This window comes from Neopsephotus bourkii, unplaced genomic scaffold (genome assembly GCF_033783945.1).
Source record: "Neopsephotus bourkii isolate Nb327-2 ecotype Australia unplaced genomic scaffold, CSIRO-AGI_Nbou_v1 NB_1423, whole genome shotgun sequence".
NCBI classification, from domain to species: Eukaryota; Metazoa; Chordata; class Aves; order Psittaciformes; family Psittacidae; genus Neopsephotus; species Neopsephotus bourkii.
The window spans coordinates 1,409,630-1,642,849 of NW_026901900.1; the positions used below are offsets into that span (position 1 = coordinate 1,409,630).

At 40.5% G+C, this 233,220-nt stretch overlaps 2 protein-coding genes and 1 non-coding gene across 4 annotated transcripts; all 3 read left to right on the forward strand.

Moving 5' to 3' along the window:
* Positions 1-7,857: 7,857 nt before the first annotated feature.
* On the forward strand, positions 7,858-157,471 carry PTPRR (protein tyrosine phosphatase receptor type R). Of its 2 annotated transcripts, XM_061368004.1 has the most exons (14): positions 7,858-8,026; positions 22,271-22,575; positions 84,138-84,251; positions 87,490-87,645; positions 96,200-96,310; positions 102,621-102,877; positions 123,095-123,281; positions 129,852-129,936; positions 136,303-136,382; positions 137,358-137,495; positions 143,872-143,982; positions 145,127-145,284; positions 149,765-149,878; positions 156,243-157,471. In XM_061368004.1, exons 1-14 carry the CDS (start codon positions 7,966-7,968, stop codon positions 156,334-156,336), a joined length of 1,971 nt encoding a protein of 656 aa, XP_061223988.1. In that variant the 5' UTR covers positions 7,858-7,965; the 3' UTR covers positions 156,337-157,471. The 2 variants fall into 2 exon arrangements, with proteins under 2 accessions (XP_061223988.1, XP_061223989.1); XM_061368005.1 differs by lacking the exons at positions 7,858-8,026; positions 22,271-22,575 and adding an exon at positions 47,936-48,076.
* LOC133220228 (small nucleolar RNA snR34) lies at positions 140,119-140,268 on the forward strand. The gene has a single exon (XR_009727670.1). It is a non-coding gene; the product is annotated as a small nucleolar RNA snR34 (small nucleolar RNA).
* A 625-nt stretch (positions 157,472-158,096) lies between the features above and the next one.
* Positions 158,097-222,941, forward strand: PTPRB (protein tyrosine phosphatase receptor type B). Its single transcript, XM_061368007.1, has 34 exons — positions 158,097-158,277; positions 159,549-159,941; positions 168,505-168,743; positions 173,318-173,594; positions 180,238-180,516; positions 180,879-181,136; positions 182,700-182,963; positions 184,808-185,077; positions 186,221-186,481; positions 188,616-188,882; positions 190,221-190,484; positions 191,433-191,696; positions 192,643-192,906; positions 194,772-195,035; positions 195,903-196,172; positions 196,752-197,015; positions 197,867-198,130; positions 198,515-198,796; positions 199,969-200,247; positions 202,123-202,272; positions 203,358-203,601; positions 204,336-204,442; positions 204,936-205,035; positions 206,351-206,434; positions 206,542-206,559; positions 206,662-206,743; positions 207,172-207,262; positions 208,423-208,499; positions 209,285-209,419; positions 210,484-210,606; positions 210,817-210,980; positions 213,134-213,269; positions 217,056-217,176; positions 218,216-222,941. Exons 1-34 carry the CDS (start codon positions 158,223-158,225, stop codon positions 218,236-218,238), a joined length of 6,633 nt encoding a protein of 2,210 aa, XP_061223991.1. The 5' UTR covers positions 158,097-158,222; the 3' UTR covers positions 218,239-222,941.
* The last annotated feature ends 10,279 nt before the right edge of the window (positions 222,942-233,220 follow it).

Below are 233,220 nucleotides of genomic sequence, written 5' to 3' on the forward strand. Positions count from 1 at the left end.
AGAAGTGTAGGGGAAAACAACAGTATTGATTCAAAGATGGTTATTAGTAAAATTGCAATATTAAATCATTCCAACCTTGCCAGAGTCTCAACTTGAAAAGGTATTTGTGATTATTTTTATATCAGTGATGACTGGAGCACATAAAAAATATGTATCTATGGGTTAGGTTTTGGGGGAATTACTTATCACTAGGAAGTGCTCCAGATAAATACAGGAATTCCTCATCCTTTGTTAGTTAAGGATCAACTTAAAGTGTTAAAAGATAAAATATATTATCTGCAAACCACTAAACATATTTTTTGATGACTAAAGTATACAATTCTTCAATTTTTAACAGTTTCCCTTTATGCTGCAAGTTGGAAAGTGTATGAATAGCTCTGTGCTTCATAGGAATCTCATTATATTTTGGAAGTGGTTTACATATTAATAAAGTGTAAAAGTACCTGTAAGCATCTAAGGAAGAGTCATACTACTATTGTATGTCAATGGAAACACTGAGGGCTGTCTCAGAAGTCTTTCAAAAAAAGAAACCTTATGACAGAGCTTAGTATCAGAAATATTCTGGACTTAGAATTATCCTCTTCAGAAACAAAAGAATTAGTGACATATTAGTAGCAAAGGTAGATACAGCTTTAATTTGTTGCTACATGATGGAAACACGTCAAAAGTGTATTTGGGGTGGGCAAAGATAATGAGTCTGTAGACAGTTAAGAAGCCCACACTTCTGACCTGATGGGCTCCTTTTCTGAAGACATAAAAAATGAGATTATAAAACAAGTAGCCAAAGAAAGCATTTGTTCCTATTTTCAAGTTTACCACAATTTTCACAGTGTGTCCGTTGGCTTATATAAATGAAGAAATAGCCAGATAGATGAAAACAAATGGTGAAGCAAAAGAACTGCAATACACCACTTGGGAATACTGATTTTCTTTTCATGAATGTTTCTGTAATATGATGACAAGGCTGTATTGTCAAAGTGGTAAAGCATTGGCAAGAATTAGACTGATGTATCTATTTTGAAATTCCTTCCAGGATATTGACTTACTATTTAAATTTAAAGGGGAACAGAGAACATTAGAAAGACTTCCCTTTTTATATAAGACTAATGAGTTATTATTTTTGACAACTTGTTTTTATAAAACCACTTTTCAGACTTTGTAAGACTAAAACTTTATATCCATTGATCACCTATAACTCTACAGGTTAGCTTATATGTGATACATTACATATCAATCATGATCAATCCTCTGCTGGAATTGCTGATCCACTTATAGACTACCTTTTTAATTATGTTACATTAGGATAAGACTTGCTGCTACTAGGAAGAAGTAGATATTCTGGACTCCCTATGGTTACACCATACTCAGTGATGTGGTCTTTGTTAAATCCTTTCCACAAAAATTATGAACTAAAAGAATTAAAGTGAAATTGCCATTCCTTTTGTCTGTGTTCTGTGTTTGCTTTTTTTCTTTTCCTTTCTTATCAATTAAAGTATCATGGTTAATAAGCACAGTTATTTTCTTTGTCTTTAGTCATTGTGCTCCTTAAGTGTTGGTGGCTAAGAGAGCAGGACTGGAATCCCTCAACTGCATGAAGAGAAACAATTACTAAATATTGGCCTCTCATTTTTTGTTTCTCCAGATTATAAATTGCAGAGGGGAACTTTGTTTATTTCTTTGTTTAGATAAAATTACTTGCTGCTCAGCAAATTGGCATTCTTTTGCAAACTATAGTGTTACTTTACTGTCCACAGATGCTCATGCTTCTATTGCCACCTCCTCCTGTTTCCTGACCACTTTTTGTCTTGCGTCTTGTTTTTTCCTCCATTCACTACTGCCTCTCAGTTTTTCCTATTGCAATCAGATTTCATCACAGCATTAATGCCTGTGCTGTCTCAAATTGCTAATGGTTTCCTTTCCACTCCTACCTGTTTTGATATTCTCCTTTGAGCTTCTCCTTCGTACTGCCAGTGCGTTCCATGTATTCCATTCTGCAACCTTATGACTCCCTGCTGCTAAGAATAGTAGTTACAAGGAAGCCCTCTTACCTTTGCAATGAAGCATGCACTTCTGTTCTGATGGAATGGCCCACAAGGATTCCAGTCAGCAACTAGACATGAAATATATTCAGGGCAGATGAAATTCTGGCAGAATTTTGCTTCCAGCTGAAAACAAGCAGCAGTCACTGCCTCCAGACACTCTCTCGTATGCACACTGAAAATGTTAGTTCTCATAGCTTTATTAAATCTGGATCAACATTACATGATAAGAATAGATACACCCTGACATCAGAATGACTCTTTGATCAAACACTTGGCTATTCTAGAGATAGTATCTTTTAATGGGTAACTCTTGGTGTTAACAGGTAGAGTCACGTTTTTTGCAATGAAATTCAGTAAAGTCTCTAACAGAGATGTGTAAAATTTCAGATCAAATCAAATCTTTAAAATTTTGCAGGCTTTAGAAGCAACTGGAAAAGTGCCTCTATTAGAGAGTGCTGGGAAACCTTAATTAGGGGCTTAAAATTTGCACATGTTCTGAAATTTTAAGTGTTTTCTGACTCTTTCATAAAAAAATAGATTGTGCTTTATTTGTGAATCACAACAACACTTTCAACTCTCAACAAAACTAGGTACATATGAGTATCTAGGCCTGCTAGTAAGTTGTCATACATTCCTCATAATTCATAACAACACTTCCAACCTGTAGACTGGAACGTGGATAATGTCTTGCTGTAAAGAACTGATTTTTAAAATGTGTACACTAGACTTTTTATGGTTTTGATGATTCCTTTATTACCCTCTTTAAATGTACATTTAACTTTAAACATTACTTAGACATTACATATGTATATTCAATATATTTTTATATAGAGAGAAATACGGATTTGTTATAGGCTACTGCTTTCCTGTTTATATTTATAAAACAAGCAAAAATACCATCTGAGAAGTAAGATTTCTAATAAGAATATGTGTGACTTCTTTAAAGATTTAAGAGGGTGCTGAAAGCTCAGCCTCACTGCGTAGACCCATGCTATTCCACTTACACCAATTTGCTGCTGTGAGACTGGTCTTCCTTTCAGAATTGTATTAAGCGACATGCCTAGAATCTGCCTGATGTTTATTCTCTGCCCCATCTTCTGCCCCAGAGGAAAACTCTTTGGAAGAGATTTTAGAACAGATACTATGTGCATTATGCTGTGTGCTTATGCTGGGTAAGGGAAGGTCAAAGAAATACAGCTTAGACTTCGAATGAAAGCAAATCAGTTTTTGATGTGGCTTTTAATACCTGTGGAATTTCATTCCATGCTCTTGACTGTCACTGAAAAAGACTTGTTTAGGACACCCATCAACTTCAGCAGGTTCATCTATGTGTGTAACTAGCAGTGTCAGTAGAAAGGTGAAGATTTGATACTTTAAAGCAGGCACCAAGCTTAAAAAGAAAAATATCTAGAGAGAAATAAACATAGTTTATCCATAGATATTACTGGGCCCCAACCTGAGATTTCTTGTGGTGGTCAGGTACCTTCTCCCTTAGCAAACACATGTATAGCTTCAGTCTGACATGAAGAGATAACAGAGTCTTACCAATTACCTAAACTTTATTATGGTATGTAATGTGTCTAATCAAATGACAACCTAAAGCAAATTAGTGAAAAAATTGTGCTACCCACTGATTTGCTGATCAATATGAGGCTCCATATTAATTATACAAGATGTTTACTTGTTATTTGCTAAGGACAATGGCTATAACTCCCATCCCCTAATGTTCCATGAATGTAAATTTGATATTGAGAGAACAGTTGCCTGCCCTCGTTCTTATCATCCAGCTGAAGGTGCTGCAGTTTTTGATGCACTGAAATCCCAACTCCTTGTTGCAATTATATTTAGAAACATTGTTTGAAAAGCCAATTGGCAGCCAAATCAGGCAGATTTTTATTAAAACCAATCTTTGTGCTTATACAACAAAACAGTGAACAGTAAACCGCCCTGAGAGATGACCAACAGTTTGGTCTTGTTCACTTTGGCTAGGAGAAGTAATTCCACTTTTCACAAAATTGCATATTCTATTAATAACTTTTTAATGTTTCTTGAAATATAACATCAAAGTAACCACCTGAGGCTAATACTGCAAATAGACAAATGTCCAGATTCCCTAATATTATCTAATCTAAACTTGCCCTAATGCTGGCATCTATGGATTAGATCAGAGTTGCCTAAAGTTTGTTTCACTTGACACAGAAGATGATGATGATGTTATAATAACATCAATATTATTAATAATATAATTGTTATTATCTCTACACAAATTTAGTTACTTCTGTGTGGAGAGGTTTGAATTTAGTCTATAAATTGTACTGGGCGACTTTAAATATCAAGCTTAGCTGCATTACTGAGCGATGTGCTCTCTAGTTATCAGTAGCCATGGGTAACTTGCCTTCCCTATTTAAATGCACATTAGTGCACACAAACATATTTGTGGGGGTTTCACCAGTATTTAATGAGAAACACATATCACACTAAATTACTTTGACATAAAATAACTGATTATATAAGTATAGTTCAAGAGATACATTCCCAGCCTTGACTAAGGGTCTTTTGAGGATAATCTGAAATTTCTTTTTACATGTTTTTCTATCTGTGTTGTAATTTAAAAGTACCTGACTTCAGAAATCTTGATGCCCCTGGTAGAACATCAGAGGATGATGTCTTTATTGCCCTCTGGTACAAATAGCATAAAAGGGAGAACAAAAATACCGTGGCATCCTCTCTTTCTCTTGTTTGCTATCTAGGTTTTTGCTGTTTCTCAGCTAAGTCGGTGTCACTTTTTCATGTCTATATTAGAGATTCTGCCAAAAATACACTGGAGAGTCTCAGACCTCTTTAGAAGGATGTACTCCTATAATGACAATGCTCATTAAGGAATATGACACATTTGCATTTGTATAATAATGATTTTGCCCATAGGCAATCTCTCAGGACACAGGTTACTCCCTGATACTTTTTCTGTAGCAGTTACCTTTCTGCACCATGTTAAAAGAACCCCTCTTCCCATCCTAGCAATATCAATTAGTGGGAGACCGAATGTACGTGTCACAAGCTTTACTCTGCTGAGATCAATGCATACACACACATGGACACACCAAAAAAGTAGTTATTTTTCTGACTTGCATTCACGTCTCCCAAGGATCTATACATAGAACCTCCTCTTCACCCCTCCTCCTTTTCCAGCTTGCTTTCATTTATTACTACACAGGGCTTCAGCTTTCTGCAGAAGCTTGTCAGGGGACAACAGATATAAGCACCTATATTACTAATCTCGGGCAAAAGTGTGATTGTCTCTTCTTCACATACAGTCTCTCCTTGCTAATCTGTGTATTGCTGTACTCTTAAACTGCAGATTTGGCTTTCATTGTTCAGCTTCCTTTTTAAGCAATTTGTCAATGGAAGTCTAGTGCAAAATGAGTCCCAGACAAGTAAGATGGTCTACTCGGTGTGACAGGGGAGGAAACCAGTAAGAACTCTTTGACCAGGGCTCTCTTAATTGCAACTAATATTGGGTGTGACTTCTCAGCAGCATACTTGATCTGTTACACCAGAAGAGAAGGTACTATGGAAAAAATCATCAGCAAGAATTAGCAATATCCCACACTATTTACCCCACTTGTAAATATTCATAATATTCAGCACTGTGAACACTTAATTCAGCTTTAGATTTAATACACTCTCGTAGAGTAAGCCGCACACTAATGATCTCCACTCCGTTAATATCACGTCCTATATTTGGAAATTTTAAAATAAATAAAAAACCAGTGAAGCTAGAGAATTCAAGCTGATGCAACATGTGTTAGCATGCTTTCTGTGTAACAGCTTCCCACTCCACAGTAATGCTTCCATTCTGCACTGATGAGACTGCCTTTTAAAAAGGATGTATTGCTATAAAATTCAGCAAATTATTTAGTCTTATCTTCCTATTGAGTTCAGCTGAAGTATGAGTTTGAAGCCTAAATGTTTTCTTGGATGTGGGTTCAAAAATGTATCTCCAGACATTTCACCAGTGGAAAACAATTTTCTCAACAGAGTAGTGGTGAGTCATCTGGTCTGTGTGCCTTAGGGCTCTGCAAGTGAGGTGAGCAGATATTGCTACAGTGCTCAATTACATGAAACCACAGCTGCCTCATCTATAACCACATGGCGACAAATCAATACCATTAGCTTCAGTGCAGTTATCCTGTTGACATATTTGACCCTAAATCCTTACCTAGAACACAGAAGGGTGGTGACTTGTGGACAATAACAAACCATCAGAAGACTGTAAGTAATTTTTCTTTTGTCTTTCCTAGGAGTTGGCTAAATTGTAATTGGTGCTGCACTCACTGTTCACTGAGGGAAGTGTGGCCCCCCCCCCCCCCGGCAGGTTGTTTCACCTGTATGTATACCTCTGAGGCCTGGGCACACATGAACTGTAGTTGTGGGGGCAGAAATGGGGTGCACTTCATGGATAAACTTCTTTATCTCACTTATTTTAGTTTTCGTTTCTACTAGTCAGAACTAACAGGATTAAACTGGAACAGGATTAAAGTGCTGCAATTTGTACATATCCACAGCAAATTATGCCAGTAGAGGAAGCAGCATAAATCTCACAACTTAGAAGGGCATCTAAGGCACAATACCTGTAAAGATACTACTGAAAGGACAGGGCTCAAACCTCACTCCTTGTTAAAAAATCCCTTTGATCACTGTAATTCCCCATTTTGGGCAGAGCTCAAGATTGAGTGGTCTTCTAACCCAAGCCCTTTTTCATTCATGTTGCTGTCAAGCAAACAACCTGACTGTCTGTATGGCTGTGAACAGCCGGGTGGGGGCTGCAAAAGAAGCTCATTTGCATACGTACAGTCATACATGCAATTGCATTCCGATATCAGGCTCTGTGCACCCATTCACAACTTCATATAAGGCAGATTTCTGCATGAAGGGTCATTTGAAACCATTTAGAAGCAAGCAAGCTCTGATAATCTCTGTTAATTTTCTGCTTAGGGCACACCACTTCAGTGGCAGACCTGTGTGTACACTGACCGCCACATCCAGCAGTAGGCTGTAGACAGATCACTTGCCGGGCAACACATCTGCTGCTTCCCCTCAAGGTTAGCCGCCAGTGACTCTTCCGATCAATTAAACTCAACTTAAGAAAATGATCTTATTACAGGGCTGTTTCATATCTGGCCTCTTTATATGGGTCTGTGATACCCATGTAATCAATTTTCCAAGTGTCTCCCAAGTAGGTGTTGCATCAGTCTGGTCTGTGCCACTGCCCTGAGTTCAGCAGTCATTTCATGATCTCTGTATCGGCTGTCATTTCCATCACACAGTTTTTGCTAACTGCTCACTTCAGCGTGGTTCGAAACACACTGAAGAAGAGAATTGCCTCTGCTGCAAGCACAAAACCACAAAAGTACCCCCAGCCGTGCCAATCTGCTGAGACGAGCCTCATCAGCACTGGGAAGACGCAAACCCACCGCTCCGCTGCAAGAGCGAGCCCTGACTTCAGCTTCAGCTGGGAGCTGAGGGACAAACGACCACACACCCGCCGCAACCCCCTCCTGCCCACACATGCTGCTGAAACTGGAGACCTCTCCCTTCGCCACTCATCCCGGAGGACACTTCGGGTCCCCGCGGCCTTCCACAAACCCATCTCCGGGGCAAGGACTGGACGAAGACCGGGACACGATCCCACACGCAACCACCGCTTCTTCCCGCGATCAGCTCGCCGCTCGCCTCACCCCGTTACAGCTGAGGCAATCGAGGGCACCCACCCGACCGCCCGCGCGGAGCTGCGCATGCGCAGCGGGCTCCCAGGCATGCTCACTGACGGGGGCGGGGGGAGCGGGACGCGGTGGCGCGACGCTGCCGGGCTCGCCTCCCCTCGGCTCGGCTTGCCTCCGGTCGGCTCAGCGCAGCTCGCACCATGCGGCGCGCGGCCGCGTGCCTGTGGGCGCTGTGCCTGCTGCTGCACCTCCGCGCTGCAGGTCAGTGGGGCGGCCGGGGCCGGACGGTGGGGCGGGAAGGCGGCGGGCACCCGCTTGTGCCGGGCGGCGCACCTGTTGTGGCGGGGCGGGGGGTGAGCGGCCCCGCGGGGGCTCGGCTGCCGGGGTCCGGCGGGCGGTAGCGGCGGGTGGCTTGAGCGCCGTTCAGCACCGCGGACAGCGGGCGGCCCAGGAGCCCCGCGAAACGCGCCGAACCCCGCGGTCCCGCATCGCGCGGACCGGAGGCTGCGAGGGATAAAATCCTGCGTCTTTACTCTCTTTCCTCCTTACTCGTTTATCACTTGAGGGGTGGTGGTGGGGCGTTGCTAGTTGCGTTCGGTCGTGGCAGCAGGGTTTTTTAAGGAAGGGAAATTTCAGCTGCGACAGCAGGCGTTTCAGCTGTAGCGGTGGTGATCATAAATCCTCTCTCTGCTTTGCTGGCAAAACGTGTGCCTCATTCAGAAATGTGGTTAGCGATGGGAGCCCTGGTACGTACATGAAGTTCCACTGCCAGTTTCGTTCTGATAGTCACAGTTTATATTCCTGGTATAAACCTCGGGCTCCTTTTAAGTCACTTAAAGCGGCTTATTGCTCGGAGTAAAATGCCATCTCTCTCCCCTGTGCAGACTTAACTATATATACTCTTAGCAAGGAATAAAATCTAGGGTAACTGTATAAGTGAGTTAAATTCTCAATTAGTAAAGTTGAATAGTCTCTTTGGTTTATCATTTATGGCAATTGTAGCTACTTCTGCAATAGTAAATGGCTGTCGCACCCTGCTTGTAACTTCACTGAAGTCCAATTAAGAACAGCGATGAAATGCACAGGTGCGGTTTCTTTTGCTCCCAGGAATGTTGTTTTTAGGAGAGATTTTTTAAGATCCAACTAATTGGCATTGTCTTACTACAGAATCATTAATAGTTGAACTTCATGTCTCTTTTAATGGGGAAGCAGTGCATGAACATGTGTACTCTTCCCCCAAATAATCTGTGTTATGGAAATAGTTGTTTGTATGGATTCATCAAGAAGCAAGTACTGCATTTTTTTTTTTTTTTCTCTGTTGCTGTTTTCAGGAGAAGTGGTTTGCCCCATTTATTGGTATTTTATTGCCCTGGAATATTAGGCTACACTTCATAAAACCTCAGAAGCTGCTTTCTGGTATATCTATAGCTAGGAAGCTGTGCTGTTGTGCCTTATATTCATATGTGCAAGAGATTACTGACTGAAAGGAAGCATTTCATGATCCATTTTAATAAAAGCCTTAAGCTGCTTTTAGATTGTTCCTTTCCAACATGTACTAAAATGATCATCTGTGCAAAATTAGTGTACAGCCTCTTTGACAAAACATGCTTTCTAATCTCAGTGTATCCTCTATTAATTTCGGACTTCACGTTAATTTTAATGTGCTTCATTTTTCTATCCAACTAATGGAAACTGGGTTTATATCTGCCAGTAAGCCATTTACTTTCCTTACTAAGTTTTATCTGTTTCATTAATTTACTGGGAATGACTGCAGACAGATATTGGCCTTTATTATTAAAATATCTCTAATCATGAGAAAAAGAGGGGAAAATAAACATTTATATGGTGTTACTTTGCTCCCTGTGAAGTCTTGGAAAATAACTGCTTCAGAGAAGGCAGCAGGATGGACATGAGCTGAATTCAATCTTTGCATATTGGGCATGGCTCCCACTAAGCACACAAGCTCTGCTTCCTCCAAGGCAGGGCTGCGTACAACTTGCTTTTGTTGGAAGTCATTGAAGATGCCACAACAATGAAATAGCAAGCTTAAACTGCTAAGATTTCTCCATTTCATTTAATGGAAGTAGAAAATTCAGTCTTACACAGGCTATCACTATGGACATCTTTTATGTATAGCCTAAACTTATGAATTATTGACGTTGATTTTGCAGATTTGGTTGCATTCCACTTGCCACTAATGCTAGGTCACAAATTATATCCCAAATGTATTTTTTTTTTTTTTTTTTTTTTTTTGTAATGTGATGGAAACTGCTTGGCTTTTTTGTTCTGACTGAATTTGTATGAGCCATGTTTCTAGGGAATGCTAAAGACACTGTTAGCAGATATTAACAAAATTTCCCTTGGTATCAGTTGATGAGAATAGGTTTTAGAGAAAACATAAGTCTATATTTACTGGAGCTGATGCTACAGCAAAAAGAATTGATAATCTGTGTTTAAATAATGCTTTTTAATGAAAAGGTAATGCATGTCATATAGCAAATCTGTTTTCCTATGGAAAGACTATTCTACTATGAATGTGCTTACAGTAGCCACATATGCATTCACACAAAAAATGAAAAATATTCTTGTCAAATATGTGATCAAGCATTTTCATGTACTTAAAATGGTACCATTTTAGTAAGTTGATTGAGATTCCCATTCCAATAAGGCATGACAGCTGTGTAAACAGAAAATTAAATCCATTGGTATACCTATATATTTCTTGCTGAAATCACTGCCAGTTGTGTGTGCATCTCTGAAAACAGAATTAAGCCCTTCTGCTGAGTGCAGCAGGTGAAGTAATCAACCTATATAGAGCTTGCTGTTGGATGAAGACCTAAATCAGTAGCAACTGATTACAGGTCAGCATGAACCTTCGACTTAGGCATTGCATGAAACAGTGCCCGACAGGACAGGTTATACTCCTTTTTAGTAGGTATAATCTAATACATATTCTTGCAATAAAAATCTAATACCTCACAAGCTGACTGGGAAGCATTGTTTCCTTGTGAAAGAATGGAAGGTGGTAGCAAAATTACAAAGTGATGCATTAGGCTAACTTGTAAATAGAGGGCCATTTGAGTCATTCAGGTTACTCAACTAATTAACTCTTTCACCTCCTTTTCTTTCTTTAACAAATTTTGTGAACAGAATTAAAATGCTGAATTAAATATCCAGCCACAGGAAATATGCAAGGAAAGTCAACTAGACTAGGAAAAAAAAAAATCTTACCAACTCACCACTTGCCTTATGTTAAAAATCTCTCTTTACAAGAGAATTTTTTTCAGAATTTGCTTTTAAGATGAACAAACCCTGGTCCTGGGAAAGCAAAGAGTTAACAGCTCAGGTCATCTAAGTCATGGTTTCTTGAGCAAAGGCTTTACATTGGCTTGCTAAGGACTTCTGTTATCTCATTTTTTTATCCTCTTAATTGGTGAAGAGATGCATTGACAAGAGTATGGACCAATACGGTCCTACTAGACTTTTCAGAGAGGAAGCATGTAGATCCTTGTCTCAATCTCTTGATGGATTCATTCCTCAAACCCATCAGCTGAATCAGATAAAACTTGAGGTGGAAATTGTGGTATTCTAACTTCCTGGGGCAATGGTGTAATAACAGGGGGATTTCTTGTATCAAAACAAGAATTTCTCTGACCACAGACTAACACTCCTTTGGGCAGAATTCACTGGGTTCAGAAACATGTTATAAATACACTAAACTGATTTTGTTAATTGTTACCGAAGTCCACAGGGTGATTTTACTAAGTTCTGCTGGGCAGAAACAAGTACTTCAGCTTTTCTGGTAAAAAATGTGCTGTGTGGTATTCTCATGGTTGGAAATGACTGGAGTGGGTCTGTGGTTTCTACTTAAGTGTTGGAAGGTCTCTCTTCCATAAAGTGCACAAGCTGTGTCAAAGTAATAAAATCTGGGGACTGTACTTCTACGGTTTAGGTGAGATCTGCACCAAATGCATTCACAATCACATTCATTTCAGTAACCTCATACTAACAAGTGAAAAATGCTAGTTTCTAAATACATTTAGAATGAATGTGAAGGAGCTATTGATTTAAAAATGTACTGGAATTATGCTTCATTACACTAACATAATCTAAATGAAGCTGGTACTTATAATTGCCTTCTTTAAAAAAACATACTGCTGGCCATGAGTGGGTGTTTTTACTAGAATAGACATTTGTGCCTTTTATTAGTAGAATCATGCATAATCAGGGGGTAGTCATCTGTCTCTTTAAAGGTTCTTTTGGGATAAATAGTTTTATAATAAAGTATCTGACTTCATATTTTTGAGGAAGTATTTCATTGGAAAAGAGACCCATGCCCTGTTTTTGCATTTGGAAATTCTTGCTGTTCATTATTTTGAAGACATCATCTTCTACAATAGGTTTATGCTCAGTACATCCATTAGGAAATTATTGAGGCTTGTGATCTTGGAATCCATGCCTAATTTCATTTGTTGCATTACAAGAAGACTGAAACATCGTAGACAGCAAAGGCTGGTTCCAGTTTCTCTGGAGAGTGAAGCAGGAGACTTGCTGAAAAACCATGAATTGGGCTCTTGGGGGAGTGTGTCTCTCTAGACAGGAGCTAATGAGATAACAGTGTGTGGCCGTGTTCAGTTGTGGTCTCCCTCCATGGGTATGCTAAGAGGCTTCATGTAGGGGGCTAGAAGGAGGCGTAGGATTCTTACTCCATAAAGCACAGTCATTGTCCTGTTTGATTTTCAGCATGGCTTCAAAATAAGTACTTGGAGAAGCTTAACAAGATCTGTTTAGAAATCCTCAGTGCTATTTCCGAGAGTAGTATTACTGCAAAAAAAACCTAACCAAAACTTTAAGGCTGAACTTGACTTCCCTTCATGTCAGCTGTGGTTTCTGTGGAAATACTATATATTTACATCCATGTTATATAGAGCAGAATTTAGCCACAGCCTTTATTTGGAAAATTACAGTAATCACAAAATTAGCACATTGATGCAGTGCTTTCTCACACCTTCTGGAAAAAAGTCTGATGTGAGACTATATGGTACATTAGTGCCAGGGTGTAAGTATGGCAGAGTACTTTAGTGCCTTTGGGACCAATGGCTCATATCTTAATTCACATGAGTAGACCTAGTGAAATCAATGGTCTGTGGTATCCAGTTTCATTACTGACATATTAGGCAACAGGCCCATGAAACAAGACACAGAGTGTCTTTTTGAGAAAGATACCACTTGTGCTTAATTCAAATTCACTGTGGATATTTTTGGCCAGGGCTTTTTTTTCTTTTTTTTTTTTTTTCTCCCCTACTGAAAAGGCCAAATTCAGCAAAATTGAATTTGCAGTTGTTTCTATTTTCAGCAGGTTGCTTATTAGAAAAGGAAAAAAATTATTCCTTGCTATCATCTCTCTCTCCTCTTCCCTCTCTTGTGTGTAACTCCCCCTCTCTGGGGTGCTCTCTTACTCACTCACACACATGTGGGTGTCCTTGCTTGCTCTCACACACACAAACACACATGGAAAAACAAACTGTGTATACATTTACATGCATACATACATGCATTTTGTACAAATTGGTTTTGTATTAATCTTTTGTTTTGTTCAGAAGTGCTTTTGTGAGGCAAACCAGGCAAACTTGAAAAGTTAAAAATATGAATTCACTCTGGTTTGGTAGCACATTTATGAAAGGAACACATTGGAAGTTTTGGAACTGACAAAAGATTTCACCTATGAAAATACTTTCTCATGTATAAGTCTTTGTAGCAGAGGGACTTGCAGGCTGTGACAGTCCCCATCATTCAGAGAATAACTCCAAAACATACAGCCTGATCACATCCTTCCTTCATGCCACAGCTTCTTCTTAAGACAAAACCAGTAAAAGCAATACAAACAAAGCTATTCCCTACCTAAGTAGGCTGCTAGAACTAATGTTCTTTCATCAGGCATGCTCCTGCATAGCTTTTCATGACTTTCTTCAGCTAGAAGAATTTTATTACGTTCAAAGTGTTGTTCATTAATGAAGATGAAGCACACCTTATACATGAAAGTAAAGTGGAGGATTTATTCTTAGCATAATGAAAATCTTAATAATCTAATTCAAGAAGCATTGTTAGTCTAGATCTAATGTTTTATAGAAAACCAAAGAATAATAATACAGGGGAAAAAATCACAGTTATAGCAACGATGCATATAAAATTGTCTGTCCCTTTCCTTGGTGTTACATTTCCCCTCCACTCCTCCTCTGGATTCTAAGCTTGATAGTTTCACACTGATGTTGGCTACTGGGGGATGTTATGAGGAGTTGTCAGCATCTGGAGTCCTTTGCCAGGAGGAATATGATGTTTGTGTTGGTGTCTTCTCTTCTTCCTTTCTCTTAGGTCCATATGTATTTCTTTGCTACCATGCATTCATATTTTTTAATCCCGCTTCCTCTGGGTCAAGATCTACTTGGCCCTTATATAGACAAGAGAGAACTGCAAATTAAAATGTTGCAGGGTGTGAGGCCATTTCCATCTCAATGGACTAAAAAGAGGCAGGCAATGAGTCTCCTAGCTGTAGGAACATTGGCATTATTGGAGAGGATTGATCAATGGTCTTCAGTACCTTTCACAGTGACTCTGGGTGGCTGTTCAAGAAGAGATGGAACCATTGTGAATGAGGTGATAAAGACTGAACTAGACTAAAGCCTGAGGCTGGTTTATAGAGTGTGAAGATAGACTGTATGGGACATCTTTCAGAATGGTGAGCTAAACAGAAATTAAAAAAGCGTGGGGAGCTCAGGGTGCAAAATTTAATTACCAAAGTTTAGTAAATCTTTTTACTGAAAATGAGAAATTATTTGGCAACAGCATTAAATACTGTAAATCAAATTATATTTGAGTTAAATTTATCTTTGAAACCAATCAGTCAAGTTTCAGCACGCTTTTCCCTTAAGAAATGACTCTACATTTTCTGCCTTTTCCTTCCAATTTCCAGCTCCTTGGCATGAAAGTCTCAAGCTATGTAAAATACCAAGATATCTGTAACTATAAAGAGACTTCAGTTATATAGTGCTAGTTACAGTATTGCATATGAGATTTAAAGCATATGCACTATATGTCTGTATTCACTTGTGCACTTTATGAATCAGGTACAGCACAGCAGTTCTGTCAGTGGATTTGGGATGACTGCACTAATTGCAGCTAGTAAATATACCTCTGATTACAGGAAATGGAACTGTTCGGGAATATAACTTCTTATGAATCTGATTTGTTCAGATTAGAACAAATAATAAAACTTAAGACAATGACCTCAAATTGTTTTTCCAGCACGCTTTAAGACTTTAGACACCATTACCTTGCCCTATCAGGTTTACAAAAAAATGTTAAGTCCCACTGGGACTCTCCTTTTCCAGTTGAATGAATTTCTGGTTTCTGGCTCTAGAGGATGTGAGATAAATAATCTGCAAAGCTGTGATATTTTGCTGTTTGAAAAAGAGAAAACATGCTACTGTGTTACTGGCTTGTTAATGGATCTTGACTATCTCAAAATTTTTTCTCTCTCTGTTTTAGAGAAAGTGAAGGTATTTTGGAATTGGGAGACTAGCAATTTGCTGGCAGGTTGCTTTAAAATGTCAACTGTCTTGAGACTATTCAGGGAGTCAAGACAGTCTGGAGAAATCTTGGGATTTCTCTATTAAGCAGAGGCCAACTGGGACTGTCAAAAGTGCTCAGATTTACTATTTATTTATAGTCCGATTTACTATTTATTATAGTCTTTCATTTCTGCATATGTAGCACAAATTTGTAGAATAAGAGAGTCTCAGAAGCATGTGCTATCTAGCATTCATGTGATTTACCCATGTATTATAATGAAAACATTTTTTGTCCCCCATATACTGGAACCATGCAGGTATTTCACAAGGGCTTCTACTGACCCATTCTCTATCAGTCTTCTGTAGCTGTAGAAAGTATGCATTCTACATCACTCTGGAGCTTCTTGTTGCACTTTAATAGATGAGAAGCAAAACTCCATGGATTGGAAGTACAACTAAAGATAAACAGAGATTTTGAGGAAAGAAAATACTGTTGTATAGGAGAAGCTAAATTAAAGAGGGGAGGTTACAGAGGAGGAACATGGAAGCAAGATCAAGACAGGCTTTGTTGTTATATATATATATATATATAAAATATAAGGCAAAGCAACAGCAGCATGTGAGGGTTTGCAAGGAAGAAGTGAAAGTCAACCAGGACATAAAGAAGAAGGAAAAGTCAAGCCATAGGTGAAGGAACAGGGGAAGAAGTAGCAGTGTTCATCATGAGCCAAAGGCTGAGGAAAAGAGTCTAGAAATCATTGTACAGACAGAAAAACTAGAAGACACGATCAATAAATCATGCCAATATAAAGTCACAGTACAGTACCTATTCCTAAAGGGCATAGGAATGGTTATTACATGAGATAAATGCTCAGAGCTATGTAGAGATATTCCAGCCGCTCCAGCCAATGAGCTGGCTCCATTTGGAGCTCGGCTCAGATGCCTCTATACAAATGCCCATAGCATGGGGAACAAACAAGAGGAATTAGAAACGTGTGCACGTCTACGGGGGTATGATATAATAGGCATCAAAGAAACATGGTGGGATGGCTCCTATGACTGGAGTGTTGGAATGGAAGGTTACAGGCTTTTTAGAAAAGACAGGTGCAGCAGACGGGGAGGGGGAGTTGCTATGTTAGGGATAGGCTGAAGAATATGGAACTCTGTCTGGGGACTGGTGAGCAGTTAACAGAGAGCTTGTGGGTCAGGGTTAAAGGGAAAACAGCGATGGGAGACATTACTGTGGGGATCTGTTACAGACCGCCTGATCAAGAGGAATCTGTGGATGAAGCACTCTATAGGCAGATAGGAAAAGCCTCATGTTCACAGGCCCTCGTTCTCATGAGTGACTTCAACCACCCTGACATCTGTTGGAATGACGGTATGGCCCGGCACAAGCAATCCAGGAGGTTCCTCGATTGTGTGGAAGACAACTTCCTTCTGCAACCAGTAGAGGAAACGACAAGGAGAGGTGCCATGCTTGACCTTGTGCTCACCAACAGGGAAGGGCTCGTTGGAAATGTGGCACTGCAGGGCAGCCTTGGATGCAGCGACCACGAGATGGTTGAATTTGAGATCCTTAGGACAGTGAGAAGAGCGTGCAGCAAGCTCACTGCCCTAGACTTCAAAAGAGCAGACTTTGGCCTCTTCAGGAACCTGCTTAGTAAGGTTCTATGAGATATAGCCCTAGAGGGCAGGGGGGCTCAAGACTCTTGTTTGGTCTTCAAGGATCACCTGCTCCAAGCTCAGGAGTGTTGCATCCCAACTAGAAAGAAGTGCAGCAGGAGGGCCAGGAGACCTCCTTGGATGGATAAGGAGCTCCTGAGGAAAATTCAAATGAAAAAAGAGTTTTATAGAAAGTGGAAGCAAGAACAGGTGGCCTGGGAAGAGTACAAGGATGTTGTCCGGGAAGCTAGAGACCAGGTTAGGAAAGCTAAGGCCCAGTTAGAATTCAACTTGGCTAGGGATATTAAGGATAACAGGAAGGGATTCTACAGGTACATAGCAAATAAAAAACAGGGAGAATGTAGGCCCCCTCAGGAAGCTCTCGGGTGAACTAGCTACACAGGATTTGGAGAAGGCTGAGGTTCTGAATGACTTCTTTGCCTCTGTCTTCTCTAGCAAAGGCTCTGACCGTACCACCCAAGTCTTGGAAGGCAGACGCAGGGAATGTAAGAATGAAGACCTTGGGCCCACTGTAGGAGAGGAATTGGTTCGAGACCATCTTTAGTTCGAGACATGGTTTAGTGTGAGGTGTCCCTGCCCATGGCAGGGGGCTTGGAACTACATGATCTTAAGGTCCTTTCCAACCGTAGCTATTCTATGATTCTATGATTCTGTGATCTACATGAAGGAAGGATAAGCTGTCTTCCGGGAGCAAAGGTAGATACAAAGCTGGTGATAAGAGATGTTTTGACCTGATTTTGAAAGTAGCCATTGACTGTTGTTCATTTTTTGTTGCCATAAAAATAACTATACTTAACCGAGAAATTGGGGAAGACTCCTTGTTTTCTTTTACTTAGAAGAAATAGCATGGAATCACAATCTGAACAGCTAGTCTGTTCTCCTCAATGCCAAGGAAGAATAAACTGTAATTCTTTGTGAAAACACTTGAAGGGAAGGAATTTTAGGAGAAGGAATAACATTATTTTAGTTAAAGGGTGATATCAGCACTGGGTGAATATTACAAGTCAGTCATGAATAACTCCATTCTGAAGTACAGTTTAAATAGGATTGTGTGAACAGACTATAAATCTGATATAAATATAAAACATAGAATCAAGTTTCCTAAGCTATTGGAAGAGATGTCTTTAGAGATTCTATTTTTTTGAGCCTTGTCCTAAGCCTCATTTTCTGAATTTCTGTGTATGTTGGGATACCTGAAGCTTAAAGAGCACCAAAATCACTGTTTTGCAGTCATACTCCAGTTCTTCATAGCTTCTGTTGGTTTCCCTTGGGTCAACAAAGGAGCATTTGCTTTTTCTGTGTAAGTAAAGAAGTTGGTATGGGAATCCCTGTCTTCCCTTTCTTAGGGTTGGAGACAAGCAATATTTAAAGGTGATGTGTAGTCGAAGTTCTGGTGTTTCTAATGACTTACTTCTCTGAGTGTCCTGTTGGTGCATACTGCTTGTGTTCAGAGCTGTAGTCTGCAGGGTGAGGAAAGAGTATTTTACCCCTTCATCATATTAAGGGGAAGATGTATGTTTCCCTTAACATACGAAGCGTGTCCCAATTGTTAGGGTCACTAGAGGCAGCTGTAGCAGTCTTGAAGCCAAAGTCTGATCATGGTTTCAGCTTTATCCACAGTCCTACAAAGATCAATAAAGTTTTTCACATGGGGCACACTAAGTGCATTTATCCTACTTAAGCTAATGGGGCTTTGTGGGCTTAGCAGAAAAACAAATACATCCTAGTAATTTCCTTGTAACATATTTGTGCTTCTGTGCTGTCAGGTGGTAAAATGGATTGGGGTGAGTGCACAGTGTTGTGTAATTAGACTTGTTAATTTCTCATTTCTAAAGGATGAGCCATTACTAAAACGTATTTTGCTGCCCATCTTGAAAATCTGCTGCAATGGGCCATATATCAAATCCATTGCAAGGACCTGTGTTACTAATGTGATTTTTAGGATTCTTATAGAAGTGAGCCATTGGGATTTAGTAGGAAATTGTAATACTGTTGTTAAAAAGTAGCAAGATTCATAAGCAGGCAAGCTTTTGGAGAGTTCCTTAAACTATTGTTTTGTTAGGGTTTTTTTGTGTTACTTCGGATTCAGTCAGGATTAACTCTGAAGTCATGCTTGGCATTTACTTTAACATTATTCAATGAAGAATTTGGGCTAGTACTTAATTATATTTTTTCTGCTTCTTTCAGTAAAAATAAATGAAATTAAAGTGGAATTTGGAATATTAAAGACCGTAGGAAATGCAATATAGGAAATTCCAGGAGTATCACAATAGTAGGAGTAGGAATGAAGGAAGCAAAGAGGAATCAGAGACACCAAATAGGGCTGTAGTTACATTCCTGTATATTATCTGTGATCAGCTTTGGAATACTGGTTGTCTGTGCAGGAAACATTAAAATAATCCAGCAAAGAGGTGATTGTGAGAAATAGGTGGGTATGAGAAGTAGATGACGATGAGAAGTGCTGATGTTGCCTTCTTTTTATTTTGCCATTCACACAACTCTCTAAATTGCTAGGTAAGATTAGCCCTCGGGATTTTATCAATGAAGTCAGCCCCCACAAAGCTTAATGAGATCCCAGCCAGCTTAACAAGCTTTGATATTCAGCTATCTTTAAGGCTATGCTCTGCAGTTTCTCTGTTTTCATCCTGTTCTCAGTCACCTTCCCAATCAAAACCTAACAGCTCTACACATGTGAACTCAGTGGTCATCTAGGAAAGTGTTTATCTTTGCCATTTAAAAAAGCAGCCTTAGGTTTAGCATAGTTCCTTATAATAGGAGGATCTCTAAGTGTACTGCAGAATGCAGGATTCTGTATTCTGTCTTCTTCCTCTTCATTTTCTGCTCATGCATGTTATGAATTTCTTCACCGCCTACAGACATGGACCCGCTTTTGGCAGAGAATGCATTTCACAATGATGCATAGCAATACTATAGCACAGATGAAGTATTGTCCTTGATTTTCCTAACTGAAAATTCATGAGGAAATTAGGTCAACAGAATGTAATTACCTACACTGAAATCTCCTAAGGACCCTGGATAGAGCTGTGCAAATGACCGATTATTTTGATTTGCTTACAGAAGCAAAAAATTCAGAGGCAAAAATCAGTCTGAATAGAACAAAATGATTTCTTGTTCACCCTGAATTGAACTGGTATTGGTTCTGAGATGTTCTTCATGGCTCATTATAAGAATTAAAATAAGATTGATTTTTTTAATTATTTTTTTTAACAAAAAATCAGCACACTGATTCAGCATTGCCATTAACTCCAACAGCTTCTGAAGAGGAAATTCCAGGCTGATCAGAGAGAGCTCTTTGGATGCCCTTGTCTTAGAACAAAAAGTCCCTTTTGTACCACAGTGGGTTTCTTAGGGTGCTCTTCTAGGAGGTGACTAATGCAGCTTCAGCTACTTTATATCTGTGAAGGAGCGGATCCTTTCCTGTTACTCTGCTCACAGGGACAGCCTGTCTTCCAGACTAACAGCTAAACAGGGCTGTTGTGGTTGTTCTGTTCTTCATAAAGGCACTGAAGATTCACTGCATTTCATACGTTTAAAAAGAGTCATAGAATCATAGAATAGTTAGGGCTGGAAAGGACCTTAAGATCATTCAGTTCCAACACCCCTGCCATGGGCAGGGACACCTCACACTAAACCATGCCACCCAAGGCTCTGTCCAGCCTGGCCTTGAGCATCCCCTGGGATGGAGCATTCACAGCTTTCCTGGGCAACCCATTCCAGTGCCTCGCCACCCTAACAGAAAAAAAATTCTTCCTTATATCCAATCTAAGATATCAAAAGAGAATAATAGCTCTGGTTCCTTTTCTAAAGGCATTATTGGGAAGTATTCTGACTATCAAAACATAGTTTTTACTAATACATGGTTCATTAAAACCATGTACTCTAACAGAGTTCTTTGTGTACAGTGCCAAGGTATTCAAGGTAAGGCTAAATCCACACATCTATATCTCCTGTGCAAAGAGTCAGGTGCTCCATTGGCTGGCCAGGTAATGCTTGGGAGAAGGTTAGGTCATAAAAAGAATTGGCATAATGGACTCTTAAGGCTTACTGATTTAAGGAGCTGAATGAGGAATACAGGATCATGATTATAGACTCAGGCATCAGAACTTCACCTTTCTTCTCTTTCTTACATGTTTAAGTCTGATTTTTGATCCAGTTCTTGTCCCTTTCTCCTCAAGTCCCCATATATAAAAGGTGATCACAGTAATTCTCATCTTTGGCGTTACTAGGTGATTAAGTACATCAGAAAGTAGACTGCATGTTTTCCCATTGGAGTTGATACAGATACTCTGCTCTCGTGAGATCTCACTTGGAGTATTGTGTACGGTTCTGGTGTCCTCAACATAAAAAGGACATGGAACTGTTGGAACAAGTCCAGAGGAGGACTGCAAGGATGATCAGGGGCTGGAGCACCTCCTTTGTGAAGATAGGCTGAGAAAGTTTGGGCTGTTCAGCCTGGAGAAGAGAAGGCAGTGTGGAGACCTCATAGCAGCATTCCAGTATCTGAAGGGGCCTATAAGGATGCTGGGGAGGGACTCTTCATTACGGACTGCAGTGATAGGACAAGGGGTAACGGGTTAAAACTTAAACAGGGGAAGTTTAGATTGGATATAAGGAGGAAGTTCTTTACTGCAGGGTGGTGAGGCACTGGAATGAATTGCCTCATTTATCCTCACTGGAATGAATTATCTCATTTACCCCTCTTTACTGCAGGGGTGGTGAGGCACTGGAATGAATTGCCTCAACTGGAATGGTTCCCCAGGGAGGTTGTGAATGCTCCATCTGTGGCAGTGTTCAAGGCCAGGTTGGGTGAAGCCTTGGGTGACATGGTTTGGTGTGAGGTGTCCCTGTCCATGGCAGGGGGGTTGGAACTAGATGATCTTAAGGTCCCTACCAACCCTAACTATTCTATGATTCTATGATACTAAAGTTGGACTTGGCTCAGCATGTGTTCTGTGCTCTTGCACATAATTTTTGAAATGTAAACCTGGCTGGAAGTATAAATATCATTAAAAGCCCTGTAAAAATGAGTTTTAAAATGTAATATACTTCACATACTTAGTAGACATTCTGTAGTGTTGTGTGTGTAGTGTTGTGTGATTTTAAGAAAATTCTTGTATTCCACAAATATTCTTTCCAGATCTTGCAGAATCTAAAGATCTCATCAGATTTCCAGTGCCATCAACCAAATAGCCAGGAGAGACATTCTGAACTTATTCTTCTCTTTCTACAGGCTGCATTTCTGGAGACAATGACCACTTTTTGGCAATTCATCAGCAAAAGAGTGGAAAACCTATATTTATTTATCAGCATGTGCAGAGTGTGGAGAAAAGTCTGGATACAGACAGTTATAAGAATTCCAAACAAAATTTCCATTCTTCTTCCCACACCAAAATAAGCAAGTTTCACCCTGCAATAATTGTTAAATCAGCCTTGCCCAGACCTGCCTACGACCCATCCCTCAACCTGTTAGCTATGACTGGTCAAGATTTGGAAGTGGAAAATCTTCCCATTCCTGCAACAAATGTGATTGTTGTGGTAAGTGCCTTTTTCTGGGTTCTGCAGTTTTTTGGTGAATAAATATGCATGTAGATAAATATTGACAGATTTTTACTGTGGGGTATCAGAAGTTCATATTCCTTTGCTGTCCTCCGTGGAGTGCCTATCACAGTCTGCGTAAGTTCTGCACAGACTCTGCTCTGCTTTACCGTGGTGCATAGGTAGCCCTGCTTGGTTATGCAGAAGAGCATCGGGCTCATTCTTCTGTTTCCTGGAGAGAAGAACAACCCTTCATAACACACACTCATTAAAGTGAACTAATAAAGATTAAAACTGACACAATGTGACTAATTACAGTCAGCAGCTATTGCCTAATTCTGTAAATTACTATACAGAAAATGCTAGATTAAAACAGAATGGCCTTTACAAACAAGGAAAGAAGATACAACACTAGGGTATCTTAGCACACAGTGTTTTAGAATCACGTGCAATTTCCTCCTTTGGTACCTCTACGTATCTGCCCTCATGAATGTACCAAATGCAATAGAGGCTAGTGACACAGAAAAGAATGATGAGAAAAAGGGTAGTAATTTTTAGTCTGATGTTAAAGTTTTTAACAGTTAACAAATACCATCAGGGAGCTAGGCTCAAAAAGCTGGGCTCTGAACTTGTTGTATTCCACATGAACAAAACCTCCTAATTTGAGATTGGATGGCTAGCATAGTTAGTGGACTAGATTCAGTTGTAAGTGTTCATATCAGAGCCATATAAGGTCCTGACAGCTTTGCTTCACTGAGGACTTGCCAACTGTACAGAATCCCAATACTGAATAGAGGAGGAGTTGCCAAGCAAGCTGGATATGTCTATGCCCCAAGCTAGCCTAAGCCAGCACAGCCAACTTCATAGTAAAAGTACCTGTCTCTTTTTTCCACAGCACGTATTATTTCACCTCCTGTGAAGGTAAAACCGCTTTCTATTAGTGCAAGGAATGATGTTACCTATGGCCTGTTATTTTAGTAGAGTTTTGCACACTTATAGAGACCCACAGTCTTTGACATGGAAAAACCCTGCAGAGTATTCTGGGACCATCCTGATTTTAGCTGACCGGCTCTGTGCCTGCATTAAAAGCTAAATGAGGCAGATTTTCAATTGGCAGTCACATAAAAAAAAAATCTATTAAGTCTACATTAAGTTCTCATTAAGTGACCTCAGTCTGAAGCTTTGCTACGGCATTTCTAGGATGGAGCTCCTGCTCTGAAGCCTTCTGTTCATGCTGAGAACCGTATGTGCTTTAAGGAGGGCATAACAGCATGAGCTAATCATGACATGAAAGTTGTGTGTTGCTTGGGATCTTCAGCAATCTCTGGATGTGTTGAAGGGCAGTGGTTTTGGTTTGGTTTTAATTCATCTTTTCAGAAAAAGCCTTTGGGGAAGCGTATGTTTTAAAGCTGAACTGTTGAGAGTCACACAGTTCATTGGACTGATTTTGAAGGTGCCTTTCTCCAAAGGGCAGCTGTCCCACAGCAGGGTAGTTGCCACAGTCCAAGCACAGCCCTGCTCCTTCCAGGTCTCTGCACTTAACGCTTTCTTTGTCCCTCTTGAACGCCATCTGAAGTAGGTTGTAATATTAATGTCATTGCCAAGGGATTCTGTTTTGTTTTGAATGCACATATTGCTCCCTCTTTGTTTTGAATTAGCACTTAATGCTTGTTGCTGCCTTTTGGTTTTTATCATATAGAGCAAGTGGCAACATTTGTTGTTTTGGCCTGGCTGACCCTTTTTGTTCCAGCCTTTAGCAATGTTGTTGGTTGCTCAACTTGAAAAGGCAATTGCTAGTGTTAATGCTTCCTGTAATCCAGTTACATGACTAGTGCACATGGTGATTTAGTATGAAAGCCAGCAAAGGGGGTTATTATTTAAAATAAATCAATGCTGTTGTGGCTCTGCAGAGGGGATGAAACTGAATTCAATCTAATTTCAGTGACTTGAGGTCCATTTTCATGATGGAGATGGAAAGGTAGGGTGAATGGATGCCTAATGTAGAACTATTACAAGGTTACATTTTGTGCTAAGGACTAGACCATCTGACAAGCAAAATGTTGTCAATGCACAGCGGAGTACTGCGGAGCTAAGAATTCTACAGGTATTGTGTCAAAAAATGGTGTTTCGTGACTCTGTCATTACAGAATGCATTTTAAGAAGTAATTTTACTGAACCTGGGGAAATTGTAGTACTTGCTTGCATAAGAGGAAGAGGAGGGATTTATTTCCTGGGACTGAATTTTATACAGCTGAATGCTTTCCATCACATTACTAAGTAACAAGTGCCTGTTGGTTTTTGTGTGTGTGTGTTCAGTGCACATTGTTTTTTGAGGGCAGTGAGGACAATCCAGAGCTCTTAGTGGCATTTTGGCTGTTCTATAAATGCCTTCGTGCTTACCCACATGTTCTTTTAGCTGTCTCCCTAGATGACATAAGACCAACTCATCTGAAAATTGCTTGGTTAACATACGGAATTACAAGTCGTTTTCTGTTTGTATGGGTTTATTTTGGTTCTCAGAAACTATGCACTTATCGAACATACTAGCGAGTTAGTAGTGAAACGAATACATTCTCCAAATGTTTCTTTGTGTTTATTCCAAGTCTTTCCAATACTGAATGTGAGCATTACCAAGATCAAGGCAGTAGAAATAGTCTGTGGATAACCACTTATGATTAAAGTTGTTGCTGTCTAACACACTTGTTAAAAACCCAAACGCACATACATTCGTACATATATATCAACAGGGCTGAACTTGGGAGAAAGGCAGAAAGGCTTGTAGTAAAGGTTACAGCTCAGAATATAGGTCTAAAGTATCACCTCGTGGAGGTGCTAAAGCATCATCCATTGTAACTGGATATAGTTTGGTCTGTCCAAAGCCTCTTTCATGCACACAAGTGTACTGTACTAAGATTTGACAAAACTCCACAGATGCTTTTTTCACTTGTATCCTGTGAAGTGTTTCAGAAATGTATTCTGTGAAGTATTTCAGAAATGTATATATTGCTCAATATATCAAGATTTTCCCTTTCACACCTCACTATTGCTGTATAACTTCTTATACATGTGAAACCACAGCAGAAGCTTTTACAGTTATGTCAAATTCATCACACAAGCGCTCCTATATCCTCTTGTCTAACTTTACTCATACCACATACTCAGAGAAGAAGCCTTTTTCACTTGCTTATTGAGTTGAACTTATGCATCTATAGAATCATAGAATAGTTAGGGTTGGAAAGGACCTTAAGATCATCTAGTTCCAAGCCCCCTGCCACGGGCAGGGACACCTCACACCAAACCATGTCACCCAAGGCTTCGCCCAACCTGGCCTTGAACACTGCCACAGATGGAGCATTCACAACCTCCCTGGGCAACCCATTCCAGTGCCTCACCACCCTGCATTAAAGAACTTCTTCCTTATATCCAATCTAAACTTCCCCGGTTTAAGTTTTAATCTATTACCCCTTGTCCTGTCACTACAGTCCCTAATGAAGAGTCCATCCCCAGTATCCCTATAGGCCCCCTTCAGATACTGGAAGGCTGCTATGAGGTCTCCACGCAGCCTTCTGTTCTCCAGGCTGAACAGCCCCAACTTTCTCAGCCTGTCTTCATACGGGAGGTGCTCCAGTCCCCTGATCATCCTTGTGGCCCTCCTCTGCACTTGTTCCAGCAGTTCCATGTCATTTTTATGTTGAGGACACCAGAACTGCACACAATACTCCAGGTGAGGTCTCACAAGAGCAGAGTAGAGGGGCAGGATCACCTCCTTCAACCTGCTGGTCATGCTCCTCTTGATGCAGCCCAGGATACGGTTGGCTTTCTGGGATGTGAGCGCACACTAAAGCTGGCTCATGTTCATTTTCTCATCAACCAACACCCCCAAGTCCTTCTCCGCAGGGCTGCTCTGAATCTCTTCTCTGCCCAGCCTGTAGCTGTGCCTGGGATTGCTCCAACCCAGGTGTAGGACCTTGCACTTGGCATGGTTAAACTTCATGAGGTTGGCATCAGCCCACCTCACAAGCATGTCAAGGTCCCTCTGGATGTCATTCCTTCCCTCCAGCTTATCAACCGAAACACACAGCTTGGTGTCATCAGCAAACTTGCTGAAGGCGCACTCAATCCCACTGTCCATGTCACTGACAAAGATGTTGAACAAGACCGGTCCCAACACCAATCCCTGAGGGACACCACTCATTAATGGTGTCCAACCAGACATTGAGCCACTGACCACAACTCTTTGTGTGCGGCCATCCAGCCAGTTCTTTATCCACCATGTGGTCCATCCATCAAATTGATGTCTCTCCAATTTAGAGACAAGGATGTCGTGTGGGACAGTGTTGAATGCTTTAAACAAATCCAGGTAGATGACATCAGCTGCTTTACCGCTGTCCATCAGTTCTGTAGCCCCATCATAGAAGGCCACCAAATTGGTCAGGCAGGATTTCCCCTTAGTGAAGCCATGCTGGCTGTCACCAAGCACCTTGTTGTTTTTCATGTGCCTTAGCATGCCTTCCAGGAGAATCTACTCCAAGATTTTGCCAGGCACAGAGGTGAGACTGACTGGTCTGTAATTCCCTGGGTCATCCATTTTCCCCTTCTTGAAAACGGGGGTTATATTTCCCTTTTTCCAGTCATCGGGAGCTTCACCTGACTGCCATGATTTTTCAAATATGATGGACATATGATATATGATGTATGTTCATTCCTCCCTTATGATATATGATATATGTTTATTCCTCCATCACTTCCACATTTTCTGATTCATCAGGTTTAATTACCAGTGTCAAGGCCCAGGAGTCATCTACCTTATTTGTTCTAATATATTATTTCGTTATCCCCACCACTTATTTTTCTGCTGGAAACAACTATTTTTGTAAATCTTTGTACGTTTTCTGAAGCCATGGCTTCTACATGGAATATCATCTCTATGTTCTTCTAGTAACACATAGGATGTCCTACTCGACTTCATGTATCCACTCAAGACTTTTGATGCTTCTTTTCAAACATCAGCCAAACAAAGGGAACCAGGCTACAGAATATCTTTTTTCTGAACATTGAATTTGCCTCTTCTGACTGGCTTTGCTGGAATACCATAAGAAGAATTGTATGAGGAGAACTTCATAAAAAGCTTGGGGCATCCAGTCCTTCCAATTATTTTCAGTCCTCTGAGTCAAAGTGCCTACCTACCTGCATGTGATCTTTCTGTGTACCAGAACGTAAATGGCCTTTTGAGAATCCCAGGAAGAGAAGATACTCTGATAAGTTTTTTTACTATTAATCTGTTCCTCGTTTCCCCATCTGTCTACTCCACTAACTGACTGTTTTTTCCTAATTTCTTACTGATCTTGAGTACCTTGCCTTGATAAAAGATGAAGTCTCTTCCTGTTTCCAGTTCTCTGTCTTAGGAACTCTTCTGATTTCAAATACTGTGGCAGCCTTTGCGGGTACAGCATCTGCCCAGTTGACTGGGCCAGTAATGCCATAGTGAGCAATCTGTGAAGTTACATTTAAATATTTCTGTCTCAGTCAAAAAATCATTCTTCTTTTGGGAGGGAGAGAAGGCAAGAGGAATGGATAAGGCTGGGAATGTCCTTAAAACAGAACAGGCAGCATTTCTGGAGGAAGTGGTTTGTTATTGCTTGTGTTTTGTCTACCTTCCATCATGTGTTGTGTGTTATGTAATACTACAGTTATTTTGGAAGCTATTCAAAATGGTAATTTTATCTTCTTACTAAACCCTGTACAGTAATGTCCTAATTTTCACTGGTATAGATGTAGATGTACTTATATGTAGTTCTATCTATAGCTATATGTAGTTATACTCTATTATAATAATAGAAATGGCTAAGTAGCTGCTTTTTGAATACTGCATGAACCTGGGTTCTCAGCCTTGAGTCTGTCAGATTCCAATTCCAAAAGCCATTTACTTTGTGGTCACAGAAAGACCACACGCAGCTTGGTGCTGTAACTTTGACCTCTGTATCCTACTCCTCCCATACACCATGAGCTCACTCCCTTTGTAGGTCTTGTGAAGAGGTGGTTAAAATACTTTTGAAAGTATATTAAGCACAAAATGGTGTGAGAATAAGGCAAAAAATATGAGTGAGGAGAACAAGTAGTCCACAAGGTAGCAAGTCAACCAGTGCTGGGGCAAACAGCCAAGGTAAGTCTGTGAAACGTAACAAAAAGTCAGATGTCACTTTTTGTCACTTAACATCTGTTATTGCCAGCTTAAGAGAGAGGATGGCACTGGGTCAGGCACAGAAGGCATAAATAGAAAACCATGTCAATGCAGTGACTTTTCAAAGGAGACTTCTGAGAAGTAAGATCTCAAACCCCAATAAGGTATCAACTGTGTCCCTTGTCATTTCTAGGTCATGTGTTTGTCTGATGCTTGGAACTACATAGGACAAGTACCATGCTGATAGACAGTGAAATTTTAAGAACTTATTATAATTAAAGTGCTGAATGTTATAATTTATTATAATTCAAGTGCTCTAAATGTTAGTTACACATTACAACTGTGGGCAATACCAGTCAGTACCCTTAGTGTGATTGTTATAATCACTGTTGTGTCCCTTTACATCATGACCCTGAACATCAGGTCTTCGTGGTATTTGGCTTCTAGACTGAAGTCCACCTTCTAATAAGGGATTGATACTCACCGTTACCTGAGTCCTTTGTGAAGTAATTATATTAGACATAACATATCTGCAGTGAGCCTTGCAAGCAGACCTAGTAGCCTGCAGCTCTGTCATTCTGGATTTTGTTTGCACAAAGAAATCTAGAGTCTGCATTAGTTGGCCTCGTTTGCTTTCCACTGCCTTCTGTGCACTTCAGTGGGGATAATTGCATCCTGAACCATTATCACGGTATTGTGTTTGCTGTCAGGCTTTGTGGAAAACAGGAAAGATTGCATTAGGCTGTAACATGCACTAAAACCTCCTTAAGGCACTTTTTTGTCATCTGAGTTGCAAAATGCCAGAAGAATGTTAGTGGGATATTCTGCAAACCAGTGTTTTAATTGATTAGTCTACTGCTGGCAACTTAGTGGTTATTTTCGGTAACATCCAGTGGGATCCTAAACTTGCACAGAAGCTGTCCATATCTTTCACAAATTGCCCAGATCCTTTTGATCACAAAGATTTCCTTTTCCTGCATTTTTTGTTTCTAGTGAAGAGAAGATAATTCTCTAAGTCATTTAGTTTTCTTCATAAACTGCAGTTTAAATTAAAACTGGATTTCAGGAGCAGGTATATATTCTTAAGCTAAAGTCTGGTATTTCAGTGACAGCATTGTGCAGTTCATTTGTAAGAAGGTGTCAGCTTTTCCATACTTCTTTCAGCTGTATATTCCTATATACAAGTAGATACTTGTGTGTAGCAGAACAGAATCTGTCTGTTTTTCCATTCTTCAGATTGTTTGGTTTGGTCCAGAGTACCACTTATACTCGCAGATGAAATAATTTGTTTGACCCAAAACACATAATTTCAGCCAACTTTTGGAGAAATTTTGAAAAAGTGTTTATCTTGAACTGATCCAGTACAAATTTCTTGTATGTGTTTTGATTTGGTCTCCAAAATGGAAAAACAGACAAACACCCTGCTGTCTCCTTTTTACTCACGTGGCCCAATTTATTCCTATGATTTAAGCAGATTTCTCTACAGTACTGCTATGCTGTACTGAATTCCAGGAGAAAAGATGCAGAGATTTAGACAACAGTGGACTTTCCATCCCTGCACTTTGTGTGTTTCAGCATTTAGCTTTGGAGATAGCATTGCACTCCTTACCAGATGGAACTGCACTGACTCCATTGCCCTAAACAGTACAGACATGTTGGTTTGAGAGATTGCCATACTGCTATCAATATTCTGTTTCCCTTTTACAAGCAAACTGAAACCTAAAATTGTGCCTAAATTGACCGAGGAAAGGGAAAATAACTGACATAAAAAAGTGCCTAAAATTGACTGAGGAAAGGGAAAACTTCCTGGTATGCAGAGTTCCAGGTGCCATCACTGGAATAACACATGCTTGATACCCAAAATGATAAATAAACAAAATGACTCTGGGTTCTGAGACCCAGCAATAAACAAATTTGTGACTAATTCCCACAATAGATCTATGCATTGTGTTGATACTGTTCAGGAATAAAGACTGAACAAGCACTTTTTCTTCTTTTTAATTCTGTTAGCACTCTGGAAGAGCTGTCTTTGTGAAAAACCCAAGTGCCCTACAGTAACATTTAAAAGGCAGATAAAGGGCACTCAGATAAAAAGACAGCCAGACAGCATGTGTTTCCTTATCAGCCACTGTTTTGTTGGATCTGGCAGTTCAGCCTCTGGAATAATTCTTTTGGTTCTTCACTTCTGACATTGTTGTTAGGAAAAGTGACAGCTTCTATGAAGTTCCTCAGTAGATGATTCATAATGTGCTCTTGTATGTAACCCCTTAAATATTAAGCCTTATAAAAATTGTTTTTGAAAAAGAAAAAAATTGATATCATTGATACATCAATGTCATATTTTTAAAATCAACTGATCTTTTTAATCAGACAAACATTATTTGTGAGCAGATGATCTTTTGAACACACTTGTAAAAATGCTTCCTAGATCAATTATTACTGCATTTTGGCATCTCTTTTGCAAAAAATAAATATTGGATTCTGAAATGAAATGCGCAGGTTGAGAGCGTATTGGAGTTTGAAAGTGATCACATAAGGTGTCAACTAAATGATGTTTTTTCAGTCATCTTGGTATTGAAATGGTTCATGGAAAGGGGACTAACCCAGAGAGGTAAGCAGAGTGTTACAAAGTCTTTGTGCTGTTGCTAAAAGCATTTAAGTAATGTTTGTCTGTCCTTGCTTTGAAGGGCAGTCATAACTGAGGTTTGTAATGGATCTAATTCTTATTTGGCTCTGCACCACAACAAACCTGTGGAAAATACTTTCAGTGTGTGCAGTACTTTGAATCAAATACATGGCAGAAGCATCATGAGAAGTATGGGTGTGGGAGATTACAGCAAGACTGCTAATATAATAGCATTGAATACTGTAGGAAAGTGGTTATAGAATCACAGAATGGTTTGGGTTGGAAGGGACCAACCAAGGGTTGGAAGGTTGGATCACCTAGTTCCAACCCCCCTTCTGTGGGCAGGGACACTGTCCCATCCATCCTGGCCTTGAACACTGCCCTTGTAAAATGTTCTTCCCCAGATTTCTTGTAGGCCCCCTTTACCTACTGGGAGCCTTCTCCAGGCTGAATAACTCCAACTCTCTCAGCTTGTCTTCATGTTGACTGCATATGTTACATTTATGTTTATTTAAACATGAAACAGATTTACATTTCAGTCTTTATTAGCTGTTAGAGAGTAACAGTGTAATGTCTGCATTGTACAGATTCGGCTGAGGATACGCATTCTTCTTAGGAATGGTCATCGTGTAATAAACTGTAACAGAAATCAATGACAATATCAATAAAGATTTTTATATTTACAATATGCTAAAGTAAATTTTGCTTGATTTGCACAATATTATTGATAGAATTTAATTTCATTTTTTTCCCCATTTTCCTGGGGTTTTTTTGTTGGTTTTTTTTTTTTTTGTATTAGAGGTTATCTTTTTACTGGTAATAATTGTACTAGTAATCTTGTTTTCTTTTTGAAAACACGCTGAAAGAAATAAAGATCATTTCTGTTACAGTCCTGTGGTGTTCTGGCAACACAGCTTTCTGCTCTCTTTAGCAAAATTGTTGCTGGTATGCTTTCTTCGTGCAACACATAATGTATTATCTAATTAAGAACACGGCTCTGGAGGCTAACCTTTACAAATAGACATGATTTCAATTTCATGTAAAGGAAACTACTTTGTGTTAACAGTTTAATTTCAGGTACTGTACCATGTAGCTCTATAGTAGTGCAGTTCTATAGTAAGAGCTGACAGGTCATTAAAACACAAAAGTTTTCAGTTTGTAGAAGAATGACCTTTAATACTGCACTCTTAGAGCCTTTGCATTCTTTAGGCAAAGTAAAGCTAAAACAGTATAGAAATTATATTCATTGTCTTAAGATGATGAAAAAAAAGCATGAAGCAGACATTGTCCCCAAAACCTCTCTCATCGACTTTCTCTGGCATGATTCTACAGGATGCTCTTCCTCTGCCTAATTAGGCACAGTAAAAATGTATACAGACAGTAGAAATTAACTTGGAAATTAAAAATACTCCTTCCATTCTTTTCTGTTTAAACTATAGGTATGCTAGTTAAAGACCTCTCTACTTCGTCTATTGCCTGCTATGATACAAACTTTGTTTTAAGAATTTCTAAACTGACCCTGGTAGAAGTACACTGTAAAAGGCTGACTGGGGCAGGAGGAGGGAAGGTCACTGTTAGCTGTAGGAACACCTCTCTGGCATGCTGTATGCATACTTTTGTGGCTGGAACAAGAGACTGTTGACTGGAGTTGGGAGAACAAGGAAACAAGACCACCCAGATAATGAAATAGCAAGAAAGCTATTGAATTTTGATCAAGAAAATAATAAAAGAACCCGACAGCCACTTACCCCTTTAGAAATAGGTAATAGGGCAATAATTAAATAGATGGGTAATTTGAAATCCATATGCTAAATAAAAAATTTGATTGTAGCTTTAATTTTTAAATATTATTCCTACAAATATGCCTGAAAGTGGATATAACCTTTAATGAAATAACTGTGATGTGAGGGTTTCAGTAATGAATGAATTATAAAACCATATGGATGCATTAAGTAGAATAATAAATGTACCATCTATACACAGAAGTAGGACATCCATAAATCATTTATGATGTCCCTTCTCATCAGTTCTTGGCTCTTTGCATCCTAATTGAAAGCCAGGGTAGCTGGATATTAGAAAAACTAGATTTGTTAGTCAGATAACAGACAACTTTCATTAAAGCATTAATTAATTTTAGAAGGCTGAGGGCCTAATACATTAAAAACACTTGCAGAACAGTGCTATGTTAGTCATGCTTTTTTCTATTTTAATTACTGTCTTCCTCTGGTCAATGAAAGTTATTTGTGTTCTACTTTTAACTTGCTCAACAAGCATGATGGGATACTATTGTGCTTATAGAACTAATTATTGTCATGCCGAAACAATTCCAAATGCTTCAAATGGCTTCACGGTACAGTAACAAAAGTAAGATGGCTATTCTTACAGTTACTGTAGAGTGTTCTTGTTTCCTCTCTCAAAGTTGGAGATTTAGCAGACCTGTGTTGGGCAGTTTGTTCTATGCACAGTCCTTTATGCCAGTAGAGACAAAAGAACACTGGAGAAAATACCTTCTTCTTTTTTTCTTTTTTTTTTTTTTCACTTTTCTTTTATTTAAGCATACTAATTTAAACTCTTTTTATCACCTTCAGTAGCTTCCTCCTTGGAATCTAATCTCATTAAGAAGATTACCAAAATAAACATTGTGCATTACTCTTCTAAACTCAGAGCACAACATGCATTCTGAAATTAATGTGAGACTTAAGCTACAAGGTTACTCTTCCAAAGAGGTACATATCTATGCCAAATGATCAGAGTTGTTTTAATAAAATACTTCAGGAAAATTTTTAACAAATAGCTGGATTTGCAGTATTTGTTCTAGAAATACAAAAGCTTCAGTCTGACAGTAATAGTCAGTATGAATGGCACATATTTATGGTGGTAATCAATATGCTTAGAAAAGGTAGAGATAGGCAGCTTATTTTCAAGGATCATATTTAATTCTGTGCAGGTGTTGAGTAGGATGTTTTTATAATTAATTCTCCATTATTTAAAGTGGGGGACTAAAGGGTATTGTAGATTATGAAATAAAAAACCAAACCATGCCGACAGTGCAGTGTAACAATATAACATAGTAAGGTCACGATATAGGTGTATTGGGCACAGATTTAGTGCCTATCTGGGCTTGCTAGCCAAAGCCTAGCATCATAGAGCTGGCTGTCTCTAACAAAAAGTCCCTTGGAGTCCCAGTGCCAGCAAATGTGTTCCAGAACATGAGTAGCATCAATATCAATTCTGAGTTATGGTATCCTGACTCTGAGCTACTATTGCTTAAGGGCAGCTTTGATGGTTCCACATTCATGTGCTATTAAACTCAGATCCAAAGACAACTGAGCACTGACTGTATTTCTGCACCAAGGTACGTATTTCTAGGCCAGACTCAGATATTCCTAACTGTCCTACACAGTCAAACCCTTTCTTTTATTCTCATGTAATTGATCCTTCTTCTGTAATGCTACCAGTTTGTTTGGCTGGCCAGCCAGGTGTGCTCAATGCTTGGCAGTGCTTTCTCTTGGCCCACATCAAATTCACTTTTGGTTTCTACCATTATCTTTGAGTGGACTGTAAAACTGGTTTAGCTTTACAGCTGTAGGCTTTCCTATGGACTAGAAAAAATTTCCTTGTATGTCCTGTTTGACTTTTGGGCTGCAGGCTGACCAGTCCTCATCTGTTTTGAGCACAGACATATAAATTCTTTTTATTAAAGGCAAGAGATTTTAAACAAAGAATCAAGTGCTTTTGGCATGCTGCATATTCATCTCTTTTGATCAATCACTGAAGAAATTAAATACTTCAGAAAAACAGATCTGCTACTTGAAAGGACTGTTCAGTCACTGTGGCCTCATTAATGTCTTGTGTGTTGCCAGTCCCAGTGAGCCCAGCCTTTGCCAAACACAGTTGTATAAGCTTGGCAAAGGCTTTTAGCTTTCCTTTGCCTTAATGTTGTTATAACCCTCTCCATCCATTGCTCTATTGCTATTGATCTTTGCTCTCTTGGCTGTGTAACTACTATCATGGTTTCTCCAGTTGTAATAGAAAGGCATTGACTATAATCTTTGGCTCCAATGCATAGTAATTTATTTTCTTGGCTTCTCTACTACTCCACATATAAGCTACATCTTTGCTCTCTTAAATCTTATTCTGCCTGGAGGCTGAGTGACTGTGCCTCTATCTTTGGCTTTCTTTTTCTCCCCCTTGTCTCTAATTGTGGACTTCTTTCAAAATTACTTTGAGGCTGATGCAATACAAAAAATACCTTCACTTAGATATCACATCAGCTGCCAACTAGCTCGCTAACAGCTTCCTAGTTATGGAGTGGATCACTCATTCTTTGTAACAGTTGAGCTGTACAGGAAGCTGATCAAGAACCACTGAAATGAAGTTTTCTGAGTCAAAAACTCAAGGCAGAGATAGCCCCAAAGCTAAGTTCCTTTTAAAAGAATTTTGAGGTAAATTGTTGAGGTTAAAAAAAGTTTAACTGGGATAAAATGGAACTATTTAGATCCTTAAATTGTGAGGTAAGGAGGAAATGGGAGTCATGCATCACAGAATGGCCAAGATCCCACAGCTCAAGGCATAGACCTAGAATGGATGCTTGGGTTCCAGCGCCTTTTTTGCCACATCCTGGTAGGAGCCAAGAGTCTCGGGGAGAAAATAGCTAAATCATCCAAGTCAGGTTACTTGGTGTCTTTGTTTACATTTTAGGATAGACCTGAAACAGGCTCATGAAGAGGTTGTTTTCAGTGCACTTGAGATTGGTTTTGCTTTTGTTATGTTCCAGAAGTTCCAGAAGGCCAAGTCACTTTTAGACACTGAAACGCTTTGCTTTTCTTTCCAGATCAATTTTTATGTAGTTACTTGGACTGAGTGGAATCTGTGGTGTTGGTGGAAAAAAAATTATCTGGAAGTCTAGTCATTCAATTAATCACGTGGCATGTGGAGGACAAAGCAAGAATTCTTACAGATCAGGGACTTGAGCTGAAGTCTCCCATAGCCAGTATAAAGCTCTAACCACAGATATGTTGCTTATTCTGAAGTAAATTGATCTTCTCCAGGTCTTCAGCAGGTTGCCTCTTAGTGGCATGATCAGCAATATGTTATTTGTTGGGAGTATAACGCTCATAATTTTGAGAAGAAATTCTGAGGACAGGAGCTCGAGAAAGAAGCTAATAGATGTTCTTTTGCTAACAGCTTGTACAAAATCAGGTGGCAGTGTATAACAAAGGTTATCCTGATAAGGTTATACTGAGTTCCTCATATAACCTAGATAGCAGGGAATTTCTGCATCCTTGTTAGAGAAAAAAGTTGAAGGAAACACTATGAAGTAAAAATGCAAAGTGCTTCTGTACAAGGAGATGAGGCCACGTGCAATGCATGTGTTTTATATGGTAAAGTGGGAAGGCAGAAGTTCGTTTTCACAGACAACATCAGACAGGTTATATAGACAGAAAGGAATAAATAAAACTTCAGTTTGGTGCATATAGCACACTCCTTTATTCTGTCTTTGGAAATATTACTTAATAGCCATGGAAAACTTTTAAAAATTCTCCGTGTATAATTGGGAGTCATTTAGTTAAAGTCATAATGTCAACTGGACAATCATTTTAGCCAAACTTGCGCTACATTACTTCTGCATTGTTCATTCTTTCCTGAATTATGTTTTCTACTGGGACTTACAGCCTAATAGTACTGATGTGAACTGATGTGAAACTTATAAGAGTCCTAACTGCTTGTATTATGTTGTCCAGTATAAAAGTTGTATTTATCTCCATTCAACCAGGCATATAATACATCCAACATCATTGATTCAGAAGAACACTGCCAATTTTCATACATCCTGCCTTATTTTTCATAGTTTTCTGTTTTGGCTAACAATTGGGTGATTACCATGCAGAATTCTCTACCCTTTTTTATCCTTCTCTTTCATTCCTGTAATGAGTTTGTTGGATTTCTTCCCCCGCAGTACCTAGTCTGTAATGCCTGCTTAAGACATTTGTCTCACCATCCATTCAAAATTCCCTGATGATTCTGTTCTTTCATCTACTCCCTCTCTGACTCTGTGTCTGCAAGTCATATAAATCCTTTAATCCTTTCCTCATCCAACCCTTGTCTTGTTTTGTTTTTTTTAACATGTGTTTTGGTTTCAGGCTATAATAGGGCAAATATCTAATCTTACTGAAAGTCTTTCATAATAAATTCAAACTTGGAAAAGAACTTTAAATACCACATTCCTTTTCCTTGATCATGCCCACATATAGCTGCTGGAAGTGAAACTCTACTTTCCTCTTTGAGTGCCGCATTGGGCTTCTGCATATTACTCACCCCTGCTTCTCACACCTTCTCATTCTTCTCATGCTCTAATTTTCTGCCTTCCTTTCTGTGTCTCTTCTGTGCTATCTCTTACCCCAGGCTACTACCAGGGCCTTAGCTTGCCTTTGCTTTTTTAGTCACCTTAACCTTTGTCTTTCTTTTCCCCTTTCTCTTTTTCCTTGTAGCATCAAGCTATTTTACTGTTCGCTCTTTCCTCTCCATTTCTGCATATTTCTTAGCCCACACTTCTCTTTGGTTCCCTTGATAGTCTTCCCCTTTGCTGTGCACAGTGCTTTTCACCCTGGGACCTTCTGTTACCAGTTTTCTGACAATGTTGTGGATGTGCAGACACTTTCTTGAGCTATAATCTTCTCACCATATATTGTGACAATATGGCAGGTGTTCTTAACTCCAGTTTTAGTTGCATGTTTTGGTCTGGGTTTCTTATTCTTACTCATTTATTTTGTTTTATTCATGGCACATAACTGCTTTGGTTCACTGTGAGTAAGCCTATTTGCTTATTTGCTTGCGTTACGCCAGGAAAAAACAACTAGAGAGTATCCCTGCTGTTGGCATAGGGTTGTCTTACTTTTGAAATGCTTCCTGGACTTCTGGAGTCCAGGTGCTGTGAGGGTTATTGTGAAGCATATGCATGTGTGTACTTACCAACCTGAAATTAAATCATGATATAAGTGATTTCTGAAAATCCCATTTAAACTCATGACCAAAATATACTTTGAAGCTCAAGATTAAAATTTGCTATTATTTGGTAAAATATTATAGAAAAAAAAAATCCTTACTTTGATAAGGTTCACATTTGCTATGTGAGAGGTGACTGAAGAAAATATTGTTTGTTTAAAAGCACTAAAAATGTTATCTCAGCTGAAATGAATATTAATTTAAAATTAATGTATTTTAAGGTGTACATGTCAAAGGTCACTTAGCAATATAAAAACATGCAGGATTTCTGAAGTGTAGGTCATTTCATAGATTGAAATTGTACTCTCTGGAGTGTTGGAGGAAAATGCTTCGTGAAAAAACGTAGAAAAATACGAACTAACAATGTCGTCCACCAGATGTCCCTGTACTCATAGGTGGTAATGAACAATACCCATTCAACTGTCTAATTGCTTTTATTAAAGGCAATTTACACACAGTGTATGTATTTCCTAAGTCTTGGTTAACCACTGTGTAATAAGATCATGAATAAATACCAATTACATTAACAGTGTTTGAGAGCTGTAGTTATGGAAATAAATTACAAGAATTCAGTGTTAAGTTTCTACTTGGCATCTTGGTTTTGTCTGCTTTTCCTTCTCTTGGAAAACAGTCTATCTTTATCATGCATTGCATGATAGAAGCGATAAATACTGATCTCTTACATTTGTAATTTATATATGTAAATATAATTAGTTGTAGAAATATTACTAATCAATATGCTCTTATCTACCTAGCTATAAAAGACTCTTTAAGTTGTTTGAACTGATAGAACTACTGAGTTGAAGGAATGTCGCTTTTGTGGAGAGTTCTTTTGACTTTGGTAGCTATTGGAGCAGACTCTAGTCATGATATTTGCATTCATGCAGGGTGTTTTGTTTCTGTCAGCTGCTCCCTTAACTTACCATGCAGCATGCTCCATCCAAATTGTTGGCTCTCAGCCGTCCATGCATGTGTAGGGACTACAGCAGGAACGTGAAGTATTTCTTCTCGAGTGTAGACTTAGGCTACTGCCCTCAAATCTGTAGATAACCTGACCATACCCACAGTGGGAACTGGGCAGATCTGCCAACATGTGTGCTCTTGAGCATTGTAGCTGATTCAAAGACACAACCTGACTTTTTAATGATACCAGAATACTGGCAGGACACCTTGTCCTCCTTTTCTCTGGTATGAGTAAGCTGCCAGAAGAGCATCAGATTCCCTGCTGAGAGAAAGGCTCTGGTGTGACTTAGAGATCTCATCCCGGGCATTCACTCTGGCAGGTGTACACTGGTGGCTAGCCTTGGAGAAAGCAAGGTGGTAGGCCACTTGGTCACAGGATCCATGTCCAAGCCTTCCTTTTGTTTTCCATGTCAGTGTCACCATGGCATAGGCCAGGTTGGTGATGTGCAGTCCTGGGAAGCTCTGTGGACCTTCCCCACCTGTGGGCTATTGTGTATCTTGGCAGCTGTTACACATGGCCAAGGCCCAGCTAACCACAGGAGCTGCCTGGCCTCCTACCCCATCTCTGCAGAGGGGCTGGCACTGCTGACAGCTAGTGTGCTTAGGTACAGACACCCATTGGCAGAGAGCAGCACTTTGGCTTGGAATGGCCTCCATTAAGGTACAAAGGAGGTGCATCACTTAGGAAAGGCTATGTGCCTAGTGTGCCAATGGCTGTCCTATATAATTTTTCCTCTCCTTTTTGCTACAAGGAGCTGGTGGATAATGGCAGGACTCAAAGAGTGCTTGTTGGGTAGGACTATGTGGGAAGGGCACAAGACATTTGTGTTAGCATGGTTCGGACAGGCACTCAGCAGACCCAACCACTCACTGCAGTGTGGGCATACTTAAGCTGGTCTAAGGTGCTGTCATGGTTTCTGTTGTTTTTCAGTGTGTTTGTGGATGTGTCTATGCATATGCATGTGACTTTCCTGCTTGGTGAGGAGTTATGTAAGTTTTGATACTAGATGCATAGATTGATTCATCAGCAGGAATTCTGTCTTAATAAGGTGACTGCCTTCTGGTGTCTAAGCACTGTAAGCTTGATTAAGTAAGAGGAAATCAGTGGGAGCCAAAGGAGGCAGGAAGGGAGTCAGAAATAACAAATTTCTTAACTAATTTGGAGAAAATAAGCCACTTCTGAAAGCAGCAGACATCCTTATTTTGGTGGATGTGCTAAGAGTCTGCCTTTCCTAAATTAAGAGATCAACTAGCATTTTATGATTCTTATATAAAAATATATTTTCTATTTATGTATATTTTTGTCTATGTATTTCAAAATAGCATATTGCATGTAAAGTTAAGTGTTTTCTTTTGACTTTTTAATTGCAAAGTTTTCTGTTTCCACAAGGCTTTATTTTATCTCAAGAACAGCTATTAAACAAAATAATAACATAAAATGTTTACTGCCATAGCTCAGTAAAAAAAGCATGAAAGGCTATTCCAAGTCTGAGTATTAGAAAATGCTACTCAAATTTTCAAACCCATAGACCAATAGAAAAGTAATTAGTTTTTTCTTAATCTTTTTTCCCTCCTAAACATATTTAGTTTTATTGAAGTATTTTCAGTTTGTGTTATACCATGGTAGTAATGTAAAGGAACTTTGAGGAAAAAGTTTTAGTGGAAGTAAAAGGTTTTACATGGATTTTAACCCAACAGAGTGAACTAAATTTATTTCAGTCCACTGAGCTAACTATATAACTTAATCCTGTTATTTCATCTGCAGTTTCACGGATTATCTCTAGCTCTTTAATCTCATAAAGTACCATGTTTATTAAACAGCTTGCTTGTGTTGGGGAAAGGCTTTGGCTGAAAGAGAGGCAACAGAATTCCTTGCACACCTTTCTTAACTTGAAGGTAGGAATGTAGACCACCTACGGAAAAGGCAATGATAAAGTCTGATTATGTAAGTGCTTGTAATTTTTGATAGCTTTTATGCTTGACCCTAGAAGGAATGGTATAAAATAGTCAAAGGTTTAATAAACAACTTGTGAATTAGCTCTGTTTTAGCAGTATGTTGCTAATACTACAATAACAGCGCTCTTTTCTGTAGTTACTTGAAATGCTCATTACATCTTATGCTTTTAATGAGCTAAATTTCAGTTTACAGGCTAATGTAACTGATTAATTCTACAAGGATGGTAGTTATGAAATATTACAATACTTGTGCTAATCTGTAAAGGGTAAATCATACAAACATGGGTAAGTTTTGCTCAGCAATGGCCTTTTCTTATAAAATTGCTTCTATAACACTCTTTTTAGAGGAGTTAAAATCCTCTTACTGAGACTTCTTAGAATTCTGTTTGCTGACAGTGAGTGTAACACATGTCTTTAAGCTGATAGAGCTTTATCTGGAGAGTTGACAGTGGATTTTTGAAGTGAGGGGGGGAAATAGAGGCTTTAGAGGGATTGTTTTAAATAACTATTAACCATATACATTTGGTTAGCTGTGGGTTTTGTGCTATTGTAAAGTCAAAACATGGCTATAGAAAATGTGGAACAATTTAGCAACTCTGTTGCCGGTATGATGTCTTTACAATGAAAAAAAGGTCTTGGGTAATATATATACTATTACTTCTTTAATGCTTTTCTTTCACACTTAGTGTACCTCCATGCCTGTATGCTTTTCTGTTAGCTTGGTGTTGATTACACTGTAGGTGTACGAAAAATATCCTTGCATACTTTGGGCCCATAGGTGTTTTTGTCCCATGGTCTAGCCACATCTAGGTTGTGTCTCTGGGGATCAGTTCAAATGCTGGAGCATCTATTATCCTGTGTCTTACTGAGGGGAAGGAGCTGAAGGTCCCATCCTACAGACACTTGCTCAAACTGAAAGAGCCTTAGAGAAATAGCTGCACGGGTCATGGTATTGTATTAATTTCTACTTTGATGATAATAGAAAAGGCTCAAGTTCACTGGTAGTTTCTGCCTAGATGGGTCTGAGATCTCAGTGCATAGGAAAATTAAAGCTACAGGCCAACAGTGAGCACAACATCACAGTGCAGGAAATGAACAAGGAACATAGAAGGAACTGGAGATGTCTTCTTGTATGTTGTCATTTTGAGTCCTGTGATAAGCTCTCAGATATCAGTGAGCATAGACAGCTGCATTTTTATTGTTTTGAATAGCCACTGGGATTGTACCTGTGGTTCCAGAATACCTTTCTGATACCTACTGTACTTGCTGTTGGTCACTGTGACACTGAGCTCTGCCTGAAAGCCCCCTGACAGAGTCTTCAAACCACTTGAGCCACCCAGGATGCACCTATCCTTCATTTCTTGTCTGGTCCTTTCTTTCTTCCTAGGAGGGCTAATAGCATCATGGTACGCTTCTTTGAGGACAAACCTAATGCTTGATTTTCAGTGACCTGATCTGTTTACATTTGGCTTGATCCATCAATGACAAACAATATTAAGTCTATTAAATATCATCCCAGTATTTTAGAGCATTTGTTCATAAGTTTTGCAAACCAGTGCTGGAAGGTTGTTTACACAATGTAAAAGGCAATTCCCCTAACTTAGCATATTAGTTATTATAACATTTGGATTGCACTCCAGGATACATGAAATATATTCAGAAAGGCAAAGATCCAGGAAAAACCTTTCCTTCAGCAGTGTAGTTCAAATGAACAAAATGTTCCTGGTTCTTTAATTGCTTTTCTTTCTGTGACTTGCCATGTCACATAATAACATATAATAAAAGTGCATCTGTCTAATCTTGTAGCACTCATTCAAGCAGAACTCCCACATTTTAACCTCTTCCTTTTGGTTGTTTCCCCCTCACTGTCATCATAAAGGTGAAATACCTGTGACAGAAATGATACCAGAGAGGGTGGCACGTGGGCGAACAGTAGTTTACTTGGATAACCATGGCTTTGTCTAACAGCTTGTTTGATTCAGTTTTGGGAAAGAGGTTGGCAGAAGAACAATCTTCTGAGAGGGTCAGAGCTCTGCCCTGGAGCCTGCTACCTTTGGAACAGGACATCTTCCAGACACACGTTTCCTCTGACTACAAACATTAATCTGCTCAGGTGTGCTTATGTTCAAGAAACTACCACACTCTTAAACATTTTAGCCAAGCACCTCGGTATTTTCAGCTTCTATAAGAATCATTCTTATGAGCATCTGCTTGTTGGTTTGATCACACATAGTCCCCTTAGAACCCAGAGTAGCAAATGAGGACGCATTTATGGCACATATTGTAATGAGGTAGATGTAAATGAGCCAGATCAAGTATTGGAAGCAGTGTGGCCATCATCACATAGTAGCCATGGTTAACTTGTGAGTTTCAGAAAAATTATTTGTGTTTCTCTACATTGCGCCTCAAAATGCTGTGACTCAGCAGGTGGCACCTGTGGACATTTGATGCATAGGAAGGGACCATGTGGCCATAATACCTCTTCTGGTTCTTCAGCATGAGTGTGAATGGTGCCACTGACTGTCCTCTAAGATGCAAGATCATAGAAGAGTTAGCAAAATAATGTCCCTCTCATAAGCAGGATAACAAATTTGGTGAGATATATATATACACACATATATATATGTATACTAAATAATTTATGGTTTTTAATAATCATGAATAAGAGGAAAATTCATTCTTAATTCTCTGAAATGTATTAAACATTAAAAAAAGGAGCAAAATTATGTTCAGGAACTTCAGGATAAAATGAGGTACTTAATGCGAGAATTTGCTTTATTGCTTATAAATTAAAAATGAGTACTTTTTGTATGTGTTTGGTTATAATTTTCTAAGAAAGTATTGCTAATTGTTAGTAACTAAGTAAAAACCACCAAATACTGGTATGTTTAAATATTTACTGGATAAAAAACAGGGAACAGAATCCATAACTTGCCTCCTTCTGTGCCTAAAGCAGTCACTAAATTGCAGTCACAGTCACATTTGTTCTTCATCTCTTCCCTCCAAAATCTGGACCTCTTATCCATTGAACTGTCTTCAAAAGAGTGGATGGAGAATGCTGGAAGCCCTAGAGTAACCTCAGGCTTGTTAGACAACAGTCATTCTTGAGGAGTTCGGCTTGAAGTCTCCTTGTAAAAGGGAGAATATTGGACCCACATCTTTTTTGCTTTGGATTACATCCCTAATACCTAAATGGTTAGAAAGAAAGAGTAAGGGTACAGGAACTCCTATACTGTACTGGGTGTAGAAACAGGCTAAACATAAACAGGCAAGCAGAGTCCTCCTCCACAGCTCTGGGTATGAATCCTTCTGATGGAGGATAGGATTTAAACCACATCCCTGTCCACAGCAATCTTAATCTGGTCACCAGCTCCAGCACAGATTAGATGTGTCATCATGGCTTGACTTCACAAACGAAGATTTGGGAAGGGCTTTACCCACACTTACTACAAGTGCGCTGATGACTAAAAAGACCAATGTGAGACAGGCAAATCAGGTCGCAAAAAGCACAGCGAAAGGTCTCCTTGGGTGGTATAGATGAGGCGCAATTCTTTCTACTTGTCTTTTATCCTTGAGACTAATTCTGTGTGAGTTCTCAAAGGAGTCAACGGCATTATGTATAGTGTGTCTCCAAGCCTCCTGATTGGAGGCCAAGGTGGACCACTGATGGTAGTCAATATGGCCAAGGCTAAGATATTGTTTCAGGGAGTCCTTATATCTCTTCTTTGCAGCCCTTCTCTTGCAGCAACCAGTGGCAAGTTCACTGTAAAACACAATCTTGGGGAGGTGGTGATCCTTCATTCTAGAGACGTGCCCTGCCCAGCGCAGCTGCAATTTCAGCAATATGGCCTCGATGCTGGTGACCCCTGCCTGTTCAAGGACAGTGACATTAGACACAGTCAGTCCAATGGATGTTTAGAATTGTACGGAGGCAGTGCTGATGAAAGCGTTCGAGGAGTCGCAGGTGGTGACGGTAGATGACCCATGATTAAGGCCCATATAAAAGAGTAGACAATACAATGGCTCTATAGACACTGATCTTTGTACTTTTCTTCAGGTGTTTATTGCACCAGACTCTTTTATGGATTTTTCTGAAAGCTCTATATGCCTTTGCTATTCTGTTGTCTATCTCTTTGTCGATCGTGGCATCCGAGGAAATGATGCTTCCCAGATAGCTGAACTACTGAACTGTCTTAAGCTCTGACTCGGCAATGGTAATGTGGGGATGATGATAATCTTCTTGTGGTGCAGGTTGGTAGAGGACTACTGTCTTCTTCAAGCTGACTTCCAGCGCAAAAAGCTCAGCTGCTTCAGCAAAGCAAGATGTTAAACGCTGCAGAGCTGCTTCTGTGTGGGCAACAAGGGCAGCATCGTCAGCAAAAAGCAGTTCACAGACAAGATGATTTAGGGTCTTAGTGTGGGCTTTCAGTCGCCTTAGATTGAATAGGCTACCATCAGTACGATATCGAATATAAATTCTGTTTTGTTTGTTGAGGTCTGCTGTAGCCCTTTGGAGCATCATGCTAAAGAAGATTGTGAATAAGGTCGGTGCGAGAACGCAACCTTGTTTCACACCATTGGTTATTGGGAAGGGCTTGCTGATCCTCATGTAACAGTCAAAAGCTTTGGTGAGGTCAGCTAAAGTTACATAGGGCCCCTTATTCTGTTCTCTACACTTTTCTTGCAGTTGTCTGAGAACAAATACCATGGCTGTGGTATTTCTATTAGCTCTGAAACCACACTGACTTTCAGGTAGAAGTTCTTCTGCGATAGCAGACACTAGTCTGTTCAATAGTATTCTTGCAAGAATTTTACCAGCAATGAAGAGCAGAGTTATACCTCGGTAGCTTAAGCAGTCTGACTTTACACCTTTTTTCTTATACAGAGTGATGATGATTGCATCATGAAAATCTGATGGTAATTTACCTTGTTCCCAACAGCACACAACTAGCTCATGAAATTTAGCATGAAGTGCTTGGCCTCCGTGCATCCAGATTTCAGGTGGAATTACATCGACCCCAGCTGCCTTGCCGGTTTTCACCTGCTGTATAGTCTTAAGAGTCTCTCCCATGGTAGGGGCTAAATCCAATTCGTTTTTCACTGGATGTTGCAGAATGTGCTGGATTCCTTCACCTTGGACTACACGGTTAGCACTAAAGAGGGTTTGAAAATGTTCAGGCCAACGATTCAGGATGGAGATTTTATCTGTAAGAAGCATTTGGCCATCTGCACTAAGTAAGGGGCTTTGAACTTGAAATGTGGGTCCGTACACTGCCTTCAGAGCCTCATAGAATCCTCTGTGGTCACCCAAATCTGCACATAATTGAGTCTTTTCTGCTAGGTTGAGCCACCACTTGTTCTGGATGTCTCTAAGTTTCTGTTGGAGTTTGCTACATGCAAGACGAAAGGCTGCTTTTCTTACATGGCAAAGTGGCTGAGCGAGGTGTGCTTGATGAGTAGATCTCTTCTTTGTCAGCAGTTCCTGGACCTCCTAGTCCAGGATGATTATTAGATGTGCAACCTGACAGGTTCTGGCTCAGTTTCCCCTCCATTCAGACAGGATATTATATGATTTTGCCACATACAGAGGTAGCTGCAAATATACATCCATTAACAGTTTTTGAGTTTCTCAAATAGAACACTAATGACTTTAGGAAGGAAAAAGCATTAAAAAAAAAACAAATAACCTGTATAGAAATATAGCTGAAAAGGTGCTTCCAAAGTGAATTTTCTCACATTAGCATCAAGGAAAATCCATACTCCCTGAGTTTCGTGGAGAAAAGGTATTGATTCAATTGCTTTTCTTTCTGGATTCTTATAGGTTCAATTTATGATGGGTTCATATGACATGGTTGAGTTCAATAAAAAGAAATTTGATCCAGGAATATGGTAGGTGCTTCCTAGTTCTGTATAATCTGAAATCAGATAATTTTTAGTACACAGCTAAAAGCATAGACTGGTTTTCACTGCAAACTTTTAGAAATTAATTCAGTGTGTTTAGGTTTGAGCAAAATCACACTCAGTTTGCATTAAAATCAGAGTTCTATGAAAGTTTTTTTTTTTTTAATACTAGATACTGTAGAAAAAAACAAAGAATAGAAATTCTATATGCAGGACACCTCCTTAAAACTGTAATACTGAAAAGAAAAATCACGGTACAAGCTCATTGGTATTATGTCACATGTAACACATTCAGTAGGTTAGATCTGTCTTTACCTAATGAAGACGGATCATTTGTAATGAATCCATCTCTTACAAAAAACATGGCATTAATGTAACTGTAAAAAATCTGACATGGTGAGATATGCCTCTAGCAGAAACAAATCTACTTTTCCTTATATGACAATTTTAGTTAAACTATCAGTAAAACTGGGAAACCAGTCTATAAATATGTTTATTATTATTTTGAGTGAAAGGCTTAATTTGCAGAGGAGGTGCTGCATGCAGATGTTGCAGGTAAGGCAAAAGCAGGGAATGAAATTACAGGCTGCCATCTGCTTTAACAATTTTTTTCATTTCTGCCAGTCAAAGTTTGAAATTCATGATTAATGTATGGTGCTCAGTTTGAAGCTGTTGGAATGACAGACTCTTCAGCACTGAATTCTACCGCAGCTAACAAGGCAGATCGGGGAGGTCAAAGCTTATTTCTTGTAGTCTTACACAGGCAAGGAAATCCTTTTCCTCATCCTTAGTGTCTTGATTTCAGAAAGCTCGCATCATCTCCAGTATGTTTTCTTGGAAAAGAGAAGGCTATAAGAAAGAGGTGATTGGTAAGACTTTATTCATGTCATTACATGTCTTTTAATATTTTGAAGATGTCAATGGCTAGTTAGCACTATAGATAATCATCCTAAACCACTGTAAACAGGAGTGATTATAAATTGTAACAATTCTCTCACAAAGTGTATTAACTATAAAGGTAATGGGGCATGCTTTTAACCATTATTTTAACCTTTTAACCTTTTAACCTGTATTTTCCTTTTTTATTTTTTAGTTTTTCCTTCTTAAAGGAAAACCTTGGATTTTTTTTTTGTCCAACACTGCATATTCTATAAAAAGTTATATAGATTTCTAGATCAAACTTCACTTTATCTTAGTTTTAGCTTACCCCCCATTTTACCCTTTCTTCTTATTTTCACTTTTGCTCTTACGTAATTTAGAAGAATGGGTTGTACCTCGTTTTTTTTCAGGGTTGTTTTTTATTAGTATTTTTTCTGCATTTTGCATTATGTAATTCTTAAAAACTTGAAACAATTTGGATAAGTTAAATAAGCGGTAACAAAAACTTAGAAGCACAGTCAGAAAAATAGCAAAACTGGAAAGAAAATGAAAATAAATAACAAAGCTGGAAATAGTTTTCTTCTATTCCAGTTGATGGCAAAAAACTTGGACTGAGGATGAAGAATTAGAGGGGAAAAAAGATGTATCATAATTTTCATTTTCCAAAGCTAAATGCATGTAGGAATTCCAACTGTAATAAGGTCAAATTTGCCAATTTGTTTGTTGACTTTTTTTTTCTTGCTTAGAAATTTCATATTAAAAACATTCAAATTATGTTTTCCTTGGTGAAAAAACAAGACCAAGTTGGTTTTCAGTTGGAAAACTTTCATACAGAATATGTCATCCAGCTCTTCTGGGGCTGACAGCTTCTCGCTGTTGTGGATTAAAATCATGATTCGGAAAAGTTCTGGAGCTGTTCTGTTTCAGGTATCTGAGAATCATCCTGGAGCTGCCAAGTACCAGGTTAGAGATCTGAGGGGTTACAAATGCCAGTGCCAATAGATCACCAGCTCTATCAGCTTTATCAGTGGGGCAAAAGGAATTTCCAGGTTTCATTTCTGCTGCTGTGCGTTTCCCTGTATTTATAATAATGATGTTGTATGTGGATGATGCATAGTTAAGGAAGAAAAAATTAAATCTCCCTTAGGAAGAAAATGTTGTCATCTGTATCAGACTTTCAAATATTAGACTTTGTATGCTTCCTCAAATGAAAGACAGAAAGCAAGCAAGCTACAAGCAAACACACTTTAAATTACAGCTCATCTTGCAGTCTGTCATGGAGAAACCAATGAAATTATAGGACTCCCAACAGTTCCTGGAGGTTTTTACGTTTCCCAAGAACTGTTAATTGTATCTGCCATGCTGTCAACTCCACATCCTTGCAATGGCAATGCCAAGGTGAGAAAGGGCAGTGTAAGCATGAGGTTTTACAGGCGACAGGGAGGTGTTCCGCAGTTGCAGTCAAAGACTGTGTGTGTCCTCTGAGGAATGTGCCCTGGCAGATCGTGTTCCTGGTGAATTGCTCTGCAGGGCAGCTTCACATGAATGGTTTAAGCAGTATCTCTTGAGCAAAAAGTTTGCTGTGGAAAGACATTTGTGACTCAATCAAAAAAACCCCATACTTACGTTTTTCTGATTAGCAGACCTTCTCATCGTTTTTGAAATCTTTGTTAATGGCCTTGTGGTCATGTTTCAAACTTTATAACTGCATGGTGAGAAGTTAAAAATGGATTCAATTAAAAGTACTTGAATCTTTCAGAGAAAATAATTCCCTCAGAAACAAAGGAAGTCATATTATCTTGTTTAACTCCCTGACTTGCTTTGGTAACTGGATGAAAGAATTTGAATCAAAGCTGTCTTCATACAATGTGTTCTCTACTTCAGAGATTCTCTAGCTTACAAATTATACCAGATGTATTTAAGACTTTCAAAGCATGCGGTTTATTTGTAATTCTAACTGTGAATGTATAGCCTAGTCACATCAGGAAGGAAAAGAATTATTAGAAAAGGTCAGTGTGTACAAAACCCACTTACCTACCTGCATGATGGAATTATGAATGTACAGTTTCCAGCATTGTAGGGAAAGAGGTGATCATTCAAAGTAATATAGCCAATATTTAATTGTTCCAGTATTTAACTGTTCCACACATGTGTGGGCATGTGTGTGTATGCATGGTATCATTCAGTGGTATCATCCACTTTGGAACTGTTCTTCAAGGCAGTTTCCCATTTATGTGGTTTGCCAGCACATTTTCCTCAAAGTAGCACAGTGTCCTTGCACAAAACAGCGCTTAATTCCCTATATTCTATGTAACTCCCTATATATATCTGTATTTATGTATAGCTATGCAGTTCTTATGGGTATGTGTATATATTCTGATACAGTCAGTATATATCATACTGAAGCGTGGCTTTTATGGTACAGATCTCTGAAATGCTTTATAACTTAATTTTTGTGACACAAGTCTGTCTAATCAGATTTTAAACACCCCAGTTATTTTGTGGTAGAGAATTTTACATCCGCGATGCTCAATGAGTAGTTATTTTTAAAAAACCTGTTAACCATTTCTGTGCTTCCAATGTACACTGCAGATTTTCACTGAAGAAAAAACTAAGTTGAGCCTAGGTTGCTGTTTGTTTATCATATTAAAACCCATGGTATATTCGTCCCTGGATGCACACATGTAACTCCCATTTGCATTACAGTAAGTATCACGCAAGCACAGAGGAGACAGAACAGTTCCCCAAGGCCTTTATATTATCCTCCATGCATTAACTCATGTGGAGCGGAACAAAATAATCTGAATATACGAAGGCTTTTGAACTAGGGCTATTGACCTGTATTATCCTTGCTGCACTAATTCCACAGAACCAACAGAGCTGATACAGACAGAACTCCCCCCCCCCACCTCCCCCCACCCCCCCAAAAGCATACAGATATTTTTCAAGCCTTTTGGAACACAGTGAGGGGCAAAAGGCTGCTCTGCTCTTGTACGTGTGGTTAGTAAGTTACTGAAACCTGCAAATTATTGGGTGTAAGTCGGAAATATTGTGGAATGTTTATTTTTAAAAGGTTTTTCTCATTCACCACTGTTTTATCTCTGTATGGGTAATATACAGGTATTGGTGACTAAGGTCTCTCAATAGGTGATTAAGGATAAAACTATTAGTGTTCTTCAGCCTTACAGGTAGTGAAAATATGAACTTTTCATTCTGAATAAAGCATTATGTATTATAATATGAAAGAGTTTAGATAATTTTGGAGTGAAAATAATCTACTGAAGCAACATATTCTATTGAAACAGCCTTTTATATTAACAACTTATTCTGTAAGAGACTTTTGACTAAGTTTTTAGGTTGTTTTTTTTTGAGCAAAACTAGGACAAAATCATAGGAAAAGCTTAGGCCAGTAGCTAAACTAGCTCTAAAGCTAATAACGGTGGTGTGCAGTTTCCACCCTCCTATTCTTTTAAATGTGACCTCACTCAGAAATAGCAGTTGTTCTTTGTAGAAAATTCAGACAACTAAACATTCTAATGAAAATATTTCTTGGAAACCAATTAATTTATCTGGATTTCTAAAATATATTTGGGTCATGTTGTATAAACCTTTATGGAAGATATGCTTAGAATCCTCCCAGCATATTCTGAATGAAATTAAAAGCCTAGTAATTTAGTTCTGTTAATATACAATCCCTGTTACCATGCCATTTTCTGTTTAAAGTTCAGGTGTCTTCATGGCTGTGTTTATGAACTCTTATGCAGTAACCATAGGTTGCAAATATTTGTTCACTTATTGCTGGTTGTTGTCCTTCTTACCTGTAATAAAGCTAAGTAAACAGCTACAGGCAACATATGCTTATCTCATTGGTAGGCTGCAAAATGATGAATCAGAGGGAATAATTATTTGGAAAATAGACTGCTTCAGAGCAAAGAAAACCACCTACCTTGTGTCATCTTAGAAACTTTTAAATATATTAAGAGAATATTGGCTAGGAAGGCCAGACTAAACAAATATGTGGGATGTTAGCATTTATTCCTAATGTAAAGAGACAGAGTAAAAGGTCACAGAAAAAATTTCATTACTGTAAATCTACCAAAGATGTCGCTTCCCCCTGGTATAGAACAAACTGTTCTGTAAAATAAGTGTGTTCTCAAATCTCATTTTTATAGGACTTGTCTCATTACTCTCTGAATTCAGTGGCAATTGTCCTCATGGTATTAACAGTGTACAGCTACTTTCCTGCAAGGTACGCTCAGCTCTTGCACCTTCAGGATTTTATTCAGCAATTAATCCCTCCACTGATGTTTGAGCATGTCATACCCTTTTTGGGTTGTCTTAGTAATGGGGTACGAGGCTGGCATGAACCTAGGTTGAGAACTGGTATTGGGGCAGCTAACACAGGAAAGAAGCCATGGGGCAGTGCTGGGTAGGAAGTAACAGAAGGAAAAACAAGCAAACAAACCACCAAAATTATCTCTTCAGGAATATGAAACTTCTTTGGCTTTTCTAATGGAGGTTCACAGGTATGAATTTAGTTGTTTCTGCCTTACACATTGGTGACTAATAGTCACATCTTTCTAGTCCTTTTGCTATCATTTCCTTCCCTTGCATTTCATCTTACGTCTTTTATGCTGCCTCATTTCCTTTCTCTTTTCTACTCATTTCATCCCTAGCTAGGGAATGGGGAAGGAAAATGAAATAGTGCCTATCTCTAGTAGTATTTCATCTTGACACTGGATTTATTCATGCGACTCAACTGTACTGCTTCCCTAATGATTAATTTCTTGACCTTCCACATCTCCATGTAGATTGACTGCTGGCAGAGACCAGTGGAGTTTGCTAGTCCATCCACATCCTGTTTCCAAAAGTAATTTATTAGGTCCCTCCTATCTTGTCTTCAGAGGATCCTTTCTGAGGAAACTTTCTGCTTCCTTCTCTGACACCACAGGATTCCATTAGAGATATCCAGTCTCCAGTCTTCCCCTGTGAAGAAGCTATTAACTATAAATATTTTAATCTAGATTTCTATTCAAAGGCATCCTTCATTTTAGCCTTCCTCAGGCCTTAAACTACCATGTTATATATGTACTGCCTTTCCATTTTTGCCATGTATTCCATAGAAAATCACTAGGAAATTTTCCAGTATTCTCCCACACTATGTCATGATCGGACTTCCTGTCCTTTCCATCAAATGTGTATCATCCTATTCAAATTTGTTGCCCATACCCATCACTGTTATCTGTATACTTTTTTTCATAGCAATTTGGTAAGCATCTGTCAGACGGATTATGTCAGTGCTCCCATGTGAGCACGTGTATATCCTAAAGCTATGTGAAAGCAGACAGTCGAGGAAGTCCACATGAAGAATCACCTTGAAATTATTTCTGTGTTTATTGTTCTTCCCACTCAGTTCTCCAGTGAGAAAGGGAAAATACTTCTGAAAAATAGTTTAATTTTTTATGAAGCTGTGGAGAGGTGCAGGAGTTCTATTACCTGCTGAGAAAAGAAAGCCCAAGCGGGCACATAACACTGTTACTTGAATCTGTCTGCTGTAGCAGGAAAACATGTATTGCATACCTTTAAAAAGTTCTCTTAGCCTCCCAGCACGATCTGAGCTGTTCTCACTTGTAACTAAATTTAGCATAACTGCACAGAAACAGAAAGGAAAAAAGCAAATAAACCCTGAATCTTCTCTTCCATTAATAGTTAATTGTTAACTGTGTAATGTCTTATAAGATGATGTTGGGCAGATATTCTCCTTTATTACAGATGCTGTGATATTATTAGAGAACAGGAAAAAATAATGGAAAATAATCTGCAAATAAATGTCAACCTCAGACAAATAAAACCTGAGATTTTTCTTCCTCTTCTAAAACACTTAAGCTAGCCGTCAGCCTCTAACAAGGAGTATGTCTGGGAAAGTAAATCGATGGTAAGGTTTCATAAAAGAAAAGAGCTCAGGTGCTCTTTAAAGGTTTTGTGGTTCTGTATTGGTTGTGTTAATGAAGTTCATTCTCTGTAGATGATATAACTGCACATGCTAATGCTTCCTGCATTAGTGAATGAATTCCCTTTTCTCTTATGGCAGAGCAAGTCTCTGGTGAGAAACTGAATTCATGATGAGATATAGGTCAATATCTCCCATCTGACTAGGGCAGTCCTCCCACCAGCCTGCAGAGAATGTGGGTGGTAATGAGAAGGGTGCAGGTTTCAGCAGAGATTGAAATAAATGAAATGAGCTCTGCTTGGCAGCAAAATTATCAGTAATTTTAGTCTTGCAGACCTGATGTTTAAATGAGTAATAGGAACATCTCTGATAATACAGGAATAAACGAAAAGTGGAGAAGCAAAAAAAGTCATCAGCTTTTCTGCTTCAGCATGTAATTCATGCTATGCCTGAAAGTGTTCAAAAGAAAGAAACCTTCCTTTAACTGAGGATGCCCATTTCCTGACTCGTTTGTGGCCTTCTGGCTCTCCCAGAACTGACAGCTGCAAAAAGCAGAAGGGAATATAGTTGAACTGGTATCTCTAAGTTGCCTGTTAGGCTGCTGTCAGTAATGGGAAAGGTGATTGCTTGCAGAAGGAAACATCAGGCATTCAACTGTAATTTTATCATGTTTGAGATAACAGCAGGCAAAAAAAGATGTTGATGAGAAACAGAGGTTGTGATTACCCTTCACAACATCTTCCAGCTCTGAGGGTGGCCTTAAGTTGTCTTTCCTTCAAGAACTGATTTGATTTTCATTGTAATGGTAGTTTCTAGACCTGATTCCTACTGAGAGTATAAAGGAAGGGTTTAAGCCTTTCCAAGGGCTGTCTGAATTTGCATGAGTCAAGACTTGTGAGAAAATATTTTAAAGGCAAGGAACTTGTAACAGTGATCCCTTCCTAGCAGTGACAGGATTATTTGTATATGAATAGTTTATTTCCTAGGACTTTCTAGTGAAATACTTAATACGGATAAATACACATTTCCATTGCCAGCAAAGAGCAGTTAATTCACTGAGCTCTGAAGAGCTATGATGAGATCTTGTGTAGCATTTACTATATAATAATAGTAATAATAAACCTAATTTACTATTAGAGTGCCTCTCTGCATGTTCAATAACAGGCAATGCCCTCTGGATAACTGATCAGTTGCCTCGCATCCTTTTTAGTGTTGACATGATTTGCCACATCCCAACTGTCACAGTGTATTTCAATTAGGCTTGATTCCCTTACCTAAAAAGGTCTGAAAAGCTAATTGGCACAGAGGTACTTTGGTCTCCCAGTTGCATGGAAAAATACAATTATCTAGCAGACGGGGTGAGGGAATACCCAGAGCGATGATGTTTTCCACTGTCATTGGGTAAATCTGGAAAAGTAGGAATCTTTATAGCTAGAGATAAGAAGAAGTAGTAGTTAAATTTCTCCCTGACAGGGAGATGGGTTTATATTTTATAAAAGTCTCAAAAATTCAGAATACCCAGTTTTCAGCAGCTATGATACACTAAGGTATTTTGGAAACTATTATTGCCAGTGAGCAGCTGCAATAATACGCTTATTTAAATGTCACATTTAAAAGAACTGATATATTATCCTTCTTAAATACAAACATTTTGAAAGATACGTGGAGGATTCATGGAAAGCTTTCACTTCTGATGTAAATAATTAATTAGTGGGGATAATTTACTGCTTTCTGTTAGAAAGGGCTTAAAAAAAATCCCTTCTACTATTTGCCAGTGGAAAGTAAATGCTAGATGAGTGCCTGTGCTCATTTTCCAGTCTTATATCTTCCTATTCATGACCACAGAGAGAACTATTTTTTCATGCACTGCCGCTACCATCTAGTGTCATGAAAAATACTAAGCAGGGTTTGTATTGTGTATACTGAATGAATGTCCCTGGGTACTTCATCAAAGTTGCTATAACAGAAGATGCAGCCATTCAGTTACAGTATTTGTTGTTACAGATTTCTGGGTTTGTGAAAGAAAAGACGGAAATAACCAAAAATAGTTTCAGGGCAGATCTTCTGGTTTGCAGCTACACCATAAGCCCACCACGCACAATATGTCTGATTATTCAAAAAATTGAAGTCTAGATGGCAAAGCATGATGAATGAATATATGGCTGGTATAGCACTACTGACTTCAGGGAAATTACGCTAGCACAAATCTAACCCAGTGACCTAACAGGTACATCTGTTGTCAGGCACCTACTTGTAGCTGTTTATCATTTCAGTACAGTTCAGTAACATGTCAGTATAATGGAGAGGTTTTCTTCCACTCCTAGAGAGCTTCCAGCTGATTCTGAAACTAATTGAAAAATCACTCCTCTGTTTTTCCTCTCAGTTTATGAAGAAATTGAGCCCATCTGGTTTATGTCCCTCTCCTAACAGCATCCTCTGTGGGGTTTTAATCAAATCTGCATTCTAGCAAGATGTTTTGAGTTTCTGCTTGCTCTCTCATAAGTAAAAGCGTCCTTTTGTTCTGGGGGACTCTGTTTTTATTAGACCACTGTTAAAGATATTAAAGAAAAGACTTTGGAAATAGTCTCTCACCATCCCCCTAAAAATTACTTACCCGATATTTATGAAATAACTGCACACATTCCACCCCATTAGGCTATGTGAGAACATGTAGCTTAAGATCATTCACCAGTAGGCTGTTCCTCAGTCCACAGTTCATAAACTAATAGACATTAGGAGGCTTACACAAGAACCTGATTTATGGTTTAAATCCTAACATTGCAGCTGTCAATAACCAATCTTCCTCTCCCCCAAGAAGTAGCCCACAGAAGTGTCAGGTTGTGACAGGGGCTTGCATTGAAAAGGGAGGGTTGTCTAAAGTTATTGACAACAGACCAGAGAAGACATGCACAGTGGAAAGCTTTGACAGAAGCAAATGACACCTTGTGAATACTTTTTTAGCTATTTCTCTGACAGAGAAATAGCAATTTGCCTACTGTCACTTTTGCTTAATTAGTACAAGCCTACCCCAAATCCATCAGTGTCAAAGGAAAGATTCTGACTGAATTCAGGCAGCTTTGGTTCCAGATTTTTAACAGGTCTGTGCTTTCTGCTCTGTTTGCCTAATTCTCTTCTCCTTACTGCTGCTGGAGGAGCACCACAGCTCCTCTATCATCCTATCACAAGGTGAATACATGACCTTAGCAAAGTCCAATTGGAAAAACCAAATCTCTGTGTTGTATCTGGCTGTCAGAAAGATCAGCATGAAAATCTGTCGTTCAAGGACACATGTTTGAATTTACCATACTTGTCAAATCTTTCACCTGATCCCTTAGAGCTCTGCCTGATCTTAATTTTTATGCCTTTTATTAAATCAGCACTATTATATTTGATTATGGAAATGTGTTGAATGAAGAAGAGCAAGTGCCTTCACTCACTGGTTTTCAGAGTACAGATGAGGGGGAGAAGCAGTGTGGGGCACTGAGATGGTCTGTACTTTAGCACAACCAAAGAGCAATAAATTGTCCAGAAGTGCAAATCATCAAAACCTGATCAGTGGCTCCATGTCCATTCTCACCACCCAAAGATCTGGCCAAATGATACGAGCAGCTTGAACAAATCTTGGAGGAAAGTGCCTTTTTTTTTTTTTTTTTATCTCCCATCTCTCAAACTCAATACAGCCAATGTGGCAGATAATGTGGGCAAGCCAGTGGCAAGGTTCTGCATTGATTCATTGCAACAGCCAGCAGGCAACTGTGTAGCTGTTAGCCTGAATTTTTTTAGGGTACATTTTTCTTGAATAAGAATGAAATGTTCATCACAGGGCTATCTCTCTTGTTTTCATTTGACATTTCTCTCTGTTTAAGTCATTCTCAATTTCTATGAAGGAATTCAAGACTATTAAATAGACTTCTTAGGGAGGTTATGAGTCAGCTAGAGAGCAGAATGGAGTTTGGCATCTAAAATGCATGCAGGAACATGGGCTTGTTGCTTAAGTAGATTAGCAGGAAAGTAAAACTTTGAGCAGTGCTGAGTGGTATCAGCAATGACATTTTCAGCCAGTGTCCTAGAAAGACATAGCAGTTCATGTTTCCCAAAGAAGTAGTAGAGACTGTTTGCAAAGCTCAGGAAGACAGCTCTGCATGATTTGAAGTTCATTCATGTTTGATTATTCTTCACCTCATAAGTCCAGAAAGCATATTTTTAACAACAAAGTCAAAAGTGATGGAATAATTGCAGGAAATGGTTTTAATGCACAGGCAGCTAAGGAAACCTTGTTTTTTAGCTCAGTCACTGTTTTAAGAGGCTCTTCTTTGACATCCCCAGAATTTCCCAGGCTAATAATTAAAGTGAGCCAGGCAATTAAAGATAATAGGTGAAAGTATCACACAAATATAAAGGAACATTTCTTGCTGAGATAATAACAGGAATAATTAACTTTGAATGTCAAGTAACACTGCAGAACTCAATATATTCAAGTTACAGGTTTTATTCAGAGATATTTTACTTCCATCAGCTGTGGGTTTCAGCTGCAGGAAGTGTTTAAGTTAGAAGCACTATCTTGAGATGAAGTAGAAAGTTCATAGCAAATGTTAGTTTTAAAACGCACGTCTTTCCTTTTCTTGTGAAAGTTTATTCCTATTAATATAAAATTGATCTGTGTTCTTGAACAGAGTATTCAAATTAGTGCCTGCTATTCTGCTTTATTTAAGGAAATGCATTTTTCTACCAGGAGGTTTGAGAAACTTCTCTGGCTGAAGAAGGGATCATTGGAGAAACAAAAATCTCTGCCTTCTGACCAATGCACACTTCACAGGGCAAAATGGTAATGCGAGGACAAATTCTTTGCTATATCTGCATTGCTGAAGCTCATATGGATATCCAGAAATTAGTCTGCTTTAGGACAGATCTGGTTTTAGTCCACTACAAAACGAGCCAGAATCAGTAAAGCTGAGTTAAATATTTTTGATAAGCAATAGATTTGTCACAAAAAATATCATCCCAAAGAGAGTTCACACTGAAGTCTAATTCTATAAGGCACTTTGAAAAAAATAGCTGGTGGGAAGGGCAAAGAAGAGGACACAGAAAATCCCTTCTATGCAGCAGCTAGAATGCTTCCCAGGGTATGGAGACCCTTCCTGATCTTCAGGGCATTTGAACATAGTTTCTGGACTTTCTGCTTTTTTGCATTGGATGCTTTCATTGTCTTCCCTTGACAATTTTTTACCCACTGTGAGCTAATTTGAGATTTACTGGGACTGTAGCTGTAGCATTTGAGCATTCTTGGTGTCCTAACCACCAGGTTAGACTGTCTTTCTCTTCCTTTTACTGGCTGAATGTACTTTATATAAAATGGAGGAGTTTCTGAGAGAGAAATCGGGATTTCCTTCACCAAGGGTGCTAACTGACCCTGGGGTGTTACTGTCTTCTGGGAGCCCAGAGATGACAGTTAAGCTTATTCAGCCACTGGTGTGGCAGAGTGGTGGACCTTATGTCTTGCATTTCCCATGGGAGCCTTCTGACTCCTTGGCTCTTTCAGTTTAGATGTAAACATTGACCAAATCTAATTTTTAATATATACATTTTTTTCTATAAGTGCCCCAAAGTGAAATGCCAAACGGAAAATATGACTTAGGGTAGGAAATGCCTTTTTTTTTTTTTTTTTAATTCCTCATTTCAGTGGGAAGTCAAAATTTATGGTTTTGCTTCATTTTTATAGTTTGTCAGATAGATGAAAGCACTGAGTATTTCTGCAACCCTGCAGTCAGCAAGGGCTACAACAAATACTGTGCTCCAAAATGCATGCCTCTTCCACCTGAGCAGGAAGGATAACTGCTCTCATGATATCTGTAACAGCAGGCATCCATTAGTTGGTGGCAGACAAGTGAAGGGGGGAATGTGGCAAAAGTTTTGTCATTTATTACACATAACACATCAGAAAAGAGGGCAGCTCTCAGGCCTGCTGAGCTCCATCTTGCAGAACTTAAACTGCCTGCCTTTATTGCAGGTCATTAGTCACCATGACCATTAGAAAAAGAGAAATAGATACTGGAAAACATACAGCATGGGTCTGTGGGGACAGGGGTGATTCTTGCCCTCATTACTTGTTCTGTTTCTCCCACTGATAGCTGAATTTCTGTGATAAATGGCAGCATTGCATATAATTAATACTGTGTATAGTTTGTAAATCAGTCTGTAATGTACTTAGACATCCTTTAAGATGAAAGGTACTCACCAGTATCTCTGTGAATCACAGGACCCTGTCTTGTCAGGAGATACAGTAAGGCATAAACTTTTTCCCACAGATCACTGTCTTCCCACGCCTTGCAGTTTTACAAGAGCAAGCCATCTCAGGAGTTCCATGCTTCCCTTTTATACCATTCAACCAGATCTTTACCTCTCACTCTTTTAATCATTTCCCTTGTCTTTCTTGTCCGCACCCTGCATCAGTCATGTTAATTTAAATAGTGGACGGTCTGTATAACTGCTAAAAGAAGAATGTCTCCTCTCCCTGTCCAATTCATATTTTATGACCCAATGAACTGCTCAAGGTATTAATTGTTAAAATAAAATAACAGCACCCATGAACATAATATCTGGATCTTTAAAAAGTTTGCTTGTTATTCGGATATTCATTGCATATAGAAAGCTACTGAAAATGTGATGATATGCCAGTAAGTGACAAGAAACTTCTAATGCCTGCTTTGGGTGGGAGAAATACTGTAAGACAATGATTATATTGGATTAACATGATTAATCACTGTGTGTGATTTACAGTGTTTGTCCATTTCATTGTTTTGCACTGCATTTGAGTATCAGTCTCAGGAATGGTCAGGAAGCACAACATCTGCCAGATGCCTCCCTATTATATATAGGGGTTTGCAACAAACTGCAGACCCACGTGGACGCACTTACAGGTATCCAGATCCATCAGATGTAGTCAGGCCCTGAATAAGCTCTCCTGATGTGCTAATTAAATTCTTTGGTTATATGCCTATGTTTGATTTATTTGCCAGTAATGAAGATATTTGAATGGTGACTTTTGTCCAGAAGATATTGATCACTTTTTTCTTTCAGGGTTTGGCACATTTAAATTCTGAAATTAATGTTATCATGGCTGCCTGTATTTAACCCTCCTGAGGGAGACCAGTGAGCAGGACAAGTTCCTGTGTTTCAGCTGCTGAATTCATTGTCCAGCATCCTATTGCAAACTGGCCTTCCTTCCTGGCTTTTCTTCATCAACCAGAAGTCCACCTTTGCACCATGTGTGACTTGGCTGTTAGTCCCATTCCACCAGCCCAGGCAGGAAATCAGTGGTACCTCTGCAGAAAAGGTGCTGAGTAGACTGTGTGGAGTAGTAACACCACAACTGTGACACCCCAGCACAGCCCACAAGTTCTCTGGACCCCGTTTGCCTGAGCTGTTTAGTGTCATATGCCGTATTTTCAACCTTCTTTCCAGAGCTGCAATGTAGAATGTTTTCAGTGGAAACAAGCATACTGTTCAGCTGGTGCTCGTCCAGGTTAGGAAGGTAGTTACATTTTTAGAACTGAAATTGTTATTTTGCATTGATTGCTTGGATGAGGGCTTTTGAGTAATGAATATTGCTTAATTATTGCCTCAGATTGGAAGCAATTTACTATTTTCTGACATCAGTTTCTGAAGCTTACCTCCCTTGATTGTCTCCCACCAAGATATTGACAGATAGAAAAATATCCATGTTATGGAGATTAATTTGTTAGTATATGTTCTATGTACCTATACAGAGAGACAGTTGAGCAGTAGGAGTTGAAGTGATAAGAAGTCTGTAACAACAATACATGCTAACAGAGGAGAGCTGCTATTGTACACAATAAAAAATAATAATGTAGTTATAAATAATTTTCTACGAGTTTAAAGTACAAGAGTGATTTCCCACAGCAATCAAAGCAATGTTACCCTGGTGATTCTGTTGCAAAGTCCCCGCATATCACGATAGACAAAGTATTCTGTAGGCCTCAGTCCTAGTGAATGAAGTCATTTAATGGTCTTACATATTTTACATCATTTAAAGTTCGTTTATTTATTCAGTACTGAACGACTGACAAAACTTCCATCAGGCTCTGATACTGCATGTCACTGTAGACATAGGATTGCTGTCATCTTTATCTCTGTAAAATAGCTTGCAGTTATGTGAAAATGCGGGTAAGTGAATTGTACATGAGAACGAATTGTACATGAGAACGAATTGTACATGAGAACGAATTGTACATGAGAACGAATTGTACATGAGAACGAATTGTACATGAGAACTAAGGACTTTGTGCAATCAAAGTCAGTGCATGGGTAGTTTTCAAATTATTCTAGCAAGCCGTACTTTGGAAAGATGTCTTTTTCTTATACCATTAGAGGCTGTGAAGGACATGGAGGGGAAGGACAGGCAACATAAGCTACAGCTCTTTCACGATCTCCTAGCTGAGATTTTCCAGTCCACTGTGCCATTTCTCAATCTGCAATAGCTGATAATTGGTGTTTGACTTCATAACTTGAACCACTGAAGTGACTGTTTTTCTGTATATCATGTTGTCATATGTTTGAATTGCTCTATTCTTAACTTGATTTGTGTGTGTGTGTATGTGAAATGATTTGGATGTTTTTCACATACAGAAGAGTAACAGCTGGTGAGGGGGCGAGGAAGAGTAAGCTGTAGCTACCAAAAAAAAGAGGATAGTTTTTTACCATATGCCATTTTGTAGAGGGTTCTTGTCTTCAGACCACATCCTATGTTACTCTTTATCCTTTGTCTGAAAGATCTGCATGCCTAAACATGTCCTTTCCAGAAGGCAGACAAAAAGAAGTCTTGCCTTGCAATGGTAGTAATTCTGCTGATATGAAATAGAGTTGATCCTAGTGTAACGATTGAATTAGAACAAGCACCTACTTAAACAATTGTTAAATGTCTTTGGCATCCTGGATTTCATTCAATCTTATATACCATGAACTATAGACAGAAAGGACTGTGGTCAGAAATGATCAAGTAGAAACCTTGTACTTGCACGGCTCATTTATGGTCCTACATCAGAAACATTGGGCAGGCGAGAAGGCAGGAAACTGTACAAATTTCAAGTCATATTTAGGCTTAGAAGCTTATCCCAATCTGACAGCTTCAGAGTGCTTTGATCTCTAACACATTCTAAGGGGGAAAAAGAGGGTTTTTTTAGTATCAGTACCTAAGGAGATAGCCTTCCTGCAGTTTTCATATGCTCTTCTGCTATGCTCCTAATGAATGAAGCAAAATCTAGGGTTAAAACCTGCATTACAGAACCTATTGTGGGCACTGCTAGTGAGTTTTGTAACTGCAAACTCATGCTTGCATAATTTATTTCATTATTGCCACTTTCTAAAGAGAAAGAGTTTTAAGTGGCTTTCTTCAAGCTGTTCAGAACCTCTTACCCCTGACAAATTTTCTCTTGTGAAATAAATGTGGAATTTTGCACATGTTTATAACAATAATTCATTTATCAACAAAATGTTTTTATTGTTGAGAAATAATCCTAAAAGAAAGCACAATGAAAAGAAAATATGGAATATGGCACTACTAGTTAACTGTGAGAGTGGTTTTTTTTGAAACTAGATGAAGAAAACTTAATTGAAGCACAATAAAGTGTGTGAAGCATATGATGTCAGAGCATATCCTGAGGTTTTTTGAGGGAAATCAGAATTTTGTAGTGCTAGCACAGCCTAGAAAAACTCTGCAGCCTAAGTTGTGCAGTCAGTACCCCAGCTCACATCATCGGAATGGCTGCGCTGTGTTGTTGCCTCCCCTTCACGTGATGGTTTCATCCACCTCAGGAGGAGCTAGGTTCAGATTAGATGAAGAAGGTGTTTCTCGACAGTGAGCAGTAGACTTTACCCAGTGCTGCAGTGGGTGCAATTTTACTCAGGTTCACAGAGGGAACTTCAAAAAGAGATCTGTTGAAGTTTATCATTATGGCAAACTACAGTAGGCTCAGAAAATCCCCTGAGCCAAACGTGTTTGACACAGAATTAGTAGCAGGGGAGAGATTTCATATGCATATCCTATCCTTACTCTTTGCTTCATGTCTCCTTATGGCTGTGCATGACACACAGTATTGGAAGAGCTGGACATTTGGTCAGAACCAGTGGGGCTGTATGCTTCTGTTGGCGTAAAAGTGCTGTCACAGTATAAGTAATGTTTTAATTTTATTTCATGAGAGCTATTTTAAGGTTTTATGCCAATTTATGCACAACTAAGCATGAAATAGAATACATATTTCAGAAAATTTCATGCTGTGAAGTGATGGGAAGGAGGTGCCTTCCTCCTTAAATTGCTACATGCATAACAGATTTGTGAATAGTGATGAGGGCTGTCATTGTATACCGTGCACTGTCCATGATCCTATTATAAGCATTCTGTGAAATGCTGCAGCATAATGCTGAATATGTGAATAATTTTGTGGAAGTTAATAGGAGCATGCTTATTCCTTGAATGATCATAACAGCTGCTCTAGAAGATGATTGCAAAATGCCACTCTTGTTCTTGGCAAGTCTGTGCTCTGTGTTTATTCATAAACAGAGCTGTTTAATATTGGATACAAAAGTGAGTTTCTCATTGGCTTATTGTCATCAACCCTGCAGCTTTGTGAAAGTGATCTGGATGAAGCACTTAAACAGTGAGAAAGAGTTTCATACTGAAAGAATGAAACATTATTTTAACTTCCTTACTTTATTGATTTTTCTTTTTCCCTTTGGAAAAAGTCTGTGATATTTCCCTTAGATTTACTCCAAATTTTTATAAGCACAATGCATAGAAGAAAATCACTGATTCTGTCTGTAGTTTTTCATGTCATGTTTTATTTCTCCATCATAGAATTGTTTGAGACTGGAAGAGGCCTCTGGTGATTGTGTAGTCCAGCCGCCTGCCCAAAGCAGGGTCTCTCAGCCCTGCAGGTTGTTCGGGACCTTCTCCATTTGGGTTTTGAATATCTCCTAGGATGGAGACTCCACAGCCTCTATGGGCAACCTGTGCCAGTGTTTGACCACTCTCACAGTAAAAAAAGTGTTTCTTATATGTAAATGAAACCTCCTGTTTCAGTTTGTGCCTCTTGCCTCCCTGTCCTGTCACCAGGCAGCATGGAGAAGACCCCGGTGCCATCTTCTTTGGTCCCTCCTGTCAGGTATTTATATACATCGCCAGGCTCCCTCCTGTACCTTCTCTAGTCCAGGCTAAGCAATCCATTTTCAAGAGCTCCCATCAAGTTCCAGCAGCTGCTTTGGAGCCCTTGTCTTCACAGAGGTTCTGTTGACTTTTGTGCTTGTGTGAACAGCACTGGGCTCCAGATCACAGCTCTCCATGTATTTAGAGTTCATCAGGATCTCTCTCATTCTCAGCCATAGTCTTTCTAATTCAGCAGAAGTCTAGAGTTACTGCATTAGTGCCCATTAGTTTCAGGCAGGTGAAAAGGGATCCAAAGTAAAACAAGGACATTAAAGAGCTACATGCCCACTGAACACCTTAACATCCTTTAGTGTACACCTACATAGAGCAGCAAAAAAAGTAAATGGTTCTCCCAGGGCCTCACTCCCAGTACTTTTCTCGCTGCACACTCTGCATCTTTACATTGTTCTGTAGGAAAACACAGATTTCCACAGAGGAGAATGGGTTTTATTAGATTGCTATCTCCATCTGCTGACCCTAGACAGAAGTTGGCATTATTTAATGTGAGGAACTGTTGAGCTTATCCAGCAGATACAGAGCATAAAAACCTATTTTGCTTACTTTATTTTTGTACTTTAAAATCATTTATCCTTGGCACGTAATTTAGAAAACAGGGTTTGATGTCTTTTGGTAATTGCCTGTATTTTCTGTGATCAGTGTGTGCAGTGTTCAAAATTCATGTTGCTAATTAAATAACAGAAACAGGAACCAAGAGTTAATTGCAGTTGGTGCAGGTTGCCCCTCGGGTGTTTTACCCTCAGCTGGTAAGTCTCAGCTCATTAGCAGAAACATAGTCAATAAGTGTTTACAGAAGTGGAAGCAGCTGGAGAGTTACAAAATCACTGTGTCCCATAGAAGCTATGTACATGTGAATGTGAGTGGTCATGGTCATGGTTATGGTCATGGTCATGGTTGTGCTTCTGATCACCAGCATGAGCGAGACATTAACAAATTGAAAAGCAGTAGAAGGTGACAGCCTGCATGTAGTTTTCTCTGTTCATTACCAAGATACCTGTAAATAAATAAAGATACATATACCAAGAGATGCAGATACCAAGATACATATAAATAGATGAATTTTACCACCTCTCTGACGTGGCTGTACAGCCTCCAATCAGTTCAGAGGTTGAATAAGAATTGTATTGACATAACTTTAGCCTGCATGTTGTCCTGGGAGTTACCTGTTTACTTGGTTATCAGTTATGAACCCTGACTCACTTTCTGAGTCACTCCTTTTAAAAATACGTTTCTTTGCAGCTGAACTGCATGTGCTTTTCCAAAATTTGTATTGTCTTTAATTTAGCCATATTAAGTACATGATGTTCAGGTGAACTTCATCTGAATCACCCAGCACACCTGATGCACCTTATTGTTTATCCCATGTGCCCTGATTCTGAGCTACTTTCAATCTTCTTTGTTATCTTCAAACTTCTGTATGACTTTTTGTGGCTGAGCAGGCCTCTAATAAGGATGTTGACTAGCACAGAGCTAGGAGAAACTTCCTGAAAGAGGTCATCTGTTCCAGCATACTTAAAGGTTTATCTTTTTACTTGCTCTTTCAGTATCCAATGTGATTACCTTTGTGATTATCCTGTGATATACCTTACAGTATACATCAAATCACTAACACCCCTTATTTTCTTATCCTTTAAAAAAATCTCTAAAAGTGGTTCCTTCTTTTTTTTCTCTGTAATTATGATTTTTTTTGCCATCTTAAGCTGATGTGTATCAATCCTGTTGATAAATAAACTAAAAAGCTTAAACTGGATTAAGTCTACTGACCCTATAAAGCCATTGGTAGTTTATCTTCATTTAGCAAGTCAGCAGTTCATGTAGACATTTTTTCCCATTACATTATTTACATGGTTATCTAAAGGGATAAAAATTAGCCTTTCTCAAAGAAACATGATTTCTATTATTCTATTTCTATTCTTTTCACAAACTTTGTAGTTTTCTTCATGAGGAAGGAAACACATTGGGTTTTTATAAATGAGGAATGTCTAGATGTCAGCACTCTCTGGATTTGAAAGCAGTGCAGCAGGGGTTCCTAGAGGCCCATACCATATTTGTATCTCACAGAGGATTTCTCTGTGGCTCCTAAAGGGGCCATGCTCAGCAGAACTATTTACAAGTTGGAGCTGTCATGGGCATACTGTCATTTTGAGATCTGTGCGGTATGTGAGACAAGAGCCTTAGGCTGAGGTAGCACTGCCACAGTCACTGTTTCCACAATTCAAAGAGCCCACAACTGGGTTTGCACTTTGGATAGATGGGCAGCCCCAGCCTGGTTTATATTCATTATGAAGCTCTTTAGGAAACCCTGATTTATGAGATTTTTATAAAGAGGGAACTCATTCCCAGAAACACAGAATTAGTATCACTACAGAAGTGCAAATATTGCTAATGTTGTGAAATTATCCCTTTCATCAAGTTTATTTAATGAAATTTGAATGCTGGAAGAAAACATGAGCGTAGAATTCCCACTGGGGAAGCAAACTGGATTGATAACAGAATTTGAGTTCCCAGTTCTCTTTTTGCCTTTTCAGGTTTCTAAGCCAGTCTGTTACTGCTTCTTAGTACTAGCTCTCATCATCTACCTTCTGATTATTTCAGGTATGGATATAAAGAGAAGCTTTATAACCAGATGTAATACTTCTTCAGTCTAAAGTAAACAACCACGTGCTCAACTAATAATTAGAGCTCTACATGTGCTCTATTGTACATGAAGTTTGAATACACAGATATGCATAAATATCTTAAGGATACAACTCCATAAGGATATTATCTTCCATAAGGATGTAGTCTGTCAAGTAGCAGCTTCTTTCTTGCCCAAAAGTTTTGTGAAAAACATTTTTAAATGACAAAAAAATATCTGCTTTCTTATGTGGGTGTATATCCTATTTTCTTTTACTAAATCGCCTCAAAAATATTAAAATTAGAAAAGCTTGAGTCAGTAAATGAAGATTTGGAGTTTTTACTTTGAAAAATCACAAAGTGGTTGTTCAAGTAGAAGATCACATCTATTTGGACTCCTAAAAATTGAAATAAATGACTCTTTATTCATTGCATTTTGCAGAATATGTTTTCAAATGCATTTTTCTCATTTATTCATTTAGTCATAAATATAAAGAATAACCCCCAAACCTGGAAAATGAGGTAGGGAGGGATGTTGGCCAGAGCTCTGGCCTGGGTGTCCCAAGTCTTCATTTTTATTTATGGTATTCACGTTACGTACCTTCTTCATGTTTGTAAGGTAAGCCCTTTCTCATGGTGGACTTCTGTTTCTTCAGACCTAATGAATATGTTTAATCCCTACTGATAGATCCTTTGGGGTGCCCACATGACAAGAACTACAAATGTAAGATGAGAATTATTATTTATTACTGAAGTGTTCCTTCTCCTTGCATCCTTGCTCTCCCTGTCATAACAGAGGGACATAACACAGTTTTAGGTACCTGTTTGCACAGGTCTGTAATGAAAGAATCCCTATTGTACTGTTCTGTTCTAGCAGCAAACAGTAAAAGCTGCTGCCCGCCTTCAATGTCTTTCCAGTTGAATGCAACTCAAGACATCTGCAACTGCTTACAAATTTGCAGGTGTAGCTGGCAATGAACTAATAGGATTTGCTTTCCTTTCAGTCTGCTTATAAACCACTCTGATTAAGGCAGGTGAAAATGAGATGCCTGAAGTTGTGCACATGAATATGACCCTGGCAGCAGAGCCTGATCACCTCTCACAGCAGTGAAAGATACTGGAAAGTTATTGGGAGACAGACATACGTCTGTTAAATATGACAGGCTGTGCTGATGGGAGGATAAAATGGCTTGTGTGTAGATGGACACGGGCAAATTTTACTGAGTAGGTTTTGTCTAACATGGCAAATGTAAAGCATATGTTTATGGAGTTGAACAAAGAATATCCCTCATATATCCCTGCATCCTGTGACAACAGGCTGTTGAAGAACTGGGGGCAAAGGGGTCTCAGCTATAACATTCAGCTTCACTGATTTTATTTCTCTCGTTTCTTGCCGTACCAATTTGTGGAAAAAACCACATAACTTAAAAATAATCACATTTTCAAAGCATTTTTGCTACAACAACAGAGAATATTTTAGATGTTTACCTTCCTCTTGCTATTGCCTTTGCTTAAAACACTCAGATTTCCTTAGGAAATGGTAATTTTAATATTTTTTAACTTTTGTTTTATTTTCCTCTTTTCCATCCACTCATTTAATTATGTGATTTCTGGAAGGTTTTCTGGGAATGTTATATTTAATGGGGAAAAATCATAGAAATGAGAAGCTGTAAAAAATATCTAGTTAATCTTATGTTTCTTTGTTCATCTCAGAGTAGGATTGTTCTGTTTTATGGTCCGTTATTTTTTTGTTCAGCTTTGTTTCAGCTTGTAAAATGAGCATTCTTCCACTGCTATAGACAAAATCTAATTCCCTGCCAACCCTAATGACCTTGGGAATCAGCTCCACATTAGCAGTAATGTACCACATTTTTCATTGAGGTAATACACTACCCTGATACTTTGATCAAGTAGTAATGATGCTTTCTAGATGCCCAGAAATCCTGTGAGCACATATACAGGGCAATTGTATGGGTCTTGCACAACCAATTCAGCTTGTTCTGGTGAAGCTGAACTCACTGCTGCTTTATTCAAAATTGCAATGGCAAAATCATAGAGCCATAGAATGGTTTGAAGAGAAATCATAGAGCCATAGAATGGCTATCTAATCTAAATCTGCCACTTTCAGTTTAAAGCCATTTCCCCTTGTTCTGTCACTGTGTGCCCTTGTAATTAAAAATGGGTCTGATGCCTTTGTTGTACTCTTCTGGTGCTGTGTCGGACCAGCTGTTGAGTCACATAGTAATACTACACCCTTGAGTTGTGTGAGAGGAGCTCTGCTGTACATAGCCAACAACAGAAGGGTGAATGGATGTAATACATACATTCCGACTACTGCACACCGCTGTGGCTTCTCTGTCATTGGAGGGGTGAGAGATGGGACATAGAATCACAGAATCACAGAATAGTTAGGGTTGGAAAGCACCTTAAGATCATCAAGTTCCAACCCCCCTGCCATGGGCAGGGACACCTCGCTCTAAACCATGTCACTCAAGGCTCTGTCCAACCTGGCCTTGAACACCGCCAGGGATGGAGCATTCACAGCTTCCTTGGGTAACCCATTCCAGTGCCTCACCACCCTTACAGTACAGAATTTTTTCCTTATATCCAATCTAAACTTCCCCTGTTTAAGTTTTAACCTGTTACCCCTTGTCCTGTCACTACAGTCCCTAATGAAGAGTCCATCCCCAGCATCCCAATAGCCCCCCTTCAGATATGGAAGGCTGCTATGAGGTCTCCACATGAAAGCAGTCCAAAATATGTAATTTGCAAGCACTGCATGAAGAGAAAACACAGCAGGAATCAGCAGGTGAGGGTAGCACAAAAGATAAAGCTCTTTCAAGCACTCCAGTAAACTTACATCTGCGTCTTAGAGAGTATAGTGCATATTTAGTCCAGCACCAATGGGATCCACTGAGTTTGCTCCTGTGCACTGACCAGTAGCTGTGCAGGTCTTGCATATCTATCTATGTTCAGCTGGGTGCAGAGTTGCTGTCGGCACATCCTGGTCTCCCAAGTGGTCATATGAATTTCAGTGGGATCACATCAGTAGATTTTCTTCCCAGGAGCATTTTCTATTTAGGACCCTTTGCAAAATGTATTTACGTGTTAGCACAGCTGAAGGAACAAGACCTTGTGAATAGGTCACTGAGACATTTTCTGAAAAGGTTCTAAAAAACAGTTGCTCTCATTAGATGTGTATAAGAATAGACAGCATTAGCCACAGTCCCCAATGAAATTGTTGTCTTTCTCTGCATAATTCTGTCAAAAAAGGTATAACATATAAATACACAAATTTAAACTGTGTTCCTCCACTTTTCCTGAGGCTTTTTAGCTTTTCGGTTTGCTTTTACACGTAACTTCTGAACTTGTTGAAGTAGACACACCTTGACTGATAAGTTCAGGTCCTAAGTTTTATCTTTATACCAACTCAGATGGAAGCCATACAGCCTTTTATTAACAGGCATAGATGATGCCACTGTGTCTTTTTCCTGGGGCATAAGATAGATATGCTGGGGATTTTTATGATGTCTACAAGCCCTCTTGTCATCATTTGCAGGACTTGTGTTTTGATATGACAAGGATAACACAGATATTGCTCTGGATTGGAGCCATAAACTCCATTTCTGAGAAGTTAAGTCTTTCTCCCCAGGAGCCTCTTTCTGCCCACACAGAGCAGGAGCCACCAAATCACTGGGAAACTCCCAGAGTACAGGAAAGAGGCAGGAAGCCTGCATAAAGGCGCACTTGCTGCATTCATGCAGAGAAGCAGTACCTCCCAAACACAAATGGCACAGTTTGTGGTCACTTGGGAAAATCTGGAAGATTACTCCTTCTATGGTTAAAGGATATTATTTTTTAAAAAAGGGGGGTGAGGGGAAGGAAAAGGAAACTTCACCCACCAAGTTTGCACTTGCTATTTCTTTCTGAAAGGATTATGAATCCTTTTGCTTTTGTGTATGTGTGAGAATGAGAGAACCGCATTCAAACAGCTGTGTTGCTCATTAATAAACATTGAAACAGAGTGTTTTTCTGATTCTAAATATAAAAGACAGAATTGAGCCCAATTGGGCTCTGTCCCACTCACTTTAGAGCAGTAATATCCTGTAATACAAGGCCACACAACTTCATTTTTGACCTCACAAGTGGACTTACCTCTAAAGAAAAATCCCCAAATTAATCTGTAAGCCAATGTTTTTCCCTAATGGTTGAGTCAGAAATCTTGTCCTATATTAGGCCATTTGGGACACAGAGTATGTATCGCACTTGCAAAGCCTGAAACCCAAATCTTGAGCCACTGGCCAAAAATACAGTATTGTTGTTAGCATTAACAGGAGTCATTGAGGTAAAACTCTCCTTAAATCTTTGAAGATTTGGTGTTAGTGTTTTCCCTTCTGTCTTCTCTGTTCAGTACTAGACAGAAAAGCAGAAGTCCTTTTTCTGCCCAGAAGAAAGGGAACTTGTACCTCATAGCCTCTGAAGTACATTCAGTATTAGCACCTTCAGGAGGTCAGAGGTCCTGAGACAGTTGCTAAAATCACGAGATTGTCTTTTCACCTGCTTTCTTGTTTGACCTCATGGGATTCACACACAACCATTAATGGTTTTGCTAAACCTTTGAGGAAAAGGAGATATCCAGTCACATGAATCAGTGACAGCATAAATCCCAAAGTAATGCAAGTTTTGTCTAAGAAACTTAGGTCCCCAAGAATTTTGCTAGATTTTGCTTAACTTTGTTTCAAGTTCATAATAGAAAAGGAAATGTAAGGCAGAAGTTATGAGGCTGCCTTGTGTTGTCTGCAGTCAGTTCATGTGGACTTGGAGTGCTTCATTAGGCAGGAGAAACTCAGTGATACAACTTTTATTGCAATAATTTGTGATTGTGGTGATGATAATAGCTGTAAAGAAACTTGAGTGGGCAAAAAGGCTGAAAGCAGCTAAACTCCAAAACATACTGGTGAATTACATCACACTGAAGAGCCCTTGCTGTTGGACACTTGGTTCCCAAAAACGGGATTCTGATCTCTCAGGAGCTGAGGTGTAAGAGCTGCTTCTTAGATTGGGAGTCTCATCTGTGTTGGACAAATAATCCAGACTGTCCTGGGACATGAGCTGTATTCAAGAATCACACAAAAATAGCCTTTCATGTAAATATCTCAATTCCACTTGAGCCAAGTATATTTTAAGACTTTTTTTTTTCATTCCCTTTTTTTTTCCCCAAACGTATTTAAAATTTTCTCCTTCCTATTCCCAGGAACTGCAGAGAACTGTGATTATGTGAAAAAAGGGAAAGCATTTGCCTCTTTCTACAATGTTCCTATTGTGTGTGTTCAGGCAGTTTTTGCTCATCTGAAACTACCAGTAAAATTTCTCTCTGAAACTAAATGCATGATAAAGCTAGGACGTCAGCAGTGCTGAAATCTTCCTTTGATTTTAAGAGGACAGAAAAATGTTACTATGGAGAATAACTCACTGGGAGTCTTTTGGCCACATCAGTTCCTGAAAGATGTGGAAGTCGCTGTATTGTCTTTGCTAGTTTTGTTCTTCATTACTTTCTCAGCTTATATACATATATCTATATGTTTCTGCTACAAACTAAATTTAAAATTCTGAAGATTAGAAGGATGATTTTGGGATGGGTTTTTTATGCCTGTCATTTTTCTGGGAGGTATTTTGGTGTATTGAGGATCATTTTACAAAGTCGGAACAGGAATTCAAACTTCAGTAACTAAGAGTTGTTTGAAACATAAAACTAGCTGAAATGAGGGTTTTATAAAAGGAGCAAGGAGAAACAGTGATGGTTTTCTGACGTTTAGAGCTTTATGCTGGCTCTACCTGGAGATTTAATAATTGGACAGAAAAAACAAATATATAAAGTGATGTGTTGAACAAGCTCAAAAGGGTCTGTTTGCTCTGAGGATTACAGCTGGCTTTGGGATGATGAAATAGGATGTGACTGGTACAATCATGCTGTGCATAAAAGTTGTACCGGGCATAATAGCACCATGCATTTCTTTTGTAATGAAAGGAATAATTTTTTTGCTAATATTGAATTAGGACAGATAGGACAATTTTATGGCTCTCATTATACATGCCTCTCAAAGAACAAAAAGTTTGAAATGGTGTACAGCTGAGCTCTTGCAGCTCTCTTCATGTTTCTCTCTTCATGTATTGTCCTGTGCTTTTCAGTCATCTTGTCCTTTTCAGCTGTCTACCATAAGGGAGGAGGGCAGGGAGAAGTGGATGGAGAAAGAAGGAAGCCTAGAAAGCTATTGAACTTCAGCTGTTATTTTAAGAAAACGGAAGTACTTTGTGATGAAGTAAATCTCAGTCCTTGAACAAATGCAGTACCAAATTATGAAAGGCAGGAAGTGACTTCTGGGGGCAACGTTAAAATGTTGTGAAAGAAGAACGTCTTCTTCAGCTTCTGTGAAAGAAGTTGAAAAGTTCAATCCTGCATATCTGCCCCCCATCTTCGTACTGAAATATGTGATGAATGCTCCATTCCTGGCAGTGTTCAACGCCAGGTAGGACAAAGCCTTGGGTGACATGGTTTAGTGTGAGGTGTCCCTGCCCATGGCAGGGGGGGCTGGAACTAGATGATCTTAAGGTCCTTTCCAACCCCAATGCTGCTGTCCCCATTTTACAGACATAGAATTGAGGCAGATTAACTGAGGCAGACTTGCTAACGCCAGAGGCACAGCAAAATACTGGTAACAATTTGCATTAATTGTAAATGCTCCCAGCTTAGCACTTTTTAAAATAGATGTAGTGTCGTCGTGACCAATTTTTAAAAAAGGAGTAGTATACTTCCACATGCAGCAGTAAACTCTCCTCCCATCACTAGGTACTTAAGTTCCTTGAGGCGGTGAAGCAGAAAGTTCCCTCTGTCCCAAAGAAGCTCTAGAAAATCAGCCACAAAGTCCAACAGAACTACTGAATCATCCTGCCTCTCTCCTTCCTGCTTCTGAAGGGCACCCACAGTAGAGAGTTCATGTGTTAATGACAAATCTGTGCCAAACTTGTGTCCCACAGACAATAGATAATCTTTCCTTCCCCTCTTATACCCCCTCAGCAATGACAAGCATGCATCCCATGGACATTTAGGGTATGGGGTTCTTCAACCCTCTGACTCAGAAATAAATCCTATCAACTTTACTGGGCTCTGGATAAGATTATTCCCCTGCTGAGGTTAGACTGTGGGATGGTAGCCTCATACAATCTATAGTATATATAGTATATAGGTGTTTGGAAACTGTACAGAGTTTCTGACTTCTAAATATATAATGCATCATTAATGCATTAATGATAACATAGGAAAGAGGTAAAGGGCAGTGAGTACAATGAGCACTGAGGGGGCAATCTAATCCACAGTCTCAGACTGTCACCCCTCTAAATACATCACATTGTGGTACAGGAGTGACCCACACAACTCAGAAGCCAGGAGAATGAAATAACTGACCTTCTGAGATTTCCTTCAGAAGAAAGATGGAAGACTATGCTGTGTCTTCTCATTAGATGTGATCAGTAAATCCACATTACCTTGTGACACAATGGTGTCAAGTGACACTGAAAGAGATGACCCTTATCTTTGCTAGGAGACTGCAAACCCAGAGGTTAATGCAAACCATAGGACTGATAGAAATCAAAGTGTGCCTTTTGAAGACAAACCTTATCCTTAATAGGCTGAATGCATTCTTGTACACTTTAATCATCCATGAAGGTCATAGAGTCTTTCTATAGCTGACTGACTCACATGTGCCCAAGTGCATGTACGAGCTCAGCAAGAAGATCTTGGACAAAAGCCAGACCTCACAGATGGAGCATTTCTCCCTGTTGTGTTGGTACTTCCTACAGAAGTGGTTAAATCAGCTCCAAATCAGCTGATCTCGTTTGAGAAATTAATTCTTCCTGCAAAAAGAAGTGTAAATCTGTCACGTAGCTGAGACAAACCAGTTTAGTCATATTACTCACCCACCTCCAGAGTAGCTTTGCCAGTCTGAACTGTGGATGCCAGCAAAGTGCCCTGGCCTCACCTCAACACCTGGTACAGCATCTTCGTCCTCAGCAATGCAGCTCTTACATGATCCTCAAATGGTACCTACACATGCAAACAGAACTTGTAGGAAATGCAGTATCTAGTTGTCGTGATGTCCATCACTCAAAACTTATGATAGCAGACTTAGAAACTTATTCTTTTATTGCACTAGGGTTTGTCTTGGTTTCTGATAGTTAAAGGTTTGGCTTCCTTCCTTCTTGCTTGTATGGCAAGACTTGAAGTATCTCTTTTGTACAGTTTTCAGGGACGTTAGTGATTTTCAACATGTATATAAGCATCCAGCCTTTTTATGCCTCTTGTTCAGTTTTTGGCCTCAGCAGCTTCCTGTGGTAAAAAGGTCTGCGGATTAATTACAGTGTTTGAAAGACTGCTTCCTCTTAAAATTTTTGATTTTTTTGTATTTAAATTAACATTAACTCAAAAATCAGTATGGGGAGACACCATACAGCTGTCTTAACTAGATTAACCCAAAATTTCCCATTAGTGTTACTTCTGTGTTTGATGTCTTTCATAGAGCTCATAACATGCATAAATTTTTAAATGTGTATGTTTTTATGAAAAATTGATCAAGAGCCAAATGGTTCTTTAACGCTATATGAAAAATGCACAAATCCAGGAAACACCATGCTTACTTTAAAGAAGATTTTCTGTAAGAGATGTGGGGTTTTTTTCTGTAGTAAAAATGTGAGTTGTACAATGCCATGTCTTGAAAAGTAGCATCCAAATATACAAAGCTTTCTGGTCTAATTAGGACTGAAGTGATCAAAGTATCCCATTCCTGTCACTTTTCCTTAATGTTTATATGGAATCAGTTTCAAGTTATTTTTCTCACCACCCCAATACTCTTTGGAGAAGTACACTTAAATTTTCACCAGCTACATGTGAAATTTGGAACTGTTGGGAAGATTTGCATATTCTGCAGCCTCGTGTATCCTCACTAGAAAATGGATGACTTAAACAGTGCATGTTCCAGGTCCAGAGCATTTCTCAGTGCTTTTCATGGCTCTTGTGAACTCAAGCATACACCTGTAATTTTTCTACTATTTCAGGTGGTTTTCATAGAATCATAGAATAGTTAGGGTTGGAAAGGACCTTAATACCATCTAGTTCCAACTGTCCTGCCATGGGCAGGGACACCTCACACTAAACCGTATCACCCAAGGCCTCGCCCAACCTGACCTTGAACACTGCCAGGGATGGAGCATTCACAACCTCCCTGGGCAACCCATTCCAGTGCCTCACCACCCTCACAGTAAAGAACTTCTTCCTTATATCCAACCTAAACTTCCCCTGTTTAAGTTTTAACCCATTACCCCTTGTCCTATCACTACAGTCCCTAATGAAGAGTCCCTCCCCAGGATCCCTATAGCCCCCCTTCAGATACTGGAAGGCTGCTATGAGGTCTCCATGCAGCCTTCTCTTCTCCAGGCTGAACAGCCCCAACTTTCTCAGCCTATCTTCATATGGGAGGTGCTCCAGTCCCCTGATCATCCTCGTGGCCCTCCTCTGGACTTGTTCCAACAGTTCCATGTCCTTTTTATGTTGAGGACACTAGAACTGCACACAATACTCCAGGTGAGGTCTCATGAGAGCGGAGTAGAGGGGCAGGATCATCTCCTTCGACCTGCACAGTTTTCACTGTACTTTTGTAGAATAGGCAAGAATCCACCTCACAAGTTTTTCTGTAGTTGGTCCCTGACTTTAGAAGTACTTACATGCCCCAAGATTTGTATTTCCAGTCACATTGTGTTTTGGCAGAAATAAATTATACATTAAAGTTTGAGTAGGGCACTGCAGGCAACTGCTAACGCATAGAAACATTAAGCTTCTTTAATTAATTACTGAGAATAATTGATTTTATACTCAGGAGAATTTTATCTTAGTTTACAGACATAATTCCAAGTTTAATGTGGACTTCATAAAAGAGCAGGTTTCTCGTCTTGGAAAAAGTACCTTTGTAGAGGGAGATGTAAATGAGAGAGGAGGGAATGCCACCATGGACATCAGTTTGGTTTAGGGCAAAGTGCCTTTGGAGTGGCAGTTGTCTTGGCAAAATGCTTTGTTCTAGTTGTGCAACACTGGCTGAGGACATGCGGTTCCCATTTGATTCATAGACTACATGAGACACTAAACTTGCTGTGACACATGACACATAATGTTATAAAAGCCAAAGTCTCTTATGGGTGTGTATTAGGTACCTGAGCCAGCCAAAGGGGCTAACATGATGCCCAGTGCAGCTGTGATCTCAGTTGCTGAACAGCAACAGGGAGGCAAATCCAATGTGTTTAGGAGAAGAAAACGGAAAATGCAGGTATTTTCACAATTTGTTGCCAAATATTTTGTACTCCTGTACCCAAACTGTACAAATACAGCTGCAACACTTTCACCTTCACTCCTGAAGGTGACCTTCACTCCTGAAGGTGTACAATCCTATTTGGTTGTACAACTGAGGCTGTCTGATGAGGGTGACAAGATGGAACACAGTGACACTTAATGAACTATAGACATTGTCACTGTACAGGCAGCAGAGCAGGGTGCTCAGATGGAGAGACCCACAGCCCGACGATAGTCTAGTCCATTGCTTTAACACAAAAAACATTTTATAGCATTTTTGGTGACTTTCTTATAAACAAATAAGTGGAGCACAGGGAGGTAAGGCAACTCTTTTCTGAGCTTTCTCTTTTGTTTGGCCTAAGTAAATTGGAGTGATTATTTTTCTTGCCATTTTTAGAGTAGACTTTATTTGGTTTTAGCACAAAAATAGAACTTATTATGCAATGGCTCTTAAATATATAAAGTTCCTAGTACGTATAATTTGCTGATTTACTTTTAATCTTTGTTCGTAAGAGTATTGTGAAGACTTTACTTTAACCTTCCTCTTTCTTGCAATAAGCAAGAAAAATATCTTCCAGTATACTCAGGTTAGCTGGAGGTTTGAGAAAACACCTGTGGTGGTTGGGCCAGGTGGAGTTCAGAGGGCAATAACCAGTGTTTGGAAAAGGAATGGTATATTTGAGGGTCATTGCAGAAAGGATATCAGTGATGATAAGGAAAAGACAAGAAAGGGAGACATCTCTGAATGCTTCTTGAGAAGCAGAATTTGACTAACAAATTATAATTTATTGTAACATCCTAAAGATATTATTTCAGAAACCGTCTTATACATTCATCCCTTTCATGTTGTGGGGTTTTTTTTTTTCCCTTTTTTTCTTTAACATAAAAATCTTTTATCAGAAAGTCCCTGTAGGATCTCAGGTGTGAATGAATGGCCTTTGGCATTTTTCCGGGTTGAGTTTCCTTTCCTGGAACTGTGTCTTCCCAAGTTTTCCACTACAAGCAGAAAACTCCTCTTCAAACTGCTGTTCTGCTTGGATCACATAAACCTGGAAACTATCACTGCAGCTGCAATATCCAGGTCCATAGCTGCTCAGGGAAATGGGTCCTCCAGGGTGTTCACCTCAAGGCTCAACAAGTTGCTATTGCCAACAGCAGTAGCAGATTCAAAACTGTGAACTCTCGTGGGAGCAGGTTGCAATCCATGATAAACACTGCAGATGAGCAAAGGGTAAATTATTAGTGCTGTCTAACTGGGATGCTTCAGCCCTTTCTGTTCCAAAGCAAAAGGAGCAGCTAGAGGAACATGGTATGTACATAACTTGTATATCTATGCTAATGCTTTGTTTTATTTATACCTATGGATTTACTTTGCAGGGGTTAATTTCACGTTTCATCACAGGTGGTGTTAGAATTCATAATGATTTTGTCTGTGTAATTATAACCTGTAAATGGCTGGACAGGTTTCCATTCTAGGAGTGATTCTCTTAATGGTAGTTTATATTATTTGTCTAATGTATAGGCATTGTTGCATTTGTAATTCATCCTTTATAAGTTTTCTATGCTAATCTCTTACCTTTATGGACTACAGCCAACACAGTATTTAAGCATGCCATTAGCATGGCACAATAATATTAAATCTTAAAATTTTATTAATGTTTTAGAAGTTTTCTACTGACAGGAATCATTAGGGCTGTATTTTTTTTTCTTTTTTATTTTTTTTAGTAACTTTTCTCAACAAAAATTGTCATAGTTAAGAATTCGCAAAGGCAATTTTGTACAAGACCCTCAGGTCAGACTTAAATTACAGTCACCTTTGGGAGTGCACATCCCAGAGTTGAGAATATAATGCCCCTAAGTGTTGCCTTCATCCCAGATCTTAATGGTGTCAGCATGATAAAATTCTTGTAATTGAGAAGACTCATTACCTTTTAGTGCTGAGTAGGCATAAATTAGTATGGAAGTTGTCAGAAGGAACTTGGGAAAAGGATATAATTTTGCTCCGTTCCTTTCATTTTCCGTAAGCACCCAGAGTTGGCCACATGATAATGAACTTGATGCATCTCTAACCTGGTCTACTCCTGCTTTATGCTTTTATGAATCCAATACAAACAAGGGGTTTGTAGAGAGCACAGAGCACATTTGTGGTGTGCTGCTCACTCTAAAGCAGACGCTCTTGGGGTACCATCAAGCATTTTTATACATTATCTTTCATTGATTGAGTTAGAAATCCCATTCCTAAAGTGACAGAATCTGGACTGCTACCTTTTCTCTTATAGGAAGAGGCAAATGCACTCTCTTGCGCTGCCTCATGTAGAAAAATGTGGCCTATGTTACTTCATTTTTACTGTAATTGCCAAATTCCTAAGTTTCACACTAACACCAGCACCTAAGAAGTAGATCCCTTCAATTGGCAGCAAGGCAAGGTTCTTGTAAAAAATCTGACCTTTTTCTTCCTCAGATACTTCCTGGGTTTTGGTTTTCTTTTGTGAATAGTCACAAAAAAATCTTTAATGCTACACAAGAAGCACTTTGAGATGAGGCTTAAGGACAGATTTCTTCCCACTTAGGAGGTCTCCTAAAAGGGTCTTGAAATCTCCAGCTGCAATGCCACGTGAGCTTTCACAGGAGGCTAAGTCCAGACCAACAGAGCAACTCCTGTGGTCTTCAGGCTTCACCTGGAACCACCAAGGACAAGATAGTTGTTACAGACGCAAACACACTGTGCAGCCTTTTATGACTATTTGTTATGGGACACGGTGGGCAAAATTCAGACTTAGTAGAAGAAAATGTGGCTTTCTTCAAGGTTTATTCACGCATTTTATTGTGCCTGCATATGATGAACCGTGATCCCAGCATACTAAATCTGTAAGAATTTATTGCCTCCTTATAGGCTCTTAAAGATCTTCCTTTTCGTCTGAAGCTAGGTATTTTTCTGGCTGTTTCATTTCTGTGTCTTTATCAGTGAGCTCTTAACACACTATTTAACAACATCTCCATTAATGTGAACTGCTCCCTGGCTCGAGTATGTTTAAGTGAATGTATTTTGATTTTATGTCTGCTAATTTTGCTCAGTAACAACAGTTAGTATTACCGCCATAACTCAGGGTCATTGACTAAGACAAGCAGTTTCACATTCTTCATACCATCCTGATGGATCTCTAGGGATGCTAATGGCAGCCTTCCTACATTAGCAACAACTCCCTTTCTCATTTACCCAGGATCCTCAGAGCAGGCTGTCAAATTTCAGTGTAGTGACAGCTTCAAACCAGTTGTCTGATGCATTGCTCAGGCATGTTGTGGCTGGAGCAAGCCAGTCTGGGAACAGAAAAGATGGTGCTCAGATCTGTTAGATCTACATGTGTCCCCTCTCAAGACATTTTTGTGTTTCAGTAGAAAAGATGAGTCAGTTTTGTAACCAGCCAGGTTGTCTGTCTAGGTCAAGAAGCAAAGAGAACAGGATTTTTCGTTTTGAAAATGCCAGGGTAGGAAGGGTAATCTAAAATAAAGAATCCTGTAATACTTTGAATTAAACCTCAGCTGTGTTGTAAGAGCAGGTCTCAGCTGATGTGTCAAGACCTGACAATTCCAAAAAAATGAGAAAATGGGAAAAACATTAAAACCAGTACCGAAAGAAAAATCAGATTGGCAGTGGAAAAAAGAAAGCAAATCTTTTATGGGTTCACATCATAACTTATAAACCATTACTGATAAAGAACAAGAGTCAAACTGTGTGATGCTGCTTTTCTTTGAGAAAAAAAAGTTGCCTTCCTTTCTAGACCATAGCCATATTCCCAGTGTGATCTGACCCATGGGTATTTAATTCACTTTATGCAGTTATGGTTAGGAAAGAATTCTTGCTTGGATCCTCAAAGCAGCAAGGTGGCCTATGGCTCTAAATAGGAAGCTTAAAATAATCTTTCTCAGCTCATGTCAACTGGCTGAATCAGAACTTACTGACTTCCTAAGTCAGAAATTGCCAGAAACGTTGGAAGCCTTCTGGGACCATCTGACATACTCCTCTTCCCTCTCTTCTTCACTACATATTGTCTGGAAAGGAGATACGGATGCGAAGGAAGGGACGCCAAAGTACCACATGGAAGTACTAGCCACCAATACATAAAGTACATAAAGACCCCACACCTGGTCTTTTTAGAAAGAGAAGATTTGAATCTAAATAATTTCCTGGGTAAAATTCCACCGATTTCACAGGAAGGATTTGAACTTGAGAAAACATTTAAGTTTCACTGTGATGTTAACACAGGGAAAGAAGATGCTTCAGTCTCTGCTGAAAATTATCATAAAACCAGAAAATCATAAGATGGTTTGGGTTGGAAGGGACCAACCCCCTGCCATGGACAAGGACACCTTCACTGTTGAGCAGGTTGCTCAAAGCCCCATCTAACCTTGCCTTGAACACTGCCAGGGATGGGGCAGCCACAGCTTCTCTGGGCACCCTGTGCCAGTGTCTCACCACCCTCACAGTGAATAATTTCTTCCAAAAATCCAATCTAAATCTCTCCTCTGTCAGTTTAAAGCCATTCCCTCTTGTCCTATCACTACATGCTCTTGTAAAAAGTCCTTCTCCAGCTTCTTTATTTGGCCCGCTGCAGGCACTGGAAGCTTCTCTAAGGTCTCCCTGGAGCCTTCTCTTCTCCAACCTGAACAACCCCAACTATCTCAGCTTGTCATCATAGGAGAGGGATTGAAGCCCTTTGATCATCTTCATGACTGTCCTCTGGACTTGCTTGAGCAGGACTATGTCCTTGTTTTGGGGCTCCAGAGGTAAATGTAGTACTCCAGGTGGGGTCTCACAACAATGGAACAGATAGGCAGGATCACCTCCTTCGACCTGCTGGTCACACTCCTTTTGATGCAGCCCAGGATACGGTTGGCTTTCTGGGCTGCAAGCGCACACTGAAGTGGGCTCATGTTCATTTTCTCATCGATCAGCACCCCCAAGTCCTTCTCCGCAGGGCTGCTCTGAATCTCTTCTCTGCCCAGCCTGTAGCTGTGACTGGGATTGCTCCCACCCAGGTGTAGGACCTTGCACTTGGCATGGTTAAACTTCATGAGGTTGGCATCAGCCCACCTCACAAGCGTGTCAAGGTCCCTCTGGATGGCATTCCTTCCCTCCAGCGTATCAACCGAACCACACAGCTTGGTGTCATCGGCAAACTTGCTGAGGGTGCACTCAATCCCACTGTCACCAGCAATAGTGTTAAATAGTGCTGGTCTGAATACTGACCCCTGGGGAACACCACTCAGCATTATAGTCTTCTCTGACTCACATGAGGAAGTTTTAGGAAATTCAAGCATGTAGAATCATAGAATTATAGAATAATTAGGGTTGGAAAGGACCTTAAGATCATTGAGTTCCAGAATGTTTCTTTTTTTGATCTCAGAAACCGCTAATCAAAATTAAAATCCTGTAATTTCACCATGTCTGACTCATTCTTCACCTGCAGGGAGAAATGCTAAGATAATATTCAAAGCAAATCTTCATTGTGTAAACCCAACATCTCGTTCTTTAAAGGTGAACTGATGTCTAATGCTTGACTTTTTAATGTAGCAATTTTTAATGTAATAATTGTGTTCACTTGAACACTATGTCTTGCCCAAGGAATTTAGCCAAAAACTCTTCTGAGTGTAGTTGAGGAAAGGTGGTACTTTGCTAACAAGAAGCATTTAAGATGCTTAAATTTTCCTTTGGACTTGTTCCTTACTTCAGTGCAATACACTGCACGGATTATCATTCTCGGAAAAAAACAATTAACAAAGAGTTGGAGAGATCAGTCATCTTGAGAACTGAGTGTGCTGAGCAAGGATTTCATTTGAACTGGTTTTATTTTTCAGACACTGCAAATGGATGTAAACAAGCTGAATATCACATTGCTTCGGATATTTCGCCAAGGAGTGGCAGCAGCACTAGGACTGTTACCTCAGCAAGTTCATATCAACAGACTCATTGTAAGTACCAAAGGGCTATGTACAGTAAAATATATCAGGTTACTTTGAATTCTTTTAAATTTATTTTCCTGTCACTATGGGAAAGTGTAATAGGATAGAATGGAAAAATACTTTTTTTAAATGTTTTAACTGCACTACAGAAAAATTGATCTCCATTACAAAAGGAGCTAAATTTTCTTTTGAAAGGAAAGCATTCTCAGTTGCAATCCGGAAAAAAATTAAATCAGATAAACTTCTTTTGTGTCATGCTCATAAGCAGATTGCTTATCCCTTAGTTTTCATTCCAGTGCAGTTCATCATCACATTCACTGAGAAACGTTTATCATGGGGCTTTTTCTCTCAAAGGTGGAATATTGCTCAAAAAAGTACATATGATTCCGGCTTTCAAAGGCATCTTCACTATATATCCTCAGATTTTCCATTAATAAATTCATTGTGCCCTCACAGTGTTAATATTCACGTTCTTAAATAAAGCTGTAACAATACATGCTCAAAAATTATCTTGTAGACTGTGGTATCATATTTGCAAAAGATGAAAAATTTGCTTCTAGCAAGAATGACTTTTGAAAGCAATTCCCATTGTGTGGTTTTCTGTTAAGAGCATGGATTCTTAACACTGTTGTTTTTTTATGACAGTTTTGCCATGAATCATAAAAAACCCCAACATTGTGTGTGTATTGCATTCAATTCACATTGCAGAGGGAAGAAGGGTTAGTTTAGTTTATTCTGCATGCAGGTTGAATATTAGGGAAGAAAACTGACAGCTTCAGCGTAAAAGTATTTCCTGCCTCGATACCTTGATAGGATTTTATACATCAAAAAGGATTATAAAATTGCTTCAAATAATATCTCTGTGAGAAAGGATCACACAAGAAATACAGCGGAAAAGATCAATAGGAATGCAATGCAGCTGTTTTCATGTTTGCGAGGGACATCACTCACTTGTGACAAGTGATGCAAAATCTCTTTTGTCCCTTCCATTAACCAGAGTGAAAGGTTGAAAGACATATTCACAGAAAAGCACAAATGAGAAATGTTCCAGAGTTTGGGATGTTTATTTCAACACACAAAGTCACTTTCTTACTATACTCTGTGGAAGTTATGTAACTAAGCAGAAGAAAAATGCCGTTTATTTTCCTACTGGCTCCATAGATTTTCTCCTCTAATTTGTGATTTAAGGGAAAAGGTAATGTCATTTTGCACCTACATGTAGTTTAGAATACAATAAATACCATTAATTAATTTGTCTTAACATCTGTAAAGTCTGCTATGAATTAATACTTTAGTGATATAAGAAAGAAAGGAAACTTTTGCCCTCTTTGCTCTAAAAATCACAGTCAAAATTCACAAGGATGAAAAATATCTTAGGAGACATTATTCCCACTCTGCATCCAGCATGAGACAGTTCCTCTCATGCAGAGGGCTGGCTAGCAAAATTCATCTTGCCTTACTTCAGCCTGATTGAAGCTACTCAACTAGGCTCCCTGTAAAAACAGTATAGAGAAGGGTAACTGCTAAGAAAGGCATTGAGATCCTGATTATTTTAGAGTGGATTAAATCATTCCCTGGAGGTGCCAGTCTCTTTCCACTGACTTTTGAGGTAGTTCAGATGACTGAAGTGAGGTTAGATGATTCCATCCCAAGTGAGCAGCTCTCAAGAGTGGTGAGGAACCTAGCAGCCAAGATGCGGTTGGGCACAAGGAGAGCAGAGGGCCTGCTAGCCTCTAATGTATAACACAGTGTGCCAGAAAATATTCACTGGGCATTTCCAGTGTCTCCTTAACCTTTCCAGTAAATCCTCCTCCCATAAAGGCCTTTTAATGAGCAGAGGAACTCCTAAAAAGAGGAGGCACAAAACACCAAGGGTGTTGGGGCCCCACCAAGCCTTGCCGTGTGCCTGCCAACTACACCCAGAACCAGCCACCTACCCACATCAGAGACTAAGTAGGACTGCAGCCTCAAATCAGCTCCTTCAGCTGACAAAAGTCTCTGTCCTGAACTGATGGTCCAGACCTGCAGGTCTGTTTTCCCTTCTTATAACCTTGCTGATCTGTGTAGTCCCACCAGTAGCTGAAGTCCTTACCAATCTTATCAAGCAGATGGGCCAGCAGCACATGAGAGCACAGAGGGCAGATTTAGGGTAAACATATCTGAAAGTGTTCCTTTTCGTGCGAATCTACTCTGAATGCAAAGCAAGGTATTCTAAAAATAGCAAAAGATGTCTTTTTCTTCACTTCAGAAAATATAATGAGGCACATTCAAGGTGAAGGGAAGGAGGTGGGGAAATCATGATTATCCTAGTTTGAACTGATCTCTCCCATCCCATAATAATGAATAGCAAATAACCAGACTGGTTCTTGCCTGTGCAGGCAGCAATGGAGGTACCTCCATGCTTACCTTGCATGTGTGGAATCCCCAAGGTCTGGACTCCACAGCCAAAGCGAATTTGGCCATAGCCCTGGGAAACCCAGGTTCCAACACACTCTTTTGGACATCAGCACTGTCTGGACCACTGGTCTCAGGTGTTTTTCTAGGCTATCATGACCAGAAGAACCTACTGGCAGTCTCTGCTTTTGCTCCCTTGCGACAGCACCCCTTGGGCTACCAGGACTGCATCAAAGGCACCTGGGCAGGAATTAATAGAGTGGAGAGTAGGAATTCTCAGCTTACCTATTAAATGTAAACACTATTTTTTTGGTCCTTTCATCTTGTTGTGCTTTTTTAACGAGTTGCACTGCAGTCAATTAAAAGGACTTTATTCTTCATTGTGCTATATGTCTGCAATGTTTTGGCATGGGATTAGAAAGCAGTGCCAGAATACCACACTATTATATTAAGCATTCCTGTTTAAAGATGACCTTCTAAAATAAGGTTGCATTTCAGCTCAGATCAGACAACTGTCTGCTAAAGCCCCTGCTGGCGCTTTGCCCTGGACCCCATCCTTCCCTCATCATGTTACATTGACCTGTCTCATTTAATGGTACTAGACTTAGGAAGAGGGTATCTTGGCAATAGTGAATGGGACAAAGCGCATGTGCCCACGTATGGTATTTGCATCTTCTTGCACAGTCAACTGGGATTTAAGGAGTCAAGGAACAGATATACTCTCATCACAGAGCAGGTTGCAGTCTTTATATTCTTACTTTTGTTTAAAGAATTATAGATACAATCTATAGACAGCAGAGACTATCTAATCTCAGACCCTTCTTACGATTCTGTATTGTTTTTGTTTTCTCAGGGAAAGAAGAACTGTGTGGAACTGTTTGTATCCCCACTGAATAGAAAGCCAGGTATTTCTGAGGCTCTCCCATCTGAAGAAGTGCTGCGTTCCCTTAATATCAACATTTTGCATCAGAGTTTATCCCAGTTTGGAATAACAGAGGTCTCCCCTGAGGTTGGTTTTCAATTTTCTAGTTGATTAGGCAACAACAGATTAAGCAGTTATTACATCGCTGGTAGTTTTCAGTTTGAGTTTCTTAAGCATGAGGGAGAAACTGTGTAAGCTAAGATGGCATTACTGCTGATATCACATACATGGCCACATCACATTGCGTTTTCTTTAGTATCTTAGAAGCACCTACCTTATAAAGACCTGCAGTATCCAGTGCAAGGTATAATAGCTTCAGATATGTTATCAGGAATCAGTATTTTCCATGAAAGCTCCCATTTTGACAGAGAAGATGTCTATGTCCAAAACAGTGGAAAAAAGGAGGGGTTCTGATGAGCTGTATTTCTCCCTATGGGTAAAGACGGAAGTCTTTGGGTTTTTTTTACATCCAAACCTGTGCTTGAGCCATTGCTGAGTTAGTACTGGCTGTTATGTTCACTTATATATATACTGATTAGAAATCCTTTTGCTTATTTTAAGTATTCTAATTTTGTTTAAGAATCTGGAAGATGGTTTTGATGCAAAAAAAAAAAACAAACCATAAAACTAAAGCCAGTTTAATGCAATTTTAGATGCCCTATTACAGCAGCCTGCCACTATGAAAATGAGTGGATTCTCAGGCTTTAGCTGTTCTAATACAAAATGAAGCCAAGCAGCACTGTCCAGAAGTCAAATCAGGTCTTTAAATTGCGTATCAGTGACCTGGGCTAATCTTCCTTTAGGTCAGAATTTCCTTTGATACTGAACCACATGACTCTGACGGTTGTGATAGATGCAGTTATCTGTTCCAAGTACTTCAGTTACAAATAACACTTCAGGTAGGCATAGGACAAGAACATACATGAATAATAGATGAATGGAGAAATGTAATCAAGCTATGAAGAGATGTTGGAAAAAAAAAAACAGTGCTGAACAGATCTCATCTGGAGTTAGATATATTTCAGTAAGTTGGAGTGCTTAGGTATTTGAATTTTCTGTCTGGAAAAAAAAAGTGCAGAGAACCAGCTGGAATTACTTAGAAAGGGATTATTAGAATGGAAGTTGTGCAGACTCTAATTTCTTCTAATATGAGAAACCAGAGATTATTTCAATATTTCAGTTCTAGCAGATAATACAGCTAGAAAATCATGCAGCTTTTCACTAATAGTTATTCCTTTTGTATTTCAATAAATTGTTTACATGTTTAAGACTTCACAGAAAACAGCTACTAAAATGCAATATATAATCTTTACTTGCTTGGCTACTTACAGGTAATTTACCCTTCTCTCAGCTTGCTCTAAGAACAAATCATTCCAAACAAAGTAACAGCAAAGAAAATCAAAACAGGCAAACCTTTGAAGGAAGGTATAGTTACACAAAGCTTTAGATATCTTTGACACATTATTTTACACATTGTGTGGTTGTGTATTCAATCCTAATTAAATAATGAGCTAATAAATTGTGCACTCTTCCACCAGAGTCTGAATGCTTCACAACCAGTATCGTATGTGCACTATCAGTGTATCTGCGCAGAAAGGAAACATTATCCACATCTTTCTAGGTGGGTGGCTGACACAGAGGTGTTAGGGCTGGAATTTGTCTTCTTTTTTAGCTGCCTATTTCAGTACGAGCTGCCGACGGCTTGAAAGTGTACTAGTTCTCTCTACAGTAAAAAGGAAGAGTTACATTTGTCAGGCAGTTCATCTTATCTCTGAGATACCTCTCCTGAGGTTGCTTGGTTGATTCTTTCTAACAAGGCTTTGCTTAAACTAGATCACCCAGCTTTAGAGGGTTAATGATGGGGGAGATTACCCTCTCCTAAGAAACTTTACCAAAATTATATGGAAAAACCCAATTGTAAAACTGAAGCTCTCTGCTTAAATTCTCAGCCCATGTGATGCCATAAACAGCAAAAGTCTCGGTGGATGTAGGTGACTGGAACTGCATTTCCATTCAGTCCAGTAATAATTTGCCAGTTCGAATCTGCTGATGCATTAAACATATTGATGTATTTCTAATTAAATTGCCTTTCTCAAAATTCATATCCTAGTTTCTTAATCTGCAATAGCTGAAGGAGCAGGTTCCCTATATGCCTTTGCTGTGGGAACCACTAGAGTCCTTTGCTGCCTGGTGCAGAATAGGACATGTACTGGTGGGAATGTGAAAAGATTAATATAATGGAGTCATTGCCATTTCAGGAATCCAGGGCAATGGCAATACCTTTCATATGTCCTCTCTCTTCCAATGGCCTATTGTAGCATTTGCTTTTTTATTATGGTCTTAAGTTTGTGTCTGAAGTTGGGTTTAGGGTTGTATTCTGCTTCACGGTGTGTGTCAGGGCCAGGACCAGACTTCCCCAGAACAAACTACCGAATCGGTGCTTTTTTGTGGGATCACATTCATGACTTAGGCAGTCCATGGTATTGTAGTGTGGGAATCACGACTTCCTAATGGCTTTCACGGAATCCCAGAATCCCAAGGGTTGGAAGGGACCTCAAAACCTCATCTAGTCCAACCCCCCTGCAAGAGCAGGGTAACCTAGAGTACATCACACAGGAACTTGTCCAGGCGGGCCTTGAATAGTAGGAGACTCCACAACCCCCCTGGACAACCTGTTCCAGTGCTCTGTCACTCTCACAGTAAAGAAGTTTCTCCTGATGTTCACATGGAACCTCCTATGCTCCAGCTTACACCCATTGCCCCTTACCCTATCACTGGACATCACTGAAAAAAACCTAGCTCCATCATCCTCACACTCACCCTTTACATATTTGTAAACATTGATGAGGTCGCCCTTCAGTCTCCTCCAAACTATAGAGACCCAGCTCCCTCAGCCCCTCCTCGTAAGGGAGATGTTCCACTCCCATAATAATCTTAGTTGCCCTGCGCTGGACTCTTTCAAGCAATTCCCTGTCCTTCTTGAACTGAGGGGCCCAGAACTGGACACAATATTCCAGATGCGGCCTCGCCAAGGCAGAATAGAGGGGGAGGAGAACCTCTCTTGACCTACTAACACCCTTTCTAATACACCCTAGGATGCCATTGGCCTTCTTGGCCACAAGGGCACATTGCTAGCTCATGGTCATCCTCCTATCCACCAGGACTCCCAGATCCCTTTCCCCTTCACTACTTTCCAGCAAGTCAACCACCAACCTGTACTGGTACATGGGGTTGTTCTTCCCCAGATGCAAGACTCTACACTTGCCCTTGTTGAATTTCATCAAGTTTCTCCCCGCCCAGCTCTCCAGCCTGTCCAGGTCTTGCTGAATGGCATCACAGCCTTCTGGTGTGTCAGCCACTCCTCCCAGTTTAGTATCATCAGCAAACTTGCTGAGGGTACACTCAGTTCCTTCATCCAGGTCGTTGATGAAAATATTAAACAGCACTGGTCTCAGCACCAACTGCTACTGGATTTCAGAACTTAGTAGAGTAGAAGAGAACTTCAAGTGGTTTTGAATGACAAAAATAGCTGAAGTTACAGTAAGTAAAAGAAGGGTTACTTTCTTTTGAGAGATAACTGCCAGCTGGAAGATACGGCACTGAAGGGGAAATTTCCAGAAATCATGCCAAAATTATGCAATCTGAAAATGTGCTGTTACAGCCTCCTTGCACAAAGCTTCAGTTGGTTGCCTTTGAAGTGTGTGATATTAACTTCTTAGGGAAGAAATCAAAGGAAGCAGTCATGCACTTAAAGCATACAGAAACCGTAAGTCATTGTAAGGACAACTGATCAAAACCAATAGCTTAGAAATTACAACAGCCTAGACCGAGAGGGGCCCCTGGGAGCAAAGCAGAGCACAAGGACGTGCTCCTGCCATCAGGCAAGGCAGATGTAACATCACATCTGCACAGGTGCACACAGAACAGGTCAGGAGCCCTGGAGGCCTCCCAGATTTGACATGAAATCACAACACTGAATTGCACATGCATGTAAGGTACAGTCTCTGGGGAGGCTTTGTCATGGGACACACCATGTGGCTCTTGTCCACTGTCCTGGGAGGACGCTGGATCAGTGTCTGTGAGGTCATGCACGTTCCTGCATGTTTTCACTGTGGGTAGAAGTGATTTCTTGGCAGATTTTCCTAACCTGCCTTAGATAGCGTAGTTAACATAGCAGAAAAAAAACCCAAAGTGAAGTTCAGGTCAGATATAAGGAAGAAATTCTTTACTGTGAGGGTGGTGAGGCACTGGAGCAGGTTGCCCAAAGTGGTAAATGCTTCATCTCTGACACAGTTCAAGGACAGGTTGGACAAAGCATTGGTTGACATCTGGTGTGAGGTGTCCCTCCCCATGGCAGGGGGTTGGAACTGGATGATCTTAAGGTCCTTTCCAACCCTAGCCATTCTATGATTTTATTAGTCTATGATTTTAAGTTGTATCCCCAGCTAGCTGTAAGCTTTTCCCTGAGCTCAGAACAACAGCTTGCCATCCTTTCATTAGTGTTTTATCCCAAGGAACTAATCAGGGTTAACTGACCAAATCTGTAAATTCACGTATTTTCCAGTGCAGACTTGCCTTTCTTGGCAGCTCCTGCTACCTTGGCAGGATCTTTCAGTCATAGATTTTACAATGACTACTTACTTCCATTTTAATGTCTTAATAGGTATATATGTGTGTATATATATATATATAAAAATTTTTCTATACACATTTGTTCCAGTTCAGACCAAAGCACATAACAGTGTAGGCACTCTTTCATAAGATTAGCAATAGTGTGGGATTGTTAAGAATACATTGACTCTTCCCCACCTTGAATTATACCAAATTTAAACTCTTTAAATTAACCTGGCTAATTCTACCTGAATGACTCACCTGATTGCAGAGACTCCTTAGGGAATGGCATCAAACACTTGATGATGAAGCTCTTGAGGATGTGCATGATGATGGGCCTTCCTCCCTGAAGCCAAGATTACTCTGGTACCTGATGGTGCCTGAGCTACTGGAACTCCCCTGCCATCCCACCTGCTCTGGTATTCCCCTGCCTTTATCAGGGCTTTTTGCTGCTTAATCTATCTTCCTGCCCTGTGATGGAGTGGTACATTCCCACTCCTCAAAATCCATCAGAAAATCTTAGTGGATTTTCAGGCACGAAGAGGTTCCCAGCTGAGTGAGGGAAGTGTGGAGTAACATCAGTCAGTTGAGCCGCAGAAAGTCCATCTTCATGTGGGAGGCTTATTGCTCATGGTCATGGACAGGAATCCTCTTAATGGGGTAATGGCTTTAAACTGAAAGATGGTAGATTTAGATTAGATACTAGGGAAAAATTCTTCACTATGAAGGTGGTGAGGCACTGGAACAAGTTGCCCAGTGAAGTTGTGGCTTCCCTATGCCTGGCTTCCTCATCCCTTCCTTCCCCCTGGACAGGGCTTGGAGCAACCTGGTCTAGTGGAAAGTGTCCCTGCCCATGGCAGGGGGGCTGGAACTAGAAGGTCTTTAAGGTCCCTTCCAACCCAAACCATTTATGGTTCTATGATTAGCCCATCCTGCAAGCTTGTTTCCTGAGTGCTAACAATCTGTAGTGGCTGTGGCAGCTGCCATGCCTCTTATCAGTTTTCCCAAGCTAAGGAACAAAGTTCTGAATGAGCAGCACTGACGTTTCAGAAAGCAATTCCTTATCATGGTAGTGAAATGACTCATTTACTGGAGGTCAAAGCTTCTTCTGTCATTAGGGAGCAGCTTAAGCAATGATACTGCTGTCCTGCTGTTAGATCCGGGGGAGAGACTTCCTTGCTTAGGTGAAGGTTCTACTACTAAAGTGTTTCAAAATGGTGTGTCAGATAAGTTTAAGTTGTAGCATACATTTCTTTGGACTTTATTTTTAGAAAGACAAATCATGGAATCTGAACATACAGATGTCATAGAGATCAGTTCTCTCAGTATTAACTCAGTGATCCGCACGAAGTCTGTTATAAAATATTTTAAGTTTTGTGAAACTAGTGAATTAGCTTTAATTTTAGTGCCTCATTTTGTCATTGAGTGGAAAAATCATGTTCGTTCTTCATTTAGTTTTTAGTGTATTTGTCCTTTCAGTGGAGAGGTACAAAAAACACAAATCCGTTTACTCACTTACAAAAGGTCAGCACAGCCAATTCCCCTTCAGCTCCTGTTTTATATCTGGATTTCCTCCTGAGAGATCTGAAACACCGGAAAGCCATCAGGTAACCCACCCAGGGTCAAACAGTTTATAGCTAATGAACCAGAGCTGCAGCTGCTTCTGTCGCTGTGGGATTCCCATGGAGCTCAATCGGAGCAGTGCTGAGTGCGGAGCAGCTGCAGATTCGGGCTGTGAGCCAGTACTAGGACCTGCGTCCTGTGCCATAAGCACAGCAGAAGAACCTTGCTGTGCTGAGCTGGCAGATTGCATGGGGAGTTGCACCCTGATGGGCTGGCAGCGCTGTTTGAATGTGTCCAGGAACAGTTTCTGCAGAAATATTTGGCAGGATTTCCAGTTTATCTTCGAAAGCCCTCACTGAACATCAGACTGACACTCAGAAACCTCGTTAAACTGTGATACCTGCAATACGTTTAAGCTCAGACCATGAAGCACTGCATGATTGCGCACACAGACAAATACTAATTTTACAAGATTTGTTTCTGTAATTTAGCAGAAGAGGGTGAAGGATTTACCTGGGACTATAACTTCCAAAGAAAACTCTTCCTTATTATGCTTTCCATTCTAAAGCAGACAACTTTAGTTACAGGACAAGGAGTAATGGGTTCAGACTTAAACAGGAGAAGTTTAGATTGGATATAAGAAAGAAATTTTTTACTGTTAGGGTGGTGAGGCACTGGAATGGGTTGCCAGGGAGGTTGTGAATGTTCCATCCCTGACAGTGTTCAAGGCCAGGTTAGAAGAAGCCTTGGGTGGTATGGTTTCGTGGGAGGTGTCCCTGCCCATGACAGGGGGGTTGGAACTTGATGATCTTAAGGTGCTTTCCAACCCTAACTATTCTATGATTCTAACTCCTGGTTATACACAGGCATTTTTTTTTTAGCAATCAAGTCTCCGTAAATAAACCCTTATACCAAATACTTCTCTCAGTGTTTGCATTCTAGGGCAGTATGATCTGTGAGCTGACGTGCATCTGCACTGACTTTAATGTCCATTGTCCTGGCCCTTTTCAAAGCAACCAGCGCACAAACCTGTGCTGAAAGGAGGACCAGGAAAACTCTATAGGGATTCAGCATGCAGCAGGTTTTTGTCAGCTTGTCCTCTGTTCCCCAGGACATGATATTCTCAGCAAGCCTTTCTGCATGCATTCAACTTCATAATGACTTCTGATGTTTGAGAGGCTGATGGACACAGGAAGTTTGCTTGACATATGAACTGTTCAAAAGGGCAGGCTAATCAGTGGCTTAGCAGGCGTTGGAGCATGCAGTACCCATGTAAAGTGCTAGAGGGTCCCTTCAGTTACACAGGTCCAGTGAGCAGCCACTCATCTCTAAAGAGAGGAACTCTTTCCTCTGTGGAAAACTTGCAGTCCTCTTACTCAGTGTCCCCAGAGAGAAAAAAAGGCCACCTTGTGACAGAAGACAGCTCACTAATTAAACAAGAAGTTTAATTAAAGCCATGAGGGAATATCGGCAAAAGGGAAGCACCAAGACACTGAATATTTACAGTGGAAAACAGAACTTAAGGGAAGTAGTTTTTATTCAGTCTGAGAACTGTACTGAAAATACACAATTAAGAAAAGCAAGTACCCAAAAACTGGGAAAGTGATGTCTACTGAGCTGTGGTTGTGGAAGCACAAGATGCTATACTTTATTCTAAACAATATATTACAGTTAGACTCAAGGTATGTGTACCCTGTTTCTACTACCAACTCTCTGTTTGGAAACAGTGAAATTCTGGTCATTTAGTATCTCAGCCAAGTGACCACACTGCAGTAAAGCCAAAAATAAATGCTTTTAGAATTATTAATATTTCATAATCGCCAGGAGTTCTGGAAATGTTAGTGTGCACAGCTGTTTTAGAAATGTACTATCAGGAAGAACCCAAAGATCATGAGATTACTTTAAGCAGAGTTTTAGATATCAGAATTTTTTACACATGCACATGTGTGTGTGTGCAGCCTGAAGGTGACAGTGTTGGAGCTTTCCAGCTCATGAAGGCAAACCAGCAAGTCACCTGCTCTTTGCTCTTGTGTCAAGTGTGAGCAGTCAGGAGGCTGGCTTGTGGGCTGGAGATAAACAGTGGGGAGAAGGAAGCAGGGTGAGCAATTCCCGCAGCCTTTTTACCTAATGAGCTCGGTAGTTTCCAAGAAAGCCATGGGTCTTGTTTGCTTACCTTCACCCAGCCCATGACTCCTGGTGGAGGATTTTTCTCTCAGCAGCCACGGAGGAGGTCTTATATCACCTCATGTGGCATTGGAGCCCCTGGAGGGCATGCATGTACACAGACACAGGGAGTGCAGGTGAAGTGAGTATGCACATAGCAGCGTTCAAAGTGAGTGCCATATACTGTGGAATGTGAACTGTGACAAAGCTGAGGAGGGTGATTAATGCCTGACAAGAGCTATTTAATCTGCACAAGCTATTGTGTAACTTTCTCTTCCTCTTTCTCTTTTATTGGTTCAAAAAGAAAAACGTTTTGCAAGGCCAACATGAAGCAGACAAAATCTGGAGCAAAGAAGGATTTTATGCGGTTGTCATATTTCTCAGCATCTTTGTCATTCTAGTAACTTGTTTAATGGTAAGTTGCCTTTTACCTTCTTTTGCTGTTCTTTACTTCATGCTTTTCTCAGTCTGAAGGGTAGAGTCACACATTCTTTACAAGAGAGGTGTTTTCTCAAGGCCGTTAAAAACTCAGCTGCAAGGTAAGAGGTGGTCGTTCTCATAACGCTGTGGAGCCTAAGTTTGAAGAACCACATTTCTTGATATATTTTGAGTCCAACTGAAGAATGTAACTAGAAGGAACCTGCAGAAATAAATAATGGGCTCTTAAATCTGCAAAATAACTGTGTAGTGACATGAGTGATGACTTCTTAGTCTTCTTACCAAGGTCCCAGGAGCCCTGAAGTCGCATTAGCTGCCTGTATTTCAGTTTTATTGGACAGTAAAAACAACACCACATTGATACAGTACTGTCAAAGAACAGTTGTTAGAGTGTATGTTGGTATTCACGTGTTGAATATATGAATTTTACACCAAAATGACTAGTAGTACATGAAGGAGTGATCAGATTTTTGAACAACTTTGCTGTCCACATTGTTCAGTGGCCAGGTTTCTGGGCATTGGACTTCTGATATGTTGAATATGAGATGTACAAGGATCACACAGAAGATGGAGAACACAGCACCACCACTGGCTTTCATAGGGTAACTTTTGCATTTTTTCTAACGTTGTCACTTGTTTTCCTTCTCTGAACTGTGTATTTCTTCTGGGTTGCATGTGAGGGTGTACTGAATTCTATGACAATTCTCAGCACTTATGAATACATAGTGTCTTGGGGTCTTTTGAGGTCTTTTGCTTTCTTTTATTTTTCTTTAACCTAAATGGTTTTACCACTTAGTACCTTAAGATGGAAAGAATGTTTGAACTGAAGATGCTACTAAACAATCTTATTTATAACAAAATCTTATTTAAGGTTTTAAGGTCTCCCTGAGATTTGAAAACCTGTTATTTTCTCATAGAAATTGTTGCTTCTACTTTTTTGTTGCTTTTCTACTATTTTTCTACTGCCTAATCATCTCCATTGCTCCCGGCCACCTCACTCAAAAACGGGAGGGTAGCTCTAGCAGTACTAACTTTTCCTCAAACTTTCTACTTTGGAGAAGCAGGTATTTTGGTCATTACTGACTGTTTAACTGGAAGGGGATAGAAAACGCTGTCTGTCCATGTCCTGGTAGTACGCAATATTTTCATTATTTATTTGGAATACATACACAGTATTGGGAATTGCAAGCATTGTGGAGGACATTATCAGAACTTAAAATATTCTTAAGGTGCTGGAGAAGACATGGGAAATAACAAGAATATTGCTCTGCAGGGACAAGAGCACTAATCATGTGCATCAGTACAACATAGGAAATACGTGGCAAAGCAACAGTTGTGTAGGAAAGGATCCAGCAGTAGTGCAGAGCACACATTGAAGTAAATAAGTAGCATCACATTGTTGCAAAAAATACACCACTTGCCCTGGGATGTATAAATGAGCGTATGATCTCTGCATCCGGCATTCAACTTGGTGACAAAGAAGAGCAAGGAGAAACATGATGGTTCTCAAACACGGAAAGATTTCAAAGGCTGTGGTGAGGAAGAATACTTTCTCCACTGGCATCTGGAAAAGAAACAGTATTTATGAAAGAATGATTTGGCTGCCTCACTAGAAGGAACTTTGTTATTGCATTCATGGGTCACTAGGCCTTGGAGTGCATTGCTTGGGGAAGATAAGTTTTCACCCATTAAGATTTTATGCAAGCATCTGTCAGGAATAGTTTGGGTGCAGCTGATCTGGAGGTAGGGCAAAGAGAAACACTAGTAGACTCCTTGAACTCCCTTCATGATGGGTTTCCTGTGATGCTGTGGTCTTTTCTGCAGGCATTCCTCTTTCTGAGCCCTCCCAGGTCCAACCTGTGTCTTTACCTGTGTGACTGTTCAGACACTGTCCTAAGTTTTGCCAGGATCTGTTAATACATCTGCAATCTGTAAGGCTAAAACTGTCTCATGTTGTTTTCATCCCACTCTATGTGCTTGAGTGTGGCAGATTTATGGAAAGTAGGAATTCAGTATTCCAAATTCAGCCATTGCAGTCTATCGGATCATTCAGCTTTAGTGTAAGGCATTAGGACTCATCCTAAGTAGCTTTGGCTGTAGCAACCATATGAAAACACCAAAATGTGGCCTATTTTTTAAATTTACAGGGTAGTCACCTGTTTGTTCATAGCTGCTATTTATGGTTTAGAAGGTCCGAAAGCAGAAGGCTTAGGCTGCACCTGCAGATGACTTTGAAGTATCCTGAGAAGTGTGAAGCAGGAAGCACTTTTAAGTGATGATTATGATGACCAGCAGTGGTCAGTGTAAGACAGCTGAATTGTCAGTTATTGCTTAGTTCCATGTAATTTACAGAAATTGTAAAACATGCAGCCTTGTCTTTAGCTGGGTTTTATAAATCACAGTGCTTCCCTGCGTTGACAGCACGCTGTGTATTAACAGCTTTTAGGCTTCTTTTGGCTGGAATTTAATAAATACCTGGCCTCTGTACATAAAAATCTACAGTGCAGAGTAATACACAGAGTAATACACAGTGTAATACAGCAGCACATGAGATAAAATCAGCCTTGTAACCTTTACTTCTGAGGTCATTTTGTGTATTTACTCAGCTAGTACTTGTCATGGTATGAGAATTCTTGCATCCCAGAAGTGATTTGTCATATGCGGAAGCCAACACACAGCTCATTGCTGTCCTCATCATGGACTGACCATGGGCTCAGTTCTACTGGGAACATCCTGTATAAAGTTTGCCAAAGTGCTAAGTAGCAATGAATATTTTAGTGCTCCTGTGTGCTGTCATTTTGATTTTAGAAAAATAGAGAAATAACTGAGCCATCACCAAGTTTGCTAAATAACACAATATTTGACAGTGGGTTAAAATATTTGCTATCATGTTTCTGTTTTAATAAACCAGTATATTTGTGTATCCTTTAAAAAAAATGCACATAGAAGTATCTGTTGAGTAGTCTGGAAGTATCATCTTCAGATTAGGTAATGTTTGTAGCAAGTTGTACTATCAGAGTTTTCTAAATGTTTTTCTTTTTCCCACTAAAAAAAGAAATCAAAAAGTGGGATTTTTTTCATTTAAAATAATGGAAGATGTGAACTTTCTGCAACCTGACCTGTGACAGGTACACATGAATACACATACACAATAGCTCTGCTCATGCAGAGATACACACACAGCCTCACTCGCATATTGAGAAGTACTTGTTACAGAGAACACTGTTAATAAGAGTGAGCTGTCTTAATTTTCATAGTTTCTGGGAGATTTTACTCTACAGTCCTGGGTGTCCTACATATCTCTAGGCAGATGAGTTTTTTTATCACATCTCCGCATAAGCATTGCCAAGATCTTTGTTCTGGAAACATAGTTATCTCATTGGGCTTTCCTGTCAATCTCTGAAGATGAATAAAAGCAGTTTCCACTGGCATTTTGAAAGGGTATATAGGAGGTATTGGCCAAGTTAGGGTGTAACATGTCAGCTTTCCTTTGCAGAAATCTGAGCAGAGATACAAACAGTGAATGTCATGCTGTCAGCACCCTGTCATTCTTCCATATGAGTTGAAAAGGAGGCAGAAAGAAGTCTTATTTTCCTTTTGGGCTGTGGCTTTGAACCCTAGGCTTAGTATATGAAAAATCACAGACGACCTACCTGGTGTCCTGGAAAATAGTACTTTGTGGTGTTGCTCCATGCCTTTTGATTAGCATCACAATGTATCTTCTGGTGTATCAGTAAAATGACAGTTTTCCTAATTTAGGGGGTTTGTATCTGTTTCCATCCATACTGGTATATGGGTTTAAACTGGTTTGAAATATGAGTACAACTCAGTTTTTCCCTTTGCAGAGCTTGGTGATTGGTTGATCTTTTTGGCTATTTGGTTTGGTTTTTTGGGCCATTTCTGTTTGTTTGACTTTCACCTGGAATTCATTAAAAACATAATAGCCCTTACCACACTTTCTGAGGAAAGTGTGGTAGCTTTTAGATCAAATGCTGTTCTTTAGCTTTTCTTCAACTTCTGCTGGTGGCAGGCTATCTTTTTTCCTCGGGTCTAATGACAGAGCATTGAAAAATTTATGAAATAATACTTGTCCAGGTTTTGGAAGTCAAAATCATAATTCCCTGGGTCTCCAAGGGACAAAACTATGTCAAAATATATCAGTGATGAGAAGTCATGGTTAATATTGTCATCACCATGAATGTCTGAGCTGCATATTTGTGGGTTACCAGAAAAATAAGACCAAAGCAATCACTGGAAGAAAAAAAGAGTTAAAATATTTCAAGCTCCTGTTTTATCTTTACTGATACCTGTGTCCTTGCTTCACAGTAGGGCTGTTTTTCCTGCAGAATAATGGCAAAGAGCAGCTTATCTTATCCCTGCAATTTAATTCTAAACTCTTCTGAATGAACAGATGGTTTACGTAGCTAAGTCTTGTTTGATGGGTATATTGCTAATGACATTAGGTTGGTTCCCAGCTAAACCTCTAATGCTAATCCTTGAAAAAACAAATCCATCACAGACACCCAGTCTTCCGTGGAAAGCTATGGAACGATAGATCCTTATGCAGTGCTAGCAGGACAGCAGCTGCCAAAGAGCAGCAGAAAAATGCGTTGGTCTAAGCTTTGTCTTTATGGCTTTACAAACCAGGATTCAGCTGGAATCCATTGCAGCAACAGATAAAGCAGAGTAGAAGGTATAAAGGTGCCTGCAAACACCTCCAAAAAGCTGTGAAAGTGCCTTTCACCCACCTCCACACGCAATTCTTATGTGTGGATAATTCTTGTGAGTTTCATAGTTTTAAGGCACATTTTGAAAATGACACAACTACAGCTCAGAAACTGTTTTTTTGCATTCCCCTCAAGAGAGAGAAGATTTCCTAAATACGCATAATACAGGTCCTTCTAGAATGGTACTACAGAACACACACTATGCACCAGCCCTCACCAAGCCAGTGTACAGCAACGTCAGTGTGGAGTTCAGTGGAAGAGGATCAGGACAAATTCTGAAAAGCTTTTGTTGCAGATATTTGACATCCAAATTCATAAGCAATAGGAGGACAGAGAATCTTGGTACTACAGTATGATGAGACATCAGTGTCTTGGTAATTGTAAACCACAGTTTTCTGAACGGATGCTTGAATAGCTTCATAGGCCACACATTTGATTCAGCTTTATTCCAGAACAGAGTATGTTTCTCTGAGGATATTGAGGGACATCCTTATCCTGAGGAGTATTTCAGAGTAGTAGCAGCCTACCACTGAAAATGTAGCCTAGTAAAGTTACTCTGTTCACTTGTCATCTCCATGCAAAATCATAAAATCATAGAATCATAGAATAGTTAGGGTTGGAAAGGATCTTAAGATCATCCAGTTCCAACCCCCCTGCCATGGGCAGGGACACCTCACACTAAACCATCTCACTCAAGGCTCTGTCCAGCCTGGCCTTGAACAGCGCCAGGGATGGAGCATTCACAACTTCTGTGCCAGCACCTCACCATCCTTACTGTAAAGAACTTCTTATATCTAACCTGAACTTCCCCTGTTTAAGTTTGAACCCATTACCCCTTGTCCTATCACTACAGTCCCTAATGAAGAGTCCCTCCCCAGCATCCTTATAGGCCCCCTTCAGGTACTGGAAGGATGCTGTGAGGTCTCCACGCAGCCTTCTCTTCTCCAGGCTGAACAGCCCCAGCTTTCTCAGCCTGTCTTCATACAGGAGGTGCTCAAGCCCCCAGTTGTCCACATGGCCTCCTCTGGGCTTGCTCCAACATCTCCATGGCCTTCTTACGTTGAGGAGACCAGAACTGCACACAGTGCTACAAGTGGGGTTGAGTAACATCTTTTAAGAACATCTGCTCTAAAACAAAATGAAGCTGCTATAAATTGAGACATGTATATATCATAAGCACTTATTTTATTTTGTGCCATTGCCTTATGTTAAAGTTCTCACAGATTTTTCTACAATTTTTTAAACAGTAGTTCCTTCTTCACAGTGTCTTCTCTGTTTTCCATTCTGTGGTTTTTGTCCCTTTAATAATACAGCTGCTGGTATTACAAATAATTACTGGTCACAATAAGAACTCTTAAAATCCTTTCTGCCCATGTGTATACACTGTGGTTTATGCTATAGAAATACTTACCCTTTTGAGGGAAATGCTGTATAACACAACTTGTGGCTTACTTCCTAGAAATGGAAGCCATCTATAGCAGTCTTACCCAGCTTTTGTGATACCTTCCTTACATTGTTTAGCAGGGAATTGAGATTGGATTTTCCTCTTTATTTCTGTAGATTCTGTACAGATTAAAGGAAAAGATCCAGCTGTCACTGAGACCAGAGAAGGAAAAGAAGCAGGAGATCCACCTCTCACCTCTTCCCCTGCCGACCTCTCAGTCTAAGACCACCAGCAGCATGGTCCAGCCTGAACAGGCTCCAAAAGTTGTCAGTGTTGTAGTGGACCCTCAAGGCCAGTGTGTTCCTGAGCTCAAACCTCCCCTGTGTGCCAGTCCGTCTCCTTTCAGAATGAAACCTGTGGGGCTTCAGGAGAGGTAGGATGGTGCCTGGCACATTCAGGATTTATTCTGCTTTGTTACACTCATGTTGCGTGATTTCATATGTCTCTTCTGTCAACGAATGGGAGACTTTGTTATACAGACATCTGAGAAGTGGGATTTTGGTGCATTAATATCTATCTCATGGGTATACTCTCCTTTCCTTTTCATATGAGCATAGGTCCAGAAGTTTGGGCTGTGATTAGCTGCAGTACTGGAATTCTTTTTGCTAACTTGTTTCTTCCCCTTTCCAGCAATTACTCCAAAGAAATAGTTTTTCATTTACCATTGATTTTTGCCTGGTTTGATCTTGAGATCCTGACAGAGGGCACAAGAGCTGGTTAAGTTTTGTCAGCAAAGGATGTTCTCCCTGTCAAGGAGTCCCTAGTATATGGGAAACTTAGAAAGAAGAAATATTTACACCAAGTGGTGTAAATTCACTCCAGTATTTACACTAACTGATGCATTTTGCAATCTCATGCACTGTTTCCTTATCACCTTTAGATAATTTTTCTTCTTAACTCCAGCTTTCTGTGATGGTCAGGATACAGTCCAAGGTCTGTGGGCTTTGAAAACAGGGGAAGAAGTGATTGGTGATGAAACTGCCCATTGTGTGCAGCTCCTCAGAAATACTTGGGCATGAAAGCTTTTGCCTATCTTTCAAAAACTGGGCCAGTGTTCTTTTTATGAGACTAGTTATTTTTCCCACAGGAGAATGCACACTGACATCTGTCTCTCCTCTGTTAGAAACCTATATCATTCTTTGCCTGATAGCTGCAGGCCGCTTTCATAAAGCATCAGTGCTCTGAATAACTAACGTAGCATGCAGCCACGCAATTGAACTCTTCCACCCTGGCACAGACAATAAACGAAAGAGCAGACACCAGGCAGACATGATGGGAAATCAGAATGAAAAGGAGAGCAAATGGAGCCTTGTCTGTGAGGACTCTCAGAGCTGAGCAGTAACCCTGATTCAGCTTGAACCATGGGATTTCACTGACAGAGATTTTGTCAATGGCTTTAGGAGCTACAGCCAGAGCTAAGGGAGGGTGATAAAAAATGCTGAAAGGCAGAGCTGTCATAAAGTATGTTGTGGTACCACTGCAGCTAAAAATATGGAGAAATGGAGGAAGCAAGGAAACATGTTCTGATAATTGCTGTCATTCCACAAGACCTTAAAAAGAAAGCACATGAACATGGGGAACACATACCTAGTTTATAATGCCTAGTACCTAACATAGCATTCATAATAGTTGAGAGCAATTAGGGTGAAGAAATTTGTAGAGGGACTTTGTCTTAAGTACAAGGGGAGGAATTTTTCCATTGCTCAAAAAAGAAAACAAAAACTATTGATCTAGGATCTTAATTTCTACCTCCACAGATAGTAACTGAGCATTTAATGCTTCCAAACCAAATTTCATCCTTTGGAAGGACAAAGTTCTGAGTCAGATGTGTGAAAATGGAGAGCTGAGATAAAAAGAGGAAACTAAACCTGATTTTGATCAAAGAGATCAGGCATTTCAGCTTATTACTAAGGAAAAAGAAGTTGAAGGAACTGGGCACTTCAGTTTCTACTGTAAAAGAACACTAATAGGCCAGTGTGGAAAAGTGAAAGCAATTGTGATGTCCTGTTCTGCAGTTCTTTCTGTCATGTTCAGTAGTCGCATTTATCAGCCTAAGTCCACTTCTAAGTTTACTTCAGCCTCCATGATGCGAAGGTCTGGGGACATGAGGGAGAGAACATTAGAGAGCATGATGTCTTGTTTTCCTCTGAAATAAGCACCTATTATTAAATAGTTTTCTTATTTATTTGATGTATTCTGTACTATGAAAAAATTTACACACAATCTGACACATAGAATCATTGAAGACAAGACAGATTAATGTAGGAACACATTTTGCCTCAGACATTCACTGATGACCAGGCATGCGGACAATTTAAAGCCCTTCTCCACCTTTGTGCCCCACAACCTTGCACTAGGCAACCCTGGGCTATCCTCATTACACATGGGAGCAGTGGACCTTACAACATAGGTCTGCACGCCACAAGCAGCACACTGTGCACAAAGCAGTCTGCTGACAGCCCTTTTTCCTGTTGGTATGGAGCGAGATCAAGTCCAGAGGTCCCTTCCTGCTCATAGCCACAGCTTCAGGGCACACATTCAATAGTGTTTGCTACTCTGATTTTGGCTTCTGCCAGAGGAAGAAGCTCTTGGCAGGCTAGCGTGGATATGGGGACTGCTTGACAAGCTCAGCATTGAGATGCCTTTGGCCAGATAGCTTGAGAGTGGTTCCTGAATATTTTCTAACTATCCAAACTGCCTGGTTTGATTCCTTGTGTTCTATAGTCATGAAGTCATAGAATCACAGAATGGTTTGGGTTCGAAAGGATCTTAAAGCTCATTCAGTTCCAACCCCCAGCCACAGGCAGGGACACCTTTCACTGGACCAGGTTGCTCAAAGTCCCATCCAACCTGGCCTTGAACACTGCCAGGGATGGGGCAGCCACAGCTTCTCTGGGCATCTTGTGCAAGTGCCTCACCACCCTCACAGGGAAGAACTTCTCCCTAATGTCCAATCTAAACCTACCCTCTGTCAGTTTTAAAGCCATTCCCCCTTGTCTTGTCACTACTTGGTCTTGTAAGAAGTCCTTAAATGCTTAGTATGACCCAGACTTAAGTGTATCTCTCCGAAAAGAAATCAGTGGACCATGGGCCCAATTAGGGAGTGAGGCAACTGCTGTGCCTTCTAGATAGGAAGTTTGTGACAGTGTCTATGAAGGAGGGGGCAGAATAACCTGGTGATGCCTGCCTCTCTGGATCTCCCAGCTCTGCACACCAAGTGCTGCTTTGAGGAGTGTACTGAAAAGCAAAAATGCAGTAGAACTGAAATTTCACGTCAGTATCCGGCTCTCTGAACCTTTCCACTTTTACTAGGAGTAGCGTCGGCCGGTACAGAGGCAGACAAATTGCTAATGGCCAACTGTACACACGTACCTACAACCATCAAAACGTTCCTGGGAGTTAGTCCAGCTTCTTGCTTCGTGCTTCCCGGCGCAGCGGAGGGCGACACCTAGAGGCGACAGGAGGCACTGCAGATTCCCCCCCCATCCTCCTCCCCCTTTCTGCTCATCCAGGTGTCCTGCGTTTCTGATTCTTTGGCTTGTAGCTCTTGGAGGAGGGAGGGTGGCCACGAAGTCAGGGCGGTACCTGGCACAGTGTCTTCAGGGGGCGCGTTATTTTCTTGGCTGGTGATGGCGGATGCCTGCTGATGTGCAGCATGTGTCTCGGAAGGGATGGAATGCTGGTGGCTAAGCGCGGACCGAGAGGTGTGGAGGCGAGGAGGCCGTTACAACAAAGTGGCACTAACCCCTTTCCATTGCAGCTAATGATGGATGTTGGGCCAGCTAGGTGAAGTGCTGTTCTAGGAGCTCCTGGCATCCTCTGGATCATTCAGTATATAGAGTGATTCAAAGTTGCTCTGTCTTGGTGTTTCCACAACTGCTCCTGCTTTGAAGCAAAGACCTTCTCCACCAGCAACCCACACAGTGCTGTTGCTGACCCAAAGAGTGGGAGAGCTAATGTTGTCCCGTGGGTGTCTTCAGAGATGAATTGTCACAGTATCATAGCACCAATGCCTGAATTTAGGGTGTACATGAGCATTCTCTGTTAGCATATCCATGAATATTGCAATGGAACTGAGATTTCACATCAGTATCCGGCTCTAAGAACCTTTCAATTTTTACTAGGAATAGTGTTGGCTGGTACAGAGGGAGACAAATAATGTTTATTTTTCTACTTATGCTTTTATAAGTTTATACGAATAATATATACTTTTTCGTTCAGCAGAGTAAGGCTTTCTTTTATTCTGTTGTTTGGTCCAAAATTCATCTTGATATGAATGGTCCCAGGCAAAATCTGAATCTGGTGAAGTGGGATGTGATAATTTAGATTTCATTCTGACATGTCAAGCATTGACAATTCTTAGTCCAAGCAGGGAGTTGTTAAAACACAAACATGGTGGGGATATAAATATAAGTAAGCTACCACACCAGCACGGTATTCACTTGTTTTACAACTGAGTTTACTTTTCATCCAGACAGTTCTGTTGTGAGTTTTGGTTTCAATATTATTTGTGACTAGGGCAACTGTATTTCAACTAACTAGTGCACAATGTAGTGTTTTGTTCAAATTAGTTACTATCTAACATGCAAAAATGCATGGAAGAAAAGAGAACGTGGAAAACAGCTTTTCTGTGCGTCTTAAAAACCACAAACAGTGCTTGGAAAGGCTTCTCAAACATTTGTGTTCCATCCTAGCCACAAAGACCTAAAACTGTGGGTATTACATCTAAATAATCAGTGGGGAAAATCACAGCAAGATGTTTTCCCAGTCTGTTACATAGTAATTGGAAAGTTATTCTGTCTGAAATGGAGGGCACCTCATGTTCACATATCGGGATGCTGGGGGCATTCAGGACACTCATTCAGACCAGGTAACATTTTACATCTGCTTTGTGGGTTTGTTGCTTTTTTTTTTTTTCCTCTGCAAATAAATACAAGAGAATGGAGAAGATAATGGAAAAAAAGTTTGGAAAATAGAGGGGAAAAAAGGCAGATACATGAAATAAACTATTTTTTTAATAAAAGCATTCTGAAATGGTATGGAAGCACTGCTGGGACACAGGAAAACAGAAGATACTCTGTGAAAGGGAAGGTATGCAATGCCAGAATGAGCAAAACTGGAGGGGAGAGGGCAGCCCACTGAGATTGCTCAACATACACTGTACAACCAAGTCTGAAACCTCTAGAGAAAATCAGTAGGCATCAGAATAGAGAATAGTGGGGGGGAAATCACCCAGATCAACATCGAGTGTAGCTGCCTACAAACATAACAAATAGGACTGAATTTTGACTTGAACTCTGATTGTGAGAACCGTACGTGGCAGAGCAATACTATAAAACCCCTATGCCACATCTAATAGACTGTAGCCAGTGAGATTTCTCTAAACATCCTGAAGATGCCTGTAAATTGACAGCAGAATCCTTTTCTGTACTCACTTACAGTGAGTTCTGTTCTCTGTAAGTATAATGAAGCAAAAGTTAAAATAGCATGCATTTTAAAGCTGGTAAATGCTCTGTCCACTTCCTTGTAAGGTGAGAAAAGGAGATATTCTGATGGAAAAGAAAGGCAATATACTTTAAAATATTTTTTAAAGTTATTCAGATAAGTCATAGGAGTCTGTGGAACTCACTGCTGAAAGATAAAGTTTGAATCAGGAATGTATGAGCAAGAGGTACACACACATATAGTCAGTCACACAAATAATGAGAGCAATTATTGTTCTTTGTCTGCCTTTGGCATCCTTCCTCAGAAACGTCTTGTATTTGACACCTTTACAGAGAAAATCATGGACAGTTTGGGCTCCAAGTTTGGAGGTAGAAGAAAATTCCTACATTGATATTCATAATTATTCTCTTCTATTAGTTAATCTGCATAGACGCATGAATTGAACTATTGTTCTCACCACCTATACATGTTCTATGCCTTGTCAATTGCCATCTGAATGAGAAATGCTGTGGATGACAAATGCTAACAGTAATACCTATTTTCCTGGTATCAGAAAAACAGTCTCCATTTAAATGAATCATATAGCAAATAAAACCTTGTAAGAAATGCTGGGAACAGGGAAAAAGCCAAATGTGTTTTTTACGTCATTACTGTAATGGCAGCTGCAACTCAGGATATCACTGTTCAACCAAATCAAATGAGAAAAATTTCCAACAATTCTCCCTGGTTCTGTCCTGATTTTCAGATCACAGAGCACAGTCACTGCAAATATAATTATGGTGCTGCTGATCTGTTATCTCTATGCAGAGCCGTCCATTGTGAATAATCATTTCAAGTAGTGCTCAGAGGGTAGCACCTTGCAGTTGGACTACTGTAAACACACCAGGTTTTGTGGTTTATGACACAAGCATGGGAACTTAATATATTTACAGGAAGAGGCCTTGAATTTCCTGGCTAAAATATACTAGCTTTGCATAGATTTGGAGGATAAATTTACCCTATTGTGTGGAGCTGAATACGCTTTCTGCATTCTTAATTTAAATCCTGGGGATTGTTTTCAGGAAAATGGCAGTGTAATTGTTCAAAGCACAGCTCTGTGCCAACACGAAAGTACTGGCTGGAGAGTTATTTTACGGTGATGCCCTATCAGGAGTCTGCAAGGCACCAGGAACCAGTGGAGTGGGTTTGAGGTGGGAGGCAGGAATTTTTGTGCTCCAGTCCATCTCTGCCACTGACTCATTAGAGCACTTTGGATGTGGCAAAAGAACCTCCTCCAGCCATGCTCCTAACCACTGGATTGAGACTGGCTAGCTGGCATGTCCATCTGTCCTAGTCTGTAAGAAGCACTAATAAATTCAGTACATTGAGGAACACTTACTGCACTGAGGCCAGCTAGCAGAGATTAGTTTGTGTCTATACTGCCAAGCTCCCTTTACCTCCAAAAGAGCGGGGGCTGGATGCAGACTGCCTGCTGGGAATGGTTTGTGCATGTGCTGGTTCCCAAGCTGTGCCTGTGGATTGCTTTGGAACACTCTTGTTGGCAAAGGCTAAAAACAAGGCTTGATACGTAGCAGTATCGATTACAGAGCTGCAGTGCCGGGGGTTGTTTCCTGGCGCTGTTTAACTTCTGTTTCTAGAGGTAGCTTGCCCATGAAGTGCACAGCTGGTGTAGCAGCCAACATGAGGGAAGCAGTCCTGGTCACGAGCAGCTGCTTACAGGCTGTTCCTTTTAGTGATGCTCCTTCCAGTGCAGGGTCTCCCCACAGCCTGGCATTGTGGCTTCCCTCCTCCTCAGGTCACCTCAACTAGCTGGAAGACAGCACTGTGGCTGCTGACACCTCCACTCTGGGTGACAGGATAAGTTCAAGGGCCGAAAACGTGGGCTACCGAGGTGGAAGAAACTGGTCTAAGTAATGGCGAACGTAGCGTGGGATCCAGCCCTGAAGGCCTTCAGCTCAGTGCCCCACGGGTCTGTTTTGGCATGTGTATTCATGAGTCAAGAGAGTATTGCTTTACCTCCAGCTTGCATTTGTGTAACGTTTCTGTTTGTTAGTGCACAGTCACTCTGGAAGCTTTTTGCAAGCGCTGAACCTCTGAGTTGCACAAAGGGCTGTTCTGTCCAACCCATTACAGACGTCTTTGCTTATCTGCAGTGTAGGAAGAGGGCAGGAATGTGAATTGTCCCCTTTCTCTGGAGGGGAAGTGAACTCAGGCACCAGCCGAACAAAGACCCTTTAAAAACTCTATTTTAACTGTTTGACTCCTGGCTGGTTGGGAAGGTGTTTTGGTTGTGTTTAGAGCTCTTGGAAGCAAAACTCTGAAGGCGTTTTGATCTAAATAAATAGTTGCACATAACTGTGTGCCATCCCCCAAACTTACACCCACAGTCCATTTCCCTGTGTCTCTAGCCCATCTTGCAAATTACTTCAGATTAGTGTGGGTAGATGGTACGTTTCCGCTCCTAGCTCCATCTCTGTTTTAAATTGTCCCACATCCCATTTTTATTCTCCTGTGAAGAGCTAAAAGCTTTTCAAAGCACATGACATTCATTTCTGGGAGTGGATATTTTAGGCAAATTACCCTTGTTGGGAGAAATTCTTCTGGTGCAGCTTTGTAGTCCTCTCAGGTGCCAGGGAGTGCTCTGTTTAGCACATAGCCCGTGCTTACCCTTGGGTTTGCCTTTACTGTCTTCTGAGATTTAGTCAGGACTTTTATAATCATTTTGTCGTATTCCCAGGTCTTATCTGGCGTTTATTCTTGTTACTCCAGTTGCTACTGGTTTTAGCTTGTACACAGGAAACTGCAGTGCCAATCAGTGTCGTTCCCAAGGTGACAGGAAACCCTATTTGGTCGGATGTTGATTGTGCTTGTCTTTACTGCTCCACCCATCGCATTTTCTTCCTTTTTGGCTTAAGTTAAGACAAATTAATCAGTGGCCGCCATCTGGTAGACAGTTTTGGTGGTTTTGCAGTGATTCGTCCAGATGATCTTTTGAAAAGTCACACGCGGCACAAGAAACCAAGGGGAAATATCAATGTTAATATTTAAATGCTTCTTGAGACCCAGAATCACAGAGGCTGTTGTTGCTCTGGGCACATGAGTGATTTTTGTTGTGTGAGTAATCCCCTTGTCTGGTCCAGCAGCGAGTTGGGTTTTTAAGTGCTGTTTGGTCATAGTTTTAAACTCTGATGCACCTTTCCTGTGACTGATTTCCTCGGCTTCTCTCTGCCTCTGCTCCATTTCTGTGGTTGACCATCCCAGGCAGGGTTTCTGTGACACCAGCTGTCCTAATGTGCAGGCAGAGTGGGACATCTGGGAAAGTGAGGAGATGTATATTACCTGGACTTGAATGCTCGGAGTATCTTGGCTTAGCCTGTAGCAAGATGCGTGTATCTGTAACATTTGCAACTAAATGTATCACCTTTTCACTTGGGCAGGTTGGAAATGCCATGCTAAGGGACAAAGGGTGGGAGAAGAGCACCAGCTTCTTCATGAGACTGGGTTGTAAGCAGGATGCAGTACATCGCATCTCCTGAGCTCCTGACGAGAACCCACAGGTTTCAGCAAAACAACCAACCAGTGTAGAAGGGAGAAGGGTTGGAATGCGTTTCTCAGTCATCATGCCATTCCTTCTGGCCAGCTTCTGCAGGGCAGCCTAAAGCTGCATTTAGCTCCATTCCCCTTAATTTAAAATGTTAGGAACAGTCACAGTTAAAGAAGTAAAAGAAAAACATCAAAGTGCCTCCAAACTGCAATGTAAAATATCCAAGTATATCTTGGAATTGTAAGAAGCCGTGGACAGTACTTGTATCCTTCTTATATTGTAGACATCACTTAATATTCCAGGCCACGAATCTCTTCTTTGAGTGCAATCATAATTAATTTTATTTCTATGCATTATCAGTTGACTAATTATACTGCTTCTTCATGGAGAAATCCAATTCTGGAAATCCAGCAGAGATCTCTCATGCAGTCAGAGCTAGCATGTACCGAAAGCTTAACACTGTTGATTAGCAACATTGCATTGTTTGCAAATGCACGTTTGCTCCAAGAGTACTGCATGTAAATCGATGTGTCAGACTGTTTATCACCTCTTGTGGCAAATTCTCTTTAGCGTTTCTGTTAATCTAGAACCTGAGAGCCTAAGTCACAGATCAGATCCCTATGCAAGGCTCCATATACACACAAAGATGAAATCATCCTCTATCCAAAAAACTTACAATCTAAACATCAGACAAGGTAGTAGATGCATACAGGCAATCAGGCAAGGCTTGGGAAATGGGGTAGCAGTAGCACCGTGGCAGAGATGAGGATACCCGGAGTATGCTATGACAGTGGCTCAGCCCAAGAAGTACTGCCCAGAGGCAGTAGCTGCTTTCATACGACACTGACATTTCAGCCAGGTTCTTGCTAGAGTTGTTTTTCTGCTTTTATACCATTACATCCAAGCTTATGCGTCAGTTTGATTTGACTTTGGACCTTAGCTGAATATGGCCATAAAGTTTCAGGGACTCTTTCTATGATTTTCATGCTCAGGCAAGGGAGACATTAACTGGTTAAGTGGCTGAACCAAGATGATGTTGTAAATCAGAGCCCTATCTTCATAAAATACCTGGACCCTTAAAACTCTTCATTCCATTCTGTAACCAGGGGAGTCTGTAAGAAGCTACAACAGTGATATTTCCTTCTGGGACAGGGACTTCCCTTATGTTCCCTATCAAAGAATATACTTTTGATGCTTAACAAATAGGATGTATTGTTGTTATTAATTTATGGTAGCTATAATTATCCCTGTTATGTTAATACTGTGATTTGATAACAGGAGCAAAACAGAACACAGCCACTTCAAATGACTGATCAAATATGCGATAGGCATCAGAAGGGGAAGTGCTGTATATAATTCCCACACAGAAAAATGTCGTTAAGTGCAATGTTTCTCTAGGGAACACGGTCCCGATGCTTCAGGATGACCAATAGCAGCTCCCTGGAAAGCGATGCTGCCAGCAAGAGATGGGGCTGGTGCTGGGCAGAAGGCAGCTAAGCCTTCCTCTCTGCCAGGGCTGGTGCTTCCGTTTCCCACCATCCCCCTGACAGCCGCATCTCCTGTCTTTGAGATGTCTCAAGTTCTTCCTGAGCTGTAGCAAATTCCACCGGAGGACTGCTGCATAGTCCAGAGGCTTTCAGTTCCTTTCCCTTGGATTTGATAGTGGATGTAGCAGCATAGCCATACAACAAATGAAGGGAAATGATCAGAACAGCAGGAAAGTACACAACAGCTAATAAATCCAATTTGCATGGTCTTGTTTCACTGTAGGCTCTCTTTAGCTTGTTTTGCCTCAGTGGATTTGTAGAGGTATCTGGGAAGAGAATTTGGCCCACAAAGCACAATACTGAATAGGTCTGTGAAAGAAGGCGACATTGTGAAAAGCAGAAAGCTGGTGTCGTAATTAATCCCAAAGGTAATCCTCTGGCTACAGAGAATGCATTTGCTATTTACTGAAAAGATTAGGATAAAATAAATGTTTTCTGCTTCATCACAAGGATTGGCCTTAGTAGATGGCCTTAATACCCCTCTTGTCCCCATGTTTAGTGTTCACTACTGCCTGGCTCCCAGCTGTGGCTCTCTTTGTCCTGGGACAGTGCAGAGGTCATAAAGTGGGCTAAGAAAGCTGTCTGAAGGAAAAATCACAGAAGAGAAGACACTAGACACAAAGATGTGGAAGCAACCTTTGGTTCAGGACATTCCTGAACTACAGATTGCCAGAAGCTGGAGGGCATCCTAAAAATAAGTCACAGTGTTAATTAAGTAATCAGTAATTCCTGCTCACTTTGTTCTTGTGTTCTTTCACTAAAACTCCTCTTGCTGGCCATTGTTGAAAACAGGATACTGGTCAACTTTGGTCTTACACAGTATACTAAATTTACATTCATATTTCTACATCGCTCCCTTCTATGTATGTTAATCTAGTCCATGTTAATCGCTACCTGTATGGAGCCGTGCGTGTTGAGAGCATTTGAACTGAGACAGATGGGGTGGAGGTTGGTTGGGGTGGGAGTCTGGTTTATCTTTCAGATATGACTTCTCCTTTCTCTTTATTTCATTATGCAATGAGCATTTAGAGGAACACTGCTTTTATCAACAGTCCACATATTTCCCTCCTCTATTCACATTCATAGAAGTGAGTTTAAATCAAGCGATGTAATGCTGTGAATCCTTTGCTAATAGACAGTTATGAATCTAAAGCAATTCTAATTGTTTCACTCTGAAGTTTCCAGTCTGTACTGACTCATTGGTGGGTGTGTATGAGGAAGAGTTAATATAGAAAACCTTTGCTCTGGCCCATGCCTTCATCTCTGGGCATAGGTATCTCCCTTCTCCTGAGCCCAGCCTGTGCACTCCCCTATAGAAATATCTCTCATGAAGGCAGGAAATGGCCAGGGCTAGGGCCGTCAAGGAATCTGCTGAGCCCCATAGAAAGGAGCTCCAGGTCACTTACCTCTCTGTTCCTCATCAGCTATATCAGCCGCTCAGCCCTAAATGGGACCATACAGCTTGGCAGTACCTATTTTAAAGGTCTCTCTGATCTCTGAAGTGCAAGATAAAGTACACTGTGATATGCAGCCATTTAAAGCTGTCTTTTAAAAGCATTCCAGCACTGCTCATTTCAAATTGCAAGCCTAAGCAGATTTTCTAAACTTTATTTTCAAAGGGAATCCAGGCACTTTGCACATTAATATACATGTTAGAAGAAAGCAAGGCTGGAAAGCCACATTACTAAAGCGAATAAAGAAAAAAAAAAGGAAAGTTGGGTGGAGAGAAATGTTTATACACCTAGCTTAGGTGTCAGCTCTGGAAACTTCAGAAGCGGTTAAATGGCAGACCTAAGCGCATTCATATGGTTCCTGTCCCTAAGAGCCTAAATCCCATCAACTTGTAGTATAACATAAGCACATAAGTCACTCTGGAAAAGGGACTGTGCCTTCCAAAGTGTACGAGCCAACAGTATTTTTGGTCAGTACAGCCAGCCTTGGATGCTTTGCCCACTGTGTGACTGAGTGGAGCAGTTCTGCCGGCTCCCTTTTGAAATGTCCATAGATGGCGCAGCTCTGTTGAGCAATGATGTGGATCTGGAGGTTTCACATTCTTCAGGAACTGCTGCTATTCAGTATTTTCTTCAAAGTCCACTAACAATTCATTTGTCTGCTTAGAAATCTTCTGTGTGACACTTGCAGTAAAGATAATGAAGACCAAGTCAAATAAACAAGGAATGTGCTTTTTTATTATCTTAAGGTTGACAGGGTGTAGTAAACGCCTCTTTTCCCAGATGTTCCTTCCTGTCTTTTCCAAATGGCAAACTCACCAGGAAAGAACTCATTGTACTGATTAGTCTTTAAGTCACAATAAAAAATAATTTTCTCTTACTGATACTGTCTGAAGATACTGCCCATTCACATTAAGAATACCCCTACCCTTGTCTTTTTCCCGGTCAGCTAGTTTTGAGTATGGAAGATTCAAAAGAGTATTGAAGGACATTAATGTGTGAATAGATAATATATGTGTTTGTTTGGATTTAAGGGTTGTAGATTATATTCCTTAAATGAGCAGCAGGTGCAGGATGGAGGTAGAGTTTATGTCTAGGTGGTTAATTAGTATGTAAAATATGAAGCTAAATGGACTCACTGATGTCTGTTATGAAAATGAAAAATAACCACAAATATTTTTTTTTGTCTTTTAGACAAAAGCTTTTATCCTAAGCAGACAGAAAAATCTAAGATCAGTCCATTATTTATTTGTTTACCATAGGGCTGACCAACTAAAATAGCAAAAAAATCTCAGTTAAGCAGTCTTAAAGAAAAACTTCCTGGAAGCTATTCCTGTAGTGTTGTACCTCTGTGTTCTCATTTATTAGGTCGTTTCTCTTAGGCTACAGATATTTCAGTACTGCAGGCAAGCACCCTCTGGAGATGCTGTAGTGCTCAGCAAAGGAGTGAGCCTTGTGTGTGCTAGGAAAAGTAACAAAGCTTTGCACATGGGCAGGGGATCTAAATGCGAAATGCTGGTGCCTGGCTACAGCTCCTCCAAGGCATCATGGAGGTATTTATGAACTGAAATTGTAGAGGAGCAACTCATACAAGTGTGAGAAAAATATTTTGCAAATTGATTTTTAAAAAATATTTGCAAGCAGAAGATACAGCAGACAGAATATGTAGGGCTTTTAACAGATCCTGTTGGATTACCTTAAATAAATGCATTATCTGAGCTCATTAACTTGTGCATTTATTTAATCTGTGCAGCCCTGGCAGCTAATTATTATTCCTCTACATTCTGTTTTCCCTGTTCCTATTATTCTTTTAATCCTTTTTGTTTATATTCGTTGTAGCTTGGTTTAAATTAGCATGTGCATTAGTCAGAAAGAGAACAGGTCATCCAGTATGTTTGTGCAATGAGGCCTCCGGTATGAAATAGAGCAGTGCTGCAATGCAAGTAGATAATACCAGCAATAAACAAGACTGCATTCAATTAAAGCTCTACCATTTAAAGCCAATTACCCATAAATTAGTAAACATTCACTCAACTATTTGAAAAAAAGCAGCTGAAATAAATACAAAGAATTAGCATCTTCATTTGTTTTCACTTCTGAACATTCAACTCAGTTTTCACTCATGCAAAAACCACACATAGGTGAATACAAACCTGAAATAGATCTTTATGTTACAACTCAAATTTTATTGGAGAGAGAAGTTTGCGTGACAAAATGTAATTTGATTGTAGGAATAATCTACAGGAAAAGATGGGAGGTTGAATAAGCTTTGCGTTTTTGAACAGTCAGTTCCCGTAGTTGAGCGGCATAGCCTTATCGAGGGCAGAACAGGAGTGAATTGGCAGTACATTAGAAAGCATGATTAAAAGAGGGAAAGTTGAAACTACTCTCATGTCAGCTGTTTTCCTCTACAGGATATTGAGCCATTCCTGTCCTAACCAGATACTGATTGCTTAAAACTTAGTCCAGAAGTACTTGTCAAAACCGTTTCCTCAGTTCATTTTGACATGCTGAGCTCTTAGTAGATCCTGAGAATTGTTTGCAATTTAATGCTGGAGGTATTGGCCTGGTCTTGCTCGTGGCTGTGGGAACAAGATCAGACCCTTTGGAGAGAATATGAAGGGCCTCCACTTTCCAGAATGCCTGTTTAAGCTTTACAGTTGAGGCTGCTGATTAGTTTCTGTGGACTCAGAGGGCTGGAGGATGCTACCACATACTGCCAGGTTTCTTGTAGCTAGGAAGCTGCAGAGGATTAGAAGTTCTGCCTCACAGTAGCCATGTATCCATCTGCTCTTTTCAATAGGCACACAGCTTGCTGTCGTCACTTCCAGACCCCTTCCTCGGTGTGAAAGGCAGGAAGCATCAGGTTTTCAAGTGACAACTGGGTGGGAAACAATAAAATAAGGCAACAGTGGAATACTATGAGGAGAGCCATGTGATAGAACAAATGAGAGCAGTCACGGCAGAGGCTCTTTCCAAGAAGATGCATAGGATCAGTGTACTTAATCCTGTTGCTTCCCTTGTAGCCCCAAACTTCCATCTATGACTTTCTGGTGATAGGTTTTAGTTTCAGTGCTGTATCCAGATTACTCCCTCTGCACTGCAAATGAGGTGCTCTAGTTGGTGAAATCAGGCTGCCCATACAAATGGCTAGAGGATTTGTCTCAAGTGCAGATGACTATGAGGCAGAGTAGAAATAATATAAACATCAAGATTATTAATGATTGAATTACTAAGCATTCCTGTGGAAACATCAGGCTAGTATCTACCTGTTTGTCCAGGATATTCCTTCTGGAGAGGAAAAATCAGAGCTAGAGTAAGGTTAATCTGTGAGAGGAATAAGGCTTTGGAAATGAGGCCAGGAGCCTATGGAAAAAGAAAGTCCATTGTTCCTAGGCATGATAGGAGGTCAGTAGGTAACTTTTTCTGTTTTAAGTAGCACTGGTATATCAGGGGATAGTAAGAGAGTAGGTGAAGTCAAGTTTTGACCACTTGCATACCAAAGTGCTGAGGGTAGAACTCTGGTCCTGCAGTTTTCATTTTCAGCAATAGTAAAGTTGCTGTAAAATGACCAAACAGGAGCTGAGTGAAATAAATCTTCAAGGTATCTGGCTGTATCAATTTACATTGGCCGTAATGCATGTGATCCTTTAATGCAAAGTAAATCAATAATTTTATATTCATAGTTACAGATTTTCTATCAAAAACAGTTTGTATTCCTCTCCTGTTGTTTTGTTGGGTTTTTTTAAGTAAATGACTGACATAAATAATACTGAATCTTGAAATCGGTTGAGGAGTACTGTCCTTTAGAGAAGAGCACCTATGACAATGGATTGCAAAATGACTTAAGGTAACTTGAAAAATTACCCCACTGCAGCTTTACATACCACGTTTTCTTCATCTACATAACCATTGCTCATACCAATTCTCTTAACTATTGTGCTAAAAGCACCAGGAATGCTGAGACCTCTGCTTTTTTCCATTGCATTTCTTTTACAGATTTGTTTCTTTTTCCTTTGAATTACTCTACTGAAACATAAAACAAGATAAGGAGGTGAAGACTGGCACCTCCTTAAGGTAAAGCAGTAATTGGTGGAAACCACATATCTGATTGTGCTCTCCCAGTGCAACTGCAGCAGTGCAAAACCCACCTCAATTCAGTGTATTTACTGATGAGATGGACCAGCAAGGGAAAAGAATGGAGACCCATGTCTAGAGCCAGTCTGTGAGCACTATAGAAATGAACACACAGGGAAACCACGGTGTTTTCCTGTCATCCCTGCAGTAAAGCACAGGGAGAGTAGCCCCGCGAAGCATCCCCTGGTACAAGCAGGGTCTGAGGACCCAAAGCAAGGTCTATCCCCAGAAGCCTTAGCGAGCGCTGCTCTTCCCACTAATTAATGGCTTCCTTCCACCTGCACGGCTGACACAGCTCCCGCTTTGGCCACTCAGAAGCTCAGCACTGGGACACAAGAGAGAGGGTGCAGAAGGAAGCGCCACCCACGTCTGCAATGCTGGGGTCAGAGGACAATGGCTCTTGGAGGGCACCGCCACTTCCAAAGCCACTCGAGAGAATGAGAAGCCAAGGACCAGGAATCTGGGCACCGCATTTTTCAGGAGCGCTGAATAAACATGGGAATGTGTATTTAAAGAAATTACCCAGCTTAAATAAACAACTGGGAAAATGTGGCAGGTAATTGGGTTTTCATAATCACCAGCTACAGCTTAATTTTAGGGTCAGGGAAGACCTGGAAATGACCTCAGTAATGATTAATAGGCTTTAGTAACCTGGTGGCACTCCAAGGTGGACAGGTGGAGCTTCCTTTTGAGAGTTTTCAAGCCAACATTGCATTCATCTTTTTTTTTTGTTAATCATGGCCTGTTATAAAATCTGCTTCTATAAATGTGTTATTAAAAATACTCCACTGGGTTCTCATCAGTGGACTTGTTCCTATTACCCAATTGGAAAGAGGGCTGTGAATATGTAGTAAGACCCCCCTCTGGGATACTAGACAATACTCAGACACAAGTGGTTTCCTGATTGCACTTATTCACGTACCCAGTGATGAGGTGGCTGTCCCAGCTGGTGAAACTTCGGAAGAGTTAGTCTCATGCTGATTTTAATATAATATTGTCATGAATGTTTACAGTTCCTCAGATTCCTCACATGATGCTCTTCCCCATCAAGACACAACCTCAAGGGGCTGCTGGGGAAGGTGTATCATCACAAAATCTCCAGTTTTGCCCAACTTATTAACATGGGGAACATAAAGTATATAAAATTATTCAGATGGTTAAAAACGGTTGTAAATATTCAGAAATAATGGAAAACCCATGTGTGTGTCTCCTTCACTCTCATTTAAAATGGAAAGATACCTGTAAGTAGTCAGGAAATAAGTGTGTGTGTGTGTGTAGGAAAGAAAAATTAGTTGTCTGACTTGAAATGTCACTGGTTTGTTTGTGATATCTTTATTCAAAAGCTACTGGAGACAAGGGACGGTTGCCAAAAATGGGCTTTGTTTTAGGTGGTACTTCCTTGTTGCTCTGTGGCCAGCCTTATGCAGTCCCTACAATAAGGTGGGAAAAGATGGGCTCACTTCCTAAGCTCTTTCCATGCAGGTAGTAAAAGAGCAGAGAATTCTTGCTTTCTGTTCTTTTCTACAGAAAGTGAAGAATTTAACTGTTGCAGGAACATAGAGAATCCAAGGAGTGCAGAACAGGACTGGAGACTAAAAGCATCTTCTATTATGACATACAAGTGCATGACGGGTTCAAGTCCTCCCTCATCTTTCAAAACAAGGCAATATGTCATGTTTTCAACCCTATTTCTCAGCATGGTCTTCAATGCAGTAAAGAAGTCTGTGTGATTAATATTGGCAATAGTTATTGCCAATAATTTGCTACTGTAAACATCATTAAAATATTTTTGTTATCTGAAGCATACTTCAAAAGTGTTTTTTGAGATGCTTGTTTTCATGGAAGAATTACTTTTAGAGCTATTATCTATTGTATACACGCTTATGGACTTTCTAAAAAACCCCACTATCTTTTATTTGCTGCCCTGTATCCAGTTTTTATTCAATGTGTAGTTTTTAATGTGGTAAATATGCAGCAAAATACTATTTCTTCTTTCCAGAGTAACTTATTTGATTCTCAACACCAGTATTCATCAATAATTCCCATAAATGGTAAAAGCTGTAAACTCAAAGTTATAATTAGATCAGGTATACTTTTTTGTTGTTGTTATAAAGGAAATAGCCTTTTTGCCAAGACTGTCAGTTATAACAATGTAAAAGCCAAAGAAAATATTAACATTTTCACTGTACTTTGTTACTGAACAATGCAAATACTTTTCCTCTATATTAGGAAATCTCAGTAGGTTCTCCCAGAAGCATGTTTGGGTCTAAATCACTACCCATTTCTCAGCCTAAACAGTTCTGGAGGGATTAGTTGGACACCTCTTCTGTGGATTTCTGGACTGTTGTCAAAAGATTGGATTTGTGATACACACCCTCAGAGACACCTGTTTGAGGGACTGCCTTTTTCCATGGAATAAATCAGTAGTCTTGCTCAGAAGAGGTTCTTTCATAGGACGGTTTTTGTGAGAAAGCAGTCCAACAGGATGTTTTCCTTGAGAAGAGGCATGGAGCTGAGGGACTGGACAGGACGGTCCCCTGGGGAGCTGCAATGGGAACATAAGCCAGCATCCTCCCACAGGGTCCAGCAGAGTGTGGCCACCACAGCTGGCTTGTGGCGTGCCCATTTCCCAGGCTGTCACAGCTCTGGTAGTGTTGACTGGGGCTTCTGTATGATGCAGGTTTTGTATCGAGCCACAGACCACTACTGGTAGCTTATGCATATATCAGTTTCTAGTCATTTCTGCTCAGGATGCTACTTCACTTCTGCCTACCTCCTAGCAAAGTTTGTGGAATTGTGCCCCTCCTACTTCCCTCTGCCAACAGCAATTGTCCCCATTTAACCCTGGAGACAGGCAGCTCCATTTTGCCTCTTCCACTTCTGCTTCTGTCACTGACTCGGTGTTACCCTCTGTGGGCCAGGACCACAAAGCTCTTGCTATCACCCACCCATCACCTGAGCTGAAATAGGCTTATGGACACTGTGGGACAATGTGGGATTCACTGATTCCACTGGGTGGTCTTGTCTCTTGGCCATTGTTCCTTTGTGTTTTGCAAACAGGTGAACGATTGAAGTAATTTCTATTCATGCAGACTGATTTGATAGAAATGGTTTCATTTAAAACAAAATTACTGACATGTATGAGAGGAAGGAAAGTGCTTTTAAGTTGTGTCAGAGCAAAACAAAAATATTCATATGGATGTAAACAAAGAAGAAGATTATAAACCCTAAGAGTACTTATTCTGGTGGCAGAAGAAGGTCAGAAAACAGAGCAGCCACACCAGCACTAAGTAAGGAGACACAGTGTCTGCAAAGAAAAGTAATTTTCTCAAATATGTGTGCATGCAAATACATATTGGCCACTGGTTAATAATGAAAAAGCAGTAAAAATTAACACAAGTTTTGCTGAAGACTAGAGGAAATCATTCCCCCAATATTAATAGCACTTGCTTCACAGATACTATCTGGTGATGCCTGTATATTTATAATATGTGGTATTACTGTGAAAGAGATAACTGTACCTTACCAGCATCCCAGTGTCCAGAGCAGTGTGCAGTGACACCCACCTAGTGGGAGTTTAGTCATTGTGATTCAGAGAGCATCAGTTTATTGCAGTCAATATGCCTAAAGTTAAGGGTTGAGTAGATAACATTGATGGGTTGAAACTATGAAAGAACAGTTTTCTTAAGTGTTGTTTGGAGAAAGCAAAAAGAAGTGTGCTTAATATATATTTTCATTGCTTAAACGTGTTGTTGAATGCAACTTTGTTTTCCTGTAGAAATGTGTAGTGTTGATGGACTTGATTGTCCTGCAAGAGGTGTTTTGTCATTTCCGAATAACCCCTCTGTGACCACTCCTCCTCCTGGGATGCAGCTTATTTAGGGAGAGGTTTATTGCGTCTCCCTTTTGTCCTACCTAACCTGAGACATTGTCCACTCTCTGGGTAATTGAAGTGTTTGCACTGCCTTTCCACTTATTCCTGCTGATTTTATCACTTTTTTTCACTCCATTCTGTATATTGAATTTGAGTAGACTCTTAAAACATAATGCTGACATAACTATGAAGTTATTTCCAGGTTGTTCAGTTAGAAATATATCCCCTTTTGTTTTCTATGAAACATTTCTTCCTTACTAAGATATCATTTTCACATTTGACATCCAGAATGATTAAGTAGCATATAGGGAGCAGTTTCTGCTTCTAAGAATAATCCAAATAGTTGCTCCCTAGCGCACGGTTATTGCAGCATAGGTTGTTAGATTCAAGAGGCAGGATGATATGTAAGGTCTTGGATTTCTGGCCACCCAGTCCTACCAGTGAAAACAGTCTTGAAGTTTTTGCATTCCGAAATCTCCCAATGACTATACAGAAGGGCAGAGTGCATAAATAACTCAGGAACATCTGCATGAGTATGGGACTTACAGTAACACAGATGTGGTATAACTATTGCAATTCTTTTCTAATGCAGACGAGGATCCAATGTCTCACTGACTTTGGATATGAGCAGTTTGGGAAGTGTTGAACCTTTCGTCACTGTGCCAACCCCACGAGAAAAGGTAGCGATGGAATACCTACAGTCAGCCGGCCGCATCCTGACACGGCAGCAGCTTCGAGATGCAGTTGCATGTTCTCATTTACTTCAAACAGAATTCATGGTGAGTTTAACAACAAGTTTTAAGTGTAGATTTTTTTTACATAATTGGCACAACAGAAACTGGGGGAAAAATAATTGGGCAACACTTTAATGTTAAGGTACAAATCCTTTCTGAAGGGCAGATTAGATAGTTTCAAGGTGGTGTTTTATGATTAAACTGAAGATAGATAAGATAAGCATTGAAGATAGACAAGTCAGTCAGCTATATCCATAGATAATACAGATGCCGCTCAATTTGAAGTTCCATTCATAGATGGGATAAATGTTGTATTAGAGGTACAGTACAAACAGCCAGGACTGTAACTGTGACAGTTTCAAAGAGATCATAAAGGCTATGATGACAGAAACCACAGTAATAATTGGGGATTTTGCTTATTCCCTTGTAAACATCACATATTTTTGCAATTTGAAGACTAAAGTTTTAGTCACTATAAATGACTTTTTGGAGCAGGTAGGGATACCCACAGTCAGTCAGTCCAAAATACCTTTTAACAAGTACTCCATACAGCAAGTGTGACATACTTAAGACCAAAAGACCTGAAGTGTCCTACAAGTGTATCTAATATTCAGAAGAGTAAGAATCTAAAATGAAGACAGCAGGCTGATAGATAGAAGTAAATCAGAGCAGGAAAAACTCAGCCAGGGAAAACAAATAATTACATAAGACCTGAAAAAGACTGGTATTGCAAAACAACCAGATGAATGGCACTATAAGAAATAAGGAGATACTTTTTAGAAGGGAAATATAACAGAGCATAAACTGAGGCAGGTGGATGGGAGAGCTGAATAAGGCAGGCCAAAAAAGCTTTTGAATTAAAAAAAAAATCGTAAATCTGTTTTAAAATATATCAAAAACATGAAACATACTAAAGAGCACAAGGATCAATGGATAATCAAAAGGGTAGAAAAGCGATTTGGAGAAGTTGAAAGACTTGGAGAGAAGTGACTGCATTGTTTGCATCTGTATTGATCCTAGAAGAACTTAGGGAATTTCTTACCTCTGTGGCAAGGAGTAGTTTCAAACAGGTCACTGGAGGATCTATCTGATACTGAAGTGTTAATGGAAAAGATTCTAGAACAAATCAATAAAATGAATAAAAGCTACTCTCTGGAATAAGCTAGTATTCACACAGGAATCCTAAAGGAGTTCATGTATGCAGTTATTGATGTATTAACTGGGCAGGTTTAACCTAGCATTTGAGCCCCAGCAGCTGAGGAATCAGAGGGCCAGAGGTAACAGGAGTTTTTCAGAAGGGTACCAGAAGAGGCCCAGAGAACCACAGGCCTAGAAATCTGATGTCTAAATCAGAGAAACTGGAAAGAATCCGATAGATATAGGAGCAAATGCAGTACAGTGGGGAATAATAGTGTAGCACTGGATGGATTGGTGGCATCTCAGGGTAAAAGGAGCACGCCAGTGGGGTCCCAGAGGGATTTATTCTGGAGGTGATACTGACCAAGATGCTCTTAAGTCATCTGGAAAAGGGGATAAATATTAAGCTGGCAAAGTTTGATGATGACACTGAATTACCGAGGATAGTGAAATTAAAAATAAACTTCAAAGAAATTACAGAAGAGTTTTATGATGGTGATGAGGCAGAGGAAATTCGGGGTTGATAATAAGGGTATACTTTGATGGGTTCTGAAATACAAAGCTAATAAACTTGAGTAAAAAACTAGAGAATAAGACAGAAAACATCTTTATGACACTGGAAAATTCTGTATTGCAGTCACACCTGCATGCTCCTCTGATCTCTGAATCTCGAAACACATACAGAAGTATGGTGAACATAATCACACACTAGTGCAGATTCTGTATCAGGAGATTCTAAATGGATGAGGACTCTTCTGCCTAGAAAAGAGACTGTGAGAGGCTCTAACAGAAGCCTATAAAATCATGATAGCAAGGACAAGGTGAACAGAGTGATTATTCGTGGTTTTTCATGCTCAAATAATAGTATCTGGTGACCAGTGCAATACAAACCAGTTCAGATGCTTTGGTACCAAGTGCTATCAGAGTGTACCAGAGAGGAAGAAACTAGCATAACCAACTACCTAACCCAACTTTAGCCTAACTCTTTTAGCTTCTACAACTTAGCTATATAAACTAAAGCAAAGCTTTTTAAGACTGCTTTTGTAGCTCAAATTTAATAAGAGCCACACAGAAATGTGTATCCTAACAAGGCAGGTAAGAATTGGAAGACCTGTACAACCCCTTGAGCATACTACTACTACAGGTCTAACAAAGCCATACAAACAATTCAGTTAATAAATGTACCAAAGCATGTGATCCCTCAATTTTCATTTTGTTTTCAGTTTGTACATGAAAGTCCATAGAATAGAAAGATGATGAGTGCCATCTTACTCTAAAAATAATTTTTCATTATGGATAATTGTATCCTATGACACAGTCCTTTTATTCACCTTCAAAAAGCTGGGGTTTGTAGTAAAAGTCGTTTGCTTAAGAAAAACAAATCCTTCAGTGATTTGACCAAAAATTGATCAGACAGTGTACATGGAAAAAATGTAATCATTCAACATACTTTTATCACCAGTTATGCACTGGTTCTTTGCCATTCTGCTGCTTAGGCAGGAAAACCAGAAGAAATAATTTCATAGTGCTTAAACCCCCTGTGTTAAGAGACAGTTTGCACAGACAACTTGGCACCTCCATAGAATCCTGTTTACCCAAATCCTCTCACACAGCATCTGTGCATGGCTTTGGGGCAATAAAGACTCACAGTTTATTTGTCCCTCAGGAGGGCTCAACATGATTTTGGCCATTCAGCGTTTCCACAGAACTGTATTGAAGAGATCATGACTTGTCTATTCCATTTTTAGACCATGTTTTAAAATGTATTTTGAGATGGAGCTGTTGAACAGTATCTGTTTAATATCTTCCTTACTACAGATAATAGCTTCAGTAGGAACTTGAGGCATGCAAAGAACGCAATATATAACTCTCAATCGTTCTGCTCACTCAGCTTGTTTTAGCTAGATGAAGAAATAGAGTAAGACAGTCTTCTTGAGTCTAAAATTATTACATTCCATAAAAACCTTCCAAATGTGCAAAAAGTGGAGAAATGTTCTAAGTTTTAAATGGAAAACTGAAACATGAACAGTTTCAGGTTATTTTTAGTTCTTTAATTAACTCCTTTTTACTAACAGTTAAGTGAGAATTAACTGTATTTTTTGTTGTAAAAAATGGTAAGCTACCATCAAAATATTTTTCCAGAGTATTTATTAAGAAAAAGGAGCTATTTTCTTTTAATTTTTTTAAATGCTAAAAAACTTGGGAGAATATATCTTATTTGTAAGAAGGAAGAAACATAAATTGCCCAGCATATACTTCTTTAGTAGCCTGAGCTGCCACTATTCAAAAGACAGAATGTCTGAAGTTGAGGACAGAACAGAAAAAGTCATTATTTCCAAAATACTGGAATAAAATTTGGCTCTCATAAAAATGGAAGGTTGAATTTAATAAATATCTGCCTGACTTTTCCTAAATTTTGCCACATTTTCTGGAATACTTTCAGAGACCCAAATCGTATCTCTGTATTTTCATGTACAGTTATATTATTATATGTAACTGTATATGTATAATCATATACAGTTGTACATGAACAGTTGTAGCATGAAAGGCTAATGTGAGCCACAATAGCTGTTATTACCGGAGGAACACCCAGAGAGGTGAAGTACCCCATGAACAAAGGTATATACGCATACACATCTATAATTGTCACATACAGCTGAGCACATGAATGTATGCAGCCTATACATTATTTTTAATCATTTAGTTATATATAATATGCATATATGTTTGATAAAACAAATCGATACATATTGCCTGTGTAGCTACAGACTTTATATGCTAATTTGCACATGTTCATGCTATTTACAATCTGCCGGGATTATTTTCCCCCATGTTAGCAGGAACATTATCCCCATAATATCCTGGGGGTTTTTTTCCTCTGGAATACTCTCTTGCTTTTCACAGCCGGTTTCAGGATGAATGACCTGTCTGTGGCTGTGATCCATGGTGTGTTGTCAGATTTCTGCTTGTGCCCTTGGCCCCACAAGTACTTACTGCTGGGAGGAGCCCACTGAGTAGAAAGTGTTTACAGGATGTAAGTGATTAATATTATTAATTGACCTTGCTGGCCCAGAGAAATGCATTTCTGTTTTCAACTCGGGGACATTTCTGTATCTGTCAGTAGCCTGCCAACTGATGGACTATTTTAAAATATCAGCAGGCATCAAGAGGGAAACAGCCAGGCAGCTGGAAGAGCCCCTCTGACCACTGTCTCTTGTCATGCAGGCAGAGGACTCTTCCTCACACATCTTTTTCCAGTCTCTGTAGGTTAGACAGACATAGATTGTGTTAAACACAGGCTTAGTGTGCTGCTCTCTCTTGGTATATTGTCTAGCAGGGAATCCTTCCAGAAGCCATGCACTGATGGTGTTTCTTCCAGGCCAGAACTGAACCAGGGAAACTCTAGGTAAGCCACTAGGTCAGCCACTGTCCATTAGAGCCAGTTTGGAGCCCAAGGGCCAAGGGGAAGGGGCTCACAGAGATCACCACTGGAAGGGGTGAAAATCAGAGGTAGATATGAAAGGGGGTGTAAGAGCTCATTTTGTTAGATCCACAGAGGAGGAAGGGGCATGAGAAGCAGGATAGAGGTGAAATCGTTTGACCTGAAGGAATGGGGAAGAGGTTTATGCAGGAATGGAGTCTTACGAATGAGAAGAACCTGTGCTTAGTGCAGACACCATATGGATAGCAATCCAGGGAGTTGAAAATGGATTGGATAAAGTACCTGCAAGGAAGGTGTATCTTACCAGCAACACTTTGGCTGTCCTGAAATAAGAGGCAACGAGTTCTTCTTTCGAGGAGTCAGCTCAAGAACAAGAAAGAGACCAAGGAAGAAACTAGGTAAGGGAGAGAGGAAGAATAAAGAAGGCCTACTAAACACATGGGCATAAAGCAGAGAAGTGATTAAATAGAGAAAGCAGGAATAAAGAAACAACACAGAAATTGCACCCTTATGCAGTAAAATGTTCAGAAGCCAAGTTGGGAAGCAGAAAAGATTCAAAGCAATTCCTTATGACCCATCTCAATTTTACTTAATTTGCCTTCAGCCAAAAAAAGTAAGAGGGTACCTTCCCCTGCTTGTTTAATCCATGTAAAGACCTGCTGCTGGATGCATCCTTGGCAAGCTGGGGCCTTGTCCCTGCTCCTCTAAAAAGTCCCCGCAGCAGCCAGTCATGCTGGGCAGGACCAGAGCTTGGGTCTGAAGGGCAGTGGCCATGCATCTCCTCTGTGTCAAAGCCCTGGGCAAGCCTGTGCCTGTGGAGTTAGAAACCTGCTGATTTTGGAGGAAAATCCTTCAGTAAATTTTCCAGTGGTACCAGTCAAAGGACGCTTTTGTTCTTATGTGTCTGTAAGAGGCAATTATTTAATATGCTGCTGTCTGTTCGGATAAATGTCCTGGGATAGCAATGAAGTGTTCAAGTCTGTAGTAATGACTGTGCTTTTAAGTAGAAGTATTAATTTACTGAAGATCAAATTCCAGCTTATCGTATGATACTTTAAATAATGGTGGCCAAAAAAAAAAAAAACCAACAAAAAAGCCAGTAAAAAATTGAGATTGGGGTCAGTTGAAGCATTTTTAATGTGATTTTGCCAGATTGTTTTGGTTGGTAAAACATCTCTCACAATCAGGGAGGAAAAACAGCAAACTACATGTTTGATCTTTCCATTTTCAAAGGGTTGTTTTTACTCAACTGTAAGAAAACTAACAGTGCTTCAGGACCTCAAAATCAAAATTATTCTTCATCTCCTTAGACCAGGTGAAACATTTTCATCAACGAAAAAACTGAGGTTTTTTACTTTTCATTCTGACAAAAAAATTTGAAAACCGGTAATTTTTACTTGATAACCTATGTATTTTTGGAACTTCAAGTAAACCGTCACATTGGCTACTTGAACATCTGTGTATCCAGAGAAGACAATGCAGATCAGTCACTAAAAGATCAAAATAAGAATCAAGAGAAATAGCTTCAAAGTTTTATTACACTTTCGGGTCACTGAATGCAAAATACTAAGGCAGTTCATTCTAGTAATTTCTATAAAAAGCAAGTGATGTCTTTGACTGACATTATTAAGGGCTTTACACAAAATTTAAACAAAAATGTTTGCCAGGTATTAGTATTTAATTATTTTGAAAGTTCCTCCCCCAGTTATGGAAAATGTTGTGCTTTTCTGCTGCAGAACTGCACTTTCCAACTCTTCTTTTCTAGGACTGTTGTGCATTTTAACCTCTCTCAAGATCCTGTAAAAACTTTGCTTTAAATGTTTCATCAGAAGTGTTCCTTGGAAGTCACCCCTTCAATATGCAACTCCCTGTGTTTATTAAAGGAAGGGTGTTGACAGGCTTGAGGTGGGAACCACTTTTTTTCTTAAGAACTTTGATGTCAAAAGACAGTTGTGTAACAGCAGATGGCCTTCTGGGGATGATTTCCTGCATGGCTCCTTTGGAAACACCAATCTCATTTAATTTATTTTTTATAGGAAATACCAATGAATTTTGTGGATCCTAAAGAAATTGACATCCCGAGTCATGGAACTAAAAACCGCTATAAGACAATTTTGCCAAGTAAGTAAGTTAGCCCTTGGTTTCCTATGGTGACATTTCGTCCTGCATTGAGAACGGATTGCTGTGAAAATCTAGATTTCTTTATCTTTGATCACTGTGTACCCATTCATGAGTGTATTCATAGTCTATGTAGAAAGATAACAAAATCCCAGTGCTGTAGGCATCTCACTGGATGCCTTAGTAGGCACAGGCTTTGGCAGCATCCCAACCATGTACTGAAATGCAACCTAGGTTTTCTCTGGATGAGAGCTCAGGCAGATAGGTAGAGAGAGGTCTACCATGCCTTGCAGTAGTTCCCCTGATCTGGATGATAAGAGGGCCAAGGCTGTTGCCTCCATCCATCGCACCACAAACCATCCTGCAGTAAAATCTGTTTATATTAGTAATCATTTTGGTTTGTGTTCAGTTTCAAAATAGGTTGAGGAAGCTTTGATGTTGCACTAAGTATAGACAGAAATAGTTGAGATTTTATAAATTTTGACATCACTAACGTAAAAAAGTTCAGTGATTCAGAATGGTGGAGGACAGTCCCACAGAAAAATGTAAACGCATCCCTTTGCTTAGGTTTGGAATGAAGAATGCTTTAAAAATGACAGCATATCCTACCAATTAGAAATCTGTTTTCTGATCATCTCTATAATGTCCTTGTAGGCTTATGTTATGTGTTAGTCATGCAAATTCACCCACTTTAAATGACATGATTTCTCTCAGTGAACCTGAACACCATACAAAGGCCTTGCAGCCAAATTAATGAAAACTGATGGCCCTCAGCCACTAGATTAATCTCAGAAATGTGGTACGTAGCTGGGAAAGCAACTAGTGTGGAGTACTTGCTTCCCTTCAGTCCCCAGTGAGATTTCCATTGTCTCCAAGGTTAGATTTTCTGTTGCATCTGGTAGCTCTGTGCATCTGAGTGCTATCGAGAAATACTGAAGGGAATTAAGGAAAGTAATTGAATGGAAGTTATATACCAAATAATCAGAAAATTCAGCATCCTTTAGAGTCTGGCCCAGAATCAACAGGATGTACACTGAGGGTGAAGTCCTGACCCCTTTGACGACAGCAAGATTCACCATCAGCTGCAATGGAGCCAGGATATCACAGAGCCCCGCTCCGCCTGACATGCAGATTTTGGAAAGGAGTTCTCCCTTCCCATAGCATCTTGCATCCAAGCTGCCCCAGCATCGCCTTCAGCAATGCCTTGCAAGTGTGATGAGTCCTGCTTCACAGCTGAACACAGCTGGGCTGTGGTTGATGCTGATGAGCTTTGAGAACCAGCATGCCTTTGTGTTTTCACCTCCAGTTATCTGGGATGTGCCACTAACTCTGCAGCACATTTTCAGTCCAAGCGCACTGCTGGTGCACAACACAACTACTCAGTGACAGGCACTTTGTAACCATCCTTGACAGAAATCAAAAGGTCTGTTGTGTGTTAGCACCAGGCCTTTTCAAAGAAGGTATTTTGTGGATTGAGGCATATGCTCGTAATAAATACTCGCACACCCCACACCCAGTCCGAGAGAGTTTGGAAATGATTTGAGTGATTAAATAGAACAGCTTTCCTGGTTTCCTGCTCAGATGATATCAACCTGCTGCTTCATATGCCCGCATCAGCTTTTCCATTCCCAGCGCTGGGTGCGTCTCCTGAATCAGGGCACCTGTGGTGACAAGTGACGTTTGACTTGATGGATTATCTCCTAAAAATGCCCAGTCCTGCCATCTCCACCCTCTGCCCTGTGGAGGATGTTCTCATTTTCTGAGATAATTCTGTGTCACGGTGCATGAGGGCAGGTTCGTGTTAACAGATACTGCCCAGCCAGACACACTCATGGGAAATAAAATGAATGCCTAATGAAAATTATTCTATATGGAAAACTATAAAAGGCAGGAAGTGTTACATTACATGAAAGATGTTTCAGTTGCAGTATAACATAGCCAACAGGCTTATGCCTCTTCAGGCACAAGAGTGTCAGCTATGGCAAAGAGGCACAGGAGGCCTCTTTAAGTTTTCTAAGTGTTATTTGCTTTATACATACATATATATGTAACATATATAACATATACATGCTCCTGCAATGTACAAGGGGACAGTGTGGGATCAGAAGCAAGTGGATAAAACAATCCCCTAAAATCACTGTTTTTCCATCCTCCCTCCTGACTGCGACTCCAGCCACTGTTAAACCCCACTCTGTATCCTCAGCTGCATTCCCTCTGCACTCCTTGAGCAAGTTTCCAATCATACGCACAGATTTCCCAGTCTCTCACCACAGTGACATCCCTCTGGCAGAACACCAGCCCTGCTGCTCCCTCCTCATCCTCTTACATCTTCACCTTTGCCTATCTGCTGCAGCTCCTGCTACATGTCCCAGCAGCAGGACCTCAGCTTCAAAGCCATTCTTTTCCCGTTCTTACCTCACTTTTCCACCTCAGACCAGAAGCAGAATTCTCATGGTGCTTCACAGCATGCATGGGCTCTTGCTTACAGTGGAGCAAGTGGCTTAACACTATTCTGTGGCTATTCCCATGTGTGCAACACATCCAAGGTACCTGGATGTCATTCCTTACCCCTTTCTGAAAGTACCCTCAGGGCAAAAGCCTACATGAAAACACTTGTGGCAGAAGAGCAGTAACATGAATGTAGGAAGCACTTGGTGGGTCAGACCAACAAATCCACAAGCTATTGATTGAAGTGCTTGTGCTAAAACTTGCTCTGGCTCTCCAGCTAAAGACCAGGGGGAAGTTAAACCTCAACTGTATGAACAAAGCACTTTATTATGCAAGCTTATGGAAAAATGCTGGAAAACCATGCTCTTGATGTTGAGAATTTTCCAGTTCCCTTTCCCTACAGTTGTGACTACAAGCAGTCATGCTTGCTTCAGTCCTGCTCCCTAATGAAGGCAATAGGATCACCAGCAGGCTTTGAAAAAATAAAGAAAAAGATTGCATTTGCAAAGCAGAAGGAGAAAAACTGCTTAATCTTAGGAGAATTCAACATGGGTTCATCAAAGCATTTTTTATATCCATATGAGTCAACAAAACGTGTCCTAGTTGTGGTCACAAGTATCATAACATCTGTAATATTTGTAAATAGCGAGTATTATTCTTATCTGTGTTAGGCTGCATAGTTAAAAGTAAGCAGATATTAGGCAACCTTTTCTTTAGTAGATAAAAAAATCCCCTTTGCATGAATAAAACTTTATTTTGTCATGATGAAGGATTTTTATAAAAATGCAGAAGCACTCATCATCATAAATCTGTTAAGATTTCAATTGGGAAAACTTGGCTTACATTGGAAATGCCAGGAAATGATTCAGATGAGATTAAAAAATTATGTCTTGTTTACAGGTGTTTTATACGTGAGGTGTTTTAAGACAAATGTATTATTTGCAAGTCTAATAGCCTATTCCTCACCTGGCAGATTGGGAATGCAGTCTGGTATGATTCTTCCACGTTCTGTGTTAACAGCGTTTACCAAAAAATACCAGTATCTGTAATTCACTTACAGACTGCAAACAAAACCAGGCAAAATAGAGGTGGATGGATTTCAAATGTTTCAGTTATCTGAAAGATTAATGATCTTTTGGGATGCAAGTGTGAGAGCAGTCTGCTCACAAAGTGTTTATCTTCCTTTCCTGCTCACAAAGCAGACATACCTTGAGGACAGCCCTTCTCACAGTCTTCAGTCCTACTGCTGGTAAGGCCACTAGGACTGGACTGGGAGTTAAAAATGACATATCATGGAAGTGCTATGAATGAGGACATACCCATGCCTGATGAATTCAAAACATAGTAGCAGTTAAGAAGAAAAAAACAACCACAGCACATCATACCCCCTGTAAAATGAACACAGCCTTTGGGACTCAGAAGGCCTCATGTCTTTATGACAAGGTGGTGTTCATGAAGCAGATGAATCTCCAGTGTTGATGGCAGCTGGGGAGGCTGTCCAGCAGTGCCACCTTGCTGCCTGCACTGGACAATCTCATGTTGGCAAGCTCCAACCCCTTTCATCTCCTCCTTTTCCTCCAGCCTGGTAAATTCAGGCCAATATTAATTTATTAAAGATGGAGTTAGAGGGAGCTTCTTCTACTCTAATGGGAAAGCTATTCCAGACTTCCTAGATAGATGGAAGAAAACAGCCGTAATTTTGCCTAAATCAGAATTGCAGGAGACGTTTTTTATTAGTAATTAAAAGTGCTTAACAGCTCTGCTGCATTTCAAGATTGCTTTACAAAAATTGATGAATTCAGCCTTGCAGTCACCATCTGTGTCTTTCTGATGTAGCTTCAGACTCTCAGACTTTGTCATCTTTGAGGAAAAGATTATTGCCTCCAAGGTATTTGTCATTCAGGAGGAAGCAAATTACTTCCATTTGTGTCTGATGATTGCTTAGTGGCTCTGGATGTTTAAGGGCACTCAGGTTTTCCTCATTTCAGAGCTAAGTTTACAACGCTTGAGTATTTCATAACGGATCAGGACTGTTAATTTAGAAAAGATTCCCATCCGGAAGCAGTGTTTGTTTCGTTGATTGGAGTTGGAAGGAGGTCTCAGAAATTATGAAACTGATTTAGCTGCTCCTTAGTAACAGAGGGATTTATCTCAAGACATGGTAATTAAACTGGATGTTGAGTCTGTTTGGAAGAGGGTTTTTGAGGTAGGGGTCAAGCTACACTAGAATCAGAGGCATTGTGTGAGTTAGAGGAAGCCGGTGTTTTTTCAAGGCCACGTAGCCTGAGGCATTTGTGGAAATGGCTTATAATCACTCTGTGCTGAAGAGGAATGAGAGGTTTCCTGTCCTCATATTGTTAAGGGGAAAAAAAAAAAAGTGAAAAGTTGGGAAAGCTAGTACAAAGAGATTTTAACACAAGCTAACTAGGGTTCATGTAGTGCTGTTAACACAGAGGACAAGACTTCCACACACAGACTTTGAACTAGAAGTCTTGCATTCGTTTGCACATTTTAAGAAACATGGTTTCAGAACATCAGCCTGGGTCCTGCAAAGGCTCCACTCCTGTCCGAGACTCCTATGACCTCCAGTGGGAAAATGACATATAGTATGTTTGGGATCATCCTCCCTCTTCCTTTGATTTGCAAAGGCTTTATCTTGTTCTTAGGAACAGGATGAAAAGTAACAAAAGGAATACAAAACCAACTCTGAAAAGACCCCTTTTTGCTACTGCATATGTACATGAATTATACATTTCTTGTGCAAACAGCAGGGCCACATAATAAATAGTGTTATCTTAAACTCTCCAGTTCGGCATCCACATATGTGTCTTTGAAGTCATTGATTGGATTGCATTCAGCAAAGCAGCTATCCAGAGACAATTTCCAAACCAATAGGTGTCTTGTATACTGTCAAAAAGCTGTTGATTCTAATGCATTATTTTAGCAAATAGCCAGAGTATCTATTTTTAGTACAGAAATATTTCCATATCATTTTGTTAACAGTAGAACATTTTTTCCACAAAAGGTGTGAAGAAAGCCAAAGTGTGTTCCTAGACAGCCACAACATAGGCACCTCACTCCCCATCTCCTTATCCCTTTCTGTTACTCTGTGTAATTGAGAATTTACTGGCTTTAATTCCAAAAGGGTAATTAATACATCGAGAATCACAGCATCACAAATGAGAGCACAAAAACTTCCTTTGCAAGGGGGATTTTAGTAACCAAAAGCACTATATTCAACAACTGGGCCCAGCTCTGTTCTAGATATCTAAGACAATGAAGGGAAGAAAAGCATGAAGGAAAATGTTCCTGTATTTTGTCATTGCATATCCAGTCCAGTACACATGAATGGTCACAAGTTTCATCATATGGAACACAGGACTGAAGGGAAGGATAGGTATTTCCTGGTCCAGCCCATTGCAGTGAACTTAAATTAGTATAAAAACACATAGCTGATTTCATCCCATGGAGAGGGAGGTTTTCCTAATTTAAATCCAACTGTAGTCATTGGAACAGTACAACTGCAGGCAAAGATACCCAACTTGAACTCAAAAGACTTGGTGTAATTATCTAGCATCATACAATGATATGACACAGGTTTCAGAGGCAGTCTAGGAAGGTCAGCTTGATACTCAGCACAGGCAGACTAGAGCTTGCTGGATGTTGCCTGAACCTGATAGTGTTGCTTCAGTGCCCACAGCTTGCTGAGATACTTCTACACAGCTCAGCATTGTGCAGTACAGGTGCACCTTAGGCACACACGATTATCTGTTGCAGAGGAAAGAGTTGGGTGCATAATATTTTAGTGCTTGACAACCCCAAATAACAGTAGATTATTTTCTTCAAAAAGCCTCCAATTCTCTATAGAAACCTTCTAATTATGGATTTTCTTTCCAATTTCCATCTTCCTTGTGCTCTTAGATCCTCTCAGCAGAGTGTATTTGAAACCAAAAAATCCATCTGACTCGCTGAGTACCTACATAAATGCTAACTACATTAGGGTAAGTAAATGTACACTCTTCATGTGCTTTTGAAACAATATTTCATTTTCCAATGAATACCTGGTTTTGCTAAGGTGCCACTCTCCTACCTGTCTTCACTGATAATTCCTTATCTTTTTTTCTACATTGGTGTGACAGGAATAGTTTCTTGAACTATTTGTAACAAAGACCACACAGCCATTAATATATTAAAATGATTGCAGTAAGAAAACACTTTATCAACTAGTTTATAAAAAACATTGAGAAATACATGCATTACTATTTATTTACTTCAGTATTTATCTTTTAATATTGTCCTTCTGCCTTACAGTAAGGAAATGACAGTTACCTTTTAACAGTGACAGAGATACCAGTATTGCCGTTCCCTTTCCTCTGCTTCCCCACAGTTAGCTTGGTGCTTTTTTGACCTTCTATACATCTGTGTGTCTTGGGACTCCCTATACTGATATGCTGGCCTTCCTATAAGGTCTCATAAAGGTGCTTCTCCCTTAGCAAACATATATAGCAGAATCTTGGATTCCACAAGCATTCATGTATTTTATATTTTTTTTTCCTGTTATGAATCTTCATAGGAACTAATTTTATAGTTCTCATTTTTTTTTCCTGTGGCTTGTTGACTGTAAACTGTCTTGTAAACACTGCAGCAATATGGATTAAGTACCACTGGATGATGGATAGCCCCAACAACTTGGAGAACAGAGTAAGCTAGAAGAAGCCAAGTAAACAGAGAAATTTGCGAGGGATTGATATATTCTCAGGATCATTTCAGTCCATCCAGTTTCCAGAGGAAAAGCTGTTCTACTGAAAAATTTCGGATCTGCTCTACTCTTAGTCATAATTGCTTTCAGTTCAAGTAACTTGTTGGTGTTTTTTTAAACTCCAGATTAATTTTTCTGCTCTTTTAGAACATCCACCTTCAGTTTTTTTGACCACATGGATTTAAAGCAAATACTTTTGTTTCTTTTTCTAAACCAGGGATATGGAGGTAAAGAGAAGGCTTTCATTGCAACTCAGGGACCCATGATTAATACCGTGAATGATTTCTGGCAGATGGTTTGGCAAGAAGACAGCCCTGTCATTGTTATGATCACAAAGCTGAAAGAAAAAAATGAGGTATGACAACTAGCCAAACTGAGAAACTATTCCTATGGCTGATACTGTAGAAAGAACCTTAGCATACATGAAAGGAAGCTTGCAGATAACCAGCTCTTAAATAATCTGGTAATGGTCAATGTGATAAGTAAAGTTGGGGTAGCCAAATGCACTAACTCCAACTGCATAGCAGTCAGATGCATTTAAAAAAGACAAAAAGGCATTCCATTTTCTAGATCTGTGCTGCTAGGCTCATTTTCTTTTAAGAAACACCTCATTTATTTGTTGGTCACCTCTGTACTTCTTGTAACTTTCTGGTATATGGTAGGACAATGATAGGACAAGGGGCAATGGGTACAAACTGGAACACAAGAGGTTCCACTTAAACTTGAGAAGAAACTTCTTCTCAGTGAGTGTGACGGAACACTGGAACAGGCTGCCCAGGGAGGTTGTGGAATCTCCTTGTTTGAAGACATTCAAAACCCGCCTGGACACGTTCCTGTGTAACCTTATCTAGGTGTTCCTGCTCCGGCAGGGGGATTGGACTAGATGATCTTTTGAGGTCCCTTCCAATCTCTAACGTACTGTGATATTGTGATACTGTGATATAAAGAATCAATGGTTAGCATTATAGTTAGAGGTTTTCTGATGTAGTCGAAGTTTTCATTTTGCTATAATTGCAGGTTTTGATTCCATTCCAGAAATTACAAGTCTTCTGGACCATCCCAGAAATACAGTTTGGGCTCCCAAATGCCGATACCACAAGACGGACTTGGCCAGAATGAAAATATGTGGCTCTTTACCTTAGTACCGAGATGACAATTGTATTTTAATTGATAATGGCCATCTGACTGCCTGTTATACATATGTGACTTTTGGATCAATTCCTAACTACAACTTTAATAGCTTTATTTAGTATTCATGCAAATTGTTGCCAGGTTTTCCTTGATTGTGCCAGAGTCCATATTTGTGACTGCCATACATTAGGAACAAAAATTATTCTCCCTTGCAAAGGGACAACACAAAGCTGTGTTCTGGAAGAATAAATGTTAAACAAGTGGTTTACAAGGCTTGTGGACAAGAGAGAGACAGACACGAAGGAGTTTTTTTCCTTGAGTCCAAACTGCTAGACTTGGTATCAGTTCCCAGCTCCAGTTAGGTACCTCAGTCAGATCTCAGCACCTTGCCAGGTAAGCACTAGGGCTATATTGCCCCAGCTTCACTCACACCCCTACTCTTCAAACTCAGATGCATGTGATGACAGAGAAACAGAGTTTATTCAGGCAAAGTTCCCAGTTTGAGTGATTGGGGACTGAGATCCTCAGTGCATTCGCAGGCCTCAAACTCACTGCCCCATGCAAATGTGGACTCAGTAGACATACTCTCTTGTGCTCTTGACTGCTGCTTGGCTCTTTGTCACCCTGTGTTTGGGCTTCTAGCATAAACTTAAGATCAAATGGATTATAAGAAAGCTGTATGTAAGAAGTAGGTTAGACCTGTAAAATATCCCAAGCCGTATTTCCAAACTAGGTGCCATTTTGCACTAGACTTCAAACAAGTGTCCAGAAGCCTACATTAAAAAGATTACTCCTGAAAACACAGAAAATTTACCCTGGCCTAATTGGCCAAAAGGGTAAGTATTTCTCTGAGGAAGTGCTGACTGTTTAAACACTCACATCTGACACTGTGTAAGAAGAATGACTTGAAAGAAGAGCCCAGTGGTTTCCACCGTGTCAGGAAGCCCTGTGTTTACCTGAGTTACGCAGGCTGTAGGCATTGGTGTTTATCCGCATTGTTGTGGCCTGGCAGTGGTAATTTCCTCCTAATAGAAAGGATGGGGAATCTCAAATCGTTCCCAGGCTATATAGAGGGGCTGTGTTTGCACAAGCTGTCCTGCTCTGTCTAGAAACCTTAGAAACTCTCACTGTTAGGTTCCTCCTGAAACCTGGCTTACTACTGGAAAGGAAACAGCTTAGCTAGTGGCTGAGCTCAGTGTATTAACTCACTTTCTAAAGAGGAGGCAAAAGCAGATGTTATTTCGTGTAATAGCAGTTGATATTTTTTTCTTTTCTATTGTCTGCTTTATTTCCATCATTTTCAGAGAGGTGCAGTATACACACATACAGATTTTTTTTCATATTTGAAAGCATACTCATCCACATCCACCCCTGCACAAATAAACACCATACCCGACTCTCAGTTGTAGGCCCCATTCTTCAGATGATGTAACTTCAGTCAGCCTCCATTTGAGCTATAATGTACTATAAAGTAATGTGTAATGAGGGAGCTCTCAAATGAGAGACACATGGAAAACCTTAATCTCAACAATAAATTCATTTGTTTATCATAAGTAAAATTATTTGGGACATTAGTGTCCTAGTGCTATATACTGATATGATGAATTTGCAATCAAAATGGGAATTGTGTGAAATGATGATAAACAAAAGTTTCTATAGAGTTACTTCCTTCCATGAGAGGAAAAAATGGTTAAGACTCTGTGGTAACAGTTTTTGTAAGATGGATGAAGATGTAATATAAAGTAGAGTGCTGAATAAAATACCTATTTCAGCTGCATGAAAAAAAAAAAAAACAACCGTGAAGCATTCTATTACTGGATTTTCTTTCTTTTTGAAGACTGATTAAAAAACAATGAGATTGATTTGTAAGCAAGAATAATGCCAAAGGAACTATGGGTGCTGTGAGTGTTTTAAACAGAATCTGTAAAACTTGTCCTCAGCACTACACAATGTCTGAACAGACTGGAAATCTACCTAGGCAAGGAGAGTCTACAGCAAAGGAACTTCTGCCTGAACAAATAATGAGAAACTTGTAAATCTAGGCTATAATTTTAGGGTTAATATGAGGAAAATCACAACTCATCTAGTGATCTAGGTACCCTCCCTGGTTACTGAAGAGCAGTAGTCACTTTCACAGGGTGACCCCTCCTATTCTAAGAGATCAGTGACCATCTGTAGTAACATTTTTGGACAGGATCTTATATAGCTTTATGCACGAGGCACATGCAAACTTCATATATTACAGAAGTTAGTCAACTGGAATTTGACAAATATGTGGAATGTAAGAAGTTTATAGACTTCTATATAATTTTGCAGAGATGTTTATAGACTTCTGTTGTACCAGCTGTTTTTCGTAATTGTGCTATGTATTCCATAGATAATATGCGTTTAGTTGTCTTAAAAGCTTACTAGCAACTTTACCTGTTAACCAGAAAACATATTTTAGGAAGCATAAAGAGAGAATACCGTGTGGCATTCTACAAGAAGAAAGGCCTAGTACTGACTGATGCATTAAACAATGTGTGTTTATTCAACTCAGATAATGTAAATCTTGTCAGTAATTATCTAGGACAATCTTGTTAACTCACTGTTTAAAGCTCATATTGTTTTTCATGTGACATTTTTTCCTTCCTCTATAAGCACACTTATCTGTGCACAGCAAAGTAGATTTTGGAATTCAGAAATCCTTACTATTATAGATTCACCTAAGCCTCTTTGGATTATTAGTTCAGTACTGGTACTATAGATACGGCTTGGGTTTTGGAAAAACTTTAGAAGATTTGGTCCTAATTTTGAGGTTTTTAGTACAGGACAGGGGATTGGAGGGAGCCTAAGCCTGCAGGCCTGTCACAGGAGGAAGGACAAAAGCTGAAACCAATTAAAGGTCATGCGAGATGCTGTTTCTTGTATAAACTTCCTGTTCAGGTCAGGGAATGTCATTTTTATGGGGCAGATCAGAAATAAATAACCATTTATTAGCAAAAAGCTAACCAATGGAAATTAATTCGAGGGGAGAATTTGAAAGATGGAAGGAAGATGAGAATTTCTACATGGAAGTAAGAGGTTTCCCAGGCTTTTAGCTGCCATGCAAGTTGGCTAGGATTTTTTTTTTTTTTTTTTTCAGATTAAGCATCTTTTAAAAACACCCTGCTCATAGTTGTTATATGTTTGCTCACTGCATAGAGGATTGTATGTTCAACCCCAAGCTCACAAAATGTGTGACCTATTTAGAAAGTGCTGTAATGAATGAATATGCAGCCTGAAAGAAGAGCAGGGAACAGAATCAGGACCAGCGGAAAGAGTGAAGGTGGAAGATGATGTGATGATAAGAACAAGTAAATTCTTTCTTTTTTTTTTCTGATACATACTATTTGCAATAGGCTTTACTGATTACAGACCAGAGACTAGAGAGCAGACTTCACAGACACTGTTTTTGGCTTTTGAACAGGTTTAAAATATACCTATATGGGACTAGTGGAATTTTCTTTCAGGTTCAAGTAATGGCTTGAGGCAATTTACTTGTTTTTGCTGATGCTCCTGGGATTTACTGTATTATTTTCCATATGTTTGATGCCTTCACCCCTCCCGTCTTCATCTTTATCCTTTTTTTATAATTAACTTTCAAAAACATGTTAATTCCCCCAAATATCTGCCCTCTTAGAAGTGCCTGAACAAGCTGATCTTAGCTCTACTTTCAAGGCTTTTCTTACAGCAGTAACAAATGGTATTTGTAAAAGATGCACAGAGGCTGTGTTAAAAATAATCCTTTGTATTTCACTAAATGTAGACGAACTGTTAAATGGAAGTTATTTTAATGAACAGCCCCATTTCATTGTCCACCCAGTGCAAGTTGCCAATTCCAGTTCTGGGAAAGAGTCAAGAAAAACACTCTTCTGAAGTGCCTGAAGGCTTTGTAGTGAGCGTTGTATGCTCACATTTATCAAAAAGTCTCAGGGGTTGACTCAACTATTGTTGATTGTCAGGGTACAATTGTGTATTTAGAGTTTTCTTTTCCCCATATTAGCACTGAAAACTACACTCCCAGGGAGGGGCATGAACTGCAGATCTGGCAGATGATAGTAGCTAAACGTGTCACGTGAGGGGACTGTGGAACTTGTGAACACCTTTCTTTTTGTACAAATTTCTGAGTATTTTATTGCCATTCTTGATGTCTTCGGGGAGACAGCAATTTTAGGATGTTCGGGTGATGCTGCAAAAGGCAGGATCCGAATGAAACCGGTCAGATTGGCCAGCATTATTTCAGAAAATGTGGCTTTCACACACCTTACACTATTAAGGTAATGAGCATCTATTTTTAGATGAGTATTTGTACAACAGAGATGTTGTTCAGTTCAGTCAGGTGATGTTCAGTTCAGTCAGCTGTTGGGTTATCGTGTAGCAGCTTGAAGATCACACCTGGTGGTAAAGCCTCACATTTCACTGCTAATTTGTTTTGTATCATTTTTAGTATTACTGGGAGTTATGCTTTATGGCAATTAATTACATTAAAGGGATTTTTTCATTTTGCTGTGTAATGTAGGCTACTGTCTAAATGTAAACTAGTTTATTCAGCAAGAGTTTGTGAGGAAATGCAAACAAGTTCTTTCTGGGATTCCTGTTATTGTAGAACTGTCTGTTTTCTGGGCATTTGGGGTTTGTTTGGTTTTTTTACTTGTGCACTGGATATTAAAAAGAATATTTTCTTTAATTGTTGGGGTTCATTTTATCATATTGGCCAGCATTATTTCCAAAAACGTGGCTTTCAAACACCTTACACTCTTAAGATAATAAGCATTTATTTTTAGAGAAGTGTTTATACAACAGGTAGACTATAGAGATTCTTTCATGGAAATGAAGTTGCAGTTGACTTGAAGATAAGAAAATTATTGGAAGGGAAAAATAAAATGATTCATATTGTAGATATTATTTCTTCATCTCCTTTTCAGTAGATGCTTGTCAGATACATTGCTGAAAGACTGTAATGCTACTGATTCATTAAGAATTCTGGATATAATTTTGTGTAGCTCTAGCAAGACTGATAGATTTTTTTAGCGTTCATTTCCAGTAAGTTATATAGTTGACAACTCCATGCACATCAAGTCCCATTGAATTCATTAAGATCTAAGGGCACATTTACAAGCTTTGTTGTATCAGGGCTCAGGAGACTAAAGAGGATAAAAAGTCTTGTGAGGAGAGGACAAACTCTGAGTCTCTTGCTCAGAAGGAAATCTGCTTTGGAAAGAGAAAATTTTATAAACTTAATTCTATGAATTAAAGAATTTTCTAGGGGAAAAAGTCTTTAATTTTGAATGTGGAAAAGAGTTCCTTTGACTGAACTTCTTTGAGCTTTTAAAAATAAAAATAGCTGTTCAAAGTGTTCCGTGGTAGAAATCTGTATTTGAAAAACTCAGATCCTGAAAATCAGGCCTAAGTCATTCTTTAAGAACCCTGCAATATCTTCCTTGGGAATGCTTCTGACGTGAATAACCCCTTGGTTGAGTTCATCCCAACTTTCCAGACGAATACGTTCTGTGTAAAAATTAGATATGAATATGGCTCCAGGATGCAGCTTATTGATGACACTGATTCTTGCTTTCCAGAAATGTGTGCTTTATTGGCCAGAAAAAAGAGGAATCTATGGGAAGGTGGAAGTCCTTGTTAACAGTGTTCAAGAATGCAAGAACTACACTATCCGTCAGCTTACAATAAAGGTAACAGTCTGCATCTGAGAAACATTGTTCTGAATACTTTCTTTTTTTAATGTTAAATGAAGTTAAAGAGGTTTCTTTAAGGGGCATAAATTTTTACAGGAGTAACTGAGCTATGAAGCTCACAGCTGCAAGGTATGATTGGAACCAAAGCACTGGAACACTTACCCTACTGTGCTTTGTATCACTCTGGCAATACAAAAGGCTTTAAAAAGAGTGCAAGTTCCATTCCCTTGAATTACGTTTGGTTTGAGGCCTTTTTACATGGCCAAGGCAATGTAAAGGGATTTTAGTTAATGCAAGAAATAGCATAGCATCACTCTAAAAAAGATAAGCTGCTCGTGTTGTGTGCTGAGTGCATCTGTAGCCCATTTGAGAAGCTAAAAATATAAGGAATATATAAAGGAAAACTTCACGCTTTAATGTTTCTGACTAAATATTAACTGTGTAAAATAAGGCAGATGCTCCTTTTCTGGGTTACTCCCCATATTACACTTACGTGCTACTGGATCGGTCTGCTTCTCCTGACAAAGCATTATAATTAGTAATGAACTGGGAAAATCTGGTGTTTCAGTCTAGTCAGTGAGAAGTGGGCAGAAGTCATATTGTCCAACACAAGTCACATTATCCCACATTTAGGCCCTTTGCTTGTTGAAGTAAGTGGTAGCAGCCTCTGTTGGAGAGATTAACTGGACTAACTGGGATGTTTGGTTAATCTGGAAGAGCAGGTCTTCTGCACCTTTAACTTAAATACTCATGTAGTTTTAGTATCAGACCCTTATGATAATGTCCATAACAGGTCGCAGAAATAAATAACTAGGAGAAGCCCAGATCAAGCTAGTCTTTCTATATCTTCATGCTGATCTAACACAGATCTCTGACAATTCCCAGTTGACAGTAACAGCAAGTCAGCAGCAGTCAGATGGACAGAGTGGAAATTACATACCTGGAAAACCAGCTGTTTTCAGAGGCACAAACTCTTCTTACAATTGGGTCTCTGTTGTCTACAATCGCATTCTCCAAGGTCTATAAAAAACATCTTTAAATCTCTCTTAACATTTTTACTGTCTTTTTACCACAACATTAGGAGAAATAAAAAGAATTGTTCACCCCAAGTGTGCTTATAAAATCTTCATGTTAATTTCAGCAAGGGAGTCAGTCTCAGAGTGTGAAACACTACTGGTACACATCCTGGCCGGACCACAAAACCCCTGACAGTGCTCAGCCTCTGCTGCAGCTCATGCTGGATGTAGAAGAGGACAGGGTGGAATCACCAGGCAGAGGGCCTGTCATTGTGCACTGCAGGTAATTTGCAATCCTTCTCTGAAATGACTGCCCGAAGCAAGGCCACAGCAAATCACATCCTCCTAAACAAAGGACTTATTTGGAGAAGAGTAAAATTCCCCAGATCCTCTTCATGCTAATTGACTTTTTTTCGTTTGTATTTCTGGATTTGAGTTTTGGGGAAATTTGCTAGCAAATTGTTCCTAAATCATTCTCTGTTTCTGCTAATGAGCCTTGTTTCTGCAAGACCAGCTGGAAAAGTATTTTGCTTCTGTTTCCTAGTCATGATTTGCTTTCTTTTCAGTCTTATTGCATAATTACATGCCTAGGTAGATGCAATGCCCTATGACTGGTTGGCTAAAATGCTGAAAAGCAAGTAAATTTTCAACAGCAAGCACTGGGTACAAATTTGGAGACCAGAGCATATCAATACTAATTTCACACAGGCAGTTGGTTTGATACTCAAGAGCAAAGTATTATTTGCACTCAAGATCAGAGCGTTATTCACATGAATTGTAATAAAACAGAGAATGTCCTTCTAGGAATTCTAATTAAATTCAATTTTATTGCTTTATATTGATTCATTGCCCCAGTTTTGCAATTGAAATAGCAGAAAGTAGTACTGGATTTGTTGGTGCAAAGAAGTAGGTGAAAAGTGAAGCAAATCAGAAAATAAATGAAAGTTATGTTTCCTTACTTCTTTTGTCCCATAACTGTGATAATACATCTCTTACAGTTGGGATACTACCTTTTTTTTTTTTTTTTCCCTAGAAGTACATCAAAACAGAACTTCTCATCTTGAACCACTTCTTTTCAACTCCATATTTAGGAGATTTAGAGAAATGGAAGCCAGATTTGAACCACCCGTCATTTTTCAAACCAGAATGTGATGAATAATGAACTTTCCCTAATTTTGTGCAGCTGTTTTTATCAAGAATTATTGCTTCCCTAGACAATCCACAAATCTGTGGATGTTTCTTGAGAGTAATCTTTTTTTTTAGTACGAATCTTCAGTAATGAAGGTCTTTATTAAAATAGGGTGCCTTTCTGAGGTGAGCAATATGACAGTAAGGTCTGTAATCATGAGGAGGAATTTATTTGTTATTAAAGACCCAGATATCATCTCAGTTGTGATTAAAATTAATAGTTCTTCAGGTTCTTAATGAATTAATATCAGAACTATTAAAATTAATCGTTCTTCTAAAAATTAATAGATTACTCAGATGTCTATATGATCACTTCATTGTGGTCTAAAACATAGGTAAAAACTCACACTCCATTTTCTTATAGTCAGATAGTTTCTTCCCTTTTAATCTGAGTTCCAGTTGAGGTCATGCAGGTTTTATATAGCTGTGCACACTTTTAACTTTGGACTTCAGATGCAACTCGGTCATTTCCAGAGGACCATTACAGTGCACACTCAAATAGTGATCCTTAATCTGAAGCAGAAATGTTTTAATAATCTCTGAACACTGGAAATTATGGCACTAGTGCAAACAAAATTTTTTTTGTGTACGTCTTCCTGTAGCCTATCACAGAGGGTGCTGTCTTAAACACTTCAGGAATGAGCCCATTCAGGATATAAGGAGGACTTGACTTCTTGTAATAGAATAATTCCTATTCTGATAAAGTAAAGGAAAAAGAGTAAACATTTGTTTTGGTCCTTAAAATCAGCAGATCTGGTTAGACACACACTAACGATGCGGATTTCCAAGGGAAGTTTTAAATTCTTGCTAACCTTTATAGTGGCATTTAGTGAAAGGTATGTTTCTCATGTCACTCATCAAAAGCATGTGGCAAATGTGGAAAATACCTCTTTAATCTGTCCTTTGGATGTGTAGTTAGTGCCAAGTTTGAGTTTAACAACAACTAGGTGGTTTGGGATGAAATGCAAGTTTTAATTCAAAGATTTCAAATATAGAAAGAAAAGTGGGGTTTTTAAAATGTAAATTGAATTAATGAGAAGAATTAAAACAAAGAATTACATTCTGCAAATATAAAACTAATTTAACCCCATTTAGTCAGTGAAACCAAGTGGACTGAGAATCTAGACCATAATGCTGTTTTCTTCTTCCCAGAACCAGCAATTTGGCATATTGGAGGACTTGTAAGAGTTTCCCAAATGAGACAAAGGGATAAAATTTTCATGCTTGGAAACTTGACACCGTTATTGCTGTAAATTTTTGCTTTTCTTTCCACATCAGCTAGTACATGGACATGTTCTATGAAAAGCACACTGCCCACCTCTCTTAATCCCCAAATCATAATAGTCCAATATCCAACACTCCCAATTAACAGACCAGTCATTATGAATGAGCTACTACACCTTAAACTCCTAAAAGAAGAATGGAAAAATAGAAATAGTTGTTTTTATATATATATAAAAATAGAAATATATATATATATATATATATAAAAACACCATGTTTGGGTGCTTGAAAATACTTCTGAGTAAGTAGTTGTCTATATTTCATGGGTATACCAGGAAGAAATATTATGCAAGTGTAGAACACTGCCTGAAGTAAAGCTATGTAGTAAGATAGGACTGGCATGCCTAAACTGAGGAAGAAAATACATTAGAAAACAATAGTCTTTGCTTAATACATGTTAAGAACTTGTCCAAGAACACTTAATCCACTCCAAAAGAAGGGGGAAAAAGAACCCTTCATTGTAGCCAACTGCACTTCAAACTTTAGACCCTCATTCAAGGTTTTCACAATATTTGAGGAAGTGAATGGGAGGAATGCATTAGACTGCTTTCTCCAAATCCCTTTTTAGAAACTATGATGTCCTCCTCTTTTTGGATACATTTTCCTCATAAATATTGATGTCCAAGGAGACAGGCTGTCAGCTAAGGATCTTCATCTCACTTGGTATTTCTTATGCTGCCAGTTTTACATCTCACTATGCCCCCATGGTTAGTTTAGGCATCCCCATATATTCAATATTGCTGAGTCCTCTTGGAAATTTTCGCTTCCAGATGAGAGGGCTCTTGAGTCTCTAAAGCACTCCTATCTTTCAGTCTGTGGTGAGTAGACTGTGATTTGTTTCAGCTGTAGCAAATGAACATACTTCTGGTAACACTTTTCACTCATATATATCAAGCTTCCATCTGAGACGCTCAATGTATTCTTCCTGGCATTAATTTAAGTAGACCTCACTTGGAGTATTGTGTACAATTCTGGTGTCCTCAACATAAAAAGGACATGGAACTGTTGGAACAAGTCCAGAGGAGGGACACGAGGATGATCAGGGGACTGGAGCACCTCCCATATGAAGATAGGCTGAGAAAGTTGGGGCTGTTCAGCCTGGAGAAGAGAAGGCTGTGTGGAGACCTCATAGCAGCCTTCCAGTATCTGAAGGGGGCATATAGGGGGATGCTGGGGATGGACTCTTCATTAGGGACTGTAGTGGTAGGACAAGGGGTAATGGGTTAAAACTTAAACAGGGGAAGTTTAGATTGGATATAAGGAGGAAATTCTTTCCTGTTAGGGTGGTGAGGCACTGGAATAGGTTGCCCAGGGCGGTTGTGAATGCTCCATCCCTGTCAGTGTTCAAGGCCAGGTTGGACGAGGCCTTGGGTGATATGGTTTAGTGTGAGGTGACCCTGTCCATGGCAGGGGGATTGGAACTTGATGATCTTAAGGTCCTTTCCAACCCTAACTATTCTATGATTCTAAGTAACTCTTACAGTGCTCTTATTAGGCAGGTAGCATCCATACCCATTGCAGAGGTGAAGAAAGCAAGGCACCCGCTGGTTAAGTATTTACTATAAAGCCAGGCATGGAGATCTTGACTCCTCCTCCGTGTTTTAACTATTTCAGCTATTTTCCGCCCATTCAGCATGACAGGGATGAGCTGCACTGAATTTCACATTACTTATGCAGAAAATTGTGGGGCAGAGAGTTTCAAAAGTGTTGGAGGCCCAGGGAGTAAGAAATAGCCAAAATGGCTGTTTCCATACCTGCATCAAGAAAATGTGGAGAGTTACAGCACCAAATCCTTCTCCCTTCTGCAGAATCACAGGAGAGGGAGTTAACTTCATCAACACGGTTCTAGATCCCTTTTTCCTTCATGGTTAGAGGTATGGTTAGCAGAATCCCTGTATACTTTGAGGCCTTTGAGCATAAAGCCCCATAAAGGTTTTTGCCTTTAGGTAGACTTTTCCCCATCTCAGTGCATATCTCCATCATTTGTTTGGACTGCTTCATAGACTATTTGGACTTTGTGGTGCTATTGGAGATTATTTTTCTTGCCATACACTTGTGTGCAGACTGAAAACATACAAGCCTCACAAATTACCCAGAACAACTGGACCACCCTTTCATTTCTAAGCAAGTGAGCTGAGAAGCTACCCTTGCTAGTTGTGCACCCTGGAACTGTGGGCTCTAGCAATTCCACATTTCATGTTTTTACTGTTTTCATATCTATTTAGTGTTTTCCAGTTAATTCCTTTGATCCGTGAACTCCATTCCCTTATTAAATTTTGCCTTCTTTTCAGTGCTGGTATAGGAAGAACTGGATGTTTTATTGCTACTGCTATTGGTTGTCAGCAATTGAAGGAAGAAGGAGTTGTCGATGCATTGAGTATTGTCTGCCAGCTACGAGTGGATCGGTGAGTTCCAGAAGAACCATAAATAGGTCAATGATTCTGAAAATCAGTCAATAATTCTGAAATTATGCTGAAATCATTGCTGAAATGATTCAGTGATGATTCTGAAAAGCTTACCACAGTTGAATGTTGTTTTGCATGAAATAGCAGCCATCACTTTTGCTGATTCATATGACAGCGTTAGCTGAGTGTTCAAGGTAACATCTGTTTTTAGATGCTGAATAATGAACATTCTTTTCTGGGTGAAACTGTGTGAGACTCCACTGAATGAAATTGTCCTGAGATGGCAACCCTGCAGTTGCTGGGCACTTGGCATTCCTCTTTTCCCCTCCTGGAGCTTTCTGCTGTCTACAGCATCCTACTAGGGCACAAGAGACATGGGCCAGTCTGGAGGCAAGGGATTGTCTTTGAGCCTCGATTGACAGGGACATCCAGGCTCACTCAGTGTGTAGCTTCTTTATGCAGCAGAGAGAGCCAAATCTGGTGCTGCTGCTATTCCCTCAGCTGTGCTGGGGGTGGTTTTGAATGGTGTTGGCAAACGTACCCAGCTTAAGAAAATAGCAAGGCATTTGTTGCAGAATTTTCTTAAATCTTAAGTCAGATCAATTCCCTGATTGAATTCACAGCTTGGGAGCAGGAACAGTGTAAGCCAGCATTGTTGCAGCGTGCTTTGTTTTGTGAAACCATGGCTGAAGAGAGATTTGTGTTGGAAAGGAAGATGTGGGTATTGCGCACAATGGGAGCTGTTGGTCTAATTGTATTTTTCTTTCTTATTCTGCTTGGGGAAACAGGATTTTGTATAAAGTAAATAAACAGGGTTGCACCAAGAATAGAGAAGTCTTGTTCCTCTTCTGCTGTAGGTACCAGGTCATATAATCTCCTCACAAGTATCTTAACTGCTTTTGACATGCATTTCTTCTTTAAATGGAAACAACCCATAAGGGTGCAAATGCTGAAAAAGAGCTTAGGTCAAAGGTACAATACAGGATTTTTGTGTTCTGAATACCTCTGAAAGATACTAGAACCACAGATTGCAGAAGGACCATAATTCATATAGTTAACCATGTTTATGGATCACCCCCTCTGCCTTCCTCTCCCATGTGCCTTCATCCTACTAGAGATTGTAGTGTGGTCCTTATAGGGCAACACCAGTCACTTGGAGTGTAAACTTCCCCAGGGGGAGTTACTGACCTAAAACCTCTGCAACACAAAAAGATGGGAGAGCTGAGGGAAAAGTGCTTACTCTGTTTTAAATTATCAGTTCCAAATTTCCAGCACTCCATTCTGATTATCTCTTCATCTTATTGAAAAAGGTTTGTAGTGTTCTCCGCCACTTTAGTGTTTCTGTTATAAGATGACCTTTTTCTTACTGCTTTTACACTCCATTTTAGAGAAGTGGAAGCAAACTCTGGTCTCAGCTAAGTCATTTTTCATGTCATTATTTCAGCCATAGAAAACATAATCTAGATTTTCAGCATTATAATTGACAACACTATTTCAATGAGTGTATCTGACCAATGAACTCTCTTATATCTATTGGTACCCTAGATAAACTTGAAAGATAATGAAAATCTGACCCAAATAAAAGAAAAGAAAAAGAGGTTTTGGTTACTGAGTTTTGCTGAGAAAAATGTCTTTAAAAATTAAAAGTTACTGTATACTTTTTACCGCAGGCAATGCCTGAGAGTTATATAATCTGAAACTCATTCATAACAGCAATCTCAGTGGCACAAAGCCTGTTATAAAAATTGTTAAGTCTTGTGATTTGCATATTTCTGGGAGGTTTTTAAGTTTCATATTATATAAATTGGCCATATTGCATAATGGACCTCACTCACCTGGCACGGAGTTTATAACAAAGATTGCTAGAACAGAGTTTAGCAGCTTCTCAGATTACAGCAGCCACTGCCAGCCCAACCAGATTTTATGAACACAGTTCATAAAGTGGCAGACTATCACTCTTACATGGACGTAGCTTGATGAGACCAGCTTCCACTGATGACCCAGTGCTGATGTGTTGCTTACTGGCAGGTGATGTGTGAGACTGGGTCATTACATATGGCATGAGCTGGTAAAATGTACTTAATGTCCCACTAGACTTGTTTGCAAGTGGCCAACATTAGCAATGGGGTACAACCAGGAGCAGGGCAAGAACAGTGATGAAGCTGTCTTCTTCATGACACTGGCCAGCAGCTGAGCTTCAATTTATTCTCTGTGCATCAGATTGCCCTTAGAAAACAGAAAAAGAGTTCAGCAGAACATGATGGTTTTATCTGACCTCCTGAGAGCCAGAAACCTGCGTAAATAGTACACTGAATATTTCATTCCTGGTACCTCATCTCCACTAGTTTCCCAGCCAGGCTTGCTCATGGTCAGAGCCATCCAGACACCTGCTGATGGAATAAACACATTTGATAGTATCCACTTGTGTGTGAACTTTTTGTCACTTGTCCATGGCCACATTTCTACTAAAGTGAATTAAGTAATAGGAGAAAAGAGCTGCGCTTCAGGGACTCACAGTGATGCTATAGTGGTTTACCAAAACATTCCCATTGCCCAACATACTGAGAGAGAACCAAAGATCCGGACAAATTCGAGATGGTGGCAGTTATGCTGAAAAAGAAGCTTAATTAAGTTTTTATGTAACCCCTCTGGAAACAGTATAAATCAGAGCTCCAACAGGGAATAAGACAGAAGAGAGTGGCTCCTAGGTAAGGTATTTCCAGGTGCCACTTTCTTCTTAGCTGCTTAGGGTAAGTTAAGGGGTAAATGTACCTGCCAGTAATTGTATGTGCTGAGCTAACATGAGGAAATGAACCATCCACTCAAAATCTTGACCCAGGATGGAGATACAGCCATGCTATGTGTGGATTCATAGAAAGACAGACCCACAGGTCTGCTCAGCTTAGCTTTTTTCCCAGATCATTTTTTAAGTTTTGCAACAGAAACAGGAAACGTTTGATGTGAGGCATCTTCAAGACTGACTGTGATGTCGAGAAATTTTGCACATTCTTAACCTCAAAGTCACATTCTTGGAATGACGTCCAGTAAGTTTGCTCTTGGCTCCTCAGACAGGATGAAAAGAGTTTCCAGTGTGCGTCAATTCATTGTTTAAGTGTTTTGACTAATTGCCACAGGTTAAAAAAAAAATAAATCCCAAACCCTGCACCGTATTCATTCTGGATCAGACTGCATCCAGCTGCACTCGCAGCAAGCCGGAGGGCACGGTAAAGAACACTTTCCTCCCCCATGGCTACCCAGGCAGAGCTGGTTGTGGTCCCCAAGCCCTCAGGATACCAGGGGCTGTTTCTTCCCAGCACCACCCCAGAGAGTCCCAAAGAAGAAAAGAGGCCAGCAGCTCACAGAGGAGCTGGCAGTGTGTGCTGGCAGAGGACGAAGGCTGCACACCTGGAGGTGCCATAGCTGTGGGTACATCCCTTCTAGGCACTAGGGACATGAGAGAGGAAACCTCCCTCCTTGAGCAGATTTCCTCCTGAAATGCTCTACCACACAGCCTTCTGCACAAACTGATGTCTTAGGGTCACGGATAATTCCTTGCTATTAAATGTAAGCCTTGCACAAGGACAAAGGGGAGAAGGACCTGGGGATACTGGTAGATGAAAAGTTGGACATCAGTCAGCAATGTGGACTTGCAGCCCAGAAAACCCATTGCATCCTGGGTGGTATAAGAAGAATAGTGACCAGGAAGTTGAGGAAAGTGATTCTTCACCTCTACTCCACCCTTGTGAGACCTCATCTGGAGCACTGCATCCAGCTTTGGGATACTCAGCACACAAAAGACACGGACCTGGTAGAGTAGGTCCAGAGAAGGGTCATGAAAATGGTCAGAGAGCTGGAACATGCCTACTATGAAGGAAGTCTGCAGCAGCTGGGATTGTTCTGGAGAAGTCTCCAGGGACACCTTTTTGCAGCAATATATATGTAGAAGACTTATAAGAAAGATGTAGAAAGCATTGTTACCAGTAGTGATAGGACAAGGGGTAATGGTTTTAAACTAAAAGGGATTTACTTTTACTAAAAGTAGATTTAGGTTAGATATTATGAAGAAGTTCTTTCTTTACTGTAAAATTGGTGAGGCACTGGCAGAGGTTGTCCAGAGAAGCTGTGGCTGCCCCATCCCTCGCACTGTTCAAGGCCAGCTTGAATGGGGCTTTGAGCAACCTGGTCTGGTGGAAGGTGTCCCTTGCCCATGGCAGGAGGGTTGAAACAAGATGATCTTTAAGGCCTCTTCCAACCCAAACCAGTCTGTGATTCTATGGCTCTACAAATCCTGTGTATAATAGCACTGACAAGGCCAAGATGTCAGGTGTCCCTAGGTTGACAGGGAGGTGCATTGGTTTGCCCATACAGGGTTCAGAAGCACCATAACATCTTGGTCATGCTCACACAGGGCACAAGCAGTAGCGCTGGGCTCAGCCCCAGCCAGTCTTGCACATACCTTCCTGGGGATTTTGTATGTTACGTCAACACCAAAGAGGAAGGAACAAGGATCACCCCCGCAAACAGCCTAGTGCAACCAAACTTGTCATAACCTGCACTTCCTGCCAAGTCCTTCTCCCTAGATACATTACCTTCCTCTATCCCTTCCACACAGCAGATCTAACCTGGGAAATGTACTCCCTTAGAGAGCACCTTGGGGGAAAATTGATGGGGGAGACAGGAAGGGAAGCTGGCTGGGAAAGGGCTGTGTGGGCAAGTCAGGACGCAGTAGTGACAAGGAAGGAAGGAGGCTAGGCAATAGAGAGGACCAGAGCAAAGCCCTCTCATCACCTTTAGACTCTGACTGGGTATCGAGGCAGGGAACAGGCACAGAGAAGAGCAGATGAAGACAGCAGGCAGCCAAGAGTATGAATTTGTGGATGTCCTTGTTGGCAAAGCTAAGAGGCTGCTGCATTTTGCACTGGATGGGAACATTTAAGGGTCTGTGATTTAACTCCTACGGCTAGCATATCATAATAGACATGCAGCTTACTAAAAGGTGTCCTACAGTTGCCTGAGCTCACTGGAGAAGCACAGACAGCAAGAACTAGGTATTTTAAATATGTTTTTCCTGACATGTCCCTTTAACCATCCAGTACCACTGAGGAAAATAAAAGTAATTTGTGGTTACAGATAACATTCTCTAATACTAAAGCACAATACTCATTGAGACGTTTTTACCATTTTTTGTATAGCTTTATATATCAGTAGACTCTTTTGTTGCTAGTGTGTCTAAAGGAATCACATGAGGGTTTGTCAGACCTTCTCCTTTAAGATACCTGGCTTCGACATTTCTCTGTAGCTGAATCCCTCCCAGACTTGATTGTTTAATTGAAGATCTAGATGAAGCCAAATACAATGCACAATTAATGTCTTCCTTCCCACTAAGGTCACTTAGTCCTTCATCCTCCCAAAGGTAAGTAGCTGTTCCAGGGTATGCGGAGGATGAACTGGGGGCTTGGTTCTAGAAGCAGAGTAGGTAGCTTTGAATACCCTGGCAGATGAGATAATAGAAGTGAAATTAAGTGAACTTGAGGCTTCACTCCGTGAGAAGTGAGACCTGGGAGACCTAAGGACTGTCAGAAAGAGGCTGAGTTTAATTTCAGAGCTCAGTGGTATTACTCTTATTAAATACCACACCTACCTCCTGGAGGACATCATCCGCTTCCCACCACCCTGCAGCTGGCACCAGAGATGTGGGACTTGATCCTCATACTTAGACCTGAAAAAGGGATTGTTAGCAGTTGAATATATTAAATGTAGGCATCTAATCCAAGCTGACTGTAACTAGTCCTTTTTATGGTCAAGTTAAACTCTTTTGTATTGTTGGTGCTGAAATGAGTCATTGCAGTAAAATTTCTTAGGTGGCTGCTGTTCAGACAGGATGCATTGTAGGCGTTAGAAAGAGGACAGGAAGAGCTGCTCTCTGCACAGGAGATCTGAGGGTCACCAAAGGTTACATTTTTAGTAAAGGACAAAAAATGAAAGGCCACATTCTGACTACTCCCTTGCTCCATAGTAGTACTGCTGGGTCCATGTATCTGGCCTTCCTTGCCCAAATGACTGAGCAGTATTCTCTTAGAATGTGTTGAATTTTAAATGTAGGTTTTAGCAGTGTAGATGCCAGATGTTTTCCTCTCCAGTTCTTACCCTGACGGAGTCAGGAATGGTGGCTCATGCTGGGCATGTGCTGGATAGTATAATATATGAAAAAAGTACTTCTGCTCAGGCATGTCTCCCACTTACTCAAACAAACCCTCAGTAAAACACTGAGAAATGGTCTTGTATTATTTGGTGGTCAAGGAGCTGGCAGGGGCTGCAGATTGTTGCATTCTTAAGATTTCATTCCAATGTGTTTCCTTTTCAGGGGTGGAATGGTGCAGACCAGTGAACAGTATGAATTTGTGCACCATGCGCTGAGTCTGTATGAAAGCAGACTTTCTGCAGAAGCTGTCCAGTGAAGCCAAGGAGTGTAAAACCAAATGCAAGTCTCTTGAGGTAATTTGTTTCATTACCTACCAGCAGCTTCTTCAAGGAGTTTACTGAAGTGGGAAGAGCGGCTTTGAGGCCAACTTCTGAAAGTACTGCGGACGGTTTGGCGAAACTATAGAGATTTGTGGACCCTTACTATATATGAATGTATTGTGAGCTTCCCAAAAATGATTTATAAAGAAGGTACTGTGCTGAAAGAAGGTGCTGTACTACACATGGATTTTGCGTATATATCTAAAGGTGGGTTTAATTCTGTAATACTGATATCTGCCATATGGAATGTATGTATGTGCTACTGCTGCAGTTGGATGGACATTGGAACTTCTACAGAAGAAATGTTTATCAAGTGTATAAATGCTTTAACGTTTGCAAACTGTCTTGTGAATGGACTGTTAACTGTACTGTAAAGTGCTATTACTGATTATGTGGTGAGCTTGTTTCTTGGCCACATAATATCCTTGCTGCTAAAATTGCAAGTGTTCAATTATGGATAAAAAAAAAGGTGACAAAAAAAATGAAAAGTCTTGGTTTTGAAAATATTCAAAAACGGTTCATATTTTATATGGAAATACATGTTCTTCATACTATTAACTATTAAATGTGTATTTACTGTAGGTCTTACAGAGCAGTTGCAGAGCACAATGTCTGTTAATCAGTGTGTACGTATTTACCCTATGCCGTTGATTGTCTCAGAACATTCTTATGCTACAGACCCGAATAAAATGTATTTGTAAATTGTGTAAGTCATTTTACTTTTAAAAGAAAACTTTGTAGCATATATTAAATGGTAAGAATTTTAAATATTTGTCTGTCTTTTATTAATAAGGAATTTTTTGCTTATGTTGTTTATCTGCTCTGTCTCTTTCAGTAAGGGATAGATACCTTTGGTGATATAGACTGTTCCATGACAGGTTATACAAGACAGAAAATGCTGCTATGACTGTTTCCTTTACTGTTCTGCAAGAGTTTGTTTTTAAGAGAAATGCGAAGTTGGCGTTACGACTTACAGCACTGGGAGGTCTGTTTACAGGGTATAATGAGTTTTTAATGCAGTGATGTTGACTTTGCTTCATACTGCTAATAAATTGCACTTGATATAAAATATTTACTGAACTGTCTTTTCTTAACCTAGAGCAGGTAATGCACCACAACCTCTTGTATTCCCGTAAACAGGCACAGCCCAGTACAGTTTGTTCAGCCTTCACCATTCCTTTAGACCACTAGAGAACCAATCCAGAGGACACAGGCAATCTCCCACTGACATGGATCAAGGTGGATCACCTGATGGGAAGGCAAAACCAGCATCACATGATCCATTGGAGAGAGTTTGTGTAAGACCTGGTGCAAACCCCAGAGCTTTGCCTCCTCCTCTTCCTCTTCTCGCTCCCTCCCCCATCCACTTGGCTTTTAGAACATGTAGAGTTAGAAGCATTGATATCAATATTTCATTTGATTATATATAATGTTTGTTTATTCTCTGGATAATACGGGATATACTCATTCAGCACCATCCAGATCACCTGCAGACTTTCAATATTTCACAGGCAACGAATTACACAAAAGTATAAACCCTTCGCTTTTATTCTAAAGAGATACAATATCACCTCTTAGTTCCCCAGGTGTTTGAAAACCTCTCTCTCTTGCTTGTATTTTTCCAAAATAAAGCAACTACTAAACTCTGAAGAATGATATGAAAGGACAAAGTGGTGTAAAACTCCCCAAAACAATTGAATAGAAGGAAGTGCTCGTCACTGACTTTTTCCCCCTGTGAAGGCACATTTCCTTCCTAGCCTTCGCTTCACTTATCTGAGGTGGGTTTTTTTTAAGAGAAGCGTGGGGAGTTGCTAGAGGGAAAATGGATTCTTTATTTCATGTCCTGGTTTCTACCTGTCTTGCCTTGACATTCTCAGGTAAGTGTCTCTCCCCACTTCCCCTCCACTGGGTTGCTTTTTCTGCCTCTGAGCAGAGCCCTGCGGCGGAGCTGGTGACTTACAAAACCTGAGTCATTTCTTTGCTGGGGTTCATAGAGGAGGAATGGGGGCAGGGCCAACATAGCCCGTTCTGTTTAGATCGCTTTTCAAACGAAAATAAACTGTCCCCTTCTATGCTAGAGATACCTCTTTTCATTTTTACAAAGACCTCCTGCTAGACAATCCAGGAGCTGAGGTTTTTGAAGGGGAGATTCCTATTTTTTATTCCTACTCTGTGAAACTTCCAGAGCCAGAAGTTTTCTGTGGTGCTTAGTTAGAAAATACTCAGTCTGTAGAAACAGGGGGATGACAAACCTCAACCAAGGGAAATAAATACACTTGTTGGGTTTAGCACTTTGTCACTAATGATGCTGGAAATGTTTGAGTAGCTAAGATGAAAAAAAGAGAAACCTAAACAAGATGTGGCAGGGAGGCTGCCTTTGAAATAACCAGTTCCGTGTTCTGTAATAGTTATGAATTCGTTGTTCTAACTTCGGGGTTTTTTTGATGAATGCATTGCAGTTCTCTTCATTTGAGTGTTTGGTGTTGATCTTTCATTCTGGTGGCACAAAGAGCTAATCTAATGTGAATTAGGATGGTCACAAAACTAACAGATAGAGACATTGGAGTAAATCCAGTAAAATAGATGTACTTCCTATCAGTAAAGAGCCTCCATAATGGCACAGGCACTGAGAGGCATATAGGTTTGGGAATGTCCTCTTCTGTTTTCTTTGGAAATACTATGGGTGTTACTAAAACAATTTCCAGGCAGTAAATTATATTGTAAAAGGACTGTGTCCTGAAACTGGAAAAAAAAAGAAAACTGAGAGCTCATGTAGATCTCTCTATATTTTCCAGCAGGGGAAGTGGGTATTTAGAATTGGTATTTAAAGTTAGTAGTTCTTGATTTTTTTTCTACATCCAGTTTAGTTTCTTCTTAATTTTTATATATAATGAAGGTTGAGGTGACCTTTGCTGCAATACTTGCTTTATGCATTCTTATTCTTTACAGTACCAATACTTGCATTGTGTGGATTGTATGTTTGGGGTTTATTTTAAATAGGTTCAACATATGAAAAGTTCATGAAAAGTTCAGCACATAGAAAGTGGGAGGATTTATTTGCTGATGCTTTTTAAATCGTCAAGAATTTGCTTTTTGTTAAATAACCATGTGTAATCTATTGTATTTTTCTGGAATTTTCCTCTTCCAGAGGGGTTTCTGATTATCCATGTCCAGAAACAGCAGTGTCTTTCAGAAAACAGAGGAGTCATTATGGAAAAGTGCAATATGACCAACCCCAACCAGGAATGGCAGTGGACAGCAGATGACAAGCTTCTCCATGTGAAATCTGCCCAGTGCCTGAGCATCTCTACCCGCTTTGCCCTTTCATCTCGCAGCATCATTGTTGATTGTCTCGAGGCAGTCAGGTGGACTTGCCATGAGGAGGACGGGCTCCTTACGGTGGCCAACAGCTCTCTCTTTCTCACAAAGCAAGGCCAGAAGGTAATGGCCAAGCAGAGTAAGAAATACCTTCACAGATGGAGGCAGCTAGAAGCCAGAGAGACGGGAAAACCTGTGTATGTAAATCTGTGCTCAAAGCAAGGTGAGCTCCTCCTTCAAGGAAGTATCCTGGAAGTTTTGCTAACAAAAAATGTATCTTGTATGCTAACTCAAATGTTAATAATTATTAATATAATTTTTCTTATGTGAAAAGATTTTATAGAGAACCATAAAAAGAACAGCTGACTTTCTCACAACCGGTGGGGTTTTTAAGCCATTTTATATTTTCAGGATGTCTCTCTTTTTCTCTTGTTCCAATCTTTGTATCAAGGTGCTTATGAGCTGAAGTGCAAAATAAGCTGAATATGCTAAGTGCAAACTCAGCTCATTTTTCTTGTGTCATTTCCTTTTCCACTTTTAAACAGAATTGTGGGTACTAACTCCTCATACTTTTAAAAAATATGTATAGAAGTCCTTCTCTTCCGCATTCATTTTACTGTACAAATCCAGATTCAATCTGCCAAGAGCAAGAAGACATCTGAAAATCAAGCACATGCACAAAGGTTATTTCTCTGATTAACCCAAATGTGTGATTAGCACAGACACTGAAGGTCCCTTCCAACCCAAACTGTTCTATGCTTCTTCATTCTGTTACTTCCATGTTCTCATATTTAGTGTCATTCTGCCTTAGAACCATAATATATAGAAGAACACTCAAAATCCTGAAAATAATGACCTGAACCTCAGACATTCTTGCAATAGCCCTTTGAGGTTCACAGGTCTGTGCACATACTTAGAGATGTGTTGGTACACCAATGTGTTTATACGTTTCCGTATGCCTAGCAAAAGGGAAGGTAGAATGGTTTGAATACTGCTTAATAACACTTTTATTGATGTCTTGTTGTCAGTCCTTCCTGACAATCCTGTTGACATTTTTTTTGTGCGGTATTAAGCAGCTCTTCATGGTAAAAAATAAGAACAACCTGCAGAGTTAAGCTTTTTATGGGGCCACACACATTTTATTCTTACCTTTGCAGGATTAAGAAAAAATGGCTTATGACCCAATATTTTTGCATATGGCCAAGTTTTCAGAACTTCTAAAACAAATCCTTGTTCTTTCTAACCTCCCATTCATTGTAAGGCAGGGTACCATTTTATCAGTGAATGTGTACTTGCAGAACTCCACTCACAGCCACAGGACTACCCACCTGAGTGGAGGTCTGAAAGGCCAGCTTGCAGAATCAGGGAATGGAAAATGACCAAGATGCCGTTCCGGCCCACCCATATATTTTAGAGATTTCAAAGGCAAAACCATTTGAAGTCCTGTGTATAGGGTATGTCTTGCTTAGTCAATGCACCATAAAAAGTTAAGATGAACCACGCAGGTAGTGTTATTTTCTTTAGGTTGCTGGATTAAGTGTGGCCTAGCAGAGTTGAAGTAACCTTACATCCTTCTTTTAATCATCCTCAGAGGACAAGCAGTTTAAGACCAGTGAGAAGTGAGGAAGATAATTGTTATGGGGTATTAAAGTACCTTCTCATCTATTTGCTGTGTTCAGTCCTTTAATGAACTTACCTTAGTTTTTTCTGAAATTCTCTCCATAGACACGCCTGTAGATCCACTTTAAGATCCTCACTGTGTTAATTATCTCCTTTATGACAGCTCTGGGAAGCAGTGTTGAGAAATCAACAGTAGTTTATGATCCTATCTAAGAACTCCAGGTATATAGGAAACTAATAAAGAGCTAGAGTAGTGCAAATAGATTAATTTTTCAAATAATAATAATAACGAGTACTACAAGAACAAAATCTAATGCCCACAGTGCTGGTCTTTACATCTATAAGCATGTCAAAATTTTCGATGTTGAATGTGTAAAGTTAGTCTTTCAAGAACATCTGCCTCCTTTCAGTGAAAGCAGCAGTGGAACAGCCTAAAATAACATATTCAGTCTATATTTAGCTAAGATAGTAAAAATTAAGCAAAGTCTTTGGAGCTGAAATCGCTGTAAGTTTTTCTACTCCTAAATAAGACTGTATTTTCATATAATTTACCCTTTGTTTTCATAGTACTCATAAAAATAGTTCTATTTTGGGGAAGGAGTACCTCACTGAATTGCATCTCAAACATCTTATCAGCCCAGATACAGTACAAGTTCCAAACCCAACAACTGCAACTACCTTATATTCTGGACTTAAATGCCAAGCATGATTTTTCTGAGCCTGGGGAAAGCCTGAGCTTGTATTTAGATTTCAAATCGGCCATCTGAGATGCGCTTGGATACAGAGTTTTTTGCTACAATCCTGACCTACATGACTGTCTGTGGAAAGCAGGATAAGTTTAAGTATCTCATCTCTGTTCAGGCAAAGGTCCCTTTAACAGCAGACAGTCCCTCTCACACAAACCCATGGTTGAACCTGGCCTCTGGCTGAAACAACGGGCATGGAGAAGGGCCATGAGGCATTAATGTCCCTTGAGATAGCAAGACTTCCGTTCTCATTAAATTCACAAGTAGATTCTGGGCAGAGAGAGAACTAGTGTCTATAGTGCCAATGCCTTCTTTTCACTGGCCAGCTGTTGAAATCAGAGCTTCTCTAAGACGAGGATCCAGGAGAATGGACAGGAATGGAAACAGGGAGGAGGAAGACATGGTGGGGGTGAAGGGGTAGAAGTCAGGATGACTAAAAGGAACAAAACCTTTTGCATGTAAATAACAATTATGGATCAAACCCTGTGTTCTCTTTTATGTCTGGAAGGCACCCAGAGCAGCACACTAATGCCTATGTCACTGCTGAGTTGTAAGCAATTCTTACAAGATTCTTTTGTTCTGGGAAGGATAGTTTTAATAAGATATCCAATTAGAGAGCAGAAGCAGTGCTATGTAGCACCTCAAGTATTACCAACAAACCTCAAAACCAGTGCAGACCAAAAATTATTCACTAAGTGGAGAATAACTTCAGAGAGACACAAGTCCAAGCTTTATGCTGCAGTTGTTCATTGAGACCTGAAGACTGTCACACAGCCTGTAAAACTACTCTGGATGCAGAAGGTGACATCAACTGTTTTGTAATATGATGCTCTACAGTGCATTTCTCTTCTACCATTTCATACGTAGCAGGGACATCTCCTGAAGGAATTCTAGCTGCAAAACCGTAGAACAGTGGATATCAAGACAAAGCCCCATTCGGAAGAATGGCTGATTTTGTGGAGAAGAATGGTTTTATTACTGTTATGTGCCAAGTACTTAAGAACCATAGTGAGATCTACAAAGATATACAACAAGTTGGACAAGGAATTCAAGTAACACAGCATCTTTTAATCTCTTGTTTTGTTTGCAGTCTAAACCAGAAAAAATAACAGATACTATGTAGGAGCCAAAGCCTGGTGTACCATCTGATGTTCAAACTGTCACCTCCACAATCCCTCCTTTTCTACCTCAGTTTCTGGCCCTGTATCTTGTCTTTCACATGGGCTTCTCTCTTCCCCTTGTCCCATTTTCAGTTTGCCTGCCTGGGCTTACTGAGTTCACATCTCACTGCTGACCCTTCAGCAGATGGAAGGTAGAAAAGACCAGAGCAGTGCACGCTCCAAACCACTGGAGCAACAGTACTGACTGCAGAACATGGTAAGGGAAGACACATGAGTCTCCTTGGCACTCTTGGGAAAGTGGAAAAGCACCAAAGAAAGGTGGCAGAAAAGGCAGCAACTCTTACCCATTTTTGTGGTCATGTTAATATCTCTGGGCTTTGATTTTCCTATACCTTTGGTGTTTGTAGTGACCACAACAATCCATCCACAGGTTCATAACAGGTTGGATTTTTGTGCGTGTAACCTTTACAAATTTGTCCAGGACAAATTAGAACAGTAAGAATCAATAATTTCATTCCACCTTTGAGTTGACCCAAAACTTTTTCCTAAAAAAAGCCTTCACTCAAGCCCATTTTTATTTTCCTGAATTTTATAGGATTTCAGAAGTAAGAGAGTTTGCTAACATCTCCGTGAACCTATGCAATAACAAAAATGACTTTAATCTTCTTTCTTTGGTCAAAGCAATTACATAGCTGACCACTTTTACTCAGCTTCACTTGGAAAAAGAAAGGCATCAATGTCAGATGCTTGGATATAATTACAAGACCTTGTACCTAACCCAATACCATGCTGACAGAAGCTCAAACATAAATATGGTTTTACATTTCATAAAAAGAAATGAGGAAAAAAATCTGCAGTGTAGCCTAGGACTTTGTGTTTTGTAAATTTTTCATCTCAACAAGCCACAACACAGAAAGTGTTGAACAAAATCAGCTCGGGTACTTTCACATGGAAAAAATGGAATAATATGAACAGCTTCCCAGAGCAACCATGAGGACAGCAGCTCCTGCTTTACTATTTCCTCTTCTGCTGAGAGTGTGAACAAAGATGCCAATTCCAGACATCTGTACTTACTGATAATTTTCATTATTACATTTTCTGCCTTTATTGTGTATGAAACTCTGTGTAGTAGCTAGAGCAGGTTTCAGCTTCTAGATGTCTAAATGTAGGTGTCTGAAGGAAGGTCTTATTTCAGTTGTCTCAACATAGGTGCTTTTTGTCATTTGAGATACTCCAAGATACCCTACCTAACATCTGACTGCCCATTCAGAAAGACATAGGTCTCCAGTAGGCGCTATGAGAGCTCTGAGCAGATGTCTCAGATGCCCTAAGGCAGTTCAGATTGCATGACAGTAGCTGCCTTTCTGAGCTCTCTTCAGTAGAGAGGTAATCCGTGGAGTTAATGGAGTCTAGATACCTTTCAGTGACCAAGAATGTACTTCAGAGTGAGTTGGGTCTAACCGGAGTGTCAGAAATAGGTCTGACAGAGCCCTATTATGTGTTATCACCATAGTTATCTGGGATGTTCTGCTACCACTAATGTGGAAACAGCCTTTAAGTAGATACTTCAGCATTTCAAAAACAAGCAAGTAAAAGACCTACCTAGGATTAGACTGGAGTTCAGAGGCGTTTGACCTCCCTGACAAGAGATACAAACAATACTAACTTCTACAACATTTCAGATAAAGAAGGTAAAAAAATTTCAAGCAGCATAGACTGTACAGTTTTTAAAAAGTCTACACTGAATGGGAAAGAAAGGTCATTCTGTGGATTTTGTTCTTCTGTCACACTCCTACATACAACAGAAAGTGGAAATACTTTTTTTAAATGGAGGCTTTATTTTTGCAGTCTCTTTACAAGTAGTTAGATCACTATAAAGATAATTCATTTTGTCTTGCACATGCAGACATCTTAAAACAACCCCTTCTAGTTTCAAGTCTTGCTGTCAGTGACTTAGATGCAATCTTGCAGATTATTTTATATATATATATGTATATATAACAGATATCTGGTTCATTTATGTTTCATTAGCAGTTCAGCCTCTGAAAATGTGCTTCAATAGGGCAGGCAGATAGGTACAATGCAAGCTGTTTCAAAAACCTGCATCAGGCTGGCTTATCTGAGTCTGAAGGCACCACTGTAGGGTCCTCAGTACTTGACAATTAATCAGCGCTCTTCTCACTCATCATACATGCAAAACGTATGGATTTCCTTTTCTTGTAAGCAGCCTCCTGCTCTGCAGATGATGCAGCCTGAAGTATGCCCCATGGATGAAATATGCACTTAGTCAGAATGTCATCATTTCTCCTGGGTGTGCTACTGATGATTACAATGGTATGTTCACACATTGTATATCATTCAGCCACTGGTGATCAGCGTCAGTGTCAGTACAGCGGTTCTGTTCCCATGAACAGTTTTATGACTGATTTCCAAAGACACTGCTAGAACAATGCTAAACACTTCTGAAAAATCCCACTGTTGAGATGTCTGTGTACTTTACTGATGTCCAGATGGGAGGTGAGTTTTTTCTGGTTTAAAAATTGGGAAATCAAGTTATTGTATCTATTTGCTTCATTCTTACACAATTTTCTTTCATAAGTGCCTGCTACTGAAGAAGGACTGTGAGGATCCTTACATTAGGACTGTAGTGATTTTCTTTAGAAAGAAAATATAAATCTGTATCCTGATTTTCTTGGAGTGAGGGCAAATATGAACCCTATTAGTCCAATGCAGGACACATGGAAAGTGCTGGTACATATATCTGAAGTTCCAGTATGGCACAGTACTACACGCAAGCCATTTACATCCAGAAGTTACAGGTCACAGACTCTTGTCAGTCTTTGTTGGGAAAGATCCTTTAGCTGGAAACCTAGGGTAGCCCCAAGCTTAACAAGAGGAGTTGGGTTGTGCCATGACCAGCTGCTTGTTTATAGTACCTCCCCAGACTGGTGGAACATTTCTCAGGACCAAGCATTTTGAGCTCTCCTGTCATCTCCTGCACCAGGAATGCCGGTTATCTGCCATCTGCTGAGTCCCATAAATGTCACTGGCAGCACCAGGTTCCCTTTTATGGAGTGGCAGCTTTCCTAAAACACAATTGCACTGGAACACAAACGTCTTCCTGTTGGAATCGCTGCTATTCATCTGTAAATAAAGCCAAGATTTATTTTTTTTAATGTGTTTTTAAGTAAGTTGGGCGTGTAAATCTATATTTAGGAACCCAGTTGAGTGGCCTTTTTTCCTAAGCAGCTGCTGACCACTCAGATATACTTATTTTTTCAGCCATCTTTCTATCAGTAAATTCTAATCCCTGCTGAACTTGGAGATTATCTGAGAGAAACAGAGCCAGCAGGCCTAATTCCTTCCAAGTCCTTGGGGCTAGCATTTCCAGTTGCCTACCACAGGCTCTCAGAAACCCCCGACTAATAAGAGATTCCCAGGAGCAATGACTGACGTGGAGTTTAGACTAAGTCTGGACTTGTGTCAGCTAACCAGTTTGTTGCAGCAGCTGATGACAGCTTGAGCACAGGGCTGTCCCTGCCAGACTATTCCCTGTCCTTTTGGTGGGGGCCAGGAAGGTACATGACGTAGGATCACAACAGACTCTGCACCACAGGCACTCTGCAGGGGATTCTGCAAGCACAGCAGCATGAGGATGATCATGCAGTGTTGGACCAAGCCTGAGAGTTCAATGAAGCCCTTTGCATGGGTGTAAGAGAGAGCAGAATTGGGTATGTAGTATTATTTTTGGTGACTTGATTTGGAAAAATAATTGATCAACATTTTTTGTAATTAAATGGACACTTGGAGTTTTATATTCACAGAGAAGCACAGTTAGATAAAAGGAGGGGAAATGTTTAATCTGGGTATCAACCTGTTCCAGCAAACCAATCCTTTTCAGGAGGATCTAAAACCCCATACCAGGTGAAGGCAGTGTGCTGTGAAGCACAGGAAAGACTTGCGTGGAAGCATCTCTTACAAGGGCTTACAATCTTACTTTTATTTCAGAATGCAAATGAGTGCTGCAAGTTTCTTTATATAAACATGTTAACACATGTATTTACACATATACAAAAAAAAACAAACACCATCATGTTGACTTCATGGAAGCTCACCCACTGATCCTTTCGGTAAGAGGTAATCACACACTGGCCTGTTAAGACATCGTAGCTGCACACCAAGTAATTACATTTGGAAGCTTCTGCGGCAATTTAACCCAGTCATTACTATTTTTTCAAGGGGGCTTGTGAGCTAAAATTGTTATAAATGGCAATCAGCCCAGCGGCTCAGCAGCAAAACAAGGTTCTGTCATGATGGAGACCCCAGTTCAAGGACAAACAAAGTCTCTTGGGCATTGAGCCAATGCACACTAGCTGTGCTCCAGCAATGGCAAAGCAGCTTTTTGTCAGGAGAAGGGGCCAGTGAGTAATCCTAATCACTTAGCTGAAATGTGATGCTACCAGATGTAGGGGCCACCACAGCTTGAACCCTGCCCTCACAGCCACAAAGAAAGGATATTAAATACATACCAATGGGGAGGAAGAGCCATGAAAATGTGGAGGAAAAATGTGTAGTAAAATCTTTCCTGCACTCTAATTGCAACTTTGGCGTTCTCTGAAGGATACGTGACTAAGAAAGCAAATCCACCATTATATTTGCAGACACTTCAGTTAACTGATACAATTGTTAGCTGAACCTTGGGAAGAGAGCAGTCAGGGGTTAGTATGGCCTCTGCATGGTACTGATTTAAAAGAGCAAGAGGAATGTCCTGTATGGGCACAAGGAATTTACCTTGAACGAGTATCTCAAATAAAACAAAAATATCTTGAACAAATTATCTTGAAAAATTACCTTGAACAAAGCCATATTTTGAATGTTAACCAACAAAAGGCAGATGAGAATCTGGTCCATGTATGTACAAGGAGGGGAGAGGGGGGTATACTGACCATATAAAGCTGAAACTGCGGGCTGTTCAATAGACCCAAGCCAGTGAAAAAGCTCTCAGTGGAAAGAAGGCATTGTGCTGTTAATGACAACATACAACCCTTCACTTCAGCATCATTGAAGAACGAGGTTTAAAATGAATGGTGTGAATGTTCAGAAAAATGAATGTTTTTCTGCTTTTGTGCTGTACAGAATTTGGTACTGATGCAAAATACATGTTTGCACTGAAACCAAAAAGCTATAGAACTGACAGGTGCACTTAAACTACTCGAAAGTTGTATCAGCTGCATTTATTGAGAACTACAGAATTGTTCATAAAATGTAGAGCTAATTTTAATTACTTTATTTGCCTTAGGTGTCCAAGATGCAGATACTTCTGTATGGAGTACTAGAACTACATCCCACCCTTTAGACACTGTTACCTCTAGGCCTGAAAATCTGCTGAAGAGTAACACAGAGATGTTCATCAGAAACGTGACTGAACACTTCAGTAAAAATCTCATTGAAAACCTCTACTTTGACTTGAAATCTGCAGTAACAGAGAAAACCTGGATTCCAACCACTACTCGTCAATATTCTAGCACTACAGAAGAGGTAAGGCAGAAGAATTATTGATTTTTATTAAGCCTGCTCCACTCTGTGGAGCCTGATAGCTATTACAGGTGGACGTTTCATGGCCTAAAAAAAGCCAGCTGTGGCCTAAAAAAAGCCAGCTAGAGGACTAAGCTTTGTTCTATATTTTGATGGGATGCTTTACTCATGCTGACAGTGCCCTTTGCTAGAAGCACAGCTGCAGAATAATTCTGCTGCTTCTGTACAGCAGAATCCTGGTGTGCACAATGCACTGGGAAAATCTCTACACTTGAGGGAAGTGCTCAGGATATGCGAGAAGCAGCGAAAGCAGCATCTGCTCTCAGGGACTTGGGCTGTGCCACTGGTTTGTTGTATGACGTGAAGATCCAGCTCTAATTACCTTCTAAGAATTGCAGTATGTTTTATGACCTTATTTAGCATAATTGAGTCCTAAAATTACACACATGGTTTACAGATCAAAGAAGTGAATTGGAATGCTTCAACTTGCTTTACAAGCAACCCTGGCCTTGACCTTGGTCAGATTGTCTACTGACTGATAGGTAGAGTGGGGGGACACAGCCACTTCTTGATCTCTGCTCTGTCCAACCACAAACAGCCCTAGCAGAGGAGGGGAACAGGGATGACAGCCCCATCCAGAGGAGGAGCTAACACTGGGCATTCAGTACCTCCACATCAGTTTCCAAAGTCTTCCTTTTCTGCAAGGCACAGTTAAGTAGTGGGCATTCAGTACCTCCACATCCTTTTATGCAAGGCACAGTTAAGTAACGTGAGAATAAACCTGGAATCACCACTGGCAAAATGTGCACAGACAATTAGAGCTGAAGCACACAGGACATTATTTGTCACTGTATCACTATCAACACACAGTGGTTTAGAACTGAAAATCCCTAAATTCCCTACGGCTTTTTCTCCAGAAGAGCACACTGCACTCAGTGTATTGGGGCAAACATGTTGTTTCAGTTACTACTCTGGGTGTCAGTGTTACTGTGGATAAGACTAAGAAATGTGGTTTTTATTTGGGAGTAATCTGTACAATCTGGTATGAACAACATTGCTAGAGACAGGGAGAAAGAAGAAGCAGCGTCACCAGGACTATGTTGACACAACCAACCAACTCAAAAGTTTAAGAAGCCTGACATTGCTGTTGTAGGGGAAGGGATTGAGCCAATGATGGATGCACTGCACACTGTTCCATCGCTGATGGAGATAGTTCTTTTAAAATATGATTATTCTGGCTTGGTGCAGGCAGGTTGAGCTTATTTCCTTATGCCCTCTGTTCATGTGCATACTTCCTGCACAGAATACTAGTCTCTTTGAAATGGACATGTCCTATATAACCCAATATTACTCAAACTGCCTCCAGCGCTCCTCCTAAATAAGCCCACCAGCGTTAGAGAAATGGTTCCATTTGAACAGAAGCTACTACCTCCTGTGTTTCTATCACAGTTCACCTCCCGATTCACGTGATTTGCACTGAGCAAGTTGCTTAGGTCAAAGCTTCCAAACCAGAATCCTGACGATAACCACTCTAAGCATATGAAAAAATGAAACAACCCAAAACATTAATATCTGTCCCTTAAAGCCTCCAGCCAGATCTGGACATTTGAATCTAGATAAACCAACTTAGAGACACTAATTTTAAATCTTTGGCCTTCATCTCTGTTCCCCTGTCTTTAGAGTGTAAGCACCAAGTATTGTTGTAGGAGGACAATACCTTCTATGAACTGCATTTGCCCAGGCTAGGTCCTCTTGTTTGTAGAAGAAAAGCCTTGATGTTATTTGGCTGTGACCATACCCATTGCAGGGGGGAAGGGGGACGGAAAGTGGTAACACTTCAATCAGACAAAATGTTTGGTTTAGAGCAGCCTTGGTCTTCAAGTAAAATGCAGCTTGCACTTTCAAATCATGACAAAAGCTATGCAAAGCCCATTTCCTTTTGAGTAGAGAGACTCAGAGAAAGAGGTTGGTGTTAAAAAAAAAAGTCAGGAAACCTTGGGAAAGTGCCTGAAAGGGACTTTGGAGCCTGCTATTAGAGACACGTCCGGCCACTCCCGAAACTCACTTCCAGTTCTCTTTTCTTTTTTCTTTTTTTAATTAGTTTCTTGGCTTGCTGCACAGATCAGTAAGTGTTAAAGGCTGTGTGACTGCAGATTTGCTAAGAGCCCATTTATTCAATACCAGTCTGGAAATGATCACTCGTATTATGTTGGCTACTCTATATAAATGTATTGCTACCAGTGACTGATGGTCCCCTCCTGTTTTATTCCAGTGATGGCATACACATCTGTGTCAGACCTTAACCTTACAGTGGCTTTATGTCCAAGAAAAGGCAGGTTACTCTGAATGTTGTCATTTTCAGAGAGGGGTTTGAAGTAATCCAAAGTCCTGATGATAAGCATTCAGATTTGCTCCTCTCCAGTGCTGGAAAAATGTTGGTGTGGTTTATACCATTAGGTCTGAAACCCACAATCATCTAAAGATAAATTTACACTGTAAAACTCTCTCACATTACACGACACCTCTCGTTTTAGTCCTAGTTTAGGTTTAATGCAGACACCTTGTGTTTTTCATAGATGGTTTATTGCTGCACTAGCTCTTTGGGGCACAGTCTCTCCTGTTGTCTGAAGTATGTAAATCACTTCTTCCAATGAGAGATCTTGTTCTGCAATGGGCTTGAGGATGGCATAACAATCAACACGTATCATCACTTAAGGTGATGTTCACAGTTATTAACCATCCCGAGCTTTGCAGAGTAAAGCCCAAAACTTTCAGTGCCATGTCCCTAGGGCCAGTCAAGGAGCTCCACTGGGACAGAGGAAGCTTTCCACGAGTGCTCACACATTTGATTTCTGAATGGAAGAATAAGAGCTAAGGTTTTTTCATACACTGGTATCTTGTTTGACAGGCTGATGCCTGAAAAATCCTACGGCAGTGGCCCCCCTAAAAGGCAGACTAATGTTTGTAAGCCCTAGCACCTTTTGCTCCCTAAAATGGGACAAAAGTGAAACAGACATGGTGCTGGACTTGCATGAGGTGCTGCTTTTAAAAATTAAAAACCCATGAGCACGATACAGTACAAAAAGATGCAGAAAAGTGCCATTCCCATAGAAGAAAGTAAATTCCTCCCCCTTTATGCAACCTCAGATTTACCCCATGGCTGCTAGATTTTGTCTATTTGAGTTTCTGAAGGTCTGAAACACTTCTGTCCCCGTTTCTTTTCCCTCACATACACGTTGAGTACATGCTAGGCTGAAACTTAAACAAGAAGGAAATGGGCACGCATGACAGAAACAGAGCTGTGCCATGGCTGCAGCTATTTCAAAGTTCTGCAGAGTTGAATGCAGGGAGACTCTCTTGCTTTCTGTTGTGTATGTAGGGACTCTCATTGCTGCAGTGCCTCTGGCTGTGGTGCTGCCGGTCCAGGGACAAGATGGATATCTTGGTGGTCTGCAGCTAACCCCTAAAGACATCAGTGTCTGGGACATGGGAGCTGGAACGGCACTTCAGTGATGGCTGAGGCTAAGAGGAGGGTGAACCTGGAGATGGGGTGAGCGTGAGAGGTGGCAGGCATGAGGAGAAGCAGACATGTGAGGAGAGGATAGCCATCAAGCAAGGCAGGTGTGAGGCAAGGTGGGCATGAGGTGAGGCAAACACGAGACAAGGCAGCTCTGAGGGGAGACAGACACGAGGAGAGGGAAGGCATCGCCGTGAGGTGCAGCCGGCGTGAGGCAAGAGTGCTGCCGGCACCCCTCGGCCTGAGGGGCCTTCATGAGCACGGAGGAGAGCGGGGAGAGAAAACCCCGGGGACCGACACCGGGAGGGAGCGACGAGGCAGGAAGGGAGGTGGGGTGGGAGAAGAGCCGGGAGGAAGGTGGGACCCACAAGGAGCGCGGGGCGGCACCCCGGGGCCGGGGGCGCGGGGGAGCGGCAGGCCCCGGGTTGCCGCGGTTCGCCCCCTGCAGCGAGACGCGAGGAAATCTCCTGTTGATTGCGGAAGTCGGCGGGAAGGGCTCTGGCAGAGTCAGCCCGGGTCAGAATGGCAGCGTGGGAAGCGGCGGCCGCTCCCCCGCCTCCTCCGCTCCTCCTCAGCCGCGGGCGGCGGGCAGCCCCCGCACCCCACCCCGGTGGCAGGAGGCGGCGAGGCGGCCGGGGCAGCCCCGAGCGCATGCAGCAAGCGGGCGGCCCGACAGAGGGCTCGGCGGCCGCCGCGCGGAGCCCGGCGGGGAGCGGGGGGCCCCCGGGGCCCGCCGCGGCCACTTCGCTTCTCAGTACCCCCAACCCCACCCCTGCCGCCCCCCTTCCTCTTCCTCCACCCTCCCCGCGAGGGTTTTCGGGGTTAAAATCTATCTGCGATGCTGAGCTATGGAGCGGGATTCGCGCTGTGGACGGCGCTGGCCCTGACCAAGGTGAGAGGCTGCGGGGGGTGGTGCGGGGTCGTCCCTCGCAGGCCCCAGCCGAGCCCGCGGGCACAGCACGCGTTGGGAACGGGATGTGAAGGATGGAGGGGCGAGCCCCGGGGGACACTGGTGGCTGGCGGAGCCCGGCGGGTCCCTCAGTTTTCCCGCTGTTCGCAGGCCGTGCCGGGAGAGGCGGCGGGATGCAGCGCCAACCTGACGGAGCGGCGCGTCGCCGGGCAGAGCGTCCGGCTGCGGTGGGACGCCCCGGGCAGAGCTTGCAACTTCAGCCTGAGCGGGCGCTCCGAGGACGGGGAGGCGGTCGGCTGCCAGCCCGCCCCGACGGGCAACGGCTCCTACGGCTGCACCGTTCGGGGCCTGGAGGCCGGGACCTGGTACCTGCTCCGCATAAAGCCGCTCACCGCTGGGGATGCTGTCAACGTCTCCGTGCAGACAGGTATGGGCGGGGGCGCGGCAGGTGCTCGGGGAGGAACCACGGGCTTTTCCATCCCCGCTCCTTGCTTCTGCTGACTGCGACAGGAGGTGGGCAGTGCATTTACAGCTGCGGTAAACCTGCTGTCTTAGTTGGACGTAGCTGTCTTGTGCTTGAGTTCTCGTTATGCTGCTGCCAGAAATAACTGCTGCCAAAGGTTAACCCATCAGGCTTGAAAGAAGGTGCTGTGAGGAGACTGGGTCAGTGCTGTGCATGTGCTTCTGCCACTCTCTTGAGCTGCCATCCAGCAGAATACTGTAAGAAGTAGTAGCCCATAATGATTTGTGCTCATGAAAACCTATTGGCTTCATAGTTCCTCAGGTGGTAGTTTATTTACTGTGTTTAAAGTACAGTCTATTTCATGGCAGGTAGATCCAGTTCAAGTATAACTTACTATTTCAGCCCATTTCTGTGCTTTTATTCTGTCTAACTGGAGTCTAAAAGTCAGAAAGTAAGGCTGAAATGTCTTGCTTGCATGTGTTCCTTAAATACAACCAGTGAGGTTTTGTGATGTACATTTGTGTTCAGAGCACTTACAGTGTCACATCCATGGCTAGCTCTAAAAATGTCCCAGCAGCTTGACATAATGCTGGCTTTCCTTGCCCCCTTTCTGCATGCCTGTTTGTGTGTGCATGTGAACAGCTCAGCTGTGAAGCTGTGCATGACATAGAGCCACCATCTGCAGTGATGAAACCGAACTCTTTCTACCTATATTTGTGTTCTTTTAAAGATGATGAAATACAGTGTTGTCCAATCCCTCCATCACTAAATACCTCCCTGGTTCACTCCTAAAGTGTTAGTTTCTGAGAGGTACTTTGCAGTTGTAATATTGAAGATTACAACAGACAAATACTTAACAATTACTGGTTCAGAGACATTGTCTGCTGCCAGACCCTTTTCACTGCATTAACCACAGAAGTGCGTTAAATACCTTTCATTGATTTGCTTTGATAACTCAAGTTTAAAAAAGTATAGCAGCAAGTCTTCTGGTGTGGTAGCTGTTCAGTAAGCACAAGTAAAAGTGGTAAAAATGAGTAATGGTTTCTATGCAGACAATGATTTAAATGTCATGCATCATGCCAAATGTTTTCAATATTGGTGACTTGTAATTTGAAAATTGAATGAATAAATCAACTGTTATCAGTGTGGCAGGTATAAATCATTGTTACTAGATAGTAGAGATTATTATTGAACACTTGTGAAGAAGCAGATACCACTTTAGTCTGCATTTTGATTAATACATTATAATTTGACAGTAGCTTATACATGTCATTTAAGATTTCTTATCAGTAAATAGATTTTTCAAGGCTGCAGGATGAAAGTGCATGGAAGCAACTGCTGGTTATAGTCATATTATGTAGCTGAGCTGACATCAGCGTGAAAAGACTGATTAAAGTTTAAGTTGAAACACTGCAAATTAATGGACCATAGTTGAAGTGAGATTTTTGTTTGGGTTTTGGACAGCAGAGATTAGTCAAAAGTGTAAAATAAGAATAGAGGAACCGTAGAGGTTTCCTGCAAAGATTTCTCCATGGTTACTTGCTGTTCTTGGTTTCATCACATCAGTTGCATTGCTTGATGGAGTTCAAAACACGTCAAAAAAATTGTCAATTTATTTATTATTTCTGTATTGCTCCAACATTCGTCTTTTTTTTTTTTTCCTAAAGAATATATAGGATTTGTTATGCGTGTCAACAACCCGTGTTGTATTGTTAATACCATGCGTTTCAATGCAGAATGAGTGAGGATTATTCCTCTGTATGTTTCCACTAGGGGCAGCATTTTAAACCAGTTTTCTGGAAGCTCTTTTTCACCTGTTCCTCTGTAACTCGATGGCAGTAATTTTGTTTTACAACCTACTGAGCCTGACTGTCCATAGGCATGTGTTCCTGGAAACTATCCTGTGACTATGGAAGTATGTGCAATATTTTCGACCATATTGTAAACAGATTTCCCACTCATTTGACTGTTAGCGGAACTGAGCTGTCTAAAAATAAGATGTCTGACCTTGGTACTCAGTAAGGTTCCTTTCCTGAGCTCTTTGTCTAAGACAGATAGGCTAAGCTGTCCCTTGCAGGTGCCTGACTTTCTCCACTGACCACAAAATGAGCCTAGGTTCAACCAGGCACCAGAAGTCTAGGTGGTTGTAGTTAAGTGAGAGGAATCCCATCTCATGTGTTTACTTTTGCAAAATGAAGTTTTGAACATCTGTCTTGTCTTGGTATGTAAAGTTACACAGAAAAAGTTGCAGATTCATTTATATACCTACTTTGGAAACCTTTAACTTTTTGCTTATATTCAGTCCTGTTAAAATTTTCATGTGCTCATTCCTGTTATGAGTTCAGTTTTCATCATGTTTCTTATACAAAGTGCTGGAGTAGCCCATAAAGTCCAAAATACTTTGTTAAATTTTGAGTATGATCTGTTCTGCCAAAGGAATTAAGGTGAAAGTGATGAATAATGCATACCACAGTTGCAGTTGTAATGTGGAGGCTTGGAGAGGACGAAATCCCCAAGTTAATTTAGCCTTCTGAGTATTGGATTTCACATTAAAATCATAGTTATGTTAATGAGTTAAGTCTATCTTGTTTGCAAGTTTGATATTCCAATGGAGTAAGTTCACGGCTCACCGTGACTTCATAAACTTTAAAGTAACACCAGACCCTTTGTGAATCTTTGAGCAGAGAAGCAGCTTCTGTTTCACTTGTGGATCCATAGATCTGAAATCTAAAAATGTGTGGATACTGATACAATAATCTGCACCAGTCCACAAGTGGAGCCTCTTAAAAAATATTCATCTATGGGTTATCAATTTAAAATGCCAAGTATTTAATCCTCTAGAGCAGAACTAAAATAGGTTCTCCAAAACAGTGGAAAATACAGTTATATATATACTGTCTAAGGCAGGTATACACATGCAAACACGTATACAGTGTTGGCAGTTGTGCTATTTTGGTAGAATAGGATATGAAGAAAAAGCTGATAACACGACTTATCAGCTCTGAGCTACAGATAAATTTTCCACTGCAAACCTGAGATTACAGATGTTAGTAGGGATAAGTCTGTGTATTTGTTTCATGTTAATAGTTACCATTTTTTATATTTTTTAATATATACATATATAAACCAGCACATAAACCCATACAACTAGTCAGCATGCGTGACATTGTAAAGCTGGGATAATGCATGCACCTGTCCGTCCTTTTATATTATTGTCTTTGTTGTTCCTAGTAAAACTGCTTCTGTGACTGAGACTGACTCCATGACAACATTTGGTAGGGTTGTGTCTTCCTTAATTTCAGATAAAATACTTTTTAAGTTCTCAACTCTCCAAATGTCTGTGTACCAGCATAACTGTGTATTTCAGTAGTGTATTTTCAGTGAATGACTAGCTCTTTAATTAAAATTCTACTTAATAGTATATAAACAGATCCTAATTACCATTAAATTTATCATTTTCAATTTGAAATTGACATTTGAAATACCGGTCTTGACAACCATGAAGAACAACTTGGCAATTGCCCTGCTTTCAAATATGTCTTCTACGGTATGCTTACAAATGCCTTTTTCAACATTGTTTTCTAACAATGTATTGCAGTGATACAGTATGTTACATATACATAATCCAAGCCACCTGTACTAAGAACACTAACAGGTAAATCACTTTTTGTCAGAAAACTGCTCAATATTTTAATGAAAATAGGCTAAAAACCTACCTTTTAAGACACAGGCTGGTAGGGTATTTTTCCATTGCAATATGTAACTCTTTAAATGCCAGAAGCATGGCTTGGCCTTGTGTTCAGTCCTGTAAATTTCAGATTATTTGGGACAAATCTGATTCATTAGCCATCTGTAGGAACAACTTCTGTGACATGGCTCTGACTATAGGCTGTGTAATCCTATCATCCATAATCATGTAATGGTTATGATTGTTGACTCAAAAGCAGAGTACAAGAAGAAAATAAATTACCATCTTCTAAAGATTTTCTAGGTCGAATATCATCCCTCCAGAAGGTGTATTGGAACTTAATAAAGACAGTGAAATCAACCCTCTTCACTTATCATCAGAAGAGTCCTTGTGAAGTAGGCTACTGAGAAAACTAGGGAAAAATGGAAAATTTGGTATGAAGATTGCTGAGACTGGCAGAAATTTCCTGAGTCCTCGTCTTGTATCTTTGTCATGTTTATAGGGTGGGTTTTTTTCTCCTGCATAAGGCAGGAGTGTTTCTGTGCTTGGAGTGTGCATTTAGGAGTCATGTCACTGGGATGGGACATAACCCTATCATTTCTATAAAATGTATCTGTAGCAGCTCTGCACAGAAAGTATATCCTCTTCCCAAAGAGTGGATGGGGGTGCAGTATATTTCAAACAACATTAAGTCTTCTGTAAGATTCCTTTGAAACCAGGAGACATTAATCCATATAGTATCAAATGGTATAAAAATATCTTTGTGAAAATATTTTATTTCTGTGATATATCAGTATTGTATCATTGCCAGCAGAGACTTGTATAACAATGTAGATGGCTTTTTAAGTGTTTGTTTCCATCCAGGGCTCTTTCAGCCCAGGCACTTCCCAATCTCATTGTTCCTTTGTTCTAGCGGATGTACAAAGCACTGAGTGTTTTGTTTTCTGGACCAGATAGATTAGATAAAGTCTGAATTTCTGAACTTCACCTTCTAGGCACGCAACTCTTTTCTTTGCTAATGTACCTTAGGAGACAGATTACCCAGGACAGTATAATCACTTCTAAAAATGTAGATTCACAAGTACAATCATATAAATGTGCATTCACAAGTATAATCGCTTCTAAAAATGTAGATGTCTTCTTTTTGTAGAATTTGGCAAAATAATGCACATTACAGTATTGATTACATTTGCAGGGCTAAAGAACAGTCAAACTTACTGTAACTTTGTCAGCAAATTAAACTTCTCAACAGTTATCATGACTGTTCTCTTGGTCAGTTAAATTAAAACTTTTTTTCAGTTCTCTGTGCATCTGACCATATATAGCACTGGAATTTATTTCTGCCTCCCAGAGTTTGACCTTTCTGATTAGAACAATTGCCTTCAAGGAACAAGATTATACCCCCACTATTCACTTTTGCCAACATAATAGTCTTTAGTGGCTTAGTATATATTATAGGTGGAGCTGGTAGTCAGGCCTATTGTTAACATTTCCTGACACTTTTCATTAAAACCTCCTGTTTCAATTGCTGTAACTGGGTGAAGTTTTAACTATTTGGCCTGAAGTTTGATGTACTTGGTGTTGCACTTGAGTTTTATTTTTTATTTATTTATTTTTTTCAGACTTAAGCAGACTTAGTTTGACCTTTCAGAAAGAGTTCAAGAAAAGAAGACTTTTATTTATTGCTTTTGTTAATTTAATTTTTATCTCCTTCTGTGAAGAGCACTAGTATCTCTGTGGTCCGAAGCAGGAATCTGAATTTAAGAAGAGACCTGGGTTCAAAGTGATACAGTATTTTTCACAGTCATAAAATCACAGGACGGTTGAAGTGGGAAGGGACCTCTTGAGGTCATCTAGTCCAAGCCCCCTGCTCAAGCTGGGCCTCCTAGAGCTAGTTGTGTAGCACCATATCCAAACAGCTTTTGAATGTCTCCAAGGGCAGACATATTGCCTTGAAATTCCTAATATATTTGACTGACAGAGCATACCACTGAAACCTGTCACCAGTATGTACTCAGCAGAGTAAGAAGCAGTTGAATCCTCTGCATCATCCAGGCTTTGAATTAAAAACAGCTTAGAGGCTGCTAGCCCCATGATATTCCTACTGCTGTATTTGTAGGGTAGGGGTAGGTTTGACTTGACAGCCTTTACAGTCCAGTTTTTAATTATGTGATCTCACACTCTTTCATCTGCCTTGTTCAGAGAACCAAGAAGAAACAACTGGAATGGAAAAGTGGTCTTATTCTTCTGTGTTTAAGGCATGGCTCATATGGAGACCTCGGTTGGCAGCCTAGAGGCACCATACACTCCCTGATGTCTTGCCTGATGCTAGGCAAGAATATCACAGAGTGTACTCATGTGGAAGCCAAATTTAATTGTTAAATTTGTTAATTGTCAGTAAACCTTTATTCTTTAACTCCCCAACTTGTGAATGCTTGAGTTTGCTGCTTTGGGTTGTTTTACAATCCCTTTTTAATATGCAATTTCTTAACCTTATTGGAGACATAAATGTCAATACCTTAGTGCATCAACATGTAATATATTTCTTTTGATTTGCATGAAGTCTTGTCATGAAATACACCTGGAGTATACAAGCAACAGTCTTTAGATTTGGTCAATGTTTGCCAATACCTCTAGAGTGTATTGTATTTTACAGGTGATTTTACTTGAGAGCTCCTTAATAAACAACATAATAGATGTTGAGATTTTCTCAGAGGAGTAGTCCCAATTAAATATAGTTGCTAAAAGTTTATCCATTGTAACGTTTGGGATTATTTCAGTTTATATGAACAATGCTACAGGAGAGCAGAAGCGTACGCTATCAGAATCTGTTTGAAGTGGTTGAAATTGGTACTAAAAACAAAATGTTGTTGCCCTCAAAAGTTTATAAATGCTCATGCTTTCTATTTGTAACTACAGATCCCTTATTGCCACCTCGTTTTGAAATTAATGAGGAAAAAACTACATTCACAAGCTTGAAGGTTCAGTGGGAACCTTCCTCAGGAAAGGTGGACTGGTATAACCTGGTATTACTTGATCATGGTAATAAAAAGATCCAAGAAGCCTCTATACCAGGAAGAATTTCAAAACCAGAAAATACTTTTTCTGGTCTCATCCCTGGGAATAAATACAACATTGTCCTCACTGCAGTTGCTGGAAATAAGAGTACCCCAGAACTTCACATAAGTGGATCTACAGGTAGGATTTCTTTCTGTAGTTCATCTGAATAAAACACGGTATTTTTCAGTTCTGCATTTTGAAATTAACAAAGATATGTAATTATTCTTCCTGGCAGGATATATGTCTTTACATATGTATGTCAGTAACTATTTTTTATAAGTAGAAAAAAACAAATCTCTGACAAACATGAAGAGTTGTTTGCTAAGAATGCAGGCATTTTGTTATGGTGTATTTGGACATAAATTTGAGACTGGGTTTTCACTAACCCTAAGGAAACTCAACATATTTCAGGAGTAAATCTGTTTAGAATAGCTGAAATTGTGGTGATAACCATTAGGCCTTCAGCATGTGATTTTTATTTTTATTTTTAATTCCAACAGTGCCATCCCCTGTGAAAAATATTCAGATCAGTGTCAAAACAGACACTATCCATGCTTCATGGTCTCCTGGCTCTGGGCATGTGGATCGTTACAGACTGCTTTTACTGGATAATCATGCTCCGGTTCATGAAGTTCACCAAGAAGATCCTCTGACCTCCTACACCTTTTCAGGACTTACAGCGGGTCACCTCTATAACCTCTCTATCATAACCCAGGCTGCAGGTTTGGAGAGCAACAGTTTTCAAACAGTCAGGACAGGTATGATTTCAGAATTCATCACAACAGAACAAGAAGCTAAGACCATAATCTTAGTAATACCACAGGACATGTTAAAGAAAAATAAGCGATTTATATTAAAAGTGTATATTTCCAGACTTCAGTGGCTGAATTATCCTTGGCAGGTGTTTCTCTCCAAAGCCTATAGAGGGAATTAGAAACGCCATAGGCTTATTTAGTTCCCTAAGTTAGCACTGCAGCAAAGTTAGCTGCTAAATTAGCTTGTAGGGTGTCTGCAGCTAACTGCTTAATGTAGGCAACTTCATTAAGCATGTAAAGTTCAGTGTTAACAGTCTGAGCCAAAGTGCGCTAATACCACCTCATATCTGCGAAAGAGGTCCATCTGACTCCTGCATGAACTTCGGTGAATTTAGGCAGTGTGTGGACTGGTTATTTCACAGGACTGAAAACAGTTTAGCTTCATGTTTCTTACTTAGTTGAGTGGGAGATGTAAAGTTTGTGAATTTTGCAAGAAATATTTTCTATGACTGCTTTTCTCTGGATTTCAAAATAGCTGCACTTCTGAAAAGGAAGTGAAAAAAACTAGAGTAGGTTAAGAACTTTAAAATTAGATGTTGGGTTGTTCAGTTATTTGGGTTTGGTTATTTTTTCACAGAGAAGTATTGATTTACAGAAGCAGAGTTTTAGAAGTTAAGTTTTTTTTTCCAGGAAGATTTTTCAAGATAGAGTTCTGTGGTCATAAAGATAAAATAATACCCTGCTATAGTCCAATGGTTAAAACACTGTTGTAAGCAATAACAGGGTCGTGCCTTTGCTTTCCTTAATTTCTAGTAAACATAAGGTGCAGTTTCTCCTACAGAAATCTCATCATGTAAATATAATTTGACATTAAGTGAATAATATTGTGATATCTAGGACATACAGATGAATGCTGTTGTCATCTATCATTGCCTGTCCTAGTGTTCATACTCTTGTTTCATTGTATTTCTTTAGATTTTTTTCTTTCTTCTTCTTGTGGGGTGCATAAACTTTAAATATCACAGGTTTTATCAGAATATAAAAGCGCTCCATCTATCTTGCAGCACAGTCTTCCATTTCATACCTAGCATGCCCAGACCCTTAGAAGTGAAAATACTGGAGGTGGCTATGCTTTTCTTTGGTGGATCGCTTGAATGAAAGAGTTTTGATTCCAGTTCTACCAACGCAATTGGATTCCAGTTCAGTTCTACACTGGTGTAAATCAGGCATAGCTCCAATAATGCTGTAATGTTTACTCTACAAAAATGTACACAGGCATCTGTGTTCTTAGGAGCATGTGTTTGGTCTGTTTCATAGTTAAAATGACTAGTGTGCAGACATGGCTAATAGATTTTCTATTACATGAAGCAGGAGTGGCATTGTAATAGGTGTCACTCTTAGCAGTACACTGTCTGAAACAGGGTTGGGTAGTTTCACTGTTCAGGCAAAATCAGTCACACTCCCTCTCATAGAACTATTCAAAACCAAAACTTTACTATTACAGTTTGGAGGCAGTAAGTCTTATATGTTCTGTGGTGAAATTATTTTATTCTCATTTTTTTTTAGTCCCAGCTGAAGTCTTAGATTTGACAGTGACTAACGATGACAGCTCAGATGCTTTAAAAGTTAAGTGGCGAAGACCTTCAGGAAACCTTGATTTCTATAATATCACTCTGTCTCATCTTGGATCAGTTAAAGAAGTCAAAACTCTACAGCCACCAGTCACAGAGACTCACTTTGACAAGCTAACTCCAGGACGTCTCTATCAGGTTACTGCCCGCACAGTCAGTGGTGAACTGTTCACTGATCAGATGGCAACTGGCAGGACATGTAAGTCTTCTTCTGCTTCAGTAGGACCACTGTAACCAACATTATTTTTGCCTACGTTGGCCTTGTAGAAAATCGTTTTAGGAGACAAAATGATTTGGATTCCAGGCAAAATAAGATAAAAAGCACAATATTGTTCCAGGAGCACCCCTTCCTGACTCTCTGGCAACAGTTAATCTGACAGCCAAAAGCAGCTCCAGCATAGCTTGGGAGCAGGCAACATAATGCGTTTTGGACCTTATAGTTGGGTGGGTCTGTTAAAAAGACTGTTCCACACTACTACACTTCTGTCCAACTTTGTTATATTAAATTCAACTCAGCATAGTGTATAAAACGAGTTAAATTATGGGGAAGTCTGCATGTAGTCAAATTGTTAACAGATTTTTAAGTAATTTTGCAAGGTCTAAATATCCCTTTCTCCAGACATAAATCTACAAATAGGAAAAGATTAGGTCTTGGCTTTCTTCATTACTAACAGCATGGATTAAGGAAGGCATGTGGCAACCTGGGTAGAGCTGGGTATTTTGGTTTTTGATCTTTTTCAGAAGTATAATTTTCTTTGAGATATCTCTTGTATGAGTTCTAAACCTGAAAAATCCTGGCATAGTTCTCCCACAGTGTTACTGACCACAAAGTCATCATCTCCACACCAGCCTAGCCCAGGCAGAATTTAGATGGAAAAAAAATACATGTAAGTGAAGAATACGTGCATAAGTTGTTGGTAGTCTCAGAACCAAAAATTACATATGTGTATGTGAGAGAGAGAAGGAGAGAGTATTTTTAGAGACTATCTATCATCTACAACTAAACGTCTCATGTGAAAGACTCATGCTTGACGTATCTAGGTGCTACCCCATTATCAGTGCAGGCTGGAAGAGAGGTGGAAAGCCTTTCATGTCCAGTAAGTGCAAAGCTGAGCTGGTCATATGCATGTCTTTTTTTTTTGTTTGTTTAGCCTACCACTGAAGGCCTTTAAGATTACAGTTTGCATCTGAAGGGAGAGCTTCAGGCCCTCACTCAAACCTCTGACCCTCAAATTTGTGACCTAGATCCAGTACATTCAAAGTCAGGGATCTAAAAGTCCTTTTTCCAAGGATGGTGATCATGTGCAACTCCTTCCCATGACTTTTCCATAGCTACCAAAAGCTTTGAAAACAGACGCTTTGTGTCTAAAAGATAAATTTGTAAATCCGGGCTGCCATGTCTAAAAATACTGAAGGGTTTAGACTGTTAGGACCCTAACTCACAGAGTCAGGTGCCCAAGAACATAATCCACATCACTGTGTATTGAGAGGGTGCCTACAGCAGCAGAACCTGCTGAGGATGTAAATTCAGGACCCTGGAAGTGGAGGACAGGACAAAGTAGTTGTTTTAATAGACCTCAGTTTGAGCCTCAGTGCCTAAGGAGGGCCTAGGACATACAAGGCCTTTGTGGAAAGAAGCCATTAGGCTGCTGAGACCAGAATTTGGCCCATAGTGACTGAAGTTTTGGCCTTAGCTTTGAGAAATTGATTCACGGTCTGTAAATGTCCAGGAAACAATAGGGCAGCTAACTGGAAACTGCAGATGTGTCCTAGAAGTGCAAGGGAAGATTTTGCCACCCTGATAAGAAGAGTTCCCCATTTCATATCAAAAACCAACAGTAAAAAGTGAGCGGTTTGTGTGGGAAAGAGTAAAAATTATCTTTAAAATGAATGCCAACCTTCGTAACAAGATACCTCACATTGCTCAGCTGAGCCAAGTGCTTCTGCAGTAGCTGTGCTGCGAGACAGGTTTTGCCACTGCGCACTTACATCTTAGCAGGAATGCCCCACTTCAGAATTACTCTCTCAGTCTCTCTATTTCAGTTCCACAGAAGGTTTCTGAGCTGAAAGCCGGTGCTGGTGACTGGCTGAGGTCTCTGCGGGTGAAGTGGCTGCCCCCTGCGGGAGACTGGGAGAGGTACCACCTCCTCCTGTGGAACCGCTCGGCCCTGGTGCTCAACACCACGCTAGAGAAGGACACCAGCGAGTACCTCATCCACGACGTGGGCCTCATCCCGGGGAGACAGTACAGTGTGGACCTCTTCGTGGAGAGTGGTGATCTGCAGAGCAAGACTAGCTGCACAGGGAGAACAGGTCAGTGTGCTTGCCTGGGAAGTGTGAGAGTGCAAAGTGTTCAGCTGGGGTTTGTGGGCAATGAGAAAGAAAAGTATAGCAGAATCCACAGGTGAATTTTCACTATTAATACAGGGAAAAAGAGCTCCCTTGTAGACAAGAGAAATAATTCTTCTTAGTAGTTCTGAGAAAGCTTTCAGGGTTATTTTTGTGGCAAATATTTTGTTAATAAAAGCCTTGGGAATTATATTCTATATATGATATAGGTTATTCTATATGCCATCATGACTGAAACATTACACTACATATACAACATTTCACTGTTGTATACTGTAGCTGATAGAGCAAGGCACATTGTCATCTTGCCTATCTTGATGCACATTACAAGTAATTTAAGTTTGTAGGTAGTGTTAGTTTTAATTGACACAGCTAAGTGATTCGAACATGGTCCAATAAATAATATCCAGCCCTAGGTGTCTCACAGCTGCTTGATCCACAGTTATGTACATAATGTATCTATTATGAAGCATAGATATTAGGCCCCATTCTGTCTTAATTTTCGGTTATATAGATCAACAGTCTTGGAAAGTGAGTTGTATTTCAGTGTAACAGGGACAAAATAAACAGATGCCCTCTGTGTGTATGTGTGCACACAGAGAAATTTACTGTTTTCTTTCCTTTATACCACTGTAAGTTTGGAGTGTCTGCCAACTTGACTGAGATACGAACCAGTGCAAAATCAGTGTCACCCTGATCAGATAATTTGCATGCTTGTTTGTTACAACTAAATTGGTGTAGGTCTGGTTTACGGTACAAATGTTTTATATTGCTGTTTAGCACCCACACTTCAAGAGGAAGCTCACTGACTTCACTGCATTTCCATTCATACTAAAATATGTATCCTGACACAAGCTTAAACCTAAGCATTACAGCCATAATGCTGAAGGCTGCTGCTACAGCCCTTTACTGAAAGAGTAGCACAAATACTAGGTTTGTAACATTGGCTTCTTAGAAAAAGGTAAAGAATCTCCTCTTGGTTACAAATACTCTGTTGCTGTTACAATTCTGTCTTACAGAGCAGATTCCTTAACAGCAGCTCGAGATATGACATGTGTGTTCACTACAAACTCCTGTTCTCACTGAGATATTTGTGTACTTTTACAGCTCCAGAGCCTGTTCTCCAGCTCCGTGTGAAACATGCTAATGAATCTTCACTTAGTGTCATGTGGATGACCCCTGTTGCGGAATGGGACAGCTATGTGGTTTCACTAGGAGACAGGGATCTCACTGTCATCAAAAAAGGGCTTGCAAAAGAAGCTAAGGAATTCACTTTCACTGACTTGGTACCTGGAAGAAAATACACAGCCACAATCACTACTATTAGTGGGAGTTTAAGCAACTGGACTTCAGTGGAAGGAAGAACAGGTACCATCCTGTCAAACTATTTTAATCTTTACTCCTGTTGACCATTAACAACTTTCTTTATTTTGTAGTGAGCTGAATAAACTGTGTCTAAAGTATTGAATTTATGTTTGTTTCCTCAGTAGGAAACTTACGTTTCCAAGTCTCTCATTTCTGACTGTCAGTTATCTTGCAGTATTTACTTAAGGTTTTGGGGAAATGGTTATGTAATTCCTGGCAAAACAGGTTTCTGAAATACTGTGTCACATTTGATCAATCTATGTTACCGCAAGTTTCCATATAAGAAGAACAATTTTCACTGGGTATCTTCAGGAAGGTCACTTCCTTGATTCAAAGCATTCATCATCTTTAAAAAAACCAAACACCACCACACAGGAAAATGTTGCTTTAGGGGGAGCATAGCAAGATTGACAGACACAAAACATATGTGACCTTGAAAAGGTATTTTGAATCTGTCCGCTCTTCTGATTGCAGAATCTGTGTCTCTTACTTAGGATGATGGCTATGATACAAGGAAGGTCCTATTCCCACCCCCTGCAGGGTGCTAATTTTATGCATGTGTGCAAGTTATAAACCATATGTGTTGCTTTACTCTGTTTGACTTTTGCATTCTCCAGTGCAAGCAAGTCTTAAAATGTAGCTCCGGTCTGGCAAAGCACAGGGAAAAACAAGCTGCTGCTGTGAATCTAATCCTGCCTATGGCTTGATAGTGGTCCTTACTCAAATGTTGTAAGTCCTTCCAAGGGCTGAAAAGTTTAACTTACACTTTCATTTCTCTGCTGTGTGATGAGATAGCTGGTATTCCACTTCCTTCTGCCTTATGCCCCTTTAGAAGGCCTATTTAGGCATAAAGGTTGCAGTGTCCCGCTTAACTAGTATGAATCAGGCAGGGATATCATGTCACTATTACATTCAAAGTGATAAAGAATTAAAATCAACGAATTTGAACATAGGTATTAATAAGCATTCCAAACCTCTCAATCTTCATTGCAATAGGATGGCTTACTAGGCTTGCAAAATATTGCTGTAAATATGACAGAAAAAGGTCTTACATGCATCCTAGATTGGTCAGCTTCTGATGAAGCCTGAGGTATTACTAAAAATGCCTGTAGCACAGGAGTGTGACACTTCAGTGTCTTGTTAGAGCTTTCTGTATTATGACAGTGTTATAAAACAGGTGGGATTTTTTTACACTTTTTTTAGCTATGTGCTTTACTGTCTAGCTTTTGTTAATGATATCAAATACTGTGTGTGCAGAAAGGCTGATATAAAACAAGAGAAGAAGCTTGCAATAACGTTCTGTAAAATAAGAGCATGCTTTATTTCAGTTGTGCTTGGTCATGTAAGCAGCACTACTTAGAAAGAAGTAACTGTATTTCCTTGCTTTGACCAAATACTGTCAAATAAAAAAGAATTATTTGAGGTAAAATCTGTGCAAGGTGATACATTCCTTTGGTTCTGTCCTTTTCATTCTTGTCCTGGCTAAGTTTACCAGCTTGTATTTAGATAAATGTTATGTTTGTTTTTTTAGTCTTTTGATGCTAGAAAAGGTAGTGTCCTGCAAATCTTCCGATGTAAAAAGTAAAACCAAAACCATCCAGTTACTTCCGAAAGTAAAGGGTCTGACACTTCTGAGGTATAGATGACTGTGCCCGAGGTGTTCAGGAAAATAGTTTGCCATTTAACAGGAATGAGAGATGGGGTGTAGGAGAATAAATGGGGTCTAACAGGAATGAGAGATGGGGAATAGGAGAGGAAAGGGAAAATGAAAGTCACAGTATTTAAAAGTCATCAAATCCCCAAGTGACTTCCTAAATTGTTGGCTTTTGTTTAATGGTATTTATAAAATCCAATTTCTTCCAGTTCCCTGATATTGAATCATTGTGGTCTGACTGGGAAAAGCTGTGCTAAAGCCTGAAAGGCCTTTCTGTGCCTTAGATAGTTTCCCATAGACCGCATCCCATCAGACAGGAAGCAGTCCACAGTTAGATTATTTTTAGTCCTGTTGAGTCTGGCTGCAAATTGGAACGTTCTTTTGATGCACTTCCTCAATGTGACTAAACTTGGGTTATTGGGGGGGATTTGTTTTATTTTATTTTGTTTCTCCTCAGTAACATTATGACAATTTTCTTTGCAGTGCCAGCCCAAGTGACAGGTCTGACCGTGGCAAGTCAGGGATCAACCAACAGCTTGTTCACCAACTGGACCAGAGCACTGGGAGATGTAGACTCATACCAAGTGCTACTGATTCATGAGAATGTTGTCATTAAAAATGAGACTGTTCCCAGTGAAACCAACAGATATCACTTCTATCCCCTGAAACCTGGAGGACTCTATTCAGTTGTTGTCACCACTGTCAGTGGGGGAATATCTTCAAGGCAAACGATCACAGAAGGGAGGACAGGTAAAAAGGAAAATACCCCAGCATGTGTTTTGTCAGTTCCTAAAAGCTTAATTTATTGAAGAGAATAGTCTTGTGATTAAGCCATTGCACTGAACATTCAGAAATACAGGAGTTTCAGCCATATAATTCCTGTATGTGACCTCAGGCACACTGTGGGTCCGGATTCATGTTAGCATAGCTCCCTAAGGAGCTAACTCTCCTGCCTACACCATGAACTCAGTACAGCAGGACCACTCTGTAGTGAAGACTAAAATAGGCCCTGAAAGTGATGTACAGCTATGGTAGCTGAATCACCCCTAGGAAGGGACTTTCTTGTTCCATTGACTAGATGGCAGCATAGGGTGATTGCTCCTTAGGTACACAAATTAGCTGCTTAAAGGTGCCGAGGTAAATTGTGTCTCAGTCTCTTACAACCCATTCTTTTCCTCCAGTCCAACATTCAAGAAAGTCCACCAGGGTTAATGACTCATTATGAAGCCCTTCTATACTGCATAAGACAGGCTTTACTTTTGCATCAAATTCTGTAAGTGTAATGACTCATGAAATGTAAGACCAGTCCTTTGGGTATTTAAATAGAGGGAAATATTGACAGGACAGTGCAATTTCACCCTTTATGTGAATTTGGCAAAGGCTGGACATTCTGCAGCTTGCTCCAGTGTTCTTCCTGAACTATTTTCAGGTGAAAACAACAACCCAAAAAAAACCCCAAACAAACAACAACAACAAAAACAAACAGAAAAAAACCCCCACAATTCCAGAAGAATAATACTAAAAGGCCTAAAGTACATAAACGTATTTTGTAAGATCTGTTTTTTTTTTTTTACTCTGACGGCTGATGGCTTGTCCCTCTAACTGAGGTAAGTCAGTTCAGTCAATCAGAATCCAGTGAAAATGTGAAAGTTCATTGTGATTAAGGTCTGCTTCATTCTGACAGTTCTGTACCAGAGTGATGGTATTTCTGACAATGCGGAGGCTTTGATCTCGCCCTGCTGCTTTGAGAAACAAATTTCATTCATGTTTTGGCCACTAGGCGTCAGAGAACTCACTGTAAATGACACATTCTGCTATGGGCTTCAATTTCATGCAAGCCTTAACAGTTATTGCTGCTACTGATGAATGGCAACTTGAAAGGATAACTCATCTCCTGGGACTTTAGAAGTGCTGAGATTGTGCCACCAAAGGCAATTTCCTTCACTATATTCAGAAAAGCAGACAAGTGTTGCTGAGCTTCTCAGGAGTCCCAGACTGCTTATTTTGCAGGGCAACATTCCAGGCATTCTGACAACAATAGGAATTGGGTAGTTAAAGCCCTCTTGGTTTTTCCTCTTTGTTGCACAGTTCCTTCCAGCGTGACTGGAGTAACAGTAAATAACTCTGGTCGCAGTGACTACCTCAGTGTTTCTTGGCTGCCAGCTTCTGGAGATGTAGACAGTTATTTGGTAACACTCTCTCACGATGACCAGATCGTTCAGACTCTCACCGTTTCCAAATCCTTCAGTGAATGCTCCTTCAGCAGCCTTACTCCTGGGACACTTTACAACGTGATGATAACCACGAAGAGTGGGAAGTATGAAAATTACTCCTTCAGCCAGGAGCGAACAGGTAAAGAGAGCCTCAGAGCAAATCCAGTCACCATAATGACTTTGTATAGCCATTATCAATGATCTATCAGTATCTAACCAAACTGGGATGGGTGAGTAGGGATTGGAGGGTCAAACTACAAAATTAAAGCTTTACAGACTTAATTTTATCCTTAATCCCCTAGTGCTGTTTTATGTCATAAAATTACTTTAGCATGAATAAAAGTCACATGTCAGTCCTTGTGAGTAAAAATAAATCATGTATCAATTTTAGCTCAAATCACTTTCCTGCTTTTAACATCTCCAGTTGGCTCTCCCAAGTATACCCTGTAGAGCATCCCAGCCACCCCCAATTACTCAAGTACTGAAAGAATGGGATGGATTAGGCTAACTACCAAAATATTTGAAAGGTGTCACATAAATAAATAACACCCATATCTGTGGTTTTGGTCATGCAGTGTTCAAGAAGGTTATATCAGGAATAGAAAAGTTTCAGAAAAGGGTGGCAATAGTGATGGAAAACCTCTTAAAACTTCCTCAAAGGCTGAAAAGACTTGGTAAACCAGTAAAATGGAAGAAAGATGGTAAGGGGTGTTAAAATGACAGAGTGTAAAGTTAATGTAATTTTAGTCTTCTCATAATGTAAGTGAAAATCCAAGAGACAGACATTTAAATGGGAAGCAAATTCAAGATTAGTGCGAACCTGTGGAACTCACTGCTATAAGCAAAGCTGACGAAGTTCCAAAAGACCAAAAACTGGAAAGGCAAACCATTGTTACATGACATAAAGCAGCCTGGAAGTGGCAGTTACTATTTTAGAGGCTAGGGTATTGCTTAAATCCACACTGTGGTCTTTTTGCAACTTCTTAGAAAAGTCTGGTAATTACCACAAATACAGTCCACTACAGCAGCTCCCATTACTTCAGGAAGTTATTGCTTTCTGAATCTTTAATTGTGGTTTTTCTTTCAGTCCCTTCAAGTGTTCAGGGACTTACTGTCAGCAATTCAGCCAGAAGTGACTACTTGAAGGTGTCCTGGTTACATGCCTCTGGATATTTTGATAATTATGAAGTGATCATCAAGAACAACAATGATTTCATCCAAACAAAAAGTGTCCCAAAGGATGAAAATGAATGTGTGTTCACTAATCTGGTCCCAGGGAGGCAATACAGTGTCACAGTCAGCACAAGGAGTGGAAAATATGAAACAAGTGAAAGAGTCTATGGTAGAACAAGTAAGTAAGCACCCTGGAAGCATCTTGAGATGCTCCAGGATTTTTTCTGTTTACCATAGCTGGCCTAAAAATCTCATATGATTTTAACACAGAATGTTGAGTGTGACTCTTTGAATGTGTGCCATTCCAAATACTTATTTAGTTTATGACCAATGTTTAAGTTACAGATATACAGAACACAAAAGAAGAGATCTGTGCTGTGAACTTGGAAAGTAAATCTTGAAATATGGAAAAATTAAATAGAGTGTACAGATTTTCGCATATACTTAGTATTTATGCTTAAACTATGCCAGAATGTACACAACAGGTTTTTTTATGGTCATGGAAATGTATAAGGAAAAAGAAAGGCTAGACCTCACACTCCTCAAATTACTCCAAGAACTGGAGTTGGAGAGCATGGGGCAGGAATGGTAAAGTGACTACCTGTGAGCCAGAAAGGACCTGAATGCAGTCTGCCTGTCTTCACCTAGCACTACATGTAAGCTAATGAGCCATGCTAAGAAACTGAATTTATTAACACAGATGTAGCACTGGGCAAAAATAACCGACCTGTGTCTGGCAGGAGTTTGGAACTGTTCAGAGGGGTGCTGCAGCATATAGATGGATTGCCTTGGGTCTCTGCTAGCTCAGGCCTCTTTGTACAACATTTGTTGTACATGCAGATCCTACTCAACTTTTGTTGGCTATGCAGATTCTCTGCAGGCTCCATTATTACCCATTTATTATTTTTATGGTGATAGTTTGTGGACTCAGTGTTCTGAAATGGGACCTTCTGGGGTTAGATACCGTGCAAGCCACAAACAGTAGCCCTTGTAAATAAGTGCCATCTACTGCTTCTCCTAGGGAACTGAATGAAAAGTTTTAGTGCTGGAGCATGGCACCAGAGCTGTTATCTTTTTGTTGTGATCTGTTAATAAGTACTGAATAGTTTTCTATCTTTCTTCAGTGCCGGAGTCAGTGAAGGAACTGACTCTTAGTAACAGGAGCACAGAAGATCTGCAGGTAACTTGGTCAAAGGCTGAGGGCGATGTTGATAAGTATGAGATTCAGCTGCTCTTCAATGATATGAAGATCTTCCCACCTATTTTCCTTGGGAACACCATTGAGGAGTATTGGTTCACAGCTTTGACTCCAGGACGTCTGTACAAAATTCTTGTCTTGACCATCAGTGGAGATGCACAACGTGCTACTTTCATAGAAGGCCTGACAAGTAAGAAATAATATGATATTTAGAGGAAAGAATGAGGCATATAAAATTAAGAGTGAACCATGATCTTATCTGAGCTCCTGTAATACTGGCACAATGATGGTATATCTCATTGAAAATCACACTAGTACTTAAGCCAATTTGATCTGTGCTTAATAAACAAGTGTCACAGCTACCAACAGCATCCTCGCAGCTAAATTGAGGAAGCGTGGTCTGGATGATCGGGTAGTGAGGTGGACTGTGAACTGGCTGAAGGAGAGAAGCCAGAGAGTTGTAGTCTATGGGGCGGAGTCTAGCTGGAGGCCTGTATCTAGTGGAGTGCCTCAAGGGTCAGTACTGGGACCAGTATTATTTAATATATTCATCAATGATTTAGATGAGGGAATTGAGTGTACTATCAGCAAGTTTGCTGATGACACTAAACTGGGAGGAGTGGCCGACACGCCAGAAGGCTGTGCTGCCATTCAGTGAGACCTGGACAGGCTGGAGAGATGGGCAGGGAATAACCTGATGAAATATAACAAGGGAAAGTGTAGAGTCCTGCATCTGGGCAGGAACAACCCCAGGTTCCAGTATAGATTGGGGAACGACCTGTTAGAAAGCAGTGTAGGGGAGAGGGACCTGGGGGTCCTGGTGGACGACAGGGTGACCATGAGCCGACACTGTGCCCTTGTGGCCAAGAAGGCCAATGGCATCCTGGGGTGTATTAGAAGGGGGGTGGTTAGTAGGTCGAGAGAGGTCCTCCTTCCCCTCTACTTAGCCCTGGTGAGACCTCATCTGGAATATTGTGTCCAGTTCTGGGCCCCTCAGTTTAAGAAGGACAGGGACCTGCTGGAGAGAGTCCAGCGCAGGGCAACTAAGATGATTAAGGGAGTGGAGCATCTCCCTTATGAGGAAAGACTGAGGGAGCTGGGTCTCTATAGTTTGGAGAAGAGGAGATTGAGGGGTGACCTTATTAGTGCATATAAATATATAAAGGGGGAGTGTCACGAGGATGGAGCCAGGCTCTTCTCAGTGGCAAACAATGATAGGACAAGGGGCAATGGGTGCAAACTGGAACACAAGAGGTTCCACTTAAACTTGAGAAGAAACTTCTTCTCAGTGAGGGTGACAGAACACTGGAACAGGCTGCCCAGAGGGGTTGTGGAGTCTTCTTCTCTGGAGACATTCAAAACCCGCCTGGACACGTTCCTGTGTAACCTTATCTAGGTGTTCCTGCTCCGGCAGGGGGATTGGACTAGATGATCTTTTGAGGTCCCTTTCAATCTATAACATACTGTGATACTGTGATATTTGGCAGATAATCTAATTTGTTGCATAGGAATAGTATTGAGATGTCAGTGCTGGGTTTCTGTTATTCCCATGATGCCAGTTGTTTGCTTAGTATCTCTAGCTAAATAACTTAAGCTGTTTTACACCTCTTTTTTACCCACCTGAAGTGAATGGGTGTGATTATAACTGCAAAATGGCTAACTAAGTGGCTAGCAAATTAGTTAGCAAAAATTAGTTAGCAAAAGTGGCTAACTAAAATGTCTCTGATTTTCCAAGGTGTATCTAAAGCATTATTTGGAAAACAGGCAGGTTACCCAGACAAAAGAACATAGAAGCTTCTTTCTGTTTTACTTATGTTTTATTTACTTTTGTTCCTATAAAGTCATAACTGCTTTTCTAAAATGGCACAATCCTACACAAATGTCTTCAGCTTTACCTGTATTTACCTGTGATTGAAATGACTTGTACATGGAGATGCTCTTTGTCCTTTGAATCATCTGCTGTGGCCATAAAAAATGTAGGAATTTGAAAGTCTGAATCAAACAGGAAATATGTGAGCAGGTGTCTTTGTGTTCCCTTTTTTTTTTTTTTTCCAGTTCCAAGCATGGTCAGAAACATTCATGTGTCCTCTAATGGCATGACAAACAGCCTGAAAGTGAGCTGGACTCCTGGAAGTGGAGATGTTGATTCCTACACAGTGACTATATTTCAACAAAACCATCAGCTTGATTCTCAGAGTGTCTCCAAACATGTGTCTGAGCACACGTTTCACAAGTTGGAAGCTGGGGAGCAGTACCGGGTGGTGGTGCAATCTAACAGTGGCACCTTGCACAACAGCTTAGCAGCTTTTGGGAGAACAAGTATGTTTCTTTTGAGACAAGGGCAAGTTGCATTAAATCTTCCCAGAAGCTGAACCGTATTAATGATGTTTATGAACATACTATTGGGATTGTAAGATTTGTGACAAGCTTTTTTTCCGAAGGAGTGTGAGTCCTCACTCTTGCAAACACCTAGACATGGATCTGTTAATAACTGATCAGTCATGTCAGTAGCATTGCCTGAGTGAATGCACGTGGAATGCAAGTCCCCAGCCCAAAGTGCCTTCACAGGATGCATGCAGTTCCATTGCCGCCTATGCCTGTGCCTGTGCCCATCCAACACATATATCTTCAGGGCTCCATTTAGTCGAATATTGTGTTGTAGCAGAGCCATTTGTATGGTCAAGGTTTGTTGTACAATGTTCCACTGCATGTTGGAACACAGAAAACAGTGGAACACCCTGGTTTCAGTTAATCTTCTCTCCAACACCTGGGTGTGTCTGCTGTGGCCTTGGCTTTTGTGTGCAACAGCTGTTAGCTGACGTTTTCTATTCTATTGTTTTACACCACTCCTTTATTTTGCAGTTCTTTTTCACATGCCTTTGTTAACTGTTCCCATCAGTTCATCTCACTCTCCTCCCTCTTTACATGATAGTTTATATGTATCTATTGCTCCTTCATGCCCAGTTCAGATGTTCATGTTACTCTCAAACTTCATCTCATTGTATTTATGTCTAGGAATTACTTTCTTGGGTAAACGCATGCACAGACATTCCTTTCCCACAAGTGAACACGCAAATGAATAAAGATATTTTCTATTAATTACTTTATTCGTAGTTGTGTATTGAATGTGTATTGAATGATCTGTATTTCACCTAGTAATGTCCTGCCTTTAATTGTTGCTTTCAGTTCCAGCCTCTGTCCAGGAATTATTGGCCCATCATGCTTACAGCAGTCATTCCTTGTTAGTAACCTGGCAGAAAGCTCCTGGTGTAGCTGAAAGATATGACATTCTGCTCTTGAACGAGCAAGGAATCCTCCTGAGCAACAAATCAGAGCCAGCTACTGCCAAACAGCACAAATTTGAAGATTTATTAGCTGGCAAGAAGTATAAAATACAAGTTTTGACAGTTAGTGGTGGCCTCTTCAGTAAAAGAGCAGAAACTGTTGGGCGAACAGGTAATTAGAACATTTCTGTGTATTTATAGTTCCCTCAGTCAGATACCATTGAATACATGAATCACCTTTATATCTTGATTCTGGAAAGATTATAGTAATAACAGACTCCAGATATTTATACATCATTTTCCTTGGTATGTGAATCTGAAATTGTTAACATAATAATGTGGCCATGGTTCATAATAAGGATCTTAAACCAGAGTGCTGAATGCTTCCTTCAGTCCATCTGTTATGGAACTATCTGAATGCTTTATTGTCATCAAGTTTTTATTTCAAAATCTCAAGGCTTTTAGCCTTGAGTGAAAGCCAGTGAAAGCTTCTTGCAGAAACTAATGGAGAGGTCTGTGTGAGTGCAGGCTGGAGAACCAGGCCTGCTGAGAAACACAAGCGTTGTCTTGGAGAGACTCAATGGCACCTCGTAAATGCTTTCCCCTTGCTTCTGAAAGCTGCTGTTGACATTACTTAGCTACTTGTGGCTTAATTGAAATGTATTCCAGACATGAGTTGTTGCTTTATTAAAGGTTCAGCTTAGTGGCCAGACATTTTGATATTTACCCTTGCATTTATTATTCTTTTCAGTTCCAGCAGCAGTTACAGATCTGAAGGTCACAGAGAACACCACTGACCGACTGTCCTTCAGCTGGACTACCTCGCAAGGAGAGCTTGATTCATATGACATCTTCCTGTACAACCCAGACAAGTCCCTTCATGACAGGATTTCAGGAGAGCAGCACCTCCAGCAGTGTTCATTCCAAAACCTGCGGCAAGGCAGGATGTATCGAATGGTGATTGTTACCCACAGTGGGGACCTCACTAACGAGTCATCTGTCTTTGGAAGAACAGGCAAGAACATCTAAGAAAACCATCTGTCTCTGGTGTGGTGCTCACGGGGGACACCAGTGAGCTGGTCTGAGTCTGCTGTTCACTTTAGATTAGAGAAACTAATAGATATATCAAAATGGGCTCTCATACATGAAAAGCATTAGACAAAGAAGAAGGTAATTTTTGAATGACGTAATTACAAGAGGAAAATGGAGCAAAGACCTTTATAATAGTTCCCAGGTACTCAGGTCAGGAGAAGAACATCCCAGTGTATGCTGCTTAAGTGTTAAAGGAAAACGTCTTTGTCCTATCTTAAAAACATGGTCTATGAGTGGAAAAGACCAAAAGGCAAAGCAGGTAGGGTTAATGGGGAAGACAATCTACCAGTAAATAAAAGTTGTTCCTCCTGGGGACCTCTGGCTGCAGGTCTGTGTTTGTTCAGCCACACGTAGGAAGCAGAAATTCCTAAGCAGCTTCAGCAACCCTGATGCTCTGTGAAACCTTTCTTTATCCTCTGAGGCACTATATAGTAACCCTTATGTAAGAGTGCCTCTAGACAGTGGTGTGCTTTCTTCAGCTACCTCAGAACTGGATATTTCTATACACTGAGTGGGAAAAGCTGCTTAACATTTGCAAAATTATCTATTATAAACATTTCAGCCTCCTCTGGGGACAGTGGCATTTCAAAATAAGAAAGGAAACTATTGAGGTACACTTCCTGATGCTTTCTAGCTTTTTGGCCAGCTGTGATGGCTGTCTGGTTTATTACAAGGCTGTCATTACAGAATAAGTGTAAGTTCTGCTGGATTTTGTTGCCTTTCCTCGCCCTAAAGATGTTCTACATAAAGTAATATCCATCCCCTTTTTTTCAGTACCAGCTGCAGTTGTTGGCCTCAAGGCATCCAACCGGAACATGACAGACAGTCTGTGGTTCACCTGGGGTCCAGCAGCAGGGGATGTTGACTTCTATGAGCTGAATCTTTACAACCCAAATGGGACACAGAAAGAAACGTGGCAGAGGAAAGACCTGAAAGAGTGGCATTTCCAGGGGCTCATTCCTGGCAGAAAGTATATTCTGGTTGTGGTGACTCACAGTGGTGACCTGACCAACACAGCAAATGCTGAAGGAAGAACAGGTAAAAAACACAAAAGCTTTGGGAGCTGTTTAGTCCCATCTGTCAGCATTTGTATTGGTTCACAGCTATGCAACACACTTGTTCTGCGGGAGGGTTTATTGTAAGAGTCACTGAAGGTGTAAAGATAAAGAATGTCCTTAAGGGTATTAAACCAATTGAGTGTGATTTTATTCAGTGCTCAGGAGCTCAAGGCTCAGGAATATGTAATATCTGTGAAAGTCACAACCATCAGCAGAGGTGCAGTGATTAGCTGTGTACACGGGATAATATAAACAACTTTGTGATGCGTGAAGAAAATAACGTATGTTTCATTTTATGTCTTGTGTAAAAATTTGGTAAGAATCTCTTTATCCCCTTCCCTCTTCTCTCCTGCTTTCTGTGTAGCACCCAGCCCTCCTAACACCGTGTCATTCACTGATGTTGCAAACACTTCGTTATCAATCACTTGGCTGGGTCCTCCAGACTGGACAGACTACGATGATTTTGAGTTGCAGTGGCTTCCAAAGGATCCCCTCACAGTATTCAATCCCTATAGCAGCAGCAAATCAAAAGTACGCATCATCTATGGCCTGCGACCAGGAAGACTCTATGACTTCAGTGTCAGAACTGTCAGTGGTGACAGCTGGAAGACATACAGTCAATCTCAATTTGCAAGTGTGAGAACAAGTAAGTGAGTTTCCATTGCACGCTGTCAGCTGGATAAGATGGAAAACTTAAATCTTACCAGTTCCTTTCACAGTCAGTAATTTCCATTAGTGAATTTATGGATGATGGTGATGAATTCATCTAGATTCTAAGCCCGTGCTGTGTGCAAGGTCAATCGTTTAAAGATTGAAAATGGACATACACTTACAGTCTACACATCCAGAGTGGGGCTGTTTGGATTTTGAACCTAAATCAGTCAGTTTCAGGGTAAAACAAGGCTGAATATCCAAACTTCTCTGACAGTAGGATATTGAAATAAGCAAAATGTTTCTGAATGATCAGACAGGAGAGATGAATGAAACCCTCTGTATTAGATTTGAAACTGAAATGAGTGTTTCACCCCTCTGCATTTCTGTCCATGTTTGTGGGTCTGTATAATCTCTAGCTGTCTCTATCAACCTCAGGAGCAGGCTGATTTGAAGGAGTGACCTGGAATTGTAAAAACAAATGAGCCTTGGCAAGCCCTCATGTCACCTGGGGTGGGATTCAGCTCCAAATTGACATCTATGTTTAGTAAGCTGAATAGCATTACTCCAATCAGCATATTTATTAAAACGAGAGACCTCTTTCACCTGTATTTAATCACTTAAATGTAGACATCTGCCATCTGAAAGTGAAATCTATTTTTGTTATGTGACCTGTTGTATATCGTGCTCTGATATTACATGGATAAAGTGTACTTCTGTGATATGTTTTAGTAATACGGGCATACCACATGCTAGCCAGGAAAACATAGAAGCCATGAGATGACAGTATCAGTATTGATTGATTCTGTTAACCACACGTAACCTCCAAATAAGTTGTAGCAGAGTTCTAGAAATCCATTGCTTTGCAGTGGTGTTGTTCGTGTTAAGACTTCTGTTTACTTGTTTTCACAATTAATGACTGAAGCTTCACAAACCCAGTAGGCTGATGTCACTAGATCTGATTTCAGATGGCTAAAATGAGTTAGCCTTGCCTAATAATGCAGCACATATTTGCAGGAGAGGTAGGAATTCTGGTTCCTAGCCTCCTGCTCTGATTAAATGGTTGTGTGGAATCTAAGGGCTCTAGGGTGAGCAGAACAGGTGCTCTGAGCAGAATGATGCCTGTACTTTTTCCCACTAAGTTTCAATTTCTCAACATTCCTCTAGAACCAGACAAGATACAAAGTCTTCATTGTCGACCCCAGACCTCTACTGCCATTGCCTGTTCCTGGACACCTCCTGATTCTGACTTTGATGGGTACAGTGTCGAATGCAAGAAGATGGACACTCATGAAGTGGAATTTTCTAGAAGGATAGACAAAGACAAATCTCTGCTTAATATCATGACCCTCGTTCCCCACAAGCAATACATGGTGTCCATCAAGGTGCATTCTGCAGATATGACAAGTGAAGTCGTTGAAGACAGCACCATCACAATGATTGACCGTAAGCGTAATTCAGAGTTGCTGTGAAGGGGGGAAGTGAGCAGCAGTAAGGAATTGCTTGTGTTGGTTAGACAGTAAAAGGAATTCTGAACTCCGTAATTGCCAGTGTGTAGTACTAATAATCCACCAGCCAAAATAGAGTGAACGTGTTCTTTGGTCCCTGTTGTGACGGACAATGCAGGATTTTAACTATGTTGCCTCTCATTATATTGCCAGACCTGCTTATTTGGAGAAACTTTAAAAGTTATCCTGTCATTCTGATGTTCAACAGCAAAGATGTCCTCATCATACACCTTTAGCCGTCTTCATGGTTGCTCTTTGGCTTCCTGTGCCTGGCTGTTTCCCCTCATGGATGGTAGCCATCCTAAGCACAAATATTCTTCAGTGAGGACATCGGATTGTGGCACTGGATCATTTTGGGGCTCTGTACATTCTTCTGAGGTGCTACCTGACTAAATCACCTGTAGGAGGGGGGAATCTCACATTTACGTAGCATGTGCTTTGAAACAGCTTCTTCAGTTTCTCTACCTGTAGGCTGCCGAGTGGAGTGTATCGGTAGAATCAGCTGATGCCCCTGCAGTGCCAGACCACTGCGGTGAACAGCCCACCATTGCTGGCCCTAAAGGTGCTCCATTTTTTGCAGTACTTCTGGATTCAGTGGCACAGCAAAACAGAGGGGCCTGAACCACTCTAGGGCTAAACTTCTCAGAAATACAAGGTGACCAGGAGGCTTATATTCAGGGACACTTTGATAGCTGCTTATTGAAAGCCACATTGGTGTGAAATGCTAGATCATAAAAATTACGGTTTTTTGGTTTTGGAAGCTGTTGAGCTAAGTAAGCTACAGAGTTCAGTCACCATCTCACCTTCTGCCTTCCCGCATGGATAGCCTTTTAATTGCAACAATGTCATCTCCTTCCTCTACCACAAAGGATGGTACAAATTCAGATGTAGTTACAACTAGCTACTCATGTCACAAGAAGTGATTCTCAGTCCTAATTGAAGGTTAGCTGTTTCACATTCTTATTTTCTTTAAACACTACTATTCTCTCAGATTCTCATTATTACTGGAAACCCTACTCTAGGAAACACAAGAAAATTGCAGCTAGACTTCATACGTATAAGAGATGCAGCTAAACAACATAGGAAAGCGTGAATTCTTGGCTCTTCTTGCAATCTGAAACCTCTTGAAGTTTAGCCACCTGCTTACGTATTTGATATGTTTCCCATACTAGCAATATAGTTTCAGTAATACAAGTTTTTAAAAGATTCAGCAAAGTAGATCCTTAAAATACCCACTTTCACTCCAGTGGTCCTCTGAAGGTACTTCACACATATTTCACTTTCCAGTTTTCTTCTACTGTGTGTGTTTGAAGTATAGCTTTCTCGCAAGTGAAGAACATTCCCTATGGAAATTCTGCAGTCAGTCTGGAAAACAGTACTCTCTAGTTGAAGGCTGACTCAAGGCTGTTCATCTGGAAAAAGCAGAAATTTAGATGCTTTAAATAGGCAACTTCTAAGTTGCCTCCAAATACCTGGCTTAAGCCTGTGTCATTTCTAGCAGCTATAGTTTCTGATTTCATAGATTTAGCAAGACTTTCATGCATTTCCGTATGGGCTTCTACAGGAATTCCTGCTGAGGAGCTGCCACTGTTACTATGGTTAACTCACTGCTGGCTTGTTTCATCTTTTGGCAGATTCCCAGTGGGAGGTGAAGGCATGTCCTTGATTGCAAAAAGGATAGAATCAGAGATTTGGGTCAAGTCAGCTGAGCTTTATTACAAACTACATTTCCCTTACTAGTCTAGCTCGCAGCAAATACATATTTAATGCTTTCTCTCTTCTTTTTTGTTTTGTTTTGGTTTTAATTACTCAGGTCCCCCTCAGCCACCTCCAGACATACGAGTGAACAAAAAAGAAGTGCTGATTACCAAATCCTCTATCAACTTTACTTTTAACTGCAGCTGGTTTAGTGATACTAATGGAGCTGTGAAGTATTTTACTGTGGTTGTGAGAGAGGCTGATGGTAAGTGTCATCGTTTAATACCATTCTCTCTGTCACCTAATGTAGTTACATGGGGAGGTACACCACTGTCACCGTGCAGCAGAGGAGCTTCTTGTCCTTTAGTGGCCAAGTTGCTTAGAGGTTTTGGATCTATCCCTGCTCTGTAGCCCTGGAGACTTAGAAACTCAGTCTTCTCAGAGAGTAGCAACTGCAGAGCTCAGCCAGAAGCAGTAATTAGCTTCTGTACTCTAGGTTACATGCTCATGTTTGTTCAACAAAACTCTACAGTAGGAGACTTATATTGGATGCCGTTGCCAGTGAACACAGAATAAGCTGCCTTGCAATGCACAGATCTCAAAAGGTAGTTTGAATGTTAGGTGGCAACAGTAAGGCAACTCTTTCAGAGAACCTCAGTAAGACATGCTGAAAAGGCAAAGGTAGCAACTCCCAGATGGTATTTGATAACTGAAGGAAATGACTTCATGTGTATAACAGAACAGAAATTGCCCATGCAAACCTCCTTTTCTGCAGCTGACCTATGTGTGACAAAACAGAGGGATGTCTCAACAATTAATACCTTGGTTTTAAAAGTGGCTTCATTTATTGGCATTCCAGTGCGTATTTTGTGACCCTTGAGAAAGTTTCTGAATCTCTCTGTCCATCAGCCCTTAGGAAAAAAAGCAGAGATAGTGTTTCCGCTGTCTGCTCATGTTTGTGCAGACCATGAATCTCTTGAGAAAGGGCCTATTAATTGCCATGGCTTTGCCTGCCTGAGTCTTTTACACATTATTGTGAGTTTCTGTTCAGGGGACTCCTGTCATTTCCTTTTGCAGCTTTCCTCTCTATACAATAGATTTGTCAGTGTCTGGATTTTTTTACTTGCTTTTTGAAATAGCTGGTGGTGTCTGAAGTTCCCCAGAAAAATAATAACAAGGTTGGTACTAGAAACCACTGTAGCTTTGTGTTCGCAAGGTAACCTGTGCAGCCTCCAAGAATCGTTAGAAAGTTGGATAAGAATATGTCTGTCAACAGCTTGAGCCTATAAACTGCATCACATTAATGGCTGTGGTATGTAAATCTTCTGTCTTTCTCTGTGTATGATGTAGGTAGTGAAGGACCAAAGCCTGATGAGCAGCACCCATTACCTTCCTACCTGGAGTATAAACACAATGACTCTATACGCATCTACCAGACAAATTATTTTGCCAGTAGATGTGCTGAAAACCCTGACAGTGATTATAAAACCTTTGACATTAAGCTTGGAGGAGAAATGGAAAATCTGGGAGGAAGGTGTGATCCAGATCAGCAAAAATTCTGTGATGGACCTCTAAAACCTCGGACTGCTTACAGGTTAGTTTTATGCTGGTAGTTGTGCTCTGTCACATTATTAAGTATGGTGCTGTCTGGGTTCCTTATACACTTGAGCTTTCATAGTTTCTTAACTGGATTGTATGATGTTCTTTGTGTTTCATTGTGAATTTATAAAAGCTTTATCCGTGTATCCATGCCCCCGTTTCATAGGTATGAATCAGTCCTTCACGAACATGGGAATAATATGTTAATTATATACAAAACTCTGCAGTGAATAGGCTTGCTTATTTCCTTTAACTTGATGGGAAGCTCTCCTATAACTGATAAATCTTTGGAAAGACTTAAGACCATCAGCTATGTCAGAAGACTACTTAATGGGAAAACCAAGGGTGCTTAACTCGGTCTGTTAGGCACCGCTACCCCACACCAGTCCTTTGGAACAAGCTAAAAAAACCTGGAGGCTCCAGAGCTAGGCCAGGTTAGCTGTAGAGTGTAGAAGAGAGTGTCTGCCAAGATCAGGCTCAGAAATTTCTCAGGCTGTGAGACCAAACACGATCTTTGGTGCAGCTCAGTCACATCCCTCCCTCAGCCAAACACTTTTCCAAGAGGTCTGCAAGTTACTTAACGGACAGCCACATAGACAGATGCCATTAAGAGCTGTCTGGTCAGTGGAAAGGTTTTAGTTATCTATGACGGGCAAATGAGTTCTTACTTTTCTGCTGTTGGTCCTGAACATCTCATAAATTCTAACTATAATGGTACTGGTATTTTAGGATTAGCATACGGGCTTTTACCCAGCTCTTCAGTGAAGACCCAAAGGAACTCCCTAAACCACTCTTCTCAGACACCTTCTTCTCTTTACCCATCACTACAGAAGCAGGTTAGTTTCAGGCTTGTTTTTTTAATGACTGTAGCACATGGTTATATACTGTGTCTAAGAACACTCTGGTACCTAGAACTATTTGCAAGGAGTGGAACAAAAACTGGTTGTTGTGCATGTCCTGAAGGCTGCTCTGAAGTGAGGCTGGAGCCATGGCTTCAGTTCGAAAATTCAGATGACCAATTGGTGGACCTGCTGATAGTAGAGGAAAAGGGTGGATGCTCAGTGAAGCTATCGCTAAGAAAGCTTCAAAGTGCAAGAGAACCAAACTCTTCTTGTACTGTGTTGGGAATGAAAGATTTTGTGTAATGTTTGGATTAAAAATAAGGACAGAAATCAAAGCCAGATTTTAGTTAAGTGTGTAAATGCCTCAGATTTCCTTAGATTTAACTGTTTTCTTTAGCTACTAGTAACATATCCCCTGAAAGCTATTTATTCTTTGATTCTTCATATCTTTTCCTCAAAATACATAAATGTACATTTTTGTTTCTAGAGCCTCTGTTTGGAGTCATTGAAGGAGTGAGTGCTGGCTTGTTTCTGATTGTGATGTTAGTGGCTGTTACAGCTTTATTTGTCTGCAGACAAAAAGTTAGGTAAGTTGAGTGCCTTTATCAGTCTCTCTTACTGAAGTCAGGTCAAATTACATTCATTTAAACAATACAGTATTTAAAGCATAATTATAAAATCGGAGGAATGCACTGAACTATTGAACAGATAAAATCTATGTCCTCTGTACACGAAGTATAGAACTAATGATTTACATATGAAGAGATCTATATATTCTTGATTCAAATACTTACTGATGTTAGTCAGTTTTATCTCATAGGTGAAACTTTGTAGCTTTTAGTATTCAGTAATTGTCTGAATATTTCTGAAAAACTGGTTTATCATTCAAACAATTTGTTGTCAAAAATGAAATGTTGCAAATTAATTTCATCTCTGTTGTAGATACGAAGCTCTTGAAACTGTTCATTTAGACTTTATCATTTTGGTTCAAAAATCTTAAGTTGTGGCATTACCACATTGTCCAAAAGATTACTTCAAACTTTACTTCTCTTTTTTTGTCAGTTACAGTTGTATATTTCACATTATAGATGAAGCTTAAATAGTGAGCTTCAAATATGTTTTTTTTAAGTAAAATGCTCTATTTCGACTTTGAAAAAGCCTTATCCATTTAAACTATTTTGCATGAAAGAAAAATGACATTACTGATGTGAAATTCTTTGTGGTTCCTGAAATAAATAAAAAAATCAACATTTCCATTACATGGGAAACTCTGAAAATCTGAAATTCAGTTCTTTTACTGATAAAAGATTAGGTCTGTTTTGATTTGAATTTGCTTTTCAGATGCCAGAATGAAAAAAGAACCTGTTTTGCAACTAGTCGTAGCTTTTGGCCAGATGGATATACCTCGCAGCAATGCTGTTCTTAGACTCCGTGAACAAATTCAGTGTATTCCTCTATGTGCCGTCCAAAAAAAAGAGGCATAAATCATTGGCAAATTAGTAAATTAAGTCTGGTTTTGCATGTATAGACTTGTGTACCATCTCAGTACACAGTGACATATAGAGAATGAGCAGAGTGCAGATTGATGTGCTTTCCACCTTGCACGGCTCATAGCATTTATTTTTTTGGTGTAGCTGAACTTCAGAGTGTGGTTTCTTCTTGTGAGTTATATAGCCAGCAGCACTGCAAGTATACTGGTATGTTTTCGCTCATCAAGAGAAAGTGTTCTCTAAGGGACGTGAGTTGAAGCAGGTGGCCGTGAAAGGATGAAGAGATAAAAAAACTTCCTTAAATTCCTTTTTTCTAACTTACCAACTTCTTTCCAATGTAAGTTATGTTATTGGCAGCTCTTGCAGTATCAGAACATACCAGTAAAACAGAATACCATCATTTTTATTCCAGTAATGGCCATGAGAGACCTACAGCAAGGCTGAGCATTCGGAGGGACAGGCCACTGTCAGTGCATCTGAACTTGGGGCAGAAAGGGTAACGTCAAAAGTTTTGTTTCTAAGAGCAGTATTTTAGCATGTCATCATGGATGAACTGTCCCTCACTTACTGAAGTGTTTCTTTTTCTTTTGAAATCTTTTCTAGGAACCGGAAAACTTCCAGGTAAAAAGAAAAATAACAATACCTAAAAAAGCTTCTTCATAACCAACTGGATAAATTATGACTGTGATTCATCCTGTGATTTTCTCCTGTTGAATATTCTAGTCCAATCAAAGTCAGTCATTTTGAAGCACACTTCACCAAACTTCAAGCAGACTCCAACTACCTCCTGTCCAAGGAGTATGAGGTGGGATCCTAATCTAGGCAAAGGACTTGCTTTGTGGAGGGGCGGGCTGGCTGAATCAATGGGTTAATGCATTAGAAAGGCCTGAATTTGTTTGTCTTGTTCACACAAATACAAATATGTTTGAGAATCTTACCTGAACTCCACTTGTCCTAGTGCAGAAATCAGCTCTTCAGGTTGGCAGGCTCTGCCTGAGGTCAGGCGCATTTGTTTGTGTGACACATCTGTGTAACAAAGCATGGAAAGTACCTGCCAGCCATGTGCTTGCTTTAAACCAGTATGATTAGCTATTTAATTTCAGTTTGGTTTAAAAAAACCCACCCATTCTCTCTGTGTGTGGCCCTTGAGAGCTGCTAAGCACTGCACCCCAGTGTGCTATAAAGTCCTTTAATTACTTTTACCTCACATTTTGTTCCTATTTTCTTTTGCAGGACTTGAAAGATGTGGGTCGAAACCAGACATGTGACATAGCACTTCTGCCAGAGAACAGAGGGAAAAATCGATACAATAATATATTGCCCTGTGAGTTTTGGGTTTGGTTGTGTAATATTACATCACACCAGCTATTTTTCACGATTTTCAGCAGGCCTAGTGGAAAAGAGAGTGCAGCCAATCCCTTTGCTTCATCCTGACAGAGATAAAATACCTCTGCCAGCTCAGGTTCTGGTGCTAGGAGGCAGATGATGCATGGCCCTGAATGGCTTCCCGCAGACCAGTAATTTCATTTCACACTAGAGATGTAATGACTATCATTCAGTCTGGAGAGAAAAAGCTCCAGCTGTTAAGGACATTAAGCCACTGCTGATAACAAGGATAGCAGAATAACAGTAGCATTGTTTACATACGGGGTATCATCCATTCAGTGCTTTTTGACAGCCTTGCCACATCTTTCTTCTTCAGAGGACACAGCAAACCTACTATACAATGTAGAGCTAGTGTGCTTCTGCATGGTAAGACACACATGTGACGTTAGCCCTATTCTCCTGAGGCAAGACCTGTCATTGAGAGTTTCCCCTTTTTATCTCCTATCTGTCAGTTTTGGAGGAAACTGCCAACTCTGCATGCTGCCCTGCTGCTGGATGTGGTGTGTGCTTGGAGCACAGCCTAACATTATCTCCTGTGTTCTGCCTGCTGTGCTGGGCTGAGAAGCATGCCCACGATGTACGAGAAACAAGACCTGACTCAGATCCAGCATGACATTATCTCATGAATCAGTGACCGGGTGGCTTAGGCACTCTCACCCTCTGCACAAAGTCCTCTACTGAGGGAGGATATTTGGCCTGCTCACACATATTAGCTCAGGACCTGTGTGGAACAGTGAAGCACTAACACTCTTTCAAAGGGCAGTGCTGGGCATGGCTCTCCAGTACTGCTGGAGGATCAAAGTGTGCTGTTGTGGCTCTTTCGTTGCCATAACAAATCCTACGCAAATAAGCAGAGAAATTTTGGAATACTCACTATTTCCTTCTCACCCATCCATCTCCTAGACTTTGAAAGTCTTCATGGCACTTGTGGGTGAAAGAGGCAGCACAAATATAAACAGTTTCCCCTCTAAATTAGCCCTCCAGATAAAATCCTTATAATAATGCTGCCAGTCCTTTCAAAAATGCATTTCTGTAGATGGGAGAGGGACTGAATACCAAGACCTAGCCATAAGCCTCTTCTAATCAATTTCTTCCTAGATGATACATCAAGAGTGAAGCTTTCCAATGTGGATGATGACCCTTGCTCAGACTACATTAATGCAAGCTACATACCAGTAAGTGACGCAAGGATGGTATTTTACAGTCCTCCCTCCAGTGGTAATTTGTCCTTCATCTAAAACTGAATATAAAACTGGATGCTTATGACTCCCTTCCCCCTTCATTTATTCGCTTGAGCTAAAAGTCTGAGAACTCATTTTGTGAGTGTGCTGAAAGACTATGTCTGACTGCCAGTAAGTTAACTGTGAGTGATGTATGCAGCACTTAAAGACACTTTTTTGGATTGCTGTAGTTATGTAAGATAGCAGGTCTAATTGGCTAAGGACACATTTTAAAGGTCACTAATTTTATAGAGTATCCACAACTGTAGCTATCACTGCAGGTGGCATCCTCATTGTGGAGCTGTAGCTCATCCTGACAGTGTTGGCACTTTGCTGAATGGCAAAACTGGCTGAAATTAAAACAGTGCCCTTTGCCAAAGAGTTGTGATTGATAATAGCAATGGGTTTAGCAATACAGATTTCAAGCCAGAACTCAGCTAATGTATTAAAAACAGTAAATAAAAACCCCTAGTAGCTCCAAAATTACTTAAGACTGTGCTGGACACAATAGAACAATGAGTTTTGACTGCCACAAAAGGAACAGAAATAAGGATACACTGCTGCAGTCTCTTCCTTCTCTTTACTCCAACCAGCCACCTTCTTCTGGGTCCAAGGCAACAGTTGTTGCTAAAGGGCCTTGTTGCTGCAGAGCCCTGGCGACAAACCCATGACATGTTCATTTTTTAGAAGACATTTTTTTCTGCCTTTATGGAAACTAATGATGTTCTTTCTACTTGCAGGGCAACAGTTTCCGCAGGGAATACATAGCAACTCAGGGCCCTTTGCCTGGCACCAAAGATGAGTTCTGGAAGATGGCATGGGAGCAAAATGTTCACAATATTGTCATGGTAACCCAGTGTGTTGAGAAGGGCCGGGTGAGCAGTCACTTTTGTTTGTTATCAATGACTGTTTTAACACGTTAGAAGCTTATGTTTATTATTTGCATCACATTAATGCCAAAGGCCCCAGTCAAGGACATAGACAGTAAGAGATGAGAGGTAAAATCTAAAGACTAGAGACAGATTAAAGCTGTGAAGTGAGGGTGCGGTGACCATCCCAAGATCATGTAGCATGTCAAGGCTAGAGTTAGGAACAGACCTCAGTGCTTCTGGTCTTTAATCCAGGATTTAGCTCTCTAGTACTAATAGGAACCATGCAGAATGACAACCACCAGCAAAAAAACCTAACCTGTTTATCACATCAACTACTACTCTAAATATAATCTCTAGAGAGCAAATGTTGATCATTAAATACATGGAATTGTCTCTATGAGCCCTGTTGTAGCAAAAAGACCACTCACATACTTAGCAGTCTTACTGAATACAGGTGTAGGTAGGCTATTTAGCTGTCTCAGCTATCCACCTGCCCAAGTATGACCACATCCTGCACCTTTTGTAAGACAGGGACTAGATCTGCAAAAAGATTAAGCAAACTTGAAGTAGTGATCATCTGGCGGCACATATGGGGACACTTGCTTTCAGTTTACCATTTTTTCTTGAGGAGATGGTGAAAGCAGATGCAGGCAGGCAGGCAGGCACCTCTCTCATTCTGCACGTCTCTGTCTTTGAGTGGGACCTTACTGTCACGTTTCAGCAAGCAGTGGGGAAGCAAGCACTGAAGGCCTGGCTCTCATCCAGGCAGAGTTCTGAGAAGAGCTGGTGCAGAAAATGTGGCATCCAGGAGAGGGCATCAGTGAAATGCTTCTGATTCAGCCCATCACAGACATCTGTGATGAGAACTTCGAATTCCTAGTTCCATCCTAGCCCTCTTCCAACCCAGGCCCTGTTTGTTGAGCTGACATGGCAGGACACAGCATCTCTGAATTCAGCCTTCATCCTCAGGCATACTAGGTCCGACGTCTGCTTCTGCTGGTGCTGGATGGAGGTATTGTTTGCAGCTGTTACTGACACTAAATTTGTCTTGGTCTGTGTCCCTGCAGGTGAAGTGTGACCACTACTGGCCCCTTGACCAGGATTCCTTGTACTATGGAGACCTGATTGTTGAGATGCTGTCTGAATCGGTGCTCCCAGAATGGACAATACGAGAGTTTAAAATCTGCAGTGTATGTTTGCATTCTTTGGTGGTTTTTTTTTCAATTAATTGGCTTAAAAGCACCTGCAGGCTAAATTAGGAAGGTTTCTTCTGCTATAGCACAGTTGCATCATGCACAAGTCATCTCTGGTGGCAGCTGTAGCATTTGCTCTGAGGATGCATGTTGTGTGTGCTTCCTCCTCCTCTCTGTTCTAATGACCCACACTTTGTATCCCAACAGGAAGAGCAGCTTGACTCAACAAGGCTCATTCGTCACTTCCACTACACTGTTTGGCCAGACCATGGTGTGCCAGAGACCACCCAGTCCCTGATCCAGTTTGTCAGAACTGTGAGGGATTATATTAACAGGACCCCAGACACAGGACCAACTATTGTGCACTGCAGGTATGTGCAACACCAAAAGGTCAGCAGCACAGAGCCTTTGTGCATACCCTTGGGAAGATCACAAATGTTCATCCTTGTTAGGCCATGGGCAGCCACAGAATCTGAGAGAGAGCTGATGGGCTTGAGTCTCCAGATACATCAGAGCAGCATTCCCAAGGCGCATATGCTAGCTCACAACCTCACCCTGGAGGTCCCTCCAGAATGTTTCTCAGGAACCACTGTGTCTCTGTGGGACCACTGGAGAGCACTAAAGGTGTCAGCAGCTGCTGCTGCTCATAAGCTTTTACTCTCTTATATTGCCTGTGTGCTGCTGTTGCAGCCAAACATCTGACTCACAAAGGGGTGTTCTGAAAAGGTAAGATACACCCTGGGTGAATCTATGTGGATGTTGAGACTAGCTGGCAGATTCATTGTGTTCCCCCAACCTGAGACTCGCTCTCTTGAGTGTCTTATGCTCTTCTGTTGTTGTGCCATTTCTGGCAGCCATAGGGCTGCATTTTTTCCCCTGCTGTGTGATCCACCCCTAAACACATACACAAAAAAGGCAAAAAATATACTGCTGGATGCGTGATCCACTGGCCAGTTGCAGCAGAATATAGGGCTACAGAGTGAGAGAGAGCAGTGTGGTATAGTGTATATCATCTGGTAAAGCCATATGCTCACTTGTACTAGCTGAGTAGTCTCTGAACTCATTATGTGGGCTGAGGCATGTATCTTACATGACCCCACCTGTGTCTGGCTCTACCTCATGTGCTGCAACATGTCAGATGTCTACTGTATATTGTCCTCCGTGTAACTGTCCTTTTCCTGGCCTTCTGTCTCCAAAGCCCACCTCCCAGCAATTCAGCTACTGCGGGCTCTGGGATATTTTTGTCTTACTTCCTCAAGGCACAAGCCACCTGATCTTTTAGAATCAAGTCTACTGGCTTACCCTGGAGAAAAGGGGTTTAAAAGTTAGAGGCAAGTGTAATGTCTCGGTGTATCTTGATGACTGAGTTAATACAAAGCAGAAAACAGTATGGGTAGTAGCAGAGATATCTCTAGCATTGCTATCCTTTCTTCCTTCCTAAACAAATTCCACTGTTAAGTGTTTGAAGTCCCAGAGATGCCATTTGAACAATGAGCTTCTCACCCTGAAGATCTGAAATTTACTAAAGTATCTCTTGAGTCATAGAATCATAGAATACAAGGCTGAAAGGGACCTCAAGATCATCTGGTCCAACCTTTTTTGGCAAAAGCACAGTCCTGACGAGATGGCCCAGCACCCTTTCCAGCACTGGGGAATTCATCACGTCCTTGAAGAGATTGTTCTCACTGTGAAGAAGTTTCCTCTTATGTCCAACTGGAATCTTCCAGGGAATAGTTTGTGCCCATCACCCCTCGTATTTTCCATGACTCCTTGTAGAAAAGGAGTCTCCATCTTCTTTGTAGCTGCCCTTTAAATACTGGAAGATGGTGATAAGGTCTCCCCTGAGCCTTCTCTTCTCAAGTCTGGGCAAACCCAGCTCTCTCAGCCTTTCCTCATACAGCAAGCTTCCCAGTTCTTTGATCATCATTGTGGCCCTTCTCTGCACCCTTTCCAGCCTGCCCACATCTTTTTTGTATAGCAGGGATCACAACTGACCACAGTATTCCAGGTGTAATCTGACAAGTGCTGAATAGAGTGGGATACTGCTGGTCATGCCCTTGTTGATGTAACCCAGAATCCTTCTGGCTTTCCTTGCTGCAGCAGCATACTGTTCACTCATATTGAGCTAGTCCACCAGGGTCCCACAAATCCCTTTCCACATAGCTGCTCCCAGCCAGGTAGATTCCAGCCTATGCTGCACTCTTGGATTGCATTTTCCCAGGTGCCAAGACCTTACATCTGTTCTTGTTGAACTTCATAAGGTTCTTGTTTGACCACTATTCCAGCCTATCCAGGTCTTCCTGTAGAGTGGCTCTCCCTCCCAAACTGTACACTTGCCTACTCAGCAGACTTGGCCAGGGTACACTTGATCCCATTTTCCAAATCATTTATGAAGTTATTAAACGGTCCTGGGCCCAGTATCGATCCCTGGGGTACCCCACTTGTGACAGGTCACCAGTTGGAAGAGTAGCTATTTACCACTACCCTCTGGGTGTTAAATATTTTGTGTTGTCCTCTTTTCCAGTGCTGGTGTTGGCAGGACTGGCACGTTCATTGCACTGGACCGAATTCTGCAGCAACTGGATTCAAAGGACACTGTTGACATTTATGCAGCAGTACATGATCTAAGGCTTCACCGGGTTCACATGGTTCAGACAGAGGTAAGTTTTGGATAGCCTACAATACAGCAACACCAGCTGCAACATACAATAATCACTCTCATCATAGAGGCTCTCAAAGCACTTCACAGTTACTCCACTCTGAAATACTAGTTAGATATATTTTTTCTCTGTGAGAATTTCTCGTTCAGGATTGTTTCTCTTGGCTTCCATACAGCAGCTCCATACAGCAAGTCCAAACCATAACAAGTGGTAGCTATGCTTCCTATAGATTTCTCCTGTTGGCACTGGCCCACAGTTGCCCCAGCAGTGCTATGCAGCAAGCGCTTAACAGCACATTGTTCTGTTAGTGCAGGGTCCAGTAAATGGGCTTTGAGCAGGCACAGGTCCTTCAGGAGCGGGTTTGAAAGACAAGCCTAAACAAGACAGATAGTTCAACATAATAAAGAAAAGGAATAGAGGGCAGAGAAAATTAGATGTACATAATTTTTAAACTCTTAAGCACTGTGACCTTGTGGCTTTGCAGTTAGTATTTTATTGAGCTGCTCTCTCATTTTCATTAATGGTATTGGAAAGTTGATCAGCATTCTCCTAACATACTTGCAAAAGCAAGTACATTTATTCTCAAAGGGTAGAAAAAGTACAAGTTTGGGATTTCTTTCTGTGCTTTTAAAACTGCAAGAAAATCACGTTGCACAAATAGCAGCCAAACACTTAAGAGCTGATTTAATAAAGGTGAGTTGTAGAAGCAGTCTTTACATTTTCCCTGTGAACTGTTAATGGAGGAATCAGAACAAGTTTGATGGGTCTGCTTCTAGCCTGATACTAATGGAGCTGTCTGTTGCAATATGGAAATGAAAATGTCAGTGACAGCCCTTCCTGATAGATGTAAAAGTCACACATGGGTATAAAGAGAGCCTCAGATGGGAATGCAGAGAGATTTCCTGGAACAGTCTTAATCACAGAGGACCTTTTGCTGAAGGAGAGACAGATTCTCAGCCTGGTCTGGGCATGCTCAGAGACAGATCCATCTCACCACCTATTTTTCCATTAGCAGTAATCAGCAAAGGCAGACAAGCATCTCAGGGGGGTGACTATTTTTCCTTAGCTGAAAAGAGGAGGCAAGTACCTCAAAAGACTAAGTGTAACACCAGCCTTATAGACAACTAAGTTCTGTGATATATATCCCACCTTTGGCATGAGCTTGACGGGACATCTAAGTCAAATGGTAGCCATATTCAAACAAAATGCCTACAGCAATAGTGAGGAGCACCCCACCTTCCCATTACACGCACTTCTGCCCCAAACTGCAGTGACTCAAGTCTTACCCAGATCTCTGTTGTGAACTGTCCCTCCCCTGGAAGAATCCACAATCAACATCCCAGAAACAAGTTGACAGCTCTTGCAGCTCACACTTACTCACCCCACTTGAGCTGTCACATGCTTGTACACTGACCATGTAGCTGTGTCAGTGCACAGCCACTGAGCTGCTGCGTTCTCAGCAAGTCTTAGTAATCCGAACTGTCAGTTGCATCTGTATATGGCTTCTGATTTGGAACTGACTTTCATCGAGGTAGCTTAGAGCGCAAGTAATACAATCTCTCATCCCCCTGAAAGAAAATGAAGTAAATTTATCCTGGAGCTTTATTAAGAGTTTGCAATGAGCAGTGAATTACGGAGTAATTCATACACATCTTTTAATGAAAAATAAAGTTGCTGGGGAGAGGAGGAAGAAAGGATTTGCTTCACAAATTCCATTTGATGTGTGAGAAGACCCTAGTTCCTGTTATCGTTCATGTCTTGGCTTCCACAGTCTGTTTGGGGTTTGAGATAAAAGCTAGGTCCCCATCTGTTGATGTGGTGGAAGCCAAATACCAGTGGGGAGCATAGGCCAGCAGATAGGGCTGTTTGCAGTGAGATGGATCCAGCCAAAAATTACAGCACCATCCTGCTTGACATTATGCAGTCACAGTAAAAGAGCAGCAACAAAGGGGGCCTATAGGGATGCTCGGGAGGAACTCTTCATTAGGGACTGTAGTAATAGGACAAGGGGTAACGGGTTAAAACTTAAACAGGGGAAGTTTAGATTGGATATAAGGAGGAAATTCTTTCCTGTTAGGGTGGTGAGGCACTGGAATGGGTTGCCCAGGGAAGTTGTGAATGCTCCATCCCTGGCAGTGTTCAAGACCAGGTTGGACAAGGCCTTGGGTGATATGGTTTAGAGCGAGGTGTCCCTGCCCATGGCAGGGGGTTTGGAACTTGATGATCTTAAGGTCCTTTCCAACCCTAACTATTCTATGATTCTATGAAACACTGCCCCTAATTGAGACTTGGCTGAAAGCTGTTTAAGAGAAGAGACAGCAGCTGAAGACATGCAGGAGAGTAACAGAAAACTGTGTCCATTAGCTTAGAAGGCAGTGGGCCCAGGTGTAACACAAGCAGAGAAGCTGTCCACCATTTCAGTCCCAAATGGTCTCTGCTAAAGAGAGTCTCCATGCCTTGGCTAACTTTCCACCAAATTGGCAGGTGGGGTGCAGGATTCTGCTCCGTGGAGACAGCAGCTATATGTGCATAACAGCAGGTATGCTCACTGTCCCAGAGCCAGAGCACTGGGAAAAAATGCACAGAGCAATAGCTGAAATTCTTGTGAAAAATAAGAAGATATTGGGTGAGGAAAAAAGCATATGGTCATTGGAGAAATTATGTCTTTGAGCTAAAGTAATATTAAAAAGGTACACTTGGACATACAAAGATGCTCAGTCTAATTTTGGGGTACCATGGTACAGTAATCAAAAAATTACAACCCATGTTATAAACCCCCGAAAAGCACAGAGATTTAACAGTCTGTTCTACCAAGGTAGTTTGACAAATAACCAATTTATGACCCTCCCTGCTTTGGCTGTGAATGTCATCTTAGCTTCCTTCTATGAAAAGTACTCTTCAGAAAAGACAGCCTGTCATTTACTGCATGGTCAGAAGCAACCTCATGTTAGATCAAAAAAGCACTGCTTTCGATAGAAAATTTGGGTTCATCAAAGTTCTAAGAAATATGTATATATTATGATAAAATTCTGTGAAAAATACTTCCTTTCAGAACAAAACAATCGGGAACTTCTCTCTTCTGTGTACTACCCTGTACATATTGATTCTGTCACATGTACTTTATACGAAATCGTTCAGAAATAGTAGCTATCCAACACAGCGTCAGGTCAAATTGTGCCTTACAGTTCATAGTTTTCACTCATGATGTGATCCATCAAAACATATTATGTTCATTTGTGTTTTACTGGTAGCATCTCTAAAAACAGGTGATCAAATAAAATATATCGTATTCCTAGTGTGAAAAGAAGAGTAATTCTAGAAGTGTATTTTCATTTTTAACACCCCCCTGCAATGAGCAGGGACATCTTCAACTGGATCAGGTTGCCCAGAACCACATCCATCCTGGCCTTGAATGTTTCCAGGGATGGCTCATCTACCACCTCTCTGGATAACCTGTGCGTGTTTTACCACCCTCATTGTGAAAAATTTCTTCTCCACCTCCAGCCTGAATCTTCCCTCTTAGTTTAAAACCATCAGCCCTTGTTCTATCATAACATGACCTGCTAAGAAGTCTCTCCCTATCTTTCTTGTAAGCCCCTTTTAAAAACTGAAAAGCCACAATACGGTCTCCACAGAGTCTTCTCTTCAGGCTGAACAACCCCAACTCTCTCAGCCTTAGGGCTGAGGCTATCTCTCAGACAGCTAGCCTGTAATGATTTTTCACAATACAGAAAATTCAGTTACAAAACTTCCCAGAGTGACTTAGGAAAAAAAATTCCTTTGCAGTGTCAATATGTGTATCTACATCAGTGTGTGAGAGATGTGTTAAGAGCCAGAAAACTTCGCAGTGAACAGGAAAATCCCTTGTTTCCAATATATGAAAATGTGAATCCCGAATATCACAGAGGTAAGTGCTGGTTTGTCAAATTGTAAAACATTTTGAAGGTAGTAGCTCATTAACACTGTAATTGAGGGGGGAAATTGTGCTGTCGGTTGCCATTGATATTTGTTCTCTTCCTGGGCCTTCATTTCTTTACTCCTCTGCTTTTGTCACTCTTGCAATTGCATCTTTATTTCCTCCATTACTAGTCATTATAACATCTTTTCCTGCCTCTTCCTTACCTTCATGCTTTCACTGTCTCACACTTCATGATTCCTATGCTTTTGAAGGGAACTGAATCCCTTCCCTGTCATGATTCTGGCTTCCTCCTTTACCTCCCTAGTGTTTACACCATCCACTTTGAAGCATACTGAGGCCACTGGCCAAGAAGGGCCACTGGGCCCTTCTCTCATTCATGGAGTTCACTTTCTGTCCTGAATCACTCTCATTTGCTGATGACCATCTAGGCAGCATTAGAAGACTTCCCGTCTGCCTTGACTGGATAATGTAGGTGTCCAAGGCTATGCTCTTTGTTTCTTCCCCAACTTGCCATCCTTGTAGGCTTTTTTTCCTAGCCTGTGTCCAGTCTCTTGGCAATAAGAATTGCAGCAGTAGCAAACCTGGCACTAGCAGTGCCCTTTACCTCCTGTTCTCATGGCCAGAGGACCAGTCTGGAGAAGCTGTAAGCAGAGGTGGCCTGTGTGTCCTGGTAGACCTGATTCTTAAGGGCTGTAGAAGTTTTCAGTCAGAGAGCAGGATCTCAGTAGCTTCTCAGATTTGGAGATTAAGAATTGGGATTAAAGGATGAGAGACCAAAATAATTTTCTTGATTTAGCCTGTAGAAATCAGAGTTGTCATCAACAGGTAGAGCAGGCTTGGAGGAGGAGGCCAACAACTGAAATAACCAGGGTTCCACAAGTTGGGAGTGCTAGCAATAGCAGAGTTGGGATCTACTCTTGAGCTGTCACATCAGTCACCAGCCAGTGTTGTAATGAGCTGGCAGAGTTGAACGTGAAGCCAGCTGGGTTGTTTTATTTTTCCTAATCTGATTTTTCCTTGCTTTCAGATGCTGTTTATTCAAGGCACTAAGAATGTTACAGACATCTGTTTTTGTGACCACATGTATTAACAAGAGGTTTTGTTTGGGTTTTTTAATGTATGTATTTTATGTATCAGAAAGGTGCCAGACCTTTCTGTTGAGACTGTGTATAATTTATTGGTCTAGTAATTTTTTGAAAGATATATATTTTAAGTATAATAGATATTAATGTATATAATTGTATTTTGGCATTATGTAAATATGTATTTTTTCTATATTGTTAATATTAAGCTTCAGATAATACTATTTTTTTTCTTATCACAGTTTTTATAAACTGTTCTACAGAAACTATTTTAGATTGTATGGCTAACAGGACTGCTGCATTTAGGGCAGTATTGGCATGAAACAAAGGAAAAATCCTATAAGGAGGACCTCATTTTTTTATCTAGTTCAGTGTTTGTGAGATGAAATAAGCTACTATAAAGCAAGGGAACAGCAGTCCTGTTTAGCAATTACAATGCTACTCTAAACTTACTGCTTTTGATCTGACAAAAATGGGTATAACCCATAACACAATGGCATACTTTCAACAGAACTCATCAACAGCCAAGCAAAACAGGGTCCACCTCACTGGAAGCAACTGTTTCAGTCTAATGTGACATAGTAGAAAAATACCAACATGCACTGCCGTGTAGTCTGGAAGACCTTTCCTCCCTCAAATGCTTTGAGGGGAGACAGGTCACATTCTGATTTCTTTGCACTGGTTTAAGAGAGCAGAATCAGAGCACAGCCTGTGTCTGTGCATTTTCACATGGATAGGAAAGATCACACCTCAAGGAAACACCTCAGACATTCATGTTAACAGACCTGTAACGATGTGAAGTCTGGCAACTTCCATAGCTCATTAAAAGCAGTGCTGTACCATGACAGCTAAAAAAGTGGAGAGATTATAAACACACTGAAGACAAATAAAGGTGTACATCCCACAGGTTACACAACTGGCTTTGGTCTTAAGCTGCTTGCAGCATAGCTGCCTTGACCCAAGTGTTCACCTGCTTCGAATGCTACTTGCTTTCACAAAGGGAAAGCATGGCCCAAGCATGTCCTCATAGAAAGATTCCTCCATTTCGGTATTGCCTGATGTCATCTCTGCAAGGGCAACTGGAGTAGAAAAAGACTGGTCAGTAAAAAAAGGGGTGTAGGCTGGCAGGCCTGTGAAAGTCATGGGATGACTCAAAGCATTTAGTGATGAGCAAGAAGCACAAAGACCACTCACAGGTATCCTGCCCAGCCAAGCAGATTAAGCACATTCTCTCTCCTCTGCAAAGAGCCTTCTTATTCAAGGGACTGAGTAGTCTGTTCAGTAATTCTTTGTCTTTGCAAACTGCTGTTAAACCAACAGAGAAAAGGCAGTACACAGTTCTTCACCATCACAAAAAGAAGGAATGGCTTTATAGGTCTTTCTTTCACCCATAGTTCACCAAAAGGAATCTTAGCCTGCTGCTGAAGTGCCTAAATTCAACTTTTATTTTGGACAGAAATATTTCTGAAGGCCTCCTGAGAACCAGCCAATACACCTAAGTGCCTAACTGAGGAGCTGCTATGGCCATGGTCCAAGACTTATGTGATTTCACCATGACTTATTGGAGCCATGCTCTCCTTGCAGCAGGAATACTTGCCTGGCAAGGCTGAAGACATCTGCTAGGCAGCTCTGACATAGTTTTCTTAGATTGTTCCAGCAGAACCAGCAGGACTATGCACATCCAGGTCACTCTGGCTTTCCTAGAGAGAAGGAAACAGCCTAATAGTCACTTGTCCTTCCTACTCCATCTGGAGTCTCATCCTTTGTTGACCAAACATGCTCATGTGCCTCAGTAGCCACCATTTGTATCAGCTTTTACAGCTGCTCTGAACATGTAAACTTGGTTGACCTTTTAGGTATTGCCGTATGAAAACACTGCTCATTCCTCTTGTACATTCTCTCTGGCCTCACACAAACCTCAGTATTTGCCATCCTTAATTAAAACTGAAGAAGGGAACTAGTGTTATATTGGAAGCCATCTTCACAGAGGAAAATCTGAGCAAAACCACAAAGGAGTGTGCAGATTTTTTGCAGGCCTCTTTTTTATACTGTTCCCTATGCTAGGTAGACTCTAGGTTAGCAAGCAAGGACAAACAAGCGTGGCAGCTTTGGATCAATCATTGACTCTGCTAACAGCTGAACTTAGGGCATAATGAAAATTGCCATTGTGTTACGTGTGCTGCATTTAGTCCTTCTTGCAGTGGTAGCTGAGGAGTGAAGATGACCATGTTAGTTATCAGCAGTTCAATTACACTGTGAAGACATACCAAATGTGCCCTTATTATCTCACACTGTATATCACTGTGTCGTATTTTATGCTGAGCGAAATGGAACTCACTCAATAATACATGATCTGAGAGCAAAAGTCTGATCGTATATCCTGTGTATGCATGCTGTTCATCATTTTCAGAAAGACACATATCATTCTGCTCTTTATTTTAACGTTTTTTCTCAGCTCTTTCCTCCACACCTACACAGTTCACAAATGTGCACCCAAAATGATGATGTAGTAGCACGTAGCTATTTTCATCTTTCCTCTCAGCTTATAATGGACACAGTTCATAAGCCTCTTCCTCCTCATCACGTAGTAACATGACAGATGACCTTAAACACCCTGGCACAGTGCTCTTGAACAGCTTTACATCGCTGCCTAGATAAGTCACGTGTGAGACTGTACACACACATTTTTGCTCTGGTTCTGCTTTCCACTCAATCCTGCTCTTATGAAACCAGTGTAAATCCACTGAGAATAAGTAAAAAGTATCTATGTAGCATTTTGTTAATATGACACCTACTTACCAGTATAATTAATTATATTTACTGTGCCTCTAAGCTGAATAACAGGACTGATGGGAAATTGTTAATGTAACAAGAATGGACTTGAAGGAGCCTGTGTACTGAACAAAGACTGCGCTTAAGGAAAAAGACATCCTCTGCTGAGAAGGGTGTTTCTGTTTTGAATATCCATGACTGATGTTCGGAATTCCCTTCTTGATGTTTCCCAGTAATACTGTTATAAAGCAAGGCTGGTGTTGTTGCTGATCCATAAGCTAAGATTTGCACACTTGAAGCCCAATCCTGTGAATCTCTGCATTGTCCACAAAGCTACCTGAGTACTTTGATGGAATTCAACTGGAATGCTTACCTGAAGAATACCACTCCACTTATGAAGCACTTGCAGGGTTGGGTTTTTAGGTTAATTCAAATTTTTGTATTGAAAATTATTTAATAATGAAAAATTTGTAATAAATGTTTTTTTAATCTGTGCAATACAAGATCCACTACTAAAAAAAAAAAAAAAAAAAGATTTTGCATAGTTGGAGTTGATAAATGATATTTTTTTTTACTAATGGAACAATGGAACACAAAAGTGAGTGAGAGAAATAGGCATACTGTGAAGATGTCATAAAAGTGCAACTTTATACGTTTTTCTCTGCTGCTATAGTTATTTATACAGCTTATATACGTGCCTAAAATTGCCAGAAATATTATTTTATGCCATGATATACTATGAATTTCCTTTCAGTGGTAGAACAGAGAAAATAAAATATGTGAGCTTTAAGTTTATGTTATGTATTATATATGGTTATTTACTCTTTGACTTTGAAAGCAAAAAGTTAAAATACTAAACAGACAGGAGTACATGAGCACTTAGCTGTGCTCCTCAGCCTGGGAGTTAATATATGTGCTAGAGGGATGAGATTAATAACTACCTATTCACTACGTATTAGCATCTCCCAGGGCCACAGAGGGGAGAAACATGTCTGACATTCAGAGATACAGCCTACTGAAGCCACAGCTTTGCTACCATGGAAGGTGCTCACCTTTATTCAGGTGCCTTTCAGCACTTCAGACATGCAGTTTGGGTGAATAAAATGCAATACAGAATGACCACCGCTCCCTGATGGCCCTGTCACGAATGCTTGGGCTCCGGAGCTGTGAGTTCTGGGGCCTGTAGTCCCAGGAGGCTGCAACTTTGAATAGAAGATGAAGGTGCACCCCACTGCTTGGGCAGCTCACTGCGGACCCAGGGCCCCCGACTGTCCCTCTCAGGCTGACAAAGTCAAACTCCTGCCCTGTTGTTAGCAGCAGTATGGCCAAAGCAAACTGGTCTGTTATTGGTGACCTCACAGATCAGCAGCTAGTTCAGACTGAAATTTCATTTTTAAGACTGGCAGGAAATACTGGAGACTAGGGACTAACTAATTTTAGCAAATACTGTGGAATTTGGGCACATACAGTCTCGATGCTGGTGGGTTGATATGTGTGATTATTTGGTTGTTTCTTGGTGTCTTTGAAAACTGAAATACTGTAAGTAACGTCAAGTAGCTAAATATATATTGCTCTACAGCAGGGCAGTATGATATAGTGGAAAACCCCACAATTTTGAAACGAGGCTAACCATAAGTTCTTTGCCAGTGCCTGGAGTAGAGCGTCTGAAAAACATCTTGAGCACATATTCCATTCTCATATGCTATATAATTACTTATATTTGTGTTCCTAACAAATACTGGGTGAACACAGAATTGTGCTACTATTGTCAATTTAATTTATGCATTTGTTAAGTATATTTTTGTATTTTTAGCTACAGTCAACAAATCAAATATATTTGAGTGTATTTTACACATTTTTATAAATAGTTCATGAATAAAACATCCATTTAAAAATAAATCACGTCCTTGTCTGCTGTTTGACTGCTTTTGCATTATGGATTTTGTTGTCCTGCTGCTCAGAGAAAAGGTCATAAATGAGTTTGATTCTGATTAAATTCATCAGAAGCCTCAGCCTGTTGGGGGAAAGGCTGTTGCCTGCTGGCCAGATTAGTGCCCATGTAGAAAGATACCATGGTTCCATTTACCTCCCCAGTTCTCTGCCCTTGTCCTTTAATAAATCTTTAATTGCTCAAGGAGTGGCACTCTTCTCTCTAAAAGCTGGGGCACACACATAAAGGGGTGAGCTGAGTGAGCCCCTGTTAGGGTTATGTGTATCCCAGCAGCCCTGTTTCACACAATGGTTCTCATGGGTACTTTTCTAAATCCGGCTTTGGTCTGGTCCTTCCTTCTTGTGGAGAGCAACGTATGTTCATTAAGTCCTTGTCCCCACTTGTGGTGGACCTGTAGCATTTTCATCAGCTTGGAAATTATTGCTTTGCCTCTTTGATGTGGGAGCCAGGCACCTGGACAGTGTTGAGTTACACATACCGCATACATGCTGCACTCAAGAGGCATTGACCAAGCCACTGCCTAACCCTGGCTCCCTCCATCTCCTCAAACCTGTTGTGGCAATCACCTCTGGTACTTCAGATCTGAAGTACCTCCTGGAGAAGCTCAGTGACTGCGGAGAAAGTGTGAACATCAGGAATGTGATCGCACAGAGACATTTCTATAAATGAGATTAGAGATATCTGTCTATCCAGGGTAATCATTGCACACTGCCCTTATGACTGCTCATCCCCAAGTCTTCCAATTGGAAAAACCATACTCCAACGGTATGTCACTTATCAGACACAGAAAGTGGTTAGATGACAAAGCAGTCATCTTAGTAGACTTCTACAGTGCCTTATGTAGATATCCATGGGCTTAAACTAGTTACTGTGCCTGTATCCAAGTCACATTTGTGGATGGACTATGAGTTGAGCATCTTTGCTTAATGAAAGTGGTCCTGGGGCCATTTCAGGGCCTTCAGACCTTTGCAGCTCCAGAGGAGCCACTCCGTGTTTTCAGAATACAGCTCTGAATTTCAGTGGTGTGCTTTGGAGTCACACTCGGAGGTCTGTCGCTAAACTATACCCCAAGCTCAGTTCTCACACTAGCTCAGCTTCTTCCCCATGATTTGCAGCTGAAGTGCCTCCACTGATCATCAGAGTAGCAAAATGCTTGGGGAAAATAGTGCCAGATGCTCCTTCAGAGAGGAAAGCAACCATGTTGGGTGGCTCCACAGCACACTAGCACTGCATCCCTGCAGCAGTCTGCAAGCATGAAGGAATCAGAAGGAAATACATACTCTAAGAACTCTCTCTGTCCTTGGCACAAGCACACACATTTATGTCAGCAGGGATGGGAATAGATTTCAAATCTTTTTTTTTTTTTTTTTTGCATTGTCAAATGATACAAAGCTATGAAAATAATTTCACTTTTGCAAACGTAGATGGTTTTAAATAATCTATTTCTACTACGAGATCATGAGATGTCTCCCACTCCTGTTGGATACATGGGTGAAATCCATCTAGTTCTTGTCCAGGCCAAGTTTGAGGCTGTAACTCAGCCAGCACAGAAAGAAGGTTCTCTTCAGTTCTCTTCAAAGAATCTTGAAATTATAAACGAGACTAGTGGCGCTATGGATAAGAAAGCCCAAACTTCCTGGAAGATCAAACACAGACCAGATGGCATGTAGTAAAGCTACCCAAATAGATTGGGTATGAGCTGAGCAGCACTGCAAAAATGCAGAGTAAAAATAATTGGATGCAGAAAGCAAAGTAAAGGTGTTGGAATGCTCCACACAAGCTTGGCTACAGAAGAAAATGTTATGCAAATAAAGGACAGCTACAGAAAGGTCCATGAGTTAATTGGGGGCATTTCTCCTGCCTGTCAATGACTAAAGTAGCAGTAATGAAAGCACTAGGAGAAAAAAGAGGGATACTTGCAAAGGCAAGGAAAAGGTGTATAATGTCCAGAGTATCAAACAGTTCAGGAGAGATATGCTCAAGACACCACACATGATAAATGCCAGCATCCTGTTATCACTGGATCTAAAAGACACCTGGAACTAAATTATTTGTGAAAATCCAACTTCCAGAGAATTAAGTGGCAGACAACTGGAATTAATTAATTCCCTGCAGATCTTTGCTGGAAAGTTTGGGGACCACTAACAACATCCGAGGAGCCTGTTTCTTTGCATATCATGCCAATTAGATGTGGTCAGGCCCTGACAAATTTGCTATAAACATTCTGTCGAACAAGCAGCTCCCGCAGCCTCTCTGGCAGCTCCCAGGGTGGTGAAATCGTGCCTTGAAGATGTGAGAAATTTCAATGGCAAAAATGGAGGAAGGGGGAAATAAAATCCAAAAGGAAGAGTTGGTGTCAAGTAGGTTGTGGTTGATAAACCAGGGCACATAGGAAGATTTCAGATCCTTGACTTGGCAATGTTCTTCAGCATGGATTTCTGTTTGCTTTGGTGGAATAAACATCTTGGTATAGTGAGTCCATTAGAAGAAAATAGGAAAAGACAGAAAATATGGTGAATTAACTTCTACTGCTTTTGTCTAGGGAAGATACATCCATTTCAGTGGGAAAAATGCACATACATCCATGCTGGGATGGGAAGGCAACTAGGAAGAAGGATAAAGCCTCCAAAGGCCTCCACCAGCTTTGTGATGACATCTTCCATTTAATACCCCTTCTTTATACAGCACACTGTCAAAGACCAGATGAAAGACAAGCCTGTGAATGACCATACAGTGTGACTATGCATCTCTCCTGGGAGGTCCTTGCATGAGGACCTACTCCTCATTCCTCACTCATCCTTGCCAGGGAAACCTGTACTTCAACTGTCTGTGCAAGCTGCTGCTGTCCCTGAGGAAGCGACCCTTTTCCACCTCCTCCTGTCAAGCCCCTGTGCTGCCCACTTGTTCCCACATCTCTCTGCTTGTTGTCACTCAGCACAACAGACTGGGAAGTGATCTGTGTCAAAATTACCTTGTCATCAACAACAACAAATGGCCATTTTTAACCTCCCAGGTCTGCTCCAGGAGATTGCACCTGAGGCTTTTATGCAGCTGCAGGCTGGCAGGGCATGGGTTGTCCATTCCCTGCATGGACCTTCTCCAGGGGGATGGGGAAGCTGAGGGTTTTATTAGTGTGACCACGTCCTGTTTCTCCCTGAAATGCCACTTTATGTCTTCCAGTACCTGCACACTTAAAGGAAGAACTGGGTGCAGACTTCACAAACAAATTTCGGTTACTTACATCTGCATATCCTCCCCGCTCTAGTTCTTATCTCAGTAATTAAATTATGCAGCTGAGGAAAGTGATTTGGAAAACAGATGGCATGCAAGATGCTATAGAATACAGTGGTGCATTTTAAACATTACAGCAGAGACACAGAGAGATTTGAGTGATATGTGGGCCTTGAAGTAATTGAACTTCAAAGGCTGGTGGTGCAATGGCCTTTTAACCAGAAGAAATGAACGGCCCTCTGGCCTCCAACTTGATACTCATAATTAATTATTAAAATCAAGCTTTTCCCTGAACACTCCGGCTGGTCTAATTTGCCACATGAGTTAGCGTGACCTAACCATGGTTCTTGGTAAATATCAATGGTAGGAAATACGGGATTTGGGCAAGATGGAACCTTGAAGCAACCAGGTTAGTCTAGCAGTAGTCTGAAGAGTAAGGGAGAATGACACAGAAAAGAGCAGATCATTAGTTATCTGTGCGAGGCTCTAAGTCTATTCTCCCACTTACATTTCAGACCACAGCATGAACTTAACACTGCAGCAAGGACCAAGTGCCACAGCTGCTAGCAGCATGAATGCTGTGTCCCCAGACCTGCTGGACAAGGTCCTTCTGGGAGCCCACCACTGCTCCCCAGGCACTGCATACCCAGTGGGAAAGGACAAAGGGAGCTCTTTTGCCAACATAGCCAAGGAAAGTGGCATCTCTCTAAGGATCAACATTAAAGATACCTTCACTCAAAGCATAGATGGTAAAAGAGATTGTGCTAGCTTATATTGGATGGGGCTGCGGCCTCTTTCCAGGAAAATGGCATGGTCAATCACATCCCACCCTCTGAAATGGTGCTGGAGATCACCTTGTAATGAAAATCATCATGAGAGGAGCTGGGGGAGCCCTAGAGCTGGCAGCTGTTTCCACCACTGGGTATATTTCCACACAAAGCTGGAGGTAATTCTCAGAGAGACCAGTAAATTGAACATAAAGAGTTTAAACCATACGGATAAATAATGGCAGATGTTTAGGGAAGGAATAACAGGCAAGAGTATGACTTATGCAGTGCCTGCAGTTCAAAGAAAATTAGTTCATACTGCGAGGGCATTGTTCAGAGGAACAGTAAGGGATAAAGCAACTGGGGGAGGGAGGAAGGGGAGGAAAAGCTGCTTCCCTTCTCTCAGATGCCTGAATACCATCCCCAGCTAGCACAGTAAACCACTGCTTCATCACCAAACCAGCACTCAGATCTTGCACTGGAAGCAGAAGCAACCACTGTCACTTGCAGTCACACATCCCATCTTGCAGAGCCAACCTCCACAGAGCATCACTAGCATTAAATGGGGCCACTGATGTGCAGAAATGCTGAATCCCTCCACAGTACCTGCATCTTCCTGTGGATGGTTTCAGCAAAGGACAAGAAACTGGGCTAGTAGATGGAGTAGGGACTGAGGAACCAGGATCCCCTTGTTCTGTATCCATCTCTGTTTAACTGTCTAACCTTGCACATAATACCTAACCTCTGAAAGCAGCAGTTCAGCTGCCTGTAAAAGAAATTCTCACTGTGATGTAAGGAGACCTATGGTCCAATTAAAAGCCCTGTTTGAAACATGGTATGAAAAATAACTGTAATGCCAGCCCTCTTCTTCCTCTCCCAAGGATGAAGCAGATTTTAATATGATTCGTTTACCAGAAATCTACTTACTTGAACAGGGAAGTAAACCCTTCATTTTCAGAAAGACTGCAGCACTTCTTTTATGTTTTTTCTCAGATTTCATAGGGAATAATAGGGAGTGTTTAAGTGGAAAGGGCCAAATTATCAGAACACTTGAACTACATAATGAGTATTGCTAATAGCAATGCTTAACTTGGCAACACAGTCTTCAAGGTTATTTAGCAAAGCACAAAATGTACCTCAAACAAAACAAAAAGTTCATTTTAATATATTTTTGCAAATTAAATATAAAACAAATCAATTTGGCTTTTTGCTTTCATTTTGCCTTTTTGTTTTGGCTATCAATAAAAGTAGCCTCGAAGACGCAACACAAGAAGCATTAGAAGCAACTGAGGAACAATAAAACAAAGAGGAATGCAAGTTGGTACAGAACATCTTTGATCATTATAAAGCTAATTATTGAGAGAGCTCGGTGTGCATGAGTAGAGAATAATGATGAGTTTGGTAAACCCTTACTGCACAATATGCATGTATTTGTGTGCCTGGAGACAGGGTGCTTAAGGAGGAAGCAACAGAGTGAAATCCAAGAGTATGCACGTCACTCCAATAGCAGGATGGAAGGAAGGAACAACTCCCAGTCTATCTTACTTAGAGGCACAGTTAACACTGCAGCAAGCTTCCACTGTGCAAGCCATATATCAGCTGGCCTACTGTTACAAAATGGGCTGTAGATCTGTGCTGGCATTTTAGACAAAAATCATTCCCACAAAGTTTCACGATAGGTCAACACATAATTTAAACAGTAGATCATTGAAAACTGATTTGAAATACGGAAATTTGCCTAAATGTCCTTTAATTTTCCTCATTTGGCACAGCAAGAACTCCTTGGGCACACATGCATGTTCCTGTAAGTAAGGGAAGCAGGTTACTGTTAAATAATTTGTGTGCATGACTATGTGTTTTATATGTCCAAACTATCTCTGTAGGAAAAACAAACTTACCCCAACCTGTTGAAATTGAGGCCAGTGAATTTTAAGGTGTTCAGCCCTAGCAATGTCCTGCTTGATTGCATCCAGTTGTGCAAACTCCTCCCTTAGGGAAGAGTTTAGGCAGGGATTCTGAGGTCCTGAATGGATCTGCAGCAGAAACGTGCTGCTTTTTGGAAAGAAAAATCAGTGTGATGGTCCTGAATCTGCAATGACAGAGTGTGAAGCTGGCAGAGCTCAGTGTCAACAGCCCCATCCTTCCCAGGTCTAGGAAAGTGGCTTCAGCTCTGTTCCCACCATGCTGCCCCCAACACACAGCCTCAGGTACTCCCATATTCCACCAAGAAGTCACTGAGTGGCAGCTACCAGAGCAAAAGCTATGGTTTCAGACCAAGATACCAGCTAAATGCCATCAAAGCCAGGATTAGATAGCAGCAATTGTATCAGCGTGTTGTCCAGCATCTATCTGAAGACATTATAGTCACACTTTTGCTTGCCAAGATATTTTCTCTCACCAAACATTCTATCTGCTCTGTCCATCCTGTCCTTATTTATTACCTTGTCTTCTTCAGGAATAGAAAAGATTTTGTTCTTCTGCTAATATTATTAGTTTCTTTCATTTGCTGTTAGATCTCTGGCCATCAAACTGGAGCTCACAAATCTCCTGATCTGGCATGTTTAAAAAAAACCTCAGTTAATTTGCCCTTTACCTTGGCATCTCCTATCATGAATACAGCTACCAAGACACCTTGCCCCACACCTGTGCTCGGGATCTCGCTGTTCATTATTGCTATGTGTTGACAGTTCTGCAGCCCATTTTCAATCTCCCCTCGCTGGTTTCCAGCCTGATCTAAATTAATTTTTTCAGTAAGATCTCAAGGCATTATTTAAAATGTTCCCTACTGTGTATTGCTTCCTGTATATGTCTCCATTAGTCTCCAGTTTGGCTGTAAAAAAGCAGTAAAGTTCACAGGACACTATTTGCTTTTAACACACCAGAATCACTTACTGCCTGTGATTCACTTATCTGAATACTTGTAGATTCATAGCATACACTCTGTGTTTTCGATAAAGATTGAAGGTCCATCAAAAGCAAGAGGCATCAGCTAAATACAGAATATCCATATAGTTTGGGTTTGGGTTTGTTTTGGTTTTTCTTCCCTTTAGTATCAGACCCGTTTTTCATGATGAATCAGAAAAAGCAGTTAGGATCTAGGCTACCCATCATTTGGATGTACTAACAGTCCTTCCAAATTATTCTACTCCTGCTTAAAACTAGACTTTGTGACAATTTCATGGTTAATTCTTAATTGTGTCAAACATGATTTTTTAGAGGAATAGCACAGGAAAAGATAGTTCAGCCCTTTTAATTCCACAAAAGATTGTGGCTAAACCCATGCCCATCCAGCATTTTATATTTGCCCTTAGGTGGAAGATCTCTTTGTGATTGGCCCAGTTTGTGCTCTCCCTGCAAAGTCACATGCCCCGGCAAGGTTCCTGGTACCCACACCCTGGCAAATGCCAAATATTAAATCCCAGAGAAGATGTTGCCTCTGACTTTGGTGGGCATGGCAGCAGGGAGGGGATGGTTGCTCTGCCCCTCTCTTGTAGGTACCACGAGCCAAACAGGTTGCTTCAAAGGGCAAGAGCTGCTCTCCTGCCAAGCGAAAAAGGCCTGTGGCTCTGCTGAAAGCAGCTGACCTGTAACATTCAGGTTGCAGTCCCACAGATCTTTGGTGTAAGGGTCTGTGTTTCTTTCACTGAAATTGCATTATAGAATCACAGAATGGTTTGGGTTGGAAGGGACCTTCAAAGTTCATCTAGTCCAACTGCCCTGCAACGAGCATCTTCAACTAGATCAGGTTGCTCAGAACCACATCCAGCCTGGCTTTGAATCTCTCCAGGGGTGGCACATCCATTCTTGCATTGTACTGAAATGCAGCCATGTGTGTATACTGAAAAGATACAGACTTCAGTGTTAGTACACGTGCTCTGATGATCAGAAATTGCTCCTTATCTGAAGTCTGAATTTGCCCTAATCCCACAGTGAAGGAACAGAAATGGCATGAAAGTTTGCTTTTGGGGCTTTTGAAACAAAATGTTAGCAGCTTGCATCTCTTTTGGAATTGACTGTGCTTTGTGGGGTCCAAATAGTTGAAGTATTTTGTCCAGGCACCATCAGTTGCTGTCAGCTGCTGAACAAGCAACTATGTGGAAGAGCTTAATGGCTGATTTTTTCCAACTGCTTATAGCGAAGGGCAATTGGCATGCAAATAAAGAGATAAACCTTATGTTAGCTAAAAAGTTATGAAAAGGTTATGTTACGTAAGGTAATGTTTGACACTCCATTATCTCATTAAATTAAATGACAGGCAGATTGATTTTATTTCTTGAATGCAGTATCAAAGGTGATTTAAGTGAGTTTTACTGCATTTCTGGATGAGTTAGTTCAGGTTGATTGCTCTATGTGCTGTTTGGGAATTGTTTGTGTATTGTAGGTGTGTACATAATCCTCCAGCTATGCCAACATGTTTTATAATAAAACTTTACACCCAAATTACAGCTATATAGCGTTAGGGGCTATTCTTTTCTTCTTATTGCCTCTCCAGCCATGCATCCAATGCACGCAAAGTGATTTCTTGGCTTGGGAGACTTAAGACCATTGGACCACCAAAGAGATGTGAATTAAACACAGTGCAAGTAATGGCAGCTTTCGTGTACCATATCAAATCAGAAAGAAAAATGCAGAGCCTCTCAAATATCAGACTTTGGGGTTTGATTCATTCAGTGGGTCTGTGACCTGACAAGGCAGTATGATTAATTGCACACATATTCTCTCAGAGGTTTTCCCTCTCATGCTTTCTGCAGCAAAGATTGTTAGCTTGACAGATCAGTGCAGCAACTTCTTAAGATGCCTAAAAGGGAAAGGGTTGGTTTCTGATTGAGAGTTAATGGAGGAATAGCAGCTGCTCCATGCTGGGGGGGAGGGATGGGGGGGGGGGGGGGGGGGGGGTGTGAGAAAAAAAAGAAAAGTAGCTTTTGATTCTCAGAGGAATCACACACAGAAGTAAGCTGACTTTTCGATAACAGCAGCTATAGGATTTCTGTCGGGGATTGCAAGAAAATATGCACACGATACAACAGGCTTCATGGTTATGAATTCTGCGCTTCCTTTCATCTGATTACCTAAATATAAGCCATGGCCTGAGTGTTTTCTCTTGCTATTAAAACACTCTCCCAGGTGTCTCCTCTTCCATGCATTTACCTTTGGGTTTAAGATACTTTTGGCCATTTAGGCTAAAGTTTGCAGAAACTCAGATTCACCAGGCAGCTCCCGTATTTGCAGAGCTGAGGAAAAGTACTTGAACAGCACCATCCTTCCATTAACAGGCAATCCACACTGTCCAAGCATCGTACCAGACCACACAGGTGTTGAACACACAATTTAAAATAGTTTTAATTTTTCAAGTAAGGCCTAAACCCCTAGAAAACTGCATTAGGCACTTCCTCAAGGTTACTTAATCTCTAGAGCTTATCTGTGAAAGGGTTTTAAACATTAACCAATGTTTCCTTTTCACATTTTCCAGCTGGACTGTGATGAGATAACACACACTCAACAGATCCTTTCATGTAGTGGGTGAAATGAGCTGAGATGCTTGATGGCTCTCTGCAGACATCCCTGCTCCTGTGGGAATGACATGGAAGCTTTGGCTTGGGAGCAGAGGGCTCCCAGAGGCAAACAGCAGCCAGGGAAACCCTAGGACTGGGGTGGGCAGGAACTGGCTAAGCCAAGGCAGCAGATGCATGGGGAGCTCTGTACCCTCACACCTCACAGACATCTTTGCCTTGATCTAGGACAAATGCCTCAAAACACACATGGAAGTGTGAGTCTGGAAGCTGAGCCCTGCACTTAACCTTTGCATCGCTCTTCCTGGCTTGCATCTTGTGGCCTTATCTGCAGATCACGATATCCATTCAAATCCAGCAGATTTGTGCCAGAGCACTGACAAAGGGATATGTGTGTAGCAGAAAAGACAGGTAATGATCTTTAAAAATACCCCTGGATACCCCTACAACATCCCTCTTAGGCTCCAAGTATTTAATTCAGCTCCTTGTTCAGTAGATTTTCTAACACACTGTGAAATGTATTTCTAATAGACGGTGGGTGCTACTGGCGATACAGAAACACACAAAGCAGGACAAGCGTAAACAAAAAATGCTCCTATCACTTCAATTTTTAAAAAGAGCCTAAGAAGCTAGAGAGGTACTGTATAAACAAACTGATTTAATTGCACAACATGAAAGGGAAGGCAGGTCTTACTGAAACAGAAAGGCACAACAAAATT

What these genes read in the sequence shown, in the direction of transcription:
- PTPRR (XM_061368004.1), top strand. Translation starts at nt 7,966, where the DNA reads ATGCGGCGCGCGGCCGCGTGCCTGTGGGCGCTGTGCCTGCTGCTGCAC. An exon ending in CAACAAATGTGATTGTTGTG is followed by an intron (nt 22,576 to 84,137) that starts GTAAGTGCCTTT and finishes TTTATTTTTCAG; the next exon opens with ACACTGCAAATGGATGTAAA. An exon ending in TAAATGCTAACTACATTAGG is followed by an intron (nt 136,383 to 137,357) that starts GTAAGTAAATGT and finishes TTTCTAAACCAG; the next exon opens with GGATATGGAGGTAAAGAGAA.
- PTPRB (XM_061368007.1), top strand. Translation starts at nt 158,223, where the DNA reads ATGGATTCTTTATTTCATGTCCTGGTTTCTACCTGTCTTGCCTTGACA. An exon ending in AAATCTGTGCTCAAAGCAAG is followed by an intron (nt 159,942 to 168,504) that starts GTGAGCTCCTCC and finishes TATTTGCCTTAG; the next exon opens with GTGTCCAAGATGCAGATACT. An exon ending in TTCACATGGTTCAGACAGAG is followed by an intron (nt 213,270 to 217,055) that starts GTAAGTTTTGGA and finishes ATTCCTTTGCAG; the next exon opens with TGTCAATATGTGTATCTACA.